The following is a 288,358-nucleotide window of genomic DNA, read 5'->3' on the forward strand; positions in this document are numbered from 1 at the left end:
AGTAAATTTTTAGTTTAAAAATATAATTATGATAAAAACCAAAATTAATTCTAATTTACCATTTTCAATATTCTCACAATAAATAATTTAAATTTAAATAGATTTTGTTATATGGAACAAGTAAACTGTATCACGTAGCTATTAAGAAAATTAAAATTCACGTTAGGCAACTCTTAACTGCCAACATATTGATCGAGAAAATACTCAAACAGTATTCCGAATAAATGTGGTTTTCGAACTCCTATTAATAGATGTACTAACTGATTGAAATTAAAAAAAAAAAAGCATTTTTTCATTGGCAAAATTTTTTTTGGAACCTAATTTACTAAAAAAGAAATTCAAAACATAAAAATTATGCCGGTTACATGAGGAAAAATTTTATTCGTAATTTTTATTAATTACCATAATTCACAATAATAATCATAATTTTAACAGTTAATTGTTAATAAAATTTACAATATGGTACACCTTATTTGATACACTGCTTTTTTTTGAATTGCGATAAAAAAAAGAATTAATGACCTTCCCTGAAAAATGAAAATTCCAAAAATGTTACATTTCTTCGAACTAAATTAACTACTCAGTGTGAGTAAGAGAAAAACAAGTTATGAATAAAATATACATATGAATGGTTTACAATGTACATACATAAAACTTTTTTTTTCGATTAGTCACTCAGCTTAATACTCTCGAGTATTTCTTATATGCTTATCATGCGATATTGGCACAAAAAAATAATAAGAATAAAAAACAAAAAAACCAAAAAATAATGACTCTTACAGGTTTATGGCATGTATACTTAACAAGTACATGCAAGTATGTATGTATGTACGAATGTAATATAGAAATACATATTTTATGTATATGTGTCTCTTTTATACCTCTTGAATTTAATTTAATTTGGGATAAAGAGAAAAAACGGTTAAAATTTCCAAGAAATATCGAAGAAAAAAAAAAGGGGAACAAAAAGTAAAAAAAATTTGGGGCATACAAACGAAATGAACTCCAAATAAAGCGAAAGGTTATAAAACTCTAGGAGACGATACACATACATGCACACTTAACTGATACACAAACAAGACATGATGTCTTTGTTCCATAAAATAAAAAAAAAGTTTTATTTTTTTTTTTCTTAGAAAAATTCATTTTTATATGGAAAGGATATTAAGAACAACAAAGAAATGAATACATTTTTTTTTTATAGTCTACAAGACTACAAATTTTGTGTACACAAAGCGTTCGTTCATATGTGTACAAGTTATCCTAGGATAACATGCAAAGATAATGTATTTTTTTTTATATTTATGGATGTACGTACATAAGTATGTACTTTTCGCTCATTTTATTTATTTTTGAAGTTTAAATTAATTTAATTATTCGGCTATAAAGAAGAGCACAGAAAAAAAAAAAAAAAGAAAAATTTTAAAGTTGTCTGGCAATAAGTCTAGACTTTTTGTAGATTAATAAAAATTTATTTAGAAAAATTTATTGTCAGTCATAATTCATTCTTTATTGATGACTGCATTTTCTAACACAAAATACATTCTTGTATACTGGAATTTTTTTGTAAAAGAAAAAAAAAAAAAAGGATTTTTGCAAGTTAATTTTTAATAGACGTTGGTCGCCATTCCTTTAATGATTAAAATTTTAAGATTTAATCATTTTATATTTCGAGATTGTAATTTAAATTTTAAAATGTGTAATGTAAGTAATAACTAATTTCATTTAGTCGTAAAATGCACATACATTTATACAATATGTGCACTATATTCACATACTATATGTTTATAAATGTTATTAGAGAAAATTATATAAAGTATGTGCAATGATAAGCAGAATAATTGTATGTTAGAATCAGTGAGAATTTTTTTCATATTTGTTTATCAAAAGGAATAGTCACTTTATAACTAAATATAATTTGGATTATGTCACTCTGCTTCTGGGGCCCGCATACTATTAAATGCCAAATATAAAAATAAAATGTCAAAAAATATTTTTGAATTGGAAGTTTAATATTCTCTAATTAAGTATTGCTTGTAGATTGACACGCTATTATAGTTACTAACACTTTTGTATTTTAAAAGTTCTAATTTTTCATATTAAATTGGTAATCAGAGTTTATAGTCATCTAATCAAATATTATTCAAAATTCATTGTAATTTTATAAAAAATATACAAAAATGACCTCGTTTTCTAAAAAGTGTTCATCTGGATTTAATATGGAATTATTTTTCATATAGGAAAGTTATTTTAATCTATGAAAGCTTATTGAAGTACCTATTTACTTACTTAAATAAAAAAAATTAATAATCTCGTTTTAAAATTCTCAGACTAGGATAATGTTTCCTCAATCAACTTGTTGCTCTACTAGATTATCGTAGTAACCTAATATTGAAAATAAAATGTTAAAGTATAATTTAAACCAAATTTAAATTTCAAAAAAGCTTAGCAAGTTGAAAGTTAATATAAAATGTACGCAGTCAAGTTTATTTGTCAAAAGAAAAAAGAATCACAAACACAAACAATATGGCATGAAAAACAGAAGTTCAATGTCTGAAAAATTTCTAAAATTAATCGTAAAAAAAAGTTTTTATTTTATTTTTTTTCTTTATATAAAAAAAAAAGAAAAAGAATTTTCAAACTGAGTGTTCGCTAACCTGTCTACCAATTTAAATCGGTATATTTTATACATTAACAGATTTGTATTACAAATGTAGTACATATGTCAACGCAACACGCTCACACATACAATGTAAACATCACATTAAAAAATTTCGAATCCCTAATGTTTTGAGTTTTTTTTTCACTTATCACCTAAATTTTTTTCTTTCATCATTATTATTAAAAATTGAACGACCTCGAAAATTCAACAACCTCGAAAAGAAACAATGTTCTCTTTGCTTTAGAGTACAAATTTATATTTTACATAGGTTTTATATTTTATAGGTAGGTAGACAATACATTAAACTTAAGTACAGGGTGGTACAGTACATTAGTGAATGAAAAATATTTACATATATTAAAATTTTTATTTTTGATATCGTAAAATTTTTAGAAATTTACGATATTGTTGATTTAACAAAAAGTCAAATTTAATACGAATAAGTTAATTTAAAAATATTTTGAATTTATTTCAAATATTTCAGGATAGAAAATTAGATAGTGTTAGCTGATTTTCATTGTTAGGGTTTATCAGTGTTAAACGTTAAGTTAGTTATTTTCGATGGCAAAATGAAAGGCCTGACTAAACATATTATTGTTCTGAATATGTATAAAAAAAAATATCTACTTGTTTTTTGTAATAAAAATCTTTTACTTGTTTTTTTGTATTTTGCTCATTATTTCTTCTAACATTTAAACTTAATACTGTTATACTCTGTGAATTAATAACCCTATTCATTAATGTGTACATACATGTATATTTACACAAGCTTCTTTAATTTTATCTGTACAAAAAAAAAAATCGGAAATTGTGTTATTTTTCGAAAAGGAATGCTGCAATATACATTTTGGGTCGATATTTGAATATACATGTAAATATGCTCCCTTAACAATGAAACTTAATTCAAGAAATTTGATACAGTCGCACTTATTTACATACTTGCTTGATTTTAAATAAATTTATACATATAACTTAATGTATGAACATTTATTCAATTAAAATTCAAGAGTTATATACATACATACATACATATATACCTTCCTTATATGAGTACCTTATGTGCATATTTTGAAGTCATTAACACGTTAACCTTTAGTCATAATTGTAAATTATTCCTTTTGTTGCATTCAAGTTACTCGTCCCCTATGTACAGAAAATTCAATGATTAATCCACATTTTTCAATTCAGCCAAGGTTAGACTTATGTGTATATGTATGAACATATGCATGAAGTAGATTTATAATTTATTTACTCCTGTATTGCTATGGTCCACACTAAATCAATTAGTATTCTAAAATTTTTAAAATTTATTAAAAAATTTGGAAAAAGAAAAAATATTAAAGAAGAAATAATGTAATAAAGCAGGACAAAGATATTTTTTATTGCATTGTTTGTAACTTGAGTGTAAATTGTAAAACTTTGAATTTTTGAAACTGAGAACATTAACAAAACTAAGAAAGCAATATTAATACATAATAAATTATACATAAGTATGTATGTTTATGTAATATAAAAAAAACATTCTCAATATTTTCTTTCAACATAACCAAAGAGAGAAAATTGAAAATTACAAAATAAAAAAAATTTTGATGAATCATATGAGTCCAAAAAGGATTTTGAACTTTCGTAATCGTCACATCATCATACACAATCACACCGAGTGTGTTGTTGTTTTTAATACTGTACTGTTGCCATTTTACATTTTTACTTTTCATTGGTATTCTTAGTTTTGTTTTTGTTTTCTCTGAAAAGCTACTTTTTACTTTTCGTTGGTATTCTTAGATTTTTTTTCTCTGAAAAGCTATATAAATGTATTTGTTAGTTCAAAAGCAGAAAATTGCCATTATAATACTATTATGAATGTTTCATTTACATTTTTGGTATACCCACACTTTTTTAATATTGTACACCGCCTCGTCTAGGATTGTAAAAAAAATATTTTTATATTATGTACATACATACATACATACAAAAATATTTTTTTTGCCACAAAATATAAAATAGGTTAATTGATTTGGGTGAGGATAAAATTGTGGGGTGGATTGTGGAATAGATGGTATGAGAGGGTAAAAAAGTGTGAGAAACGAAAAACTAAAACTTATGGTGGAGTCTACTTAAAATATTTTATGTAAATATTAACAAATTTATTTTTCATACTGTCTTGGGATCTTATGTAAATATGTTTAGGTTATTATATTATACATACGTATGTATAAATATAATTATATATTGTAATAATTGAAGTGTTTGAGTCTCACTGGTGCCATTTTATTTTAACTTATTTTGTTTTAATTTTTTTTTTTTATAGTGATGTATTTTTGTTGTAATGAATTCATTATTACTTTAGTTGAAATTTTTTATTCAGTGAGTCACATTAACAAAAATGTTTGCTAAATATAAATAGAGTAAACTCTTGTTGCTACTAAGAGACAAAGAACATCTGAATAATCTGGAATAAATAAAAGAAACATGATTTTCATATTTTAAATAACTTTTCCCTTTCATTTTAAATAGCATACGCATTTAATATAATATGAATTTTGTTATGCAAGCTGACAAAACAATTAAGTACATACATATTTTAAATCCGATGGTATAACGTGGGTATAGTAAAGATTGTTGAAATACTTCATAAGCAAAAGAATTCAAAAAATCTTACATTTACCGTTTGAAAGCTATACATACATATTGGAGCGCACGACTACGTTAAATTTTTTGAAGAACAAGATGGTTTAAAAGTTATCCAGCATTGGTACACAAATACAAAATACCAAAGACCTGTCACATACTTGTTAGTGTTTTTATAATTTACGAATGTAAGTATGTAAATATGTGGCTAAAACTATAATATTATTAGTTCCAAAGAAAGAAGTTCCATATTGATCATACTCTGCGTTTATTTTAGACTCTCATTCAAAAAATTGTTTTTTAAGTTTTTTTCAAGATTCTATAATTTCTCACTCTGGTCATAAGCAAATATAGATAGTTTGTATGTGATAATAAGTTATATTGAAATTAGCATTTCATTTCTCTTTTTAAAATGATAAAAATTTTTTTCTATAAATAATGTAGATGTAATAATATTTATAATTTATATGCATACATACAAACATAATGTGTATTTAATCAATAAAAAATTGTATATTCTTTTACTCGTAGTAGTATTACAAGGATATCAAGGATTATACCTAATATTATGTAAAAATTTTTATTTTACATTTGTATTAGTATTAATGAATCTTTGGTTTTTCATTTTTAAATAGAAGAACAATAGATTGTATAAAATTTTGACAGCATTTTATACAAACTTCAGATATTACGTATACGTAGTATGTTGTACAATACTATATGTAAATCTTTATGTTAATCCAAATTTTTCGAATATGTTTGCATATATATAGGATTTTCTTTTTACTTTACATAAACATTTTTGTTAAATATTATTTAAAATGAATTTTCTATTTCGAACTTATTATATAAAATACAATTTTATATTTATTATGTGTGATTTACATTAGTTTAAATGTGTTAAATTGTTAAAAATTACATAGCGTGTTAATAAGAAATAATATTTTAAATAATAATAAATAAAATCACTAAAATTATTAACAAATACATTCATAATTGTTTATTTTATAATTATATACATACATCTACACCCATACTGTCAACATTTTTTATATCAATAATATAAAATAAATTTTTATATAAAAATACCTTATATGGGTAGAAATTTTAGAAAAATTTGTCAAAAAGCTTAAAAGAATTTTTACGTTTTTATATCCTTTTTTAGTATATTTTTGTAAGTTTTGAGTTTAATGACTTTTTTATGTTATTATTATTCAAATTATGTATAAGGTGTGTTAGTTAATATTATAATATTATTACTTTATTAATATGTTCTACTTTTTCTATGTTAATAAATACATTTATAAAATTAGAATAATTTTTCCGCATTGGGTATAATTTAAGGATAGCCACAGGTCATACTTATATCATTACCACATGGTCAATAATATTATATAGATTAAAATTTTTAATTAAAATGAAATAAATATGTATGTACATATATCTATACTGATTATCTGTGAAATTATATTAAATTAAAAAATAATTTTAAATAATTGTTAATTAAACATAAATAAAAAATAAACATAATTTTATGTTTTTACATTAATTTACATGATGTGTGTAATCCTTATTGTAAAATGTGTAATTACTCACTTATAATTCGTGAATGATCCGAATAAAATTGTAAAGAAAGACAAAAGCAAAGAGAATAAAACAAACTCACTTAAAAATTTCAGATTTTAAAATTTTGTTACTAGTTAATTTTATTCTAAATTTAAAATATTTAATATATTTTTTCAATGTTTTAAATATTTATACTTATTTATACTTTTTCTTTTTTGTCTTTTTAGGTAAGTTTGCCAATATTGGAAGAAAAAACATAAATTATGTATAATTAAAATTGCAATTACAATTTCATTTCAAATTCTAATGTAAGTCAAAAATACTGTTAATATTGAGTAAAAAAATAACATTGAAGCAAAAAATATACCAATCATTGTAATTTGCATTTCCCGTGCAAAAACCACTTAGATTCTGAAAATTAAAAAAAAAAAATTAATAATTTTTGAAAAGAAATTCATGTGTAAGACAATATTTGAAGACGTGATTATGATATTGTTTTACAGTTCATTACAGCTACAGAACATACGCACAAGAAGTTGTAAGTGATTCCTTAAAGAAGTTACTATAAATAATAAAACTCAACCTGTTGAATAAAGCAAATTAATAATGAGTTTATTAATAAAAATAAGATCGATTTGGATACATTTTTTTTTGAAATCGAATATATTTTGTTTTTACCGAGTGGGAACACTGGTTACATTTCAGAAACGGCGGTTTGTTGATAAATATGTACATATAAATAAGTCGTCTCGTTTCCCTTTTGTGAGAAATCTATTTACGCATTCTAACCATATTCATTTGCATGAAAGACACCAAATCTAACAAACATCAGAAATTTCACTAACAAAAGAATGAAATATCAAAATTTACTACATAATTTGCCAAAAAAAAAACGAAAAATCTGAATTTCAATAACAAAATAAAAAAAAAAAGCAAAATAATATCAATATATAAAAAAAGAAGTCACGCAAAAGCAATAACCTGTCCTAATCGAAATCGTTTTGACCTAAAAATACTTTTTTTTTATCATTTTGCGTTAAAAATCTTACCACTAATAAGTGAAAAAAAACATCGAAATAATTTGAACATTAAAAAAAAATTCATAAAATGCTATTTTTGTTAGAATTTAGGTTTATTCTTTTATTTTGATTTTATTTATTTTTTATACAATTATTTTTTTTTGTATAGACACAAATTTCACTTTATTCAAATACGGCGGTAGCACCAAAAACTTTTCTACAAAATAAACGCAAAATTTAAATATTTTTGTGTTTTTTTTTTTGCCAATTTTTTTGTTAAATACAAAGCAGTTATCCTCCTACTTTTCAATTTAGCAAAGCAAAGCAAAAACCAAATTAGTAAAAAGGTCAACGCATCAATAAATAAACTTAAATACTCTTAAATTTGCCTATTCTTGGTGACTTTCAAAAATTGTTTATTTTTTTGTTCTTTTTTTAATTTTTGAAAAGTTATTGATCACCCTTACTCTTACACTTGATTTTTGAAAATTAATATACAAATTAGTATAGAATTTTACGTAGTTTAGTCTCAATAAGATTAATTTGATTATAGTTTTGCCAAAATATTATTGATTATCACTTTGGTTTAACAAAGCACCTGTTTTTCTAATACATATTATGGGCATATGTATGAATGTACATATGTATGTACGCAAATAATTATTAATTGTGTTTGCTTGTATAATATTTCTAAAAATGTGTAAATTGACTTTTATGATTGATTTAAAAATTGGTATAATGCATACCAAGTGTATGTCCAATATTAAGCGTTTTAGAGTTAAACGACAATTGAATAAAGATAATATGCCATCAAAATTTCAGCCTTATCGTTTTAAATTTTTTATGTCGATACTTATCGAAAGAATGTACATATGTGCAGGTGTTAAACAACAGTATTAAATGCGAGATTATTATAGCTTCTTTGGCATGATTTTTAATGATTAGTATAGGTTGGGATAACGCTCATATTTCTACGTCATCTGAAATTTCTAGTTATCAAAAGGGAGCTAGGTAGTTATTTTTCTTTTTTAACAACTTTAAAATATTTTAACACATTTTTGTTGGTTTGCGACAATGACAGAAACTTTTTTCTAATTTGGTAATTAACACCAAATAATTATTTTGAACTTATGGCATACTTAGTAAAATAGAGGTTTTATGTTTCTAGGTTGTGTGTTGATGCGCGATTACCAGAGATAATGTAAAAAAATAAACAGAAAAAAAAAACTTTGTAAAAAAAAAATTGTGGCATTTCTATTTCCGTTATATTTATTCATTTTGTGTATTTTAAGTTGTTTTTTTTTCTGTCTCTTTTACATTTTTGTAGTTTTTGTTTATTTTAACTGATTATTATTACGTTAGGTGTTAAGTTCATTAACGAATTTTCAATTGAATTATTTTGAAAGGAAAAACAATGAAAGAAAATGATTATCGTGGTAAAAATTTTCTTTGATTTTTTTGTTTTTGTTTTTTTCAAATAATTAAGTGAATATTTGCATTTACATTATTGTGAAAATTCTTTGAATATTTTTCGATCTGACGCTTATACTTACGTGCATGCATATGTATGTGTTTTATGCAGACATATGAATTTTACAGATGCATTCGTAGTACAAAATATTATTGAATTTTAATAAATAAACAGATATTACAGATATGAGTGCAAAAAGTAACATTTTTTTTTATAAATTTATGTATGATCGTTGTATTTATATACATATTTAATATTTGATAGTGAAAAAAATACGTGATCTTAGATCAACTAATTACAGTTAAGTATTACTTTCTAATTACGAATTACAACGTGTAGTTCTTAATCTTTATTATTAATTTCTTATGAGAATAACTAATGGAAATTCCTGCATACAACTGAAGAACCGATTGATTTGTAGCTCAGATGGTAGAATGTCCGGCTAGAAAGCGGTAGGTCTCTGGTTCGAGTTCAGTTACAGAAAAAAAACTTTTTAATATTTCTGCCTGCCTTCCTTTGAATATACCATCCATCTATATTGCCGTTGTTTATTCTGCTGTAAGAAATTTTATGCGAGGTGCAGTTGAATAATACGTCAATGCAATATCAACGCAAATACAACATGTCATTTAAAGTACATGAAAATGTATACATATATATGTGTGGTATGTAGATATAAATGAGCATTAAAATCAATTTCAATTTTCCGTTTTTATTGCCTTTAAAAACTCTTTTTTTTTTTATTCTTGAAATCACTTAAAAAATCCGATTGTTTATCAATTAACTTTAACTATAATTATTTGCAAAGTATAAAAGTAATTTATTATTTGACATTTTGTATATTATTTTTAATTATGCACTTGTGGTACGGATGTGACAAGAATTATTGTTCGCCACTTCAAAATGTCTCTTATAAAAATTTCTTTTCTTTTATAAGTATTAGAATATTTATTCTAATAAAATATTATATGCACGTACTTAAGAATATTTTATAAAGATAAGAATTATTTTAAAGAAATAAACATTCAATATTTATTATTGAAAATTTTATTTGATTTCAATTATATTAATAAATTAACACTTGTATGTATAAAAAAAAATTGTTTATTTATTAAAATTTTTAATTTCTTTGAAAATCTAAAATTTATTTATTTATTTTTTTTGTAATTCAAATCACAAAATTATATGCATGAGTGTGCTAGTAAGCAAGTGTTTATATGTATACATTCTAAAATAATTTTGAATTTTAAGGTTTGTTAGTAATTTTCATGTTGTTTACATATTTATGGCAAAGAAAATTTAAAACGACGCGTTTCCGTCAAAGCAATTGTAAAACATAAAGTGCATAACGTAATATCCTCAAGTTTATATATAGACAATGCATTTTGTTACCGTAATATTGAATAAGGTTTTGCATGAAGAACAATTTTGTAATTGGCAAATTATTTAGGATTTGGTCAAGTAGAAAATATTTGTTCTGAAATGAAAAGAAAACTTTCAAGATGATTGCTATGTATTCAGAAAGAACAGAAATTTTAGTCTAACTATCAAAGAAGAGAGATTGAGTGATATATAAAGGAAATATTGCAGTTATTTTAACATTTGTCATATTAATGTGTTCATGTTCCCAAATTTCCATTGGAAATGTTCAGGAGAAAAAAATTTTTGTTCTTCAAATTTCAATTAAATTTCTGTTTTCAAAAGTAAAATTTAACTAAATTAAGAAAAAAAAAAAATTAAAAATTTTTTATATTGACATTTTTTTTTTAGTATTACAAATATAGAATAACTTCGCAGCAATTCAAAGTTAATTATGAAGTATTTATGTAACAAGATGCCAATACTACCAGCACAAGTCATTTATTTTTTATATTTACATACATACATCCATCGCACATAATGCACATAAAATTAAATTATCTGCGGTAACAAAAAAATATTTTCACGTACTTTAAACCAAAATATAAAATATACAATTAGTTTTTATAGAAAAATATATACAAAATATTTTATTTTTATAGTTATTAGATAAGAAAATTTTAAAATATACAACAGAATGTTTTATTTTATTTTTTTTTTAATGCATTTAAAATTTCCAAAATAAAAACGAGAAAAATATAAAACCTGAAAATATACAAAATGTTTAAAATACACATGTACATATGTAGCGTACATATGTATGTATATACATATACATATATATTTAAACTTCCGGTCGTCAGAAATTGACATAAAGTTTATTTATACATACAAATAAAATGTAATTGCTATTTTTAAGTGAACACATAATATTTTTAAGCAAAATAGAATTGATTTTAAATAGAAGAAGAAAATTAATAAAATGGCATAACATTTAAATGTTATTGCAATTATTGAGTTGTTGCAATTTGAATTATAAAATTAAAAATTAATGTATACACAATAAAAACGTGTTAAAAAAAACTTTAAAATTTATACAACATTTCATAAAATTTCAATTATTCAAAAATTATTTATTAAATTATAAAAATTAAAAAAAAAATATGTATAAAATTTAACCTTCCATATTGCCAAAACAAGATTATAAAATGGCCGATATATTCACATGTATGCATGCATGCTTTGTATTCGAGTGGAAGGAAAAAATTATTAACTGTTTATACAAAAATTTAGAAAAAAAATAATTAAAATTATAAATAAAAAAAATAATTTTCTTATGCAGGTTATATATAGGTATAACAGATTTTAGAACAAATATAATTAATAAATTTCAATATAGAACATCAATAAAAAAAAATATAAAAAAAAACTAGTTGACCTTTAAAATTTTTACTACTTATATAAAAAAAAACTGCTGATACTTCAAATAATTTTATCTAATTTGTATACACAATTTAACAAAAATTCATAAAAGTAGAAGGAAACAAAAATGTGAATGCCATTTAGAATATAACAACTTTATTCCTACATTTCCCACCACTATTATTATTTGGTCATATAAAGTATGTATATGTGTACACAAAATGACAGAATACTCGTAAAAAAAGTATGGCGTATCGACGTATGCATCACATAATTAATTTACATAACACAACCCAAATACGTGACAAATTTTGTAATTATTTAAAACATTTCAGATTCTCTTTTTTAAAAACTTTTTTCATTATATTTAATTTTTATATTTAAATTTAAAAAATGTCTTTGAATTTAAAAGCAAAAATTAATCATTTAAGAAAAAATATATATATATATTTAAAAACGTCATATTCTTATTCTATTTAGTAAGAGTATTCGCCGTAGGAAGCGGTAGAATTAATTGTCAAATTAATTATTATAATATTCTCATACATCCATAGCTACTTACTTGTTTTTTATGTGCATATAAAATTTTATATACGTAGGTACATATGGCATTAAAACAGCTTAACAATATGTATTAATGTATGTGTGTATGTACGTATTTATTAAATATTATCTATATAGTAAAATTGTTAATGTTCTTGGCCTTTATTTACTTACGAAATAAAAAATTACTCTTGACATACTAATTAACTGTTTGAATCGTTTTATTTATTTTTTTTTTTGCTATATAAACTATTAATAGTATCTAAAGATACTTAATTAGTATATTTGTACGTACATATTCTTATAATTATTGGAATGTGTGAATGCACATTGCAATGGGCTTTTTTTATGATACTATAATTATTTGTAATATATGTACGTATTATATATAGATGTATGTAGTACATTGGATACGAATAAAAATTTGTGTAGATGTGCTAAAGATTTTCAAGATTTTTCAACTTAAAATTTTTATTGAATTTTTTTAGTGTTCTCAGTTGATTTGCAATTTTTTTTTTTTTCTTAATTGTTTTAGAGAAAACAGGAATAGAACACGCAAAATATTTGTATATATGTATATGCATATACATTAATGTAATCATAGTATTGTAAATTTTCAAATTTTGCAGGTACAACTTTGCACATAATCATATACATAAGTATGTATGTATGTGTGTATATCTTATGACTGCTTTTCCATTGTGGCACAAAAAAAAAATGTTTGGCCTCCACTGAGGCCATTGCCATGACAAATGAAATAAATTTTTTCATTTTTTTGTTACTATTTTCTTCTTTACACATGCTTATATATACATAAGTATATATTTTATTCTATTGAATTCAGTTTTGGCATCTGAGTGATAACTCATAATTATTGAGTGAGTAATTTTATTTTTTGTGTTTAGTTTGTCTTATAAATTTGTCTTTAAGTTGATTAATTTTTTAAGTGTATTAACTTTTATACATAGTGAAATCTGTTATAAATTTATATTTATGTATGTATAATAAGATTGTATGTATGAAAGAATTTACTATGGATATTAAAATTTAGTGAATTTTGCTTTGAACATATTTAAATTTTAATTATGAAATTATTGTTTTAATTTTTCTATTAAAACAATTTTATTTTGTTAAGGTTAAGAGATTACGTAATAATTGTAGCGTTTATTTTATTTTTTCTGAGAGGGCTTGTAAAATTCAAAAGACGATCATTCATGAAAAAATCACTCAATACTAATTATAATGAGTAATGATATTCTGTTCTATAAATTATACCATAATACATTGGTTGATATTCTTATAATTTGCAAGAAGCTATACGCCAAGAAAAGTGTTACCTAAATTTATATTTTGTAGTAGTAGCACTACATAAAATACAATATAAAATTCTTTGAGTGTGTATTGAAATTTCGGTAATAACGTAATGTGACAGCTACTAACGATTATGACACATAATAATTTTAAAGCCAGCACAATATGTATTTTCAATTCCTCCTAAATTACATTTAGTATTTAAAATGTTCCAAAATTTGTTTTCAATTAGAGATATAAATTTAAAAATTAAAAATATTTAAAAAATTTATAAACAAATGTGTATGTAGGTACATATGTATTATTAAGAGAAGATTTTCTTTGTTCACTTTGATTGCAATTAATTAAAATATGTACGAGTATATATTTTTGGAACGTTTCTCTTTTTCCGAAAGTATATGTACGTACGAATGAATATACGCTTTGGAACAAATATATACAAGTAGTAAATATTCTGGATAAATTTGAATTTAGTCACAATTTTTGTATATGTGTATCCATATTTTCAGTATTTGATTAAATAAAGAACAATTTAGATTCATTTGCTTTGTTTGAAATTCTTTTTGTGATTTCAAACAAAGGAATTATGGAAATAATCATTTGATACAAAAAAGAAAAAAATTAACTAATTTTTATTTGTTTATGAACATTTTATTGAAGTAAGCAATGTGTAGTGATGGTGATTATGACCTTCAGTATTTATTAAAATGAAATTCCTTTTGTTAGTTTACTTTATTTTTCATTATAATTTAAAATATTTTTGTATATTATTTTTCATAATTGAGTTTTTATGTATTCAAGGGCAATCACCATTATTTTTATTTTTGATATCGTATAGTTCTCAAATTTTTTAATTTGGAATTTTGCTTTTTAGGATTTTTTTTTTAAACACATTATATTGAACTTTTCTTATCTATAACAATTTAAGCGTATTTGAAATATATCAAGACATCAATTCATGCGTACACTTGAAACATATTATTTAAGCGCATACGTAGACGTATTGAAACGTCTATTTGGCTTGTATTTTTAACCTTTTGTATATGTAAAAGTAAATGTCAAATTTTTTAAACTCTGGCAGACATGCAATTTTTAGTATTGCAATTACTGTACATCTAAACAAATCTAAGTAACTAAATTATTGTGTCAATTCAAATCGATTGCGTTAATTAAAAATTGCAATCGGTATGTGAAAAATTACAATTTGTTCGACTACTTAATTGCATGTGATCATATACAGTTGTATGTGTGCGCGATTAAATACAATGCTTTAAAATTCAAAAAACAAAAAAACAATTGCAAAACCAAAAATTCTATGTATGCCGAAGCCTTAACCGAAGTAAAAACAAACTGCATTCTATTTAAGAAATATTTTTAAGTGCTCGCCGATAGTAGTCAAGAGTGTTACACTTAAAATGAACACATTTGCATTGTTAATAAGAAAAGTTTTATTAATATTCAATTGTCATAGTTCATTTATATAGTTATTTGGAAATGAAGTACCATTAAAAATGAATACTTATTGAATATTAGCTCTATAATGTATAAATGTTGTAGAGATCACATGTTAGAAAATGCTTGTGTGTCTATTCAACATTAGGTAAATAAAATATTCGTGGTAAAATTCAATCTCAAGTACAATGTAATATATTTGTATATTGTACATACATATGTACATGCATGTCATTATTCTATAATTTAAATTTACTTGTGGGTATAAGAATTTGTGCTTGAAAATTGTGTTTTTTTGGGAAAAGTAAAATAAGTGCAATTTATTTATTTATGTATATATATATTTTTTTTAAATATAAAAGCACATACATAATATACTTATTATGTAAGTAATATAAAACTATATTATCGATTTAACAAAACTTTATTTAATTCATTACTTTCATTAAATATTTTATATAAAATATTTTATTCACTTATGCTTATATACAGTGTACTTGCACTTGTAAGTTTAATTTTAAAAATTAAGAGCCTAGAATTTGCATGTCTATTTTAAGTTTCAGTGAAAATAAAAAGGATTGCTTTATATGCTATTAATAAAAATTAAAAAATTGTAATTATTGTAATAATAATAAAGAAATATGAAAAATTGCATACAAAAGGGAGTATATAAAATTCGAATTTCGGAAATGAATGTGCTAAAATTTTTAATTTTAATTAAATTTTTGTGAAACACAATATCTTAATCAATCAAATATATTATGTTGCAAGGTATATACTCAATTGTATGTTATATTTATTTACTAAATTTTTCTCAGTGTAACATCAATATTCGCGCAGACTCTTAATAAAGTTTGTGTTTAAATTTTAAAATTTTTTTAAAGTAGTTCATGAATCAGAATTTTCTGATTAATTCAAATGAAAATCAAATTATTTTTAACTTGAGGTTTGATAATTAAAACCGTATTTGGTTTTTACATTTTTTAGGAATTTACAAAATTTTGCTGGGATTGAAATTTTTTTTTAATTTATTTAAAATATTAAACCTAATTAACAGTTTTATGTGTTGTTTTATAAAATTTTTGATAAAAATGTGTTGTTTTAGTAAAAAATTAACTAACTACAATACTATTACATAATATTATAAACAAAATTCTACCTGTTTACATTAATTATTAACGTTCATTCTTTTATTTCAGGAAGTAATAAAAATTTTTAAATATAGAATTAAATTTTTTTTTGGAAAAAAAAAAAAATTTTATTAAAAATCAAATCTCTCTAGATATTTATATATGTATGTACATGTGTATATGAAGTTTTTTTTATAGGGTATTGAACTTGATTATTTTTGACCTTAAAATTCTCATAATCATTTAAATTTTCATTGGTATAATAAAGTATCTATGTACATAAAATATATGTATGAACACAAAAGTATAGCAGGTATAAAGGAAATTTGTAGATGTCTGTAATTTACACTAATACGATCATATCCATACAAGCATTATGAATACTTATATATAAAGAAAAAAAAAAACTAATTGGGTAAATATACAAGTTACCGTTAAATTTTTTTTGCCCTCAAAAAAGAAAATACAATTAGTTTCTTTATTTTTAGTACTCACTAACTTGTATTCTATGGTGTACCACTAAAACTAAATGGGCCTAAGTTGAGTTTTGCGTTTTTTTTTGGTTTATATCAAATTCGTTATTCCTACATTCAAATCTATATTATTTCGAATTTTGATCTATCTACATGAATTAATTTCGATATTATGAGTAAAACAGTAAAAAATTTTTATAATTTTTCTAAAAAATAAATTTCAACTTTGACATGGATTTTTTATTGTATTCAAAACACGATATTTTGACTTAACAAATTTTTTCTTTAAAATAACTGATTTTATCATTTTTATACTCTATGTATGTATGTATGTACGTACATAATTCATAACAAATCTAAAAAACAAAAAAATTACTTAACAGAAATTCATAATTTTGTGTAATTTACGATTTGAAATTTATTTTTCGTTTTAATGGACGAAATTCTTAATAAACTTTTTTTTTACTCAAAGAATCAAGTATGTATATAGAATGAATGATTATGTACTAAGAAGAGTTTAAAAGAAAAACAAAAAAAAAAGAAAATCATGTTAACCCGGTCAGAAGAACTCATAAGAAATACGAAAAAAACCAAAAATAATGATTTAAAAAAAATAAAAAAAAAAATAATTCATATTTATTTTTTATAAATTGTTCTACTGGTTTTTTTTTATAAATTATTCTACTCTGTGCACCTGATTTAAACTTCAAGTAGATAGCGCACATACATATATACATTTTCGAACGTAATACACCTATCAAATTTATTATGAAAAAAAAAATTCTTATCGTTTTTATCGTTCTTTAAAATTTCTTAAAATTGCATTTGATATAACAACTCGGTCATAAAACTAAACAGGAAATCATCGGAATACGAAAATAATTTTGGTTAATCTTACAAAATGCATTATTTTACTTAAAAGCATACTGCATACATTCTGTTTTAATATATGTATGTATATATGTATGCCATTGTATGTTGTATGTTTGTGGATATTTTCAATTAATTTTCTTATTTTTTTTTTTGTTTTTTTAAACATTGATTGAGTTAACTGTAAAATATGAATTAACATAGTTAATAAAAGAAATTAAATAAAGAATTACGGTAAAATAAAAAAATATTTGTTTTTTTTTTTTGTTAATAAATTAAAATTATACTTACATATATTATGTACTTATATACGTGTGTACGATATTATATACAACGTTGATAATATTACACTGAAAAATACATAAAATATTTATAAACAAAATTTTAGTTATTATAAGACAAAAAAATTTATTACAGTAACCCTGTATGTAGGTATGCATATAAATCATAGTTTTACGCAAGTAAATATGTATGTAATATACTCGTAATTAATATTATATAATAACATAAATATGGACCTCTTCCTTGAAGTATAGAGATGTTATTAAACAATTTAAAAGCAATGAAATGATTTATTTATTAATAAACAGGCTCACTTAATTTCTATTATTAGAAAATTATTCTATTATTAGCAGAAAATTATTAGAATAAATATTGAATTATATAAAGTTCTTGTCAGTTAACCGGTAATGATTTTAATTTGGAAAATTAAGTGTTTATTTTAATTTAAGCATTTCATAATCAAGAATAAAAGTTTTCTGCGGAAGAGTAAAATTAAACTCTTACAAATATTTTATAATTCTAAAAATATACAATTAATTTAATTCAAAATCTACAATACATGCATATATACAATTAAATTTTAATTTCTATAAAATTATCATTTCTATTAGATTATTGAAATTTAATTGTACAAAGTCATTTAAATTTCATTAGCTTAAAAAAATATGTGATTAAAAAGCACGAGAGTAAAACTTTGTTTAAAAAAGGATAATAATATTTTGACCCTCAATTACTTTCATTTATCATATACTTCATCATATACACATGTAAGTACATATACTGCAACAATTACGGTTATAATTCAATTAATAAAACGTTAAGGTTAAAAAGTTAAAACTGAAAACGTATGTATATCACAACCAACATCAAAATCTAATAAAGATGAGATCAAATTTTTTTTTTGTTTTTTTTTTTCAATTATTTCAGTAGGTCGTATATACTATTATATTTAATTGGATACACACATTTATGTACATACCTACATATTTTTATAGAATATTAGGCATCAATATATGCGGTTAAAAGATCATATAAAGGGCAATAACCGTTTATTGACCGAACAGTTCATTGTATTAAACTATGCAAAAATTATTAATCTACAACTAGTATATATACACGTTTATTATATATAAATTTTTATAATAAATATACATATAAACTCAATTTATATTTTATATCATAACAACAACAACTATAAAATTTATTAAGAAAGGAATATGAAAAAAATTTTTCATTTTTTCTTCCAATAGCCAATTTTCAAATAGTAAATGAATTAAAAAAAAAATTCACTAACACACATAATGAAAAAAAGTAAGAACAATGAATAAATCATAATTTTTGTACACCCATTATGAAAATTATTTTACATACAGTAGACATACAATACACACATCATTTATAATAATAATAATAAACAATACTTACATAAGTATGTAAGATGTAGAATAGATATGAAAAATATTATTAGGTTCGCAGATTATTATGTGAACAAACATAATAAAATTATATAGAATAGGGAAATTAATGAAGAATCATTGAACCACGGTGAATCAGGACTTTAGTTTTGTTTTTTTTTTTATTTCAATTCTTTTATTTTTTTTTTATTTTTTTTTTATTTTTTTAAGATATTATTCTATATATAAAATGTTTAAGTATCTTAGGTATTATGAATTCAAAAAATTAATTAACAATGTGAAAAAAGTTACAAAAAAATGAGAGAAAGCAGTAAAATAAGTTTTCAAAGGTATTTGCCCTAAATAACGGAATATTTCAGATATTGTTTAAAAATTTATTTTATAATAAAATTAAAAAATATATTGATAAACATTATTCTCGTATAATAAGAAAGAATATTTTGCATAAAGCAGTAAACACGGTTTCGATTCAGCCAACCCAAGTTTAATAGAATTTAAAATTCGTATTTTATAGAAAAACTGCTTATTCGTTAATATCCAAATTTTTAAGCCTTTAACCAAATGTACCATAATTCACATAATGTAAAATAATTATATGTATTCTATTCAGCAAATAAGATTTTCTTATACTGAATAAGCCAAGTTAAAATTAGATGTACATGATGAGCTATTATTGAATTTTCTTTATGTTCTTAACTGTTTTGTAAGGAAAATTTTTGAAAATCAAAAAACAAAATTTATGTGATAATGAGAAAAGTAAATTATTTTAGATTTCAGTACGTATTTAATTCGCACTTAAGTTTACTGGTAAACGAAACCAAATTCATATACATATAAGTACATACATTCTAACTCCACAATATTCTCAATATATATTTAATCTTTTTTATAAAATAGCTCAAATTAGCGTCAATTTTAAAATTGTTCAAATTTTAAAAATTATTAAGCTTTATTGTTCAATAATTTGATTTTTAATTAAATTTTTTAGCAACCCAATTTATTTTTATTTATTATTTTTATTTGATTTATATTTTGATTAGTGTACATTTGTGTACAGCAATTGTATTATATAAAATATTCCAAATATATTAGTATTTAGTAAATAAAAATATGACCAAAAGTTTTTTTTTCAAAATAATTTTTGCGTAATTTGCAAGTTTAATTATGCTAAATAAAAGATAACAAAGAAATTAGAATATTTTGATATGGACATTAATTCTTGAAAATGGAATAAATTTATTCGTGCTTAATAAATTTGACACATTTCACAAATTTTCTTTATTTTCAGCAATATTTTACAATAAGAAAATTTCCACAAAATCTACATCAATTTCTCAATTTTTTATTCAATACATAAAAATTTGTAATTTCTAATATTTTTGTATACACTTAGTAATCAGTCTGCAAATGAAATTAATTAATCAAATAAATACACTTTTACACGCACACAAAATAATTTTTGTGTTTGTATTAAAAAATTTCCACTTTTCGAACAACCTAATCAAACATAATAAATAATTACAGTGAAAAATTTTTTAAAATTTTCATAATCCAGTTTCTTATAGCTAATTTTAAACATAATACAGAGTATTTTCTAAACTATTTTTATTTATAGACATTTAACACACACACACACAAACACACAAAAGAATAATAAAAGAATCAAAGTACAAAAATTTAAATTAGTCCTTCAACTTATACGCGCAAAATTAGGCGTCACTTCCTCTCATAGTATGAAAAAATGAGCAGCAACAATACGAGTAATAACCAACAACAAGAAATATTCATTTTTCAAGATTCCACCTTAAAAAATCAATTACAGTATTATGTCTGAAAAAAAACTGATTTTGTTTTTTAACAAAAAAAAAAAAATATTTATTAAGTATTTTTAACTGAAATTCTTTAAGAAAATGTGAAAAAAAAAGGAGAAAAACCAAAAACAGAAAAAAATCAAGAAAATATGTTCAAATAACCAGCAACAACAAACAACAACAACAGCAAAACAAAAGTTGAATAAAATAGAGGACAACGACTTTTTGCTGTGCTGGTATCACTGAAGGTCGTTATTATTTTTATTTTTCTTCTCTTTTTGCAGATATTTTATATTTAGTTTTCCTTTAAAAATTAATTCGTTCTCTGTACTTAAAAATAAATTTTTATAGGTTATTGTCCTGCTTTTTTTTTTTAATATTATTGTTATTAACAACTGATGATCGTAATCGTACGCTAATTCTTTCGGATTTAAAAATTAACAAAATGGAAAATATAGTTACTTGTATTAGTAATGGGTGATTGGTTCATTACTATAGTATTATAATATTAAGAATTAAGTGTGGTTATGAAATTACTTTTATATGTAAGAATACCTAAGCGAGGTTTAAAAGACTGCTTTTGCGGAAAATATGAAAATCTATTTAACATTACTTAACAGAATTAAAATAAAAGAACAACAGTTTAAGAATCAAATTTTTTGAACTTGCTTTTATGGACACTTGCAAATTTATGCTAACTGATTTTTTTAACAAGATTTTTGTACACAATATTATGAAACATTGTAAAAATATGCAATTCCTTATACTATAGACCTACTTAATTGAAAATTTTAAAAATTAAAATTTCCGAGTGAGTGAGCGATTCCTTAATTTTCCATATATGTAATAGAAATGGTGTCCATTTAATATATATACATAAATTATCAAGTCAGAGATTGGCATTGCTAAATTGAATTCCAATAATTTTTCCTAAATAATATTACTCTCACTTATTCAACAACGAATTCATTTATTAATTTTATAATTAGTTTGTAATTTGATTTTCAATTGCTATATTCAAAATTAGAAATAAAAAATAAAAATCAGTGTAGTAATTAAAAAAGAAAATTAAATAAATTTTTCAATTAACCCATGAGTTACCAGTGTCGTGTGCGCATACTATGTATGTATAAATAAAACTCTTGTAAGTAAAAACTAGACAATGTTGTTCATATTTTTTGCATTTCACTTTATGTTTTCTTGTTTTTTAAGAAATTTTTCAATTTTACCTACGTTTGTTTTCACTATTTCACTTTGATCATTTTCAATTTTCCATCATTTTTTTTAAAAAGCATACAAATCTAATGAGACTTGTATGAATCGAAATTATTTATTAATGTATTGAATATACGTACATACTTGTATAAATATTTAAATTCATTTCTACTATTATAAATTTGTTTCACTTGAAGTGCTTATTAATTCTTCAGGTGAAACAAATTTTAATTAGTTCATCTTGTAAATTAATATAAAAAAAAAATGTTTATTCTTACTGCTTATTCTTGTTCTTACATTGTTAAAATTTTGAATAAATGCATTCATAGTAAAATCAAAGTTATCAATACTAAAACATTAAAATCAATTTAACTAAAGGTCGTAAATCCATTAACTCATTGGGAATTTCCCTATATAGCTGCAGAACAGATGTTTGACGTAATCAAAGATAGAGTGTCCGCCTAGAAAGCGAAAGGTCACTGGTTCCGGTCCAGTTCGAGGAGAAAAATTTTTACTGCTTTTAACTCGTTTCTTTGATTAGATCATCTATCTGTTCTGTAGTTGTATGAAGAAATTTCCATTAAATAATATTTTTAGTGTAAAAGGCACAATACCTATAAATTAAACAATTACACGTTGTATTACACTGTATTACTAATTAAGTAATGTCAAATCCATTCGCGGAACAAGTTCAAATTAATTTAATTGTGCATATGTACATGTATAACAGTTTTCAAAAATTAAATAAAAACAATTTTTTTTTCATTTAAAGTATATTTTCTAATTTTATTTAAATCCAGATTAATAAATAAAAAAATTAATTTTATCTCTGATTGAACTTGTTTTTTAAAGCAGTTTAAAAGTGAAAAATAATTTACATATTCATATTACAAAGCATAAAGAAAGTTTTAGTTGAAAACAAAAATCCATTGAGAAAACAAATCAAATTTATAATTTATAAAGAAATAAAAATAATTGAGAATCTCAATTCAAGAGTATGAAATTTAATTTTTAATAATAATATCGGGAAATTTTCACATAATTAGATCTACAAATTCAAAAATTGTACAACATTGCTAAAAACGAACATAAGCACAGCCACCAAGTAAATTAAAATAGCAAAATTTGAGAAATTTGTGAATTAAAGAAAAAAATAATTGTTACTTATTAAAATAAAAATTATTTAATTAATTGAATTTAAAAAATATAAAAACTATTGTTGTTCATAGCCCACTTGTATACGTAACAGTGTTAACTAAGAAGGAAAAAGAAAATTTTATGAATATTGTGACTGCCTAATTTGCTTTCTATCCAACAGGTGGTGAATCAAATGAAAAGACAACATCAAAAATACTGTTTTGACACCTTGTCGTTGTCTTATATAATTTCGTGTTTCTTTCGAATTCAAATGTTGCATATTAATTTTTATTTTGTTTACACTTGTATACGGAATTTGTCCTTTCGTTCAAAATTTAATGTCATCAATTGTGTTAATTTTTTTTACCTTAACAAATAAATTTCATACCAAAATTATATACAAAAATATTGAAGTGCATATTAAAAATAATAAAATTTAACAAAAGAAAAAAAAATAAAAACAACAAAAACATAATGTAAAATTTAATTTAGGAAAAATACAAAAAAAATCCTTGTAAAACAAAAGGAAAAATTTTAATACAATTTGAAGATTTTTTTAACATTAATAAAGAAAAGAAAAAAAAAATTAAATAGAAAGAAAATGTGTATGTATGTATGTATGTATATAAAAATTTCCAAGGACATTAAATTGAAAAAATTGATACATAGGTTGGGTACCTACTGGTTTTTTTTTTACATCCATACAAAAAATAACAATAAAGAAAAATTCATAATATAAATTTTACAAGGACATTATCATTTCAAGGATAATTTTACATGTTAGTGTCAAAAATTTTATTTTTTCCCAATTGGTCGGTTGTGTTTTTTTTCAGCTTTTTTTTTCTCTTTTTTCTATGAAAAATATTTGTTGTGAACTTTGAATTCTGTATTTTATCTTTCTCATTCTGAAACGAAAAAAAAACGAAAATGTATTTTAATAATGCACCTATGCACATACATATGTACACATTTTAATTTAGAAAAGTACACAAGATGCATGTGTGTATATTAAGAAAAAAAAATAAGTAGATCAAGGATAAATTTTCTGAAATAAAAACTTAATTTGAAAAATATTCATATGCCCCACATCCATACGTACCGTACATTGAATGGAAATTGGAACAAAATTTTTAACCTTGTAAACTTTTATTGAATATTTGTAAGAAATGATAAAAAAGGTGTACTCCTCATACCTAACCACATACATATGTACATATTATGTTGTACATATATTCATATACATATGTATATATTAAAAATAATAATTATGTTAAAAATTTATATTCTTTTAATAAATGGGAATAAGTGAGATACTGAAATTATTTTACTATTGCTTTAATATGATTTCCTTAAGGGTGAGTCTCGAGCGAATTGCTGTAGGGGATGCTCTGCGCTCAGAGTGAGGCACACTACATCCCTCAACTCAATCGCGGTCTGCTGTTGTTACTCCGGAATTTTACAAAAAAACAAAGCTACTAATGCTACTTTAAATATAAAAATTGTAATTGCAATAATAATTATTACTTATTTTTATAAAATATTATTCTATTATTTTGATTATTATAAATATTTACTATACCTATAATTTTATTTTTGTCTTTCTTTCAGGATCAATTGTTTTACAAGGCCGATTAAATAAAGAATCTGTAGCAAATTCAGAATTACGATTCTAAAAATACGAAATAATACAAAATAAAGAAAATAACAATTATAATTAATACTAATAATAAAATAATTGAAATTTTTTTATAAAATATTTTCATTCGTGCTCAGCTTTAATTTTAAATAATCAAAAATTTTCATTACATTTTTTTAATTTAATTTTTCATATAAAAAACAAAAAACAACTTTTTTAAATAATTTTCTTTTTAACAAACGTAAATAAATTTTATACAAATAAATTTTCCAATTAAATAATTTTTGTTTTTCAATTCAATTTTTCTCAATAATTAAAGATTAAAACAATTCACATTTTTACTATTGAAAATATTTAATAATAAACCTTAATTGCAAATTAAATATTTAAATATTTGAAAGATATAAAGGAGAGAACGAATTAGTAATTAATTAATAGCGAAAAATTAATATATTTTAACTTCTCACACACTCACATAGTTAAAGTTTTTGAGCACCGTTAGGTAATAATTATAATATTAACAGTAATAACTATTCATACATTTTTTTTTATCAATTCCAACAACAACAACAAAATATCAATAATTCTCTATATTTATTTTTATATCATTATTAATTTTTTTTATTTTAATAAAAAAAAATAATATTCATTTAAAAGATTTTAACAAAAAATTGTTCGTTCGTTAAATATTTGCTTTAAAACAAAAAACCAACGAACATTTTTCTTCGTAAAATTAAAATAAAAATATTAAATAATTTGTGTTTTGTTATTTTTTTTCTAATAATAAAATATTAATTAAAAATACTACAGTTAACTGAACAATTAACTGAAAAAAGGAATAACAAGGATAATTTACGGAACAAGAAAAATATAAAAGAAATTATCGCGTGCATTAAAAAAGAACTGTTCAAATTTATAACATTTGTTTTTTAAAATATAAAACACCATTTGAAATAAATAACAGTTATAAAAGAACATTCCAATTTTTGAATACAAATTCGATACTGAATTCAAAAAGAAAGAACGAAAAAAATTAAACATATTAGAAAATTTTTTGTGTTTGTGTAAAATAAAAAAATAAAAAAAAAAATTAATAATTAAATAAAAGACATAAGGATTTATATCCTTACAGAAAAAAAACTAAAAAAAAAAGTTTTTGTTTTAATTGTTTTTAAATTGTAAAAAAAAAGACTGCAATAACGGCTAATCAAGAAGAAAAAATAACTGTGAAAATTGCTACTCAACAGAAACAAGAAAATCTAGCGTCATTGACGTCTATAGATAAATCTGTATATAACGATACTGCTGCTACATTAACATCATCCTCATCATCATCTTTAAAATCTGTTAATAATAACAGTGGTGGTAGTGGTACTAGTTATTCTCACAGCAGTAACAATAATAGCAATAAATCACAACAATATCAACAACGCTTCCATAATAAGCCGCAATATAATAACAACAATAATAATCATAATAATTACGGATTTCAACAGCAAAAACATTCAACAACACAATCACCGCCATTATTATTAAAAAATAATTATTATAACAATAATAATAGTAATAATAACGGTTTTATAATTGAAGGTAATAAAAATTTTAAAAATATTGATAATATAAAAGATAACAATAACGGACATTTAAACGGTGATAATAAAAAATATAATATCAATAACAGTGGTATTAACAACAATACAAATAAGAATAACGTTGGTGTAAATAACACCAGCACAAACAGTGAAAATTTTTCTTACGGTTTTTCAAAAAATTTCGCCAAAATTCGTCAACACGATTCAGACGTAAGCCCTCGACCACGGCGACCGTATCAAAACGATTCGTCGTCGCGTTACTATAATAAAAGTAGTGACGGCACTGGTCAAGGTAGAATAATCAGCGGTGATACCGTTAATTCACGTAACATACCAACCTCCATTGGTGAGGGAGGCGGTGGCGGCAGTAGACGCCAATTTATAAATAGTAATATTGATTACAATAATAGTTTAAATCAATCAAGTGGATACAATAATCGCAGTGTAACACCACCGGACCCTATTAAAGGGGGTGGTTTTAATAATTCAAATAATATTGGTGGCGGTAATAATATTGGTGGTCAACAAGGTGGTTCGTATATAAATAAAAATCATGTAAGATCAAACATACCATATCAACAACAACAGCAACAACAACCACAACAGTATAATAATTATAAAAATCCATATAATAACGGAAGAGAGAATAACTATTATAATAAATATAACGAAAACGGTAGTGGCGGCGGTGGTGCTGGTGGTCGCCCTCAATACAATAGAGGAAGTGGAAATAGCGGCATCGGTGAATTAAGAGAATATTCACCATCTGCGTCACCAAATTTAAATGGAGGTCCACGTTTAGCTGGTTCTTTACAACGTAATATTGCTAGTGAAAATAATCGAGGGTTATCAAACAACATTAATAATCGAGGACCTTCATATGATAATAACGGACCAAGAAGACCTATAAATAACAACAACAATAACAATTATAATAGCTTGGAAAGAGGTGTAGATCGTAACGACAGAGACAGGGACAGAGATCGAGGTATTGATAAATTTGATAGAGATCGCGGTTTCGACAGAGTTGGTGTAGACAGAGATCGTATTGATAGAGACAGAAACGAACGCTATCCATCGGAAAGAGAAAAAAGATTCGAACACATTGATAAATTAGAACGAGGACCCTTACCACCTTCAGTTCTTAGGCCAGATAGCAGACCTTTGTTATCAGAAAATAGTAACAATACTGGAAGACAGCCTTACCAAGGTAGAGACTCTGGTAATTATTCACCTCAATCTTCATCAGCTTCACCGATTGGTGGTTCACCAAAACGGGATGATATAAAGGGAAATGGAGGTACATCTAAGTCAGAAGAAAAATCGGTAGATCGTTGGATACCACCATCATTAAGGTCGCAACATGTTCTTACACAACAAGATAAAAATGACGCTGTTTTCCGAAAGGTAATATTTATATAACTATTTTTTTTGCTTAAATAAATTTTTGTTTGTTTTTTTATCCTTAGGTTCGAGGTATTCTTAATAAGCTTACACCAGAAAAGTTCCACGAGTTATGTGAAGAATTATTAAAAGTCGATTTACGTTCTACAGCTATACTAAATGGTGTTGTGTTATTAATATTTGAAAAAGCATTAGATGAACCCAAGTACTCGTCTATGTATGCACAAGTGTGCAAACGTCTCAGAGACGAAGCTTCAAGTTACGAGGATAATCCTCAACATGCTAGTACATTTATACGTATATTATTAAACGTTTGCCGCGATAAATTTTATAATCCTGCAACAGCATCAAGTTCAAATAGCAATAATAATAATAAAAATTCAAATAATAATAAATCTAGTGAAAATAATTCAAATACAACTAATATTAAATTTGATAGTAAAAATCTTAGCGAAAAGGATAGAGAATATTACAATAAAGAAAATGATGATGAAATTACAACTGAAGAAGAAGAGAGACGTCATGTTGCTAAACAACGTATACTCGGTAATGTCAAATTTATTGGTGAACTTAGTAAATTGCAAATGTTATCAACATCAACGATACACAGAATCATACAAGACTTATTTGAAAGAAAAAAACGTCCCGATGCGACTCTACAGGATTGGTGCGAGGATATGGAATGCTTGTGCCAGCTTATTAGAACTTGCGGAAAGGACTTGGATTCAAAACCGAGCCAAAAGTTGATGGATCAGTATATTGCGAAAATGGACCAACGATCAAAATCAACTGAATATCCACCACGTATACGTTTTATGTTAAGGGATATTATCGAATTAAGGGATAATAATTGGGTACCCCGTAAAGTTACTGCAACTGAGGGTCCTGTACCAATTAGACAAATACGTACTGATGACGATAGCGTAATTCGGCCACCCTATATTAGTCGGTAAGTTTTTTATTTATTTATTTTTTTTATTTAATTAAGTGCTTAATCTTTTTTTTGTTTTTAAGGAATCGAGATTTAAGGAATAATGATCGTGATAGTGATCACTGGATGAATCGATTACCATTGAATTTGCAATCCTCAAATTTCAATGACATGTTTAGCAGCTTAAGTGTCACCGGAGCATCGCCAATCATGTCGCCGTACGTTTTAATAAACGCTATTCTTTATTATTTTTTTTTTCAAAACCATGTTTTTTATATTTTTAATTTAAATTTTGTTTTTTAGTGGAGGATATAACAACAGAAACCAGAGGAACAATCAAAATAATTATAACAACTATAATAATAACCGTTACAATAAACATAACAATCAGCTTAATAATATGCATGGTAACAATAGTGTTGGCAGTGGTTTAACTGGAACAAACCAATTTAGTAGTATGTTAAATAATAAAGATTTAGCACCACGTTTCAAAAAATCTTTAATAACAACAGCCCAGGAATCTATCGAAAATATACAAATGAGACCGCAAACAAATAGTTTAATATTTAAAGCAAACATGAACATTAAACCACCAATGTTACCAATTTCAACACCACTCACTACATCTGGTGGTAGTTCATTGTCAAGCTCTAGCAACAATACTGGCATAACTGGCTTAGGATTAAATAATAGCAGTTTATTAACTTCACAACAACAATCTTTTACTTCAAGTTTTAAATCCGATACTTCGAATGGAAATAATACAAGTGCTGGAGGTGTTTTATCTATTACTGGAACATCTTTGCCTCGTGTTTTAAGCAATTCAAGTTCGAGTGGATTAAATGAATCTTCAATAACATCAAGTTCTTCTTCTCATGGAAAATCATCGGTTTCAGCAACTCCAACTCCTGTTTTAAGTAACAACACTAAGGATGACGATATAATGTTAGTAACAAAACATGGTTCAATTGAAAAACCAAAAGGAAAAAAAGATAAAGGTCCTGGAAAAGACAAAATTATAAAAGGAGTTATAACATTCTTAAGCGAAAATATTATTGGGGCTAAAATCAGGGAAGATGTAATTAGTGACATAAAGCAAAATGAGTCAGCAGAAAACTCAGAAAAAGACGTTTCTTCAACGAACAGTAACGAAAATAATCAACAGGAAGATCAAGACGGAGAGGATATTAAAAGTATGAACGATATTCTTGCACTCTTTTATGAAATCAAAGTACCAGATAAGCACATGAAGGATGTTACATACGCAATATTGAATGAAATTCTTGATAAAAATGAACAAGATCATGTGAATGTAATTGCATTCTTGCAATTGTTGCGTAGAGATAATAAATTACAATCAAATTCTTTATTAGATGCATTTAAGCAAATTGTAAATAAAATGAGTGAAAAGGAATCAACTATACCAAAAATTACGACAATTGTTGCATCATTATTAGCGTTATCTGTTCAAACAAAATTGTGTAAATTATCAGATATAGCCGTATATACTGAAGGTGGACAACATTATCCATTAATGTTATTAGTGTTACAAAAACTGCACAAAACAATGGGACGTGATTCATTAGAAGAATTATTCCAACAAAGTAAAGTTGATTTGATGGCTAGTTTACCGGAAGCTGATCGAAATAAAGATCGTTTAGCTGAAATATTAGAAGATCGTAAATTAACATTTTTATATCCGCTATTAAAAGTTCAACAAGAAATGCTAAAACAAATTCAATTAGAAGATAATCCACAAATATTCTACAAATGGATAAAAACCAATATTGATGCGAAATATCATAAAGATTCTGGTTTTATAACAGCATTAATGACTGTCATATTAAAATATGTTACACAGGTAAAATATTTTATTTAATGAATAAAAAAAGTGATTTTCTTTAAAAAATTTTACATCTATTTTATAAAAAAATTTTTTTTTTAGGAAACAATGTCAATAGAAGGATCCGACCTCATGAAAAATCCAGATAAATCAATAATTGAAAAAGAAGAAGATCTTTTCCAAAAATACTGCCACATTCTAGAAGCTTTTTTAACTGGAGATACTCAATTGCAATTAATAGCAGTTTATGCTTTGCAAGTATTTTGTTACAACGCACGTTTTCCCAAAGGTAAAATTTTTGGTATTTAATTTTTATAGAGTTTGGATAGTATTTAATGTTTATAACTAACAAATCAAATATAATAAATTCAAAATATTTACAATAATGAAAATTTTAATTTTATTTGTTTTCTAGGTATGCTCTGTAGATGGTTTAAAAATTTATACGAATCAAATGTTATCGAAGAAGAAGCATTCTTTAGATGGAAGGAAGAAGTAACTGATGAATATCCTGGTAAAGGTACTGCATTATTTCAAGTGAATCAATGGTTAACGTGGTTAGAACAAGCAGAATCTGAAGATGAAGACTAAAATGTGGAAAAATTACAAAACAAAAAATGTCGAATCTAATATTTCATTAAAAAAAAAAAAACTGGAAAATATAAAACTCATTTCCCAACTTCGTCGAAAAAAAAAATTTCAAAATTTTTGAAGCAATTATTTTTTGCTTATGTCTCAAAATGATAAATTTTTAAATTATATATATTATATGTATATAATTTCTCAAAAAAAAAAAATATATATATACAAAAAAATAATTCAATAAAGATATTAAAATGAAACCTTCAAATAATTTATTTAAAATAAAAAATTTATAAAAAAAAAAATATTAAAAAAAAATTCATAAAATATTCTTAAAAAAAAATTACAAAAAAAATTTAGATAATCTTCAAAAAAAAAAGATATATATATATATATGAATATAAACATAAATATATAAAATTAAATGAAATTTCCTTTTATATTAAAAAAAAAAAAACAAAACAATAACAGAAAAATGAAACAAGGATCAAAAATAAAAAATATTGTTTGAAAATTAAAAATTGTGTGTAACAAAAATTTATAATAATATTAATTTTACTGTCCCGTCTTTGAAAACTTTCCTATTGTATTTGAATAAAATCTCCAAATCTAAAGTTAAAAACATATTATTATTTTATTGAAATTTAAAAAAAATTATTGATTTTTCTTTTTATTTATAAATTAAAAAATTAAAACAGAATTATAAAAGTTTCAAACATGCATACTTACTTTGTATTTTAAAAAATTAATTACATATTTAAAATTATCGATATGAATTAAAATTCTTTTGAAAATTTTATTAATATTTTAATAATAGCTATTGAAGTATATATCATTATGCATATTTTTAATATAATTTAATTAACATTGTTACTTGAATGATTATTTTAATTAATATTCCAAATTTTTTTGTAATTATAATAAAAACAATGGTATATATAATTTTAAAATATGGACTTTAAATAATTAAAAGTTCTAAATATAATATTTATATAATATTTTAGAAATATTACAAAAAGAAGAGGAAATTCCAGTTTTTCATTGTGAGATATTGAGAATTAAGTAAAAGTTTAATAATAATAATTAAAAATTTGGAGATTTCTATTCATTTTTGTTTTCTATTTTTTCTTTTGTAATTTACAATATTTTACAATTTAATAATAATTATTAAATAAATTCGTAATTTTGATTTGGAGTAAACTTAAAATTTTATTTAATAATGTTCATTCAAATTAAATTTTCTTTAATTTAATATGTGTAAAAAATAGTGTTATAATTTTGTAATCGTATTATTTTGTTCTACAACTAGATAAAAGTAATTGTCAAAATAAAAAATATTAAAAAAAAAAATATACTAAAAACTGCGAAAACAAAGTTGATTCAATAAACATTAAATACATATTTACTTATAAATGCAATCAAATTATATTAATATCTAAATACGTACATAATTACATAAAACGAAAAATATTAGTAAAATGCTTCCTAAAATCAGTATAATTAGAATATGCTTATCATTATTATTCAAATTTTATTTTTTCAATTTTAGTTATAATAACAATAATATAATTACTTTTATGAGTATTATAACAAGAGTAATGTAATCATTGTTATTATTATTATTATTGATAACCAATAATATTATTAGTAAACTATTAATTAAAAGAATTAACTAAAAGAAATTATTAATTTTTTAATGAATAAATGACAAAGCTACAGGATTAGCTCCTGATTTGACTGCGGGATTAAATATACAAGTAAATTTCTAATGATTTTTTGATATTTTATATAAATTTCGCTTTTTTTTTTCAATTTCCATTGATGTTTTTGAATAGTGTTTTCTAACATTAATTTAATTAACAAAATTCGAAAATATTCGCCTTAAATTTATTGCGGTTGCGGGTTTTTAAATTTTTTTTTTATATAAAATATCGGCGTTAAATTTTGAGGAAGGAAGTCTTTAAAAAGAAATGCGAATTAAAATTTAAATTTCTCAGAATTATTCATATAAAAATTTTTAAAAAACTATAAATTTTGATTTTATTTGTATATTCATGGGTTGAAATATTCAGGTTGAATAAATATCATTTAATCACGCGTCACTTAATGGTAACGAAAATTATTTCTTTTAAAAATATGAAAAACATTTAATAAATTAAAAAATATTTATTTTTTTTTTAATTTACACCCAATTAAAGTTTTTTTTAACATTATTATATATACCAATATAAATATAACGTAAATGAAACAGACATTTATATTTTATTAATTAAATTAATTTTTAATTAGAAAATTGATGATAATAAAAAAAAAATCGATATTTCAGATACAAAAAAAAGCTGATGAAATAAATATGTTTTAATTGAATTTAAATTTGAAAAGAAGATGAGAAAACTGCATAAAAAAAATTTAATCAATATAAATAATAAGCGTTAATTATCGATTTGTGAAAAAGAAAATAAAAATACATAAATAATTAAATAAGAAATCTCCAAGTCTTAATGGAAATACTATAAAAAATAAAATTCATTTTTAAAACTAAATTAAGCTGATTATAAAATTTGAGAATTATAAAAAGAATAAAGCAAGAATAATAAAATATTTAACAAAAACAAAAAAAAAGGTACAGCCAACACACAAACCAAAAATCATTGTATTTGTTTTATTTAAAAATTTCATAATAGGAGCAGGAAGCTTTTTCAGAGTAAGTGAATTTTTTGTCATATCCAAAATTTTTTGAATTAAAATTTAAAAGCAAATCAAAGTAAATTTAATATCAAGTTTACAAAGAGAATTTTTTAAGATACACAGAAATAACCAGTGATATTCTGGAAGTCGCATCGTAAGCAAATATTGCAGGAAGTGATACTGTTGATAGTTGATAGGTGGTTAGTGTTATCAACTTAAAAACATTTTTCATCGCCTCTTTAGATACTACTATCAAAAATTGAGATGACGGCATAGTTTTTTTTTTATTACGCTAGTAGTGACGCGTCTAACAGAATATGGGTGAAAGTTTTATATCATAGTAAAAACTTATTTAAAATATGTAAATTAACTTAGATTTTAATTTAAATCCGCATGTGACCCGCAGTTCTGGAACCTGTGGCCCACTCTAAAATTGTGAAATTTATTTTTTATATTTTTGTTACAAATATTCTTTTATCGGTAAGAGTTTGTTCAAACCAAAGTGAAAGTTCTGCGGAGGTTTGTAACACATTTAAAAACCAGACTTGTGCATATGCGAAAAGTACACAATTGCAAATATACAATTGAAATAGGAATGTTGATCGATTCTGTATTGAAACAAAAATTTAGAGAAGTAAAAATTACTAAATTTTATAATTATTTACCTATAAATCTTTCCCAATATTTTACTATAGGCTAAGTGTGTTTTAGTCATGTTCGGAAGCACATATATGTGTGAACAATTGTTTTCGAAATTAAAAAATATATGTTATCTAACTTTTATATTAATTTTTGATTTACATATGAAAATGAAAATCAAAATTTGTATATTATTTAGTAGTTTGAGTTTTTTTATTTTCAGTCCGAAGCAATATGCAGAAACCCCTAAGTGTGCTACGGAAAAACACGTTCGAAAATTGCTACAGTGAATAGTGATTAAACGTTTTTCGAAATAAAATTTTTAAAGATTTGAAACCTCTAAATTTAAAAAATTATTTTTTATAGCAAATTCGTCGAATGCTTTCGAGCTGAATTTTATTGCAATTTTTTAAAGAAAAGTATTACAATAAAATTTCTTACAAATTGATATTCTTATCAAATCATACATATTTAATTGTGATATAAGCTTCAGATAGTCCAGATATGCACTTAAAGTTTTAACTTCAATCTTATTTTGCCATATTAAAAAACATATGTAATCTTTAAAAATCTTTTAAATCGAGGAGACTTTCGGTAATTCAGAAATGCACTGAAAGTTCAAAATTTTTACTTTTGCAGATTTATAGCATAATCGAGTAATTCTTCAATATCCAATATTTTTCTATTATGCTCTTCTTCTAATTTATAAGATTTCTGTATAAGCACTACTGACAACTATAATTTTCAAACATGCTGTTTTTGTAGATTTTGCGGTTTGGATTATCGAACGTGCTTCATAAGACCTAAATTAGAACTGAATTATAGAAAATCCCCCCAATAAGCCTGTTAATTTTTTGTGAAGCTTATAGTTTGGAAATTCTTACATTAGGAAGTGTATTTTCAAAGTGTTTGTCAAAAATAAAAATCCTTCCTTTCCCGGTAAATACCATCTACATACATACAAATTCTCTTTATGATATGATTCGATAAAAATTAACTGAAGCAATTGTTGCTTAATTCATATTGCGCACATTCGTTCCTAAAATATTCTTAAGTAATATATAGAATCAAACTTGCTTTTATCATTTCTTGTTAAACTTTTTATTTGCGAATTAAATTATGGCTAACCCAAATGACAGATTCTTTTTTTTTCGAGTCTAAAAACTACGTTATTCAATGCATATACACGATATTTAAATGCTAAAAAATTTAGTTTTTATTAACTTTAGTATTCCAACTCCATAATGTTCTATAAAATACCATTACACCTTGAAATTTCTCTTTCTTAATACGTATGTAAGTATGTACAAATATAAATATTGCATTATTTATCAACTGAGTGCTAATTTGAAAAAATGTAATTCAAAATACATTATTTAAAAAAACTATTATTTTCAATATATACTTATATGTTTTATAATATAAAATTTAAATATTTTTAAGTGAATATAAAATCATTATCGCTTATTGGATGAATATCAAATGGCGTTGAAAAGTAATCACTAGGTAATGGTGTACAATGTGAAGATTTATAATCACGGAAATGTTTTTTTATCAAAAATTCTGTCATTTTATTTCGCTGTTCTTCTGTATAATTTTCTCCAATTAACATTGGATAGCTTTTTGATTTATCTGTTACATATGACGTTAATAAAGATAAACATAATTCGTCATCATTATCCTCTGGATTAGTAGAATTCTCCAATGGTTTAGAAAGTAATGACTTAGCATAAGCCATTTGTAGATCTCTAAAAATCAAGGGATATCTATATTTTAGAAAACTAAGTAGCAAAAAATTTCCTCGATTTGTTTCTATTTTATTTTCCTCGACACATATAATCTCATCTTCAGTTCTTCGAATCATTAAAACTGGTCCAGAGTAATAATTAATCATTTCAGCATGATTCAAATTTACATAATCTCTTATAGCAATCCGTACTATTCCAGATAATTTTTCTGGCATGCGAGGTAGTGCTAACTGCAAGACATCATCAAAAGTTGCATCCAAAACTATGCCTTTTATTTCAGGATATTGAGTTGCAGCCCATATTGTTGGATATCCACCAATACTCCAACCGTAAAGCAAAATATTTTTTGGTAGAAAATTTAATTTATTTAAAGCAAATTGCATGATTGCATCAATTGCATTTTGATCTTGTGCCGGAAATGGTTTTCCTGTGCTGCCCCCAAAACCTGGATGATTCCATCCCAAAACAGAATAATTGAGCGATAAAGGTGTGGAAAGAATGCCAATCTCATAGAAACCTGCATTTCCTTCACAACAAATAACCAGTGTTTTACCATTATTTGACTTTTGTCTATTATCAACAAATATTGTGTCAATTTCGTTTCCGTCTTTAGTTTTTATCTTATTTCTTGTAGCATTTTCTTGTTCAATTAATTTTGCTCTACCTTGAATCAACAGTGGTGTAAAATAGCTTTGCAATAATCTTACTGATCCTGGATAAATTAATTTTAATCCAAATGTGTGAATAGCAATGTAAGCGATTATTTCACATGGTAAAGATGACATCCAAAATGACCTTTGACGTTGTGATCTTTCAAAGGAATTATTTCCTCTTTTATTTTTCTCATTTTCGTTTTCATTAACATCATAGTCAACTGGCCAACTTTTAAAATCGAAATCAAACTTTCTAATCAGATTTTTTCCTGATTCAGTGTTTGTTTTTGAACTCTCAAGTGCTCTTAAAAATCTTGAATATGTTGCACACTGTTGACGACCAAAACCTTTCATACACAATGATATAATAACTATTATTCCAATACCAGTAGTAAATTTAGCTATCGAACTAATAGATTCGGTTACAAAATATCCACGACGGTAAAGAAATGTCAATAATATAGGCGATGTGTAGTATCCAATTTGCCATATCATTGATAAAGTTGACATAATTTGATCGCCCCACTTTTCCAAACCACCAGCCTCATATATCTTTTGTGTTGATCCATTTCCATACTCTTTAAATAATTTAGGTCCAAATGCAAATTTAAAAAAACTCATATTAATTAAATTTGTACTACTAGTTGTAACTCCACTTTATCTTAAAATAAATTATGAACAATTTCCATAATTATTTTCAGTAAAATATGTAATGGAAATGGACTAATGACAACTTTTTTGGCATTAAATGTCAGAAGGAAGTTTATTGGGTTATAAAAAATTTATATGAAGCCCAGTTAAATACTTCAACCAACTAAGTTGTTCAACAATTTTTAACTTAATGCAACGTTCATGTGATGGAACTATACATTGTATGTTCAACATATAGAATCAACAGAATTTTATAAATGTATTTTTCAGAGGTTTTAGATAAAAATAAGGTTATTTAATAAAATTGTTTTATGTACTTTTTGACTGAAAACTAATTGAAAGTATTTATAAAACTGATAGCCAATTCCAACCAAATAGTCTCCTTAAAATCATCTGCTACAGAAAAATTAACTAAAATTTGTATCATGTTCTAAAAAAAATGCACGCAAAAATTAAGAAAAAGAAAATACTATTTACACGCAAATGTCAAAAAAAGTGAACTATTTGAGTTTAGCAATTTATGGGTTAGTAAAACTAAAATTTTGATTGATTAACAGCCTGATCGTGTATATCGCATTTTTACTCACTTTTTATTCACTTTCATTTTTCCAATAAGATTACTCATTTTTTTGATTGCATTTTTTTCTTAAATTATCGACTGCACGTCTCACTTTCAAAATAAGTGAATACACGTAATATCAAATAATTCTTATCACTCGAAAATTACATTATACAAGTATATAATAGTTACTCAATTTCTTCTCACTTTCCGAGTAAAATAGCGAGATAGATCAGGCCTTAAAAATTTTATTCGAACATTCAGTAGGAATCCTATTTGGTCGGTTTGATCTCTAACTAGAACCTAAATTAAAATGTTAAATTGTCAAAAATTGTTTAGCCACATAATTTGTCTCTTTAGGTTCTTTTTGGATGCCGTAGAGAGAATTGTTGTCATACTTGACATTAATTTATAAATAAAAACAAAAAAACAGCTGCGGTGCAGTGAGCGAGAACTATTTCGAAATTATTTTATTTTTGTTATAATTACAATTAATTTTGATTGCATATACAAAAAAGAGGTAAAAAAGATAAAAAAAAGGAAAAAAGTTTATAATTTAAACAAATCAATTTTAGGAATCGCACTTAAAGTTATGCTAAAATTTGGAAGATACATTCGTCTTCCGCCGAATTACAATTTCGTCATAAATAATTTTTCAAACATAAGATGTATTTCCCAACCTCTTAATAATGAGAAGTATACATCAAAGTCTCAATCAACAACAATAATAACTAATAACAAAATTCTTCAAAAATTTGATGAAACCCTCTTAATTTTTAAGAAATTGTTTCAAATTTCTGATATCGAAATCAAGCACTTGAGATTTACCGCTTGGCCTTTAGTAAAAAATAATATACTAAAATTTAGCTCATCGGATAGAGAGCAAAGAAAACAAGATAAATCACAAAAAGATGATGGAGGTAGCTCTGGATCAGAAGGTCAAGGGGGAAATAACAAAAATAATGACGATGAAAAACTTAAAGCTGTTATCACGAAAATAGGGCTTTGGTTTTTAGGTTTTTATATGTTTTCTTCACTAATAACTATATTATTTTCTGGTAGAGAAAATCCGGAAACAACAACTAGATATGTTTCTTGGAATGAATTTATCCATCACATGTTAGCAGCAGGTGAAGTTAAAGAATTGATAATTCGGCCTGATATGGATATGGTTACAATAATTTTACATGATGGTGCAATAATAAAAGGAAGGAGAGTTGAATCAAATATATTTCATATGGCAATAGCGGACGCCAGCAAATTCGAACAAAAATTGAGAGATGTAGAAAAAAAATTAGGAATAAAAGAAGAAATTTCAATTACATATGATAGACAAAGTGATATAACGTCCAGGTTAATTACATTGGCTATAATCTTTATAATATTTATGACAATAATTTCACGACTGAGAGGGTTTAAAAGTCCTATTAGTATGGACACGTTTTCTCAAATGTCCCGCGCAAAATTTACATTGGTTGACCCTTTCGATGGAGGCGGCAAAGGAGTTTTATTTAAAGATGTTGCTGGTTTAAAGGAAGCTAAACAAGAAGTCATGGAGTTTGTAGATTATTTAAAACATCCCGATAAGTATCAAAGACTTGGAGCAAAAGTTCCAAAAGGAGCATTACTTCTTGGACCCCCAGGTAATAGGGAAATTATAAAAATTTAAAACAATTTTATTAATGTTAACATATATTGAGTTAGGTTGCGGTAAAACACTTTTAGCAAAAGCAGTTGCAACTGAAGCACAAGTTCCATTTCTAAGTATGAATGGTTCGGAATTTATTGAAATGATTGGGGGACTAGGCGCAGCTAGGGTACGTGATTTGTTTAAAGAAGCAAAAAAGCGTTCACCTTGCATAATTTACATTGATGAAATTGATGCGATAGGTCGGCAACGTTCTGATGTAGGAAATGTTAACCAAACAAGTTCAGGTGAATCTGAGCAAACATTGAATCAACTCTTAGTTGAAATGGATGGAATGGCGTCAAAGCAAGGTGTGCTTATGTTAGCGAGTACTAACAGGGCTGATATATTAGATAAAGCATTATTACGACCAGGGCGTTTCGATAGACACATTTTAATTGATTTGCCAACATTTCAAGAGCGGCAAGAAATATTTGAAAAACATTTGTCCGGAATTGTATTAGAAAATGATCCCAGTAATTATTCAAAACGTTTAGCTAGATTGACACCCGGATTTTCAGGCGCGGATATTGCAAATGTTTGCAACGAGGCTGCCTTGCATGCTGCTAGAAATTCTAACAAAATTGTAAAAGTTGGCGATTTGGAATATGCTGTTGAAAGATTGGTAGGTGGAACAGAAAAACGTTCCCATGCTTTGAGTCCTATTGAAAGAAAAACCATAGCATATCACGAATCGGGGCATGCACTTGTGGGTTGGTTGTTACCTAATTCAGATATATTGCTCAAAGTGACAATAGTTCCAAGAACAAGCTTAGCTTTGGGATTCGCACAGTATACACCCCACGAACAGAAATTATTTTCAAAAGAACAACTTTTTGATAAAATGTGTATGGCTCTAGGTGGAAGAGCAGCTGAAAATATAACTTTTAATAAAATAACTACAGGTGCCCAAAATGATTTAGAAAAAGTGACCAAAATTGCATATTCACAAATAAAAAACTTTGGTATGAATGATACTATAGGTCCAGTGTATATCAACGACAATCCCGAAGGTTCAATGGCAACCGAAAAACCCTACTCCAAGGCTCTTGAAAATTTGATAGATATTGAAGCGCGAAAACTAATAACTGCTGCATACCAGAAGGCAGAAAACATCCTTATTCAAAACAAGGATAAATTGGAAAAGTTAGCGGAAGCGTTGTTAGCTAAAGAAACTTTAAATTATGATGAAGTTGTGTCTTTAATTGGCCCGCCACCATACGATTCCGCAAAGAGGCAAATAGATCCCGTGGAATTTGAAGATAGTTTGAAAAATTTGTCATCTAAACAGGAAAGTTGAAATTGAAGCTTTAAAGTTTTACAAAACTGATTTCATATAAAAAAAAAATAATGTTAAATTTGTTGTAATTTCCTAAGATATTAATAAGATTTTTAAAATATTATTTTAAAACATTTTCAAACCAAATTTTTTTCATTTTGTAAGTATTTCTACACTCCCATGAAAAAGGAAACGTTTGATGCAGTCAAATTTGCATTAAATTTCTTTCTCAAGTGAATTTTTTCAGCCAATTTACTCACTGATTTTTTTGTTATATTGAACTTTAAATATTCAAATAATACTGAAGTGTAGTTATTAAGCTTAGACACACAAAGTTTTTAAAGCTTTATGTACAAATTAAATGTAGTGCTTTAAAAGCTTTGCGATTCTAACCTTAAGAATAATAATTTATTATGGCATTAAATATTAATTAGAATTAATATGTAATATGAAAGAGTGAAAAAGGAACAGGAAAAAAAAAATTTGTAATTTGTACATACATATATGTATATAGAGTATAAATCAAAGTATATCTACTAATAAGTAATTCGACTCGTTCCATTCCGTTAGTTTTCATTTGCATCTTGCTTCCAAATTCTTAAAATATTCCTTTTTTTTTTAGAAAAAGATGGTAATAAGAGTTGTGTAGGCAAGAAAGAAACAAAATGTTGTAAACAAACGAGTGTATCAAAAACATTGAACTAAAATAAAATTAAATTAAGTTAGGTAAAAATTTTGTTATTTTTGTTTTGATAATAACAAAATTTATTTTTCAATTTTTAAAGTTCGAAAAAAAATTCGAAAAAAATTCGAATGTATGAAAGCAAAAGAGTTTGAAATTTCATGTATGAATGTACACATGCATGTACATTTATAAAGAAAAAAAGGTGTATGCATACTGATTACGAGTACTTTATGAAATATAGTTATTACCGATTCATTTAAAATAACAAAGCTCTCCACATCTCTTGGCAACAAATTAAATTTCGTGTCGACTTTTTTGCCTCACACACAATATTACATCCCAAACACTTCAAAAAATGTTTACCCATTATTATAAAAAAATTTTTTTTTTCACAACTACTTAAAATTTTTTTTAATATTATACGTACGTCTTTTTAAAATTTATTTTTATTATTTTTCATATAAATTATAATAATTTTTTTTAACACTTTTTTTTCGCTTCGCTTTTATAATATAATACACATTTTTTGCCTCCTTGTACTGAAATGAATTACAGAAATTATTGTGTCGCTTTTAAAATTCTTAATATTTTTCCCTATACTTTATATAGGAACCAATAATAAAGTGTCGCCTTTCAAAATTACATTATAAAAAAATAGGTTGACATCTATTGCGTACTCTTTCCCTCTCCCAAAAACTCTTATGTGTATAAAAATGAAAATAACAAGGTATACTGCTTAACTCTTTTAACTAAGGGAATTTTTTGTATAGAAATATTGTTGAGTGATTGCATTAGTGTGATGTAAACGGAGAGTCGAACTACTTGTTAGTAGATATACTTTGGTATAAATATAGTATATACAAACGTTATTATATAATTAGAATTTCAATTTAGTACAAGTATTTCATTTTAGTACAAATAGAAATTCAAAATTATTTCTTCATTTTGTAGTTATGAAGTGAAATTTTGTCATTTTTTGAAATTAGACGCTGCTGGACCCTAAGAGAGACTGACAGCTTGAAAATGCGAAATTTATACGTGTTCTTGGGAAGCAATAGGGGGCATGTTAGAGTAATTGTTAATAGCATCATTAAAAATAGATTTCAAAGACTATCTAAAATCTGTTAATAAAATGCTAATTAATCTGTTAATAAAATGTTAATTAATTTTAAGTTCTAATTTTTTTTAAAACAATTATAAAACTTAAAAACTAGTTTCACACAATTTTTTTTTATTTTATGTTGTAGATTCTAAACTAAATCCATATATGTATGTATATTAGGCCACCAAGTTGAAATTATTTTCTGAAAATTTTGAATCGGAAAAATATTATAAAAACAATTCTTAATGTTTTATGTTTTGGAAGTATGACGATTGAAATATTTTTTTTGTTTTTAGAATGGTTTTAAAAGCCATCTAGATTATTATAATTATTTTTTTTGCTTTTCTTTCAATTTCTTTTTTAATTTAATTTCTTATTTATTTCGAAAATAAATTCCGAATTCAATAGAATTTCGAAAAATAATTTCAGCCGTCAAGCTCTGCTTCTGAGGCCCTCATATAAGGCATTAGGTAAACTTATAAATGTGGCGTGAATTCATTTTTAGTTTATTAATTTATTTTTCCTTTGAATACTTTTCAAAATTATACTAGGTTTTAGTCAATTGACTTTTTTTTTTTAATTCTTGAGCGATAATGAAGTTTTTCGACAAGTACACTGGATATTTAGAAATATTGAACAGCCAATAATTTTAAAATTAGACATAGAAAGATATGAATTGCAACAAAAAACAAATTTCTGATTAATGCAATGTCATTAATGTTTTTATTTACACAGGAACGTTTGGAAAATGAAACTTCAAAAATGATCCGTTACTTTGAAAGGAAGTCTTTAGTACATATTAAATTATTTTACGTATTTAGAATTTAGATATGTACATAAGTATATTGGGCTCAATTTGTGTGACAAAAACAATTACGTTCTAATTTAGATTTTGTTTAAAGTACAGAGCAATAGAAACCATTCTGCTAGGTAATATATGAAACCATTAATTTTTAAAAATACAACATCTCAATTGACAGGGGAAATGACGAAGCCAAATAACAATGTTTATAATCCAAACGACGACTTAATTGTTAGATCGTTGAGAAATTTTGGTTTATCTTATCTTAATGTCAGAAGAGATAATGCATCTGTGGCGTATGACGAAATGAGAAAAGAATTTATGGCGAATGGTTCCGAACCAATTGATTTTACAACAGAAACACACTTGAAACCAGTTGAAACTATTCCTGAAACATTGCATTTAGAAAAAAATAAGAAAACAGCAAAACATTGTGCCACAGGTAGTCCAACATATTTCAAAAAGTTTCCACATGAAATAAAAAAACGTGAAAGATGTAACAGTGACAGAACCAGATTAAATCAATCATTCATGGAAAATCGTTGTGTTTTTTGCAGCAATAACAACGAACCACTTGAAGTTGTTAAAAGTCATTCAGTTCGTGATGTATTTGGACGGGTTTTGTGTCCCAAGCTAAGAACATATATTTGTCCAATATGCAATTGCTCTGGAGATTTAGCACATACTGTTAAATATTGCCCAAAGAAGCCAGTTATAACAATGGAAGATGCAATAATGTTAGAAAATCTAAAATATAGCGACATACCTAAAAGATATGAAAAATTTCGTTAAATTTATTTTAAAATTTTAACTTGTTTGCTTTTATGCAAAACTTAACAAAGCAATTATGTCAAGATATAAAGTTAAATCTTAATACATATATATATATATATATATATATTATGTAGTTTTTAAAAACATGTTCAATGATAATGTTTGCAAACAACAATTAATTTATAAGTTACGATATACAATTAGATAAGTATTTGAATGAAGATCATGTAGATCATGCTTTTAAAATGTGCCAATTTTTGTAATATTTTTTTGTTTTAATTCATAAAATATTGAATTCTAATTATGTTAACAAATATTTTAATTGTGTTCAAAGTGAAATTTTTATGTTTAATTTTATTTCAAGATATGAGATAATTGTCGACTTGAGTGTCGACTTGAAGTTTTATAAATTTTATTTTTACATTCTTTTCGGAACATTGCGCAAATGATGCACGATCAGAATTTATACATGTATGTTATTGGCGTTGAATAATTTTTGTATTTTGTTATATTATGTAGAAATTAATTTATATATTATTATAAAAGTTTAATGAACTATACTTATATTTAATAAGTTCAAAAATATGTTTTGTATTACAACTGAGTTAAAAAATAGATTAAGAAATATTTTTAAAAAATGATTTTACACATATAATGAAGTATTCACATATAATGAAGCTCTATCTAAGTTGTTGAATACGTTATACATAGTGCATAAATGTATGTAAAACAAGAATTAAAATTATATTGCCAAATAATGGTCAATTTTTGAAATAATTATTTTGAAGTTGTTAAAAAATATTTGAATGAAATATTACGCGATTTATTAAAAAGAATATGTTTCTTATTTGCATTATTTATTTTGATATTTTTCTTGATTTTAGTTGATCAGTTAAAATGGGATTCAGATACCAATCATTTTCAGAAAGTTTTGTAGAAGGTTTTGAAAGTTTTTCATCAATGTACCTACCTAAAATATATCATGAAAAAGTGTTCTAGTTAGCACGAATACAAATACGATATATGTATGTGTGTACATAAATATAAATATATTTCTGGCACTATTATATTGTCGATATTCAATATGATACACATTTCAAATGACAAATGTAGAAGCTGGGAGGTCGCCATCCTTATCCATAGCTATAGAACCTACAAATTTCTCTGTTTGTTTTTAAAGAAAACGTTTTAGAGAGTCAGATGAGGTTTGCAGTTAGAAATTCATGTCAGTGCATTTAGATATTTAATTTTAAGAGGTTCCAAAAGAAATTTTGGTTGAAATATATAATAACTATAGTTTAAACTCCATAATTACAAGCTTCAAGCACAGTACGTCTGAAAATGTATAATAGCTTTGTGTTGAAAGTTAGAACCAGCGCTGTATGCTTTTGTAAATGCAAAGCACTATTAAACTAGATATGTATGTATGTAGTTGAGACAAGATGCATTATATTGATGCATACAAAATTATGAGATTTGCATACGACTTGATTTAACAAAAAAAATATTCATTTAAATTTTAACTTGAAATAATTTTATTTTTATGAACATTTAAACAAATTTACACAAAATTTCACATCTACCTAGGTATGCAATAATTTATGTATGGACTTGGTATGTATAACTTGGATAAACACATGTAGATATAGTGTTACTCTTCAATTTTTTTCGTTCTTATACTTTTGTAAATTTATAAAAACAATTTTTGAGGTTTTCAGGATCAGCCCCGCTAAACTTACCAATAATTTTTTCATTTTTCATAAATAAAAAAGTTGGCATAGCTGAAATTTTGTATTTGTTAGCAATTTCAACACATTTGTCTACATCAACCTTTAATACAACGGCTTTAGATTTATAATCAAGTTCGAGACGATCCAATAAGGGTGAAATTTGTTTGCAAGGTGGACACCATTTTGCATAGAAATCTATTACTACAAGTTTTGATCCAACTTTTCCGAGTTTGACTTGAAAGTCTTTTGAATTTTTTACATCAACCATTGTTGTTATAATTGCCTTAATTGAACTAAAATTGGTGGTTTAGGTGTTGAATTTAATTCTAAAAAAATTTATAAAACATTATTTCAATTGAAATATTTGAATTATTCTATCTACCTACGTCTATCTGTATGATTAGAATAACAATAAAGTTTTCAAAACTTCACGATCACATTCCAAAGTCGTGGTTCATCAATGGTATTTTTCGGTGTACATATTTTATTTTGGACAGTATAAATATGCAATATACATATATTTTATTTCTATTAATAGTTTAATCTCTGTTAATATTTTTTAATAATTTAATTGTTAATGTGCGTTTAACATTACTCAGCTTATTAAGCGGTAATAAAAGCAGGTATTTTGTCAATCATTTATACCAAACTAGTACATAATAATGTATGCATAAGCACTTGGTGAATACATGCATACATACATATTTAAAGTTGTTTGAATTCCGACTAGGTACAGTTATTTCTTCATGTAAATGTAAGTGATATAAGTACATACATTGAATTTGAATCTGATAGCGGTCCATCGGCAAAATTCCACAAATTAAAAAAAATATATTGTCTCATACATAATATTCAATAATTGATATATATATACATATGTACATATCTAAAAACATATAATATGTATGAATATAAACATTAATCTACCTACATATATATACAAAATATGTTGTATGTATATATGGTTGGATTAAAAGGAAAATTGACCATCTCCAAAACTTACTATTTTAGAAATTAGGGTTCAATTTTTTACTATAATGTTAATAAATTTGCACATTTGAAATTTTGTTGAAATTTGCAAGTAAAAACGTATTTAATTTTTGCGATTGTTTCCATCATAATATCGACTTTTCGCAATCGATTGTTGTAAACTTGTGTTCGATTGTCCATATATGCATATGTTATTATGTACGAAGATACGAAACATTGCATTCTCACAATATTACTGTTTGGGATAAAACTTGCGAAAACTTTAAAAAGAAAAAAAAGCGAAATTTCTCTTAAAAAGAATAAAAAATACTCACTTAAAAAATAAATAAACCAGACAGAAAACTTAAAAAAAACTTTTAAAAACTTTATACCTAAATGTTATAAACGTTAAATTTTAAAATATTTATCAAACATAAACAAATATTTTTTGGTTATACCAAAAACCGAAAATTTTGATTTTGGATTATAAAAGTATGAAATTTCATTAGAAAAAACCATTTGTTAAAAATATATTAAAATAACCTTTTTGGTTATTTTAATTTATTTTTAATTAAAACGTTTTGAAAAAAAAAAACGAGAAAAAATAGAGTTGACCTTGTCAACTCCGTGATACCCGTACGAATTTGTTATCGAATATGCGAGTAAATATGCCATAACTGACTATGGGACAGACTATGACCTTAAGTTGGCGTATTACCGTATTAATTTATACAAAATTTCAGTACTGTTTTTTTAACAATACTGTGTGTGTCAAACTACTATTGAAGTTGTATGGCAGCTACCAGAAAGAGCCAAGCAGTTTTAAGGAATTTTATCAAACACATCGGTCCAATTTCAATATAGCTTTTATAGTTTTTGAGATATAGTCAAATAACTTTTGAAGTTGTATGGCAAGTACCCGAATCATGTCCAATTTAAATAGGGTTCCGGCATTTAGTACAATAAATCATTTGTGAAAATTTGGTGAACTTAGCTCAATTAGTTTTTGAGTTATCGTTGGAACGGACGGACGGATGGACGGACAGACAAAGCTAAATCAACTCAGAATTCGACGCTGATCAAAAACATACACTTGAGTCTATATCTAAGACCATTATTTCTTAGCGTTACAAACGGTAAGGCAAATTTAGTATGCCCTTCGAACATACGTTAGTACGAGTATAATTATTGTTGATGAAATTTCTTTTTTCAAAATTAAAACCTTCAGACATAACTAAGGAAAACATATGTTTCGGCAGCTGTAAGATTTGAAAAATTTTTAAAACACTAAATTTTATTTTAGAAAATTTGAAAAAACTTTAAACATCGAGAAAATGAGAATGTCATCATTTTCTCTCCTTTTTGTTCAAAAAGTATTATCCCAGACAGTTTGCATGCAAAAACTTTTTTTAAAAGTTTTACAAAACTTTCTTGTCCCAGACAGACCTATTGTATGGTATTTAAAAAAAACCTTATTTCTTTAATTGAATTTTTACGTAAATATTTGTACATAGCTATGTATGTATGTATGTAGGTAAACACGTAAATGTCCATGCAAATAAAAATAGGTATATGTATACGTATGTATATACTTCTATATGCTACTATTAACCATGTAAAACTTTTCTTGGGAGTGAATTGTGAAATTTTTAAATGCATATGTATGTTTAAATGTGCATACACGCTTTTGGTTTCTGCTATCGGTATATAAACGCAACTGGTACATTTAACATACATATGTACATGTAATCAATATAGAAAAAGTTCTAATGTCAAAATTTACATATTTATTTACACAAATAAACAATACACATAAAGACATTAATATTAAAAGTATCTGAATCTCTTGTGGTATTTAAATGCAATATTATCGGTTAATATAGTGCAATTATTAAAAGTTGAATAATTAATATATAATCTTGCATAATAATAATAAATTTGGGTTCAACCGGCAATTGTTTGTAAAATAGCACCTTTTCCATGAACAAGTAAAAATATTTCTTAATAAAAACAACTTCTACATTATTTAAATTTTTTTCTAATATTACGAAAAAATATTAAATTTTTGCATACATTTAGGATTGGCCAAAGCAAAAAATTAATAAAAGCGTTCACAATATTGTCTAATTTGACAGTTAAGTAAATAAGTTTAAATAAGTTAAGAAAAACAATATTGCATTTTTTGGTAACATGGCGTTATCTCCGTGAGTTTTTCTTTTATTGAAGTTTGGAAAAGCTTCCAGTTCCGGAAATATAAGGAGTTCAATAAGAGAGCGCAATAACGTGTTGTATACAATCGTCGTTTAGGAGATCAAAAATGAGTAAAATTTTTGTCTGGAGCTAATTGTCAAATTTCAACGGTTTCTAAGATATGGAGATTTAAACAAACTTTTCCAAGATTTCTACTTGCCCAAGGTATGGAAGATTCAAAGAGAGAGTTTTTGAAAGGGCTATTAAAGGGCTTGATGTTCGTAACGGTTGGTACATAATATTGTACCCCTATCTAAATCACCATAAGTAATTCATAATTTAGTTATAACTAAAAGATACAATAAGTATTAAATGTTTGAGCTTAACACAAATCGATAAATATAAGATGTAAATTATTTATACAGGTCGATTTCTCATAAGTTTATACATAGGTACTTATAGACATATACGTTATATGTATGAAATTACAAAGTAGTTTCACTTATTATTCTAATGAATACATTAAATGTATTTTATTGCTAAAAAAAGACTTTGTAATATTTAATGAGACACGTACTATTTGAATTTTTAACACACGTGTCCTTTATTACGTATTCCTATTCTTTCACATGTGGAAATAACGTGGACAACATAAAAAAAACGTGAACTTATCCGCATAATACAAAATAATTACGCACGTGACTAAGTGAGTATAGATTAATTCGATATTTTCTTGTTCTATATTGCCAAAGGACTCAATAATGTACAATATGCATAAACTTTTGAGTTGGAGGTATTATTAAAAGGATATACAGATATTTAATTTAGATATAAATTATATTGTACTGAATTATGAGTTTTTATATCGCATTTGATATAATTATATATATTATTCCTCATTAATTTATTTTATCAAATTTTAAAAATTCAATTAACAAAAAGGTCCTTTGAGTCTTTAAGATTCTCGTTGTCGCTGAATTAAAACTAGAAATATTTTTCGACAGAAATCATGCCAGTAAATTGTAAAAAAGCAGATTGAAATTTAATATTTAATTCAATGCCATGTATGTATCCCGTATTGAAATCCCGTATTTCTAAATGTGATTCTAAGAATAGTTATACAACTTTGAATAATTAACAACGAAAAGCAGTTAGAAACCAAAGTACATAAGTATAAATATCTATTTAAATTGAAACCATACCATACTTCGCAGGATTATGTAAATTTTTCTAAGTTGCTATTTCATTCTATTTCTCTTGTTTTGTACATTATATGAACTATTGTAAAAAATATTAATTTAACTTAGTATTTAATCACTCTAAGTACGAGTCATGAAAGTGTAAAGATAATAATAAAAAATTTATAATTAAAATTAATATATATATGAAAATATTATTGAAACGTATTTAAAATATTGAGAGAAAGTCTTCAAACAAAATTTTAAAGTTTTTAAACAAAGATACGTTGCATTGTTTCAGATAACCTTCTTACAGATTTTTACCAGCAGTGAAAATTTCTCGAAAAAATTTTTACTCATTATAAAATTATAAAGATATACCTTCTCTATACACTTCCTTCTTTTCTCTTCTCTATAAAGATATGCCTTCATATACACATACAATACATAACAAAAACTAATGTCTTTATATCTAACAAGTCCCAATACTCAATTTTTTTTACGAAATATTACGAATTTTTAGCTTCGTTCCTATTTTTTTCTTTAAATGCTACTGATCGTGTCATATTTCTTACTATTTTTTTCTTTTTTTTACGTAAAAAAGAGTTTAATATTTTAAAAAATCTCAGAATATTATACACATTTTTTAAAAAGCTTCCCATTTAAATTCTATTGTACGAAAAAGAAAGAAAGGTAGGAGGAAAGAAAAAATGAAAAAAAATTTCAAATTCATATTTCAGTATGGTTTCAAATGTTAATGAGGGAGGATGTATGATTTTTCTTGCACATTTTGTATTTCCCAATAAGGTAAGTTGAGTAGTGTCGGCTAACAAAAATGTTAATAAAAGCAATATAGGTTGACACATTTCAACAATTTGAATTATCTCATTTCGGTTATTTATACGTTACTTACAAAATACCTACTTCCAATCAATTTTCTTTAAATAATTATTTTAAAACTATTTCAAACATGTTATATTGGGTGCTTCAAAAATTTTGTTGTGTTCTTCTTTCACATTTTATTAGCAGGTAAACAAGAGCAATCTATTTATAAAATGGCCCTGCCTGTGTATGAGTCTTAATAGTAAACGCAAACGGACAAAAATTTACATCAGTACCTACTACCTGTCATTTTACAATCGGAGTTTTTGAGTCATTTGCTACTAGTAAGATACTATTTATTTCAAAAATAAAAAAAATATACGAATCCGGTCATAAAATATATTATTGTCTTTTCCAAAACCTTTTAAATATTTTTTAACTTAGGTAAAATTTTTTCTCACAAATAGAAGTAAAATTTAGAAGTGTATATAAAATTTGTATTTAAAAAATAATATTTGATTGTATTTTAGATATTATTTTCTAATTCCCTCTTAAAATTTTTTCTTTACTATGTATTTATATCAATATTCAATAATTATCTTTCATTATTTCATATTTTCATATTTTCAACTTGACACCAAAGTTACTTCCCGTATCTTGAGTTAACTTACCCTATGAGAAAAAAAAGCTGTTCAGTCAAAAATAATGAAATGCTTTCAGTAACATACAAAACGTTGAAGGCGAAGGTTGTGTTTGTTGTTTTTCCGCAATTTCAAGAATTTTAAAGTGGTTATGAATGAAAATATTAATATATTTTCTTGATTTTTCAAATATATTTTTAGAATTTTACCTGCTTTATAATAAGTGTAAATTTATTTTAATATTTCTTCTCAAAAAATAGCCACTTCGATTTAAAAAACCCATATAAAATAAGGTCGTGCTTTCAAGTTTCTCTCTGAGCATTTGGACTTGTTAGATATAAAGACATTAACAAAAACATATGGATATAAAAATGAAAATAACGATCTTGTACTAATATTCAGTACCTTGTTAGTCATAGAAGTCGAACAGGCATGGTTTAAAACAGATACTACAAATGTAGTATAAGAACTAGCTTTACAGAATTTCAGTTTTAGATATAAAGTAACGTTTTAGGCAGATGAATTGCATTCCACACAGTAATTTAATTCAAATAGTTCGATACTGTTGAATTAACGTTCTCTTTTTTAGCATTCCACTGACCCCAAAAAAATCGTGGAATTCTGAATGTCGCAATCTAGTCAGAATCCGTCTAAAACATATAAAATGTTTACTGTGAAAAAAAAAAAATAAATTTATACTTGCATAATTATAAAACAATTTGAAAGATAGTTCATATTATAGGCACTAATTATAATAGTTTGTCACGAACTGCAGCGGGTTCGACAAATACCGGATTGGTTGCCTACGTATTGAAGAAGATAATAACAAAGTCGGTGCACTACTTTATTTAAACGCTTTATTTGGCAAGAAGAATTATATATACATAGCAATAATGTTTGTTGACCTATGTCAAATGAACGTACAAAGAATTACTTATCTGGAGAAATTTCTATCAATTATACAAGATCTTTATAATTTGAATTTGGCAGGGATCCGACTTTATACAATCCGACTTCGAGCTTCTGTCCGATTTTATTTTTTGCGATAATATGTCCGGAGAAATTAGCATATCTACAGGGGATAGCGTGGCTTCAATTCGAATTCATAGAATTGAGTCAAGCTCATGCTTAAATATTATTAAGTTAGACTAATTTAGACAAGTTATGAACAAGTAGAAGCTATATTATTATATTTTAAATGTCTTGAAACGAACATGCCGATTCTATAGCAAAAAAGATTCTACACCTTTTGAGTAAAATTCAACGTTCGAAATTATCGCCATAATAGAATATTGCATATAAACATGTAAATTATCATATGTTGCTGTAGATAACTGTAAAGTGGTTTCCATAGTAGGCAGTCGTAGAGAGCAGCAAAGGTGTCCCGAGACCGGAAGAAAATTCTCATACCGCCAAAATTCGGTAAATATTCTCGTCGTTTAGAAGCTCCTTTACGTATTGCGTTGCGACAAAGCTCATCTTTTTAGCACTTTTCCAAAAATTTTTTGAAAAAAAGTGCTTATTAGTTTCACTATGTCCGTCCGTCCGTCTCCGACCGTCCGTCCGTCCGTCTGTCCGTGTGTCTGTTTACAAAACTTCTACACCCTTGAAGATAGAAATCTGAAATTTTGTACGTACATAGATCTTTACTAGAAACTTATTTCCGTAGAACAAAATTTTCACCTATCTCCCTCCCTCTAAAAGTTATACCCCCCTAAAACCCTAAAAATGGCCTTTTTTAACTATTTGTTGCAATGAAAACATAAGCATTTTTTAAATTTTGCAAACGCAGAAAGGCAGCGGCTTGCTTCCCCTAGCGCGGTATACTATGGCTAAACTTTAGAAAAACAAAATAGCCGTTCAAATTTACCGTTATCTAAAGTCTTTTTTTCCCAAATTTTTGATGCCGTTTTTCTTCTAGACCCCAGCTTGTAGAAGCTTGAAATTTTAGGGGCTTTTAGACACTAATAAATAGTTAATTTCGTTAAAAGAAAATTTTTTTCCATCTCTACCCACTCTCAAGTTATCGCCTCTTGAAATTTGTAAAATTTGAATATTTGACACCTTATATTTCCGAAACCGCAAGCTTTTTCAAATTTCTATAAACACAAAAAACTAACGGTAAATTCCATGACATTAAAAAATATAATTATTTTTCTTAACTTACACAATTAACCCTTAAAATCGAGCATTATGTTAATCCCACTTTGTATTAATTTTTGCTTTATTTCAAAGACTGCATGTATGCGTCATCCTAAATATATGCAATCTTAGAAATAGTTTTGTGTATGAATGAAAATAATTTTAATAGTGTGATAGGTATACATAGACTGTATTTAAAAGCAGAATTTTCACTTGTTGAAGGGAAAAGTGCTATAATACAAACCATTGGTTTGACCCAACTTTATTTAGATTTAATTTTGCTACTTTAACTCGTGCAAGGATGCGTTCCTTCATTCTGACATGTCATCATAATTAATTCAGTTCAATGTATTCCAGTTGTGCCCGCCTAAATAATTAAATCTACCGGAAAAATAGCAAAGAACTTAGGAGGTGATCGTGTAAGATCGTATCGCTATTAGTTCATAAGTTATAATTGACTGTTCTGTTTGGTCGCTATATTATTTTTCTAAGCTGTCGCGTTCTCCAGTTTGAAGCACCTTAGTTTGACAATACCATTCAAAAGCAGATGCTGGAATGGAAACTGTCTAAAAAGGTCTCTTTTGTCTGTCGATAAAAGAGTGGTGTGATTGAACCACATCTGTATAGTCAGTTTGTTTTCACTTTGAAGCTTCTGTGCATAGCTAAGTAGTTATTTTCTAATTTAGCTATTATTTTAGACTTGAAAACAAAATTTGACTTAAAGTGTGTTCCTAAAATAATTTTTTAATCATGAAATATTAAATTGCTTATAAAAGGAGCTACCATATTTAGTTCTTTTTTTAGCGATATCATTATATCACTGATTTCCTCTTGCAATGTGTTGGAAATGTATGCATAAATCGTTTGAAATATGCTATTTAATCTTTCATTTACAATTGTGATCAGTTGAAATATAGTATTCTTCAATTTAAGTAATATTGTAATACTCCTCTTCTGAATTAATCAATAGTTTAACTATGTAATCCATGTATGTACAATGTTTGAGACGCAAAGATATGTACAAATAATTAGAAATAAACCAAAACCCCAATACTTTAATTATTATTGCGTTCAAAAACTTTAAATTATCCCAGGTATTAAGGTTAAATATCCAAAATATCTCAGGTAAAAATATCAAACAGGTAATAAGCTCATAGAATTTCCAAGTTTATAGCATGGATATATACTCTTGAGTATATATAATATACTGCAAAATGTACTCTTGAATTTAAAATTGATAAACATTATAATTTACTCAGGCTTTAAGTATTGCTGTACCTTTAAAATGAATAAAAAGAAGAAAAAAACAATTAAACAAAGCAAACAAAACATCGTTCTATTTTCTGGTTTCAGTGATAAAAAAGGAAAAAGATCAGCGTATTTATTTTTAAATACATACCTTTGTTTATATTTGCGATATCATAAAAGAATGGCTTAATACATACGCACATACCTATATTCATAATTGGACACTTTTATTATAGAGTTTTGTCTATTGAAAGACCGTATTTTAAATTGAACCTTTTTCTTACTTGTTTGTTACCATTTGTTAAGGTAGGCAAATATAGTTCTGATAAACTTTTGTTTTGGATAAATTTTTTACCTCAATGCACTGGAAAATGAACCTTACTTAAGATTTTGTTTTACAATGACAGACAAAAATGTAAGAAACTATCGAGAATGAGTAGATAAGAGAAGGATGAAATGATCAGACTGCGACTCAAATCAGTACAGTAAACATCAGTAATGACATACACTTCCATACGTATGTACAAGTGTCCATTTTTGAAATATATGTACATACGCACAATATGTATATACATACGAGTACAATAAGTACAATTGTAACACATGAAAAGTTGCGAAACAAAAAACCAAAATTCCTCAACACACAAAAATTTATAAAAAGTTCAACAAATCGTAAAGACAACAAGCCAATTGACTGAGACTATAATTCTATAAATATAGAGTTTAGAAGTATTTTAAAATTTGGTATATTTTAAAATGCTACTTTGGAATAAAACCTAAATGTGGGTTAGGCCATTTTGTCTTTCAAGCTACTCACTTATGTACACGTACATAATATATACATATACTACCCATACCTAGTTTTTGTTGTTTCTTTTTTTCCCATAATTTTCGCTAATTTTTTCTGCACTGTATTCTCTAATATAATTTAACAAATTCTTTAAAAATAGATTTATGTATTTATTTAATATGTTTACATAAGTATATATTAATAGGTGGAAACATATTCTTACATATTATTTACATACATACATATGTACAATTATAAATTAATTCATAAATTCAGTTAAAATTTTACATTTACTGAAACTAATTCTTTCAAATTGAAGTTCCTATAATTTTTCTGCTATTCCCTATTTTTATTGAATTTCCCAATGTTCTTTTAATAGTGCTAAACTGCCACAAATGTAGATAAGTATATTTTATAATTTTTCAGCAATAACAATAAAAAAGTATTTTTTTTTTGCTATAAGTGTTGATTTAACCCTTAATCACAAAAGTATGTTTGTGGTGTTTGTAATGTGTATGCGTACACATAATGGGAATATTATTTATAAAAGAGTACTCTCATAAACGAATATATATGTGTGTATGCACATACATATACGACTAATATATACTCCAATTGTAAGAGTTGTAACAGTGATTATGCACGACCATGCATGAATAAAAACCAGAGTATGTATACATATTTTATATATACATATATATGAGTACTTATATATACTCATATATATACAGTATGTACATATGAATGTCATAAATTATACAAAAATATTCAATTCAATACCAAACGGGTTGCGATGGAGGTCTATTGTTGCACATTTTTTTTCTTACTAACAAAAATCTACACGCTGGTAAATGTCAATGCATCACTATACGAAACAACTTGAACTTTCGTACGTACATACAGGGGTTGTAATCTATCTAAATAAGTGAAACCATCACACAATGAAAGCTGTCTATAAAAATGAAAACATTAGATTTTTCAATACTATGCCCAAAAAATTCATAATCTTTTAAAAACTCAATGCAAAACTAAAATCCATTATGCTAAGGGCATTGAAAATGCTACAGGTCTCTCGGATGTGTTGAGTTACAACACACTTATTTGTGCTTTAAAAATTCTTATTAAAATTTATTCACCATTCTAGAGTTACATCCTCTATAGAGCAGTTAAATTATGTACATAAGATGAATAATTATTATGAATGTAATTTGATAATTATATAATAAACCTACTTAAGGCTATGTAATTATTAAAATAATGTCTACATGTGGAATAAAAATCATTTTGCTTGAACTTGAAATTTACGAGTTAAACATGTGTACATATGTATATATGTATGTATGTACATATATAAATTGATAAAATGTATTATATTTCAACCCAAACCCTATGTCCATACAGCCATAAATTTTATTGCCAACCTTTCTGAGAATACAGATGGGAAAAATGTGTATTTTATGACTGGCTTTATAAAATTTCAAAAATTTTTAAGCTGATAATATAAAAATCAAAAAAAATCAACAAAGAAAAAAACTAATCAGCATTTGAAAATATTTAGAAACAGGCAAAAAGAAAGGAACTTTCTATTTGTACACATGTGTATACATATATGTACATATGTATGTACATACCTGCAACATACTTCTTTTTATAAACAAACACATCCCCTCTTTCATATTTTTATTTAATAAATAGGCTTATAATATGTACATAAATAACAAACATACAAACATATATATGTACTTATTGTGTACAAAATCATTTAATAAATTCTGTTTCATTTAAATTCTGCTAATGATATATGTACATACATATTTTGTGAGTACATTCAAGTATCCTATTCTATATGCTATAGCAATTACATACATATAAATGCGAATGATGCCATTCTTTATATATTATGTATGTATGTATAAAGTTAATGTATAGAATTTTGTACACAATAATTTTTTATATGATTTTTATACATGCTACAAAAACAAAATACGAATTTTTATCTGGCAGACAAGAGGATTGATTGTACAAAGAAAATGCAAAGCTATATGAAAAATAAAAATAATAATAAGAAGAGAAAAAAAAATTTATTTCAAGCGAAGGTATAGAGGGAAGTTAGCTGTAAAAAAAATTTTAGTTTTAAATAGGAGATTGCTCAGTAAAGTTGTGGAATAAATCATATCGGAGAATAATACAAATACAGTGTTTATTTTTTTATGATATGTGAATGATTTTTCTTGATTAATTTTAATTGCGATTTATTTTCTTTTGTATTTTTAATATTTTTAATTACATTTATATATAAACTGCAATAAAAAACATATGAAAATATATTTTACTTTTACGTGAATAAAAAATTAGTTTAAATTATTATAAAAAAAATAATCGAAATAAAATTGTAGTTTGACCAAAAAAGAAAAAACAAAAATGGTCCGAATTAAAAAGAACAATTTTATTTATAATAAAAGTATCTATTGTTGTATAGCACCTGGTTGCCAAAATATCGATGATGATACTCATTCAAATATATTATTTTATATAATATCAGAAAATGGATTAAATCAAAAACCTCTAACAGAATTTCTTGAGAATATACCGATAAGGCCGAAGGTTTCCAGAATATGTTCTGAACATTTTACAGAAGACTGTTTTCAGTTACATCAGGGTATAAAAATGTTAAGACCTAACGGTAAGTTTTCGATCGTGAAATATTTTCTAAAATAACACATTTTTAATTTAGTAATATGTGCATTATTTACATTCAATATACTTATAATGTTACACGCGCTTTTGACCGACTTTAGTTATATTTTTGTTTCAAATATGCAATGTTTGCGAAGTTTTTATATTTTTATGTGAAGGTTAAACCGCAAAATTTTGTTGTGAAATTGAGAGTAAAAAAAAAATGTCAATGATGTTTTATAATAAAATATACAACATAATCATGTAAATGTAAATATATATCTATGTATATGTGTATGTGTACAATATTGGACTGTGTGAATCAAAATGTAAATTGATATTAATTAACAATAAAAGATTATGTGAAGCTTTTTGTCCTTTTTGTGTGTTCAAAAATATAAGAAAGAATTTGAAAAAAAATGAACAGATGAATAAAAGGAATTCTACAATTTGGGTTTTGTAGAAGTAAAATGGATACATACACACATATGTATGTATATCCACTTGTAAAATAGAATAGAAAAAAGGATAATTTTTATGCAAATAGGATTTTGATTGCAGTTTAAACAATTATTTTCAGTTCATGGATTTTGTTTTTTATTGAAATAAAGTATTAAGTAATTAGAATTCTTATATGTACGTACATATACATATAACATAATTATGTGTGTTCATATAAACCCTTTATGGGTATGTAATTGAATTTTATAATATTTTAAGCATTTGTTTTAAAAAACAATTACAACAAATTTTGGATTTGCACACACAAACGAGGAAGTCCTTTTCAAAGTACCCACAAGAAGTGCTATTTAAAAAATTGTTAACTAAAATTTATTATTTGTACCTGCATATATAAATACGATGTATCCCTAAAAAAGCTGATAGATATACATATGTGGATACATGATGACATATGATGACAATAAATTTAATATTAATGAATATAGACGAATAGATAATTTTATGATAATAAATTTATGATAATGATGAAAAAATGAAATACGTAGTTACGTACAAGTTATACGAAATGCCCTATTAAAGATTGAATACACAGTGATAATGCCATCAATATAATGTATGAATCGTAGTCACGGATTTGGTGATAACATAGAATCGGAACATTTTACTTGTACTATTTTACATAGGATTTTTAAAAGACAAAAAAAAAAATAATAATTTGATTGTGCCAATTTAATTCATAACATCTTTGCAGCTTTATTTCGGAACCTACAATAAGATTATTCAAATAAAATTGGAATTATAAAATATGTGGCATATATAATATGGAAAATATTATAAAAAAATATTTTCCGAAATTAACGAATAACGAGGATTGGTTTATTTTTTTCTGTTTATTTGTAACCAAAAAGCAAAATTGATCCACAAATAAGAAATAGAGAAAAAATTGAGTAAAGATTGTTATCAAAACAATCAGCATTAAAAATTTGTTTAATTAATTGTAACCGTTTGTTTGGCTTTAGAAGATTGAGAAAAGTTTGTAGTTGCGATTGAAATATGAAATGAACCCCCATGGACAAAATTCAAAAATTAAAAGAAAGATTTCTAGGATTACTAAACAACTATGTATGTAAGTTTGTGCATCTATTTCGGAATACATGCTTTTATTACAATGATCTTGCTCACCAAAAATTTTGAATTGGCTTACAAAAACTAAACATCAAGAAGATTTAATTTGTATCTATAAATTATTATAAAGTCATATTTTCAGTTACCAAATTTTTATAATAGCTAAACAGTGATATTAAATATAATAACATGTAATTATAATTTTTAAGATTCTAACAAACATAATATGTATATATGTGTGTACAAATTATATGAACTGGTGTGTATCTTGACTGGTAAAATGATATAAAATCCATTCTTCACGAGAAGAGAACAAAACCAAAATAATTAAATGAATGATGATTGATGATGAATTCGAGCATGCCGTAAAATTTTTTCTATATTCAGCTATTTCTATTCTAAAATTATTTCTGGGCCAAAGGATTCAATTAAAAAAGTAAAAAAGTAACTTTCATTTATTAATTATTAAAAAAGTAAATTAGAATTAAGTATATATACATACATATAAATTAAGACATACACATAAGGAATATATTTAAAATATTTTCTTGTAATTAATTTTAACTTTAATTTTTTATAATATAAGTATCTCATATTTCATTTTTTTGATTTAATCATACTTAAATAATAAAAGCGCTATCAAAATTTTATTAAATAGCAATAATTTTTTATGTGACCTACTGTTTAAGTTATATATATATATATATATACATATAGTTTTTTAAAATTAATTTACATATCATATAAGTTTTCAAAATTTAATTGAAATATGATTCTTTTGTGCACTACAAAAAATTAATTTATTTCTTACACAATTATTAATTTTGTAATATATTTGAGTAAAAATATTTTTTATTATACGGCAAGAAATGCTTATTCTAGAATATTATGTACATGTATTAAACACAGGTGAGCCGATTTTGGGGTTAAAGCTCTTGGCAGATGATTGCTTGGAATTTAGGAAATATCGTATGCATGGAATTGGAGAGACTCGAACGCTAAGGGGTATTTTAAAAAATTCAGTTTTTCAAATATCAATAAAAGGTTCGAAGCTGTTGATGCTAGATCATTATATTGTTCCAGGAGATTTTTTCGAAATTTATAGATCTACATAACGGTATATTGGTTCTCTAATATTTTGTATAGAAACTATCATACTACCTCACCGTGTACATTTTGAACAAAATTACCACTTACCACTTACATCATTCTTCTTTAAATCTTTTATTAGATAAACCATACATACTTAAATTATATCTGAGTTTTCATGTAAATTATATACAGTGAAATTTTTATAAAACATTCATAATAAAAAAAGTCAGTTTTTATATATAAAATTTGGTATGGACTATAATTTGAAGGTATTATATAAGTATGAAGAGAACAAAAAGGTATTGTTGATTTATTCTCATCGCGGTTTTATTATAGATATTGTTACATGTCCATATTATGTATGTAAAGGTTATATATACATAATTATGTATTTACATGTATTTATAATAACGAAAATATTAAAAAAAAGTTATGCATATCCACTTCTGCTTTTGCATGAATATCAAAGCATGACGATGGTAAATGACTTATGAGAAATACATAAATAATTTTTTAATAATTATTGGGGTATGTATAAAGAAAGAGAAAGAAATTAAGGAAAATATGTGTACATTATATGTATATAATTATTTTTTATATTTTAGTTTCAGTTTACAATTTGATTTTAAAATAAATTTTTTGTTTAAAAATTGCCTCATTATTATAATTAATTCTTTTGTTTGATTTTAATTTATTGTGTGAATGGTATGCATACCTGCATATATACATATGAGCGAGATTTCGAATATTCTATTTTGAAAAATCAGTTCGGAATCAAAAATTAAAAAAATAAAAATATTCTGTAAATTAATTACTATTATGTTATTGGATACTTTGGACATTTTAATTCCGAAATTTAATTCTACAGAAAAAAAACTATATTGATTTATTTAAAAGAAAAATAAACTGTTCATTCATATATGTATGTATGTACATACATATGTATATGTATAAATAAACAGCATATTTATATGCACATACCAGTAGATCAATAAATTTTTGTTAATTTTTATTATTTACTTTAATATTATTTATAAATTTTATTATTTATTTAGTCACACATGATGAAATATTGTATTTATGTACATTTATGTTTAAATTGATTTACTCGATTTCTTATATATGCACCAATTTTTAAAGTGGCCAGATTTTTTCATGTAAAGAGTTAATTATTTTGACATATGTATGGTTTAAAAAGAATAATTGAAAATATAGAAAAACAGAAAAGAAATTATGGCAGTTCATTGTTTTGGAAATTACATACATCCATACATACATATATAATATTTTAACAAAAAAAAACTGATTTATTAGTATTGGTTTTAACATGGAATTTGAAATTTTTCTGCATGATCTGTTTTCAAAAAAATTCATAAAATATAATGCATGCGAATACATTCATATATGTATATATGTATGTACGTATGTATATGTTCGAGGTAAAATCTAATTGGTATGAAACTTAATCACTAGGTTTTCATTATCAAAATTTTATTTAATCAAATTGTTGAACGAATACTCGTATAAAGAAATTATAAAACGATAAATCAATTTATTATCGAAAACAAATGCTTAATAAGAAAAAAAAATTTCATATGCGTGTAAGTACATAGTAAGTAATTATGCACTTAAAAGAGATCATATTTTTAGGAATGATGCAGATTGAAGTAGGGAACAAAAATCCTTCTTAAACAAAAGAAGAAATGAAGACCTCTATAATACATACATATTTACAGGCATCTCATTTTAAAAATAACATATATTTTTTATTTGAGAGCCCGTTTTGCGCACACATTTTGAATACATCTATGTATGTAACTATAGTAATAAACAAAAAATAACTGGCAACTCAAATAGTTAAATCCACACACATATGTACATACAATACATATTTCAATTTTGACCACATTTTTCAAATTAAAAAACCACAAAATACTTGAAAAAACAAAGTAAAAAATAAAAAGCTTCATATATGAAGCGTAAATTGTGAAGCGGGTCGTAAAACACAAAAAAACTAAATTGAAAGCCAAGCAGAAAATATTCAGTCTTCGCGCAATTAATGTTTTTTTTTTTAAATATGTACAAACATATACATACATACTATATCACACACATCTTTGTTCCATTTCCTTTCGTGCACTGTGTTTTGTGTACACCATATTTTTAATGAAAATCAGAATTTTTTTTGTCATTACCTATTTTGTTAAAAGTTAAGTTCACATTCTAAAAATTCTATTTAGTCTACATACTTACATAATTATGCAGATACAAGTTGTTTTATTTTTAGATTAAAAAGGAAATTTTCATAAAAATATGATCTGCATAAAGTACATATGAATAGTCTTTATATCAATTTAACACGGGAATACTTTATAGTGTACTAGCCAATGATGGATATAAAAATAGCCCATTATTATCCTGTATTTCTTTAAACATTATTTGTTTTCTTAGCGTTTCTATAAAATATTATTTTTAGTATTCTTAATATATGTACGAGTATATGTATGTATGTTCAATAACAATAAAACGGAATAACAGCAAAACGAAATTCAAAGGTTAGGAATAAATTTCTAAAAATAAAATGCATCAAATGAAAATTATATCGTATGCCTTTTGAGCTAAGTGTTTACATTAAGCTAAAAGTTATTTGCAATAAATGTAATATTTTTTAAAAACTAGAAAAGGGTACCACAAAAAAACATTGCTAAGTTATAGTACTATTCAGACGCGTATAAAACGAACGTCTAAAGTGTGTAGTGCATGTAGAAGGCTATTTAAAAAATAGGAAAAAATAAATTTGTTTTACATTTTCTTAAACGTTTATCTATAATGGGAGTGTTATTAATTATCGTTATGACGAAATTATTTAGAGCTAAGAGTCAAATTTTTGTTAGGGAACACAAAATTGTTAGGGAACAAAGCAATTTAAGTAAAATCTGTGTTACTTTAAATTAAATATAATAATTTTTGGAGCAACCCTACCATCAACATAATGTATTTGTTTGGATGTATTTTATTAACATTGCTCAATATCAATTGCACAAGGTTACAGATAATTGATATTTGCTGCAAGAAGTTTCCTTATTGCGAGAATCTCGCATTGATAAACTTCGGTTTTGTAAAAAACAAAATTCAGCTTTCGAAAAGCTTCAAATTAAAATAAAAACAATTATTTTTGCTTTCCAGAAATAGGAACGATTGCAGTTCGCGAATTTGACTAATGTTTTATTGGCAAGCTCATTGTGTAAGAATTAGTTATAAAATTGCAACCGAGAAGTGGCTTTATATGAAAAATTGATTTTCAGAAATTAATTATTAAATTTACTTATTTATTGATATTTTTCTTAAAGATCTATAAATTTTTTTTATAAAGGAGAAAAGTTTAAATTTTTTGTTTTTTTCCTACTTCACTCCCTTTGGGAGCATAGGGCTTCTACAAAGCTTCTCCATCGAAGTCTATTTTGCGCCAATATTTTTATTTCTGCCCAAGTTTTTCCAGCTGTCGCTAGTTCTTTTGCAATTGTTCGCCTCCACGTTATTCGCGGTCTTCCCACATTTCTTTTGCCCTGTGGGTTCCACTCCATCGCCTGCCGCGATATTGTACTCGACGCCCTTCGGAGTGTATGTCCAATCCATTTCCTTTTCTTCTTTTGACGGTGGACTCCACAGGTTCCTGATTTGTAATCTCCCAGAGTTCTGTATTTGTTATTCGTCTGGGCCAGTGTATGTTGCAGATGATTCGCAGGCATTTGTTTAGCATTGTTTGTAGTTTCTCTATGTCGTTTTTTCGTACGAGCCAGGTTTCACTCCCATATAGCAGGACCGATTTGACGCAGCTATTGAATATTCTCAACTTTGTTGATCTGGCCAAGTGGGATGACTTCCAGATCTTCCAGAGTCGCCCAAATGCCATTCTTGCCATTTTAATTCTATTCTTGATGCCTTCATTCGCCCCACCACTTGTGCTAATGACACTACCCAGGTAGTTGAAGTGAGTAGAAAAGTTTAAATAGTATTTAGCTATTTCTTTTTCGTTTCATAAAATTATTTAATAACATTCTGTATGAATGACCATAAACATTGGTCATAACATAAGGTGGCCCCTAATACCATAATTATTTTTTTTGTTTTGAACAAATTTTGCTACAAATATTGTAATATAACGCTTATTTAGTTTTTTTTTCCTTAGAAACGTTTATAAAATTTTATGTAACTTGCCGCAAAATAATACAAAATATCTTTGGCGAATAGTATTCCTATAAAAAAATATGTGTTATATGTATGTATACATATGTATATACAAATTTATTCAAGCTTGTAATTAATATTATATGATCATCGTCTCACATGAAATACATACATATGTATGTATGCCGTGTAAGGAGTTCTTACATTTCTAAATCAACATTTAAATAAGAAACACAGATATTAAATTTTTGTTGATTTTGTTGAATTCTAAATAAAATGCAATGTTTGTAATCAACCAATATACGAGTAAACAAAATGTGAAATAATAATTTTATTTTTATTTTACTTTGTTTTTTAATAGCCTTCTCTTAAATAAAAAATAAACAATATTTATATTATACACATGTGTATACATATATATGTATGTATATATTATATACATTATATTATAATGTATATATATATAATATAAGTAAAAAAGGTTTTACTTTTACTTTAAAAAAAAACTCAAATTCTGAATAAAACAAAATTTACGTTAATTACTTAAGATCTGGAGGGAGAAATTCATTTAGATATAAATTTAATCCAAGTTTTAGAAAGATACTTCAAAAAATTAAAAATTATCCAAGAATTATTTTCCGGAAACATTGATTTTTTGTATTAATTAACATCGTCAGTGATTCAAGAGAATAGTCCAGTTAAGATTACTTGAGTTAGCCATAGGCACTTTGATTTAAATCAGTGATTTTTATTCAACTGGAAGAAAATCTGTTTGGTTTAATAATTTGGAAATTTATAAAAAAATTAGAATTTTTAATATAAAAATTATAACTAAAGTTAGTTGTTACTCGTTATTAAATTTGCCAATTGACCTAAATTTTTATGGACTTGGACTTAAAGTAAATTTTTAATGTAAAAAAAAAACAATGATGAGGAGTCGTGGTATTTGATGCGTGTGCTTTTTTTTTAATCCAAACGTATAACGAAAACAAACATATGTAACGTAATGTATTAAATCAAAGGGCATAAATCCCTTGATATTTACATTCTCTTTATTTTTAGCGGTGAAAATTTATTTGTTTGCATGTATGTACATATGTAACTGTAATGACAGTTTTCTGTTTCATTTTATGTTTATCTTGTTTAACTTTCAAGCTCTTATCTATTGATTAAATAATGTAATCTAATTTGATATTATTTACTGCGTTCTTTTTGTTTACATTTGGTGGAACCGCAGTTGGAACAGCAATAAAATCAAGGATTGAAAAAAAATTTATAATATTTTTTTACATGTGTATTATCTGGGCATATTGTGTTTCTGTTCTTCTTTTTTTCCCAGGTCTTTAAACCGAAATTGAAATGACCATAGTCAGCCACAGATGTTTTTGTATGAAAAATGTCTGCATTAGACATCAAAAATTTTTATGTTATGCTACTCTTTTTTTTTACTGTTTAAGTTAAATTTATTTTTTTTTTTGTTTAACTACTTTTAAAATTACAGAAATAGAATTTTTTGTATACTTTTCTATAGAACGAAAAGTAGAAAATTTTAGAATTTTTTAAAGCGTTATCTAGGTACATTGAAATTATATTTTTGGGGTTTTTGCGGAGACTATTAGTGTGTATATAATATATATGTATATACAAATAAAGTGTGTTGGTATGCAACCGGAAAAAGCATACTAGTATTTGTAATATAAAAATTATAGTATATATAAAATAGTAGCACTATACATACATAATTACAAGTATAAATTATGTATATAGAATTCAAAAATTACAGTTATGTACATAGATACTTCATACTTGTTTTATGCTTGTAAGAAAATATATACATAATATACTTATGTACTTAAAAAATAAGCATACCTATGAGATTTCACATTATGTACAAATTGCATCATTTATATATATACATACATATACACGGTTCATATATGTATGTATTTACAATGTACAAAATAAAAATAGATTTTCTTGAAATTCCATTTTTTATATATAATAATTATTTATTGTACGAGTACATGTGTTTGTATTATATACTTATGTGTAACAAACTATAAAATAAATTATTAAAAGTTTAAATTAAAATCTTTCTCTTTTTTGCAAAAACGAAGATAGTAAATTATTTTATTTTTAGCTTTTATTTTTTCATAAATTTAATGCACATAGAGTATATAGTAAATAGGAGTGTATTATAGGATAAATCTATTCACATAAATCTATCAAATAAAAACGAGTTTCAATTGTTAAAAAACTAAAGATGAATTCACTGCTTTTTTGTTTAATTTAAGTCGAATTGCAAATTTTGCAGTGAATTGCGAATATGAATGGTGAATTTAGCTTAATTTTTTCAAACTCACTTATCACTAATAAAACTTATGATAATATTATAGAAAAAATTGTGCTAAAAAATAAATTTCAGTATAATTTTGTGCAGTATAAGAGTATAATATAAATTTTTAAATATAGAGTCAGTATTTATTTTGCACGTACTTAAAAATAAATTGGATTTTGAATTTCCTTATGTCTAAACATTAAAATAATTACGTATTAATAATATGTTGATATACGTAAGTATATGTATGTAGGTCAAGATCGTCAAAAGAAGTATCTTTCATGCTATTAGTGTTAAAATTTCATTTAAAAAATAAATAAATTTATTAAAGTATGCGAAGACACTCTGCTTAATAAGCTGAAAAGAATATTTCATGGTTTTACTTGTAATTGTGCAACAATATTTTTGGTTTCGGTCGGACTAATTACATAATAGTACAATACCTATGCGTAGCGTGAAAAATAAAAAAAAAGTGGAAAAATTTAGAAGAATCACATTAAATTAACATTAAACCATTAAAAATTAACATATGTTGTACATGTATATGTATATGAAAATTGTATTAATAAATAGTTTTTTTAAAAAGTGAAACATTTAGTGAAATTTAGTTTTTTTTGTGTGTTTCAGGTGTTGAAAACATATAATTACAGTTTGTGCGGAAAGAATATGTGAAAATTATTTAAAAAACAAAATATTCATAGTTCTACATACGTGTAGTTGTATGTAGTTACAAAAGTTTATTTTTGTTAAAACAAGCGCTTTTTAAGATCTTAAATATGTGAATTTAAAAATTTAACTCATTCTTTCAGTGTATAATGAAACAATAAATGGGTTTGACTTTAAACAGTTTAATACCAAATACAATAATTGTATTGAATTTAGTTTTGCAGTTTTTACACTAGTGAAATTTTTTATATTAACCTAGATGCTGATTTATACACTTAGTATTTAAAGAGTAAAAATAATTAGAGTGATAAATATTGTTGAAAAATTTATTTTTTTTAAATTTTTTTAGTTCTATACTCTATCAGAAATTGTGATTAAGGCACAATCTAAAGTCTAAACTAAAGTAATATGTACTCATATAATGTATGTGTGAAGTTATATGTGAATGTTAACAAAAAAATATCCGCAGTCTACATATGTATGTTAATTATATTAAAAATAATTTTGTGACAAAAAATATTTATTTTATTGTGTGGGCGTAGCATATAAAATAAATTGATATTATCCTTCTAATATAGAAATACGTATATTTATCAAGTTTTTATAATCATGCTATTGAAAAATGTAGTTGCTATGTATTTCATTATTAAAAGAAAAATTTTAGCGTTATAATTCCATTTTGTGTACCAGAATAATATTTTTTGTAGCCACACAATTTTTTTTTCCTTAATATACATATGTATAGATATAGTTATCATTTGTAAACAATATTTTGTACTCGGACAAACACTATTACCCAATTTTAATCAATGTATAAAAACGTTAAATTTGATCAAATTAAAGCTATTTTTAATTGAAAAATGTCTGATTTTTTTTTTAAAAGAAAAAAAAAATTTTTATTTTCTTATGCTTTTAATATTTTTTATACATTTTTTTTTGGGTTCTTTGTAGAAAGTGTGTTATCACATTGCCAACATGTGACGAAAACAAATTTTTCAATTGTAGAGATTCATAATGAGATGTAGAAATTAATAATGAGTATTTTGAGATTTAAAATGTGAATTCATATTGAACAAAATTGAGAAAATAATAATAATGAATGGCGACCTGTCAATCCTATATGTTGATTTTAAGAATTGCTACTCCTGTGCTACTATGTGTATAATGTATATTTTTCCAAAATTTATGCAACATTAAAAATTCTGCAATACCGCTTTTGGATCTCAAAATTGAACCATGTAGTAGTATCAGCACTTCTTTCTAATGTATGTCTTGACGTCTGCAGAAAACGTAAACAAGAAAAATATTTATATATGTGTATGTAGTTTGAAGTTCCAATAACGCAAACTTGCAATTATGTAGTAGAACACTGAGTTTTTTACTGGGATGAGTTTCCTATTTTTTTGCATTAAATTTCGCTATTCGCTCATCATAACATGTTTCTTTTGTAACTGGAGAAAGCTATATAATTATTATTGATGTCTCTTTCTATGATCTAATTTAACAACAACAATATTACTAAACACAGTTTTTTTTAGTACTCTGAACACTGCAAATTTCACAATTTGCTTAAGACAAGGAATTCGTTAATTACCTGTAATTATTGTGCAGCGATAGTAATTAAATTTTTAATTGTATAAGCAAGTGAATTTTGCTTTGTATTAAAAAAAATGCGCATTTCTAGCACTAATATATAACGTATAAGACTGTTGTTTTCAAAATATTTCGTTTGAATAAAATCAATTTATGAAAAAGCTTTGTTTAAATAGTTTCAATTAAAAAAAAGAGGGATTTTTATATAAATGTGTGCATTATAATAGTGTTATGTATTTCTTCACATAAATATTGACTGTACATATTAAATTTGAGAAATTGAAGTCTCTCCTCTACATTGTTATTGTCCAACGGTGTTTATTGTGTTGAACTTTGCTATCAAATAATTTTTTTATAAAAAATTATCATGGGCAAACAATGTGTAACATGTAAGTAAATAAGTATGTAATAAAAATGTAATTTTGTTTAACTTGTTGAGGAATAATATAAAAAGTTATTGAACTGAAATCAAAGTTAACATTAATGTAAACTGCTTATAATTGCAACTAAAAAATAATAAATTAAAAAATTTTTTTAAAAATTCAGCAACAGTTAATGTGTTGTAATCTTACATTATGTAGAATAAAATTGTGAAATAATTTTCAATAAAAAAAAATGAAATAATAGACGCCAAAACCCCGTCTTAAAAAATATAAGACGGGGTTTTGGCGTCTATTATTTTCGCTGAATCAGTGAATAATTTTTTTTCGTATTTTATTACTTAAAACGAATGAGAAATCAATTATTCATTGTAAAAGTATGTCTGAATGTGAATTTAAAACAATATTTTACTAAGAGTTGCTAAGTAAAGTTTTAAGTGAAATGAAAAGAATATTTTACAACCGGTTGCTGGCTTACTCTATTTTTTAAATAGTTTGTGCTGTGTGTTATGAGTTTTTCTAAGCAAATGTAATATCCTATTTTTCTTAAATTTTTTTTATTTACAAAATAAAAGTGCGTGTTAAGCAGCCAATTAAAACAGCGACATAAAATTGAAAACTTTTACGATTTTCAGTGTCGCCGAAAGTTTGGAGTAGAGAGATTTTATTAGAAAAATTCCTGTGATTACTTGTGATTAAAGTTAACCAAATTTGTATCTTCAAGGTGGCGTTCCGACTTTTTGATTATTGCAGTAGGTTCGAAATATTTAGTGCTGCAGACTTCGACGCCGCACAAAAAGTGAATGAACTGTACATGATCTATTGTATTTCATGTTTCGCTTTATATAGCCTCATTTTGTGGATCTAATTTGCCGAAAAAGAAAACTGGTTCTTGTTTTCGATAACCTAAGTTAAATTACAAATTTTAAAATCTGTTTATTAATTGTCTTGCGTTGTCTTGCGTAAGATTGAAAATGTTCAGTCACTCTTATTTCTTTTTTTTTCGGGATTTTACCTAATATTTCAAACTTTGACTGTCAGGATTATTTATGATTTGCATTCGTTCTATATAACAACCCACGGCATGCAGAAACAAGGCAGGGTACAAAATTATTGACAGTTGTATCACAGGACATGAAACTGAAAAATTATATGAAAGTTGTGCTATTACATATTGAAAGAAAAACTACAAGTGTCGTAATTTGATGCAATTGTTTTAGTTAATTTTTTTTTATTAATTTTGTCTTTAATTTTTTGTTTAGCATTCGGTTTCAAAACTTTGTCATTTTTAACGCCGTACTCATACTTAGATTTTTTCGTTTCATCAAATGATGAGAGGCCTAATTTTTCCTCTTTATTGTAAATAATTGGATTTTTTGAATAAATTTAATACGCTGTTTCATTTTAATAGCCAACTTGATTTTGGTTCAGTTGAATATAGAGATATAGATGATGTAATGTCTTCTTTTTTTTCTGTCTTTCTATTCTCATAATTCTTACAGTTCTTTGCTTTAAGCTTTCTCATTTTTTGACTATGTAAACCTTGTGATAGCCGTACGAATGAATGATTTTTAGTGTCATATGTTAATTGCTACATTGTTTCACATATACTCATGGTTTTTTATGTGCATATTGTTTTTATACATATATGATAGTTGTCACATACACTCATACTATCTCAAAGAATTTTTTTTAAAAAAACTGGTTATTTTATAATATCCTTTATGCAAAATTTTATCAAAGTTTCATTGTAATTTAAATAATTTCCATAATATACGACTGAGTAACTTTCGAAGGCGTATGACAGGTACCACTACAAGTTAAGAAATTTAAGCTAGTTTTGTCATTCAATTTCAATACTGTAGGTTATATAATTTCTGAGATTTAGCCAAATAACTTTTGAAGTTGTCATAAGCCTTCAAGATATCTTAGCTTCTTCTATTGAACACAGTTGTTTTTGCAAAATTTCAGTACTGGAGCTTCAATAATTTCTAAGTTATGATGAAGTAGCTACCACAAGGAGCCAAGGAATTTCAACGATTTTTATCACACATAACAGCCCTAATGATAACATATTTGTTTGTAATATAGCTTCAATAGTTTCTGAGATATGGTCAATTAGTTTTTGAAGTTGTAGAACGGCTACCCGAAACACTGCCTCGATGACATCTAATTTAAATATGGTTCCGACATTTACTTCTATAAGTCTTTTGTGAAAATTTGGTGAACTTAGCTCAATTAACTGTTGAGTTAGCGTTGGACAAACAGACATGGTTAAATCGACTCAGAATCTGGCGTTGATTAAGAACATACACTTACGTCTCTATCTCAAATAATTATTCCTTAGCGTTACATACGGCAAGGCAAATTTATTATACCCCTCGAGCATAGGTTCGTACGGGTATAAAAATGCCACTTAATAACTGTGGATAATTCTAAGCACCTAACATAGTATACTACAATACACTTAGGTATTGTATTAACAGTCATGTCAACCTGCAAGGCACCGAAAATGACACAATGTCCTTATCGTTGAAACATTTCAATATTAGGCAAGTAATCACTTGGCATTCGCATAGTCCGGCAGATCTCACTTTCTGCCTTATTCATTTTTTTGAATTAAAAGAGTAATGTTTAGTGTAATAATGATCCAGAACCTGAGTTCTGATCTCAAGAAAAACTTGTTACCGGTTTTTTTCACACATGAAATTAAAATATCCACAAACATTTTCATTTTCTAAGATTTGCTTAAAAATTGGCGACGTAACTTGTCTTATTTTTCCAAAAGATGCTTATTTGTTTCTTTTGCCAAAAGTTTAAAATGATAAAAGTTCTAGTTGTTGAAATTTCACATATACCAAATTCATCTCATTCATAAAGCGGCCTTATATAAATCATTATTAAACCGATTGAGTCAAAATTAAGACGCAGAGTCTCTTGTAGACAAACCAGACCGATTGGTGGACTGATTGTTTCTTGTCACTTCTTAAACACATTTCCATTCCCATTCGAAACTCGACTCAATATGTGATAATATTTTTCTTGCTGCATGCAGTAAGCTTTGTAAATTTAACAAGATTTTGAGTAAGAGATGACTATGTCAATTAAAAATTAAACATAGACCAAAATTCAGTCAATCGTACCTTTTGAAGTGATGGTGTCTGCTGATCTGAAAGGTTGGAACTAGGATGATACCCGGAATGGTAAATTCTTTAATCCTGGTGCATACGTAAGACATTCCTTTGCATTTTGATTTTAAATATTTAAATTTAATACCCAAAGTTATGACTCTACTTTGTGGCTGTAGAAAAAATATCGGTCTAATTTAAAAAACAAATGAAAAACAATGGTAGAAGTGTAGTTTTAAGGATTTGTCAATCTCTCATGAGAAGTGAAATCACCAGTGGTTAGAGAGCAGAAGCATGATTATTTGTATATTATAAGTATATTTTACATAATTTACAAAACCACAATCTAATTGTGTAATAGCGGACAAACACACATTTGAAATTCTGAGTATGATGCGTAATAATTTTGTTCGTGTAAAAGTTTTTTTGTACTGCATTTTGGTTCAGTTCTACGTTCCAATTATATTTTTATACTGCATTTTGGAAGTTAGCGTGTTACACCAATTTTAATGTTAGAGTTTTTAACAAATTTCATTTAATGATAACACACATGCATAAGAAACAGCACCAGCTGTTGGCCTTAACACAATTAATTTTCTATATTATTTTAATATTGTTTTGGTAAGAAAAATGTAATAAAAAAAGATAAAAATTTGATAAAATCAATAGAAAACTGTTAAAATTTGTAGTACAGTATTTGAAAGTGGAAGAAAGAGATTTGAATTCCTAAAAATAAACAATCTACGTGTTCATGAAATAAATGTTTAGCTTTAATTTTGAAAATCAAAAAATAACAAAATAATAATGCGAAGAAAAAAATTACGACTTATCCAAGAATATTGTAATAAGAGTAAAATAAAAAAACTAACAAACATACATATACCATAAGTATATGAATTTAATATAATACTCAAATTACAAAGTATGGAAACATCTATGTGAAACAAAGGCAACGATGTTGTATGAAACAAAGTAAGAGTACTCGTTTATAATAAATTTAAAAAAGAAGGTAGGGGAAAATCTGTATTCTGCAAACATGAACCTTAATTTTATCGTTTCATGAAATACCAGGGAACAAAAAAAAAAATAGCGGATAAACAAATATTATATAATGGTTTCAACAGTAACGCACACACACACACTCAAAAATCCATATTTCATTATATTACATATTTTTAATATTTCTATGTCAACCGTACTTGTTGAAACGAGATTCCATGAAGATATAAAAAGGACTTATTTGTATAGCTATGTTCATGTATACTCCAGTGCCTTGAAATCATTTGCAAATTTTCGGAATATTTACAAAAAAAATAGCGTTATACTTACATACATACATACATATATAAATTTGTATATGCACATGTGTATTCGTAAGTATCTGGATGCAATGGATATACAGAACATGCGCATTCAAAATCTGCGGAAAAATATCATATTTCTTGTTCTATATAGTCAAAAATCATAAAATATAATAATGTATGTATATACATATACAGTTTGTGAATGTACTTATACTTTAATGGATTTATAATGCATCATATTTTGGGTTATGCACATATATAGAACAGGCAACATTTTGAATTTTCTGTTGATATATTTTATTTACGATCATAAGTCAAATTTTGTATTTTCTTTGCATTATCTAATTGTTGATATTGATTCACATGTTCGTACAAGTGCTCAGCTCACTCTATATCTCGCTATTTTACCCACTTAGGAGAATATAAATTCTATATAAACTGGATAATTATGAATTAGTTAAATGAATTTTTTTTTTGTTTTCGACAATATACTGGTAGATAGACAAAAATGTATTTGTTTTCGTCATTGTAACGTCAAATAACAATGTTGCCTGTTATTTGTTTAATGCAAAAAACGCGCCATCCATTTTTTATTGTTGAAATTGACAGCAAAAATTTGGGAAAAACATCAAAATAATAAAATTATTTAATAATTTTTTTATATACTCCGTGACATCAATAATGAGCTTACGACGTAAACTTTACAATATATCACTTACCAAAAAGTTTAGTAAAAGCTCTTGACATTGTACACTTTTCCTAAATGCGTTCTATACGTAGTGGATACGTAAAATAAAAGTAAATTGGGTATCGAAAAAATCGATCACGCTTTTCTTATACATGTTATAGAAATGTTGCCAGAAATAACCAATTAAATATACTAGTATATATTTTCACCAATAAAGTGTTAGTTATTAAGCTTTTGCTTAATGCAAAATGCAGCATAAGAATGCTATGTTTTTAAAGATGTGGTGTTGAAAATTAAAATTTACACAGAGCTTTAAATTGAAATTTTCAAACAAACGTCAAGGTATACAATAATATTGTAAACATTGTATTCCAAAATGTTTCAAAAGCTTTAGCATTTTTTTTTATATAATGTAAAGGTATTGAAAGCTCTGAGACGGTACTAAATACGATATTAAAACCGTACTTAAACCTTTTATAAAGCATTATTGAAGTCACGGACTTTAAAATTTTTTTTATAAAAAAAATTTTAAAATAAAAAATGTTGAAAATTATAAATAAATAACGCAATAATATTACCCTGCTCTGAAATTCGAAATTCAACTCATGAACGCTAAGTTATCGTTTTCATTTGATTTTAATTCTATAATCTCTTCTTGTTTGTTTAGTACAAGTCGCCAAAAGTAATCATCTCTTACACAAGTAAAACGTAATTATTCGTTCCATTAGTAATTTTATTTTAAATTAGTTATTTTAATTTTCATGCAGAATTACGGTTATGTATATACATATATACATGTATGTGTAGTAAAAGTTTAGTTAAGGAATTAAATGTGTCTGGCGTATTCTTAAGTAAAATTGGAATCTGTCAAATAGTTTAATCAGATACTTGATTCAACTACGTAAATAAAGTTTGATTTTAACTATGAGATGGTTTTAACTACATGTATCAAATGGTTTAATTAAAGGATATTCACTTCTTTTTACTACACAAGTGTGTATGTATGTGATATTAAAGTATACATATGGAGTATACATATGTAATATTAAAGTATATGGACAGGTAGAAAATGTAAACGATAATAGGTACTTATTCCTGTTAAAAATGGGAATTTACGATTGTGACTTGAATTTTTACAAGGCATAAATGCCAGTAAATCTTGCTATTTGAAGGCACGTACATATTTTTATGTACATACATATAAATATTGTATGAACGTTATACTTATAGTAAATTGCGATATAAAATACTAGATAAAGAAATCTAGCAAACTGAAAAAGTTAAAATTACATTTTTCGTTTTATACATACATATGGACATACATTTGTTTACTGGTTATCTGTAGAGAAAGAGAGTGGATTTAAAATTGTAAAAGAAAACTGAACTAAAATTATTTTAAAGAACCGGTTTGCATTTTGATAACGCGATTTATATATGTTTGTACATAAATGTGTGTATGTATATGTCAGTATGTTCTTGCATTATAATTTACAACATGAATCTTGTTCACTTATAAAACTTGTTATTGTTGTATCTACCAGTTACTTTTTGTTTCATGTACTCTTTTTTGAAGTTGTTGATTAAGTGAAGTGAATGTGCATAATACTAGACAGAAATAGAATGTATAGAGAAACTTGAAATTTAATTTATTTCTTAGAAATTTTTCTAATGTACGTTTATTGGGCATGAATGTATAATATATATAAGTATGTATGTATGTACGTATAGTGTTATATACATTGCTTTTTTTGAATCAGATGAACTAAGAAAATAAATTATCCTCAATTTTACTTTTTATTTTGTTTCGGTACTTCTAAATTTGTTTTTATTTCTTTTGTTCTGTAAAAAAAATCACTAAAAATTTATATTTGTTTCTGTTGTAAATGTACATTATATAGCAAAAACTGTTTAGTATGGATGCTATATAAATGTATGTTCATACTAGCATCCATACTAAGCAATAGTAGACCGTAGAATATTCATTAAGTATTTATTGTACATAATGTATTTTTAAATTATTTTCGTTCTTTTGTTTATATATTTTATTTATTTTTTCTTTTTAATATCTGTTTATTGTTAATACGTATATAATATATAAATAAATAATAATATAATATATAAATAAATATAATATTTATGTATGTATATAGGTATACAGAAAAAACTAAAGTGAAAATTCGAGCTCAGATAAAAGAAATTTCTATTTTTATTTTTATAACTCACGTTATACAAAATGCAAATAAGTATGTACATAACACACTATATATATGTATGTGTATATGTAAGGACTTTGTATGTGCATTTTATATAATGTAGCATGTTTGTATAATGGAATGTTGTGGATAGTTATTAAAAAGAATATATAATCATGTATGTACATAATATACACACATAAATACATACTCGTACATACGTATATATTTTCGAAATTATTTTGGCAATAATTATTTATTCATTATGTAAATTGTATGTATACGTATGTAAACATACATAAATGTATTCGATATATCTGAAGTCTTAAAAGCTTAAAGATTTATAGAGAATGTTTCCTTTTCCAAAAAAAAAAAAATTAATTAAGTACTTAAAGCAAAAAAGTTTATTAATTTTTAAATAAATAGTGGTTTGATTTTCAATTAAGTGTACATATGTGGCTAAAATTAAATGAAATTGATTTTAAAAAATAAATTCCTAAATAACTTTTCAAATTAAACTCAATAAAACCATCGTTGAAATTTATTTTGTTCTGTAAAAAAACAATACATAGCTACATATGTACATACATATATTATCATTTATATACACATACTTGTATATATTTATATTTACATAGGTAATGTACATATATTTTAATTAACCTTGTATTTTTATACCCTTTTTTATCTCTTTGGTATGGAGTTTGTAACCACTTGAAGGAGTTGTCTTCGGTATGGACATGTATATATATTCTTGCTCAGCATAAAATTTTACGTGGATTTAGTCCGTCCGTCCGATCGCAAGATAATTCAAAAACGAATAATGCAATCGACACCAAACCTTCACGAGTTTTTTCTTTTGTATCAACGACTATCAAATATTGTGAAGGTGTGTCCAATTGTTCAATTTCAGGTCAGATATATTTCTGAAGTTTTGGTGGAGCTACTTGACAGGTTCGAGTAGCTGCCATACAACTCCAAAAAAAATTTTTAAATATTTGGAAAAATATTAAGACTAGATTCATGAAACTCGGCCGTCGTGTGTCCACTTATAGTCAGACATAATATCCGTGAAATTTCTATTGACTGGTTCGACAGGTTCAAGTAATTGCCATTTAGCAATCAAAGTTATTTCTAGATATTTCAAAAACAAACCTTTAAACTCAGATTGTGAAAGTGCAGGGTATTATTCAGTCGGTTTATATCGACTGAAACATTTTTACTTGTTTTTTTTCTTTTTTTTCCAATAAATTTATCTATTGTAAAATTTAAATATTGTAAAATTTTCTTTTGTTGTTCTTTCAACTGAAATAGAATATTCTAGCTAAAATAAAAAGCGCTTTAATTTATGTTTTGCGCATATTATACATAATAAGTTGATAGTTAAGCATCCGGTAAAAGCAAAAGCTGAGAATAATAAAAAAAAGAAAATTTATTTGACCACACATTACTTAAATCGTATTGTTCTAGTGAAGAAGCTGCAGGGAAGAGTAAAAAAGGAAAATTACTCTTTACACTCATTTCAAATGTCAAGATTGGTTGTAAAACATACATACATACAAAGATTGATTATAGGGATAGGACAAAATTTGTTTAAAAAATGAAATTTTTAGAAAATGGAAAAGTTTTGGTAAATAAGATCAGAGATGTAAAATAGAACATGTATTTTCCATTAGAAATCACGTTTTCTGAGGCAGAATTTTTCCAAACCAAAAAGAAATTTTAGATACTTACGAGTATATTTAAGTCTGAAAAGAGATTTTAGGTGTAAAGCTATAATTCTCAGGACTTATCCCTAAACTTATTGAAAAACAAGTTCTCTTCGAAATCGACGGCAAAACTGGATATTATTATTTTGTTCCTTTGTAATTTGCTTTCATAGATAATTTTTTTAAAATACTAGCTAATTTCTTTTTTTGTACTGAGATTTATGAATATTATATGGGGGATATATTTAGTTTGTCACGACGCATTTACGTATATCACAAAGAAGAAAACATTATAAAGTATATACATATATTTTTGATCAAAATGAAATTCTAAATCGATCTAGGTATTTAGACTTTTAGTCGGTAACTCTGTTGCTGAAACTCTGATTTGAGAACGCGGACTGCTACAAATCGATCTGGCAGGAGAGCGTTTTTGAGAATTGGCAATATTGGAACTGGTAGCTTCTGTACATGATTCTGGCTTTTTGTTAAGCTCTAAAAAAATTTACAGAATATATATAACTTTAGTCGATAACTTTTTTTCGCATTGGTTCAAAAATTAAAAAAAATTAGCATAATATGCCATAAATCGTCGCACAGATCTTGGTTTTTAAAATCTCTAGTTCAGTCAAAATTTAATATTATAATAGTTTAATATGTTTAACGAGTGTAAAAGTTAAGACAAAGTTGACTTAAAATAGGCAAGTATACAATTTTGGCAAACACCAAATTTAACTTTGTTAACTTGTTTTTATTTGTACAATTAAATTATACGTACATACATGTATATCAGTACGTATACGTACTGATATGTAGAAAAGCACGTTCATAAGGAAATGCATGTGATTCATAAAAAATGTAATAAAAATTTTTATAGAAATGATCTATGCAAATAATGCTTTTTAGTATTATTCTAAAAAATTTGAGAAAAAAGTGCTTATTCAATTTGTCAAAACTTCTACATCTCCGAAAACAGAATGCTAAAAATTTCTTATGTGCATGAATCTTTACTAGAAACTTATTTCCGTAGAAGAAAATTTTTACCAATCTTACTCCTCCAAAAAGTTATAGCCCCCAAAAAATCATAAAATTGCCATTTTTTGACTATTTCTTCTAACGAAACTAGAAATATTTTTTATAAATACTTTCCGTAGGCGCAGAGAAATAGTGGTGAGTCTTTTCCACCGCGGCATAAGCTTATTTAAACTTCAAAAAATCAAAATGGCCGTTAAAATTTACCATTTCAAATTTTGGCGCCTTATATTTTCGAAACTGTAAACTTTTCCAAATTTTTATAAATACAGAAAGCTAACGGTAAATGTCATGATATTTAAAAATATAATTATATTTCTTAACTCACACAAATAACCCTTAAATTCGAGCATTATGTTAAAGTCTCATTAAATTTTTGTTTGTTTGATTTCAAAGATTTCATTCATTGTTTATCCTAAAAGTATGCATTCTTTGAAATATTTTAGTATATGAATGAAAATAAATTTAATAATGTAGTATATACATGGATTGTTTCAAAAAGCAGTATTTTCACTTGTTGAAGGAAAAACTACTACAATACAAACCATTGGTTTGAGTCAACTTTATTAATTATTTCTATAACTGCTTAAATATATGTATGCGGTTGGCCTTAAAAATGTAATGCAATAATTTAGGTTCTTAAGAAGTATGTACGTGTAACTTAGTTAATTTAAATAAGTTAAAATATACAGAGTCGTGAGATTCTTTTAAAAAACTTATACTTTTATAATTTGAACTATTCTTTCTTTCGATTTTCCCCCTTTTTAAATTTTTAGATATTATTCTTTCATTATCATGAAACTAAAAAAATTATCTTATCTCTAAGAGTTCTCTGACTCTAACTCTAAAAAATTTCTCTAAAGGAAAAAACATAAAAATTATTTAAAAATTTACTTTAATTTTATTGCTATAATTTAAAATTGTCCTTTACATAAATATTTTTTATCTAAAAATAGATAAACCATGTTGTGTAAAAAAAAATTATTAATATCTGTGTAGATGTTAGAAACTGCTTCTTCGAATATTTTAGAAAAGGAAAAAAGTGTAGGATGAAAAAAAGAAAATAATAAATATTAAATATCAAAAAGGAGGAAAAGAAGATTATGAAAAAAATTAAAATTACTAAGAATATTTTTATCTGTTATATTTGTTTGAAACTGATTGACTAAACTAATATTAAAGCATATCTAACGTAATTGGTTCGTTCTTATTTATTCTACAAGATTCTATAATACTTAAAATGACAGTCTGTTATTAGAGCAGTTATTGTACTTTTAGCAACTTTTATAAGATTTTTGGTAAGGTTATATGCGACTAATATAAACTACAAAGTTTGATTTAAGCAAAGCCCTTTGTTTCGGAACAACCTTTTGGTAGGCATTAAGCTAAAAATGAAAATTTTACTCTCTCTGAATGATGGCGTGGTGTACGTGCAAAGCACTTTTTAATGAAATATCCTATATATGTATGTTTTTACATTAATACTCAGCTAATGAGCATAAATTTTAAAATAAATTGAATTTTTCTTTTTATCTTCTCTCTTTTCTCACAATTCTTTTAGATGAAGAATCAAATGAAATGAATAAATAAATTTACATAAATTTTGAAATTACCTTATTTTCTGTTATTTTTTATATTCTCTATAGAATATAGCTTTATATCATTGTTAAATGATAATGTAATTATTCGCCTTTTTAACTTTCCAATTTTTACGTAAAATAAGTTTTATTTAAGATTTTTAGACTGATGTAACATTGAAAGCAGCTTCGTTCTTAAATATTGCTTCACTGAATTAAATTCAATTAAATACTTTTTTCTAAAAGGAGAGAAGAAGGTACATTTGAAGGTATACACCCAAACATGCATGTGTAAACATATGTATTGTACTAAACAATTACAAAAAATGTTACGATATCATACTGTTATTCAAAATTAAATGTAAATATGGCATCATACTTGAATTTATAAACTTGGATAGAGTTAATTTGATTATATGTACATATGTATGTACGAGTATATTTAACATATTTTTTTCATTAATATATATGTAGGTATATTTTATGATTTAAATTTTGTATGGTACATTTGTTCAAGATCAGAAAACGCCTTTAATTACTGATAAATAGCAAAATTGAAAATAAGGAAAGGTACTATAATACTTAGGAAAGGTAAGGAAAAGAGACAAATTTATCATATTGTAGTACACGAGGCATAGTCCAAATCGAGTCCAACCAGAAAAAAGATTCCTCGTTTTGTGTTACGAGATACAATACAAGGTGGCTTTGTCAGCTTTCAAGGTTATTTTTTATAAACTTACAAAAGCTTGGACGTCATAGAGTGATCGGCGATATATTTTTTATTTAGGTTGTTATTGGTTGAACTTAACAGGGTCATGATAAAAATAAGCCGATAACAATGGATTTTATGCATTTAAAATATGCTTGTTTTATTTTTTTTAAAGAATTTTCGTTTTGCTCTGCAATTCTGATATTTATTAAAAATTGTATAATATTTTTAAAAGTGAATAAATTGAATTATTCATCTTATTTTGTTCAAGTCTCAATCAAAAGTCATTAGGGCGAAGGGTGGCATAAAGTTTTTGTGATCCTAAATACATTCAACAAAACGTTAAAATTTGTAAAAAAAAATATTTTTTTTTTAATCTGGAAATAGATTTTGGTACTTCATATAAAATTTATCCATTGAATATTTAGAAACCCTAAAAGAATTTTTATTACCACTTTTATATTAGTCATTTCGATCAAATTACTTAAGAAGTGAAATAAAACAAAATATAGTTTTTAAAAGATTTTTGTACTATTTAGGGTGCGAACGAACATTATAGTGTTTAAATAAAATTGTTTTATATTATTATCAGCATGTACACACATTGCGTGTCTTTGTTTTCGGGTTTGATATATAAAAAAATGTAAATAACCAAATAGCATCCATATATTTTTCATTATAATACGAAGCATGTAATACGAATGCGTTATTGAAATATATCTTAAATTTAAATGATCAGAAAATAATTAAGTGGCTAAAAAAACTAAAGAGATGTGACGAACTTTACATTTTTAATGAACCATGTAAAATTATTTTCACCCTATTTTCAGTTTTTTTCGTTTTCAAATATTCACAATATAAAATTTTTTTAGAGCCTATGATTTCAAGTATACGCAGCTTAATCATGTTTAAAATAGTGAAAAGGAATGAAAAAACATTTGTTTTGTGAGAAAATTAATTGTGTTAGGATTTCGGGTCATAAATTTTATTGTTTCTTGTTACATTCAAAAAGGATTTTAAGACATTCAATATTTGTTTGAAATATTAAGATTCTGATAAGGATAATGTACATACGTAATAAGTATATTTTAGTTTATGATTATTAAATTATCAAGCTGAATTTGAGATAGATTTGTTTTTATAAATTATTTAGTGGTTAATAAAAAGAATTAATCTTACGATGGTTTCTCAACTAGAAAACGCAAGTATATTTAAATTATTTTGTTAAGTAGCTGCTTATTCAAAGCTGTAAAACATGCAGTATCGCGATGACTTCATTTAATCAATATTTCCTTTTAATTTGTTTTTTAAATATTGTCGGTTGTTGTATCGTATATCGTTTGTTGAATCGTATACAGTTTTATATTTATCGCCATTATTTTTGTTAGTTGTCATCACTTTTTACTTGGTTGTTATAGGTATCTGATTTCACTGTGAACTAAATTGTTTTTTCAATTTATAATAATTTTGCTTATTTTTCAAAAAAACACTCTTCATTTTGCAGTCTTATTATATTTTGAATATAAGTTGATAAATGTATTGATATGGCCATGATGTACAATTCAGTTTATATGAAAATAAATAATTTATGTAGATTGAGTTTGCTGTATTTAAAATCGATCATTGAATACAATCTAAAAATACATATTTCTATGAACTTACTACAGTATATATTTTGATTACCTCAACAAATAGTTATTTAATCTTAAAGTCGCAGTTGTTTATTTATTCTAAAAATCACGAACAGCGTTTAAATGTAATTTTTATTTAAGAATAAACAATTTTGTCTCGAATTTGTAAATACAGTTTTTTATGAAACATTGAATCAATAATTTTTTTTTAATGCATTTCCCTTTTAAATAGAAAATCATTAATCAAAATTTTTTGAAGTTCTTACAAAGTATATGTATGTATATCTTACTTCCAACTGTTTAAATAGGATCCATTACATTAAATATAAATTATAACACATTTATGTATCAAAGAAAAATCTTTTTAAATATGTTTGAATATTTATACAACATGTTTGATTCATAGTATGTGAGCGAATAGCATACAATGTATAGTTATTTGTGAGTTACTTTAATAATATGATGAGTTTTCAAATACATATATTTAATTATTTGCTTACGTTTTTTGGAACCATATAAAAAAATATATAATGAAGTTAATTTTCATAAGCTTGGTATTGTCAAGATTTTGCCTGCTAATACCGTAAAAAAGTAAAAATATCGAGAAAATGATTTTGTAAAAGCTGCACTTTACTCTTTCATGTATTCTTGTTATAATAATATGAATTTATCTTCTTAACCTAATCCAGTTTTTATATTATTAAAATAATTGCCTTTAAGCTTTTACACGTAAACTCGTTGTTTTATTTATATATATGTACGTATGTATAGCGCTTATAAACACAAAATTTATTATAAGTGAACAACTTTTAGTTTTATATTATTGTATCAAAATCAACACTTTAATTTATTAATACTCGTATTCATTTTAAGAGAAATAGAAAAGTATTCTATAAGAACATAAGCTATTATAAGACGTCAATGCAGTATTATCATGAAACATGTTCGAAGAAACAGTTCCTGAAGTTTGATATAGTTTTAAGAATAATTTCTTGGTGATAAAGGATCATACACACATACATATATAAAGCACGAACCTTATTAAGAATTCAAGAAATGCACATATGAAAATGAGGAACAAAGAAACCGATTTTGCATATGAATAACTTTGAGCTGTTATTTTTTTTTGTTTTGCATTTAATTTTAGAAGTACATTTTAATAAGACTAATTTTAATAACACAATGATGGAATGTAATTTGCGTCGGATTTTTTCAAGGTCAGATGAGGTTCTGTTAGGAAGTGTAATGACATTTTTTTATCAACAATATTTTTATTCTCTATAATTTTATTTCGCATACCTACGTTTATGTCAGTGGTAACGATTTATGTTTGTCGAGCGTGATCAAATTATATTTTAAGAGAAAGAGACATGAATCGAATTACAACAGAAAAATTTTATTTACTTTAAACTTTTAAAGACGAAATAGAGATAAAATGAATCATAGCTTTATGTACATAAACTAATTACATATGTATACCTACGTAAATCATGTATATATTAAAAGTTTCATTGCCTTTTCATATTATGATTCATTATGATTTGAGTGTAAGAAGAAAGTATCCAATCGTTAATAATTTTTGTTAGTTTCTAGTTGAAATTTCTGTGTTTTTATGTTATTTTTTCCTTTTTTTGAAATTTTTTGTGGATAGTGAGATTTATTTATGTGGCTCTGAGAGTGGAAGCTTTGGAGATTTTCACCTCTTTTGGTATAGGGTGTATTTTTTGCAAAATATATTTATATTTAATATTTATTGACGTATTAAGGTATAATATGATAAAAACTGTTAAATTCTTTGTCGATCGCTTATGCGGACTTAAAATCAATTCAAAAGTTATCATTAATAACTTCAAAAAAAAGTACGATAAACATGCAATGTACACACATATATTTTAGAAAAAATAGGTATTAATCGATTTTTCGATAATTTGATTTAATTTTTTTTTTATAATTAATTTAAAATTTCTTTTACCCAAGTAACAAAAGTTTTTACTAAAAGTTAACAAAAAATACTTATTTAAATTTATATATAATGACTCATGTAAAAACTTTAGTTGAATGACTGATATTTCAATTGTAATAAATTTATTGAAAGGAATAAAAAGAATTTTATGTGTACAATAGTCAAAGTTATTTACTCATAGCTTAAAAATTTCAATTAACCTTTTATGAATTTTGACTTTTATAATTTTGAATTTTAAAAGAGTTGACATTTGAAATCATAAAATTATCACAAGTAATTATTATTTGCTTGTTTATGTCCGCCATTATTACAATATTAATTACAATTAAGTTTACAGTTATGAAATTTTAGTAATTTATAAATTAATAAAAAATATTCTATTGTTTATATTACAGCGGTTCCAACAATAAAAACTAAGAAAAAACTTAAAAGTTGTATTACCGGACCAGATAGAACCATTAATAAAAGTAAAGATACCCAAGTGAAAAGTGGATTTGAGCAATCAGTTATTGTTAAAGATCTTATATTAGAAAATAAGACATCAGAAATATTATCACAAAAAGTACAAGATGATGAAAAACCACAACAAAAATTACAGCCACAAAAACAAAAACAACCAATACAGGAAGAAGAATTTCCAATAGTTTGTGGCCACTTAACTTTTGAAAGCTGTAAAAATAATTTATCATTTCTGTGCAATTTTTGTCAGGCAAATTTAGAATATATTGGAGCATTTTCCACGCATTTAATGCGATTACATTATGATGAAATGAAAAATAAAACGAGTCAATTAACAAAAGAAATCTCTAAAATATTAGATGAAAGGCAAAAATGCGGTAGTATTCGAACTTCATTAATGTGGCAAAATTCATTACAAAATTGTGAATTCCGATTCGATTGCAATTTTTGCAATGAAAAGTTCAAAAATATTGATGATTATTCTAGCCATATTGGAAAAAGCCATTTAGATTTATTAAAAAAAGGTAAGATCGTAAAATATAATAGTTTTTCGACAGACCAGTTCGTATTAAGTGTTCGTAATATTTTAAATTTGAGTACACAATCTCTTTGAAAACTATAAAATTTTATTTCATGGTCCAATTTTTTATCTCTGAACATATTTTCTTAAATAAACTTAAATCATTTTGTTTTCAAGAATGAAATAAAAACCAAAAAAATCAACCAACGGATAAGTTCATAAATATATAAATAGACAAATTTGCCTACATATATATGAATTATGTATATTAAACAATTAAAAAATTGAGGATACCTGCAAAGCAATAATAAGCAATAATTTACATTTCAACTTATTATGTTTTACTAGACACACGCAACCATAGGATCTTTCACTACAGGTTAAACTAAACAATATTTATCTGTGTAATAATTATTAAATTATTTTTGCAATTTTCCAATATATTTCAATACATAATGTTACCTAAAATATACGTAACATTAACAATATTTTTTTTAATTTTTACAATATATTTAAACATTCACATTACTTACCTCTATTATTTGTTTTTATTCAGTAAGTGGATGGTTTGTAATATAAATATCTATAAGGTCATTAAATATTTTATTTTTATTTGTCACTGACTTTCAATATAAATTCACAGCAAGAAAATTTAACTACTTCAAATACAATTCAATTATTGTTTTGTAATTTTAATAAAGTAGAAAACTAAATCGTGATATAATATCAACTTAGAATTATGAACTCCGATTTTTTTTTTACAGGATAGAAGATGACAAAAAAACTTTCACTTAGCAATTGACTATAATTATAATATTAAACTTTAGTAAAACTTTTAAAATTTCGGTTTTTGACTGTCAATTTCAAGTGTTTTAATTAAATTTGTATAAAACATTAAATTTGATTTGGCTTATCCTAGTGTTGTGTAATATTAAATGGTTAATAATATCTCTAAAATTTTATCCCAAATTTCTTTTTCCCTCTACTTATTAAAATTACTGTAGTAATAATTATACAGTATAATATAAGTAATTATAAGTTTTGCAGTTCATTTAAATAATATAAATAATTACTTACGGCTTTTCGATATTCCGCGTCATAGTACAGACTATGGGATGAACGAGCCAGTGACGCGTATGTTTCGCGAAATTAACTTGTATTCGTTCATTTTTTGCATAGGCCAGATTATACAGTAGCATTATTTTTGTTGAGTTTATTTCTAGTTTATGTGACGCTAGTTTAGTTATTGTTATCCACGTTTGTTGGTTAAGTGATGTTTACTTTGCTATGCTAAAATGCTTGTACTAAGCAATCGTCTGATATATAATATTGTAATTAGCGTAAAATATTTTTTTATTATACATTAGACGAATATAATATTAGAAATTTATATGTATTTTATTTTTTTTTTTAGACAAAGAAACTGAGTCTGAATTTGAAGATGATATTGATATTGATCCATCATGTATTTTATCATTTGATCAAATAAATGACATTGATGAAATGAATTCGAAAAACAGCACATCAACTGCTACGATCCCAAGTAATAGTGATGAAAATAATAATGGTGGCAACAAAATAATAATGTCTGTACCAATATCCGATAATTCAGAAATTTTCATGACAATAGACATTAACGAAAATGAAAATTTAACAAATACTAGTAATATAAACAACAATAACCATAATCATAATAATAATAATAATAATAATGATAACAATAATAATAATAATGACAGTAATAATAATAGCAATATTTATAATAAGGAAAATTCTCAACGTGATGTTACTATGGCAGATAATTTAGATAAACCAAAATTAAAAGTTAATATTAAGCATAGTTCTTGGGCAACAAGATATTACTAAATTGAATTTAGCAAAGAATGTTCTAACTTTTTATTATGGAAAAAATTTGTTTAATTTAGATTAAAGAATAAAATATGTTTATTTATGCTTATTTTATATGTAAATGCTCAAATTACACAATATATGTGTAGTTTTGCATTTTTGAAATTCTGTACCTCTACAAGAATATAAATTTAAGTTTAAAAAATATTTATTTTTGTCATATTGACGATAAATGAATGAATTAATTAAGTCATTTAATTTTTATTATTACTATTTTGTTGATATCGTAAGACTCGTGTCAATTATTAGACAATACATACATAAGTTGTTTGAATTAGGTTTATAGAAATTAAGAAAGGAAGCGCAAATTCTGAATTCACAAAAAAAAATCTATTTAACTGATTTCATTCGATCAAATTTTCATTATAAAAGAATTTTAATTAATTATATGTACATAGATTGAACGAAAAGAATTAATCAATTATTATTTGTATTTTCAATCCATTTTTTTCTACGTTAATTAATATTTTTTGTTATTATAAAATATTTTAAGTAGCTATCGTAAATATTTTTTAAATAGTTCAAGTACTTACTTATATTATCATGAAATTTTTAACATAACATTAAAATGAAATTGTGATCAATTTAATTAAATATATTGTGAAAAAATAATATTAATATGCTTAAAATAGTATATCGTTACTTAAAATTAGATTTCCTTGAACTTTTAAGTTTATCTTTTATATTTAATAATGAGGAAAATCAAAATCTTTATTGACTAAAGCAATGCATGCACAATGCAATCCAATTTGGAACATTTTAAACTCATAAAAACGAAAGAGTAATCATTTTAATACAGGAATTAGTTTACGCAAAATAATTGCCGGCTAATAAAATAAATACCATTATTGTTTAAAGGATTGAATATTAAATTTTATGTAACGATATTAAAATTTATAAAATAATTAAATAAAAAAGTAAAAATTTTTTACATGATTTTACTTATAAATACCAAACTTAAAATAATTATCTCTTAAGCAATCTCTAAGATTTTATCATTCAAGAAAACAAATGCAATTAACACTTTATCAATTTAAAACTAATTAATTAATAAAAAAGAAAATATTAACGTCAAATTAAAAGTTTTTGCATAATAATTGTAAAAACGCTATTTTAAGAATGAAAATTTATTTTTTACCTTAAATCAAAAAAAAATCTTCAATTTAGTAGAAGAATATGAAATTACATACATATACAAAAGAAAAAAATGTGAACAATTATTGATGAAATAAATATGAAAATGCAATTATTGTTGTATAATTTTTGGGTTTAATTTTAAAAATACAGTTTTATTGAACTTGTATTGATTTCCTTTTGGTATTTTTTCTGAGATTATAGAATTATTTATAGCTTTTTCTATTCTAAGATAAGGTTAGATTGACAATGTCGAGTCAAGTTACGAAGGGCGGTTAACATATTAGCACTCAATGGAAATTTCTTCATACAACTGCAGAACAGATGGATAACGTAATCAAATTAACGAGTTAAAGGCACAAAAATTAAAAAATTTTTCTCTTCAAACTGGACTCCCAACCAGTGATCTACCGCTTTCTAGGCGGACTCTCTACCAACTGAACTACAGAGGTACGGAAAAATTGTGGACGAATTGTTCTTCACATTGCGTTATACTGTAATCCATACGATTACCAAGTATGTATTGTTTACATTGTGATGCTAAATGCAATCTTCTATTTGAAACACACAATCACAAGAACATTACATATACATACATATGTATAAATAGGTATTGTGCCCATTACACTAATAATATTAGAAAGCATAGTACACTAATTAGATTAGAAAGCGGTAGGTCTACTTAGAAACGTTAATAAAAATTAAGCCATTATTGCATTCTTAGGAAACCTTAAATACTTTATCACCTACATATATTATTATTAGTGGCGTTATTGGCGTGATGAAAAAAATAACCAAGTCATTTAACCTTAAAAAGGCCATAAATGTTTCTAAGTTGGTAGCATTATTAGACATCGCGGTGTTACAATTAAATAATTAAATAATTTCTATAACTACTAACTTCGTATATTTTTCTATTTTACGTACATTTAAACTAAAAAATCTTGAATTCTTAAAAGCATTGTATTATACTGAAGTGATAAAAAGGGACTATGTCGTCTATGAAATAGTACACCCCGAGATTTTGACATTTGCCATCATGTCAAAGTTGACAATTTGCTATTATGTATTTGTAAAATTATAATCTTTAAATTTTATGTAGGGGCGCCATTCTTTAAATTTTAGCTACATTGTTAGAAAGGTATTAAATTTTTTAATTTCCATTTTAATTATAAATTTGTTTCTAGCGATATAATTATCCTTAAAATATACAATCAGTCATTATTAAAAATTAATTCTTACAATTTACAACAATTTCATTTCAAACTCTGATTTTTTAACATTAAGCTGATTTGTTTTTTTATAATACAAAAGCAAGGATCTCTTTTTGAAGTTTTTACTATAAATACAATTGCTGGATGCGGTTTTTGTTTTCTAATTTCCATTCATAGTTGCCTACAAGTATCTAATAATAATGTACATAGGTTACTACATATGTACATATGTACATATTATGTATGTTGTTATTTGATGTAAAATCCGTAACTTGTAATACATACATATGTCCTCAATTGTTCATCAATTTTTTAATTAACATACATACATAAGTTTTTATGAAAATAGCTTAAGTATACATTATGCATGTATGTATGTATGTAAAAATAAATTGGACTTGCAGTCATATCCATATGAAATGTTCATTCATTCTAACTTTAAGTACAAAACTTGCTTTTAAGAAAATTTCCGGAATAATATACTTTCACTGGATTGAAATACTTATGTATATGTACATAGCATATAGAATACGAACATTTTAAAATTATATGAACATATGTATGTATATACATATATATACTTGTTGTTTATTGTCTAAACTTTTGAAAAAAATGTGTTCTTTTGTGTCCCTTTAATGTACCACTTTGTGTAAATGCCTTGTCACATATGTCACATTTGTAAGGCTTTTCACCTGTATGAATTCTTTCATGACGTTTTCGATCTGAATCTCTCTTAAAGCCTTTATTGCAAAATTGACATTTGCATGGTTTATCCTCATCATCCTCATCTCCAGGATAAGTTAGTGGTTCTTGTTTTGGTTTAGATGTTACGCCGTTATTGTAATTATAATTTGGCTCGCGATTACGTTCTTTGTAGTGCACTTTTAAAATTCCTAAATTAAAAAGGGAATAAAGTGGTAATTGTTATTTTATCTAGACGTTTTACATGTTACCATCCGCTCCAAGATGATTCTCTAATATGTGATGAAAAAAAGCTTTGCTGTCATCAAACTGTTCCTGACATAAAAAGCAAACATGAACAAACATACAAATCTCAGACATTAATATTTTTCCACATTTTATTTCTCCTGCATTCTGCCGACGAAGAATTTTTGTTGGGATGAAATTAAAAGGAAAGTGCATTTCCGTAATATGTTCGGATAACAAATTAAATTTATCATAAATGTTTGAGCAATACATGCACTCAAATTTAAAATCTCTTTCCACACAATAAATTATTTCCCCAACAGGAATTTCATATTGTTTTAAGTCCTTCAAAGGTATTGGTTCATTAGCTACATCTATGTCATCAGTGTTAAAATCATCTGAATCGTCATAATAATCATCGTCCTCTTCTTCGCATGAATTTTGACTTCGTTGGTCGTTACTATTGTCCTCTGCATCCAAATTCAGAGGATCTAATTCAGTAAGCATTTCACTTGGCGATATTTCATCCATTTTAGTAAACAACTTCTTTCTTTTATTTCACATAAAAAAACAATTATTTGATAGAAAAAATTAAGAGTTTTTAAATAAATCGTAATAAGTTAATATTTCGCCTAAAAATTGAATATAAATAAAATAATATTTTAATTCTCCTAAAAATTTTGGTAGCTACTGAGTTTGTTTTTGTTTACACATTGTTTTTTTAACTTTTATGTTGCTTTTGTTTAGGAATAATTTAGATCAACAAAAAAATGTTTATATACAAATTACTTCATAGAGTGGACCAAAAAACTAAATAAGTGCCTCGGCTGACAAATTACAGGGTAAATTAATGTACGTGTAAAGAACTATTTCAGTTGAAATCGTAAATAAAAGAAACACATTTATTTATTACACAAATTATCCCACAAAACAAATTTAAACGAAAAAAAACAAAAGGTTGTTGTTTTATTTACTAAACTAAAATTTAGCTGAGTATTAAAAACCGTATGAAAAATAGTCTTCAAAAAAATTTGAATTGTAAATTTTTTGTCAACATACATACATAATGTGTACATATATGCAAGTTACCATAGGGCAGGAAGGACCACCCTAATATGGACCTTAAAATTTTTTTAACTAAGATTTTCGTGTGCACAACTAAAAACACAATCTCATATGGAAGTTGCTAATATAAAAATGAAATTCAAATATGAAAAGTATTGAACCCAATCTTATGACTTAATTTAAAAAAACAAATTTAAAATAAAAAAAAAGATTTTTGGAAAAGGAGAAAACAATAAAGTTTTTCCAAAGATTTAAAAAAAAGCTTTAATACAAATAAAAATAAATAAATACCAAAATAATTTTAAAAGCATGGGCCACGTTTAACCGAAGCGGCAACTCTGCTCGTGAATCGTAATTGCTGACTTGTGTAGTAGAATCACTACATAGGCAATAGAGTAATCACAATATTTTAAGCCATCGATTGTGTTAGTATGTGGTTTGTCTACAATTTTTTTTTAATTTTAATCAGAAGAGAAAATGTGAATAAATAATGTTTGGTATATGAATGCTAATTACAAGTGATTAAAAGGCATATTTTATTTAACATTGGTATCTTCAAAATTGCAGTAATACGAATATTAACACGCAATTCAGCTTATGAGTAATTTTTGCTGAATTGTGTGTTAAAAGTTAACTTTACCGCAATTTTGAAGTCATGGTTGGTAAGCCTGACATAAGAAGTACATATGTATTTTCGATTAAAATTTTGAAATGAAATTACTAAACTACAAGGCAAGGACTCCTATTCCCTTTACAACTTTTTGATATCATCTTTCTTTATAATTTACTTCTTCATATATCACTGTATTCGTTTTGGAAAAAATGATTTTTTTTAGTAATGATCTGCTATGGAAATATATTCATAAGTGCATACTTTAATCTGTCCTTATTTTAGAGATTAAAACTTCGCAATAACCTTCCGATGTCCGATGGTCTATAATTTATTTTTTCCCATCAATACATCACCAAGATTTTTTTTCCTTCCTCTAAGTGGGGAAAATACGTATGCAAACAGTAATGTAGTCTGTAGGTTGTAAATTAAAATTTCCGTATTTCATTCCAAAAACATACTGAAGCATGTATTAAAAAAAATTATTACATAATTGCAACATCTTTATTTTCTTAATCTCAAATACAAAAAAAAATTTTTGTTTGTACATACATAATTTACCTTTGAAGTTTTTTCGATATTCCGAACAAAACAATTTTGCAATTAATATAATTTTGTATTTTAAAATAGAAACACAATATTATACACAATGTTTTATTCTTCTAATTAAAAAAAAAAATTAATTCTTTATAATTATGAACTTATTAAAAAAATCTTAATATTACAGAAATTAAAGTATTAAGGAGATGAAAATAAAGAAAAACAAATGTTAAAATTAACCAACTTTAAAATTTTATTTAAAAGTACCAAATCTCGATCATAATTCACGATAAAATAAATTCAGCCGCTAATCTAGCTTCTTCTGCATCAGTTGTTCGGGAATAATTACCGTAATAAAGGTTTTGATTTTGTTGGAGTTGCTGATGCTGTTGATTTTGCGTTTGTTGTTGCAATTGAAGGCGGGGATTTTGCATCACATGGAGCTCATTATGTTTTGCTAATTGTTTAAGAGTACGACATTGATAATTACATAAATCACATTTTTGAGGTTGAGATTTTGCTTGAGAACGAATTGGTGCTGCAAGAAGAATATGTAATTTGCATTTGGAAAATTTTTTGATATAAATATACTTACTGGTGTTTTCTCTCGCTTCTTTCAAAGTTTTTGATCCGCGAACTTTTGATGTTGTTTTGTGAACGGTGTTTTCGTTGACAAACTCAGTTTTTTCTTCCATCTTCTTAGCAAACAATTGAAATGCGTCCAAAAACGTTTTCGGATTTCCTGTGTATTAAAATTTAATGAAATTTTGAAATAATAAATATGTACGTATAAAATTACCTAAAAGAATGTTCAAATGATATTCATTAATATGTTTTGAAAACTGTTGAAAATCCTCAAATGGCTTATTGCATACTGTGCAAACATAAAGAAACGAACATGTATTTGACATGAATACATTTCCACATTTTTCAGCATCGAAATCTGCAACTTTGATATCATGAACATCAGTATTATACGGAAAGTGGCTTTCATTGATGTGTTCAATGTATCTAGTGATGCCCTCGATAATTTCCTTACAGTAATGACACTTTATTTTATATTGTTTTGTTTTACTTAAATAAATTTCACCACATTTGGATGGATATCGTGCTATATAATCAACTAATGTTTTTTCTTTTTGAGCTGTTTGCACTGGTTCGGGTTCAAAATTTCCTGTTTCTGAATGTTTTTGTCTATTCTGTGGTGAAGGTAACTCTTCAACAACTTCCTCTGTTTCAATAACAGTTTCATAGTTGGAAATATTTTCTTCAGGTATTACACATTCATCAGATGTTGTAGGTTCAGATCCAGAATGCCATATTTCATTTTGATCTATAGATTGGTATTGATGACTTCCTGTTAAAGACTGATGATGGGATTGTTGCGCTTGACTTGATTGGTGATGGTGGTGAGAATTTTGATGATGTTGCTGTTCCCAAGAATTTATATGATGTTGAGGTGCGTCTTCATATTGTGCGTAAACTCCATGTCTGGGTTCTATTTTAAATTTTTTCTCTTCAACATCTTCATCTGTCAAATCTATTGCATCAGATCTCTGTTGGATTAAATCTTCACCTTGTTGTAGTTGTTGCGATTGAATTATTTGTTGTGCTAAGAGCTGCTGTTGATTTGCTGGTAATAGCTGTTGTTGTGCCAATAATTGCGGCGATAATAAAAAATAATATGCCATTTTAAAGGCTCTATGTTTTTAAATAATAAATTCTATTTCTCTAAATCCCTATTTTTACTTTGTTTATATTTTTGGAAAAATTAAAATAATGTTGCTCAACAAATGTATATGGGTTTAATAGGTAAACAATACAATTGGTGATGCAAAATCAATTTTTATTCTTAATAAATTCTTATTTAATTGCTTAAGCGTAAAGTTTTTTTTATTACATATTTTTATACCAAAAATGAATAGTTAAAATCGAATAAGCGGAATATTCTTTCTAACTTTACTTAACAATTCTTAAACGCAAATTTCTATTGAAATAGCTAATTAACTAGTAAAATTCTTCGCAGTTATACCGAAATATAGTTCAATTTTTTCTGCTCATTTATTGAAAAAAAACTTATTTTTAATTTTAAAACAAGTTTGACTTAGTTTGGAACTAATTTAATATTATTATAAATTAATAATAATTCTTTTAACCGCACAAAATAGATTGTCGACTCTAACAACCTTATGACATTAGACATGTAAAAATGACATACATGTCACATTAAAGACGCTTTGTGGAAGAGTTCAGAAAACGAAAAAATTACATCATTATAAAAATGGATGCATAAAATGATTTATCAATTAGTAAATAACAAAGAAGACTTTTCTATGAATTTTATTATTTTCTCCTTAGAACTGGCTTGAAAATTTATTATTTGAGCATTCAATTCCTATCGTAAATAGTTTCATTTATTCTTAGAGATAGATATTTCTTTTGCGTTCCTAGAAAAGAAAATTTTATTCAAGAGGAAATGTTCACATGTATGTGCACATATATTTAAGTTTATAATATGTGTATACATTAACATGCTGCCATGGTTATCATGTTTGGTTTATAGATTCATGCATCATTGGCTTTCTTGTTTATTTGATTGTTAATTTAATTTATTTAAGAACTATTTCCTAAATCAAATAAATTTAAAGTTTTGCTTGTTTTTTTCATATTATGCTATTATTTAAAAGTGCAATCTAATTTAACCCTATACGAATACATTATAAATTTAATTTTTCATGCTTTCTAATTTAAAAAAGAACACGTTTCTCGAGAAATTATTCTTGAATACTTCTTTTTTTTTGTACTATTTTACGTACATACTAACATACCTACAGTATGACATACAGAAATTTTTACTAGTATAAAAAAAGTAAGGCTGGCAACAAATTTTTTAATGAAATATTACGTAAAAGAACGATGTTATAAAATGCGTAAAATAAAAAAATACGTTTTTCAAAATATTACATACATACATACATATACCGTTTAAAAAACGTCTTTACCATTTATATGGATAGTAATGTAGTTTTTACGTTTGAAAATTATAAAACAACAGTATCTTTCAAACGTTAATTAATCCTTATTAACCTATTAGTTACCAACCAAATTACAAATCACATTTAAAATTGATAATCAAAACAGTTTTTTAAATGCATATTAAGGAAGACACACAAAATGTGAAGGTAGATTTCATGTCAATTTTTAATATTTCTTGCTCATGTTCACAATATGTAGTTTTTTCTTTCAGTGTCTGATGGTTTTTGACAAAATTTAACGAATTATTTTTTTTTCATAAACTCGAATCCTATTGTTCATTAAAAAAAATTATCTTAAAAAATAAGAAAAAAGTTCAGTATCAGCGAAGGAAGATTTACTTCAAGTAAAAAAAATCAATAAGTTAGTAACTTGTACGTTATATGAGTTAAAAACTTTTTTAAAAATTCTGATTTTGGACATTACATATTTACAAACTAAAAAAATCTTTGACAAAGATGGTTCACAGCTGGAAGGGCAATTTAATGAGCATTAAAATAAATGCATAGATTTGGATATCTGTTCCGCTCTTTTTTGCTGGAAGGGCATAATTGAAGGTTTTTTATAAACATCAATTTTGAGGTTTTGTCATTCGTGAAGGAATGCGAAAAAAGGAAAATCGCTGTTATTTTTTTGTGCGACTTTTTATATTCTATCCTATATTATACCCTGTTTCGAATGTTCTACCTAATTTAGAGTCTCAACCACCCTACATATAAAGAAAAGAAAAAGCTCAATCAGGCACTATTTACTGGCGGGTTATTTTAGTTGGCCCAATATTGTAAAAATTAAATATTGTGGCTATAAAATCAATTGAATCTACTTGACCGACTAAATGTAAATTAATTTTTTTAACAATAGCAATAGAAAATAATTAATAGCGGAAGTATTTTGTACTTCGTGCATTTTAATTGTTTTGACAAAAGTATTGAACAATACGTACTGGTACCTATTCTAAAATTTTCTTGGCATAGAGATTAATAAAAACGAACGCTTCATTTTAATTTATTATAAATAATACAAACGTACATTTTTTCTTTTATCAATAATTTTGTTCCATACAATTTGTTCAAAACTGTAACAGCTTCATTTTAAATTATTTTTTGTAACAAAACTTTACTTATTAATAAATTTATTACATTTTTTAAATTTCTAAATACTATGTAACATTAATATTAACAATAATATGAAATAAAGTATAAACACGGATCTACTATATTTTTGTAAAGCTTAATTTACAAAAAATTTTAAGTAGGGAAATATTAAGTAAATTTTTTTAAGTATTTGTTCTTGTCACGTATTATGATAAGCAGTTCCTAATAAAACAGCATCATGAATTGTTGGTAATATCACAAATGGACCTTCTCCTAAAGCCATACTATGTATTAGAGTGTCATAAACACGATCTGATGGAGCTGCTAAATATAGTCTTACACCAATTAATTCCATTTCTTTTAATACATCTGTTAACACATGACAACCAGCTACATCTAAATGACCAACTGCCGCTAAATCTATAACCAGTGTTTGGAAAGATGGTAAAAAATTATCCCTTTCGGTTGGTCCTAGCATACTATTTCTTCGAATTTGAGTACTGTTTACTTTAATTGATTTAAATAAACATTTTTTGTATCCGCTCATAGTAGCAAAATTTAATGAACCAGAATAATGAAACTGCAAATTGAAAGTAGGAAAAAAATAAATAATTAATCAAGTTAATATTTTTCAAAATGATAATATGAACATTTTGTTAAATTAAATACATATGTGTGAATAACTAACAATTTTTATTCCTGCAGGCTCCACTGCATTTTTATGACGATCCAAACACACATATACGCCCGTTTCTGAATACGGTAGTGTTCCCATCAAACAATAGTAAGGTTTGATACTTTTCAAAAAAAAGGCACCTGTAGCCACAATTATTCCAATTGCCAAACTATGAAATTTTAATTCTAGATTTTCATGTTATAAAAACATAATTTTGTTAAACTTACCCAATATCATAATCGATTATGACTACAGAAAAAAATGTTATTAACCATATAAATAACTCCATTTTCCCTTGTTTCGCAAAAGTTTTAACTTCCTTAAATTGCATAAACATTCCTTTAAGCGCAACAATAATGATACCAGCCAAAACACACTTAAATATATAATAATTGGTAATGAAGAAATCACGATAGATTTTTGTTAAAACTTACTCTTGGCAACGTTTCAAAAAATGGTCCGATTACCAATAATATTAATAAAATTAGCAAGGCCGCAATCAATGAGGATATTTGTGTTTCACCTCCTGTTTGCTCTTGAATTAATGATCTTGATAAGGAACAGCACATTGGCATACAGGAAAAACATCCACCAACAAGATTACCAAGACCAAGTGCAACTAACTCTTGATTTGGTTTTATCTCATAAGCATGTTTCTTAGCAAATAATAACCCCATTGATATAACAACAGAAAAACTTACAATTGAAATAGCTATTGCATCAATCCACAATTTATTAATTAATTTTAGTGGTGGGAAAAATGGTTCTGGTAAACCAACTGGAATTTCTCCAACAACTACTATACTATATTTTTCTGTTAAACCTGAATATTTTGATATTAAAGTACCACCTAGCACAGCCATAAATTCTGCGGGCAAAGGAAATTTACATCGTTTTGATAGCGCAGGTTTTGCCACTTCATTCATTATCATCATAAAAAATATTATACAAATTGAAAATACAAATGTTGCCACATTAATTTCAGATATATTTTCTATGACGGCTATTAAAGTGTATATTATTTTAAATGCACCCTTAAATCTTGGTATTGTAATACCAAAGACATCTTTAAGTTGACTAGTAACTACGTGAAAAGCTGCTGCTGTCGTAAAGCCCTTAACAAGTGGATCAGTAAGGAGCGAAGATAATTTTCCAAGTCTAAATATAGCCATTACTAACTGGAAAATGAATGAAACAAGTAAATATCAAATTAACAAGGGGAAGACGAATAATTTTACATGAATTATGCTAGTTGCAATTGCAAGTGCTGTTACAACTTGAATAGGACTGTAGAATTCTTGTGAATCGACATCGCCATTTGATATTATGTTTGTTGAATTGCTGATTAAGAAAGAGTCAATTGAACTATGCGTTTGGACTGCTTTCAATGTCATAAGAGCTATAACAGCAAATGTTCCTATTGATATATGGCGTGATGTACCAAAAATCATATAAACTAAAACTGGAAAGAACGCCATATAAAGTCCTACTTTTGCTTCAACACCAGCTAACATTCCATAAGCCATCCCTAAAAAGTAAAATGTAGTTAGTATAGTTGATTAATACGGTTGCCGACTTTAATTTGGCTCTTATTTTTTTTTATATAAGAATAATTTAGTCTTGTTATAATAGTCTTGTTATAATAGTTGAAATTTTCCATACCTTGAGGTATTTGCATCACAGATACTGTGATTCCGGAAGTTATATCACCGATTAAATTTTTTTTGAATGAATATTTTGGCAGCCATTCTAAAATTGGTATTAATCCACGAAATAATTTTATACAATTAAAACTTCTACAATAATTTTTAAGTACAGCTGGAATGGTTTTGTAACGTGTTTCATAGCTTGTCTCTTCAATAACAGCCTCTTGTGTAAGTACTTTACGGTTAATAGAATAATTTGGCAAGGATTTTGGTTTTTCGTCAGCTAAAGTAAAAAAAAAATTTATAAAAATAAATTAGAAATTTGAGATCTAGTAATTTATATCGCTTATATAACTAAATACATATATATAAAAAAATTGTAATTTTTATTCCAATGAAACGTTCTCAAATCAAGTTTAGTTCACCGACTTCTGCAATGTGCAGCATATATGTATAAGGCATATAAGTTTAAATTTGCATCTTTACGAGATTTTAACGTATTGCATATTATTAGTAAATCTGTAATATGTTATTAACAAGCACATACATATATGTGTGTGTGTACATGCCATTAATTACGTTGTCTGCCTTTAAAACTATTCCTTTACAAAATCAAGTAGTACTTAATTTTTTATAAAATCATATAACAAAATTTTGCAATGTGCAAGTAAAAATATATTTAAAAATAATTTTTTTTGTGGTAAACAAAAAAAAGTCATGCAACAAAGGGTTAATAAATTTCAGATTAAGTTCTTGTTATGTGTAATTAATCACTTTTAAGTATAGAGTTTTGTTAGGTTTAAGAAAAAATTAAATTCTGAAATTATAAAGTTAGGAAACCTTTTTGGTTTATGAAATTATCTTTCCTCAAACAGTAAAGTGTTAAATATTTACTAAATGGTAAGTTTAAGTAATTTTAAAGCGAATCTTAAAGGAAAACAGAGGGAAAAATGGGAAATTGCAGCATAAAAAATTGGAAAAATATAATAATGTTATGGGACCTAAAACTGCAATAAATTTGTCAAATCGTTATTGTAGAAATAAAAGAATATGGATGGCATGCATAGGAAACTTATGTAATAAAAACAATAGTCAGCAAGCATTTAAGATAAAACAAATTTGTTTTATCTTAAATGAACGGAAATAACGTATATATGTATCTTTCAAATAATTATTATTATATTATAATGTAATATATATGTATAATTGTTTACACTATTCCTACTCATTTTTCGTGTCTTCAATTTGAATTTTTAAATATTCAATATATTTTGAAAATTTGGTGTCTTATTTTATAGACTTTTCATGTAAATTCCAATGTACTTAAAGGATGTCATCAATCTTCATGTTTACTAGCATCAAATACCACTTCAGTAATGTATGTGCAATATTAAATTTTCACCTGTAATAAAATTGAAAAATTTATTATAAAATTAAAATTATAGTAAATAATAGATTGAAATAAATTTATTAATTATTTTAATTCTTAAGGTTTAAGGTTTTAAACTCTTAAGGTTTATAAAAATTATTATTAATTTTTATTAATAAATTTACAAATAAATTTTAATATATAATTACAATTTCACAATAGTTGTAAATAGTTATTAGATTTATGCAAAATTTTAATTATATTTTTATTAAGATATTTTATAATATTATTCACTCATATCTTCTCAAACGCACCACCTCTCGTGGTGATGGAATTATTGTCAACAACTTATACACAAAGAAAAAGGATTTTTAATTAAATCTTTGTTTTCGAATTATAAAGTTTTTAAAATTTCCCACATATTTTTCGAATACAACAACATAATATTATTGTTTTTAAAAAATTTCCTAAATACGTTAAATAACCTCTATAATGTTTGTATGCATGTAAATATGTATGTTTTATTGAAAATGTAGTTTAAATAGAATTGTAATACGTAATTTGCTCTAATAATAAATTGGTAGAGGACTTTCGTTTTTCATATAATATTCTTCCTCAATTAAAGTTTAAAAACATATACACATATGTACATACGTATATATATAATATGTAAAAATGAGCTTTTTGTGTTTTCATTTTTAAATTAAATGAAATAAAATTGTCGTAAAGATAAATTAAAAAAACAAAAATTATTTCACAATAGTGTGAGAATGATCAAACCAAAAATAAAATGGAGACGATAATATTGAAATTTGGCAAAAATTCAAAAAATAATAATATGGTACATGGGTATGTGATATTTTTTGTTAAAAAGAAATAATCATGTAACTTTTTAGTTTTTTAAGGTTATGTAAGGTTATTAAACTTTGAAAAATAATATAAGATATTTGAAATTAATTAAAAAATTATTATTATATGTTAAACTATTTAAGACCGTTAGTATAAGGTTATGGTCGTTTTAATATTATTATAATTGATTTTCCAAAAGATTTCCTCCGTTTCTGTAAACAATTCAACAACATCACACTATATTCAATGTAATTATCCGATTTTCTTAATTTTGAGATTAATATTCATGTATGTTAGCTATGTTTTACGTACGTATATCTGTAATAATATTTTTTCTTATATAGAAACTGTCTTTATTAAAATATGCAATCATATAATGCAACAAAATATTAAACAATATAATAATAAGATTGTCATACACGAAATACTATAATAAACTTTTAGCTCAAGAATAGCTTTTAATGGGGTTATTCTATTGCAATAATTGAATATTTTGTTTACATTCGTTGAAAATCTACTGTTTGTATTTGAGTTACGATCAATTAATTTATATTGTAAATTCTTAAAAAATGATCTATAATCATATATTAATATTCTTATGTATCACAAATAAAAAATTATTAACTAAAGAATATTTATTTAATTAAAACAATTAAGAATAAATGTAGTTGAAATAATTTGCTATATTTAAGCACAAAACTTGTACACAATTCATACACAAATATTAAAAAATTTAAGTTGAATATTTTAATATTTTTGTTGTTCTCCAAATCTCTTAAAGTACTGAACTCCTAAAATAATAATTAGACAATTTAATTTAAAAAAAAATAAAAAAAAAATTAAAAAAAATTGACACTGAAAACATTTTATTAATTTAATGATTATTGTTGTGTCAACAAATAATAATTTATTGTAGAGTGGTATATGGTCATAAACTGAAATATAAGTTTAAAACTTTTTTGAAATTATAATTATGAGACTATTTCATTTAAAATTGCTTTATGACCTATTTTATCACTGATGTCAAAATTTATTTAAATTATAATGTGAATTTAGCATCTTGGCAATTCAATAATTTAGTAATCTCGTATTTCTATTTTGTAAAATCTTCAACATTTTATTTATATTTTTCAACTTTAATTATATGATTTTGAACTAACTTTCAACTTTTTCTTAAACTTAGCTCTGTGGCAACAAGGCTAAACTCTTAAATCCGAATTAGTTGTTTCATTTGTTAGAATTATCCAAACCGAACCTAATTTTGGATTACTTTGTATTATGTTAATCATCGGTTATGATTAACAAATATTTTTATACCGTAAAAATTTTTCTCTTTATATTTTTTCATCTTTATTATTGAAATTAATAATACCATTATACTCATACATATTTATCTAACTATTTCAAACCGTTATTTAGATTTGATTATTAAAGTATTTATTTCTTTGAATTAACTTAATCATGAAATTTGTTGAGAAAACGAGATCTATTATAAAGATAGATGACATTTTTAAGTATATGGGCTGTAAAACTAAATCTTAAATAATCGTTTAAACTTTTTGCCTTTTGTTTAGCGTATCGGTAAAACCGTATTGTGTATACAATAAGGAAGGTTATGTGATGGCAATAGATGTGATCGAGACATATCGAGCTTTCTGTAGGAACGCACTTCTCCATGGTAGAGAAGCGTAAATAAACTATTTTTAGCAACCTGTCCGTCTGTCGATCCGCGTGTGCATGCGTGAATCTCAAGTTCGGCTGAACCGATTTTGGTGAAATTTTATATGTAAGTTTATTTCGATTATAGCATGGATTGATCAACTTTTGGGGTATATTAGGCCTCGGGAACGGGACCTTTTAATGGGCCTGTTTTATATTTTTGATCATTTTGAAGAAAATATTCAACAGATTTACTTGAAAATTCGTATATAAGCTTGATTCGACCATCCGGGAACATCTTAACTCCGGGAACCGGAAGAAATCAGGTGCCAGCAACTGGACGTTTACTACGGGCCAAATATACATTTTTGCGTGTATAACGAAAAATAATTAACCGATTTCATTGAAATTTAATCACGGCTCGGAAACTGATCTGGTGGCCGATTTTACATTTTTTGCCATATCTACGGAACGAATTGATGAAATTTCTTGAAATTTAAAATTTGAATTTTGGTTGTTACCAGAAGTTACTGACGAAGTTTTCGCATAATTCGGACAGTACAAAATGAAACTCTACTATGAGCCAAATTCACATTTTTCTAGATATGTTAACTAAAAGCTTATTAGTGTCCTTAAAATTGTAAAGAAGCATTCAAAACGCATTTTCATAATCTTCTAGAATACTTTTACTAATCTAGACTAATCTAGAATTTTTTAAACAGAAATATATTCTAAAATATATTTATTATATTTTTTTTCATATTTTGATATTAGAATTTTTTTGATCGGATTATTGATTAACTGTTATCATAAAGCAGATGTATGCACACATGTACACATATGTACATATTTAAATTTTATTGATTCGTCCTAGTTATTAAAATAAATAATGAAAATTATCCAATAATTCTGGTTTATTAATACAAAGGTAATAAAAAATTATCATGCTTTTTTAGTATTGAAAATTAAAAATAGTATGAATTTTTAATAAATAAAATAATAAATCATTTGACTAAAAATTAAAAATTGACATTGCGTTGTCAACTTTTAGTAAAGAAGTGAATTTCTCGTGAAAAATTATACTTAACGTATGTTATGTACTTATCAGAAGGTAAGGGAATTTGTGCTCGTGCGAATCTTTTAATAGCTAAAGCTACTTTTTAAACTCTTTTACTTTTATTTATCCATGCATGTTACTTTTTTTTATTGCAAATTATTTCAATATCACGTGCTTATTAATAATCTTCAATATTTTTTTCTTTTATTTTCTTTATAATTATTATTGTGATTATCAAAATATCAGGAAGCAAATTAAAAAAAAAATTAATTACAACCATAATAGCAGAAAATTATTATAGTAAGCCGGGTAGATAATGGTAGTAATTGAGAGAAAAAAATTAATGTAAAAAATTTTAAAGCTTTGTTGGTATAGCTAGTGTTAATTTGTACAAAAAAAAACTAAATTTTCTGTGAAGTGGATCGACTTAAGATTATTTGTATAACAAATAAAACATACAAGTATGAATGTAGAGATAATGTTAAAGATAAAATGATAAGAACGCAAGTAAGTATATTGTATGAACTGGAAAATACCAATAAGGAAAAATTGTCAAAGCGAACAGGCGCTGCCTTTTAGTTTTTTTCTAAATTTATAGGAAACTTTTAACAGTATTCTCTAGTTATATGTGTATACATACTAAAGTCCAGTTATATAATACTCGTATGCATACATAAATAATTTAAAATTGTATAATTGTGCTATTTTTTTATAATTCGGCTAAACTTTTAATCTTTTTGATTGTTTTACAATTAGGTAATTATTAATAGCATTTACGTATGAAATTTTTTATAACTAATTGGGAATTAAATTAAAACACTTAAAGAATTCAATTGGGAATTAAAATTGACTACGAATTAAATTATCAAAACGTGTGTCATATGAGCCTTTAACTCTGATGGATTGCTAAAGTACAAGGTCCAAAATAGTACATAACTATGTTATTAATATTATATAATTAAATTATTTTAGCCAGTTGTTTTAGTATAAAATAATTTTGTCCATTGAATGTACATACATATATATGAATTAATAAAATAACTATATTATCACTAGTGTATCTTTACTACATTTTATTACAATTTTTAATTATGCATTTTCCACATGCTTTTAAAACACTATGAGAGACAGAGGAAAATGTTATATGGGTTAACTTTCAGATCTCATTGTAGCGCATCCAAAAAAAAAACAAAAAAAAAATAACATTAATTTTTGAGAAATTTCGAGTTTTTAAAAAAAATTTAAAAAACAATAATTCTGATTTGACGACCTTTATCTCTAGAACTTTGGCTCAGATCAAATTGATTGTAAGATCAAAAATTATTTCTTTAATTAGTGTAAAACAAGCCCCTAATGATAACTCTTCGATGCATGGTTCCAAAGTATTAAGAATTTATTTATATGCAGGAAATATCTGGTACATTTTTATTCCAACAGACTGTAGCTCGAAAATGGATATATCTAGACACACATTCCTTCTCCACCCTGTATATAGCAACGAAAACACATTGTGTATAACACATCATATAGCTATTGAATTTCGAAGGAATCTTATGTTCACACTTTAAAATTTATTTCATATGCATAAGTAAATTACATACATATTTTGATATGTATTTTTTTGAATCCCATATGGAAAATTTATGACAAATAATAAATGTATTAAATTTTTATATGATTTTTTCTGAAAAATTGTTTTTTTTTTTTTATTTTTTCTTAATAAATATATTGAGTTTTATTGACATTGTAATCAATTAAGATATTATTGCCTTTTATATATTTACAAGAGTGTGTAAGAAGTATAAATAATAATTTATTTGCATTTGGGTTTTTTCCGATAAGCAATTTTTTATCAATTTAAAATTTGTTTAATTGTGAAAATTTATCCATAAAATAACGTGATAACGTCATAATATAAATAGATATTGATAATGTTATAGCTACTGCGATTTTTATTTTTTATATTTATATAAGATCATAAAAGAATTAAAAATTTTTAAATAACGTAAATTAAACGGTTTAATAGATTTAATTTAATAAAGATTAAAGAATATTTATTTGGACTTTATTATTGGAATTGCAAAACTTTATTTATAATTTTAATAATATTATAAATGAAGTATTACAGTTATTTTCTTATTACTAACTTAAGCAAATAATTAAGAAGAGATTTCCTTATCGGCATCTATTCTGATAGATATTAAAAGGATATTTATTGGTACTTATTCTAATAGAAATTAAATATTATTAAATTTTTTTTATTTAATTTTTACTATATGCATATAGGAACTATTTAATGAACACTGAATTAAAATTAGTCTTTGTTATATAATATTTACCAAAAAATTTATGATAACGTTCTTTTGACGGCGCGTATAACAATAATAAAATAATATTTAACTGTATAATAGTAATTATATTGTTATAATTCCACTTTCAAATACGAAATATTTTTGAGACAATTTGAATAATTATTATAAACTTTTTTATATAAGATTTTAAAATTTTATAATTTACTTAATATTGTTTAAAATTTTTATATAATAACGTCTTATTTATCTATATAATTAAAGTAAAAGAAATTTAAATTAATCTATTGTGGTATATATATAGATAATTAAGTCTATATAAAGTAGTTTTTATTATACAATAATATGACAATTTAGTTATTTATATTTAATATAGAATATGATTTAAAATGTCTGAACTAATGATAAGACTTTATTTGAATACAATGTTTTACAAATATCTTAGGTAAATTATAAGAATTTAAGAAATTTTTAAATAATTGGTTAATTATTTAATTATATCATGTACTTAAATAATAATAAATGTTATTATACGTGATAATATTATTTGTTCATTTTACTGTATGGATTTTTTTTTTAAATTTTAGTATATTTACACATAAAAATTAATGTAGACATAATATACATTGTATATTGATACATTATATGGTATTTCCTATTATGGCACATACTTAATATGCATTGCTTTAAAAATTAAATATTGTGATTTTTAAATTTTTATCATTTCAATCATAATTATAGATTTAAATATTTATTTGGTGTTAAAAAATAAATTCCTATAATTTTTATTTATTGCACATGTTTCCGTATAAAAAATATTTATTTTACATGCAATAATTTATTAAACTATGCGTACAGGGTGTTTCGTATAGGGTAGCAAATAATTTCAGGGATGATTCTTTGATCAATTGAATTAAATGCAGGAAAAATCTAATATCTTTTTTTCAACAGGATGTAGCTCGAAAACCAGTATATTCTGCATCTACCCCCTTATTGCTGCAAATTGATCAAAAAGTCATTCCTGAAATTATTTAACACTTTACGCGAAACACCCTGTATATCTACTTAAAATAATCTATATATTATGTATTACGAAAACCATCATAAAAAATTTTGAATGCACCGAAATATAATATCACGAAATTTTATAAAGAAAATAATTTAAATATCACTGTATTTCCTTACATTGCGAATAAAATATATTTTTTTTTGTAATCTTTATCTCCTAAATTGAAAAGAAACTCGAGAGCGTCGAAAACTGGAATCTTAAAAATTTCCTATCAGAAGAAATTTTTGATACAATTTGAACTTGAACACATTTTCATCTTTTGTATGTTATATATGTAAGTCTGTACACTTGAAAATGTAAATATGTATAAACTGACCCGGTACATGTCAATATAGGTAATTAACCTATATAAATTTAAAAAAAAAATTTTATTTTTTAACTAAGATTTTATGCACTGTTTTTTGTTTAAATTTTGTTAAACTCGTAAATTGTTCATAATTTGTGATATATTAAAATTAAATTTTCTCAAGATAAAAAAATTAAATCTATAGATTTTGTATTATTAAATAAATTATGCATTGCACTTATTGCGATTTTTGTCATATAGGTTGTTGTTTGAGACTGCTTTGAATATCATTTAAAACATGAATTGGCTTATGATATTTGATGCATGCCACAATTCACTTTATATTGTTATAAATGTATATGTATAGATAATTTAAATTTAAATTACGGAGAACTACATTTATTACATACATACAGTAAGTAAGATACTTCCCCTTTATAATACGACATAATTTATTTTTATATAGCATAACTATATATACACATGTATGTTTGTTACATTTATAGCATATAATATAGTAACAGTTCAACTATAAAACTTTAAAAATTATCAAAAAAGTTTTTAGCATGTTAACAAGTAAAAAAAATTTGATGTGATCAACACATGAACGATCGCAAGGAGTATTGTCTAGTTTAGCGGAAGTGTTGAATAAGATTATGAAAACACCCTTTAAATATTTTTTTTAACTTTTGAGGACGCTAGTAAGATTTTAGTTAACATATGCCATCCCAATTCCATGAAAAGTTCGTCAATTACTTCCGGAAGCAAACCGAACGAAAATATTCAATTTCAAAAAATTAGTTTCTTATTGATTGATAACTTTCTTTAAATGCCCAAAAATTTAAATAGGGCCACAGTAAAGACATCTCTTATTTACGCTTCCCTAACACTGAGCAATGCTTTTCCAAAGAAAACTTGACATGCGAAATTACATGCCATCACATCGCCTCCCTTGTTATGTGCAACGCGGTCGCTAAAAAAAATTTTTTTTATTTTATGCTGTCGCTTTCAAATTCATTAACAATTAGCACTGATGTGCAATTTCTGTTAAATTTGTGTATTGTGTTAAATATATGTACTTATTTATATTTCATATGTATGTATAGTCGTTATTATGTGTATTCAATATTATCATATTTATGTATAAAGATATACTATTAATGCTCTTGAGTTTGGAGATGGAAGGCATCGAAATCTGCTGAAGGGGCACTAATTTTTATGTTACACTAAATTTTCAATCTTGTCTCAAATTCTAAAATTATCATAAATTTTACTTTTAATTAAATTAAAATTTGATTAAGTATTAATTTTATAAGCTATTTTAGTCTTTATTTAGAATAAGACCTAAGAATCAGTCATATGATACCTTCAGATTGTCTATACGCTTATGTATAACAGCTTAATTAAATCATGGATTTTACTTTTGTGAAACTTTTTTTTCCAAAAATATTTTGTAATACTTTTTATCACAATAAATTAAAAGTCTTTTGTTTAATGTTAAAAAATTTTCGAATTTTTTTTTAGCAGTCGCTAAAAATATGATTAGTAAATTTTTGTGGTATATTGACGTATATTGCGTAAAATTATTGCGCTTTTAAATGTTTTGTTTTTTTATTGAATTTGATAAGAAAAAAATTCTTTGTTTATTACACATTGTGTAAACATATTTATTCTGAATAAAATAAAAGATAACCAAACGCCTAGTTTTTAATTGACAAATAAAAATAATTTCATGTTTTTTCAAGTAAAAAACTTGCAAATTCTCATAGGGTGCGTTCCTTACCTGCTTTGTTATTAGAAAAGTTTAAATATCTTTATTTTAAGGTATAAAATTTTATTTTATCATTTAATTATTTTGCAATAATAAGTTATGCTACAAAATTACATAATAAGCAATAAGTTCTATAAATATAGGTGTTTTATAATAATTTCACATCTTTTTTTAAAATTAAATTTGCGATATGATAATATTTATGGCGCAAACAGTCAAATTTCATAATTAACAACGGCTTATAAAAAAGTAAAACAATAGAAAATTTTCTATCATTTTATGATTACTAGTGTTAGAATAAGTGTTATATTAAGTAGTTAGCTTCACTTAAAATATAAATTTTCTTGTCTTGTATAATTAAATTATATTTTGTATTATAATTTTTTCAATTGTCACTTAATTCTTACCATATTTTAAAAATGTTTGTATAATGCCGAAAAAATTAGATATTTATACGATGTATAAAATTATAACTTTTAAACATTGAATATTATTTAAAAAACTAATTAAGTTTGAATTGAAGTACGCTTTATCCATAAGTATACTTGTATTTATATATATATGAAAGTATATATATATATATATGTTCTTAGAATTTATCCGCAAAATAATTTTTATGGTAATTTTCTTATTATCATTCAATTATTCCGCTTGATATTCTAAATGACAACACTGTATTTTAAGAATTCCGCATACAAACACATTCTCCCGTATATAAATATGATATATAGTAAATAGTTAATATCAATAATAATTAATGGCTTATGTATGTAGAACCAGTTTATAGAAAGTTAATTAGCAGTAATGTATAAATTATTTAAAATTAAATTTTTATTTTTTAAAAGAGTCAGTACATATTTGAATAAATGAGGAAAGAAAAAAAATCGAAAAGTACATACATACATACATACATAAAACCGGTGTACTGATTGAATATGTCTACAACATTTATTTAAATGTTAATGTACAATTGTTTCTAATAAGTCTTTGCCACTAATACTTTTGCAATAGATGTTAAATCTATTAGATTTGCAATGTTAAATCTATTAAATTAAATGGAAATTGCATCAAATGCTCCATATAAATATTTATGTTTATTTGAAATGTGAATATTATTATTGCACGCATTGGTTATAACGTAGTCGTTATTGTGAATTTTCAAAAATTTGTGAATTTGAAAAATGTTGTGATGCGTAAAATTATATACATATATGTATGTCTACATGTACATGAATTTTTTTCCTAATTTTTCCAAATTCTCAATATATAATCAAATTATAATAAAAAATTACAAAATTATACAAACATTATAATTTCGGCCACTATATTCTTTCCAAGCTTATTGAACTTTTCGGTAATCTTTTCAAAATTTCATTCGAAACATGTTTCAAACCCTTGTTCATATGAAATTTCATTTTTTTTTATATCAATAATTTTGTTTTTTGAATTGATAACCTTCAATATTATACATACTAAATTTTTTTTTTGCATTATACAAATTTTATAAGATTCTTTTAATTTAAATTAAAATTCAAAACAGTATGAGTAAGTAAATTATACTCGTACATTCTGAACTAAGTATAGAAATTATGAGAAGCACAATTTCATATTCTGACTATAATAGTTTTATAAAAATTACTTTTTATGCTTTTAATTTTTATTCTATTGCAATATTTTGTTTATTAACTTTATTATAAAGGTCCTTGAAAAAAATGATGAAATTTTTGATTTTTTAATTTGCATGTTGACCTTCAAAAATTTTTTTAAACAAAAACAATTATAGTTTAATAATGCTGATTTGTTCAAACGTTTTTTTAAATGTTATTAGTTATTTTAGGGCAGCTTTGAATTATAATTAATGTCTCTTAATTAAATAAAGCAAAATCTTTATAATTTTTTTCATATTTAATTATTTTTAGTATATTTATTTATATACGAATGTTTTTTTAATAATAAATTAATTGAAATACTTATGTATTTTAATGAAAATTAAAAAAAAAATTACACTTAAATTTTTTATTTGATGCAATTTCAAAATAATTAATTACACTTAATCATCAGTAATGAAAGTCACATTATTTTGCATAATTATAGGGTCACGGTGTATGATATTTCTATATGTACATATGTATTCTATATACGTATATAGCAAAAAAGTAATTTATGAATTAAGCATCGCGCAATTATACAACTAAAAATCGTTAAAATATGTTGAGTTGTTATAAAAATTATAAATTATTGCGATAATTTTTATTAAGGTAGTTATTAATTTATCAATATTAAAAAATTTTTCAAGCGTGTTAGTATATATGTATGTAATTGTTAATTATTGATGTGAATCATAATTATAATTTATACTATTAATATTAATAAAATTTTTTAAAAATTATATTCATTTTATAGAGACATTTAATAATAACAATATAAGATAGGAAACTATTGTAATTTTGTGAAAGTGTGTTATAGTTTATCAAATAAGATTTTTAATACCCTAGAGACTATTTAAATTTTAAAATTGGTTTTCGTTATACCCTACACTATGTGCATATATTATTTAATAAATATTGTATAAAGCAAATTTTTTATTTTGAAATCTAAAAGGATAAATTAATTTTGAGTGCAAAATTGCAGATTTTTTTCGATTATTGAAATTTTTTTTTAAAATTATTGATATTATAAGTTTATGTACATATTTTCTTTCTTAAATCAAAAAATATTATTCGTTTTTTACATTTATGTATTTTCTTTTCGGTTTTGTTCTAAATTTATTACCCGACGACAAAAGAACGTTTTAATGAAACCCTAAAAATTAAAAAAAAAATGTTTATCGATTTCAATTTATTTGTGCGTATATATATTAATATATTTATAGAATTTGTAATGTTATTTTATAAATACATATACATATTATGTACATACTGCTTATAAAAAATATTTACAAGAATTATACAATTTTCTGAAACACCTATTATAATAAAATAAAACATTCATTCTTATTAAGGAAATCTTTTATAATAAGTAATCTTTAAATTTTATACCTAAAAACAGTGTTTAAATCTATTTGCAATGAAAATTCTTCAAATGGAAAATATTTAATTTAAAATTTTAAAAAAATAACTAAAAAATATTATAAGCTTTGAGTACATAATAAAGGCTCGCCAACAATATTTGGCCAGCTTTCCGACTGATGCCGGTTACCAAAGATCAAAATCTCCGGTACCTAAAGCTAATCGCCAATAGTTGATGTTATCAGTGTTTCTTTGAACAGAAAAATTAATACGAATTTTGAATAATATACTAATTTTCATTGATTTTTAATAGTTTTGTTGTTTAAGAATTTTAATGGCCAAATATCTTTTAATACATTATGGTTAAATAAATCATAACACTGGCTAATACCTTTGAAAGCGTTCTTTATCGAAATTTTCATATTTTTGAAATTTTTGCAACACTCAAAAATGCATTTCTAATTTAAATATTTTAGATTTCCCTATCAGAATTACACAATCTGAGTTAATACAATGATAAATTTTATACTAGTGCAACACTTAAAATTTAAAAATCCGTGTATATAATATGATCATTGCTCTGTGAAGCTATTCGTTTTCTCATCATATATGTAATATCATTTTGTTGTTAATAGAACACGATAATGGAAAATGTTATATGGAAACAGTAATATACGAAAATATCCGAAATTTTATTTTTAATATATGTATAATGTATACACTGATAATTTGATAGAAAAAATTTATTCTCTTTAAATAATAATTAATGTCCTCAATTAATTACGTATGAAATATATACGTAATTCGTTTTTTATCACAGAGTTAGTTTGAAAAATTTCCATAACAAGTATTTGAACAATGTTTTATTGTATTTTATTCTATGTAAGTACTCGTATATGTAGATATTGATTGTTTTGATAATTTTCCAAGCTAAAAAAGAATTACAATGCAAGCACTTTGATCTTATTTCAAAATTGTTATTAAATTTCCACTTGCTTTCTACACTGTTTTTTTTTTTGAAGCAATAAACATTTACAAACACACTTAGTTGAAATTAAAATAATAATATATAGCTACTAACTATATTAAAGTATAAATAAAATTTGTATAATAAGTGGAAATTTCAAAGATAAGAAATATATTTTATAGATAATTATAATAGATATATTTCAGTTTTATATGTATATAAATAAGTATATAAAATGAAAATATAGAAAAATCACAAAAATTTTTTTTTATGACGCACAACATTTTCAATAAAAACAAAAAATAAAGAAATTAATAACAAGTAAAAACATTTCAGTCGGTATAAACCGATTGAATTATACCCTGCACCTTTCATTGTTGTATAGGAATTACTCGAACCTGTGAAACCATTCTATAGAAACTTTACTGATATGTTTGACCTATAATTGGACATACGACTGCCAAGTTTCATGAATATAAAAATGTATTGCCGAATATTATATAGGGTAGCCATCAGAACCCATGCTGCCATCCCATTAAAATTTTTGGAGCGTATGTAGAATGTAATTGGACGCACATATACAAAAACTCTTTGAGTTGTATCGCAGCTACCCGAACCCGTTGTTCAAATTAGTCCAATTACAATAGGATTCGTCCTTGGTACAAAAGAAACAACTTGTTAAAATTTGGTGTGGATTGCATTATTCCTTTTTGAGTTATCGTGCGATCGGACGGACGGACATGTCTAAATTAACGCAGAATTTTACGCTGAGCAAGAATATGTCTAGAATATATATATATATGTCCATACCGCAGATGATTCGTTCAAGTAGTTACAAACTCCATATACCAAAGTTAATATACCCTTCACGAAGTGCAGGGTATAAAAACCGCAAAATATGAATGTGTGTGCCTTAATAGAAAAATATTAAAAAATTTAAGTTGAGAAACTTGGTACTTATTTTTATTTTTAATATACACATTAAAAATATAATATATGTATATTATGTACGTATACATAAATCTTGTATTAAAAATATTTCTTATTATTCACAGCATCTATTGTTGTGCATATGTGCATTTATTACCGGCAATAATATATATGTATATAAAATTTTAATAGCTGTAACAAATTTATATCATATTTACATACATATAATATGTTATAGAAAATTACGATTACAAGAAAATACTTGACTATAAAGTTAAAAATTAATGTTATGTTAAAAAAGGGCGACAACACTGTTAATTCTCCTTCAGACTCAAAATTTAAAATTTTTTATAAAATTTGCGGATATAAAAAATTTCAAATTCTTTGAATTTGTTTCATTTACTGCGAATTGCATGCATGCAATGAATCCAGTTTAAAATCTATTATTGCAGTATAATAATATGATGGAAATTACGTTTAGTACGTTACAGACAAAAAAAAAAAGTTATTCTTTTTCACAGTCTTAAAAATTATTTCCATATAAAACCTTTTATTTAATCAAAATTCAAAAATAATTATGTAATTCAAATCAGTGCATTTTTTATTTTAGCATTAGAAATAATTGTACCTAGCAAAGTTAATTTACAAAATTTTCACTTTATAATTGTTTAGCATAATTTTTTTGCCGGCAAAATATTTATATTTATTACATACACGAATAATTACATTCATTCATATTAATATTAATCTATTTATGTATATACATAAACACAATTTATAAGCTCGTAGTTGCTTTTCCTTATTTTCAAATATGTATAAAGAATTTTACTTTACTATATGTTTGAAATAAACTTGAAAAATATTGCTTTATTAGTCTATATTAATGTGAATAAAAATAACATACTTATTATAGGCATAACCTTTAAAAAATTCATTTTCAATATTTTAAAAACCGGTATGAAAATAAAATCAGGATATAATTTTTTTTTCCATATTTCAATTTCGTTCAATTTCATTTATAAGGCTTTACTACGTATACAAAGTAGAATTCAGTATAAAAATCGCATTAAATACAGGTGTATAACAGTGCACATGCACTTATCATATAAAAATTTCTTATACTCTTTAACTACAACAATGCACGATCCTTTTCTTATAAGTTATTTCCTTATTATGATTTTTTATATTTGGAAACAAAAATTGAGAATTATTGTTATACTACTATGTGTATAATTTACAATAACCTTGAAAATTTCTTAAAAAAGGTGAAACTAATATTATGCTTCGTTTCTTATATTTAATTTAATAGAAATATTATTTTTTATCACATTCATTATATATGTAAGTATGTGTTTGGATGTGTTAAGTTTATTCTGTTATTTTTTTTTTTTGGCAAATTTTATAAAGAAGAATATTATGGAAAATTTTAAAAGCGGTATTTTCTCTAAAAAAGAAAAGAAATTCGCAATTTATTATGCACATAATTAAATTATATTTTTATTTTTGTAATTTATTATACTTTTTTGCTATATTACCAACTCTATTATTATAATTCATATTCAATTATAAGTGTGTTTATTATCTATATTATTTTTTTTTAAATTTTATAACATTACTCAATATTTTATTTCTATGTCATAATCTTAATCCCAAACCGCATTTTTATCATTGATTCCAAAGTCTTTTCTTTCTAAAGAAAAAAGTAACCTACTAATATTTTGTAGTATATATGTAAGTATGTTTATATACACATAATATGTAAGTATATGCATAAGTATATTACAAATAATTTTTATTTTGATTTAATTAGAACTTTTTGAAAATTTTAATAATTATAAGCATAACATATATGTATGTACATATATAATATGCTTTTCAACTTTATTTGTGATTGGAAAAATTAATAATAACTTTTATTGAATATAACATTATAAAATAATAAAATATACTTAATATGTGTTTTTAGTATTGATTTTAAAACTATTGCACTTACTAAATTGTTCTTTGAATGACGACACAGAAATTATACAATAATAAAAAATATCATGTATAAGTATAATTTTTTTTCCTTCTATTTAAATTTTTGCTTTTTTTTTTAGAAATAAATTTTTTTTTTATTTTTGTTTTCTAAATATATTTTAAAATCTATTAAAAGTATAGTTTATAAATATTTGCTTAAATAATTATTAGCAAAACTCAGGAAAAAAAAAATAATATTTAATTATTTATTTCAATATAGTAAATTTATTATATAAAATACGTGCTTGTAAAAATTATTCATAAAAAAACAAAGAAAAACAAAATCTTAAAGAAAAAGAAATTAAAAATAAAAAAAACGACGGTATATGATTAATTTTGTAGAAGTACGAATACCCGACCCGAACACTTCTGAATTCTAAGGCAATCAATGAATAACTGAATGTTTATTGTTCAATATATTCATTCTAAAATAATGTGATGAAGGTGAAATACACAAACAAATAATTATTTATACACTAAAAAGTTGTTCTAATCAACTTTAGGATATTTAGTTGTTCTAATAAATTTTAGGATATTTTTATAACGTTTTGGTATTATAAAAAATTATACATAATTATATTGGATTTAGCATTTCGTTTTCAGTATAACATAAGGATTTGGAAACTATATGCTTCGCAATACATGTATGTTATTGTAGTACATATATACCCATTTTTTTATATTTTAATTTTTTAAATCTATTTTGTGAAATTATTTTATTTTAAATATCGCAAGTTATATTTAGCATAATATTAAACCTTATTAATTTTAATTTCTTTAATGCGAGATTGTGTATCTCGATTTTTCAGTCTTCTTCATTATTCACTTTCAAATCAAAATTTTCATATTTTTTAACTGGATATATGCAAGTACGAGTATGTTAATCAGTTTTTCAATAATGTTTTTTTAATTAAACAAACTGCATGAATGGTAACTAAATTTTGTATGTGTACATTTTGGAAAAAACGAGATTTGCGATTGTAAATTTTAATACTTAAAAACTTTCTTCAACCTACTCTCGTACCAACTCTCGGGCCCATAATTTTAAAACAATCATTTAGTTTACTCAAAAATTGATTTTTTGAACTATTATTTATGAAAAACAAATTTTTGTGATTTTGAGCGACGTAAAGTTTAATCAATAGTCTAAACGTAAATATTGTATTATGATAAAATATAATATTTACAGATATAGTATTTCTGTATCGTACATAAACATAACGTAGATACAATTTAATTGAGCTATGCATATCATATGGAATATTGAGTATTAGGTTAGAGAATAGAGGGTGAAATGTTAAAGAGTGATTAGAGAATTTTATTATAAAACAAGAGACTTTATTTTGCAAATTGCAATGTTTTTTTTACAATATTTATGAGAATCAAAATGTTAGAAAGAGATATATGATAAATAGAAATTCTTATTAAAATAAAAAATAGAATACATTGTATAAAATTGCAAAAAATATATACATGTGAATATATTGTATTTATGCAGAATAAAGTAAAAACAAAAATTTGAATTAAAAAAAAATGAAAAATTATCACCTTTGAACTTGATAATGCTCTTTAATTAAACACAAGTACTCACTTGTAAATGTTTAATTACGGAAACAGAATTATCTTGTACTTGAACACACTTTTAAATACATGTGTATGGAATATAATAGTTTCAAATTGGAAAATTAAAGTTTAATATCAATTTTTACTAATAAATTGACTATGAAAGAAATGTTCTATTATTATCATATAATGACCATAAAGACCTATTTTTTTTTAAATTAAAAAATACTTTTGAAAAAAAATAAAATAAACTTTGGTTTTAGGTAGTTAAAAAATTTAGAACATTTGAGAAATGAAGCTGAAAAAGAGAAGAAAGCTCAATCAAGAATCATACAATTTGTAAAAATTAAAATTTCATTTATTTTTAGAGTTAATTATTACAATTTGTTTATATGTACATATACATATATATAGGTATTTATAATTAAAACAATCTTTTTATTTTTTTCTTTCATATTTAAATTGAAATACCGGGGCGGATGTCTTAGTGCCAGCTTTAATTTTTTTTGGTTTAAGTGATCTTTTTTGTCTTAAAGTTTTTTTCATTAGTAATTTATTTTGTACTATGCTTAACTCTTTTTCTCGAATTATTCTATTTTTCAATTCATTGTAAACTTTTAAAGTGTCGTTTGGTATTTCATCAATGTCTTCATCTTCAGTATCTTCTTCATCTTCGATTTTTTCCTTTTCAATAATTTTTTTTCTATTGGTTTTGTTTTTCAATGATTCAGAATCAACTCCTAAAACTTTTGCAGGATCAAAATTTTTAGCTTCCTCTTCATCATCAACAAAAAATATATGTTTATTCTTAAAATGATTTGCAGCATCTATCATATGATAATTTGCCTGGATTTTTTTAATTTTTTTCATTTCAATAACTCTTTTCATATTCACATAATTCAAATCTTGAGTTTGCATTAAAAGTTTCTGTTCTTTAGAATCAACATCTTTTTCTTCATCTTCCAATTCATGATGTTCACCATCTTTAATTTTAGATTTAATCATATGATGAAAAAATTCATCTTCATTTTTATTTAAAGCCTTTTTATGTAATTTATGAAGAATATCTTTTTTTGCGTTTGCATCTTTGGCTCTCTCCCTATAATCTTTCTTTTTTTCTAGCAAACCCAAATGACTTCTTTCATGGGGTTGATGTCGCTCTTTATGAATTCTTTGACCTGCTTTAGCGGCATTTTTCCAAGACATCTAAAAATATAATAAAATTAGTGTTCAATTAAATTTTATAACAAAAAATTAGTAATACCGAGTAGCTTTCTGTTACTATTTATTTGTTTATAATTTGCTTGTTAGTGTTTAAACTTTTAATTTCCGCAAGTTTTTTTTTATTTCTGAATTATTTATGCATGTTATGTTATATACATAGATACGTACATAAATTTTCATTTCATTTTCATTTCAATTTTGTTAGTATTTTTTTTTAAAGTGAAGCACTACTTAATTAGACATAAATGTGACTATGTATTTCAATAAACTTCTACTTATGTACATATATATTCTAAATTAGATTAATGTGCATATTTATATCTTCCAAATAACTATACTATCGAAATAAACATTACACACCACAGACTAAACTTACATTCGGATGTATATTAGATTTATTTTCAATAGATATATTGTCAACAAATGTAGGTACTTACATTTTATTAAATTAGCTGTACTTAAAATAATTATAGTTTTAATTTTACTTTTTATTTTCCTATTATTTTCTGACACACTATTTACTCATTTAAAATCAAATCAATGTTTTATTTTTATGTTAATTGTGCACGCATGTTATGTATATGACATTTCAGTTTAGACTTTATGTATGAACACTGTTGACATTCAACAACTGACAATAAAATAACAATGTTTTTTGGGTAGAGAAATCCAATTACTTTCCGTTGTTGTATTATTATAAAAACTGGAATTGAACTTCACAAAATTTAGAACAATTTTATTATTCTAATATAATGGCGTATTCTGAGTATGGGATTACTCAGACAGAGTAGTAATTATAGTTAAAAGTGGTTTAGATCTATAATAAACTTTTTGAAACTTGTGCGATAAATAACACTATTACTTAGCGATTTGATATACTCAGAATAAGCTACGATTTATCGCAATTGGGGTGATGCGATGTTGGACAAAATACCGCTATTTTTTGTTACAATTCGAAGATTTTCTCTCCTATTTAGATTGGAAAATAAAGCAAAACTTTTTTTTTTATTATTTTCCAATAGCTGTGAGAATTTTGTTAAAATAAACAAAATCGCTGATTGCTAAATGAAGAACGACAATCTGTTGATATTGTTGGAATAAATTTTTCTAGCACTCACCAACCTCTCGTTTATTTATGCTGATATTAATATATATTCTCGTAATATTATGCTGATGTTTCATGAACGGCTTACGATATTGCCTAGAAATATACAGATTGCGTAATGCAGAGCTTGCTAAAAATTTGTGCTTTAAAAAAAAACAGTTTAAAGAACAAAATGTGTTTGGATCTGGCAACATTAAGAAAATTATATTATAATTTTTCGATTGTCAGTTAAAGAGTTGACTTTTGGGGAAATCTTTTGTTATACATACTTATGTATTTATAAACGCTTTTTATTTTTTTTATATTGCTATATTTATTAAGGAAAAGGTTTAGCTGCCTCAAAATATAATATAATTATATCAATATATTTAAAATATTAATCAAATGAATGTGAGGTGGTATAGTAATTTATATTAATTGATATAGTATACAATAAAAAAACCTTCGAATACAATTATGTCTGCCTCAGAAGAAAAGCATGTTGAACAAACAGTGATCAATGACAATGTGGATATCTGTACGAATATTGAAAATAAATCTCCAGAAAGTATGATTGTCGATAGCATTCCAAATGATAGCGCTATTCCTGAAGTTAAGGTTATGGAAACAAATATAGAAGCAAAAATGCAAAATCATATGGAAGTGGAAATCAAAAAAGAAATTTTAGATATTCCAAACGATCAATGCCTGACTGGAGAGAAACAAGAAACAAGTGATATTACTCGTAATACAAGAAGAAATTTGGGGCCTAACAAAGAAATTATTGAAGAACCAGAACAAGGACCGGATCCACAAGGGTTTTTATCTGACTTATACGGAATTTTTTGTGGTCCACAATGTAAAGAAGGTAAATCTGTTATAAATATTATTAGTAATCTTATTAATAACACATTTTAGCAAAGGAAGATATTGAGTGGTTGGGTCCATTTAGCACGAACGCTTTATTTACTGAACATAAAGAAACTTCTGTGAGATCAGCAATTGCATTTCTATTAGGCTTTATACAAGAAAATTTTACTGGTCCGAGACGTGAGGAAGGTTATGAAGAACTTATGGAAAGAATACCTACCAATCTTATAAAACTTGTCCTACGTAGTGATGGCGAGGAGCTAAATGTTAATGTTAGATATGTAGAACTCTTCTATTGTAGTAAATTGATATTTGATAATGTTTCTAAAAATTATCCTGAATGTTTAATTATAAAATTGTGGCAAATGCGCTTAATTCTAGTACATCAAATATTATTAGATGAGTTAGCTAATTCTTTGTATGAAGAATTTAAAACTCTAGCTGAAATGCTTTTGACTGAAAGGAATACTTTTAATAACAAGGAAATAGAAGTGTTAATCAGTCTTGAAATATCACAAGGATATTTACTATTTCATAGAGTACAGAAATGCGATGAAATATTGCAGAATATATGTGAAAATTACAAAATTGATTTGATTGTGGAAGGTAAAAAATGTTCTATTCATACATTAGTAATTAGTAAAAAAAATTTTTATTAGGTTTGCTTGGTTTAAGAACCAAATTTCAAGTGAAACCAGTTCCGATTCTTTGTTTAAAAGTCGATGGAGCTGAAAATCTTGAAATTAGTGGTGATGAAATTTCAAAATCAACAACCAATTTACCTGTTTTATTAAAGCATGAGGATGATACTCGTTTAGAAAGAATAAAATTTATCAATGAAAAAGACAATGAAGTGATGCAAATGCAAAACGCAGTGCAAGCATTGGTTTTAGCGAAATTGTAAGAGATGTGGAAAATATTTTGTTCTTAATTAATAAAATTTTAAATATTTTTAGGCAACATATATTAAAATCTCAACCAAAAGATCGTTTAGCATCAGAAGAAATAGAACCCTATATTAATTCACTTCTATATCAGAAGAACGGTCCATTGTCAATTCGACTTAAAACGCTTTTGATAAACATAGAACAAGAAAAAAATAGTAAGAGAACTATTGATAGGTCTTTAAAGCAATTAGAAGATATTAGTTCCATCTTGAAAAATAAAGAACGATTTTCACTCAAACAGAGATTTCAAAACTTTTTCTCCTCTAATCTTCCACCCTTTTGGGAAATCAGAAAACTTTATGGGGACGTAATGGTTACTTTAGGGTTAGTTAAAACAGCTTTAGATGTGTACATAGAAATTCATGCGTGGGAGGAAGTAATAAACTGTTACAATCAGCTGGAATTAAAGCATAAAGCTGCAGAAATAATTCAGCAAGAAATAGAAAAACATCCTACAATTAAGTTATACTGCCTTTTAGGAGATGCCACGGATGATCCAAGTTGTTATGAAATAGCGTGGGACATGAGTCAAGGAACAAGTAGTCTGGCGCAAAGGCATTGGGGAAATTATTATTTTGCTAAAAAAGATTATGAAGCTGCCTTACCACATTTAGAGAAAACAGTAGAAATCAATAGCTTGCAAGAAATACAATGGCTTAGGTTGGGCTATGCTGCAATTACTTTGGAAAAGTGGGAACTAGCTGTAAAAGCTTATGTAACATATACCCATTTAGAGCCAAATGGTTTTGAATCATGGAATAATTTGGCGAAAGCATTGATAAAGCTTGGAGATAAAGTGCGGGCTCATAAAGTCTTACAAGAGTCACTGAAGTGTAATTTTGACAATTGGAAAGTTTGGGAAAATTTTATGGCCGTAAGTGTTGACACTGGAAATTTTGAGGATGCTATACGTTCATATGAAAGGTTAAGTGAATTAAAAGATAATTTTGTGGACTATGAAGTTTTAGAAATAATTGTAAAAGCAATTGTCCAAGATTTACCTGACGTTAAAGGTAATCCCAGTTCTAGATTAAAGAAAACTATCGTCAAAATAATTGGACATCAATGTATTAAATACGCTACAAACTGGAAATTATGGAAATTGGCTGCTGTATTGTCTGATAATGCGTTGAATAAAGCACAAAAACTGCAAAAAAGTTTTAGAGTTTATATAGATAATGAAAAGAATTGGACTTTAAAAAAGGAATCAAATATTGAAGGTGTTAAACTTTGTTTAGAATTATGTGAAACAAGTTTAGCTGCGATTAAAGACCATAGTGAAAGTGAAAAATCAAGTATAAATTCACAATTATCATCGGCACGGTTAAGTGGACAGTCTTGTTTAACTTTAATAGAAAAAAGTGATGAAAAATTTGCAGAAAATACCGAAATGATTAAAAAATTACAGGAATTACACGGTAAATTGACAGAAGAGTTAAAACAAAGGGTATAAAAAAAGATGTTTTTTTATTTTTTTTTTTATTCTAAGAAATGTATTTTATAACAAATGAAGATGTATAAATAGCTAACACTTTATTTAAGAGGAAAACATAAAAGAAAAAAAAGATGAATAAATTATATCTATGTTTATCTTTTAAAAAAATTTAATCTTATTAATTTTATTAAAGCTTGATAGAAATCTTTATGGAAAAGGTAACTCACTTTGTCAGCTTCCATTAATTCAGATGTACATATGTATTTATGTAAATAATTTTATTTTGCAATTTTACAATTTTAAAATGCGGCATTTGAAATGAAGATGTCTGCGTCTTTAAATAAATATTTTTAATCTGCTTTCTTTTATTTGCCCAGTGTTACAATGCTTAAAAATTAATTATTTTTAGTAATTAATTACTTATATATTTGTTTAATTACTCAAAGACTAGAGAAATGTAAATGATTGCAAATAATAGCTAAAATTAAATCCAATAAAAGAAACAAGTTCACTTCTCCTGAGATTGTTAATTGGAAAACAATATCATCTTTGAAGAGTATAAAAAAAAGTTTGGGAAAGGGAAAAGTAGGTGTTATTTATTTATTAATTGCATTACACTAAAAATGAATTAGATATTTTCTTTTCAATAAATATTTATTTAGAAAAAATGTTTTTCAGGGTTCAGTATAACTATTAAACATCGAAAATACAAAATACATAATATATAACAAGATTTAGTACTAATCTTAACCAACTCCAAAAACATTTTCTTGATATTACAAAATTTATAATACCTTTTAGTTTAAAATTATAACTTTGTTATAAATTTAGTTACATGATATTTAAAAATTACATTGCAAGGATTTTATTTTATAATCAAATTAAAATACTTATATGTTTGCATACAAAGAGACAAATATGTCTTGAATTTTAAAAAATATTGCAATAAATTAAAGAAATTTTCTTTTATTATTCCCACCCCTTCTTTGTTCTTTGTAAAAATTTCATTATAAATTTTCATGCTTATTTCAATTCATTTAAAGAATCATGGCAACATAAAACAATGAAAAATCAAAAAAGAGTGTCCTTGGGACAATTATATAAGTATGTACATGCAGATCGCAATATAATGAATACAATGGAGGTAAACAATCAGATTGTTGTTATAGAGGAATTCCAACAAATAAAATGGTGATTATTGTGTAAGCGTAAGCATTTCAATATAACCAACGTTAATAGAATGTTTTATGATTTTATCTATCATGATTTTTTTTTTTTTAAAAGAACAGAAAGGTTTCAATTTCAATATTAAATTTTTTCTCTTTGTGTTGCTATTAATTTTTGCCCTCGTTCCGATTATCTTGAACCTGAACAGAAGAACAATAAACTTATTAAGGACATTTTGCATTTTAATATATACATACATATGTATGTAAGGATGCATAATTATATAATGTGTCACTTTATAATAATTAATATAAGTTTTATGTAGCATATGTACATATTTAAATAAATTTTAAAAATGCACCATTAATTTTGAAAATTTATTTTAATATATGCATACATACATACACAATTACATACATTGGAGTATGTAGGTGGTGTCAATAGTTATTGTGCCATGAAAACTTTTTGAATGTATGTATGTATATATCTGTGGGTATTTACATATATGTATAAATGTTAGTTTAAAACAATCAAGGACAAAAGACCGGGACGAGGTTATACACATGAAAATATAAAATTTATTTTTATGTGCTTGAAATTTAGAATTTTTATTTTACTTTGAAATGTTAAAAAAAATATGTCGAGGATTTTCTAATTTTTGTTTTTACTTATTTAAATATAAAATAAAAGAAAACATGAATGTAGAATACTAAAATTGAAAGGACTTAAAAATTTTATTATTGCTAATAATAAGATATTGTGCCGAAAATTTGAAATATATAATTTTATAACTATTACAATATATTTACATATAATATGAAATACAATAAAGGATTTGTGAAAAATAAAATAAAATGGTAACTTCACTTATTTCTGATCCAGCCTTACCATACTCAATGAATCAATTTAAAATACTTCAATAATATACGAGTACATTGTATGTTTTTCTTTTACGAAAAAAATATTAGGTTTACTCATAATTTTATATAATGTTTGTATATTGTTATTTAAAGAACTCTCCGTGATGTACAATCTGTGATTAACTGCTGCAGTTTTTTCATATTGTTAAAATAAAGGAAATGAACAATCATGTTCATGTAGACAAACACATTACGCCAGAATTAATGCAATTTAAATTAGCGTTGTCATAAGAGTTCAATTTGTTGTTGATGTAGTATATTAGAAAAATGTTTGACCCTTAATGTAAGATCTATACAGGATAATTTTTAAGAAATTTAATTTCAGTTTATAATAAAAAAACAAATACTAAAGTCAAATACATTGTTTTAAAATGGGGCGTATCAGAATATAATTTAAAAGCTATTACGAATGAGTTTTTATCATTTAAAACAGAGGCAAAAAAGACGGTACATACTCGTAGTTATTTATTTGTACGTGTTCAATAAAAGTTTATTTTTCTTTTGGTTTTAACAAATATTTTTAACTCTAATTGAATGCAATACTTACATAAATAATAATGAAATGCGAAATGAAATATCAAGGTACTTAAAGGTATGATTTGAAATACGAATTATTCAATTAGGGGCGAAATTACCATTTAAAATCAATTTACAAGTCAAAATTTATTTTTTTAATTGAAATAAGAATAATATAAGAAATTCTTTATTTTATCACAATTTAGAAATAAAAAACATCTTCAAATTATGTATTCATAAATATTTTCTTCTTAATAATATCATTTCATTCCATAATTGTCTAGAATATATTACACATGCCATCCATTCACCATCTAATTTATAAACGCATAAGAAATAAGTAAATTATGTATGAATGTATGTATGTATAAATATATCGGTCTTTCTAAAACCTCATGTAATTATATACACACATATGTACAATAATATAAGATCATGTAAATCTATAAATTTATTATTGGTATATACTGGTATATATATATTATAAGGATAGAAGTAAAAAATAAAATTTTTGCCTTGAACTGACTTTTATTTGAACTTAATGGTGTTCTGTCTTCAACCTTCAACTTTTTTTATAACAAAAATATTAGCACAAACAATATAATAACTTTGAAAGTAATATAAATTTTTTTTTTTTTCATAATATATATAGTAATAAAATATGTATATATAACTACAGTAATATAAGATGTATATGTATGTGTATTGTTCAATGAATGTCATCAAATCGTCCTCCACAAAAATTTTTCTAGTTTATATTTTACACAATATATACGAATTTTATGATTTTTTACATTATTTATTAAAAGGAATAAAATTATAATAACCAAGAAAAATAAGAAAAAAGAAAAATTGTAGGTGAACTAATTTTTTTTTGTCGTTCAACCATGCACTCATTGTCTTTCTTTGTATGTATACAACATGTATATTTATTCGTTTGCCAATGTTTCAAAATTTGAAAATTGACCTAAGTAATCTCGAAGAAACTAGTAAAACTGTATTTTAAAGCACGGTAAATTTTTTTGGAAATTATTTTATTGCATTGTGTAGCAGTACACTCAACTTGAAGCTTAACGTGACCAATAGTGTGTTAAATAACAAAATTTTATATGTCATCAATCTCTACATTGTACCAATATTTTAATTAGATAAGATTAAGGCGTGATAATATAGGATGTAGAGAAATTATTTTATATGGAAAATCTTGCATCTTCTGTATGCCGCCTTAATTGTGTACTAATTATTGCATATTTATCGGATGAAAAAAAAATTTATCAAATATCGTTTAATTTAATTTAAAATACTTATTTAAATATGCTTCTAGAAAGAGGAAACTCACCTTTATTTATTGTTTGATTTATTTTAAAAATTTAGTTGATTTTGAGAGGTGGCAAATTCGCGACGGAGCCCAAGTAGAAAAAATTTGTCTTCAATTGAGATAAATAATTTATCTACGTCTACAATTTGCTAAAATTTTAAATTTCCCTTAGTTAACCTTGCTAAAAAAATGTCATTAAAGATTTGGGAACTATAGATATTTTTCGTCGAAATGGAACTTTATAGTTCGGGAAATATATAACAACTTCCTTTTCTCAGCCAGATTCTTTTAGTTTAAGTGAGTGTCTCAGCAAAAGCCATTTGTTTATCGAGAGTTTTCTATTGGTCTAAAAGGGTATCTGTAAGTGTTCTACACATTTGCGGAGGACATTTTTCCAATTTTCCTGTGAATGTCTTAAAAATTAATTTTAGAACTGTACAAAGATAATAAAATTTATTTAGTTAGCTGCCCTTCAGTATGAATTTTGAATTTTTGTAGTGTTTGCGATATTATTATCAACATCACTTTTTCGATACATTTCTACACGCAAACATTTACAATTTATTTTGAATTATTTTAGATAAATATAATTTGAATTTGAGAATGGGAAAGGACAATACATAGCTTAGTCTTTTAAACTTTTATATCTTAAACGTCTCCACCAACATCTTCGATCGTCATTTTATGTTTTTTTATCACAGAATTTTCATTGTGCCCTTTTTTTTTTCTTTAATTTTTTTGTTACTCTCCTTCTTTATATTATTTTTATTTTAACTTTGTCCTAAAAAGTTCATGGTTTTTATTCATTATCCTAATTTCGTTGTTTGTAAAAATTGGCGTAGGTAGAAGAAAGAAAGAATGAAAAAGCATGAAAATTATTCTAAGAAGAGTTCAACAAATTCAGCAACAATTAATTTATGAGGAGCAAAAGAATATACATATATATGTATAAGTATCTTATATATACTTATAACAACTAAAAAAGAAATGGAAAATAATTTTGAAATTGGAAACATTTACTGAAAAGAAAAACGAAACCAAAAAAAAAATAAACTTTGGAAAATTCTTAGAAGGATTCTTTCTATTTTGATTATATGTATTGCTTATGAGGTACAGTGTGAGTTAAAAGTTGTGTGGGTATATATTTATATTTTAGTATGCCATTAGTTTTCAGCTCAGCTTGTAAAATGTTAAAAAGGTCAAAGAATTTTTAAATATGTGTTGATGAAAAGTCGCTTGCTTTTTGTTTCAATAATTATCATTTTGATTGCTGTACTTTTAGAAAATTTTTAAAGTACTTAGACTTTTTTAGTCTTTGATTCCAAAACAAATGGGTCTTAAGAATTTTTTTTTTATTTTATTCACTAGGTATAAATCAAATGTTTTGTGTCTAACAAGAGTTTCATATTATTTTTCGAGACATTTTTTTCTTTAAAAACTTTTAAAGTTTTAGCAAATTATTATCAAAGAGTAGTTATTAATTAAAGTCTTTGATATCTTAATGTTCATCTAAGAAATATTCTAGAAATGTTACATATTATGGAATAATGTTATGTTAAATAGTTTACCTCATACACATACGTTAAAAAATTCACACATACGTTAATTTTAGATAATGAAGTGCCATTTTTTAAAGAAAATAATTTTTCAAATTGCAATATCAAATGCAAAAGCAGTGGAGTTTCTATATAACTAATGCTCTGTATATGACATTATAACCGCTATTTAGCTTGCGATTTGCTTGGCAATATTACCAACATGTTTCTTTGGCAGATTGTTTTTATTTCGAAGTATCTCAAAATGATTTGAGGAAAACTTGTGCGATTCTTAAAATTTTTTATATAAAGATGTCGCTATATAGTATTCCCCAATTTCCATATTGTAAAAAAGATGCAAATTATGCAAAGTATCATAATCCATATTGCATATTCAAAGAAATTTAAAAAGTATTCTGCGACATATTACTTAAAAAGCAATTTTTTGTTATTAAATTCATTATAGAAAAATAAGACACTGCTTTAACCAAAAGAAAAACTTGTTGATTTTTATAAATTTTGATAATGAAGTTTTGCCAGTTGGCTCCGCAAAACCTGTAAAATTTACAATTATTGTTAGAATTCTATTTTTGCTATATGTATTTATTTTTTTCTAAATGTGTAATATCTATAAAACTCATATTTTTGTCTACTAATTCTACAATACGCAATGCATTTTGGTATACACAAACATATAATAATGTATAAAGGGTGAATCTGTAACGTGATATAATTTCTTGAAGCAGAAAGGTGGGACAATTTTATGAAAAATATCTCGGGGCAGATGGAGGTTTCCGCAAATGAATATTTAACTCCAAAATCCCAGTTGAAAATTTTTTGGTTAATATGCAATGGAAAGCTGATAAATTGCTCTTTATTTAATATTTCAAAAAACAATGTGTCATTTGAGCCTTTACTTAAAAAGTTGTGGAGGAAATAAGTTAAGAAAAAGCACCAATTACTAAAAAATTTACACTATTTAATTTTTTTTTGTACGACGCCTCGTTTCCGAAATAATTCGATTGTAAACTGGACGATTTCCAGTAAAAATTGTAATTACAGGTTACAATTTTTCTTTGAGTTAGTTTATTTAGCTAATGTAATTTTTACTTGGAATAACATACTGTACAAAAATTTTCAATTGGGATATTCGTTTGCGACATAGAGAAATTTTACTCATCTGTCTGACCCAGAGATAGATTATACTACGTTGCAGATTCACGCTGTATTTTATGTAGGTCTGAAAATTCTTTTTTGTATAAAATAAAGGTTTTCCATTTTTAAAGTGTAGGTCATTCTAAGGTTAAGGGTCACATTACAGCACTTGCGATTTTATTTCATTGTGCAATACTAAATTGTTAAGTGGTTAGCTAAAATTCATCAATATTAATTTGCTTATTATTTTATATTTTTTTTCAAATGATCTCATTATAACAATTAAAAATATTGAAAATTCTCGAATTTTTTATTAAAACTGTTATATAAATCTTTAGTAAATTTATGCATAATTGAGGCAAAATTTGCAATTTGTTAAAAAGAAAATCAAAACGTTTATTTTGAATACTTAGAATTTATAATTACATTATTTAATTTTTGAAGAAAATCTTATGCCACAAGATGTAGCATATTTTTTTTAATATAAAAAACATATTTATTAGGTTGAAGGTCATTGTTCTTCTAACACATTACATTTTATATATTAAATATAATATTATTATATAAATGAATATTGAGATTGTATGCTACATACATACAAATGGCTTTATTAAATATTAACAACTTTGTTTTTTTCTTTTAAATTTTTTTTTTGTTGTGTGGGTGATGTTTTTTTTTTCTGTGGTTTGTTTATAAAAAAAATTATGTTCGCTTACTTATCTTTGATATTTGATAATTTGATTATAATAATATATATATACACATTCATACATATATTAAAAATGTCATAATTCCCATGGGAGTTGGTGTACTCGTATAAAGTTCATTTAATGGTAAAATATTATATATTTGTGTATGTAAGCATATTCGTTTAAGGAATAAAGCGAAGCATCAAAAAAAATTTTTTTTTTTTTTTTTTAAACAGGAGAAAAGAGTAAAGGTTAACTTTTTAATAAAAAAAATTACTTAATTGTTTTGTATATAAAAAATAAAAAATGTAGAGTGCTTTTATAAAAATTTTTTTTTATTATACAATATAATTTTACAAATTCACATCCTACTCAATGGTTGACAATTGAAATTTGTATATAGTTATTATAAAAATTTGAGATTTCCTACATATCCAAGTCTACTTAAAAAAAATATGTAGATGAATTTGAAAAATATGTGACTCAATGGGGGTTAATTTAAGGTAGGATAACGTTCAATAATCCACAATCTATATAATAGACGTGCTTTTAGAATGAATGTACTACTTGATAAAATTTATTGCTTTCCTATATAACTTTTAAAAAATCCAATTTGATTCAGTAATCTGCTAATAAATTTTATTAAATTTTAATTATTTTCTTATATAAATTAATTATTTCAAAGATTTTAAAACTTGTATAATTTTTAAGTTATGATTTGTAAATTTTTAATTATTTGAGATCTTTCATGAAATCTATTCAGAGATCCTAATATCTCTGTATAGACTTAATGGAAATCTTGTACGTAACTGATAGACAAATTGTTAAATTTTAATTTATTTATTTGTTTTTTAGAATTGTCTAAAATGATTTATGAAAATTTGAATGTTAAGGAGAAAAAGAAGAACGAGGGAAAAATTACAATGAAAAACTACCCATAGACTAATTAAAATATTGAAATGAAATTTTGATAAAATAAAAAAGGTTTGCAAGAGGTGGTTTTTTTTTTTGGTAAAATAATTGGAATGTACATATCTATATATGTATATATATACATAGTATTTTTTTTTCAAAATTATATATATAATTTTGAATTATATTGCAAAATGTTTTCATTAAATATTCTGTACTAATAAAAAAATTTATTTAATAATTCCCTACAAATATTTTATTGGAATACATTTTAAATGCTCTTATCAATTGGGAATTATATAGTGAAAATAGGCGTTATGGAGTAGATTTATGAAGATATTTGTATATATTTGTATTTTAAGAATACTAAAATGAATTGTTTCCATCATTTTCTTTGCCTTTGGTAGTTTTAATTTTAAAATAAATAGTTTCAAAGTTTTTCAATTTTTCTCTTACTTAATGTTGAATTTTTTAAGATTTTTAAATTTTTTATGTATATATTTTTCAATATTATTTAATTAATAAATGAAAAATTGTCGATTTTATTTTTGTGAATACAAGGTCGTAATAAAGTTAAGCTTCATAATTATAAATATTGCCTATACTTTTATAACATGTTTAAATTAAGGAAATTGCTTTTTGTATAAATCACAAGTATAGTATATAGTTTTGGTTTTAAAATTGATTCAATTCATTTTAGTTCGGTTAATTTTACAATTCGCAAATTAGTTTAAAGTAATTGAACTGCTATACATATTTTGGCAAAAAATTGATTTTAAAATTCCAAAACCGTTTGAAGTTGATATCTTCCGCATTTAATAGACTAATAAAAATCTTTTTTGTAGTAATGATGTACGATTACGAGTGTATATATAAAATAAATTTTTCTTAAAATTTTCTTGAAAATATTAAGTATTAAATGAATCATGTTTATGCAAAAATATTTATACATTTTTAATGAAAAGAGCATGCAATAATTTTAATACTATTAGTAATGAAATACAAATTAAATTTACATACTTTTAGGGAGTGAAATATACTTTTTACTCTGTGAATTTATTTCTACATAACTATTACGAAAATATGTTAAAATATTTTCTTTTTAAGTGATAAAATAATGGTCCGGACAAGTTTTGCGTTTTTCTTTTTTCATTAAAAGTGTTCTAATTATAATTTTAAGATTACCAACAAAATATTTGCTATGACAGAACTAACTATTCGGCTAGTGTATTTATTTAGAAAAATTCTGTATACACTCTTTCAGATAAAAGTTAAAATTATATAAAAAATTGGATTTTTGTGCGAAATAATTTTTCACGAAGAAAATTTTTACATATCTCTCATATACCCTTTCAAAATATAATAATAAAAATGGTTAAGTGTACATACATGACGAAAATATTGTTGAGACCAACCATTTTAAATTTATTTCCTCTTTACAGATTTTTGACGCAATTTTTAGGCGATATATTGTAGATGTCCGAAATTTAAATCGATTGTAGAGGTTAATAAATATTTTTATTGTCAACTGTCATATTGTCATCACTGTTATCAAAACTAATTTTTTTCCATCACCCTCTATTTCTAAGTTGTCGTCCTTCAAAATTAGTACATTTTTAGTAGATGTTTTTGTCTATAAATTTGGCCTGACCTAAAGGGTTAAATTAATGCATTGTAGTAAAAGTTATTTATCGTGAAATCCTAGTCTTGAGGAATCTGTGTATTGTTTTACATGTAATTGATGGCTCTTTATTTGTGTTTTTATAATTAATTATATATTTGAATCTAAATAAAAAATTTCCTTAAGCCACGACAACTCTTTTATATTAAAATTTTTTTGTTTACAAATATTTTGTTACAATAATTACTTAAAATTTTTTTAATATTATTGCATTATTTTTTTATATATTTTATATTATATTAATTTTTAAGGTGAAAAATCTTTTCAAATTAATTTTTTTTAATAAAAATATGGAGTTAGTTATTTTTTATATATGTACATACGATTTCATATTTATACATACATACATAATATACCCATATACTTGAGTAGATCTTAATAAGTATCTATATATACCTATAAATATATAAAAATATAAAAAAACAATAATGTAATTGGACAGTTGAAGGTCTCTTTTCAAAGAAATTTATTATCATTAGCTTCTTTCACAACTTTTTTATTCTGCTTTTTGTATTTTATATAATATTTCGTCGTGTATATTAAAATAAGACGTAAGCATAGAGAAAACAAAATCAAAAGGATGAAAAAAAAAAAAAACAAAAACAAAAGAAAACAAAGACAGAAGAAAAGTAAAATCTAAATAATGAAAAACTTTTCTACAAAATAATTTTTAGGACTAAAATGACTTTTATACAAACATGTATAACAGAAAATATTTGTGTTTATAATACTTACAAGTATATGAGTATAAGTATAAATGTATATTTTATGTAAAATATCATAGTATTACCAAAATTTAATGAATTTCTATGACATGACCTTTTAAAAAATTTATCCTTGAAATTTATATGTATGTTTGTATGTAGAATTATATATATAAAAAGAGGATAACGACAAAGTGTACGAAAAAGAAATTTTTTATTTTTTCCATTTATTTTTTTTTATTTGCTTTTTTTAATTTAGTTTCTTACATATGTATGTGCGTATGAATGTAATATAGAAACGAAGGAATGGATCGTAAATATGGAACGTATACATTAACAGATAAAAGAAAATAAATATGTGCATATGTTTAAAGAAAATTTTATTTTACAGTATGGAGATATATATTAGAATTAACATTTATTTGTATAAACATACATATATTTTATAAAATTTATCAGTGCACACGTTTACATATAGATCTTATCTTTATCACATAAACATTTTTTTTTCTATTTTTTTTTTTTTCTTTCTGATTAATATTATTATTTCAATTTTTGTATTTTATTTTTTTTTTTATTATTTTTATATTCTATATTTGATTTTGTAAATAAACCACCGTATATACATTGTATAATATATTGTAGTCAATTGACCTTTCAGGGTTAGAATAATGATGATCTATGATGGTGAAAAGAAAATAATAATAATAACAACACCAAATAATGAGAACAACACTAAGAATAATAGTATAATAAAACAGAATATGAGAAGAAACAAAAACAGAATAAAAAAAGAATGAAAACATAACAGGTTTCTTCTTTTTTTTTTTTTTGTTTTTCTATAATTTTTTTCTATGTATATTATTTTGGTATAGGTGGTTATGGAAGGTACACACTTATGGTTAACTCGCATATTATTTGCTTGTATTCGTGTTATTTGTTATTCTGTACGTTTGTTTGAATATATTCGAATTATTGTCTATAAAAATATTATATACATCTACACATACCAACTCGCACTTATATGAAAATTATTCAAGGACATTCTTTTTATAATGTGTACATTTTTTGTTATTATTATTGCTGCTGTTGTTGTTTTTTTTTAAATATTTTCTTTATTTTTTCTAATTTATTCCTTCCAAATACAAATATAAAGGCATATAATGTATGTAGGTACTTGGTTTTTGTTTTTTTTTTAGAGGAGAGTAAAAACATAGATGAAATTTTTTTTTTCATTTTCTCCATAATATTGAAAATGTTTATGCAAAAGTGAAATGGAATGAGAATACAAAAAAAAAAGAAAAAAAAAACAGAAATATGTCAATTCTTTAAGATTTTGAGAAAAAAACAAAAATAATAGAATTGGAGATAAAATATACAAGATATGATAAAAGAGAGAGCCTGAATTTATGCAATAAAAAAAGTTTAAATACAATAAAACATGGAAAATTTTTTTTTTTGCGATCGTAAATGAACCTTTCTCTTTGTGTTTCCTTTCTATTTAACTCATTTGTATTCTAGTGCATAGAAGTTTATAATTTTAGGACACTTATTCCCAATGGATGATTGCGAATATTAAAATAGAAAAAATTATTATGTTTAATAAAATGAGAACAACAACAATAATAGCACATATTGTAGAATTTATTCTGTTTAATTTTTCTTCTTTCTTCTTATATTGAATAGCATAGTTGGTGTATTTGAAGGTAGAATTGAATGAATTGAATTAAATGTGTAGGTATAAATGATGCCTTCCACAGTCAAAAAGTTTGTACGTTTGGTATGTGTGAAGAAAAGTTTTAGTTTATATTGTTGTTTCTTTTGATTTTGGAAAATGGAATAAAAAAAAATTAGTAAAAGAAATTATTGTTGATAATTAAAAGATAAAAAATTATTTACCATTAAATTTAGTTTAGGCTTAAAGAGAGAATTTTTAATTAGGTACACCTATAGATAATGCACATGCTAAAAATACGGGTCTCTGAAAAATTTTAAATATAAAATTTAAAAATATAAATACTAAAATAAAAAAAGCATTAAATCGTATAAGAAAAATTACGATTGGATAAGTGGACCAGTTCATTTTTATAGATTGTGGTCTTTTCCAAAAGAGTACAAATTTTGCGTTTTACTTTGTAACGCATAACAGATGGAGTAAACGTGATAACTCATTTCAAATCTCATGAAACTTCTCTCTTTAATTGTAGCTATATTAATTGTAAGTTGATGTTCAAGTGAATAATAGATTTACAACAAAACAATTCCAGATAATTATTGAAAATTGAAACAAACAATTTTGTAGAAGGTTTATATTAAGATTCGAATTTGAATTTCACGAAACTTTCTAAGCTTCCTATAATGTTTTCAGATTATCTATGCAAGGAAATTCAGCTGTTATACATTATAAAACAGCTGAACTATAATAAAAATAAAGTATAATACAATAATTATACATTACAACTTAAACTTTATGAAGCTAAACTTAATATTTACTTAATAGTAATTTTGAAGGAACAAAAACCGAATATCAATTGATTTTTAAGACAACTCTTTTGACACTAAACAAAATTACTTTTACGGATCAAATAATATTAGTTTTACCTCTATTTTATGGTTATATACCTTAAGCTGTTTGAAAAGTTTTTTCAGAGGAGCTAGTGCATTAGGTCTACACAAATTTAAAAAAAATCACGCTTTATTCTAAACCTACATCTAGAGGCTCTGGAAAGAGGATTTTTCAATTTTTAAATTACTACGAATACAAGAAAGCTTCTTTTTTGTATAGAGTGCCTTAAACTTTACAACTTCGTGAAAATTAAGTTATGTGACAGAGTAATAGAAAGGAAAATTCAAATCATATCTTTTCTAAGATATGATTAGAATTTCCCTTTTGCTTGATTTTTCATTAATAAAATTTCACTATTTTCAAAAACAATTATATGCACAATAAGGATAATTAGGTGATTGACTGATTAAGGAGTAGACATTAATTTGAAAAAAAAAAAATTTATTTTATAAATTTCATAAAGGAATTCAATCAAATGGAAGACAAAAAAAAATTCAATATAAAATGAAATAAAAGATAAATTATGTGCCTACCTATTTTGTATCATTGATGAAAAAGAAAAAGTGAAATGAAAAATCTATTGAGAGAGCCAAGAATCAACAGTCTGCAGTAATAAAAGTTAAGTACGTAAATTTTTATTCAAATGGAAAGAGACACACGTGTGACCATTTAGATTTTTCTTTTGTTTTTCGATTTGTGATTTATTTTTTTTCCAATTTTCGATTTTCTTTTTAAATTTTCACTTTATTGATGAAATTATACATACATACATACATATCCACTTGCATGTATGTATATTTTTTATAATACGTATATCAAATTTTAAGAATGTGTAGTCGGTATATTAAGTATGTACTTATCATTTTATATTCAATGTGCGTATTATTGTAAATATTAAATTAAACTGAAAATGAAAAAAAATTTTTCTTTAAATATGTAATGATGTTATTTTTGTTTTTTATTATTCAAAAAATAATTTCAAGGACATTTTCATTTTTTATTCATATATGTATGAATATAAGCAGTATATCTGTAAAATATGTACATTTACTTTTACATATTATATATATACATATGCACATATACAGGGTAGTCTGGTAAAAGTGTTAAAGCTCTTGGGAAGTGATTCGTTGGAGATTCTTGAGCAAAAAATTGTTTCGGGAGATGCCTAGGTGAAGTTTTGCAGGTTTGAAAAAATTTTGTCCGAATATCAATTATTGCTTCGAAGTCAATTGTCAATTGATTTCGAAGCAATAATTGTCACGATTAAACGAAGTCAATTTTCTTTGTCAATTGATAGACCTACATAACAGTATCCCGAGGATTGGTGTTGTATTTTGAAATGGGAGAATGAAAATTTTTTAAGAAGAGTTAATTATTTACTTTTTTTTTCTCGATGCGCTACATGAATCTCTATAATTTTACTATACATAAAATTCATGGCACGCGTGCCGTTTTGTAAGCAAAGTGATAATTTATGTAAGTAATTTTTTAAATACATACAAAATAATTACTGTTGTAAAGGTTTAAGTTTCATTCCTTTTTTAAAAAAACCCAACGGAACTCCTATCCCGAGCTGAAGCTTTTGGACCGGACCACCCTGTATATCAAAAATCTTAATGAAATCGATATGTGTTTGATGTTAAATTAAAAATATTAATCAACATACTCACATACGTACAATATCTTATGTTTGCTATGAATGACGTCAAAAAAAAAAAAAATAAAGATGACAAAGGATATCAAAAATTTTTTGATTTCTTTTATTTTTGATTGCTTGTTAGAGTATGCGAACTTTCGCTTATTTAAAAAATCACAATGAATTTTAAGAATATCTGAAAATTTCGAAATAAATTTTTGAATGTAATAATGACCCTAACTTGTATCAGAATGTTTTACAATTTTTTGTTTTGGAAACTCTTTCAACGATTCAAATTTATGTTAATCTTATGACAGCGTACACTCATATCCCACAAAAACAAAAATTTCAGGTCTATTTCTATCCAATGAGAATAAATTTCCAGACTATTTCAAATCATTTACGACATACAATCCAGAAAGAAGAGTATTTGAAAAAATTTATATTAGAAAAATATTCTGCTCAAATATTTTATATTTGAATGCTTCTCAAAACTCGTACTTGTATATATTTCAGATTTGAGAAATAATTAACATAATATTAAGAATTTCACCATAAATAAAATTTTAAGTTTTTTAGACGCATTTTATTTTTAATGCGACGTTTAATATTTGTTACGTAGTACCATATTTGATAATACAAATCCTTAGATAAATTTTAAAGGAATTAACAAAAATTTAATAATTTCAGAAACAAAGGTATGACATTTTTAAACGCAAATAGCCGCCTTCTAACCGGAGAGTTGGTTAAGAAAATTTGCAGAAACTTTTGAGATTTAAAAAAAAAATCTTGTTGTATTAGAGCAAAAACTAACTTACAAAATTTAATATCAAAGACTTGGTATCTACTTGACTTACATGTAAAAGTATAAAGCTTTTCAGTTCAATATTATCTTTCGCGACGAAAGATTTCTTGTCAAGAAACATCATTGGTAAATCGAATTGCGAATAGACTTTTGGTGCGATATGAAGCTGCAAGTTTATCAGTTCAAAATTAAAACTTTTTTGATTTATTGGATTATTTTTATAAGACAAAGAATTTATTTCAAACAAAAACCATTTACAAAAGTGTGCAGTTTAATACCTAAAATATCTTTCTTTCGAACTTATAATAATATTTTTTGATTTTCGTATAGAAAATCCGATTCATGATTGAATCATGTTTTTTTTTATTATAACTAAACTGCTTATTCTGTGTGTTGTAAGGATAATTTGTCTGATTCACATAAATTTCGTAGAAAATATACGTTCATAAGTATAATATATGTATGTATATATAGGTAATTTAGATAGCTATGCAAACATTTACAATTTGTTATTTTGTCATTTTACTGTTAAGTGAACTTTTAAATTGAATGAATTCATGCATAGGAGTGGGTTTTACATGTATAACAAAACATTTTTTTTGCGTCATATAAGTGCATATGTATATATATTTACATTATCGTGAAATTTGTTTTATTAACATTTAACATCCCACATATATAGTTTGTTGTATAAAAGCTTTAAAAAAACTATATATTAAAGAAAATTTAAGCCTGGTTTATTTAAAATAAAAAAAAAACTAATTGGTATTTTATGTAGAATATTACATTTTTTTTAAAAATTCAATTTTTTATTTTTTAAATTAAGGAATAATGAAAAAATTTCTTAGAAAAGATATCTGCAATACTGAAATTTAAGGTATTCACTATTTAAAGCTCTAAAAAGCGTATATGCAGAGCGTAGAATGTAAAATATTTTCTCTTAAAAATGTACACAATAAATAATTTTTTGTATCTTCATTCTGATATTCCAGTCAACTTTTTCCTCTCATCCAAAAAGTTTTACTTTTAATGTAAATATAGATAATATTCTCTTCTCTTATTTCATCAACAAAATTTGTATGCACATATTTTGTATATAAAAGAAATGGAATATATTCATGTTGTAAGTGTAATAAGAATCATAAAAAATAAAATTTTTAAGAGAAAGTTAAATTCTAAAATAATATTTAAACGCAACGCAATTCCCTCTTTCTTCATAAGCACTACAATTTTTTTTTTCTTTTAACTTAATTAATTTTCTTCGTATCTCATACTCATCATCATCAATTTGTCTCTTTACTTACACCTCTTTTCAGATTCATTATATATAATTTGAAAATACGTTGAAGCGTAGGTGTTATGAGCAAGCTTTTTTCTTTTCTCCTTTAATTTATTAAAAAAAACAAACAAGAAAAAAAACAATTGATTTTTGATGACGCCAAAGCTTTCTATATAAATGTGAGTCGTAAATGAACTTTGTACATAAATTAAATTTTTTCTGTTTTACTTATTTTTGTTTTTGGAAATGTTGTTGAATAGATATTATTTATGAAATATATAAGCATGTCAGTAGAATACCATCGCCACCATCAACAAAAACAAAAAAAATAGCTATATGTACAATATTATTATTTAAAGAATATAATATATAAAGAGTAATAGAAAAATAGCAGAGAAAAATAAGAAGAATGAGAAAATGAGGAGAAATAAGAAAAAACCTTGACCGTGAATTTAATTTTAGAATTTGAACAAAAATTTCAAATAAATATTTTATATGTATGAATGTAACAAAAAAAAAATAAAGTAAAATGTTATATGTGTGTATAGAAAAAAAAAAATAATAAAAACCCAATAAAAGGTAAAAAAAGAAAATGCGACAAACGACAGTGATATTCGAAAGAATTTTGAAAGTCAAATTCATGGACAAATTGGAAAAAAAATTTTTTCTTATATCAGCCTTTATGCAATTATTATATACTCGTATTTGAGTAAATATAAAATTAATATAAGCAGGCAAGTGTATGTAAACAAAATTCATTATATACTATAACATAAAATATATTGATTTCATTCAACAAAATATTTACCGACAATTCCATAATCTACAATAAAAATTTAAATTAAACCCTTAGAAGCTGATATAAGCAGGTATATGAAAATAAAATTATACTTGTACCGAACTTATATAAAAATATATGTATACGCACGCACTATAAAAATTGAATTCTCATAATTTTAAAAAAAAGAATATTGTCAATCTATTTTTTGTACCCATTGCATTTATTTAATATGAAATGCAGTTATAAGTGGATATAACAACATTTTGATGGAATGAAGTGTGATCAGATCACATAAAATTCTGTTTTGATTTACTCTGCATGTTTGTGTGTACATAATAAAATTTTACATACAAAACAAACATCTTTATAGGGTGGTTGGACTTTAAATGCATTCAACCCCCTTTTTGTATTATGTATATAGATAATGATGCATATATAAATGTATGTATTATTATATATTGAAATGTAAAGGTTATGACATTGAACTTGTTCTTTTTCATTTTATTATTTATTTTTTTTTATTATTATTCTCTTACAAGTATATGTATATTTTATTTGTGTATATGATATTTTTGTCAACTAGTGTTTTTTTTTTCCACATTTTTAAATCTTGAAAATATATTTTATGTTAGTATATATTTAGGTATATAATAAAAGAAAAAAAAAAGGTAACCATGAATTCAAGTTTAAGGTCAGGCACTTATGTATATATATATATTTAGATAAAATTGCAGTGGATTATAATTATGTATTATGTACGTATGAAAAAGAAATTAAATTATTTTATTCATGTAATTGAATATATGTACACGGTCATTATGGTATTATGAAAATGCATTTAATATAATCTTTTTTTGCTTTAGAACAAATTTATATTTCTATTTTTTATGTTTATGAAGAAATTTCTAAATATTCACATTAAATTCTAGATATTTTTGGATTTCTGTTAAAGGCAATATTATAAAATGTTTTTTAATTATCTGCCTTTAGAATTTTCCTTAAAGGAATTTGATAGTTATCAATTTTGTTTGAAGAAATATACTGAAGTAGGCGGAATTGTATTGTAGAAGGATTGTGAGTAAAATATCATTTTTCATAATGATTTCTTTTCTCTTGAATAATTATATAAAAATTTATTTACAAAATCAAAGTGTATTTATAATTTTAAAAGTGGAAAATGTTATTCAATAGTATGCGTGTGCAAAAAATTTTAATTTTAATGCTTTTTTAAGAGTGTTTTAGAACATAAATATTGGAGTATATGGTTAGGAAAATTCAATCAAGCAAATTAGACATTTTGATCAAAAGCAAATTTCTAGTTTCGGTTTTACCTTCTAGATTAGATTTTATACTGAATATTCTTCTGATTGCTATATAAATTTCATATATTATTTATGAACATTTGTATATGTTTTCAAAGTGTTAAGGTCGCTTTATATTTCAAACATATTTATTCTTCTATAATAAAGCATTTTATTCTTTTCTATAACAAAGCGATAGTTCTTTGTTAAAATTTAGTTTTTTAATATTGAAAATTTTGTTTTGGGTTTCATATTTTAAGAAAACAAGGCATATATGTATACAGGGCATATAACTTGAAGTTTTATAATAAAACATTGAGCGAGTATACAGTCGAACTTCCATAATACGAATTACTATTTTTTAATAAAATTAGTTCTAGTTTGGGAGAATTAGAAAGAATTCAAGAGAAAGGCGTATGAAGAGTAAGAAGCGAATCAATAATTTTCAATTATTCAAAATTTAGTATTTGTTTGATACTTCAATTCACTCGTAGGATTTGGAAATCAAAATATTCGTGTTAATGGGTTATTTAAACTAAAATTGTTAAGTTTTGAGAACACAGTTTTTATAGAGGCAATGGATGAAAAATACATAAAAATTCCGTTCATGATGCAAAATGCAACAAAACAAATTACTTGTGTTAACAAGAATTTCATCTTACAGGATTTCGTATTGTGTAGGCGTTTAACTGTATTATGAAAAAACTGTTGTTATTTTAACAAATGCATATAGATCCTTTAAAATTTAACAATAATTATTACCTGAATATTGGTTTTACATACATATATGGTTGTCAGTATAAATAAAACATTATGTGGTAAAAATAAACCAATATTTCATCATCAGAATCTAGTAAATATATCTAAATCCGTTGAAAAAAAAAACGATTATAGAAAATTAATAATAAAAAGAGAATTACTAAAATTGGAATGGAAAATTTTGCACATCACCACATTTATTGTAATATAATCGATTTTTTTTTCTTTTTATTTGTCATCCTTTGATATTATCACGATTTTGTATTTTTTTTTTTGTATTGATTTTATTTTTAACTCTAAAAATAAATCAATTTATAAGTAAAAGCAAAAATAAATAAAATAAATTTTTTTTTTCCATTTTATGGAAAATTGCTTTTGCGTATTAAATGTTGTGATTGGTTTGCAATTTTATTCGGAAAAATTTTTTGAAAATTGTTTTTAAATTGTTCAAATGTGCGAATGAATTATAAAAAGGACTTTTCTCATTTATATTGCGTATATTAAAATTCTTTATAATATTATTGTTGTTGTCAGGCTTAAGAATTTTTAGTTTTAAAATTTTATTATATTAATTTTATTTTTACCTTTTATAGAATTTTGTCTAATAAATATTTATATACACACATATAAATGTGTATATATGCACTAAAACATATTATTTGCGAAGGAGTGTATATTTTAACAATAAAGTATTTAATTAAATTATTGCTTGTCTAAAAAATAAAATAATGAAAAAGAGCAGCAGATGGGGGGATTTTAAAGTGAAAATATATTAATCCAGTATTTTTAGCAGCTGCAAGATTCTATATATATAATATTGATCTGGTTTATTATTAGTAAGTTTTAAAATAAATTTTAAATATTATTGAGATTATTCCAATAACGGGAAAACGTTTTCTATTTTAGTTTTAATATTTAAGTGAAATTTCAAAGGAATTTAGGTATCTTTCCTACTCATTTTATTTAAAGTGAAATTTTCAAGTTAAGGTGTGCCATTATGGCCCTCTTACTCTTTTTCGTAAAATTTTGTGGAAATTATTAAAGATCAACTGATTCTGTTAGTTTTATAAGCTAATTAATTACGCTGTTGATGAAGAGTATCGTAATTTATAAATTTTAACAAAATTTTCATAAAATTAATAAAAACTATTTAGTTTTCATTGGACAACGTTTAGAATTAAAAATGATACTTTAATATCTTTATAGTCAAAAATGTATTGCTTATGGTGTAGGCCAAATTTTCAATTTAATAAATGTATGAGCCAAAAGATAGTTCGGCTTATCCTAAAGTAGAATACTAAGAACGAAAATTTACATTTAATCTCCCAAAATTTAAAGTAATTGAATTGAATGGAAATTGCACATAATTACAAATTTATAAAATTGAAAACAATTTAAAAAACAATTTTTTTAAATATTTTTTGTTCGATTAGATGATTTTCCGAAAATACTGTATTGTTAATACTTTGATATTTCTGCAATTATACATACATATGTATTTATGCACTCACCAAATGTTTACGAATTAGACTAAAAGTGTTAAGTTGTTTTTGAAACCAAAAAATACATACATTTTGTGTATAACTTGAAAACATTGAAAATTTTAAAATGAATTTTCCAAGAAGCAAAACAATATTTAATTAAAATTTGAAAAAATAAATTGAATAACAATCAACACCATTATAAAGAATGCCCTTGAAACAAATTAAATTTAATAAAAGATTCGGTAAATATATTGAAAAAAAATACAATAAAAAAAGGATAAATATTTTAAGAAGAAGAAAACAAAAAAATAAAAGATTAAATTGTTAAAAGCATTTTTATTAAATTAACACATTTGTGCATATAAAGAATATTTTATTAATTTAATAATTAACTGATACAAAAAATTTGTAAATATATTTATTTGTGTATATATAAGAAAAATATTATTTATATGTAATTAATATTTTATAAAATATTACGACACCAAATTAAAAATAAAATAAATTTGCAATTTGTCGATGGTGAAAGGAATTGCAGGCATATATACAGGAGAAACTAAAGGCAAATTAATTCAAATTTTGGATGCGGTGTTAAATAAATTGAATATTACCCGTAGGATATAAATATCAGGGTTGATATGACTTTATTTTGAATAAATTGATAATCTTTCCATCGACAGGCAAAATATTACTCCAACCCCATTTAAATATAAATAAAATTTGGCACGATCCAAATATTAACTCGAATCTCAAGAAAACCTCCTGCTCCAAAACATATTTTTACAATTTTCTATTCATACAGCTTTAGATTCTTTATTTGAGTTCATTTACTTTCCTTTCCCTATATTTGCCGCTAAATGTATTTTAAATGGTTGTAATTTTGTATTTTAGAAAAAAAATTAATGTTTGAAAAACCAAGGAAAATATATAATATATATTAAAATATTTGGGGTAATATTGAGTAACTAAAGATGGATGTAACCTGTAGAAACAGTATGAATGGAGAGGTTTTTAAATCTGATTTAGCGTAGTCGCTTATCACATAATTCAGCCTAAACATTTTCAAAAGTCAATGTAAAATGATCGCTTTCTTCTCAAAAGTCTTAAATTGTAGTGAAACTACATACGGTTCTAAAGTTTAGCGCAAAGTGCTCAAATAAACATTCAGCGGCAAACTTGTGAAATGAAAGAATCCTAAACTTTCTGGTAGCGAGTGGGGATCAAACCCCCCACATAATAAAAATGGGTTTCTTCCTGTGCTTCTGTTAGAGTTCATTTTCGTGTGTTAGAGCGGTAACCATATTTCGACACTTACATGCTCTATTAATTTATTGATTTTTTCTTAAAATATTTTAGTCATTTAGCGGTTCGCACAAAAAATTCTCAAGGGCCACCAGTTGCCAACTCCTGGTTTATGTCATTATATAATTTTTGTGTAATGAAATAATTGAAATAAACGATAATTTTTTCAAAAAGTATTTTTACATGTTCAAGAGAAATGTTTTGTTTTTTTTTTTATTTTTTTCTAAATCATTTCGTAAATTTAATTTTGTCTCGTAGCGTTGATTTTATTTTGTAACTATACCCTAACTATTTTTATTTTAGCCCGTATTTATAAGCTCCCCATCCATATTAATTCTAATATTTCATATGTTTAAATGCACTTAATTGTTTGAATTCTTGTATTAGGTGGTTTTTTTGCTTAAGGAAAAAACAATAAAGTGTTTGACATTGACTTTGTTTCGTGTTTTTTATATAATCATCATATTAAATATTTGTTATATCTTGTATTTTTTCTTTGGTAAACTTCATTAAGGTACAATAATAATATCGAATTTATTTATTTAATTCTTCGGCAATTGTTCAATACAAGTATAAATTAAATGATTAATAAATATAACACTTATTTGGTAAATATGTTGTTTTCTTCAAATATAATGTTTTGTCAAGATCAAGGTTAATATTTGTTTAATCCGTATTCCAAGGATTTATTTATTTATTCATTTTTTTTTTTATTTTTTTATTCTATGTTAATTTAATTAAGCTGTGTTTTGAAATTGACGTTTTTTCTTTTGTTTAAATTAAATAATTAAATAAGAACGTATGAAAATTTTTTTTATGTTTTGTTTTTGATAAATAAAAAAGCAAGCACAATAATGAGATGGAATTATGACGGATTAATTGGAAATAAGTTGACGTAGTGCTTTTGTCAAAATACTATCTTGCTTTATATTATGGGTTGAGGTGCAACGTCAATTTTTTAACATATTTTAAAAAGGAGAGAACAACTCTGGCTACGTTATAGCTTTAAAATGTTATAGTTGTGAAAATGAAAGTTTTAGAATCTTATTTGATTCAAATTTGCTCTAGAAACTTCTAAATTTATGCGTTATGGTTTCTAATTCGTACATTTAATATTGGAACTTCAGTTTACAATGGGTCCATACAATATACCATCAACTATTTATTTGACATCAAAAATATATTCACAATATCTGCTTATAATTTACTTTTAGTCTGCCTGTTTAGTCAGTAACATACTTATTTTATCACTAATTTAGTTTTATTCAAACGTTAAGTTGGCTTGAAAGTTTGTTCATTCATGATGAATACCCTATATACATATAGTATATACGTTGTTGCTTTGTTAATTTTGATGTACGAAGTGTTAAATTTTTTTTTGCAAAAATTATCGATTCATTTGATTTTATTAGCAGCCGTCGTTTAAGTAAATATTTTGATATACGCAAATACTAAGAACTTTTGTGTTAATTTGACGGTGACAAATAATTTATTTTAAGTAGAAAATTGCTTTGTTTGCTAAAATTGAAAAAAAAACTTAGGTTTTAAATAAAAGTAATTTTTTTAATGTGACTTACTCTATAGCTGTAGAATTTTAGGATGAGATATAACGTTATGTACGTCAAAATCATCAAATGCCCACACATTTGAATAATATTTTTTTATTAAAAAACCAATAATAGACAAATTGTTCGACACAATTAATAATAAGTTGGAAACTTTTATTTTATTTAAATTTTGTGGAATATTTTAGATTATGTACATAAATATTGACAGCATGTTATAGAATATATAGAACTTTACTTCTTAGCACACCTGCCGCGAAATAGATATATATATATATGCATGCTTTAAGTTTCACTCTGTTCGTCGTTCAAAATTAGGAAAATATTTCAATTTTCGGTTCTCTACGCCGTAGGCTTTTCCAAGTTTCCATACCAACAAAAGAATAATAGTTTTCCGTCTAGATGTCTTCTCATCAAAATATGTAAACATCAATCTTAATTTATTAAATTTTTTTAGTAAGTTAAGATTAATAATTACATTTTGGTTTTTTTAGTTTTTCTTAAGATTTTACAAAAGAAAAATAAATAAATAAAAAATCCTATTGATATGCAATAATTTCTTTTAGAAAAATAAAATTTTAATGTAAAATATTAGTTGTACATTTATATTGTGTCAATATCTATATTTGGGTGCCAATGTTGCACCATTAAGCCATGTCAATAATTATGCTTTTTGGTATTCACGTAAACAAATTTAATTTTTAATTTTTAAAATTTCAGATAAATTTTGGTATATGATTGTGAAAGACGAATATTTAATTTATATTTTGCCGATGCTCAAATTTTCATAATTCTGTATAGAAATGTTTTATGAGAATTGCCGATTACGAGTGTCAATAATTGTACCCGGTACGCTAATTGAAAATAATTTAAGTAGAAGATTGTTTTTTAAAAAGAAGGATTTTCATTATTCAAGGAAACATAAAAACTTTATGTTTAAAAACTAATTTTATTAAAGGCATTGAACAATATTTTCCTGACCACTTCTGATGAATTTTGAACCAGTATTAACATCTGGTCAATCATTATGCCTGCTTTGTTTTTTAATTACTCGCGTTTTTATTTTATATCCTAACGTTTTTCAGTGATACAAGGATTTCTGAATTCTTTTGTGCGGGAATTCATTTACATCATAACTATAGTACTCGTACATACATTATGTATGCGTATTTGTAAAATTTCGTTTTAACACAAAGTTTTCCTGAAAAGGTTAAAATAAATCAAATTGTGATACTCCAAGTCTTACATTTTATGAATGAAAATAAAAGTGATTGGAAAAACAAAAATAAAAAGAAATTATGTTTAATACAAAAAAAAAAAGGAAAGCAATAAAAAAGTAGAAAAATAAAAAAAATTAAAAAACATTTCACGTCGCAAATAAAAATTAAAAGCAGAAATAAAAGTGAAAAGAAAAGTTACCGCGAAAAATGCGAACGAACGAAAGGTAAAAACCGAATTTTGGTATCTTTAATATTTTTTTCACAATAATTTTTTTTTCTTCTTTTTTTAATTGCAGTTCGTTGACCAGCTGGTGATGACACGAAATAATACAAATATTGCACTATAAGACTTGGGTAATGTTTCGTCAATACGGTAAACTTACAATTTGTGTACATAAGTTTATGCCATTTTTATACAAGCCTTATAAGTAGGCAGTAAAAAAAGACAAGTGCGTTACAAGTTTCAATATGGTTGTACACATATATATAAACATGTATTTAAGCGTTTGTAATTTTGTGTAGTGTGTTAATATTTACTTTCTTTTAAATCAAATTTAAATACGAAAATATAAGTATGCAAGAAAAAATTAAAATCAAAATTATTTATTGGACGATATTTTGTATGTTGGCGATCTGTGAAAATAAAAATTAAATATTGATTTCCATTGTGTGTTTTAAATTTTCTTCACGACCCCGTTCAAATAGATACGGATTTTAAAAATATTTTAACACACGTTTGAATATTGCATATTTTTAGGCGGGCTACAGTAAAGTACTGATTTGCTATAATTTTTGTGTATTATTCAAAAATAATAATTAGCTGGGATTTCTTTTATGAAGCTATTATTATTTTATGTTTTTCTTATGTAGTTTGGATCAAAAAGTGATTGTTAATTTTATATGAATTTTTTATAAACTGCACTTCGTGATTAAAGCTAATTTTAAATATTTGGAAAAATTATAAGGTCAGATTCATGAAACTTGGTAGTCGGGTGTCCAATTATAGGTCAGACATGTCCGTGAAGTTTCTATAGAATGATTTCACAGGTTCGAGTAATTGCTACACAATAACGAAAGGTGCAGGGTATAATTCAATCGGTTTATACCGACTGAAACGTTTTTACTTGTTTTAAATTCAAGTATAGCCTGCTTTGATTGGTTAATTGGTATTCATATAATAATGGCCACTTCAAAGCAAATGTAGTCTAATAAATATCAGCTCGACTTTCAAAAAGTTAGTTTTAGCCTTGTACCTTAAAAAACATTATCATTCATAAGTTTGTTACTTTGGCAATAATAATTTTCACTGCTCTATGTTATAATGTCACATTTTTGTTTGATGCGGTAACAGCTAGCACTATTGTAACAATAAAATTCTTCAACACTATACTTTGACTGCATTTTAATCAACACATTAACCTAAGGTAAATATAGACAAATAGTCTAAATTCTAAGGCATAGATTTTATTCTTTTAGATTATTATTATTACATTTTACTTTACAGAATTGAATAAGAAATTTCTACTGCAAATTGGACATCCTATACAAGTATATTATGTACAAATTACCTTATGTATAACATATTACAGAAAAATGTCAAAATTAATCGAGAAATAAGTGAAATCATGTATATAATTTGAAAGAAAGAGAAAATAATGTAGCAATGTATTTAAAGGGGAACGTAAGAAAATTAATTTAATTAAAAAATGAAAATTTTGACAATTTGATGAAATTTTTACTTTTTTCTTTTTTTTTTTGGTCAATTATTGTAAGGTACAATTAATTTTAAATGCTCGTCCTCACTTATAAGTTCATATTCACGTACATATAAAACACTCCATGTACACATACATATGTTATGTGTGTAAAATTGTATATTAAAATTTCACTGTGCACAGTAATTTATTTTCACTTTTTTTTTATTTATTTGATATAATCGAAAAAAAATATTAAAGCGAAAGTTTTTCAACCTCATTTTTCGGATAAATATACGAAAAACGTTCATCACAGCTGTAATCTGAGTACATTTACATTTGCGTTGTTAAAAATTATTTTTTTTTCATATATAAAACTTTTAATACATTAAAATGTGTAAAGTAAGAAAAAAAAACAAAAAAAAAAGGTAATAAAAATGTTAATATTTGATTTTTTTTTTGTTTTTTTTTTACTTTCGATATCGAAATTTTAAAATTTAAGTCAAGTTCAAAAAATATGCCAGTCGCGCATTCACTTCATTTTTTTTTTTATTATCATTTTTGTTTTTATTTTTGTGTTATGTATGGTTTTTCTTATTGTTTATTTTGCGGGGTGCTTGTACTTTGGATTGGTGGTGAGCTGATTTTGTTTTTTATTTCTTTTTTTTTCGGTAAATATAATGTAAAAATTTCCCTTAGTAGGTGCATGCTTTAAGTGAATGATTATCGCTTTGTTGTGTACACTATATTATGATTTTATGGTTTTTCTGTAAATCACCTTAGGTAAATGGACATAACGTACATACTTACATATTTAACGTACATATTGTAATATCGTAAATATTTGAAACGGATAAGAAAGTGAAATTTTTTATGTATTTTATTATTGTTTTAAGTTGAATTTGGATTTAACAATATTATTACATTTGATTTGTTCAAATATACGTTTAAGTTTAATCACGATTAGATGTGATTTAATTTGAATTATGTTTGAGCATAATAAATAAATACATATATGAATTAGAAATTTATTTGATAAAATAAACAAAAATTTAATTTGGTAATAGAAATTGTTTTTTTGTTCGAACTTTTATATTAAATTCACGTATATAAAATCAAATAAAAAGTATAAATTAAAAGAAGAGAGAAAGAAAAAAAGAAATTAAAGGTGAAGGACCTGCATTTTTGTATAAAATCGTTAATTTCATCAACCATTTGACTATTAGAAAAAAATGATAATTAGTTGAAATTATTTAAAACAAAATCTAGAAATTTCCAATAAATTTATCAAATATGGACACTATAAATGTTTAATGAATGAACAATAATATAAACTATATTAATTTAAAAAACAAGAATTATTAAGGAGATTTCTGAAAATAATTTGCTGAGACGTGCATTCTCCCGTTTACATATTTACTTTTTTTTTTTGTTAATACAATTTCAATTGTATTAACAAAGCATCCTCAGTCATTCGGCTTGGGGGGCCAACTATCGTCTGTTTGCTAATATCTTTTTTATATTTTTAATATTTATATGGAAAAAGGTATATGGTTTATCAAATTATAATTTTGCAAAATAATACAAGTTTGATCATCAAGTAGAAATTATTTTAGCTCTCATTCCATGTAGTTTTTATTTTTCAAGAATTGCAAAATCCATTTAAATTGCAAAATTAGGATTGCCATCGATCGGAAAAATAATGAAATTAATTATTGTTAAGATTTTTAAAAGAAAATATTCGGCAGCACCATTAATTTTGATATTTAAATAGAACTAATCATAATGATTTTAAAATGCAGAGGGAAATTTTAATTACAATATTTAGTTGAAAATTTTTTTAAGCTATTTCTGACTGCTGAACTTGTCTAAAACTCTATTTTTCTGTTATTCAGCTTATTTTTACCAAATTTCTAAATCTCCGTATGAAACCGTATTACTTTGCAGAGAATATAATATGTTAATAAATTCTAATTAATGGATGAAATATTCAATATGAAAATGCAGTTTATAAGGTCTGAACTGTTTTCGGATTTTGCAGTTTTAAATTTAAAAAATTCAATTTCCGAAAATCCTCACTTACAACATAAAAATTCTAGAATTGAAAGAATAACTAGTTTAAGTGTTAAGATTATTAATGAGATTTTTATATGCACAATATTAAATTTAAGAAGTAAGCATTTCATATTAAATTACCCTTTTCAAGGTAAAATTCAAATGTATATGCATTTGAAAGTAAAGATTTTAGTTACACATACTTCCCGAACATTATATTTCTCGATAAAAAAAAATGTTTTTAAATTAAATTATAATCTAGACTGGCATATCAAATTGTTGTAAATAAAAAAAAAATTAAAATTAAAAACAAAGTCAGCAATATTGTTTGTTATTATTGTAATAGGAAATATTAAAAAACAAAAATTTTCTTATCGCTTGCTCCCCTTTTTTATTTACGAAATTCTATAATACTCGTAGCCTTTGTAAAAATACAGATATCACTTGTCCCGATTGTTTTTTTGTTTTCTGTTTCATTTTAAATGCGATCTGGTTAAAAACCTCATTTATCGGTTAATGAAGGCCATTAACATTGTGAAATTTCTTACATGTACAAATAAGCACCTCCATATACACATAAATATGTATATTTGTAAATATAATAATTTTTTTGATTCATTTAATTCTGTTTCTATTTGTTTTTGTTTTTTTTTGTGAATCAGAATGAGACTCTGAAACGAAATGCAGTATTTGTGTAATTCTATAAAAAGAACATTGTGATTTCATGGCCAAATAATAATAGTAAAGAAGTAATAATTCGGTTATTCCACTTAATATTGCATTGTTTGTTTTTTTATTTCATACGAGTATATGAGATAAAATAATTTCATTTTAATAATAATAATTACAAAAATATTAAAAATAAAGAACAAAATTATAAATACAATATACAAAAAGTATCTTTTTTTTGCAATATAAGTGCATTGTGATCATATTTCATGACAAAAGATTGCGATGACCATGAGGACAACATGATTTAAATTCAAATATAAATTTAAATTTATATATGTATGTACGTAGGAATTTGCATGAATAAAAGAGAGCAGGAAATTATTGCATTTAAATTGATAAAAGTGGGGTGGACATTCTAATTGAAATTATTTGAAGAATTTGGTTTATTGAGTTCACGAGTTCATCGTAACCAACAAATTAAAATATTCACATATTTATAAAATTTTATTTTGTTTCGAAATGTCGTGATGAAATTCTATTTTTAGGATTTACGTTTGTAAATTGTTTAGTATTCTTTAAGCGGTAAGAACTTTAAAAATGTGGAAAAGATAATGTGGAAAAGAGGATGGAGATACTGTCCACCCCCACAGTATAAGAAAATAATTTTAATTTGTATACAAAAAAGACGACACAAATATTTTTAGTAAATTATTATTATTGAAAATTTAAAGAAAAACAAAATATAATGTTTGTAATTTTCAGCACATTATAAGCATTTTAAAGGGTTTTTTAAGAATAATTTTTAAATAAAAAAAAAATTTATATTTAGATCAACAATTCATTTGAGCAGTCTTAAAATACGTAAAACACACAATTTAAAATTGAATTGTTGACCATTGTAAGACCATGTTTGGTTTATTTCGGAATTTAAAATAAAGAAAATTTGAAATAAATTCAAAATTTTATTCATAAACGTATTTGATTGATTTCTTTAAATCACAGTAGAAACAAGTTATAGAGTACACTCAAGGGACCAGAAAAAATAAACGTTATATCCGATTTTCGTTATAACCGGTATACAAATAAAAAATATGTACCATTTACTTTTCAATTTTTATCATTGTTTTATTTACTCTTCAATTCAAAATGAAAATTAAAATGACATTTAACGCTTTGGCAAAAAAAATTTTTTTATTCCAAATAACAAAAATTATCCAAAAAAACAAACTAAATATCGCTCAAGCCGTGATATTCATTATAACCAATTTTATTTCCATCTAAATAGAAATGTCGCTGAAGTAAAAATATTCGCTATCACCATTTTTTTGTTAAAACCGATTTCGTTGTAATTATTTTAATCAGACAACGCCACGCAACGTGAAAAATTATTTGGCATTATCTCAGAAAACAAAAGTGTTATTAGGGCTGATATATGTGTTAAAAATCATTGAAATGTAGTTCAATTTCAATAGTAGTTTGGCCATATCTAAGAGGATATTGTAATCACAGTACTGAAATTTTGCGGGTAAATATACCATAGTCAGCTATGGTATATTTACCCGCACATAGAATAAACAAATTCGTACGAGTAAGTTTTTCTATGCGTTTTATATACGAACCAAACTTTGTTAATGTTTATGTGCGATATATTCGATATTTCGTTATAACCGTTTTTTACTGTATATAATTGTGTTATACACGATTGGGTAGTATAAAATTAGAGCTTTAAAGAAGGAATGCTCGAAGATATTGAATTGTTGATAGTGAAGCGAATTACACTTTTAATCAGCGAACGGTGTTTTTCTGAGTTTTCATAAGAATTGATTTCCATACAGGCGTATTTTTATATTTTAAGTATTTTTCATGTAATTTGCATTTCAGACAGTCGATTTTCATATAATTTGCGATTCAGGTAGAAATCTTTTCTTATTTAAACGGGTTTCATATGATTCGCGTTCTAAACAGACGAATTTTTGTATTTTTATGATTTGTGATGTGGTTCGCCTTCCAGACAGACATATTTTCATAATTTAACGAATCTTTTTAAATAAATATTCAATATAGAATAATAGGACCATATTCTAATTCTTATATATTAAATTTTTAATATTTTATCTCTGGAATCACTATAGTGATTATTTCCATTCCACATTAACTTCTATTTTAAACATTTTTCATAAAGAGCTCTACATATTAAAAGAGCACACACAATTATTTATAATGATGTCTCTTTGTATTTTGTTACCTATAACCTTTAAATTTATTCTCATTTAGTATCATATTAAATGTTTTGTTTTTTTTCCTTTCCAATTTCCATATAAAATATGAGGCGAAAAAAAAAAACAATAAAATAACTCTGAAAATAATATTCTATTTATATGATCCGAGTGCACCGGTAAATATTCAATTAACAACATCCTTGTTCAAGTTCAATTTCTATTAATATATTATATGTATGTGTTTCATTGTATATCAGTATATTTAAGAATGTACCTCGTACTTCATATTCATATTCTATACTATATATGTATTAAAATGGTTATATATAGTATTACGTATAGTGAAAAGGTTTTTCTAACTACCTACGTTTTCTGTTTTTTAAAAGGATATTAAATCTAGAAAAACCAACTATAAAGAAGACATAAAAAATAAAATACAATTAAAATTCCGGCAAGGTCAAAACTTTTATAAATTAAACAAAAAAAAAAATATATATTTTCAAGGTTTTGCGTCATGGTCTTTCTTAGAACAGACAAAAAAAAAACACCATAAATGCATACGTTCTATAAATATATAAATTGCATATTTACCAATACATTTGCAATATAATTGCAAAGGACAAGGACATCTGATGCACTTGAAAATATTTTTCATGTTCAAGTACAAAGTGCAAGGTAAAATTTCTTTTTTTTTCAATTTAAAAATGCATTTATGTACATATATAAAAATTTACATAGAAAACCTGTAAAACCAATATATGTAATTTTTATACAAATAATTATACATACAGCCATACATGTATGAGTGTGGGTGGTATGCAATCTATTTTTGCAAAGAATATAAAAAAAAATCATTTAAATTTATTTGTTTTTTTTCTCATAGCTAAAGTATAAAACAAACTCCTGTTGCATTATGTACTCAGAATGTTATACCATGTAAGTATAACAGAATATTTTCGCATATACATATTATAATATATACTTATATGCATATTTGACAAAGGGAAATGCATGATAATATGTTTATATGTCTGTGTCTCAATTCAATATTTCCGGTTGTTAAAACATGAAAAAAAAGAGAAGATTTATGAAATTGTCATATTTTGCAATTGTATGTGTACATTTTTATATATAAAGAAGAATATATAATGTAAAAGTGTAATACCGGGCGGCATTATAATAAAATGATAACTAAAATAAATTACAGCAATAGTTTTTATCCTGCGTATATAATGTAGTTTTTGTATGCCCGGTGAAAATATAAAATGCATAAATATTATGTACAATGTATATAAAAGAGATTATAAATTGAATTATTGTATACGTTAAGTATATATATCATATATATTAGATACATTAGTATTTGAATGTTAATTTTGTTGATTTTTTTTTTTAAATACCCGGTATTCTTATTTGGTTTTCATGTTAAGTACTATTATACGTAAATACGAGTATCCATATAATTTCAGAGTTTTAACTTAAATAGAATGAATTCTATAAAAACGAAATTCTAGTGCATAATATAATATTATGTATATATTATATAACATCATATTGTATATAATGTAAATATTACCATATTATTATAGTAGGTTATTAATTTTTTATTTTTTAAATCCAAAAATAACTTTGAGCAATTTCCACAGAAATTCATATACATATACGTTTACATATAAATTAAAATTAAATATAAAATTTAAATGAATTTTAAAAAATTTCAAATGAATATAACATTGTTCTTTTGTGATAAATGTAAAATTAAAAGTGCTTATTCATATTAAAATATACATAACGTACATGTAGATACGGAATGGTTTCTTACAATCGCTGTCGTGTATTAAGTTGTTGAATGGCTTGGCACTATTAAGTTAAATGTTAATTATTATATGAAGAAGAAAAATTTATAGAATATAGTTGTATAATAGGTAAATTTGAACAACTGTTTAACGGTATGCAATTTGCATGCCCATTGCTGTAACGTGACAGGTATTATAGCTAATGAACACAAGATAGCAGTTATCATAAGATAGCTCAACTGTGTGGAATGTTCGTCGAACAAATGTATGGAATGAAATTTATTTGAAATATAAACATCTTTCCGACAATGATATTTTGATTTGGGCTCAGGATAAGATTTTCGATTTAGAATTTAAACAACAAATATAATTTGTCAATTTTTTTGACGTTTTTATTCCGATTTGGAGTTGAAATATTGACGGTTTATAAAATCATTTTTTTTGAAAATTGGGTCATTTAAATATTTGGCTTTTTTCCAAAAAAAAAGTATACTATATGGTTTTTGTTTGTTAGGTTAAGAGATCGCTTATTAGCGCTTACTTCTTCAGTTGTTTATATACTTATAATACAAATGGCTCTCCAAAAATGTATTTATACTTACATAAATGCCGATGTGTCATACAATTCGAAGCACATTCTTTGTGATAGCTGAATAACATTAATTCGAATCTAGTTGCTGTAAGTTTTTTTTTCATTAATTTTTCTAATTTAAAATTCCTTCCTTCGTTTCTTTTTTTAATTGTTCAAAGACATGAATCGAGATTATTTTTTTAATCTATAAATTATTCTCTCAGTATTATGGCTATTAAAATAAGAAATTTTTGACATTTTGCAATTTAAAGAACTACGGGATCCAACCACTATAGAAACTACCTCTTATTAATAGCTAAATTTTATTTATTGATTGTAGAATTTCAAAAATGGGATTAAGTATTCAACGAATTCAAAAATGTCCGTATTTACACACATTATGATTGTTGGTGTTTTAAATTGAAATAAGGATGTGGCTACTAATATTTTAATTATGTATATACACCCCCACATAATATTATATAATATAGAATTCTAGAAGCTGCAATAAACGATTATTAATTTTTTTTTCAATTTTCCCAAACATTCTTTTATATAATTTCAGTATGCATGTATATTCATTAAGTATATATGGAGAGATTATATAGGAAATTTTTTCAATTTTAAAAGTTTTTAATAAAAAATTTTCAATTTATTTATTTTCTGCTTTTTTTTTCTATTTGGACTTCATTTTGTTTTTCTATTTTTGGCTCTGATATGTGTTACTGATCGAATGTCCTTGAATTTGAGTTTGTTCTTTGGTGACGAATTTTTGTGTCATAAAATAGGATTTTTTCTTGAATTTTTTTGTTTTATTTTTCTTTTATTTTTTTAATTGAAATTTTTCAATTCTTTATCGTTTGCGATATTTCAACAATTCAAATTAGTTTTTGTTCAAGGATAATTTTTAGATTTTTATAAAAATTGTACTATAGGTACTAATATATATAAGATGAATGGGAAGGCAACAATTTAATCACAAACATTTTTATATATATATATATATATATATATATATATAAATATACAGTGTAAAATAATATAAAAATGTAAACGGATTTTCTTCTCATATTAAAAAAAGAAATCTTTAAATTTTCAAATTATTCTTTTTCATAAAATATATTTGATTCAATCATTTTTAAGGGTAAAACCCAAGCGTAAGAGAGAAAAAGTTCATATGATGAAGCAGGAAAGATTTATAAATTTTAAAATATCTTGTCTTTCCTACACTTTCTATCACAAATTATATATAAAATCAAGACAAGGATATAATAATAGGTAGAAGGTAATATAAATAGTTGAAAAGGAGAAGAAAAATAAACGAAAAACAAATATGAGTAATGAAAAAGAAAAACAAAAATAAGCAGAAAGAAAATAAGAAAATAAACAGAATAAAAAAAAATTATATGCATTGGTTTGAGTCCTAAAAATAACATAAAAAAAAAGAAATAAAAAGAAGCAAAAATTAATTCAAGGACATTTTGAGGCAACCTTGAACTTAACCAGCTTTTAGTTAGTTTAGTTTTTGTCTTTGCCTTTGAAATATTTTTTGTTTTTGTTCCTTTCTTCTTTACTTTGTATTCAGTTCTTTATTGTAATGTTCGTGTTTGTGTGTATTATATGAACATGTATTTGAAAATTTTATGAATAAAATGAATAAATGATTTTCAGTGAAAGAATAAAAAGAAAAGAAATTGGCTGTTTCTGTTTGAATATTGTTCTTTCTAAGTAAAAATTTTCCATTAGCTTTTATTACACAGAGAAAAAAATTGTAAGAATTCTTTATATTTTGAATATATAAAAATATATACGTAAAACGAATAAAGATCGAAGAATTTATTAAAAAATTAATTCTTACACAAATTTTAATTCAAATAAATGTTTCAACAAATTATTAATAGTGTTTTGTTGTATTGTTACGAGCTATTAATTTAAATATTTAAGTTTGGTTATAATATCTTTATAATTAATAGTAATATTGGTTATTATATTTAAAAATTGGTTATACAAACAGTGAGTGATGAAGAGAATTGGACGAACAAAGTGAAAGAATAAAACAATTGAGCAAACTTCAATATGGAATGAAATTATTTTGAGTTCAATAATAAGATGTACGGAAGGACACTTTAAGAATGTCGATAAACTAGCGATTCCCGCCTTTTATTAACTAGTTAATAATTTCTAAGTTGGGAAAAAAATACCAAAAGGTTTCGAAATAGTGAATCAGCAGAAATAAGAAAATACTAGTAAAATTACATAAAAACATTAAAATCCCAAATGAAATAAATTTTAATGGAGTTTAATTCGTTTTGGATATATTTTTGGTGTAAAAATAAAGAACAAATTTGGATTTTTTTATAAGAAGGCAATTGGTTTCGAAATTTATGAAATCATGCACATATACAAATTCAACAAGAGCTAAATAAATGTTAAACAAAAATGCAAGTAACAGATTAACTGGACAATTAAATTGGTAACTTAATAAATTTTACAATTGTAAAATTTTTGTTATTATTTTGGGTTTATAACAAATTAGTAAAATAAAAATTTTATTCCAAAATATTATAAATTAATCTGGGAGTAAGAATGCACCTAAACTGTTTAAAGTTCAAAGAAAGGTCAGCTTAAATCAAAGAGTAATAATTATAGTTACGTTCTGAAATAGTAAGGCAAGGAAGAATTTTTGCATAAGAATATATTTTGTACTTTCCACTGCTGTCAATTTCAAAATAAAATATATTAATTTATGCAATTACAATTGCTATTTTTCTCAGTATATTTTATTTTGTATATGCCATATGAAAATTGGGTATGATTTAGATTTTGCCTTTCAGTGAATTTCCATTGTCAATTCTTATATACATATAAAATATGTGAATAGAATAAACTTGGTTTTTAGACCATTCATAACAATATTATGGAAAGTTCCGTAAATGCCTCTTAGATGGCAAATAAACTCAGAATAAAGAGAAGTAGAAGGTTTTATAACTTAAATAAAGTTGAAGGACTTTTGATTTATAAAAATAACGGGAAAATTAAATTGAATTTATATTGAACTGAATGTAAAAAAATAATTATTATATAAGAGTATGTATAAAGTTTTACATGCATACATATACTATGTATATACTCGTATGTGTAGGATTATGAATATTATTTCATATGAAACTGACAAGGTCATTCTTGTTATTTTGTGTTGACGTTTTTTTTCTGTTAATATAATATGTAACAGCATTTGTATATGTTAAATATAACACATAAGCTGAATTATATACACATGCCTAGCATTTAATTCATTATTGTATGTTAAAATACTTGCATATATATATACAAATATGTGTATAATATGTGAGGTAATATAAGATCTTAAACCCTTGCACTTTTATCAAACTTTAATATAAAAATAGGTATGTAAGTATTTCGTTTCCTTTCAACTGATTTTATCTTATAAGGAATGTAAGAAAATATAGAAAAGTTTCAAAATCAGAAACCAAAGAAATTTTAGAATCCGAATTCATATAGTAGAGTAGCTGTACATTCAAAAATTGTTTTTTAATATTTTTGAATAGACAATGGAATATTTAATAGAATTTTAATATTATAGTACCTAACTATATGAAAATTCAATACAAGAATTTTATGTCCATTGTGCCATTCACGTAAAATCCAAAACGAGACTATCCAATTATTACGCGCAAAATATTATTTTAGTAGCTGTTGTCAATAATAGTTTCTGGAATTTTTTTACATTCTTTTTTATTGCTACATTAATAGCTTGTTTAGTGTTATAATAGTACTTGATATTTTCAGAAATTTCGCTAATATTGTTCTTCTAAAAATCAGTGTTCTTTCATTAAACGTAGTTTAAAGAAATACTCATTTGAATATGTTGAATTTTATTATGTAAGAACAATATTTACCTAGAGAAAATAATTTTTTTGGGAAGTCGTTAAGCTGTTTTAAGTGTAATTCTGGAGTTCGGCAGTTGTATAACAAATAATGACAGAATGATGATAAAATAATATGCAAATATATATGTCTAAATGATTTTTACTGAAATTATATATAGTTTTGATAGTTATTTTAGAAAGTTCGCCACCTTAAAAGACCATTAAAGAATAGGCTCGAACTAATTAACTTATCGACATTAAGCAACAGTTATAAGTTGATATAGCCTTTCCTGTCATTTTTAACAGATTCATCGTTAACACTAATCTTAGATGTTATTGCTTCTTTTCATAGAACTAATTATGGAAAAACTGAGCCTACCAATAGAATGCGTTTAAAATTTTCGATATTAATTTAAGGTAATGAAATTTTATTTTTCAACTCAATTCTAATTGATATTTCTTTTTTTTGAAAATTTCGCTTTGTTCTAAATTTCTATACAATCTGCAGAATATTCAAAATATTAGAGAATAAACATTGTATGCACCCATTCTTTTAAATGACCTTTCGCAATTCATTTTATATTTTACACTTTATTGAAAATAATTTGAGAACATAAAAAAAAAAGAAAAGAAATTTACGTCACATTTTCTAGAATATTTTCTAGAGTTATTCTTTGACCACATAAAATTTTTGTATATAGTTGAATAGAAAATTTCTCAAGTTGATTTGAATCCAATATATAATATGTGTACATGCAAATCTAAATAGTATATTGGAAACGATATTTGGGACGTACAAAAGAATTTAAAATATATGCGCAATTTTTCAAAAAATATTTAAACATACAAAATAATTAAAATAAAAATTTTCCTATAAAAATAAAATATTGTACATGTACATATGTATATATAAAATTAGGTATGTACGTGCATTTAATAATTGAGAAAATTAGTAAAATGCTAAAAGTTCAAAATTTGTTTTTAATTTTTTCAATATGGGTGCATAAGTAGGGCAATCTTCAGTAAATAATTAAAATTTGCTAAGATAAAGTAGTGGTGGAAAATATTTTCTACGTAAAGTATTTCGTAGGCATTAAGAAGATTAATGACGGATTTAGTTAAAATAACCTTCTTTTATTTCTTATCAACTTTTGAGTTACACACATATATCGGCAACTATATTTACTTAAAATATCCGTAATATCAGAAAAGCAACGTTGATTAAATGTATCCCACTCAAAAAAAATTAATTTTACCCTTTAACTAAGCTAATTAGTCCAATGAATATATAAAAACGTTAATGCTTCCTTTATTACCTTTTTCTCATCCCTAAAGTATGCAATAATATTTGATGTTATTTAGATAAAATTAGTAAATGTAAACGAAATAAAGTTAAAAATTTTGCACTCAACGGCGATCATTTTGTTTGGTACGAGTTGCAACCTACGTAAAATTTAATTGAAAATAAAATTATTAAGCTAACACAGCTGGAAACAAGGAGTCGTCTAAAAAACTATTTCAAATAGGGAGCCATTAAAATAATTTTTATTTCGTGTTATTTAATATGATTTTATTGGCAATAAAATAAAGAGATTATTCCAACTAAACAAATTGGTTGTTTTTCATAAACTAAATTGCCCCATACAACCAAAATATCTGCAATACAATAAATCATGCGAAAATTCTCTTTTGTTTCACAAAATTGAAACATTGTTGCAGTTTTATTTGCTTTTTCATTAAGATTAAATTTATAAATTGTATACTGTTCCATTATACATAAATATAACAAAAATATTTTGACAGAAAATATTGCCAAAAAAAAATATAAAATTATAATTATGAAAATTATGGATTTAAATTATTGGTAAAATTTTGAGATTTCTTGTATTTATTTTTAAATATTGGCGAAAATCCGAAAGGTAACTGCAATAATTATAATTTTATTATAATTTGTTCAGTGTTTAATAAATATTAAAATTTTAATTCTCTAATACAAATTTATTTTATGCTATTTTTAAATGTCTTTTTTAAATTTCTTGGGATCACAAACTGAATGAAACTGAGAAATTTTTCTGATTTCGAAAATTTTATTTATTTTGAGTAAATGTGCTGGTCTCACGGAACTAAAATGTCAAATTCATAAAAATCTGTCATAAATCAAAAATCTGTCATTTTTGATTTATCATAATCTTAGTAATTAAGAAATTATTGAATCAAAATTTATTGAATCTTAAGTTGAAATTTTTTTAGCAATTAGATGAGCATGCGAGAACTCAAGAAGAATAATAGATTTATTATTTTTCAAAGTATTTAGAAATATGTCTGATTGGTGAACATGCAAGGAGATTGAGCCGCCACCAAAAGATCTTTCAACGGAGCTGTTGTGACGAAGAGGCTGAAGCAATGTTCGGCTCTCACGAACTCTAGCTGGAGATTTTTTGGATCATAATTCTACGGGCACGCTACAGACTAAGCGCATGTGAGCGTCAGGAAATTGAGCCGATTTTTTAGGAGCTCGGGCTGATTCGAATGAGGGGCGGAAAGGAGAGATCCGGCAGTACAACAACTTATTCACAGCGTAGAAATATTTCTTAAACAAATTCGGCGTTTTTAAAATTTTGTTTTGATAAGGTGTATTAGTTTTCGATACATATTAATAATGTTAGTAAATCAACAGGTTCAACTGTAAACTGTAAATTCAATAAAAAAATTTGTACCATACTTTGCTAGAAAACTAAAAATAAATTTATTACGAAAGTTAAGTATGGATAAGTTTGAGAATAAACTTTTTCAATTGTCTGATACTGTAGATCAATTTAATTTCGTTAAAAAGTGTAAAACAATTATATTTACAAAAATCATGAAATTTGGCTGTGGGGTATTTAAAATTTTCTAAGAAAAATTTCTAATTTACAATATTTTATTTTTTTCAATTTAATTGAGTATATAGGCATATAAAAAAATAAATTTCCTTCAAACTTTTATTAACATTGTTTTATTGTTTTGTGTTTTTCTGAAAAACAAAGTAAAAATATAAAAATATTCAATTATTATTTAACATAATTAAATTTAATATACCTTGACCTTGATTAATTTTCACTGAAAATTTACGGTAATTTTCCTTTTTTTTTGTTTTTATTTTTTATGTACGCACATGTCACTTTAATCGTCACCTAAATCTTATAAGGTATGACAGATAAACCTTGGATTAAAATTAAAAAAATAAAACAATAAAGAGGAAGGAGAAAATAAATGGAAAACATAGGATTCATTTTAATTTAATGAAATTATATAAAAAATTTTCTATTTGAGTTTTTAATAAATATAATATTAAGTTGAATTGTGCACGTACTTAAGTATAAATTATAAATTTAGAACTAAAAAATTATTTTGATTAAAATGACAAATACATGTGCCTGTTTATATATACTCATATTCCTTAAATTACATAGTGTCACTAAGTTATTCCGTAATTCACGTGGAGATTTTACATTTTCGATAGCCTTGAATTCAAATTAATTTTTAATTTAAACCTACGTTATCATACAATATTTAAGGTAGGTGTTTATCATTTGAAATTGAATATTTGTCATTTTTAATTTAATAAATTTTCTAAATATAATTTTTAAAACTATATATGTATGTAAAGTAAAAGGTATAATATTGATATAACAAAATGGAAGGTAAAATTGAGAGTTGAATATCATAAATAATAAATACGTCAAAGTGTAAAAGTACGTAGGACAGCTATTTTTAAAAATATGCGTATGAAATGAAAAATATTTCGTTTGCTTTGTTATTCTTTTAATTTTTAAAACATTTCCAAAAAAAAATCGAAAATTTGAAAAACAAAACTTCTTTTTCAAATTTTGCTAACGCAAAAAAGTAGTGGCCGGTTTCTTCCACTACGGCAAAACATAATTAAATAACCGTTGTCTAGAACCTATATTTTTTTTCAAATTTTTGAAATTGTTTTCCGTTTAGCAATTTTTAGATATGAATAAATAGTTTATTTCGTTTAAAGAAAGTTTTTTTCCACCTTCATCCCCTCTCAATTTATCGCCTTTCGAAATTTGTAAAATTTGAACCTTTGACAGCTAAGCTTAAATACCCTGTCGTTAAAAAATATAATTATTTTTCTTAACTCACTTAATTGTTTTTCATCCTAAATGTATGCAATATTCGAAATATTTTGGTATATGTTTTTTTTTGGTTTTTAAAAGCAGTGCTTTCACTTGTTGTAAAGAAAAGTGCTACTTTACAAACCATTGATTCAGTTCAATTTTATTATATATATGTATAATTATGTATAAAAAAATTTGGTTAAATTTTATAAATTTATTTGTTTCGACATCTATATTAACGGAATAAATCAAAAATTGAAATTCATTGACAGTTAGTGGTGTTAACCTATTTTTTGTATGAACCTCTGTATCTCATTTTCAATTTAATTTATAAATTCCTGCCAGACCGCGGAATATTAGCTAAACACAAAACAAAAATCCGGCATTTTCCTTAATTATACATTTAATATTACGATATAATCCAATTAAATTTTTTTTTAAATGAATTTCATGCATAAATTTTTGAATTTCATGAATTTTAGAAAAATATAAATATAAATGTTTGCTGGTATGAGTTTATGACCATAAAAAAAAATTCCAAAGTCCTTCTATTTAATGTTAATTTGTAAAATAATAAAAAATTTAGATGAATAAAGATTGTTTATAACCTTCAAGCGACTTTCTAACATAAAGTTAAAATTTTTTCATATACAATTTTTTTTTTTTTGTAAATATAAATAAATATTTATATATGTACAATATAAACATTATTGTAATAATATTTATACACAAGTTCAATTTTATAAAAAATAAAATTCGTAAAACGAAAATTGCAATAAATCAGTAAAAACAATTTTTATGATATCAAAGAATCTACCTATAAGCGCACATTTTTTAAATTCATAAAGTTTAATAATAAGCCCCTAGTACCTTTAAAATACAATCAATATAAAAATTATTAGAAATTTCTCACATCTTCCGTTCGTTTTAACAATATGGTGAAATTTTTTTTTCTTTTTAATTGAAATTTTTAAGATATTTTAATTGGACTCCTTCCTTTTTGAAAAACAAAAAAAAAAATAATCATAATTCAAAATTTTTTTAGAATTTTAAAAGTTTTTATTAGAATTTTTAAAAATTTTAGCCTTAATATTTAATTCCTGCTGATTTTATTAATTTTATTTTTACTTATTCTAAAAAAAAAATGATTTACAAGGTTGAATAAAAAATTTAATATTCGCAAAAAATATATAAGAAAAAAACATTTTGTTTTTTTAATAAGTGAAATTCCTTTGGGAAGGGTTTCTTATGAAATAATTTTATGTTCAAAATAGCATAGAATTTTCAACTCAAACTATAAAATTTTCTGACCTACAAAAAAGGTTATTAAAAGTCCTTGTTTTTTCCTAAAATTTTAGCTTGCCTACTTTTTTAATTGAAATTCTTTGTATCGCATTTAAATATTGTTATTTGATTTAGATTCAATTTGAAATATTCCATTTGTTGCATAACAATTTACAATTATGTTAATTGTACGAGTACCACTAATTTTAAAAGTACAAAATTGAAGCTGCACTTTCTTGGTTTTCCATTATTAAAGACGGAAAATAAACTAGAACAAAATGCTGCAAACAGTATGTAGTAAAATGTGCTATTATTGTATGATATCAAATTCGTTACCGAAACAATAAAATATGAGTTGGCAATTATACTATAACCGGCGTTACTATATCGGTTTCACAGAAAATCTGGAAAATTTTGTTGAAAAAAACTTTTATATTTAATTCAAACACATTTTTATTGTCATGTTGCTAATGTTTATCAAAAACTATTCTTATTTGAGTTTAATTTCCACAAAAAGAAAAAATTTGAAGCAAATTATTTTTAAAAGTATAATTTTTGCTGATTTCGATTTTCTTTCTGATTTTCTTTCTTGCTTGATTTTTTTTAACTAATTCTCCATTTCATTGTTAGTTTTCAGCAGATTGATTTTTGAAATACTGGACTATCGTTTGAGTAATAAAAATTCACAAAACAAGAAATTTAAAGTTAAAAAAATGTGGAATTTTGGGTGAGAAATCTGATCATATGGCAGACCTTTAAAAAATTTGAAAAATCGGATTTATTCGGCGTTATGGGCTGACTATTAATTTTTTTTATAAAAAATGGTAGAAAAAGAAAAACGGTGGTGAAATGGTGGTTAATGTGAACGTAATACGAAATTAGTTTATTGGTTTATTGTAAATATAGTTCCCGAGATATGTCTAAATTATTTTCAAAATTGTATGGTAGTTACTCGATCAATTAAATGCTTTAAACAATTCCGAAACAAATCAGATTCGTGCGTACAGTAACAAAAGACAAAAAAGACCCAAGATAGATGAACTAGATTTGAATGGCACCATTTTACTAAAAAACTTTTTTGTTTTACGCTAATAATTCCGGTAATATACTGCATTCTTATTTTATCCCGATTTTATAATTCATCCATAATTAAAATTTTTATTTTTAAATATAGTCATTCTTTACCTTGAATTTCTTTCAGTGTATTCAAATCTGTACACCTCGAAAAATCATTACATTTCAATTTTATTTTTCTTTTTTCTAATTATAATTGTGTGTTGCTTTACATTTAAAATCAAATTAATTTTATCAATTTAGTTAATAAATACTTAAGTGAAAAAATATCACCTTGAACCGAACTTTATTATTTTCAATTTGATTTTAATTTGAACTTGTTATAAGTACTTTATAATATACCATATATAGAAAATGTCCAGACACATTTGAAATTTTATTTATTTTCAATTGAAAAAAATTAAAATTGGCAGGATTTCAATAATGAAAAAAAAAATAAATAAGAACATAATAGAATAAGAAAATAATGAAAATTACAAGAAAGCTATAAAAAAGAATTTTTTAAATGTAAAAACCGTTTACCTTGCCCACCTTCTTTTGGCAACCCAAAAAGAGACCAAAAAAAAAAAAATTATTATTGCCCTATGCAAAGAAGGTCATCATGTCATCTCGATTTTTTGTTTTTATATGAGTTCTTTACCATTTTGTTTTTTTTTTTTTGTAAAATGTTTTCCATTCAATTTTATTCTTAATATTTTCAATTAGTCTCTCTCCACATTTGTATGTTTTCGAATGGATTTTATATATATACATGCATACATGTAAAATTTTTATATACAATGTTATCGATGTTATATGTACATATGTATGCATGAATGTGCAAAAAATATATTTCTCAGAATTCTAAAATATGAGTTCGATCCATGTTTGAGGATCACTTCTTACCTCCACACTGGTTTGTTGCTATTGTTAGTATTATTAGAAGAGAGAGAGAGAGAGAGAGAGAGAGAGAGAGTGCATAAAAAAGGGAGAAAAAAAAAATCAAAATTAAATTACTGCCACATGCTTTCTTTTTTTCTTTCTTTCTCTTTTTCTAATTTACTTATAATATACACACTTAATATGCATATATTTTGTGTATATAAATGTGTTTGTTATTCAAAAAACTCTGACATAGGTGAAATTTTCATATATACACCTACGCTATTATTGAAATATTAAGAAAATTTTTGTCTATATAATTTCTCTATATTTTTGCTATACTCCTGTTTTCTTTTCTTATTTTTCTACAAATATTTTATTAGATACCTTGAAAATCTTCTATAACCATTTTATTTCTTTGACTCCACTTGAATATGGAACGAGTTCTCTTATGGAATCATTCCTTTCTATTTCATCCTTTTTAATTTTCTCTCTTAGCTTGATACATAATTTTGTTTTTTCTATCTTTTATTGCGTTTCTTTTTTCTCTTTCTCTTCTGTCTTCTTGTTACTTTTTTTTTATTTTTTTTTTATTACTTTCTGTATAATTCACATAAATATTTCCAATGAAATTTATAGAAAACATAACAAAAATGGAAAAAAAGAAGAAAAGATATAAAAAAAGGAGAACAAAATATTCTTACAGGAGTTTCTATGCTTTTAAGTAAACACGTGTCGATTTATTCCAAGGTCAAATAAAAGAAAGCTATGAATTTTTTTTGCTGTTCTTGTTACTGTGAAAGAATTTTCTTCATCTTAAAAAGTAATAGAAAGTGATGAGAAGATGTAGAGTTTCTCTTTTTCGATATTAATTTTTTATATTTGTTTTGTTAAGAAAAATTGTAATGATTCCACAGCTTTTTAAAAATCTTCAAAAAATTTTTTTATGTGTTGTGTTATGAGTGGTTTGGTTTTGATAAATAAAGCATTGTGTGCGTTAGTCTTATGTAATAAAATTGATTTTAAACTTACTTTTGTTAATATTGGCGTCTGATTTAGTAAGGTTCTAATTTATTAAGGTCAACTGGGGTTCAACTTAAGATATTTCAAGTGAGGAAAAAGTTTTTCGGAGCCTAGAAAAATCTCAATAGAATCTATACATTTTCATGTTGCAGTTCGAGGTAGTCTAACGTTAATTTGTTAATAACTAATTTGTCAATTAATTTGACTGTTTAATAAATTGAATTGAAAAAGTATATATTATACGATGCTATGAAATGTTTTGGACAAAAAATATAACTATTTAATTTAAATATGCACATTAGAAGAATTAAATTACAGATATACAAAATATTAAGTTGATGTGGGTTCTTCAAATTAAATAAAAACAATTTTTCATAGTATTTTAACAGTAATATAATAAGCTCTAAAGTTCTACATCACTGTTCTTGATTTTCTCTGAGATTGGCACAAAAAGTGTGGCAACTTTGGAAAATGATAAAAAAAAATTTTTAATTTTTCAAAATTGAAATACGTAAAAAGATTTTTTTTTATTATATGGTAACACTTGCATTAAACTCAATGTGTGGAAAATTTGCTGTTGATTATAATGACGGCACTCATTTTTGAAAATATTTTAACGAGTCGTAATATATATGCGCATATATGCATACGTATACGTATATAGTTTGACTACTGCATGGTGTAACAATAAAATTGTTTTGCACTCTAAACATTGTTATTTATATATTTTAAATAGATAGTAGTAGTAGTAGTAGTAGTAGTGAGAGGGGATTCCCGCATAGCCTGTTAGCAATTTGGCATATCGCACGCGTGAGCCCCCGCCCACAAGACTTCACCCAATCTTTTTAAGTAGGTAAAATGCATAAAATCAGTGAATACAAATTAACAACTCGCCATTGTTCTTACTAGTTTCTTGTATTGAATACAAAATATGATAAAAAGGAATAATGCTAGTTGAAGTTAATGCCCATAATCAAATTATTTCAGTGTGTATAAGACAAAATAATCTAAAGCTCTAAAACAAAGGAAATCGATATAGTTTGGGAAAGAAATTCTTTCTTTCCCAAACTATATCTGATCTTTCATTCATTTTCGTAGTTAAGATGATTTTTTATAAAAAAAAATTTTTTAGTAATAATTTTTTTCTATAGTAAGAGACGTGAACGAAACATTGCAAGAAAAACCTTCTTCTCTTTCAAAACTTTTATGTTAAAAATCATTTAAAATCTTCTACGCCTCTCAAAGTAGGTCAAAAATTCACGAACTGGAAAGTTTTTTCTTGACTCAAAAGAAAACTTAATTTATCCATGGATTTGAAATTTCGAATGAAAAACTCAGTTTATTTAATGGTTTTCTTCATGACCCTAAAAATATGCAATCTTATTAAATAGTAAATTGAATTACGTATTTTAATTAATAAACAAAATTTGAAAAATATTTTTGAATGTCCGAAATTTAGATTAAATTAAAATTTGTTATATGATAATTTTTTTTTTACATTTTGTTTGTATTTTAATAGCGCGTGTCTACAGATTAAATGAGAAGAGAAAATTCTTTAGAAAAAAAAATATAAGTTTTTCTTTATAATAGTCTTTGAAAGGTAGAAAAAAAATAATAATAAGATGAAAATATGAAAAAAAAATCGAATTAATCATATTCGTGTGGGAAAAAAGTATAATAAAAATTGATTATATTCATTATAAATGAACTACAATGTCAACAAAAGTAGATCTTATATAAGTATTATTAATATTATTATTATTTTATAAGCACGTGGAGCATTTCAAATGAAAATATTTACTTTATACATAACCAGCTATATGAATTTAAAATATAACCTATTTGATTTTAAGAATTTTTAACTTTCTTCAACTATTTTTGCAAATTTCATCTCACATGTCACTGATTTTAATTGATTTTTTTGTTTTTACTTTTTCACTCCTAGTGAGGAATATAGGGCTAATAATAGTGTATGGTATCATAGATATTCAAGCCCTACTTTAATTGAGTCATAGAATTTTAACTAGGTAGGTGACTAGCCTACCATAGTTCGTTCTTTATAATAATTATTTAAGATTATTTTAATATTTATTGTTTATTTTTCTTAGTTTCTTTAATATCGAATATTATGAATATATGAACATTACTTATAAACTATATTTATAAGTATTTTATATTAAGTTATAATATTGAATATAATTTTAATAGTGACCTAACCGGGGCTTGAACCCGAGACCCTCTGGTTAAAGGACCGGTGCCACCGCACCAACGGTAAAATTTTTATTGATAATAAAATAAAATTAAATTTCATTGTATGCAACATGGTTTTAAATATGAAAAATTTACCAATAAATTAATAATTGGATAAGATCCTTATTTATTTTATTACAAAATTTTTTACACGCATTATAATAGCTTTAATTATTCGGATTATAAAAGAGCAATTGAAACTTGGTAATTTTCGCAAAAAAACAAATTTGTATATTGCTGCATAACATGTAAATTTAAAATCATAGGCAAGATCGTATAATATATATTATTTAAATTTTTCTAGTTCACATACAGCATATACATATTATATAGTTCGAATTATTTCAGACAATTATCATATGTATATGGGTGTATAAGAAAACTGTTATACACAACATTAGTGGGAGTTGTGACATCTTATAACATTGATGTAGAATTAATTGCTATTTCCAAATTTCGTCTAAAAAAATATATAACAAATGATTGACGTCAATTCCGCACAAAGTGTAAAGTAATTTTATGGTTAAATAATAAAACAATTTAAAAGCCTTATTTCCCTTAAAAATTTTATTTAGATTTCTATTTTGTAATGTAGGATATTTTCGCGTTTTTTTTTATGAACTCTTCTATTTATAAGTTTTAATATTTAGAGGAATATAGAATAAATTAAAAAAATATTTAAATATTAAGAGACAATTAAATAAAATTATTTAGTAAGAAAATAATTATAAAATTTCCCTAAATTTCATTAATATTAAAATTAAGGAAATTTTATTTAAAAATTTAAACTTAATAAAATTAAAATTTAGTTATGTAAAAATTTTTGGCTATTCCTTCTATATAAATTTCCAAAAAAAAATGTTAAGATAATTATTATATTTCATTAGGAATTTATAATTTTTAAATATACACACACATGTATATAGTAATTATTAGTCATTAAATTTCCATTAATTTTCTAAATACGAGTACACACTTGAAATGACGTACAATTTGCGTGATTAGAATTTCTAAAAATAAAAACATTTTTAAAAATAGGTAAATTTTATTTAATGAAAAGAAATTATAATGAGTCACACACGTAAAGTGTAAAAGAATCCTATTTAAAATACATACATAATATCCTTTCGTCTTCTTATATAGTTTTTGTTTTCTCCTTTTTTTAAAAGTTCTTTTAATTGTTGGAGTGTTAAAAACAATTAGTAAAGATATTATATTAGGCGTAAAGCGTGTGTAGAAACACAGGTATATGAATTTAAATTGTCACAAAACGTGCATATCTACACGTTGCACTCAAAAACTTTATTTTTTACTTTTCTATATAGTTTAAGTAGATATTGTACATTTAATCTATGTCTAGCCTACGTCATTTATAAAAATTTATTTTTGAAATGAAATAAAAATAGTTCCAATAATGTTCAAAAATAGAAAGTTTTTTTTTTTGTTTTTTTTTTTTACTAAAATGGAAAACTAAAAGAACGCGCAATAATATTCTGTACATGCCTTAAATAAAAACAAGAATAAGAACAAAAAACAAAATTAGAATTAAAAAAAAAATGAGAAAAAAAGTCAAGGAGAAAAAAAGTATAAAAGTTGAATAAAAAGAAGACAAAAGAGAAAAAGAAAAACAAAAATTTTTTTCAAGGACGAATATTCAAATTTAATCATGAACCTTTAATATTGATATTATACATGTAGGTGTATGTGTATATATAATGTACTCATTAATATTAGTGTAAGCTACTGTATATGTTTTATAATATGAAAATTTTAATAAGAGAAAGTTTAACAGTCTTTTTGAGCATTTTTATATATTAACATTTCTAAATATTATTAATATATATACAAATATGTGTACGTGTACATATATAACTTCTCCATTGTATATTTATACATTATATATATGTGTTATATATATGTATGTAAATAATTTTAATATACGTTGTATTTTGCCCAAAATATAATTGATTCAGAATATATAAAAGAAATTTTAATATATAAAACATATAATAAATATATGTACATTACATTATAAAAATATATAATGCAATAAAATTAAAAATATAATAAAAATTTCATATATATGTATATTCACAAGTATGTCAGAATATGTTTGGAAAAATCCTTGACACCTGCACTTAATATTAAATAAGAAAAAAAAATACAAACAAACACAAATAAATTAAATATATATAATATATGTATATGAAGGAAAAAAAGGATATTTTCTTTTTGTTATCATTTCACGCACACAATTGAATTACCTAGTATGAAAATCGGAGGCAAAAATAAAAGCAAAAATATAAAATTTGTTGCCATAATATACTAAAGGTCTTATATCCAAAATTTGATTTTTTTTAAAGGAATAGCTAACAGCACAATATTGAAGGAATATCATAAGTTAAAAAAAGCAAGAAAGACAAAAATTGAAATATTTCTTGCCTAATATTAGTAAATAAGACTAGCACTCCAGTTAGATTAATAATTCATTCACTTTTGGATCTTATTTCGAATATAACCTTTTCATATTATTTTTTCGTTATATATGAATTAAAAATTTAATAAAGTTGACGTTTTGGAACAAGTTATAAACATATTGATTATACACTCAAACACATCTTTCTCACCCGGTGTGTGATACAAAAGACGTGAGATACAAAAAACAGATAAGTCCTTAAAATTTAATGTTATTTGTTTACGATACTGTACGCTGTGGGCATCAAAAATATATTTTTTTTGTTAAAAACTCAATAATATTTTTGAAATAATCTGGCATCACTATTGATTAATAACAATTCAACATTAAATTTAATTAGTAACAAAGAGTTGAGCACATTGCCTTCACATCATTACAAATAGGTATATGAAATAATTTTTTTTTTATATAATGTCAATTGAATTGTTATCCTTACATTAAAATAACATATCGTATATAACTGTTATATGTAACTGCTTAATTTTTTTTTCATAAATGTTCTCTATGTATGCGTTTGTAATTTAAAAAAAGTATTTTTTTTTTGCATTTCGGAGAGAAAACTTTTAAATCGCTTTCAGATTTATTCGGTTCTAATTTATTTAAAAATTAATTTACATATATGTGTGTGTGTAAAACGGTAGGCTTTAACATTAAAAACTTTTACAACGCAGAAAATTAAATCGTGTGGTGAGAATTTTTTGGTACTGATATAAAAAATTAATAAAAGAAAAAAATATAAATACGTAATTTTTTAAATGAGGGAGTAAAAAAGAAAAAAAATTTTACAAGTTTCATGAATTTAGAGAAACAACAAGAAAATTATGAAATTGAATTAAAAATGCTTGTGGTTTTATTTGAACAAACATTCAATCAATTATGGGAGCTAAATTTTAATTCTTAGTCATATTTTAAAGAAATAAAAATTTTTTTGATCCCAATTTTTCGTCCAAGACAAGAAATTTAAAATATTCCAGGTATTAAATTTTAAGATTTAGATTTTTTAATTTTTTGTTTTTAAAAATTTTCTCAACATCTTCTATCTTAATTCTAAATAAATTGTTGGCAATTCTAAATTTTGACAATTTCAAATACACGCATTGCTAAGTTTTTAGCACTTTTTCAAAAAAATGTTGAGCTTGTTAGTTCCACTCTGTTCGTATGTCTGTCCGTCGTATTAAATTCGTATGTCGTCCGAATCTTAAATTCCTAAAAATGTCATTTTTAAGTAATTATATTAGCAAAACCGGAAAAATATTTTAAATTCTGTTAACGCAAAAAGGTAGTTACTGGCTTCTTCTACCGCGACAGACCAAATTTGAATTATAACAAAACAAAATTGCCGTTAAAATTTACCTTAATCTAAAATCTGTTTTTTATTTATCTCAAAAGTATGCAATTTTACTGCATGAATAAAAGTAATTTTAATAATGTAATACATAGCTATACTGTTTTTAAGCTTTTAAGCAGCATATTCACTTATTGAGGGGAAAAGTTCTGCACTACAAACCAATAATATGGCAATGATTCAGCTCAATTTCTTAGATAGAACTTAAAATTGTAAAAATTAACTTAAAAATAGTTTTTTTTTAAATTAAAAAAATTAAACAATATAATTAGACAAATTAATCACTCGTTTTGTTATCTCGAACAGAAAAAAATATGAAAATTGTGTCACATTATCACAACTCATTCGACATTTAACTGTTTCTAAGTTGTATTTAAGAAAAAAAGCCAAACTTATATTTCGAATTGTTTTCAATATATTTTTGGTACGATAAATTTGCATAAACCATACAAAGACCCCGTTAATAAAGGACATCACATAACATCATTAAAACTGTTCATATGTATGTATGTAACATTGAAGAAAATATTTATTGCTTATTCGAAAATAAAAATTAACAACAATTTAATTATTATTTTTTTATTTTGTTGATTATTCTTAAAATTATCATAAATTTGACTTATAACATTTACCTAATGAAATGTCAACAATCTACAAATACATACATAAACAAATTTTTTATTTTATATTTTTTTCTTCTTTTAAATTAATTTTGATTTTATTTTTCTGAAATTCCCTCCAAAATTGCTTATACAAACATTCACACATAACCCATATACCATGCTATACAATTTATTTGTTTATGTAAATAATTTCCAAAAACTTTTTCTACATACGTGTACCAAATTAAAAGCTAAAATAAATTACATATAATACATATACGTACATGCGTATGAATGTATCTGTAATTTTACATTTTGTTTTGATATACAAACATAAATAATATGAAAATGAATATAAAATTTAAGTATGTATTATGTATGATGTTTATATGAGTGTGTAATATTTATTTCATTGTCCTTGGTTGACGTCCGTTTTGTTATTCTTTTCTCTTCATTTCTTTTTTTCGTTATTTTTTTCATTATGTACTTGCTTACATATTTTTGGTAATTTTGTGCTCCGTTTAGTTTTTGTTTTATTTTATTTTTGGAGTTAGGGTATATTTTAAGGGTGGAACAACATATTCTATTTTTATATTCCCTTTCAGTATTTATTTTAATGCCACGTGCGTAAAGAAGTTCCCACGCGCGCCAATAAAACTCACAGTAAAAAATAAAACGAAAAACAAAAAAAAAAATTAATATAAAAATGCAAAGCAAAATTCTTTTGAGTTGTTGTTTTTGTTTTTGTTAAATTTTTTTTTTAATATTACATTTAGGATTGGGTTTATTTTGCGTTTCTTTCTTTTCGGCTCCAAATTTGGAACCAAAAATAAAAGTACATACTATGTATATAAATTGTTTGCAATATTTACATATTATGTACATATAAACAATATGTAAAATATGTGTATATGTATATGTAATGTTTATAAATTAGAATTTTTGGATATTTTATCCTTAGAATATTCCAAGGACACAACAAGTTGAACTTTTTCATTTTGAATGTACATACTTGTATAATAAGGCAATAAACGAGATAAAATACATTTACAACAATACAAAAGCAGAATAATCATAAAAACAAAAAAAAAAGAAAAAGGTTAAGAAGTTTCTCAACCTTTTTTTGTTTTTTAAAAATAATTGCAAAAGAATGAGAAAATTCAACCATCTATAGTTAGAATTTTGGTTTTTCATTGTTGTCGTATCGTCGTTGTAAATGTTAAAGATAAACGCGGGCTTTTTATTTTCTTTTTTCTTCTTCTTTATGTTACAGCGGTGCCCTCTATACAAAGTTAAAAAACAGAGTATTTTTTCTTACAAAAAAAAAAAAAATAGAAAAAATTAAATGGAAAATGGAGGAGGTACGCTTGAATTTTTACTCGTTTTTAAGTTTAGGATTAAAAATTTAAACAAAATATAAAAATCATTGAATTCTTTACGTTTCTTACATGTTAATGTGTGCAAGTGTGTAGGTTTCTGGTTAGTTTACTTTATATACATATTCACAATAATATATGAAAAATGTAAAACAAATACTTTGTGTTTGAAAAAAATTTTGTGAAATATTGATAAATTGTTAAAATTAATTTTAAAAGTAGGTTTAAATATTTTTGTTTGTGTAATATTACTTTTCCTATTTTCTTATTTTTCCATTCGGATTCTCTTACTTTGCGAATAAAACTCATTGAAAAGCAAGGACAAATGATGTTTTCGGATAAATTCTTAGTATATTTTGACAGTATCGGATAAAATAAATATATTTGGTCCGATATCTGATGATGTTTTCATCGTACTGGGTTAAATAAAAATAATGATGAAAATCAATTGCGATGTAATAGGTTCCAGATACAGGAAAAGTTTTTGAAAAACTTTAATTCCCTCTGACCATTCTTAAACCATATACTACTAGAAATCTGGTTAAAGTATTATAGGACATTATAATATAGTTATTATAGAACATATATAGAAATATAAGAATGACGCCCTTGATCATCAGATCAAGACTTATCATACATAAAAATATCAAATTAAATTCATTATTTGAGTTCTGCTTTCAAATGAAACTGACTGATAAGACTGGTAAGAGTAGTAGGTTTTTTGCTAAAGTAGTCTATTTGATTATATTAAAAAATGAACCAAATATATTGAGTGGCCGCACTTCATCAATAAACCGCTGATCCGATCACTATGAAACTTTGCAAATTTGTTTAGAAATATTTCGAAATCCATTTAAGACCTGTTTACTAAATTTGAAAATATGATCATACGGAATATTTTTTGAAAATTTTCAACGAAACCTTTTATGTGATGGCCCAGTTTGTTACAACTAGATTTAGAAAAGACACGTTTAATACAGTTCTATAGTTCCTTAAGGGATATTTAATAGATCTCAGTAGGTTTAAAAAGGAATTTATCAAGAGATCACTCGTGATCACAGGGAAGATCTTAAGGTTATAAATGCATATTTATACATATATATATATATATATATATATATATATATATATATATATATATACATACATATTTAGTTTATATTTTGAAAAGTTCAAAAGTGTTTCTAAAAATATTTTTTGTTCATATAATTTATAACATCTCCCATGCTAAATTTTAGGCATTCTTATTTTAAAAATTTTTTTTTCAAACGAGAAATGTAAGTGTAGGTTCTGTGGAATGGATTTGGTTTAGTACACACCTAAAAGGAATCCAAATAATATTCAAACACGAGCCGATAATATTTCTAAAACTTTTAATTCTGTTCTGTCAACAAAAAGAAAAATTAAGAAATTTTTTTTTTTTGTTGTTATTATGATTTTGTATATTAAGACATATAAGCATTTTTCAGGTGAATTGGAATGGCAGAAAATTTATTCAGTTCAAAAGTTCAATTTTTTGCTTTCATTTTTTCGAAATTTTTTTATTTTAAATTGTTGTCACTTGAGGTACACATAATGTACATAAAATGCGTAAATTATTCTGTATGTACCTATATACATAAAAAAATAAAATAATAAAAAATAAATACACGTGTAACATTTTACTGTGAATAAAATGTTCAGCCGTAAATCTATGATCACAATATTATTTTGTATTGAATAAATGTGTATGTGTATATTATGAGCATATATGATGAAGATTGACCAAATATCTTAAATATATATACCGAATATTCCGCCCATACCTCTTTTCACTTTTCATACTTTTATTTTTACATTAGTAAAATAAGTGTTTCAAATGTCAATATTTAAATATAAAAACGTAATAGTCATCCTAAGGAGTTTTTTATTAATTTTTTTTTTTATTAAAATGGTAGGAAATAACAATAAAATAACATGGTGTGATCTTATACAATAGTTTTGTTTTAGAAAATTATTAATATTAGACCAACGTACGTGCGTAAAATAATAATATTGAAGTATATGTTGATATTGTTATTTTGTATATAGAAAATATTTCATAAGAAAGCATCAAGTCCTTTTTCCCGCCAAAATATAAAAAAATATACAAATACAAGTGGAAATTCACAAATTATATAATATCTATGTTATACCTTTTATAATGAAAATCAAGTATACCTATATATATAGTGTGGGTGTATGTTTGACCAATCGAAATTTTCCAATAATGCTAAAAATTTTTTTAGTATGGTTTTAGTTTTCTTATTGAAATGCAAAAAAAAACAAAAAATTAGAAATTTAATGAAACTTTTGAGTGTTGTGTGATGAAAGTGTAAAAAATTCGAATAAGTTTTGCTCTTTTGCAAATTTATTCAAATTAGATCTTTTGCAATTTATCAAAATTAAAAATTGATGGCGAAAGTATTCAAATCAAACAATGCATAGAAAATAAGTGCCGCAGTATAAATCGAAATGAAGAACTAAGAATCTTTAAAAAAAATTGTAGTATACAGGGTGATTCAGCAACATATTAGCTATATACCATCGGATCCTCGGAACATAAAAAAAATAGTGATAATTTTTACAGTTTATGCATTTTATTGAGGTCTTTAAAATTTTTATATACAAATAGTTTTTTTTTTGCTATATCTCCTGTACCATAACAGATTTTGTAACTTTTAGTGACTTAAAATAAAGTTTAAGCAGCTGACAAAAATATTGAAAAGAGCATTTTCCAAATTTCAAAAAATTTCATGAGAAATTGTCGGTACGAAAAAATTAAAGATGAGGAAAATTGGTGTTTTCTTAAAGTTGGTATGCTTGTGTTTCCGAAAAAATATACAAAACTAAATGATACACCATTCTTTATATAAAGACGTCTAATATACCTTTCAAAAATTATTTGTTTGAAGCTTCTATCTTTTTACCGACCGTATTGTGTAAACAATAGGTAGTTAATGTGATGGCAACAAATTTTGCATATTCGGTGGGAACGTACTTCTCCATAGTAGGGAAGTGTAAATAAACTATTTTTAGCAACCTGTCGGTCTGTCGGTCTGTGTGTGCACACGTGTATCTTTAGTTCGGCTGAACCGATTTTGATGAAATTTTATATGTAAGTTTATTTCCACCATGGCACGGACTGATCAACTTTTGGTATATATCAGACCTCGGGAACTGCACTTTTTAGCGGGCCTGTTTTACATTTTTAAACATTTTGAAGAAAATATTCAACCGATTCACTTGAAATTTCATATATGAGCTTTGCTCGACCGTCCGTGGAAATTCCTAGCTTTAGGAACAAATCAGGCATCAGCAACAGGATGTTTACTACGGGCCAAATATACATTTTTGTGTATATAAAGAGAAATAATCAACCGATTTCATTGAAATTTAATATTTGAATTCCTCGTATTAAAACAATGAACATGTAAATTTTTTGGAAATATCAGGCATCGGCAACTAGACATTTACTACGGGCCAAACATACACTTTTGTGTATATAAAGAGAAATAATCAACCGGTTTCATTGAAATTTAGTATTTGAATTCCTTATATTAAAGCAATGAACATATAAATTTTTTGGAAAGATCAGGGCTCGAAAACTGATTTGCGGGCCGATTTTACATTTTTCACCATATCTACGGAACGAATTGATGGAATTTCTTGAAATTTGATATTTGAGTTCTGGTTGTTACCGAAACTAACTGGCGGGCATTTCAGGGAATTCGGATAGCACAAAGCGAAACTCTACTAAAAGCCAAATTTACATTTTTCTAGGTATGTTAACTATAAGCTTACTAATGTCCTAAAAATTGGAAAGAAGTATTTAACAAACATTTTTATAATATTCTGTAACACTTTAATTTAACTAGACAATACACAATGCGGTCGGTTATGTGCTGATCACATCAGATTTTTTGGAATGGAAGCTATGCCAGAAAAACATTCGGTATGTTAAATTTTCGCCGAATTTTCTTGAAATCGTTGTAGTTCCGAAAAGGTTTTGATTTAACCGATAAAAAATTTTATTAATTTTTGACTATCTATTCGATGGCTCTTAAAATATTGCTGAATCACTCTGTGCACGCTATCACACTTATAGAGTTCGTTATTAAATATTATTTTCTTATATACTGAAATTACAAATGAAAAAGATTACAAATGAATAATTATTATTCATTTGTAACCTTTTAAAAACAAACTATACTATATTATTAAGAAGTTAGATAACATTTTAAAATTAAGAATTAAAGAAATCATTTTTAACAATAATTTTCGATTTTATGTCTCCAATATTATTTAAAGAGTTGCTTAGAGCTACATTCTGAAATGAAACTTTTCTCTTATCTTAATTTCAACATTTCAACATTATAGCATTTAAGATTTGGGTGCCTTCTTTTCTCTACAATATAAATATATTCAAACGTATCTGAAAAAACATAATTTTATACGCATACAACAAATAAACAAAACAATAATAAAATTCAATCATTTCACAAAAAAAAAAACATTGTTACTCCCGAAGAAAATTGGTACAGGCATATTATATTCATTGTATAATGAATATATTATATTCATTATACGCATACAAACATACACAGTATCCTTTAATATTTAAATAAAAAGTATGTACATATTTTATATAAATGCATAGTATATATCAGCACATATTTATACTTATGTTGCTATATTGAAAGAAAGCCTTATTACTTATTATTTACTCACACTTAATATAAAAAATGTTGGAGTAGGCAAAGGATACTTATATAATTCATTTTGTACTAAACTTTTATAAAAAAAATTTTTTCATAATATATAAACAACGAATACGTACATATACAAATATACATAAAATGACGAATACTATTGCAATGGTACATGACCTACTCAGTAAATAAGGCATTCAACCCACGCTAAATACAAAAGAAAAATAAATAAACAAAAATAAGGATAAGAGAATTACACAAAAAAAGAAAAAAACAAATAAAAAAAGTTAAGTGAAGTTGAAAAGATCACCACTTACCATAATTTAATTTGAATTTTTGAATTTAATTTGAAAAGAACGAAAAATAAAATAACCACCATCCTGAAATATCCTTAAAGTTTATTTGTATTAGTGTTTTAAAAATATTATACACACATATATAATGTTATTTTCTCGATTATTCTTTTTAAATAGTAGTAAATAAAGTTTTTGACAAGTTTTTCATCAGCCAGATTTAATTGTTTCAAGTAAATGAAAGGGCTTATTCTGACAGTCACTTGACACATTCTCACAAGATGACTTGACGGTCATGTTGTAAAGATACGATGCTAATTTTTATAAATAGCAAGAATTGTACTATATTGGTGAGTGAGATTAAGACGAATAATATGATATTTTTTGTTGAAATGTAAAAAAAGCAGCGACATTAATATTGTGACTGCTTGAATAAGGCCATATGCTATTTCACTGTATTTAGTTCAAGTTTTAAAATAAGTAGTCATAATTTAGAAAAATTCGGAAGGATTTCAATAAAAATGAATTTACAGAGTTCATAGGTTAATATATACCGACTGCATTGCGTATACAATAAGGTAGATTATGTGATGGCACCAAAATTTGGATGTCAAATTTTCGGTGGGAACGCACTACTTCATAGTAGGGAAGCGTGAATAAATTACTTTTAAAGAGATATTGGTTTGTCGGTCTTTGTGTGCACGCGTGTATCTCAAGTTCGGCTGAACCGATTTTCATGAAATTTTATATATGAGTTTCTTTCCTGTTTTCTATATTTTATATATGAGTTTCTTTCTGAGTCTGTTTTATATTTTTGATCATTTTGAATAAAATATTCAACAGACATACTAGAAATTTCATATACACTCATCCCTAGCTTAATGGAAGCTCGGTATAGGGAATTTCGGTTTCACGGAATTCAAAAATTAGACTAAACTCTTTTTTTACCATATGTATGTATATGTACTCTAATGTTTAATATGAAACAGAGATCAGAGCAAAATAATGCAAAGAATTTAAGTATATAATTGTTGCAGGTTTTTCATTGGCATCTGAATTTGTGTAGCGAATGGACTTCATACTCGTATTTAATTGATACGTGTGTGTATCAATCAAAATCGGTATTGTGTTTTCAAAATTAATTTTTGACTTTTTGTACTGGATATTTAATTTAGGTATGCAAGTGTTACTCAAAATTTTTTTGTAAGAATTTTATACAAAACATATTCAAAATTGTTATTTTTATATGAAATATGTTTAAAAATTTGTTACGTTATCTGGTTAAATTATCTAGGCACCTAAGCGAAAAATTTATGGCAAAGAACCAGTAAATAAAAGCAGCAGAAAAGCAATAACACTAAAAACTAAGTTAGAAGTATTACGCTGTTGTAATGCAGGTGAAAAGCTTGTTGAAATTTCTAAAGCTTTAAAACTTGCGACATCTACAGTAAGGACAATACTTGACAACACAATAAAAATAATAGCACAATCACAATCAGCTGGTCCTCTAACTGTTTCAAAATTAACTTGTTAGAGAAGCATTGTTATGGAGAAAATGGAAAAGCTTTTATCTCTCTGGATTGAAGATAATAATCAACGTAATATACCAATGTCCCTTATGGCGATCCAAAAGAAAGCCATGTCTCTTTACCAAAAACTAAAAGAAGATGATGTTGATGGGACCTCTCACGATCCTTTTGCTGCTAACAAAGGTTGGTTTAAGAAATTTAAAAACCGCCGACATTGCAATAGCTCAGAATTTCCCCAACATGTTACAAAAAACTATAGAGGAGGGAGAATATGCTCCTGAACAGATTTTTAACGTTGATGAAACTGCTCTATTTTGGAAGCGCTTGCCTGATAGAAAGTTTTTTTCGAAAGATGAAAGTTCAGCCCTCGGATGAAAAGCAGCAAAAGAACGTGTCACACTTCTTTTTGGTTGTAATGCTGCTGGAACCTTCATGTTGAGGCCGCTATTGATTTATTACTCCGAAAACCCACGAGCTTTCGAAGGCTATGGTAAAAATTATTTGTCAGTTACTTGGAGGTTTAATAAGAATAGCTGGATGACGAAAGGATTGTTCGAAGATTGGTTCAAAAAAAGTTTTTATTCGGAAGTGGAAACTTATTTGAAAAAAAAAAAAACTTGAGTAATAAGTGACTTCTGCTACTTAATAACGCCCCAGGCCATCCTTTCAACCTACTCGAATTAGCTGATAACATAAGGATTGAGTACCTACCCAAAAACCCCACTGCCTTGATTCAACCCATGGATCAAAGTGTAATATCTACATTCAAAGCATATTCAAACAATTAATTGCTGATCAAAATGACTTGGCCTTCATAAAATTTCATTCAGAAAGTCTTTCTGATGAGGATTTACAGCAGTTAGGTCAAAACCGACTATGTGTAGGGCAGGAGAATGGAAAAAATTCCATTAATACTACACAACAATTAAGCTCGAAACATTTATCTACTGCTCTTTTACATTTTGAACAAGCTATTCAAATCTTGTGTGAAAATGATCCGATCGAAGAAAGCAGCTTAAAGATATCTAGAAAAATCAACGAGGTAATAAAATGCTACAAAGAGTTTTATAGAGAAATAATAGATAAAGCGAGACCAGTTGCTTTTACATCATTCAATCGTGCTCCATCTGTTATTGAAATCATAGACACGAACTCTAATAATTATTAAAAAGCACAAGATTATATTTTTAAAAGTATAAAAAGGTATAAAATGAATTGTATTTTGTTTGTGTTTATTTATTTTATTTTTTTAATTAATTTGTTATGAATTATGTTACAAGAACTTGGGTTTATACTATTATGTTGGATTTTTAACAAGAAATATGCGTACCTATATAAGTTTAAATAAAAAATTATATGGTTGTAATTATTATGGTTGTAAGTAAAAGATATGGTTTACCGACAACATTTCCTGAACATATTAGTTCAGTAAAGTGAGGGATAAGTTCATAAGCTTTATTCGACCGTACGCAAAACATCCTAACTTTTCGAAGAAATCAGGTATCACCAAGTGGACGTTTACTACGGGCCAAATATAAATTTGCCTATTAGTGTCTTTAAAATTGTAAAGAAGTGTTTAAAACTCATTTTCATAATCTCACTAATTATTTGTCTAGGCAATATACATTGCGGTCGTTTGTGTGCTGACCACATGAGATTTTTGTATTTAACAATTTCATTTCCTGTTTGTGTAAGAAAGTTTTTACGAGAACTTAAACAGATTTTCTAAACTGTTATGAAGGATTCAAATATTTTAATGTTATAAGTTTGCCAAAAGTAATTATGGGCAAGTCCGCTTTATTGTGCAAGAGTTAGTTTTTAATTAAATCTTTATTAGTTCACAATCCACAAATACAGACAAAAAGACCCTAATTCCACAAATAATAAATTGATAAAGTTTTCAAAGTCAAAGATCTAATAGGAAAATATTCACACTAAATTTTCATAATGTGTCTTAAAAATTGTTTTGCTTTTCATCTAAAAATATCGAACTAAAATTCAATTTTAAGGCTATCCAAAAAAAACTCTTTTTAGGAATTAATTTCAAATTATAGCCAAAAGAGAAGCCAAAGAAAAACTGAAATAATTGCAAAGTTTTATTTTATAGAATTCTTTTTAATATTTCTAAAAGTGTGTCTTCAATATCAATGTATTTAGTTACGATGTATGTTTGCATAAGGTAGAAGTTACGATCAAAAAGAAGGGAACATTTTTCTCCTATGCAAGGATGAAAGTTTTAACTCTCTTCTTTTTTTTTCTTTCTTTTTTTTTATAATGTTTTGTATAATAATTTTTCTTTCTTTTTTTTTCTCAATGTTGAGTGTCAGTAAAATATTGGACATAATCTAATATATATATGTATGTATATAATAATATATGTTTGTATGTAGTATGAGAAATAAAATTGCGTTTTATGCATATTGGTACTGTAAAGATTCTCAAGGATTTTAATAAAAAGAATGTTTTCTGAATTTGACATTGAAAAGGACTTTGTTTTGTGTATTTAGAGATCGACGACACGTGTTAAAAAAAATACATTCTCATTTTTATACAAATTAATGGTTTATATATGTATAGAAGTTGTTTTATTAACATATTATATGTACATACTTACACACATTTTATCAAATGGATATACGTACACAATTATTTTGTTTTTGCGATAATTATTTTATCAACATTGTGTGTACAACAAAAGCAGTAAATTACGTAGTTAGTTTTGTTGATAGAAACATCTCTAGTACTATGTGCTGTCCTTAATCTTATGCTATTCCTATATAAATTTGTAGAAAATAAAAGGATTGGTTGATGGCAAACTCATAGTTAAGAGTGTCTTTTCTAATAACTCCTTATTTATAATGGCTCATTTAGTTAGTGACAGGGCGTAAAAGAGCATTTAAAATGAACGCTTAAAAAATTCATAAATTGAAGTAAAGTTGTAATTTTACAAGCAAAAACAAATTTTCTTTATAAATTAATTAAAATTTAAAAAAAAAAGTTTGTTTTTATTTCATTTCTTTTTTTATTTTTTTCCATATTTTCTGAAATCCTTTCATACATATTTTGTTTTTAATGTAGATATGAAATACGCAGAGAAGAAACATTAAACAAAATTGCCATTGATATATTAAAAAAGTGAGGGTTCCTTTAATTTTTTCTAAATAAACTATGTAAATGAAGTATTCGTCTAACTGTAATATTGTATTGTATGATAAATTGTATTTTATATTGCACAGAACTCTATGTGTTTGGGTTCTTTTTGTTATATATTTTATTCAGTAGGACTTTAGTAATTAATTTTGCAACAAAAATTTAGAATATTTTTTTGAAATAACGTTTAGTATACCCAACAAACTTGTATCATTTTTAAATTTTAATGAGAAAATGCTAGTGGGAAATTGCATATTTTTAGGGGAAAATAAAATAAAAATTCTTGATTGATTTTGGAATGATTTATAAAATGTTTGATTCTTTATTAAGCAGCTAAGTTTCTAGAGGCAATAGATAGTGTTCCTATGATCTCAATCAACCTTATTCTTGCCTATAGGATTCATTATATAATATGGTAGTCCTTCATATTCAGAAGTATATACATACATAAATATATAGCGATATACATGATGATGACTATCTTATTTTCTGCGTAGTAAAAGTTGATATAATTTAATAATTATGTGTGGGGTAAAGTATCCTTTTTTGTAATTTTGCTTTTTATTATAAAAGAAGAGTTCAATGGTTTTTCTTCTAACCATTTATACTTTTACTCTTCTATATATACTTATTTTCTCTTTGTTTTTGTTTTTAGTTCTAATGAACTTGGAATATACATCTGTATGTATATGAGAATTGTAAATAAACCTACAAAATATAAATGTATACAATAAGAGGTGGAAAAAAATATTTATCCCTATATTATATTTGTATATATAAAAGTACACACACGTGGAATGTTATTGATAATAGCGTAGGTTAATACACTAAGTAAAATCTTTTCAATGTGATCGATTATTAAGGTTAAAGTTATATCATATTTTTTGTGCGAAATTTTTTCTTTATCTGTATATTATAAAACCTAGTACATCGTAACCTTAATATCTAAAAGTTTAAACTGTTTGAACTTTGTATACTCTATAAGTCTATATGGTTGAATAATTTGTATAAAATGTGAAAACAATATTGTATTTTTTTATTTATAACTTTTGGGAGTGTGAATCATGATATCAGCGTTTAATTAGTATAAGCAGAAACTAAGAGGGTAAAAAGCAACATTATTAATTAATTTCAGAGTCATATGAAACAAAATTATAATGCAAGAAATTCGGCTTTAAATGACAATTTGAATTAGAATTTTACGAAATTATTGAAAATTAAAAACAAATCTTTTTATTCGTCTTTTGATAGGCTGGTTAATAGAAATTATAATTTTCCATCTTAATTTTTGATTTTATTATTATTTAAAGCTATAAGGCTAACCAGCTCAAACTAATTACGAACAATATGTTGAAGAAGTAAAACATTTCAAAATAATCAAACCAAAAAATTTTCTAAAACTGACAACCAACTTAAGTAATATAAGTATATTTGAAGGTGAATATTTAATTTTGGCATACAATAAAATTAAACAATTGAGTTAACAACTAATTCGCCATTGAAACACCTCATGTGTACATGAAATATATTTGATTGTATATGAATTAAGTGATTTTAGAAAATTATATGTGTACGTAGCATATTAGTTATTTAAATTTGCAGTAATGGCAACATTTATTTTTAAATATAAATTATTACACAGCGTGGTCCAGTTCTGGTGGAAACACGTCAACTACACTTAACAAAAATCGAAGTGAAGGTTTGAGTTTTGGATTACAGTAAAGTAGAGGATGCCATGAAAGTTATGTACATCAAGGTTGTAGAGGATGATTTAGCGCATCGATAAGAAAAAGCGGATATTTTTGAGATTAAATTTTCAGATTTTTAACCCTGGCATGTTTGAATGGCTATTAATTAAAAACGGTTATACTGACACTAATCATCGGTACATTGTTATGTAGGTTCGTCATTTGAAAAAAAAGTTTTTGAACAACATATTTTTGCAGCTTCAACAGCTTTGAAACTGTAATAAATATTTATCAGACTACCACTAGACAAGTTACCCTCTCTCTCCCATTCATACAATTTTTCTTTTTTAAAAACTCTATGGAATCACATTCCAAGTGGGTGTACCCTAGAACCGGACTACTCTGTGTATATATATACAATGAATAAAACTTATATACAATGCATGCGTAAGTGTGTACGAATTTATAGTGTATAATAAATAAAAATAAGTTGAAAATCCTTAGAAGAATTTTTTCATTATAAAAATGGTACATAAAATAAAAAGTATCTAGAAAAAAAAAGAACAAAAATAACAAATAGCAATAAAAATAAAGTTGGAAAAAAAAGGACGACACGTGTATTCAATAACAATTTTTTCTTGTTTTTTTTTTTGCATTTTATTTATTTATTTATTTATACCTTTATACAATAAAGCTTATATACCTTAAAATATGTTGCATGTAAATAAAATAAACATACATTTATATACCGTTAAAGATGAGTAAATCATTATGAAAATATGTACGTATGTATATATAATAGAAAATGAACTTGTGCGGCTGATGACCTTGATATATCCTGTGGGATTTTTTCAAAATATAATATGAAGTAAATAATGGTATTAGTATACAGATACGTGTCTACCTTTAGAAAAAATATATATATATATATATAAGAATATTATTGAATAAATACATACGCATTATTTGTTTGTATACAAAAAATATTTTCAATATATACGCTAAATAAGCCCACATATAAATAAATTATATATGTATACATGTATATGGTTAATATTACTAATATCACATTATATTATACAAAATAATAATATAAAGGAAAATGGGAAAAGCAGTAAATTATGTAAAATTAGAAAATTTTTATGAAGGTCATCAAACAAACGTTCATACACACTTAAAAATCATTTCATATTAAAATGTTTTAGAAGTAAATACATGCATTATGATGTATATGTATAACAATATAATATTCATATATGCATATGTAAATGTGCTATGTAATAAAATGTAAATTTTAATGGTTAAAAAGGAAAAAAAAATATTTCGTTCTATATACAATATCTATTTGGTTATTAAAAATCTAAACATATTAAATGAATTCAATATAAAGGTTAAAAGGATATTCATCTTCAAATTTAAAATTTATTTTTAGGGTATGTCAGGTATTTATATTTGAAAGTATACATGTGTGTGCATACAATATATGTGTATTGTACAAATCTAAACAATTGTAAGTGTAAAGGCATTTAATAAACAAAAAAATATAGAAATTAAATGTAATATTCTGTTACAGTAATGAATTATAAAGAAAAAAAATATTTTACATTTTATCTTGTTATACAATGTTATATACAGGGAAATGTAAATAATAATTATTATTGTTTACAAAATAAGTAGTAGAATTTGTATATTTATATACGTAAACTTATCATACAGGTATGTTAATATTGGAAAACCCGGATTTTGAAAAAAAAAAATTAAATATTTGCCACGAGTTTCGAAATAATCTGAATTAAAATGGTATAAGCTACCGTTGTACCAGATTTTGTTACCTATATACGTATATAATTCTTATTTTATTCTTATAAATTTTTGAAAACCTATAAGGCTTTTGTTTTATTCCAAAGTCTACACGCTCTCCATTTTGTAAACTTATTTAATTCTTTTATAAGTTTAAAATATTTTGTTGTAAAAAAGTTTTCGGCTATTGATTTTAATTATTACTACTACGAATTTCTGAACTAAAATCGTATTATTAAAAGCGTATATCTAATGAAAAATAAGAAACTCCAACAATTTTAAAATTCCAAATATACTCGAATTGAAACCTTTAAATGAATTTTTTAATAAATAATAATTATATTAAATACCTACGTCCTGTGAAAGCATAGGCTTAGGATTTCAACATAAGCTAGAAGTAATATTAACATAATATGGTAGAAATAATCGGTAATCTGATTTGATTATAGCTAACTTTAATGGCCATTCTTTTAATGTAATGATAATTCTGTGCTATTTTTCGATAGAAGGAATAGTTACGTTGGAAGAATGAAGTAGGTTAAGGGTCAAATTTTTGAAATTCAATTTTATTATTTCGTATTTGATAAATATTTTGCCTTAAATTTTTTGAAACACTGCATATGATTGTTATTTCATAGATCAGATAATTTCAAAATAATAGTCACTTGTTTAAGATGTTTAAGTATTTTTCAATGTGCTATTAAAACTCTGTTAAAATTTATGTACGATTTGATTCTGGAAATTGAAATAATTCAATAATTGAAAAATTAATATACTGAAAATATTTTCAGGACAAAATTTGGCACACCTTGTATTTGTATGTACATATATATTGCATTTGATATTCTTTAATGATCTTTCACGCATAAATACAAAACGAAAACAAAAAATTTAATAACAACCGGAAATGAAAAACATTTTGTACTTTTATTTTATGTTTTCTAGGAATATCAATTAAGGGGGAGACTCAATACATTTTTAAGCCTATTCGCTTGTTCCCCTTCTACAAAAAAATTTTTTTTTGCCTTTTTGAATATTTTTTTTTTTTTGGGATTTGAGAATTAAAAATTTTTGAATTAATGTTCAAAAAACAATGAAAACGCAAGTCCAGGCCCGGGGATAATAAAATTATAAAAAGCTTCTATATAACACGTGTGCCTGAAATTATGTGTTTTTTTTTGCCTATGTTTTTTTTTTGTATAAAGTTTATTCAACTGTTAACGTAATATTATTGTTGATAAAATATAGAGCGTGCAGAGCATATGAAAGAAAATTTTTTTCAACATATTTCGGTTCTCAAAATTTGCAGGGGATTTCTTAAAAGAATTGAACTTCTAAAAGTTTATATGAGAGGTTATAAATGGGTACTTAAAATTTTATTAAAATAAAAAATGTTAAAGTTGAACGGATTATTTTGGAATTGAAATTTGAAAAAAAAATTTTTTGGAAACAACTAATAGTGCAATGTTTGTAAACAACTATGTAATTTGCAATGTAAACAAAGGTTATTAAACTGAAGGTCGACTTATTACGAAATATATTCAATATTGCACAGTATAATAATCATCGAACTTTAACTCCACATTTAATTAGTATAAGAAACATTGATCCTTACAGGATTATTTATACGGCTGCCTACCTGGTGAACACAGACTAGAGAAATTTATCACTCGCTTTAAATATACACTTAAAGACAGTGTAAAAACTTTTTTATCTAACCGCCTTATGTTCCTACTATAGGAAAGGAAAATGAAAATAACGCACGTAGTTTGTCACCTGCCATTACTTTGAAATGTGTCCATATACGTAAAAACACTTTTATTGTTTATTGCATGTATACTATCATTATTAAATTATATTTATATTTATACACGCTTCACGCAATACTCGAAAAAATGAGCACTCGTGTAAAAATAAAATTCTACCCGTACATAATATAATGAGTGTATATGTATGTATATGTAGATCAATTTACCTACATATACCTAACTAATCGCACCTACATAGATTTGAAAGATGTGAATCTGGGATTATAAAAAAAATTTTTGTGTGTTCTCAATTATTTGGCACGTGTTAGTAAAAACTTTATTTATTCCTTTTTTTCTTTGTTTTTCTTTTTGTTTTTTAATTCCTAAGAAATTTTTTAGATTTCAGCTTTTGTTATTTTATTTTTATCACTTGCCATTTGACATAATCATTTTATTGAACACACAACAATACAATTAAATGCAAAATTCCCATTTTAAAACTTTTTTGTTTTTTTTCTTGAAAAAGGTTCTGAACTCGTGTACATACCAAATATTAAGACGTAAATCAGGAAAATTTTTATTTTATTGAGGAAAATTAAGGAAGAAACAAAAAATATTTTGATAAAACTTTTGAAATTTTTTATTAATTTTTTTTTCTAAGATGGTATTTTGTAGGGAATAACCAATTAACACACTTTTTTTTTTAATATCATTTGTAATTTTTGACCTTTTCGCAGTTTTTTTTTTTGGATCTTCAGTTTTTCGATATAGATGACATTTATGCTCATTTATTATAATATGAATTTGCTAAAAACAAAAACAAATTATGATTTTATTTTCTTTCAAAATTTTTTGTTGTTAATTATTAATAATTTCTTTTTTATTTTGTTTAAATGACAAGGACTCCTGAACTTTTAAAAAGCTTATTCTTAATACGATTAAGAAAAAAATTTTCCCACTATTATCGTTAAAATTATAAAGTTTGTTGCGAATGAATTCATTTTAATTAATTAGACGAACGCCAATGAAGTTCAGCTGGGTCAAACCAATGGTTTGTAATGTAGCACTTTTCTTAAGAGCAACTGGAAATAATGCTTTTAAAAACACTTTATTTCATAATAATTAACAACTTTCATTTAACATAGTAATTAAAATACTTTCATTCATATATGAAAATGATTCTTCAAAAATTGCATACATTAAGGATGAGGCAAAAAAAATTGAAAAAGGCGTTAACATAATGCTGGAATTTGAGGGATAATTGGATGAAAAATAATTACATTTTTTAATTACATGGAATTTACCGTTAGCTTTTTGTATTTATAGAAATTTTGAAAAACGTGCAGTTTTGGATATATAAGGTGCTGAAAATTTGAATTTTAAAAATTTCGATAACTTGAGTGGTGGTGGAGTTAGAAAAAAATTTTTCTTCTAACAAAATAAACTAATTACTTCAGACTTCTGCAACCTGAGATATAAAAGAAAAACGATATTAAAAATTTGAAAAAAAAACGGATTTTAGATAACGGTGAATTTAAATGGCTATTTTGTTTTTCCCACTATTTCTCTGCGTTCGCAGAATTTGAAAAATACATGTATTTGAGATTTCGTTGAATTAAATTCATGGTAAAAATTTTGTTCTTTAAAAATAAATTTCTAGTCTAGATCTATGTACATATGTACATTTAAGCTTTCTATTTTCAAGGGTGTAGAAGTTTTGTAAACATATTTACGGACGGACGGATGGACTGTGTAAAACCAATACGCACTTTTTTTAATTTTTGTTTTTTTGGAAAAGCGCTAAATGGTCATTATGTACCTTCACAAGTCAGAAACAGTTCACTTTAAGCGATTTAATACGAATATTTCAAATGAGTTTTGTTGATTGTTTCATTCCAAAAATTAAAAAAAAACAGAATTAGGTAAGTGTTTTGTTCTATTAAATGTGAAGGACTATAACATTTTTATTAAATGGCATTTCTTTAAACAGGCGTGATTAAAAAAAAATGTTATGTTAGACGTATTTTGAACTTTTAATTTTATGCAGTTCATACGTGCATTTGTATTAAACAATTTTAAGGATAATAAGTGTTCATTAGTTTTATTCTGTCTAGTCGTCTGTCTGTTCGTTCAAAAGACTTCATCACCATTCCAGCTAAGAACATGAAATTTCACTAATGAAAGCATTTTTCCTCTATAGTATAAAAATTTTTCGTGTCCTAACTCTTCGCCCTTTCTTCAAGCTATATCTTTTCATGGTCATAACTTTATAAGCTTTTATAGTGAAAATGAAAGTCTTGTCGATGCCTATTACACATATTACTGTGCCTTTTAAAATTTCTCCTACCTTTTTTCCTAATATGGTAACAAGAGATTTATTATTTGAACATCGTTTTTATTGTTCTGAAGCACAAATGTATATACATTTGTATGTGTACATATACATAAGTTCTATAGACTAAAACTGTTAAAAGGAAATGTGCTATTTTTTAAATTATTATTGGTATGATCAACCAAATTTTTCCATGAATTCATTTTCATGGCTTTCTCTTTAACAATAAATAATTTTAATATTTAAATAAAATTTTCATTAAAACAATATAATCATCTATCCACCCACTTAACACCACGCCATAATACCTTTCAACTTTTCGTTATGAATGTGTGTATGTACAAATATGACTTAAATATACTTAATTATTTTGTAATATGTTTGTAATTTGTATGCCTATTGAAAAATTTCTTTTAAACGCATGAATGAATTATTTACACATTTTTATATTATTATTGTATGTCTGCATCTGCACTATTCGAAAACCAAAAAAAAAAGAAAAGAAAATAATAAAAAAATAAAAGTCTAAAATTTTCTGAAATTTTTATGAAAATTTAATGCAAGAAAAAAAAATTTTGTTGGATGAAATTTTCTTTCTTTTGGATGAAATTAATCAGATTTGCTTTACTTTCGATTTGTTATTGTTGTTTTGGACAAAGACTGTACTAAATGTTAAGTTGTTTTAAGAGTCAAATGAGCGCCAACTTTGAATTGATTTTTATTTTCTTTCTTTATTTTCTTTTGTTGACGGGGGTAATAAACTCTGTTCAACTTTCCATGAAGAAAGTGAATTTTATTTTTGCTTCATTTTGTGTTTTTTTTTTTCACTTTTTATTTCTATAATAAAATAATTACATTTGTTTGGGCTATTATCATAATTTTTTCCTTTTATTGTTAGTTGGCGTTAAGTTTTTTTTTCTGTTTATTTTTGCTTAGTTCATTTTGCCATTGCGTTTTCATTTTTAGTGTCTTCATTTCTTAAAACTTTAAAGTAGGTCATATAAAATAATAAAAAATAAAAGCCAAAAAGAAAATTGAAATAATTTCATGTTTAAAAGTGAAAATAAAAAATATTTAATTGAAAATTTTGGTACACGATTAATTCTTTTACAATATTTTAAAGATGAATGAATAAAAACAAAGTTTTGAATATTAAAATAAAATTTTTATGGTGTTTAAGGTAATTATGAGTTAAATTGAGATAGCACTTGAAACATTAGTCTAATAAGATTTGACTTTCAGCCACCTAAATCATCCAAAATTTCTATCTGAAACAAAAGCATTCTTACTAATGTGGTACAATTAGTTAATATTAAAGATAAAATTCTAGTTTAATCTTTGCGCGGTTGTGTTTCATCAAAGGAGGAAAAATTGAAAGGAGCTCTTTATGACAAGAAAATGATTATGACATGTCTCGTTTAAGTAAAAAATTCAATATTTTAACAATTTCGAAAAAATTCAACAAAGTTCATTATGACAAGATGTTGTTTAAGAAAAAAATAGCAACAATTTAAAATTTTCTTGAATATAAAAGGTTTTGCGGGTGATTTTTTAAAAATTATTTATAAAATAATTATGATGTATTATGCCATAGTAGTTTAAATAAACTTGGGTCAACGAACCAATGGTTCATAAGGTAGCAATTTTCCTTTCATTTATATACGAAAATATTTCAAAGATTGCATAAATTTAGGATGAGGTAAAAAAAAATGAAAAAAGTTTTAATTTACAGTCGTTTCAATAAACAGTTAAAAAGTGACACTTTTGAAGCTTTGGGGAGTTATAGCTTTTAGTCTTAATAGGAAGATAGGTAAATATTTTCTTCCACTGAAATTAATTTCTTTTAAATATTTATTTATATGTAAAATTAAGGCTTTCTATCTTAAGGGATGTGGACGTTTTGCAAGCGGCGGCACGAACGGACGGACTTTAATAAATATAATTTAAATAATAATTATATTAAGCACTATATATTAGTTCAAAAATTGTGTAAAATATTAAAATGTGCCTTCTAACTGAATTATTTCAAATATATGTATGCTTTTTAAGACCTCGGTGAATTTCCAAACTCTAATATATTATTACTTTGATTTTGTATATTTATAATGTTATTGATTCAACAGCGAAGGGGAGTTCAAGTCAATATTATATTTGAAACGATTAAAAACTGGCTACCAAACCTCTTTCTAGTTTTGTTCTATTTAATTTTTTCTCTAAATTAAAATGTGACATTTAAATACCAAATGTAAAAAAGGCAGAGTTTTTTATTAAAATATTTTTTTTTGTTATTTATAATAAAATTTAATAAACTTTAACGCTTTTCGTTTCTCTTTTTCTTACTATCTCTATTTGAGAAAGGAATACGTTGAAAAAAAATAAAACCGTAGTATAATGAAATAAAAACCTATGTATGTTACTTTTCAACTGCAGAGGAAAAGCTAACGTTTTGATTTAAAATTATTATTTGAGTAGGTTTTAAATGGAATTGTGGTGCAAATCTACACCTACATAAATAAGTGATTTTATTTACCTGTATGTTTTAATTTTTCTTTTTATAAATTTAATTTAAGATCTTATACTATAATTTAATTAAGTGTGTTCGTATTCAATTTAACGCATCTTACGTAGGTGCAAATCTTTGTATTTAAAAAATTAGGATAACGAGTCCATAATGGACTCTTCGCTCTTCAAACCATGCTGTGAGTAAGTGAATTCTATAAATAGAATAAATAATTTATTGTTTTTTTTATTTATTTAACCTTTCTCTCTTATGCATTTCAATTTTTGGAAATTCTATTATGCATACGTAAATCGGTAAGTTAAAAATTATAATTTCAACATTTTAGTATGTTTTAGAAAAGTTAACGTTAGAGTATAAATGTGTGAAGTAAATCATTTCAGATTGCTTTAAAAGCTATTACTCATAAACTTGTAATCCAAAACAACATATCCACTAAGTTGATAAGCCAATTTGACGTTAACTTGTAGATTGTAAATTGTAGATTTCAAGGGAATCGAGTGGGGTCGGAGAACCCCCCGCTTCACCGCAGCCATTCCTGACTTATTATAGCCTCCCCACGCCCCTACCTATAATATCTCTGTCCCAAGTATAAAGCCGGTGATATCCCTAAGGGAGTTGGACAGCAGTTCCCAAACGCTTAGGAAATCTCTTTCCAAAACAATTGCGACGCCGGACAGTCGCAAAGTATGTAATGTTGACGTTAAATTACTTAATGCTTTCTTAACGCTTAGGTATTTGCTTAAATATCTCTTGTTTCAAATAAAAAACACCATCCCACTTAAATGGTGAAGAAGGTGGTGATTTCCTTCCTTAAATATTCTTTTCCTTACTATAACTAGAGCACCTAAATTCATAAGCAAATATTATACATGCTTGTTTGCGGGATCATGTAATGTTTATCAAAACCGAGATTATATGAGTGAATTTTTCTTTTAGTGAAACTTATATGAACTCTTTTAAATTCAGTTAATTCATTTCTCTATTAGTTCATTGCGAAATCTCATCACAGGTTCCTTGTAATTCGTTTTAACTTTTTGTGTAGTACAATAATTTCTTAATTTATTGTTAAAAATGTGCAATAGATATAAGGTGCTAACATCTTTAAAACAATGTAAAATCCTTAAATAGTTTGTCATTACAATTACAAGAATGCTGTTTGAAATTTTTGTTCAAAAATCATAGTCGAATTGCAGAGCAATAACGCTAATAAACATTTACATGACATGTATACAATGTATCGAAATAAATTATTTCATTATTACTTACGGAAATTTTCTGCTCTTATTATTTTATTCACAAATTATTATAATTTTTTTTTTTTAATTTTATTAAATTTTGTTTGTATACATATTTTATTCAACACGCATGCAACAATTAAAGTGCGATGACTTTCGTTTTCATTTGCAGCGAAAGTTATTTTCAAAAAAAAATAAAAAAAAGAGTAGAAAAATGAAAATCTATTAAAATTCAAATGATCAAATGAAATAACAAAAGTGAATTTGAAAAATTTCAAAAATAAACTGAGTGAGACTTGAATTATTAATAATATATTTATGGCTGTGTTTGTGTATGTAAATATAAGTATGAATTCAAATGAATGTGCGTGCATTTAATGGATGTTAGATAGCAACATGCATAAATTGTAGGTATATCGTACTAATCATATACTAAGTGTATTGAAATACAATATGTTTTTTTCTAAAAAAAAGAAAAGAGAGAAAAAAATTGTAAACACCAACGTACAAATGTTTTATATATTTTTTTTTTTTGTATACAAATTCGAAATATTGAGGTCAAATTTGGGGATGAATAGTAAATTAATCGAATGAAACTCACATTTTTTTATTGTATTTTATTTTTATTTTAATATTTTATTTGAAAATTTACTAACTATGCACATACATATACACAGATACGAAAATTAATAAACAAAAGCGATTCAAATTGAAAAAAAAATTATGCGCTTTTTTCTTTCTCTTATTTATTTTACTGGCTTATAGCCTTAGTTAGCATGTTTATATTATTATTTTATATACATACATGCATATGTATAGGTAAGTATATTTTGTATATTGTAAATATTCGCGTATTTAATTTTTGTTTATTTTATTTCTTTTTATTTTTGTTTAAAGTAAAAGTGACCTAATTTCTTAACCTCAGGTTATAAAATTTACGTTAGTTATATTTAATTTTAATATGAAAGCATACACACACATGCATAAAAGTTAAAAGTAATAATAATAATTTTGATTTTTACAAATATGTGAAATACGTAAAATATATAGTTATATGTATATATATGTACATATGTATATATGCATATTAATATACATGTTTTCATGTAAAAGTACAAATATGATTTTTAGTGAAAATCATAAATTTTTAAGAGAAAATTACATGGAAAGGGACTATGTACGAATATATATGTATGTATGGTTTGAAAAAGTATATGTAAAAACTATGTAAGTAAATTGTATTGTTGTAAATTTATAATTTCAATTTATAATTTTTATTATCTATAATTTTTGATGTTTAAGTAATAAGGATGTGATGAGAAATTTTTTGGATCATTTGAATTTATAATATTGTTTCAATTCTAACAGCCCTGTAATAAAATAATTTAAATGTATGAACTGCAATTCAAAATATAAGAAATACCTATCGACATTTTCTTTGTAACGTATGTGCCTACATTTTTGCTATATACATATGCAACAGTTACTTTAAATGATGAGTATTATAAAGTTTAATTGAGAATAAATGAGTAAATTTACTGCAAAAACTTACAATTATTGTCATGACAACTAAAAATTTTACCCGAAAAGAGAAGGCCCCATGAATGATTGAACTGATTCTCGCAGGGTAAGTTTAAGAGTCATAATCGAGTGACTTTTTTCATGATGCATAAATATTGTTTTTTTAAATTGTTTTTGCTTTTCTACAGAGTAAAATCAACCATTAACATTTTATGGGTTTTATAGAAAACGAATAAACTGCAAAATTTCTATTAAATCTAGTAAAATCTACTATAGCTAATATGCTGTAGAAAATGTTTTTAATTTAAAAACGAATCAGCAAATTTTTGCAGCTTTTAACCAATTTTTTAGAATGTAATTTGGAAGTTTGGAATTTATTTAAAAGTACAGGATTTATACATTTAATTAGTTTTAGCCGCAATATTCTGTTTTTCATATTATGTCATACTTTAGATTTTCCAGCTAGTATGCTTGAACTTGAAAGTATAAAACGCCTTTTATGTACTGCATTTTAATTACAATTTTGAATTTATATTAAGAGTCCAAAAAAATTGCGCAAAAATAACAATCTATTATATACTATTTACTATTTTTGAAATTTTCAAATTCTAGCACTTTAATTTAAATTGTATGGTTAATCGGAAAACGCAATACTGCATTATTTGACTAACATGACCTCCATTAGTTTTAAACAGTTTTAGTTTTTATCAATTACAAATGACAAAAATTAACAATGAATTTCAATGCCATTATGTATACGTATCCACTCATGTCTTTGATTATGATATACTAGTATACTAAATGTTTTATAATAAACTATTCAATTAGTTTGCAATATTGTGACAGTTACAATGCAATTGAAGACCGGATCAACAGATGTCTTGCTCTCTTTTTCTGATTTTTATTAATTTTAATTTTTTTTTTTGAATAACATAAATGTAAAGCAGACGCATAGCTTTCGATTTTGTTCATTGACCTCCATTTTGCCCATAAAATTGTTTTTTTTTCTTCTCTTTCGCCTTGTTCTGCAACTTTAGCATATATAAAGAAGGATATATTTGTTACAAAGATAAACATAAAAAAAAGCAAGTTATACAAAAAAATTATGTTACTTTCCTTTAAATGAAAATCAAGTTGGTATACTCACCACAGCATTGCAGGCGTCAAATAAGTGTTACAAGTATGCAATGCTACTAAATTCCAAATTGAGTACCCGTTCACAGAAAGAAAATAAAACCTGTAAAATGTGTTCAAAAATATTTTGTATGTCTTATATGCAATGTGTAAATTTCATTATCAATGTAAATTTTTATTAAGGATAATTTTTATGAAAGTTTAATCAAAAATTTTACTCATTTTTAGCCCATAAGAAAAACATTACAAAAATATTTATGAAAATGTTAATTTAAACCATCTTAAACCGGTTTTAAATTTTCGTTATTTTACTAAATTTTTTGGTGAAAAGACAGATGCATTTATGTAGTTTATGTTGTTAAAGTTTTTTTCTGTTAATAAATAATTAATAATTAGGGGCATTCATTTTAGTTAACAAACAACTAATTCCTGTTAGCAATAGAATTTATTATTAATCTGGTTTTTTTTTGCGAAAAATAAAATGTGGTTTTTATTTTTAAACTTGAACCAACATTAAAAATATAGGAAATGAATTTTTTTTGCGGCATTGAATTTAATTTGAAATTATATTTAAATATTAAATGTACGAATAATTTTAATTAAATGAAAGGTTTGAATTTTATTCTTGAGAAGAAAAGACAGTGACAATATCTTAAATTTAAGCACATAAAATTCTGTACATGGGTAAACGAATATTATTTTGAATATCAAAAATGGTTGTACTATACAAAAAATAATCGAAGAGTTTTGAGTTAGATAAAAAATTACTAAATTATAAGAAATATTTCAAAAATTTTGCAAAAGAGTGCTTATTGGTCCGTCCGTCTGTCTGTGTGTCTGTTTAAAAAACTTCTGCACTCTTATATATAGAAAGCTGAAATTTTATACATCTTTAGTATAGAAACTTATTTCCGTAGAAGAAAATTTTTCCTCCTCTAAAACTTATTACCCCTCAAAGACCATAACATGCCATTTTTAAACTATTTATTTTAAAAACTCTAATTATTTTTCAAATTTGCCAATGTAGAAAAATGGCAGTTTCTTCTACCGTGGCACAGCATTATTGAATATTAAAAAGACAACTACTAAAAGGCTTCAAAATTAACCGTTATTTAAAACCAGCTTTCTTCAAATTTTTGATACTAGAAGATTTACTATAGGAACCTGAAATTAGCTTTATTATTTAGCAGCTTCTCGATATCAATAAATTATTTAGATCGTTAGAAGAAAATTTTTCCCCACCTCCAAACCCTCTCAAGTTATCGCCTCTCGAAATTTGTAAAATTTGAATTTTCGGCACCTTCTATTTCCGAAATTGTTAGTTTCCCCAAAGTTTTATAAAAGCAGAAAGTTAACGGTATATGTAATGCTAACAAAAACATAATTATTTTTCCTAACAAACGTAATTAAACCTAGAATTCGAGCATTATGTTAATGTGCGTTTAATTTTTTTTCATCCTGAATGTATGCAATTTTTGAAATATTTTTTTATATGAATGAAAGTAACTTTAAAAATGCAGATTGTTTTCAAAAGCAATATTTTTAGTGGTTGAAGGGAAAAGTGCTACTTTACAAGCCAATGATAAAGCTTTAACCCAACTCTATTATAATTACCTAATTTTTGAACAATATTATTTTAAATAATAAAAAAATTATTTCAAGTTGCAGCTACATATTATATTGTTTTATTTCTGCATTTTATTTAAAAGAATCGCCTCAAAAGTATACGAAATTTGATTTCTATTCCTTATATTCTAGAATTATGATCTTGTAATCCCTTATAATATGTATCTAAATTCTATCTATGTAAAAAGCTAGTTTGAATTTAAATTTCATGCTCACTTTGTTTTTTTTCCTTGTTTAATTCAAGTCGCAATGCAATGTTATTACATTCAAAATTTAAAAACTAGAAAAGGTCAAAAGAGTTCAAACACCTCTATAAGCCATATGTACCATCCAACAAATCATTCTTTTTCTGTTAATCAAATTTTATGAAAGAAAATTTCCCAAAATTTTACAACTTTCAATTTTTTTGCCATGATTACAAAAAGAAAACAATCAAAAACCAGAAAAAATAACAGCATTTTAAATGTTGATTTTCCTTTATAAGACGTACAACACGGCTTTATAATCGTATACAAAAGGCATATTTCGTGCATACTTAAATATGTGGATAAGTGTGTAAGTATAGACATTTCTGAATCACTTTCTTTGATCTCAATTTTCTACATTTTAAATTAAGCATATAGCCGAAAATCACTTCACAAAAATCAGTCTTAATAAAAGAAAATTCGAATAAAAAAAAGAGCGTAAATAAAAACAAAAAATATGTATTTTTTTTTTTCATAATGCATTCAGCATTTAAATTCAAGTATTCAAGCATAATTTAGCATTAAAAATTTCAAATAAAAGTAAAAACGAAATTAAAGTAAAAGTGAATTTTGCTTTCAATAAAAACAAAGCAAAATACAACTACATATAAAGAAAAAACTTGTAAGATAAAAAACAAAAATAAAATTGAAAGTAAAAAATATTTTCTTTTTCTTTTTACCATAAATCGAATGGTATGCGTTACCATTAGGTATGGAATATACGCGATATGATAACCATAGTAAAACAAATCAAGTTTATTCAATTTGACTTTATTTCATACAGACATACTTACACAGTATGCTTAATAAGTTTTCAGTTTATTTATAGAAAAATTTGTAATGAAATTATGTATGACACAAATGAATCCAAGTAGGTGGGTCTAAAATTTTGTCAAGAAATGTGATCTATTTGAAATTTCCTATCAATAATGTGAACGACTTCACGAATTCAATTTGTAGTCATAAAAATCGTAATCACAAATCGAAATCATATAGAGAAAGCCCAGTCTGGGTCCGATTACAGCCTTCCAACACCCAAATTTGCGTTCAACCCGAAAACAAGGAGAACCAAAAAATTCTACTAGGTTTTGATTTCTACTTGGAACACAGAATTAAAATTAATAAAAATAAAATGTTGAAATGAATTTATAAACGTTATTATTCTTCGGGAACTTGCCAATATTTGTATACTCTAAATTCAATATAATCTATTCAATTATGAATTCAATTGCCTAAATTTTCTTTTTAATAGCTCTTGTATAGCACTAGACCATCGGACCAAGCGATTGACAAACTATTCCCCCACAGAATCCGATCGGTGTAACCCGATTTCAATTTACCTCAACTAATAGAAATAACGTAATACACCGACCAACTCCTATACATAATTTTTATAAAATAATTTGGAAAAATTGTAAAATCTTATTTGTATTTGCACACCTTCGTATAATACATCAATCATAACACAGTATTATGATTTTTTGTCGAAACCTATTGCTCACCTCAATAGTAAGTCAATAGTGTTAAAAAAGTTAAGAAGAAGAAAAAAAAATCAAAAGAATTCAACAATAAAACCAAACTATTTTAGTGGATACTAGCGAAAACAATAAACCGTAAGAAAACAGAAAATTATAAGTAGAAAACAAAACAACACAAAAACGTAAAAATACTAACAGAAGAAAGAGAGTAGAAAAAATATCACAATTTTTAATCTCAGCTCTATTGTTTTCAATTTGTCTTAAGTAAAGCTTTAGGAATTTTGATTTGCTATATTAAATATGTACGTTATGTATATAGAGATTTTAAAACAGATGATCATAATAAAAGATCTTTTGACTCTTGAGAGTTATAAATAGAGATCACAACAATAAAAAGAAAAATTTAAAAGAAAGCAAAGTAAGAGAAAAAACAACAGAATGTTAAGTTTATTAGCGCCATCTCTATTCGATGTCAATGAACGTTAAGTGGTCCATCGTAGTTTATTCACCTTGTATGTAATTCAGTTTTTACAACTTATCTGCCATAGTTCAAAAAACACATTCAATCACACAATCATATGGCATCTTAATAATGACGATGGAAAATTTTCATTTCATTTTAATTTCATATTTTTTCTTTTTCTTGTTATGCTTTGATTATAAGCCTTTTGAATATAATTAAAAAACAATTTAATCGAGATTAATAGAAATTGCATATACTCATATACATACATACAAACGCACATTTTATGTATACCTACCTTTCTCTATTGTTGTTTTTAATTATTTTATTATATTATGAGAGATTAATAACTTTATGATCGAATGTTTTTTTTTTTATAATATGAGAGCATTTGAAATCAGGACGTGAATAAAAAGTGAAATTTTTTCCCTTAAGCAAAAAAAATTTTTTCTTATGTTATCTAAAATTTTTATTTTTAATTTTTTATACACTTCATATTTTTAAGATTAGATTGAGCGTACGTAGGACATTAGGCGAGTAACCTACATTATCACGCGAGTGCTATAATCAATCATATGCAATTTGTTTTGCATCAAATAAACAGTTATCAAAATTGTATTATTAACCGTTATAGATTAAATTAGCAATAAGTACGAGACTATGAATTTAAATGAACTTTTAGAAATTTGATTAAGAAATAATTTTATGTTCAATTGTGTTTAAAATATATTGTATATCAAAAATAGGAACCTTATGAAATAGAGTTTTTTTTCTTTTTTTTCAATAGCGAATCGGGGCCCCACTCCCTCGCTCGTAGACATTTTTATTTCGATTCATATGATCTTTTGTGATTCGTGATCCTGTTACATAAGCACTATTCCTAGGCCCCTGACGAATCTCAGCATTATATCCTATATTTGGAGTCGTAAGATCTCCGAAGGGGTCACAAAGCCCCTCCCGAAACATTTGAGCCTTAGCCAGGCCAAAGCCTTTCACTCATATATAAAATAAAGTTATTTTAAAGTACAAAAAAGTTAAATATATGACATTATAAAAGTCTTAAGTTAATTTCCGTTAAGTATTAAAAATTCCTCAGAATATTTTATTTGTAAGGTGAAACTTCTATAAAACTTAAATTTCTTAACGTAGCTTTGTTGAGATTCGGTCTTAACTCCGTTATACAGTTGACTTATTGACTCTTCACATACAGAAATCACATATTCTGTAACTTACTTGTTCATGTATGCGTCCTACAGAGAAAATTTCAATTTTCTGGGAATTGTAATTCTATTCGTAATTTACTCTTGATTTCGAATTTATAATTCTATTCGTGCGACATAATCGACAATAATCTTTGTACAGGACTCATCACGTGAAAGTTTTTCATTGTCTTATAAAAAAACACCCCTCAATATTTTACTTTATTTCTTTTTAGTTTTTTGGCTTTTATATAACAAAATCATTTCAGTTTATCATTTATGAAATTAAATTTTCTAATATTCCATTTCTAATAAAAAAGTTTTGATCTTTTCCAATTTGGCAGTAACTTAATGTCTTTCTTTTTCAAAATAGCACAATGTGAACACAAAATACCTCGGTTACTGCTTATATATCTACATACATATGTATATTTATAAAAAAAAAATATCTAACTATTTATCTATAAATAAAATAAACCAAATACCAGAATAAAATATGAAGAAACTAAAAATATTAAAAGTTCATGGTTCGATTATTATTACCCAAGGTAAAATCTAGTTAGTTTTTTCTTACACATACCTACATACATATACATTAATACACAATCATAACTGCACATAATATTTGTGTATAATGTTAAATTTTTTTTTCAGATTTCTAGAAAAGCCATAACATAAAAACATATTACATATCTAACAACCTGAGTCACTTGGGGTCAACATAAATATGAAAAAAGGGGTAATGAACTTTACGCAAAAAAATAAATAATAAAAATAATAACAAGAAAAAAAAAAAGAAAAATATAATGAGTGGAAAAAAAGAAAATTCAAACTCATAACAAATACCAATTTTAATGAAAAAAAAATAAAAAACAAAAAAGAAAAACAAAATATTTGTTCAAAAAATGAGGTCATTGAACGAAAAGATGAGAGTGCTTTGCCCTCTAGTAGAAGAAAATTTAAAATAAAAGAGAAAAAACAACAACAACAGCAAATTTGTGTATCTATCTTTTTTCCTTCAATACCACATATATACTTTTTATACCTATGTACGAGTATAATAAAGTATCAAACATTCATATATGCTATTTTACAGTTGTATGTAAATATTTTATATATGTATGTGCATTTATAGATTAAGAGTCATTGAAATAACAAGAAAGAAAAGGAATATTTGTTACCAAAATGGAAGAAAACTGTGGTAACCGAATAGGAACTTATGGTCTGTATGACAGTATGCTATATGGAATTGCTGTAATATAACACAAAAAAACCAAATCCAATATACCATATTATACCACAAAAAGCAAGGATTTTTTCCTCAAATGTTTTTCTACTGTTTTATTTTATATTAAGAACAAATAAGTACATACATTCGCACATACATGTATGCATTTCTTTGTAAATTATATTTCAAAAGTTCTGATCATTTTCCTTTGCATATACATACACATTGGAGTGTAAAAGTAAAAAATTTTGTAGTATTGGCGCATTCTGAAATCATTTTTTGCAAAGAAAAATCAAATTATAAATGATAGTATTATGAAAGGAGTGTTTCATTATTGGTTTAAACGATTATTTTAAACTAAACAAGTATTTTTGTGTACAACATATCAGTAGGTTAACATTTATCGGAGGTCTTTAAAATTTTAAGCTTGAGAACCGATTACTTTTTTAAATTTCAAGTGTCAAAGTCTCCTTAAATTTCCTTTTAGAGTTATGAAAGCATACGTTTTTTATAAAATAAATAATGTTTTATAATGTAAAAAAAAAAATTTAAATAAAGCGAAGAGAATACCTTTTAACTTATTTGAAATCTGGATTTCTTTACTACGGCTTAGACTATAGAAAATTCTTTTTCATACTGATTAGTTTTTCCTTTATGCAATAGGAGTCACACAGTTTTAAAGTAAAGATATAAAAAAAAAACATCACTATTTTCCATTGGTTTCCTTGTAATTTTCAGACACACGCCGATATCCTACACGCACTAAAATAAGCTCAAGCTTAATTTTTGAATATACATGCGTAACTTTTATACATACATGGAATACATACATAGAATATTATGCTGTGCTAAAATTATATACAAGATACATGATATACAATATAAATGAATATGTAAATTACATTTTCCATTTTTTCTTTTTTGTAATACCGTGGTTTGAACTTCAAAAATATAGAATTTTTTTCACTACATACATACAAACCTATAATGACTATATACAATACAAAAAGACTATATGTATTTCTATACTATCTTATTGATATTTTATTTATTTTTATATATAGCAAAATAAAATGAAAATAGAAATAATAAAAATGAAAGCAAAAAAAAAAAAAAATTATCTGCAGAGGCCTTCAAAATTTTTTGTGTTAAATATGAGAACTTTGAAGAGTTCATTGATTTTATGAACTCTGATTTTGGTAATATAAGAGAGGTAACTGTAGGGTAAAAATAAAAGAAAGCAAGTAAAAACGTTTCAGTCGACCTTAACCAACTGAATTATACCCTACGCTATGACCATCTGGTTATAAATTTAATTTACAATTGAATTTAATTTATTATCTCTATCGAATTGAATTTTTGACATATTTAAAATTGCATTTTAGAGTTATTAACCATTTCATCAAAACATCTAGGATATATCTGAGCTGTAATTGGTTGTATGACTGCAAGATTTTATGCAGCTTTGTTTATTATATTTTCAAATATTTGAAATTAACTTTTAGGATTGTTTAACACCTACTTGCATCTGTTAGGTCGTTTTACTAAAATTTTTAAAATATATCTCAGCTATAACACGATCCAAGTTTCATGCAGTAATCTTATTTAGTATTTGAAATATTTAAAAAAAAATTTTTAATTTATATACGGAAGCTACTCGAACCCGTTTGTCGAATTGGTTCAAATAATATAGAGCGCCATTTTCGGCACAAGAAAAACGATCACTGAAAATTTTGGATTATTTACTTTTATAGTTTTCCAGTTATCGGCGACCAAACGAACGAACATGCCTAAATTAATGCAGAATTTTACACTGGGCAAGAATATATACACATGTTCAAGTGGTATATATAGAGGACTTCTTCAAGTGGTTACAAAACTCCATATGGCAGTTATTTCACCCTTCACTAAGATGTAGGGTATAAAAAACAGATATTATAACAGAAGAAAGAATAGAGAAGAAAGAGAACTATGTAAGTACATGACTATATGAGTATTATAAAGCCAACAACTATTTAGCATTTTATTTTAAGTAAAACAGAGATATATGTTTCATTTTAGCCTTTTGAACTGAAGCTGTGGTGGCGCTCTGATGTTAAATTTTCTCTTTTTCTTATTTCTTCCTTTTTTTTGCCTTTGGTACTTATATATTAATTTTCCTCGTGCTAGATCTTATGCGCTTAAAAATGTGTTTTGTATTTTAAATGAAAAATTATGTTTGCTTAAACACATACTCCGACACATATATATATACGTACATACACACATATATTTATTATAGAGAAATCGAATTTCTGCTTTTGTTAAGAAAAAATAAGAAAAAATTTCTATTTTCAATCCGATTATTAATCATAAAACCTAATTGTAGGGAGATGAAAATATAAGATAAGATTATTTTGTTTCTCTTTTCTAATTTATTTTAGTTTCTTTCAAATTATATATACATATATACATACTTATTTAAATAAATATCTTAAATTTTTAAATTAGAAAATAAATTGCTTACAATATTCAATTAATGGCTTGTAAAAATTTTACAACATAACAGAGATAATTTTCAAGAAAAAATCTTTTAATGGACTGTAATAAGCAATTATATACGTACATATGTGTGTTAGTATACTCGTATTTATAAAATATGGTTTTGCAATACTTAATACAATAAATTTTATTTTGATGTGTGTATGTATATAATATTGTATACATATTACTAAAAAACAATAATAAGAACTTAGACGTAGTAATTTGCTAAAGCACATTAATTTTTTTCTCTGATGGGAATTATTGGGAATAAAGCTTTATAGCTGAGAATCACTTTGAAGTAATACCAACATAAGCTGCTGAATTAAATATAATCAGTCTCAAACGTATCTATATTTAATTACATAATTAAGTTCGGATTGCAGCAGATATACGATTTTTCGCCATCCAGTTACTTTGTGAACATAATATTCAGAATACAAACCTATGTAATCTATCAGAGAAATGTGACTAATTGTTATTTAGTAGTTAATACATTTAAGGCTCTGTAATGAAGCTTTGTATTTTGGGAACCTGAAATCGGAAAGGCATGATTTAAAAAATGTTTTTCTGGATTTTGATAAAGAACATCAATTTACGAAGTTAATTAAAAGAATTAACTTAAAGAAGTAAATCTAAGAAGTAAATCAATTAACGAAGTTATATAAAAGTAAAGTCGCTCGATTTTGTCCAAAATAGCGCCCAAAAAAATTGTGCCACTTTTTTGAATTTTTTGCCTTTTTTGTTTTTTTTTAGCTTCGATTATAAGATCGAGGAGTACGTTTTTTGAATGAAGTCGAAAGGAACTATTGCTCCCAAGATATCAGAACTTCCTTTTATTAATCAAGGCATATATATGTTCTCAGCATACATAAGAATCATAATTATTAAGTTAACGTGACGTTAACGGTATTCCAACTAATATTTTAAATTAATATACTTGCATTTACATACATTTATAATCGACAGTATTGAAATGTTTACAGCGACAACACATAAATCAATTCCAAAAGGAATCTGTCATATGTTGATTATCACATAAACTATATAACAAAAATAATACTAGTTATAATACTAGTTAATACATGATGTGAAAATATGAAAGATTACGTGCGAGCATTAAGTAATGAGTATTCTTGATCTACGAGAAATCAGTTACTTCGAATCCTACAAGTAACGAGTAGTTAGTGTTCGCACATCGCTAATAGAGTCGTCAAAAAGGTACTTTTAAGATCGCTTATATCTTTTACTGCCGATTAACAGTACGCAATAAAGCTAAAAGCCTTATAACTTTTATCCACAGCCTCTTTTCAATAAACTCATTCATTCTCTTTTTCTCTTCACTTTTTGGGAATTTCATTTTATTTGCTGGGTGTGAAATCAAGTATTAAAATACGTTTTAATACGTTGAAATAGTATAAAACAAGAATATGATAAAAAATTTTCTTTATAAATATGTACATACATGTATACCTATTTTCAGCTCTCCCAATAATGAGGTTATGATTGATCGAAAATCTCTATGTAAATGAAATTTATTTAATATTATTTGTTCTGATTTTCTTATATTATGTATTTTGTAATATTATAATAAAATTTTAACATAAAAATAATATTTTTGCTCCAATTTGAAAAAAAAAATTATAACAATAGATATTGAGACCTACTTTCAAAAGAAAAAATCGTTTGTGTATCGATTTTACCTTTTAATACGAGTATAAAAATGTGAAATTTTAAGATAAAGCTATCATAAAACATTCTTTTTCTGTAACACCACTAGTAACAAACCAAAAAAACGAAAGAGAAAAAGTAGCTGATTTGGCGCGCTTAACTTTTTAAAGTTGTTACCCAAAAAAAAAGCAATAAAAGAAAATGGATCAATAAAACTTTTAGTTTGAACTCTTGGCTCATTAAGGTCAAGAATTTAAAAAGAAAGAAAAAATTTCTTTGATGCTTTCAATAGGTTCATACACACATGTATGAACAAACTCAAATATGATTTCTCTAACTAAACTAGTCGATCATTTACATAGATAAAGCTTAGGAAAAAACTACTACAATATTAAAAAAAATTTGTATAACAATTTGTAATTTCATTTTGTATATTTTGATTTTTCATGCTGCAAAATGTTAAATTTAATATAAAAGTTTATTTTGCTAAATATTTGTGGAGCTAAGTAGTTGCTAAATTATGGTTTCAAACTATTGCAAATGTTATTTGTATTAACAATAAATAATAAAATGAACACTACTCTTTAACCGTAATTCCAAAAATTGGGTATTTGCTCGTACGTGGTCTATGAAAAGGCTGTTGTGAAAAGCTTACAGTTTGCTTTTTAACTTTTGTTAAAGTTTATTGTATATTTGAGTTGTTGCATGTACTCAGAAGTTGAAAATTCAACATTTCTTACAAAATCCACGAAAGTCGTTTTTGTATACCGGCTTCAACTCCAACATTCCTTGATATACACACGATTTTCTTTCGTAACGTACACGTAGTTTTAAGATTTCCGGTTTTGGTAAATCTGGCAATAACATAATATGAATGCAAATATTTTTTTTTTAATTATATGCATAATATAATAACGAACAAAAGTAGTCTGTCTAATCTTGTAGTTCATCTGATGATTAATTAATATTTAAGTTTTTCCTGAACTTTTTAGTCAATTAAAAAAAAATTGTTAAAAGAAAATTCCTTATCATGCAACATCGTTTTTATAAAAAAATTTTAGATTTTCTATTGAATTTGGTCTGTTAACTTGCATATTTGTCGTTTTTAATCAGTTGAGCGTACATGCGGAAGATTTACCAATTTTTATTTTAATAAAATATTTCCTTTTAATTGTCATAAAAACTATACTGCTTATGGATGCATTATATAATACGAATGAATTCAAAAGATTTATAACAATTTTGTATAGTTTGTCGCAGCAGTAATTACTACCATAACAGATCATGTATTATTACTCGTATGTATTGCGTTTTCATTATATGATGTAAATAAGGAATTAAGTTTTGTATAAATTTGTAGAAAAACTGCGGAAATTTTTGTTGGAAAATATTAGTCTATAGCATTTTTGTGTTATACAGTCAATTGCACTGTTTTGCACGGAATATTCAGTGTTTGTGTGTACTTTTATTGTTTATATATCAGTATACTAACATTAGTATATTTTATAATATACTGAATTTGAATTATTTGATTTATTAATTTTATTTGTGTATATGCAGAAAATCGTAGGATTACAGTAATGCCATTTTTCTTTTCAATAAATAGCAAAAGCCTTCCATACTTTTACGATTCTAATACCCTTTTAAGCCATACGCTTATCTGCAAGTACGCTTATCTAATATATGTACTTATATGTGCTACAAATGTCCACAAATTTAAATTGAAATATTCCACACTGAATTTACAGCTGTTACTAGACACATACATAATCCTTTTGAATCATAAATTCAACGTACCTTAAAGAGTTTTTTAATTTTGAAAATGCAAGCATACCCAATACCCACCCTCATAAAATTAAATATTGATGTGCTTTTGATTTTTTCTCTAATATTGGTTTTCTTTATTCAAATAAGTATAAAGTATCATTCGCAATTGTTATTATTGTTACAGTGACTGTCATGTTGCTGTACCATTGCTAAAACAGCAAACTACAATTACTTTTGCATATATCGTAAGTACAACAAATTTTTAGTCACTTAAAATTCCAGTTTTATTTTTGAAAAGTGAAAACAGCATAAAGTATTTTTACTTTCGTTTATTAGCAAAAAAGACAAAAAGTAAATTTGTGTTACAAATATATGAAATATTAAAACAGCATAACAGTAAAAGCAAATTAAATAAAAGAAAAATTAAAACAAATTATTAACAAAAGGTGGCAGGAGTTTACAACGATAAATAATAACGATTTTGGTTAGGTTAACTTATGTACATATATTAGATAATTATTGTTAGTTACAGGGTGATTAGAATTAATTGCTCATAAAGGGAAAAAAGCTAAAGGAGTTATTTTTCAATTCAAAAATCGTATTCATTTAGAACTAAAGGGCAATTAACTATTACATTCATACTTATACTGATTTTCTGGTCAGAAATTATCATGAATGATTTTGGAACAAGGGTCGTTCAGCAGTGAAAATTTATCTCTAAAATTTTTGTAAACAAAGGGCATTCTTACCGAAGCAAGACGGCCAATATAATATTTGAATCCATATGAGTTCATATACGAGTAATAGTTGTTGAATTAATTACTTTCAAAATCATATTATTATAATACTACATACTTAGTATAATTTTCGGAAAATAGAGGATATTTTGTTCAACGGCCAATATAACACTGAATTTGGAAAATGTCAAATTTTATTATTTTGAAATTTTCGATTCTTAAGAATCAAGGAAATAGTCGATATTCTTCAAACTTTTCAGATTTTTAAGTAACTGGATCTAAAATTAAAGATTTTGTATTCAGTATTTTCTAGATTATATTTGCTTGCTAAAATCGACTATATACTAATTAATTTTTTATCACCTTGTATGTAGTAATACATTTTGTATACTAACTGCAATCCAAATTGTAGTATTTGTATAAATTGCATAAAATAATTGAAAAAGTATAAAAATATTAAATACTTGGATAACGTACAAAATTCATAATATTGCATTGAATAGCAATTTCTGTAAGAGAAAATGAAATAAAGAGTGAGGAAGACAACAGTTTTGAAATTTATACTAAAATTTTTTTATGCAACGTGAATGAGAGAAAATAAGGTCAACCATTTTTTTTTGCCTGTTTTGTTTTTGTAATCGCTGTTGTTAAAAAATTTTTTTTTAAGTTTTCGGTATGTTAAACACGTTTTGACTACAGCATCATCAAAATGGAAAAAATTTTCGAATATTGTATTGTAGTATGTACAATATCAGCGCCAACATAATGTGAAAAATGGATAAAAAACGCAAAAACAACACAGAGAGAAAAAAAAATAAAATAACAACAAGAGGGCAATGACTTCTTCTTATTGAAATTTTAGGCTATAAATGTATACATACATAGGTACTGAGTGAATGAAAGGAAAACTGGAAAACTTTCTTATAATGCTCAAAGGTATAAAAATGTTAATAAAAACAATGAAAAAGCATAAAATGTAAAATCAAATTATACACACATACACATGCATGTTCTTCTCTATACTTTCTGGTATACGATTTGTATGTGTATAATAATGTGTGTGGATATTTTTGTTATTAAGTTGCAAAAAATTTATTATTGTGTTTTTGTTTCTATTTAATATTTCTGTATCGTACTGCGAGTATATACAGAATATGATATAATGAATATCGAGGATTCATGTTTAAAAAGTTATACCTAGTGAATGTAGGCACAAAGTTTGTTAGTTTTGCTAACCTGGTTTGCTAACTCGATGTGTATTTAATCAGCTTTAATCCAATGAAAATTTCATCAATACGAAATCCACCGCACACACTTAAACCATTTGAATTTTGTTTATGCATTTTATGTTTTCGACCAGATTTGTTTTGTTTTTGGTAAGTGAAATTTCTACTCATTGTTTACCATTTTTTTTATTTTTTTTTTATTTGTAATTGCGAAATATTTTATTTTATGCTTATGCTTCTGTACTCCTTGGGAATTTGATTTAAATCGGAAGTATAAAATTATTTTTTGGTTTCTTTTTTTTCATATAATTTTTTTTTGTTGTTAATTTTATGAGAAGCCTATTAAATTACTGCAAACCACAACTGTGTATTCGTAAAAATTTAGGTGAACTTTCTATCTTAACAATATAATGTTGCCATATTTTATTATTTAAAGGTCAATGGACTTTTCTTTCGTGAATGTACGTTTTCATGTTGGATTTAGAGCATAAAATGTTTGATATAAAGAGATTTTCGTCGCAAATGCTAGTTTGGTATATGTTACTGAATTTAAGTGATATACTGTTATGCAGTTTGTCAAGAAAATCAATTCATACTAGGAGACGCGTTTGGTTCTTAGCAGTACTTCCGGTATGGTATTGCGCCCTATTTGAAAAAAAACTGTTATTAAATATTCGTAATAATTCAATAATTAGAGTTGAAGTCATATTTAGAAGGGAAATATCCTGTAGTGAATAAAGGAGCATGTGGGCATCTAAAGAGGTGAAGAAACGGTTAAAATCTTTTTATGAAAGCATGCTTAATTGAATAAATCAAGCTTATAGTTCAAATTAAATTAATGGTGTGAAAAAAACATTTTTCTAAATTACGGTTCAAAACAAGTATTAAGTTTGAATTCGTTCTTGTATTAGAATATTATGAATCACATTATAATCTTAAATATAGGTACATACCTATATATGTACAGGTTCTTGGATTTTACGTAATTTTAATAGACTGACCGAGGATATTTAAATTTGTCTTACATAATATTATTAAAATTTTTGTAACAAAATGTGTTTATTGTTTTTTTCTGCTAACTTAAAATATTTCTTTTACGCAATCTGAATATAAATTATTGAGTCGCCCCATTAAAAAAAATAAAAGCTCTATAGCAATTTTTATTCTTTAACTTATTGCTAATTTGATATTTTAATGTATTACAAATTCATAAATGTGTTATATGTATAATATATAGAATAAGTTATATATATATGGATTATTGTTTTTGTGTGTGTACATCGTAAAATATAGTTTTTTATGTTAAATAAAATTTTAAATCATGACAATATTTAGATATATGAGCATTAAAAATTTGGAGGTCATTTAATTGATCATTTCAGTCGAGAACGATGAAAAGAATGAGCAATTAAAGTAGTAAAGTTTATTAAAATACGAGTTGTGTGAATTCAGTGCTGCCGTCACAAAAACAAGAAGACACTAAAACAAATTATATCATAAATATTTGGTCGTTCACATACACACAAATTTTTATTTATTTTGACATTTACATTGAAATAAGTCAGTTAACATTTGTGGAAAAGAACCAGTAAAAGTTTATTTAAACCAGTCAACATTGCAGTCACCTATAAATTTTATTTTGTAATTAATATTTTGTTAGGTTTTTAAACTAGATTTGTCCATGATCGGCAGTTACTACGTGAAAATATGGGTGTTATTATTTTGTCGCCAACCCATTAAAAATAAAGTTGGGTCAAACCAATGGTTTGTATTGTAGCACTTTTCCCTTCAGCAAGTGAAAATTCTGTTTTTAAATAAAGTCTATGTATACCTATCACACATTCTAAAAATTATTTTCATTCATATACAAAACTCTTTCTAGGATTGCATATATTTAGGATGATACATACATGCAGTCTTTGAAATAAAGCAAAAATTAATATAAAGAGGGGTTAACATAATGCTCGATTTTAAGGTTTAATTATGTGAGTTAAGAAAAATAATTATATTTTTTAATGTCATGGAATTTACCGTTAGCTTTTTGTGTATAGAAATTTGAAAAAGCTTGTGGTTTCGGAAATATAAGGTGTCAAAAATCCAAATTTTACGAATTTCAAGAGGCAATAACTTGAGAGGGGAAGGAGATGGAAAAAAATTTTCTTCCAACGAAATAAACTATTTGTTAATGTCTAAAAGCCCATAAAATTTCAAGCTTCTACAGGTTGGGATCTAGAAAATAAACGACATCAAAAATTTGGAAAAAACGGACTTTAGATAACGGTAAATTTGAGCGGCCATTTTGATTTTCTAAAGTTAATCTTTATTATACCCCGCTAGGGGAAGCAAGCCACTGCCTTTCTGCGTTTGCAAAATTTGAAAAATCCTTATGGTTCCATTGCACTAAATAGTTAAAAAATGGGATTTTTAGGGTTTCGGTGGGGTATAACTTCTAAAGGGGGGGAGATAGATAAAAATTTTGTTCTACGAAAATAAGTTCCTAGTAAAAATCTATGTACGTACAAAGTTTCAGCTTTCTATCTTCAAGGGTGTAGAAGTTTTGTAAACAGACACACGGACAGACGGACGGACGGACGGACGGACAGAGTGAAACTAATAAGCACTTTTTTTTCAAAAATTTTTTGGAAAAGTGCTAAAAATATCACTGGAAATCACTGGTTTCCTTTTTTTCAGCTAGCTTTTCATTTTTTGTAGCTGAAGTGCTTGGCATTTCTCTTAACATAACGAAGTACGCGAAGTTGAATTCTTTGTCATTTTATGAAGTATATGCATAACTGTTTTCATTTTAAATAAAAAGTTGGGTCAAACCAATGGTTTGTATTGTAGCACTTTTCCCTTCAACAAGTGAAAATACTGCTTTTAAAAACAGTCTATGTATACCTATCACACTATTAAAATTATTTACATTCATATACAAAACTATTTCTAGAATTGCATATATTTAGGATGAACGATTTATGCAGTCTTTGAAAAAAAGCAAAAATAATATAAAGTGGGGTTAACATAATACTCGATTTTAAGGGTTAATTGTGTGAGTTAAGAAAAATAATTATATTTTTTAATGTCATGGAATTTATCGTTAACTTTTTGCGTTTATAGAAATTCGAAAAAACTTGCGGTTTCAGAAATATAAAATGTCAAAAATGCAAATTTTATAAATTTCAAGAGGCCATAACTTGAGAGGGGGTGGAGATGGAAAAAAATTTTCTTCTAACGAAATGAACTATTTGTTAATGTCTAAAAGCCCCTAAAATTTCAAGCTTCTACAGGTTGGGGTCTAGAAGAAAAACGACATCAAAAATTTGGAAAAAAAGGACTTTAGATAACGGTAAATTTGAGCGGCCATTTTGTTTTTCTAAAGTTTAACTATAGTATACCACGGTAGGGAAAGCACGCCGCTGCCTTTCTGCGTTTGAAAAATTTCAAAAATGCTTATGGTTTCATTGCAACAAATAGTTAAAATAGGTAATTTTTAGTACTTTGGGGGGGTATAACTTCTAGAGGGGGGGAGATAGGTAAAAATTTTGTTCAACGAAAATAAGTTTCTAGTAAAGATCTATGTACGTATTAAATTTCAGCTCTCTATCTTTAAGAATGTAGAAGTTTTGTAAACAGACACACGGACAGACGGACGGACGGACGGACGGACGGACGGACGGACGGACGGGCGGACGGACGGACAGAGTGAAACTAATAAACATTTTTTTAAAAAAATTTTTGGAAAAGTGCTAAAAATAATTCGTAAAGTTGTCGGATCATATAAATTTAGTGCCAGGTGTAATTTAAAGGTGGCTGATAGTAAGTGTATTTTTTAATAAAGATTGTGAACCAAAAAATTTACAAATTTTTTTTTCTTGTTGAAAAAAAAAATTAATATTATTAATTTTTAAATTTTTATTGAATACGCTATCCATTTTGAAATTAAACTACTATAATATCAGAATTGCCAAAATTCTGTAATGCTAAGCAAATCACCAATTACAAGGTGATACTGTATTATTATACAATTTTTTAAATGAGGATTATTTACTGCAGTTTAAATCATTCTACTCAGGTACCATTCATTCCTTTCAAATTCCAATTTTTAAATTCAAATTACGAGTACTAAAAGGAAATGCTTAAGAAAGAAGACAATAATAAAACCTAAATATAAAAATTCGGAATTAAAAAAAAATTGGGTAAAGCCATAGTTTTGTAAAATAGCACAAAAATTCAAATTTTATAAATTTCAAGAAGTGATAACTTCAGAGGGCGTGGAGGTGGAAAAAATTTGTCTCCTAACAAATTGGACTATTTATTAGTCTTTGAAAACTGCTAAAATTTTACAGCCAGCGGTCTACAAGAAAAGCGATATCAAAAATTTAAAAAACCGGATTTGAGGAAACGGTAAATTTCAACAGCCATTTTTATTTTTAAGTATTTCTGGTTTTGCTACAAAAATTACTTAAAAAACGGCAATTTGAGAAGTCTGAGGCGCTATAATTTTTCGAGAGGGGAAAATAGGTTTCCTTCTGCAGAAATAAAGTTCTAAAAAAGTACATATGGAAATCTCCGCTTTCCATCTTCAAGGGTGTAGAAGTTTTGTAAACATGTCCTTAAACGGATGCGCGAAGAGAGCAAAACTAATAAGCATTTTTTTTTAAATTTTTTTTTGAAAAAGTGCTTAAAAGTGATTTTGAAATTTAATATATGAAAGCTTTAAAATTTAATATGTGTGCATGTGCAAACATTTTATGGAAATTCCTCTTACAATTGAAATTAAAAAGATGGCCGAGTTTGGTTCTAGAATAAAATAGATAATTATAGAGGACACTTTATGGTCGTTTGAAGTGTCATAATTTAATTCCCACCATTTTAATTCTATAATCAAGAAAAATTATTCAAATTTTGAAATAATTTAATTCTGCATTTGATTTTTATTTTTATGCAGATTAATTTGCTTATTTTTCACAAAACCTGTCAAATAAATCAATTGGTTCTTAATTTTTATGATTTCATGTGCATACTTTGTAAAAGTGAAATTTTTAACACGAATGAGAATTTTTTGTATTCTATTTAATTTTAAATTAATTTGATTTATTTTTAATTGAAATAAATTTAAGGCATTTAAAAATCAAATTAATTGGCTATTAATTTAACTGTTATAATAACTAAAATTCATTTGCATGAAATTTAAATAAATAAACTAAAAAATTCTTTTAAAATTTTATTGCAGACATTAAATTCAATAATAAAAATTATTGAATAATTAATACGATTTTTAACTAATACGATTTATTAATAGCTTATTACTAAATAAAATGCTAAAAAAATCTTAACACCTAAACTATACTTTGGCATAGAATCACGTGTAATTCGAATTAAAGTTACTGCATTGTATAAAAGAACAGCTATAATTTTGAAAACCTGTTAAAAATTAAACAGGAAAATTTTTTCAGGAAATTTTTTTTTTCATATTAACATAGTAAGTCATTAACTTATAAGTAGGCGAAGCAAAAAATAATAAATTAAAATTTTTTAAAATTTATAAAATTATTTCAAGATTTTGGAATAAAAAAATAAAATTTAAAATAAAATTTATAAATCAATTTTAATTTTATGTGTTAATTTTTGCAACTCCTTTCAAATCATCGCAATAAAAAAATTTGTCATTACTTTAAAAATATGAAAAAAGGGAAGTACACTAAGAGTTTTGAGCCAGTTTGATTTAATAGAGAACTAATATTGAGCCTAATGTTGAAAACTTAAGACTATGCGGAGAAAACCACAGTACAACCAATTTGGATTCATGTTGCAATAATGCGGGATACAGGAAGTTTTATTCTTCAGAAATAAATATACCTGAATATAATCAATATTGAGTAGCATATGGAGCAGTATTTTTGTATTGAAATTTGAAAAGTGTTCAATATTAAACAAATCTATTAATAATTCCTCAGGATATTGGAAATCGTAAGAAAATGGCGAAGTTAAATTTAAAATAACCATAGTGGAAAATTAAGGTATGAAATTATTATTTTCTTATAATATTTTTGATGTTTATTTCAAGAGAATATGATTTTCAAAAAAATATTATTTAATATTATTTAAAATCAAATGAATCATTAATTTTATAGTGTGTAATCTATAGCAGTTATTAAAATTGTTACAGTTGCAAAATTCGCACCTTTAATCTCTTATATGATTTCCCATTAATCTAATTGAATATTAATTTTAATAGCACCATGTTATTCGATTTATTTTTTACTGCCTTATTTTAGAAATACGTAAGAATAATTTATTTGATTTAGGAATATTTTTTACTACTTTTTAAGTGCTACACTTTAAATCGATTTTATACACTCTGTTTGTGTATTTTATTTATTTTCGCTATTCTTTATTTTGAAAAAAAAATAAATATTATTAAAATATTGTAGACGTAAATATTTTTCTTGGTATGGAGAACAACAGATATATGTATATATATATATATGTATATATACCACATTGTTTTGAAATGCAAATTAGAAAGATTTGTTATTTATTATTATTTTAATAAAATCTTTTTACAAATTCTCAACCAACACTTTATTAAATAATATAATATGTATTTAAAAAAACAAATATGTTTATGTACATACGAGTATATATAAACTCTATTGCATAAAATCGGAAATTAATATCAATAATTCTTAGTCAGTACAAAATATTCCGTAATACTTTTTTTAATAAATTCAATTTCGTGGCTAATTAACAATGTTTGATATGCAAAATATGAGTATATGTTTCGTTAAGCACATATATGTAGCTGTTTGTTAGTATAGGATATTACAATATTCTTACTTAATTTATAGACATAATTTAAAATTTATTCCGTAATATACTGACAATTTCATAGTATATTTTATATAATGTATATATATATGTATAAAAATTTTAATTTATTGAAAGAAATTGTAATTCTTAAAAAGAAATTACGATTTTTATTGAAAATTCTGAATATAAAAATGCATTATGTATGAAATTATACAGTTTGTGAATGAGAAAATAATGGGAACAAAAGTTTGATAATTTAGAAAAAAAGTTACCGTATTCGTGTTTTTGGAACAACACTTAGCCAATTTTGAATTATGCAACGGTTGCATGTACCATTACATTTATAAGAATATACAAAATTTTTTGCTCTACTCAATATTTAACAATTTTTAAACACTGAGTCAAGACTTTCGTTTACAATGAATTATCCATTGCAAATTAAATTCTTAAAGTTGCATGGAACAACTCCTGTTTTTCTGACAAAAATAGTTATAAGTTTTACTTTATATTTTATTTTTATTAATTATTTATTTTCTTATTTTAATTTCAATTTATAATCAACTTTATTACGTCGAGAATGATATTACGTAATTATACAGAATTTACTAGAAAACTGCTAAAATATTCAATATTACAATTAAAATAGTTATTTACTATAATATTATAAAATTTTAATTTAAATTTTTTTCTTTTAAATATGATTTTGATCTTAATTATAATTTTAGACAATAAACAAATGATAAAAATATAAAACATATTAATATTCTTAAATTAGTTGTAGAAAAAATTATTTAATATAATTTTTGATTAAAATTTTAAATAAGGTTTGGTCAAACAAATGGTTTGTAATTATGTACTTTATAACGTACGTTTTTAATTATGTAATTTCATTCGTATACCAAAATTCTTAAAATGATTGCATATATTTAGGATGTTACACAATGGTCGAATTCAAGAATAGTTGTATGAGTTAAGATAAATAATTATATTTTTAATGGGATAACATTTTACCGGTCAGTTTTCTGTATTTATAGAAATGTCGAAAAGTTTACAGTTCCAGAAATTCAAATTTTACGAATTTCGAGCAGTGATAACTTGAGAGGGGATGGAGATCAAAACAATTTTTGTTGAAACGAAATAAACTGTGCATTAATATCTAAAGGTTGCCAAAATTTCAAATCCCTATATTGCGAAAATCTCTGCAATTTCCTTTCATTTTAAGTGCCTATTCAAAAAAGCTTTTGCTATTTCGTATCGAATTGAGGCAGAAATTGCTCGTTAAGATTATTATTGCTTTCTTGTTCAGGTCTCTTGTAATGTTTTTTTTTTGCATCGTGTCAATCCCTTCTGAATCGTCTCTAGATAAGTCACTTTATTTCATTTGCTTTATACTACTCTTCTATTGGCAAATATTATTTGTAACGATCGCAAATATTATTTCTATAATGTATATGTTCATATTGTATATAACACTAAATATAATTGAAAACTTAAATGAACTCTACCGTATATGTATATTAATAAATTTTATTTTAATATTATGTATGTATTTGTTATATTGTTGATTCAACTCAACTCAATTAAATTTCATAAAATTTTTATAATGACCTAAAATTCTTTTTTTTATTTACATATTAAAATTTTATCAAATGTTTCAACTACATAACATTACACATGTGTGTATATATAATAAATATGTACATTTAAATTGCTAATATGTTTAAATTTATAATATCACATTCATTCATGAACAATAATTATTATTTGTCACCATAAGTTTTAAATTAATATTGTTTTTTTTTTTTTTCATGAAACCCCCTTGTATGTTATATGAAATTATTTTAATGTACTCGTCTCTATACATAATAAAGTGAACATACTACTTTATAAAAGATATGGTATATTGGTTACAAGCTAATATTTGTGAAGAAAATACAAAAACAAAAATAAAAAAAAACATCGTGACCTATTTCAAATAATATTTTGAGATTTTACTCTGTTGCCATAATAAAATAATATTGGCGGACTTGTAAATCGTGCATTTGAGATAAAAAAAAAAGAAAATTAAAAATTATAACATCAAAAATAAAAATATTAAGTTATAAAATGCTTTTAAATTAGGTGTGCCTCACAAAATAATTTATGTTAGACGATTTTACAATGAAAATGTTGCAAATTGTAAACTCATACGTACTTCATACATGCATGCATACATATAAAAAAATATTATGTTGAATGCACAAGTACAATATGTAAATGGTGAAGAAATAAAAAATTATATTTAAAAAACATTTCCTGCAATTGCTTGTATTCCAATGAATACAACGAAATATAAAAAAAAAATAAAATTTCAATATTTTACATTTACAACAATTTATTTACGAGAAATTATTGAAAATCTGTCTATATGATTCGTATACACATATAGGTAGTATATCAGTACATAATTTAATTGGTATACATACCTACATGAGTGTATATCAATAATGTGTTTAATAATAAAATTTCATTTAAATATTTTTAGGATTAAAATTCGCAATCGTTTCTCTAATGATTTTAATGTCTCTCACTAGACCAGAGTGAAGTTATGCTCATAAATATAACAATGTTGGTGACTATCAAATTAACATCTGCCAAATCTGTATGTACATGTACGTTGTACAGTGTACACGATGACATATTTTTTGGTAAATAACATAATACGTATATACATATGTATATCCACTGATAAATAAAATACACAAAAAAGTATTTTTTTAATATTATTAACTCTATAAGATTTAGAACACAAGAATGCTACTCAAACTTTAATAACAGAATTTAGCACTTAGAATTCTAAACATTTAGGGAATATAGATGAAATTCGTGCTACTGAATTTTAATATGAAAAATTTAACATCTTCTTGGCAAAACCCTAAAATATTGGCTGAATTAATATTAATGCTATAAACTATTAGTTGCGAAAACAATTTAGAGCGAAAACTACTCGTATTCTTATACATATATTTACATTTACGCCATTGTTATAAAACTAGTTTAGCTCAAAATAATATTTTCTTTGAATTTTTTAATTACCTACATATATTTTTTCAATTTTGCTTTTTATTTAACTCAAAGAAATGTCGTGTAAATATTGCATAACTTGTGTTTTTATGTCAACCATGTAATAATTTTCTAAATTTTATTGAATAATTTTTCTCCAATATTAAGTACATGTAAACAATAAAATAAATAAATTTTTCCTAATATACATTAAATTTTATACTATAGTTGCAATCAATGCAATTGCTTACCCAATCCATTGTACCCATGTATGTTCATAAACTAACACTCATTATACATATTTTCATTCCCCCTTGTGTGACTATTGCTATGATTTTGTAAAATAAAAAAAAAAACCTGGAGAATAGAGAAATATTGGAAAAATAAAAAACTAAGCAATATAATAATGTTAGTTTCTATTGAGTTCGTTTGTAGGTACGTGAATTTTTATATCGTGTTAAAATTCTGATTCCGAACAACGTTCTTCTTTTATATTTTCAATGGTGTTTGCTGTGTTTTGTGGAAATTTATTTTTATTTATTTTTTTATTATTTCTTCATTTTTTTCCTTTTTTAGCATTCTCACTTCTCAATATAATTTTTATTCCCTTTCTTCTAAATGTATCCAACTATGTGTATTGGCTTTGAAAACAAAGAATATTTTCTCTTGTACGGTTTGTATAATAAAACAACAAATTTCTTTGGTCTCTTTTCGTTTATTAGTTCCCTGTTATTTTTTTGCTCGTTCCATAGTTATAATTCTCGTTTTTTGAGTATGTAATAAGGTTTTTAAGAATATTCAGAATATAATTTTTTTGTAACAATGTTATAATTCTGGAATTTCGTTTATAATACGTCGCCAATGGTTTTCTATCCTTATACTTTAAATTGATACTGAAACTAATTTTGAACTGTGCTTCAAAATTTCTATTTAAATACATTCTTATATATAAAATAATATTATATATTAATTTGGAATTATATTAATTATGGTATATTAAGGTTATAATTTTAATTTTTAAAATGATATTGAATATTGTGTACCAACAAAAGTAAAAATTTTATAAATTATTTTATTAAAAATAAATTTAAAATCAATTACAAAAAATTGTTAATAAAAGAAGTAATAGCTTAGTACAATAATTGGTAATCATTGGCAGAAAATTTAATATTTCGTTGAATTTATGGGTAATGTTATGGTAACTCTTCATAGCGTATTAACATTTTGTATAGGAGTCTCTAATATTTGTCTCACACATACATATATGCATACATATAATAAATAACAATTTTAACATTACTATGACTAAAATTTTTAAAACTTTTATCAAAACAATATTTTAAATAATTTGTTTAATTTACGTGCAAAAAATATCCTATAATTAGTCAAAACAACTAAAGCAAATATTTTCTTTATTATTATATATTCAATTTGTTATATATGTGAGCCTAAGCATTAAAATCAAAATTCGAATTTTTGTTTTTTAGTCGTCAAGAAACTGTGATCATGACATAAGTTGATTTTGTTGTGTGTATTAAAATTAAAATGCATAATAATAACGTGAGTGAAAAATTAAATTAATTTTTCTTTAATGCTGATTTTCCTTTTTTTATATATATATATATTTTTTGTGTATATTTTGCTGAATTTCCAATTTATGTTGAAATAAAGAAAAGTAGAAAAATTATAAAAAATTAAAAGAAAAAGCAGAAGGAAAAACATTAAAAAAGATTGTTTAGTGTATTTATAGTGCATTTGATAGTGTAAAATTACCAAGTTGTGTAAATACATGTATAACATGCATATGCGCATGCATGCACGAGTTGTTACAAACGGAGAGAAGAGATGCATACATATGTCAATTTTTTTAAGCAAGTCAAATTAAATTTATAATTATATTTAATTTGTGTAAATGAAATGAGTGAATATTATTTTAAAGAATTAATTAAATTAAAAATAAACTTATTTAATTTTTGTTTATTCATTTTGTTTTTATTTTAAATAAATTTTATAAGTATGAATTGGAAAAAAAAAAACAATGTATGAGTGAGAAGGAAAAATAAAAGTGCTCATTCTCAATTGTGATGTCAATAAATTAAAACAAGAACGAAAAATATACTCAATTCAGTAACAAAAAAACAATTCAATTAGGAGGAAGACTATGGTTATAATTTTTATTAACTACATTTTATAATTAGACAAAATTAATTAAAAATTGTTTATTTATATTACCGGTTATCGTAGTTGCTGAATATTTTATTAGTTTTATTGAAATTTAACTTTTTTTAAGTGTGTTCTGTAATTAAAACAAGAAAAAAAACAAAAACATTTTAAAAACAAACCAAACAATGAAAAATTTGTTTTGAGTGAATAATGAATAATAAATGAGTGAAATTTTTTACTCTCTTCTTTCAGTTTAAATTTATTAATTTTATTGTTTTATATATTCACCGTTATCCGATAAGGAACATACCAAAATTATAACAACAATGAAATTTTCGTAAATTTTAACAAAAGCAACAACAATAAGTGAAATGAATTCATATGATCATAATAGAAACGAAAAATATAAAAAAAAATACACAAAAATCAACGAAGAGTGAAAAGTTAACGGGTACTAAAAAATAAATTTTATGTACCACATACACATGCACAAATGTAGCAACATCGTATTATCAGCGAAAGAAATACGACAATTTTATTTTAATTTTTTTTTTTGGAATAAAAGCTCTTTAAAATAAAATAATGCAAATCATGTCAAAAGAAATTCAAATAGATTCGCGATTGATTAAAAATATTCTATAAATATTGTATTTATGTTTTGCATTTGTATGTGTGTGTGTATTTTTTTATATGAATGGAATTTGTTCCGTATTTTTTTGTTTTTTGCAAGAAATTAATACATAAATTGTTTTTTTTTTTTGTACGAAAATATTTTGTAGTAATATGAATACATAATATTATTATAGTAAAGCAAAAAAATATCAAGGTTATAATTTGTGATGGTGCTTTGAAATAAAACCAAATTTGTACATATGTAAGTCGTCTGTTTTCTATAAAAATTGAAATTTTATCTGAGAGGACATATGAGTTAATTGGTTAAAAACAATTTTTTCTTAAATTCGACATGTCATTTTTAAAAGCATTATGTACATAACATACTTATGTATGTGTGTATATGAAAACTGTCATTTAATAATTTATACGGAATATATGCATGTGTGCATACATATGTATGTGTGTATGCATTTTATTTACTTTGATGAAAGCAATGCCAATTAAATTTTAAATGTTCTTTCCCTACATTATAATAATTTACGTAAGCGCTTTAGTATAAAACTGTTTCCTTACTAACATTTTCATATTTTTGAAGATAGCTATTTCTTGAATTACTTAGCATATAGTTGTGGATTGAAATGTTCTGGCAACACTCTTTTATTTCAGATTTAATCCCGCTCAAAGTTTAGTATTTATATTTACTTAATCAAAAATGTTGTTATTTTCAGTATTAAAATATTGAGCTTGAACATGATACAGAAATTTCGAGAATGTGACAAAACTTCCTTCATTCTAAATCAAAAACACTGTAGGTTTAATTCTATAAGAAAAATTTTAAAATATTTTTAGCCTTGAGGTTTATTCTAGTGTCCGCGCGATTAACTTGTTCTGCGGTTTTAGGCACAAGCTTTTTTTTTGTTCTGAAAAGATAAAAAAATTTCCTTAATCAGTATGTAGGACTAATAAATATATGCATATTATGTTTATGTTTTCATATCGAATGTTTGCTATTGTTTTTTTTATATATTGTAATTCATTTTGTTAAATGCGATATACAAAAATAATTTTATGGTTATAATTGGAATTTTGTGGTATTTCAAACACGTTCTAGTTAAAAAAAATATTTTTATTAACTTTAGTAGTATTTTCTGCTTCGTTTCGTAGTTCGATTTTTATTTTCAATAATCCCATATTTTTCTGTTAATCATTGATATATTAGTTGTTAACTTTAGTTCATTTCAAGTATCTCGTCAACCCTATTGTATGCCAAATATCTCTATTGTATGTCTGTCATTTTTATGTTGAGCTCTTCTTTCTATTCTGATAGATAAAGTTAAGTTATAGCTTTATTCGACTTTTAAGTATACCAAAATATTATCTAAGCGATAAGATTGTCTGTTCTGCTCAGTGACGTGTTGGTCTGGCATTTGAATTAAAAGAACATATGGATAAACGAACAGGCAAAAAAAAAATATTTTTAGTTCTTCGCATAGAGTGGTTACTATTAATAAATTATTTATCAATTATTTTATATTTGTCATCTTATAATGATTTATGGAAGGAATTAGCTCATATGGCTATAGCCCTAATAGCCTATTACTAACACTAATTTCTATCTGTAGTTGTTTTGTACCATTGTATCTCTGCTTTATCTTTATATTAAGGTACATAGATTTAGCTGCATGTTCAATTATGTTTATCACTATAGATTATAAACTTTAATACATGGCTGTTTATTTATTTTTTAGTTCATGGCATTTAAGATAACTGAAGTATTTAAGACTTATGTTTAGTGTTCCCTGTTTAGTATTACTTTAGTGTCCAAATTCATTGGTTCTTTTTCACTCTGTATGCATAATACAGTAATATTTAGAAGTTTCTAATTAGATTTATTAAACAATATTCTTGTTTTTAGCATAATTTTTGTTTAATATTCTTATGATATAACAAAAATTTAATAACTAATTCTTTAGACTACTATTATTTGCCCAACACAATAGAACATATTGCAAAAAATTAATAGATTATGAAGCATTCATTTTGTTTATGCAACTTGTAACAGGAAAAAATTTTAAATAAAAAACGCATGGTTTATAAACCTACAATTAGCGAAATAAACTAGTATTAAGTATTTTGTATTACATATTATTAAATTTAAACACATGTGATCTAATTCTTAAATCATTTTAAAATCTTTACAATATTGCAAATAAAAGTTTATAAGGGTTTCTTGATTTTATATATTATATTAATTTTATGACTATGTGCATAATTATTAAATATTTTGTAATATTTTTAAATAGCAATTTTCTTACTAATACTATTAAATAAATTATTGTTACACTTAAACTAGAATATATCTAAATGCAGTGCACAAAGCTAAGCATATTAATTCTATACTAATTATATATATGTGTGTATATATACACTTTTATAATATATATACTTAATACAACAAAGTTCTACATTGTGATTGTATTAACACATTGATTACATTGTGAAAAATTTATAATTAAAATCATCACTTGCATATTTCAATGGTATACTCAAAATGAAATTATTTTTTTAAAAACATGTTTACTGCCTTTGTAAAGAATTTCGTTTTGCTATGATTCTATTTTAAAACCATTGCATTCTGTGTTACATTCTTGTGTCTAAACATCCTTGTATTCTGATTTACACGAAATTTAAATTAAAATGTTTTAGAGAGAACTTAAGAGAGGAACATTTAATTTATGTGCACCAGTTAATGAATGATGGCAAATATCTTTGATTTCCTGTAAAAACTTGTCGTAGTTTTGATACTGCTATAGCAGATGAATTGAAAACCAAGTTTGGATTATAATTACTTATCAAGATATGGTTTTTTTTTTACTTAAAAAGGCTTCAGCTGTTCAAAAACATTTTAATTTTTTCAGTACATGCTCAAGAATTTTTATCCTTAAAAGCTGTGGTTTTGTTTTTGTATGTGTAAAATACACATACACATATTCTTGATGCATATATTTATATTAGTCTCATTCTAGAATTAATTTATTGTTTTTTTTTTATTTTTTTTATATAATATAATCTGCATATTGTGTATAATGCATATACAAATGGAAGATATAAACATATTCATATATAAAATGCAAATATTAATGAACTTGTAGATTTTTTATTCACTTATTATTGCATCCATATATGCATGCATATTATATTATGTAAACATTTTTTTTTGTTATATTAATGTGTATACCAGAAATGCCTTAATAAAAATAATCTTATTATTTAATAGTCGTATTAGATAATTTTGCACATATACATAATTTAGAAGGCAGATTAGCATAAAAACATAAATTTCTAAGAGTTTTAATTATTACTAATGTTTTATCGATATTATTTTATTATAATCAATTGTATATATACAATTATAATTATTTCCGGCTCATAAGCTTTTAATTAAAATTCAAAAAGAAAGAAATTTTTTTATAACAAATATTTTTAAAGTGATTTGCAAATCCATATATAAATTTTTAAGTAACAATAATATGTACTCACATATACTTCGAAACACATTATTATAATCGGCCATAAAATTTTTTTCAGAATAATTATCTTATATTCGATTATTTAATATGTACGGTATATCAATTGATCCTTAAGAATTTCAAAAATTTATAACCAATTTAAATGTAAACATACTCTGGTACAATAAAATCATTACATAATAAAGAGTAAAATAAAATATTGATATATACAAGGTGGTCTAAAACTAGTATTAAAACTCTGTGCCGTGATTCTTTAGAATTGTTTTTTTTTTTTAATTTGCACGTGATAGGCGAGAGGCCGAAATTAGCAGTCTAAGAGTAAGAGTATCAAAAATTTTGGACAATTAAAGAAAACCAGATTCAAAAAATTTTGTCTAGCAAATAAAACAGTTTCAAAGCGGCGAAAAGTAGACAAATGTTTTGCTCGTAACATGTTTTTGACATGAGCTAATGGGGTCTTATCATGATAATATTAACGGTTGATGTCACCTAGTTGCTTAAACATGTTAAGAGACTGAAAATTTTTCAAAAAATGTTAGTTATTTAAAGAAAGTTCCAAATTCTCGTTTTTCTTATCGATTGTTACATCATCTTCTACAATTGGGTAATACAAAATTTTCATGTCACACGCTTTCATGTCTTTATCATCAACAGCTTTTAGAATAATTCTGGACCACACTGTATTATATGAAGTGTAAATACTTTTGTTAACATATTATTAATTATATAACATATAATTTGTTATTGGCATTATCATTTGAATTAAAAATACTAATTAAAAATAGAAATCTTATTATTGTAAGTGAATGTACTAATTTATATGCTATTAAAGTTAAAAAAATACTAGAAAATCACTAAATTATAATGTTAAGTAACTGCATTTTTCTTTTTTTATTTAATTGTGAATATCAATTGAAACCTTAGCTTTAACTTTACAAAGTTGATCAACTCTCGTTTTTAGCACTTTTTCAAAAAAAAATGTGAAAAAAAAACTTATAAGTCAACTCAGAACCGTCTGTCCATGTGTCTAATTATAAAACTTCTATATTATATTCTACAATCCCTTAAGATAGTAGAAGAATATTTTTAACTATTTTTCATAAAAACGTCATTTTTTGACTATTTGTTTCATGGAAACCACAAACAAACGCTTTTTTTTTGCAAATTTATGATATCTTTTTTACACGCTAAGTTGTAGGAGTCAGAAATTGAAATAGCTTATAGATTCTAGAGAGTAGTTTATTTTATTAGAAGAAAATTTTTATCACTCCCATATCTTTCAAATTATCGTCTTTTAAAGTTCATTAAATTTTAATTTTCGGCATTGTGTGATATATAAATTATATAAGGGCACACAATTATCCCCTTAATTCGCTCCTTATAATAACGTCTATTTCAATTTTTTTGTCGCCTCACCCTAGAAGTATGCAATAGTTTAAAATATTTTCATTTATTAATGAAAGTAATTTAAATAATGTAATAAGTAGATCATTTTTAAAAACAGTATTTTTACTAGTTGAAGGGGAAAGTGCTACTTTACAAACCGTTGATTTGATTCGACTTTATCAATTTAACTTTTAAGTTCTCATGAAAATATTGCAAGAAATGTTATATGTTTGCGTTTGTTCAATTCACTTAATTTTATCATATTCATAAATTGGTGATTTTTAAGTATAATCCTTTTCAAATTTTTCGAATCCCTGAGTTAACCACAATATATGTGTGCATATACATACGTGAGGCCGCTTTTTACATTTTGAAATATAGAAGTTTTTAAATCATAAAGACTTTATTGCCTTTAGGACCTTATTACCAATATTTTTCTTTTCAAATATTTTTAGTTGCCCTACTTATTTTTTTAAATTTATTTCTTTGATTTAATTGTTTCATCTTATATAAAATAAGAATTTTTAGTATGCATTTTTTACGTAATTTATAATTGTAAAATATAATTGCGATCCAATTCTATTGATTTTTACAAAATTAAATAATTTGAACAATCTCAACTAAATTCTATTCTGTACAGATGTATGATCTTTTAACAAGCTATATTATTTGAATAAATTTACAAATCCCTAATACACATATTTACTTTCAATACATACATATATACATATTTACTTTCATTGCTTTATAACAAGTTTATAATTTCAAAAAATAAATACAGACCATTAGGTACACAATAATTAAATTATTGAGTTATGAGAAAATGTTTTTTTTTTTTTAATATTTTTATAATTTGTATCAACTGTTTGACGTAAATCTCAGAAAAATTAGGTTACATATTTCAATTAAAACAAAACAAAAGTAAAAGTAAAACAATTTTTATGTCACATAAACAATTTTTTTTTATATATATGTACTTACAAACACACGTGCACGCATATTCATTGTATGTACATACATGTTGTATAAAAAATTTATTTTTTTTGTATATACTCGTATTTATCAATATATGTATAATGTTTATATTTATTTTTTATATCAATGAAATTGTACAAGAATCAAAATTAAGATGTACATATGTGTATCAACTATTTCTGAGTTCCATGAAATTTTACCAAATCGAGATTCAAGTTTTTTTTTTCTTCTCTTACATAACGTGCGTTTTAATTATTTTCAATAAAACTTGTACATGTCATAATTTTTATTGTATGCTAAAATTAAATTTTTATAAGTGGGGCACGTATGATTGTTTACTAAGTGCACGTACATATAATTGATTTGTTTGAATCTAAAAAGAAAATGAGAAAATTTCTTATGTTACGTATCTGTCTACTTATTTAGTACTTAGTATATTTTTTAAAAAATGCGTTCACATAACACTTTTACATTAAGTAAACATATCATTATAATAATTATAGATAGATTGATTACATTGCTTCGTAATTCTTGTTGTTATATCAATCCCGGGGAATATTTAAATGTACGATTAGAATGTACGATTAGTTTGTACGATAAAGACAAATTCATATTTCAATTTTGTATGATAAGAAATACAATAGATATGGGTAATAGTTTTCTATTAAAAGTTTTGACGCCCCTTAATTTTGATTAGTGTTGTCATATTAATAAATTAATTAGGCGGCGTGTTTTTATTTATTGATCTTGCAAAATTGACAATAAGTTGATTAAAAAGGTTGTTTGCTTTTAATTTTCCTCTATACGAAACTGTTGTGGGTATACAAATAGAAAAATACAAATTTAAACTCAGCGTATAACAACCAGAATGGTAATGGTGGATTAAAAATACGCTGAACAGTTTTAACTTTGTGGTTATTGCTTTATGATAAATCAAGAATTTATTTTGTTTTATAATGCAGGTATAATTTTTTTTGATTCTTTTAAAAAACTGGATTACATTAACTCGAGATGTTTGAAACGTAAAGAAAATTCGTGATAAAATGGTATGTTAAAAATAACCGAATGTTGTAGCAATGTAAATAAATGATTTTTTAAAGCCCTTAATTTTTACCGACCGCATTGTGTATACAATAGGTAGGTTATGTGATGGCAACAAATTTTGCATAACGAGTTTTCGCTGGGAACGAACTTTTCCATGGTAGGGAAGTGCAAATAAACTATTTTTAGTAACCGGTCGGTCTGATTTCGAAAATTTATTTTGACTATGGCACGGATTGATCAGCTTTTGGGATATATCGGCATTTTTTAGCGGGCCTGTTTTACATTGTTGACCATTATGAAGAAAATATTCAACAGAGTCCCTCAATTAAAGTTGCAAGTAAAAGAATTGTTCTTGAAATTTTATTTTAATTCAAATTATTGTTGAAACACAAAAGTTTTTGATTATAAAGGGAAACCACATTTATTGTATTGCAAAAAACAACAGAATTCGAAATTTAGGTTTCTTACCTAGTTGGATTTTCTATTTCAATCTCATTATATTAAATATATAATTTAACTCTTTAATATTAAATTCTATCAGACTTTTTTGTTTTTAAAGTGTGCGTTTAATTTATACTTACAGATTTATCTTAAAAAAATCTACTAAATGAATTTTAATTAAATACTTAATAATTCACAATTTTCAGTACAATTAATTAAAATGATGTATTAGGAAAGCTTACATATTATTTCAATCCACGTACACATACACGTACACATACATAATATGTGCATATATTTACATATATAAATTTTTTATTAGAATTCATTGATTATTCATTCATTATAATTTTCACATTAATATTATGTATATACAAGCTCATATTAAACTATTTATCAGTATTTATAATTGGATGTTATTAAATTTGGGATTTATTTCAAAGCATCATACAATATTCTTGTTATTAAATTGATTTAATGAAGAATACAAAATTAACTTCATTCAATCTGTTTTTTTTTTTTGTTTTTTTTTTTTTATTTTATGTGCTTTGGGATTCGTTTTAAAAATTCAGAATCAGTTTACAATCAAAGTTTTAACAATTAACATTAAAAAAAAACTACTAGCAAATATATTAGTTTATTTTTTTTTTCAAAAATTTTCGAATAAAGAGTTTTGTTATACAAAATATTTAAAAAAAAAATAAAAATAAATAAAAAAAAATAAAAGTAGTATATGTAGTGAAAAATTGAATTTTTTAATAAATCAAAAAATAATTTGTAATAAAAATTCTATTAGAACAATGGCAAAAGATATGTGATGACTCAAGTGAAAACCAGTCAGATCAAAAGCAATTCTTCAAATCATAAAAAAACCCAATAAACTTAAAAAAATATAAGAAAAAAGTGAATAAACTCGAATTTAGTTAAGAAAAATAAAGATCTAACTTCTAGTTAAATTAAAAGTGAAGTTTCAACTTTGATAGACTGTAAGAATACTCAGTTGACTGTACAATCATTTTACGAACGGGAAAGAAAACAAAGAGAAAAACTGAATAAAAAAATAAACATTTTTTTAATAACTCAATCATTTTTTTTTTTACGAACATTAAAAAAGAAACAAAAATAACCATTAAAAATGGATTTAACAGAGACAATCAATAAATCAAAGGATGTTGAATTCCAAGATATTTATTATAGTGTTAGTGAAAGAAAAAATAATTTAAATATAATAAAACAAGCTGCAACACGTAATATTTTAAAAGGAGTTAGTGGAGTCTTTCGTAATGGACAATTTACAGCAATAATGGGTCAATCTGGTGCTGGTAAAAGTTCTTTATTAAATGCGATATCTGGATTTACAACATCCGGTGTCACTGGTCATATAAAAATTAATCGTAAGAATTCGTGTTATATTACACAAGAAGATCATCATCAAACATTATTAACTGTTGAAGAATTAATGCATATATCATGTGCATTAAAATTAAATACACCACGTAATACACATAAACAAGTTATAACAGAAATATTAGAAAATTTAAGTTTAAATCATAGACGTGATGTTACAGCTGATTTATTAAGTGGTGGTGAAAGAAAACGTTTATCAATTGCATTAGAATTAGTATCAGATCCAAAAATATTTTTTTTAGATGAACCAACTAGCGGTTTAGATGAAGTAACAGCTGCCCAATGTTGTCGTCTATTAAAAATGATGGCAAAACAAGGACGTACAATTGTATGTACAATACATCAACCATCATCAACAATATTTTCATTATTTGATTCAGTATTTATATTAGGTAAAGGATTATGTGTTTATCAAGGTGGACCAAATTCAATAATATCATTTTTATCACAAATCAATTTAATATGTCCAAAAACATATAGTCCATTAGATTATATTATTGAAATATGTGATTCAGATGATGGTATGTATATACCAAAATTAGCTGAATTAACACAAAATGGTAAATTAATATATTGTACAAAAGAATTGCCAGCAACTGTATCATCAGAAATTGAAATTGGTATACAAAATAATGATGATTTAATACCAATGGTTGAATATAAAAATGCTGTAACAACATTATTTATTGAACAACAACAATCGAATAGACCAAAAACATTCAATTGCTTTTATCATACAAGTGTATTATTTGAAAAAATGAAATCATTAACAAAATGGATGAGACCAGATTATACGCATCCGATATCATCATTTAAACAATTTGGTATATTATATACAGCGATGATGACAAAAATATTAAGAAATCGTATTGCACTTTGGATACAATTAATTCATCATATTATGTGTGGTCTATTCTTTGGTATGATATTTTATAATGCAAATAATCAAGGTGAACGTATGTTTGATCATTTAAAATTTTGTATTGGCTGTGTATTAGTAATATGTTATACACAAGTAATGGTACCTGTACTTAGTTTTCCATTTGAAGTGAAATTAGTTAAAAAAGAATTTTTTAATCGTTGGTATACTTTACCACCATATTATGTTGCATTAAATTTATCAAGGATACCATTTCAATTATTATTTAATATGATATTTTTAACATTAACATATTGGATGGCTGGTTTACCAAATCAAATATGGAGATTTTTTATATATTCTGGTGTTGGTATTATAACAAGTTTTGTTGCTGAAGGTATGGGTTTATTTATTGGAGCAACATGTAAAGTAACAAATGGTGCTGTTGTTGCACCATTAACTATTGCACCATTATTAGGTTTAGCAATATATGGTTTTGATTTTGCAGCATCAATACCAGCTGTATTAAATTTAATTATGAAATTTTCATATATACGTGTATCAGTTGTTGCATTTGTATTAATTGTATTTGGTTTCGATCGTCCAAATTTAGATTGTAATGATATTTATTGTCATTTTGGTGATCCAAAAGTTCTATTAAGATTTTTAGATATTGAACATGTATCAATATGGACACAATTTGGTTTATTAACATTATTAATGGTATTCTTTAGAACATTATTATTTATAAGTTTAAAGAAACGTTGTCGTACATAATTATTTTATATTAATTAATTAACGAGAATTTTAATGATAACGAAGTAATTGAGGGAAAAAAAAATTATATAAATTTTTCTTTTAGTTAAGAATAATTTATATTTTTTTTTTTATTTTCATTAATAATTTTATTAAATGCATATCAAATATTTTATAGGTATATTTAATATTAATTATACAATATTAAAATAAATATGTATTATTATGCGAAAATAGAAGACAATATTATTGTAAGATGTAAGAAAACTCTAAATAGAAAAAAGAAATTATGAATTTTGTATATGAAAGCAACCATCATTAAATGTAATTGAAATTTTAAAATGTAACAAAATTGTGAATAATGAATACTCTAAAATATATATTTAGGATACCCTGACATTAAAATAAAACGACAAAATCTACTTTGTTACGCATTATAGCTACTCTCGACTAGATTAAATGAGTAACAATTTGCAAAAAGAAAACAATTTTAATACTAAGTAATTAAATAATTTTTTTAGTATAAATTTTATTTGTTATATTATTCACATACCATGTAATTTGTTAGCAATTAAAATTATAAAATTAAAATACTAATTATATACAATTAAAATTAAAACAAAATTCTGATGATTCGAATATTTTCGATTTGATATTAATTTTAAATTTAGAACTAAGTGATATTTTTTATTTTTTTTTTAAGATATTAAATTTAAAATAAATATTTTTAGTTTAACAAATAAGTTTTAATTACAAGAATAGGTTTAAAATTACATAACATAAATAGTTAAATTTAATTAAGCTAAATTACTTATACATATATATATGTGGTGCTGATATTTTAACAAAAACAAAAAATATAATTATTTTAAAATATATGATTTATTTTTATTTTTTTATAATTATTATGTGTTTTTTTTATTATAACATGAATTATATCCTCTTCTTTTTTTTATAAATTTTTTGTTAAAATTAAAGTTAACCTTGACGCGGTTCTCTTAAAAAAATAATTATAAGTTTAATTTAATTTTGCTTTTATTACTATATACATATATATACAATATAAATGAAAAAATTAAGAAGAAAACAAAAACAAGACACTAAAAATATTATAATTAACCTGGCTTGAGTTCTTTCAAAATTCTAAGTTCTAAAAGAACTCTAAATGAAAAATAAAATATATTTTAGTACATTTACAGGCAATGTATATATATATGTACATATATATATATATATATATAGAATGGATATATAGAATGTATTTAACCTGTTCACCTATAAAATTATAAATTATTTTCATTACAATATGATAGTAAAATGAAAGAGTTCTTATATTTATTATGCCAGTAATAAAGTTAAAACCCGGAATGTCATTATATAACATACAAAATAAATAAAATGATTAAATTACGACTATTAAACAAACTTACCTACTTACTTACTTATATACAATTCATGGATACTTTTATTCTTATGAGTTCAATTTATTATACTCGTGTTATTTATACATTTATTTTCTATTCTACAAATAATAATTAAGATACTTATATATATACGTACAACATAATATATAGATTAACTATAAAATAATATATGCATATAAGTACGAATAACAAAAAAAAATTAATTAAATTCTAAGTGTTTCAGTCAAGTTTAATTTTGTCCATTGCCAATGGCAATCATTATAGTTTTGTTCTTCTTGACTAATTCAAGCTATAATAAATATGCGGTAATAATAATTAAAAATTTATTGCAAATAATTATTTTATATATTTATATCATGATATATTATGTTCATATATATTTGAAATAAGTTAATAATTTTGAAAAAGGAATAACTTTTATAATTGTATGTAGAAAAAATTTCATATTGGTGATTTTAATTATTTAAATTGAGCTAATAAGCAAGTTGCATTAAAAACCATAATAAATAATTTCTCTTCATTTATTTTTGAGCTTATTTTAAATATGGCTCAAATTATCTCTGTAATGTGAAACATTTTTTGGAAAAGCCTATGTAAGGTTTTAAAAATTTACATTGCTGCCAAATTTGTTTAAATATAATATTATGGACAATATAGTTTTTTCGAGAAAAACTCATGTAGATTTTCATAAAATGAAATTACTTGAATTCGTATTGGTAGGTTTTGTATTACTTACATATTTTTGTTTATAACATATATTTAAAAAATGTATTAGACTATAAAACTTTATAACACAATATAAATGTAATATTGCAGTTTGGAGATTCTATGCTTAATTTTTATTTTATCATTTCGGACTACTACAATTTTTATTATCCTTTTGCGTAATTTTTAATACACGTAAAACAATTCCATTGTTTTACGTGTATCGATTATCAGAAATCGCATATATTTTCAATAAATTGCAAGTTCATAGCACAAAGTGTGTTTATATTTTAATAACATTCTCAATGAATTTTATACTGACAAACTTACATTATGATATTCTAAAAAATATGCGATAATCTATTGATAACAATGTCATAATTTCAATAAATTTCCTGGATTTTCGTTATCATATATTATTAAAATTGCATATTACAATTTACAGCTTATCAGACTCTTATCGACAATGTTTCTATCACTAATTTAATTATTGATTAACAATATGCAATGACTTTTTTCGATGCCATATCTGGAAAATGAGTTCAGGGTTTATTAGAATTCACGTGTTTTTGAAAAATCTAGTAATAGATTTTTATTTTAAATTTTTTTTTTTTTAATTTTTAATGCCGTCTAGTTTAATCAAAATTAAAAATACTTAATTAATTATTTTGCTAAAGAAAATATGAGAAATGTAGTCTTTGAATATTAGATGCTTTTTGTTTTTACAACATGAATTTCTTATCAATTTTATTAGAAATTTTTGCTTACTCAGAAATTTTTAGTTGTTATAATAAAATTTGCGAATTGAAAAAGAGACAAAAATATTGAAATCATTTAAAAAAATAAACCGGAACTATCATAAAATAAAAATGATTACAAGGACGTTGCTGAATTTTTAAATTACCTATAAATAATTTGGTTATTATTTATTAGTATAGCTTACTCAGAATTTCAAAAGAATTTCTTAAAAATCAGTTTGGAAAATTTATAAATTAAACCTATTTTGCATTAAAAGAAATATTACTCAATTAACAATCTAATGTCTAGAATTTCTAGGGCATGACAATTTAAGTAGCAATATAAAATTTTACGTATTACGTATTCATATTTTGATAGAGATTTGTATGTTCTGTAAATATAAATTTTCATAATCAGATTTTTGAACCAAGTTCGACTACTGGAATTTTGAAATTTAAAACAAAGAAAATCTTAATAAAGTTTCAACACAACGTAAGTACAGGCATTGGACGTACCTAATCTACTAATAAATATACTTGATGTATTTAGCAATAATTAACCCAGTACTGGCTTAGTCTATAATTGTTTAGCGAAATAAAGACAACCAAAAGTGCAGCTTAAAATAAACTAAAAAACTTTCCAAACACAATAGATATTTGAGCATCACTGGAGCTATGTGAATAATTTGCCTTAAAATATTTACATTTCGTCTCAGGTTAGAAACTACTAGCTTGTCTGTGTTACAACAATGCAGTTAATATTTCGAATCTGCTATTATGAGAGCTGTATTAGTCTTGAAATATCAAGGCATGCTCGTGCAAAAGTAGCTGTAACTTCAGGAGACTATTCCATTTGGATTTTGCAAATAAGAAATTGTGTATCGAGATTAAGGTAATCACCAGTTGGAGAATAAATTTGTTATTTCAAACTTGAAGGCATTTTTGGGTCAAATCTTATATACTATTTGAAATCTTAGATTCGTTCTCGATTTTTCTCAATTTTGTAAACAGAAAAATCGACGTAAATATTAATCATGACCATTTAAGTGATCAATCAAATTGTTACTGAAGGGCCCTAGTTCTAATTTTAGAGATTTAGTTCTAATTTTAGAGATCTTCATTGAAATATTTCAGTAGAGTACAGCAGATAAAACGAACAGACTGTTCATTTCGGATTTAATTCGAAAAGGGGTTCAGAAATCTTGAACTTCGAAAAAGTTTTTCTGAAGTACTCCTGTTTACTTGTTTTTTTTTAGCTCTTTTAATTGATTAATAACTATACGTTTCTTCAACTTACATAATATATACATCACATATATTGCTTGGAAATTAAAATTGATATTGTTTTAATAAGATTAACCGTATGTATTATTAGAAACGTGTCATACACACACACATGATATAGATTTATTATTTATACATCATTTTGTGTATGTTTGTAAAAGTAATAATTTTTTTTTTTTTATATCAATGTTCTCTCATCTTCTAAATGAAATAACGACACAAATCGGCCTAAGTCAATATAAAAAAAATAACTTTAATCATTTTAATGGTTCTTTTTTCTAATTATTTATACACACACAAGTATACACACAACATATAGAAATTTTTTATATGGAAATGCACTGATTCAAATATCGTGATTAAAATATCGAATTGCTTTTCTTCGAAATATAAAAAAAAAAACAAAGAAAATGAAAATAACAAAAACAAATTTATTTTTTAATCATGCATTATTCAGCAACATTTAAACTGATAGATTTGTTATTTTTATACCCTGCACTTCGTGAAGGGTATATTAACTTTGGTATGGAGTTTGTAACTACTTGAAGGAGTCATCTGCGGTATGGACATATATATATATTCTTGCTCAGCGTAAAGTTCTGCGTCGATTTAGACATGTCCGTCCGTCCGTCCGTCCGTCCGATCGCACGATAACTCAAAAACGAATAATGCTATCGACACCAAACTTTCACAAGTTTTTTCTTTTGTGCCAAGGACGAACCCTATTGTTATTGAACTAATTCGGACAACGGGTTCGGGTAGCTGCCATACAACTCAAAGAGTTTATTTTAAATATTTCGAAAACTAACAAAGCTATTAATATAAAATTTTGTATACATGTGTCCAATTATATTCTACACATGCTCTAAAAATTATAATGGGATAGCTGCACCGGTTCGGGTGGCTGCCATACAACTCCAACAGCAAATTTTTTATATTTGGCAAAATAATAAAGTCAGATTCGTGAAACTTGGTAGTCATGTGTCCAATTATAGGTCAAATGTATTTCTGAAGTTTTAGAAGAATTGCTTGACAGGTTCGGGTACCTGCCATACAACTCCAGAAGCTAATTTTAAATATTTGGAAAAACAATAAAGTGAGATTCATGAAACTTGGCAGTTGTGTGTCCGATTGTAGATCAAATATATTTGTGAAGTTTTAGTGGAATTGCTTGACAGGTTCGGGTACTTGCCATACAACTCCAAAAGCTTATTTTAAATATTTGGAAAAATAATAAAGTCAGATTCATGAAACTTGGCAGTTGTATGTCGAGTTATAGGTCAGATATATTTCTGAAGTTTTAGAATAATTGCTTGACAGGTTTGGGTACCTGCCATACAACTCCAGAAGCTAATTTTAAATATTTGGAAAAACAATAAAGTGAGATTCATGAAACTTGGCAGTTGTGTGTCCGATTGTAGATCAAATATATTTGTGAAGTTTTAGTGGAATTGCTTGACAGGTTCGGGTACTTGCCATACAACTCCAAAAGCTTATTTTAAATATTTGGAAAAATAATAAAGTCAGATTCATGAAACTTGGCAGTTGTATGTCGAGCTATAGGTCAGATATATTTCTGAAGTTTTGGTGGAATTGCTTGACAGGTTCAAGTAGATACCATACAAGCCTAAAAGCTTATTCTTAATATTTGGAAAAATAATAAAGTCAGATTCATGAAACTTGGCAGTTGTGTGTCCGATTGTAGATCAGATATATGAAGTTTTGATGGAATTGCTTGACAGGTTCAGGTACTTGCCATACAACTCTTAACGCTAATTTTAAATATTTGGAAAAATTATGAAGTCAGATTCATGAAACTTGGCAGTCGGATGTCCAATTATAGGTCAGACATATCCGTGAAGTTTCTATAGAATGACTTCACGGGTTCGTGTAATTGCTACATAATAACGAAAGGTGCAGGGTATAATTCAATCGGTTTATACCGACTGAAACGTTTTTACTTGTTTTTAATTTTTTTTTTGTTTTGATTACTTTAGAATTAATTTTAATTCAACTATTCATTGCACTTTACTGATAATGTAATTGAAAAAAAAAATGCAACCACGGAATAATCACAGAGAAAAGGGTGAACTTTAAAAAAAAAAAAAACGCGAAAAAAATGCAAGTAATAAATTTTTTTTTTTACTCCGCTTACATGGCTGATGTAAGCAGAGTAAAAAAAAAATTGATTTTTAAAAAATTATATTGTAATGTTCACAAAAAGTTTTATTTTGTCGGTTTATATGTTTAAAATTATAGATTGTGGAATAAAATCAGAACTCCGTATCTCACTTAATGAATAACTCATTATTTAATATAATTTAATAATATATCGACCCTACAAATATAGGAGAAAAAACTGACCAAGTGGAAAATGTTCGTTTGTGATGACTAAGCGAAAATTTTTATTATCTAACTGTTTTATTGTTCAAATGCCATTTAATTAGAAAAAAATTTCGCGACTTGATTGCTTTCTTCTGCCGAAGGATGATGTATGATTCTGATTTATGATTCTTTTTCTCATATATTTGCCTATCTAAAAGGAAAAATTTTGAATTTCTTTGGTTAAGAGCAACTATCATTACACAATTCACAAGAGCATCATGAGAAAATCATTAAAATTCTATACAATCAACCTATACAGAATTTTTATATTGTCAGTATAAAATACCTGAGTTTTACCGAAACACAGTAAAAGCAAAAAGTAGAGCTTATATTTTATAAATATTTTCGTACTGCTGCTTTGAGATGTCGAAACGTCAATATAATCGATGTTGGTATACAACATCTTGGTATACATTTGTTTTTGTGTATAAATCAATTCTGTAATTAAACATTTGCGGTTAAGTTCAATACTTAAAATTGTTATACAATCAAGTTGATATGTATGTATGTATGTATACAAATTTTTCTTTGTTAAGATTTTTTGTCGGTTTAATTATTCAAATTACATGTGAGCAAATTAAAATGATTAATTCTATAGAATTCAGTTTTGTGTCAGTTTTTATTGTAAGATTTCTTACAATAAAAACTGACACAATAGAATAAGTTTATAAGTTTCAAAACGTTTAAAAAAGCAATATACATATACATATATACGAGTACCAATTAAACAAAGAAAGTAGCCGTAGTAACAATGTAAATGACTCATAATTTTGTTGGAATAATTTAGAGAAAATTTTAATTTAGCCGACTTCGATGAAATTAATTTTTTGAACAACTTGAATGTATTTCGTATTTGTAAGGCTCTGTCTTTGAAAGTTTGATATTAGGTATGTATCTGGTAAAAGTACAAAGTTGGATTTGAAATTACAGCTTCCGAAAATCTTGGAATATAACATTAATCAATTTCATTTATGATAATAATTTTTTTTCCAAAAATATTTTCATAAATTTTGTTTATAAAATAAAAATTATGTCAACTTGAAAAAAAACAGCTTAAATCGGACCCTATGAAATAATTTGAAAATTCCAAAGTTCAAATTTCATTCCCAACATTTCATCGTTAAAAATGATTTTCTTGATTAATTTATAGATTTTATAGTTTTATACTATGTATATTCCATTTCTCTTATGTCGACGCATGTACTTGTACATATAGAGCTTTACATTCTTTAGTGATAGTGATAAAACTAAAAAAAAACACCTAAAAAAAGCCTCCTACGTTGTTTCAAATAAAATAATTAGTCGCAAAATGATAATTTTCTGAAAAAATAAGCAGAAAACAGAGCAATGGTGGACTTGAAATAATAAAATTTCTAAAGAACCTATTTAAATCCTGATAACTTTTACCAGAATCTAGTTGACCTGAATAATAATATATGTATATCTTGTATGTGTATATACATATTTATTTTCTTTAAAATTTTGTTTAAATAATATTGTGTTGAATTAAATAATCTGTACTTTGATTTGTGTAAATTAAGAAAAGAAAATAAAAATTTTTAATCATAGCTCAAAGGTTATCGATCGTAAATATAATTTCGTGTTGCATGTTATGAAGAAACGACAGGAAACAGGATTGATGATGTCAACTCTGTGATACCTGTACGAACTTGTAAACACTATGGACGAAATGATATGATATATAGCTGACTATCGGACAGACTGTTAATCTAATTACGCTGGTTTTGTTTTACAAACGGTTAGGCTTCAAATATACGCACTATAATTTCAATAGTTTCTAAGATATGACTGAAGAATTATTGAATTTGTATGGTAGTTGCCTCAAGGAAATAACAAATTTCAACGACTCTTATCATACATAACAGCTCTAACATACTTGTTTACGTGAAATTTCTTCAATAATTTCAAAGATATATATAACCAAATAACTTTTGAAGTTGTAGGACAGTTCGATCATATCAAATTTAAATGGGGTTCTGCAATTTACTATTATAAATCAATTGTAAAAATTTAGTGAGGTTATCCTAAATAGCTTTAGAGTTATCGTTGGAATGGATGGACGAGCAGACGGGCAAAGATGGTTAAATCGACTCAAAATTCGACGCTCATCAAAAATATATACTTATGCTTATATCTCAGACTATTGTTTCTTAGTGTAACAAACGGTAAGACAAATATATAATACCCTCTGAACATACGTTTGTACGGGTACAAAAATTAAAAATTTTGGAGAACAGAAATGCATTAAGAGAAAAGAACAAAAACGAAATTCAACAATAATTTTGTCCCGAAAATGATTAAAAATGAAAAATTAAAAATAAAAGAAAAAGAAATTTAAATAAATGAAATAAAAATAGTCCGCTAAATGAAGTACCGTTATTATTTGAAAAATCATTAAATATTAGGTTCTAATCTTTAGTTGAAATTAAAGAAAGATGGTTCAAATCCGTGATATTTATTTTTATGTGTCAAAAGTAATTAATGCTTGATGTGGAAAATAAAAAGTTTTTAGTTAAGGAAAATGGGGGAACAAGTAAAATGAAATTTCCTTTTCGATTCGGAATTGTACAAAATTCAGATGGGAGTGTTAGCTATGATAGTCTGTTAAAAATAGATGAATAATTTTATAAGAAATAAAACTAAAATATCGAAGAGTGAAAAATATTTTGCAACCAAATTAAAAAAAAAAATATTTTCATAATTATCCCCGCATTTTGTAAAAATACACCATAAATTCTACGCAATTCTTCTTTACAGCATTTCTACAACAAATCAATGCCACATAACAGAGATTAAATGCGTTTTATTTGACGATTATAAAAATTTTAATCGCAGTGCTGTAATTAATTAAGCCAATTAATTATTAAATTTATTGATTTCTTTTCTAAAAAGAAAAAAAAAATCATTATTATAAATTCATTTAAGTTTATTTATTTTAAGTATAAGGAAATAAATTTTAAAGTAGATGCAAATAAAAATTGCAATTAAAAATCACAGAGCCACTTTATTTAATGGTATAAAGCGCGAATAATGAAATCATAATGATAACAATAATTTTATGATTTTCTTATATCGCAAATTAAAATATTTACGCCTTTTATTAATTATTTTATTATTTTTCATAATTTTTTATCGATTTAATTGTAAGTTTTAACAAAAAATAATAATTTAAATGCGCATAATATGCAAAAGATTTTTTAATACAATGTTAAAATTGCTTCAAAACAGAGTGTTTGTTAAATAAAGCTGTAAGTGAGTATAAAATTAAAGAATATGAAAAGTATAGAGAACAATCATAAACACATATATACATATTGTTATGTACATGTCTATAAACATTGAATATAAATGTATGTAAATGGAAATTTGCTTCGAAGATCGTCCTTGATTAAGCATTACTTGTTCTACAAAAAGAAATAGAAATGTTGTTAGTGCAGACTCTTTCTCCAACTCGCAAATTCTCTTTACTTCCAATTTTCTACAATTGGAACTTCTCTTTGAAAATCAGCTTCTTCCTTAGTTCAAATTATTCTGTCAATTTCTAATATTCCGAATTATTCGCAAATATTTATGGATACTTATAGTTATTCAGAATATTTCATTAGTTCGTGTATGTTTCATTCACCTTTTTGACCTTTTATTAAATATTTAATACATTGTACATACCAATTAGGTCGTATTACAGTTAAGCATTAACGGAAATTCTTTTATTCCTAATAAGAATCAAAATATTTCCTTATATTGAAAATTATTTGGAAATTTTATATACCAATGATGAATTGCCAAAAATTATAATTTGAAAAATTGCCAAAAATTTTATCTTTTTTAATATAACAAGAAAATTATTTAAAATCTTCTATATTCAAAATTTATATGTATATTTTAGAATTATCCAGAAAATCACATTTATAAGTCGGTAGATGGCATTATATTCTTTTACATAAAATAAATCTCAAATCCCTAAGTTTCGAATAAGCAGGTTAGTAACAAAAAGAATTTCCATACAAAATATAGTCTTCCATTTCCAAACTGTTCTTAATCGAACTTACTTCGGGAGTGTACTTTGTAGCGTTATGTACCATAAAAAGAATGACATCAATACAATTCATTCATATATTTTGACCGATTATCCTTTAATAATTAAAAGATCCTTTAATAAAAAGTTGTAGAGAAAATTTCATTTTCAAATCATAAAATTTATATCAGTATGATATATGTATATATAAAGTACAGTTAAAATATGTTATATTTGTATACAATAAGTGTAAAATATTTATATAATGCATGCAAATAATACGAGTATATAAATAATTATTTTGTATATACGTACATTTATGTATAATAAAAAATTTCTATAATTGAGCGCAACAAGCTCTTTATCACCCACACTTTAAATAATTTAAAAAAAAAACAAAAAGAAAATAAACAAAATTACTTTATATATTATGTATATGCACATTATATATTTATAATACACACTTCAAAAAAGGTTCAAGGATATTTCAAATTAAAAACAAATAGAATAATAACAAAAAAAATTTTTGTATATAACATAAGGTAAGTACAGTGTGCTTTAAGATTTTATAAGTTTTTAATAGTACTCGCAAAACTACTTGGATAAATAATTGCATTGATTCCTTTAAAAATATTATTATTTATTTCTTGAACTATCAATATTTTCTTTTGGAACAGGACTTGATAAAAAGTATAATAGTTGCCTTAAATTAAATTTTATTATTGTTAATTGTATGCAACCGTTTATTAAAAAATTATTGTTAAATATCCGCGATAAAATCTTATTATTCTACTTGAAATTTTTTTAACTCTATATAATTAAAATTGTATAATATTATTTTATTCATCTACTTTGAATAAATCAAGTAATAATCAATTAATTAATTATTAGGTTTGGCTGTTATTATTTAACACAATATAGTGTTGTAAATAGTTCTAATGATTATATTAGAAGTCTTATCTAATTCTGTAAGCAGCGTATAACAAATTAATTAATAATTAAAGGTTTGTATCGATTTATAAAATACAAGTGATTAAAATCTTGTATTTGGAGTAAGTGCAATTAATCTTGTAGTAATATAAATTAAACGGGAGTTACAATTTTTTTTAATGTTGATCATTGATCAAACGATTTGATCTTATCAATGAAATTCGTATGCAACAATATTATGGTAAAGTACAAAATAGAATCAATAATAAATCCAAAATATTTAAAATTTTTGCTTATACCTTTTTCTATTAGATTTACAAATTATTTTTATTAGCTACATCATTTACACATACCTATTTACGTGCGTAAGTAATTCCGTGCCTAGTATTAAAATGTTAAAGAATATATTTTTAAATTTTTTGAAAACCGGTACATTTTCAGCCAGAAGTTGTTTTCTACAATTGAAAAAAAAAACTATAAGAAAATATTTAAAAAATTTTTTGAATTAATTATACAAGACGATGACTCTTATATATACACTGGATCACAATAAATTTAATCAAAACGAGAAAAAATAGAGTCAACTCTGCGTTACCTGTACGAACTTGTTATCCAATGAGTAAACTAACAGATGAGTAAACAAACCAATGTATTATAACTAACAGATGATTTTAAGTTGCCTTATCACCATATTAATTTATGCAAAATTTCACAAGCACTTTAAGTATTTTCAATAGTTACTAAAGTATGACCAACTAAATATTGAAGTTGTATGGTAGCTACCAGAGCAGATCGAGAAATTTCAACGACTTTTATCACACATAACGAACTCAATAATATATTTGTTTGTGTGAAATTTTGATATTATAGCTTTAATAATTTTTCAGATGCAGCCAAAAGTAATTTGAAATTATATAGGGCAACTGGCCGAACTACTTCGATCACATCCAATTTAAAATGGGATCTGTAATTCACAATTGTGAACCATTTCTCAAAATTTGGTAAGTTTAGCTCAATTAGTATTTGAGTTATCGCTGGAATGGACGGACAGACGGACAGACACAATGACAGAGAGATATGTTTAAATCGACTCAGAATCCGGCGCTGATCAAAAAACATATGCTTATGTCTATGTCTCAGATTATTATTTCTTAGGGTTACAAACGAATATACGTTCGTAGAAATATAAATATACCAGACATAGTCTAGTTTGAATTCTAAAGCAATTTTAAATAACAATATAAAAAAGTTTTAAAGATTTTAAGATTTTTTCATTCAAAAAATATTTCCATTACTGGTTCTTCTTAATATTTAAAATTATTTTCATTTTCAAATAGGTACACAAGTTATGAAGGTTAACTATAAATTTATAAAAATTTTTTTGAATACTAAAATCACGTTGAATAATGTGGATAATATCGACAAGAAGTTTAAGATATTAGAATGAATTTACATTATTAAAAAAAATTTAATGTAATTTTAATAATTATCGAAAAATCAATCAAATCGAATTAATTAATTAAGTAACGCATTACATAATGTAATGGTTAAGCAATAATTCGTATATTTTTTTTTTTTAGAACAATTGATTACAATAATTGTTAATGTAACAAACCAGTTTTATTTAATCGCGAGTGCTTTTTATAACTTCTTCAATTTATTAAGACTAAGCAATTGCTCAATCCATTTTTATCAATTTCTTACTAAATATTACGAGTATTAACTATAATTTTTTATTATTTATTGGACTCTTAATGGCATTTATTAAAAATGTTATACGTTACTATTACAATTTTTCAGAAAAGTCGCTTATTTGAACAATGATTATTTTTTAGTATCGCAAATTTAATAGAAACCTTATCATTTCTTTGGATATTTTAAAATTATTAATTTTTTAAGTGAATTTAGCGAAATTATAAATTTTTCTAACGATAATATTACATTAGTATTAATTAATAAGCAGAATAGTGTAAGGAAACTATACTATATGCTTTTTATATGTAGAGTATAACTCATATAGTGGTATGTGAGAGGAGTAGTATTCGAGTGTAGTATAGTATTATTCCGTATTACTGTCAGGATATACATACATGTCGTCGAAAGAAAGAAGCTCTAGCTTGAATTCAAAAAATATATTAATGCGTATTATAATTTTAATTAAAAAATTCTACGAGTATTCATTTAGTTTTGAGAAAATTATATTCCCTATACACTACATTCTGCCGACGTAACTATCGAGCTGTTATTATATAACATCATTATTAAGGACAGAAGTATATAGCTGCGCTTCAACTTTGTATGCAAGTATAGCTGCGCTTATTGAATGTATTCTCTAATTATAACGATCTATATAAAAGGAATAGTTGTTACGAGCATTTTAGTACGATGATAATATTTTAAATGAAACATTTCAAATCTATAATTCAAACTGATTAACTTCCTTTCAGCGAAAAATCTATATTAATTAAGAAAAGAATTTATCACTTATTACAAAAATGTTAATTGTTATTAAAGTTATGTACTTAATATATAACAGTTAAGAGGTCTAAATTATGACTAAATTAATTTAAATGAATTTTTCTATTGCAAAACTATAAAATATATTAAAAAGTAAAAAGTTTTATATGGTTAAGCAATAATCATTTATTTTAAAGTATAAATATTTCTAGTATAAAATTTATAATTAATTAAAAACATTATTTTTTTTAAATTTGACATCGAAACTCATTTATCATTATGAATTTTAAATGCAATTAATTTTTAATTTAAATACAAATCTATTTAATTAAGAACTATGATTAGATTAAAATTATTAATGAATTCAGTTTATCATTCATAATTTCAAATTAAATATTTGACAGCCAGTAATATTAATCATTTATACTAAGTTAATCCTTAATAAAGCTTAAATTAGAAGAACGGTTTAAATTATTGCACACATTATAAAATTAAAAATTACAAATTATTTGTATATATAGGATTTATAACATGACAGAGTTATAATCAATAAGAAAAACATACCGCCAAGTAAATAGAAAAGTTTTGTTGTCGGGAATGAAGTTCAAGAATAAAGCATGATTTTGTAATTACAATGTGAACATATTTGTGTTTTCATATACGAGTAATTAGAATGAAATAATTAGTCGGTCCTGAAAGCAAAAGTAATAATGAATTAAAGAATTAGTCTATCTAAGGCAAGAAAAGACGATTGGTTTGGGGATACAATAACAAAACAATTAAAAGGAGAGGCGATATTCTCTGGGTAGGTATTAGCTAGTGACGGCCACATAGACTCTCGTAAATCGAAATGAGAATAAAAGAATTCGTAATAAGAGCGAAGCATTGGTTTGTGGAATTGTCGTCGTGCTTGCATCTGGAATATTTGGAATTGAGAATGAAAGAAAGGAAGTTGGCTGATTCCAGCACCTTGGAGGCATTTCAGGTTTTTTAAATCTAGTAATATTTCGATTCTTAAATTTAGAGTATTGCAAAAACCGGCAATACTTCATAATGCCGAAACTTTAAATTTTTATTATATTACCCTGTACTTTTGTTTTACTTTTTGTGTTTTTCGTTTTTGGATTCTTTCTTGACTTTTATTTGTATTGCAAGTGACGCAAAGAGAGTTTTTAATAAAATGCGCGTGAACTTTGACATTGAAATGTATAAACCCTTACATATTATTCATGTATACTACACAATGTATTGTAGTGTATATATGTATATGCATAAATAATATATTTGCATATAAACAATAGATATACACAGAAAAAAAAGAGTAGAACATTTAGCTAAAACAATAGTATAAATCACCTAATGAAATGCTTGATTTTCAGCCTCCTAAACTATTTAGCTACATTGCCTAATTTAAATTAGCTGAATTTACTTTTTAATAATTAGGAAAATTAACCAAATAAATTTGCTGATTTATCTACAATACTAGCTAAAATACCTAAAAATTTAGGTGGATTAGAACTAAGCAAATAGTCGGTTCACCTAATCATTTAGTTGATTTATTTTAAAACCTTTTTGAAATTTAACTAAAGAAATAGGAATTTCACCTAAATAAATAGTTAAAAAATATTCTCAACAATAGATAATATACCTAATTATTTAGTTAGAAAATAGAAAATATAACTATTTTTTAGTTAATTATAATAGGGTTTTTACCTATTATATTAGAAAAAGTATCTAAATAAATTAGGCTCGTTTCTAAATTTATTTAGGTTTAATCCTGAAAATAAAAAGGTACTATAAATTAAAAATTAAGTTTTGTTTCGTTTAATTTTATTTTATCCAATATTTTTTCAGTTAATGTCACATTATGTTAAATGTAAAAACACGAAAGTTTTTCTAAGCAATACTCAACAACAATAATGATGGGTTTTGTATTTTTAAAATTATTGACAAGTTAATATTCCTCCTTTATAACATTGAGTTGTAATTTGATGAACGATGTGTGCCTAAAATGTTTTATAAATTTTAATATCGTTAATAAAAAAATAGAGTAAAAAAAAATTCAAAGTATTGTAATACCGTAAGGTGTAATGCAAAACATCTAAATTTGAAGGTTTCCATTGTTTTTTTCGTCACATGTAAGGCTTTATGGTTTGTGGTTTCTAAAATTTATATTTTAAAAAAATATAATTACGATTTATTCAGGATTAATATTATTTTTGAGCCAAATTACATTGCTTTAAGTTTCAGTCTCCTTTTTCTTAAACTGGGAATTAAAACTTGAAATTAATATTAAAGTTATAATAATTATTATAAAATTTATATAAAATTAAAATTACCTTCAGGCTGCAAATGTAATGATTGACTTTTCAAAACTTCTACATCATACTAGAACTGTATCTTCGAAAGTAAGAAGCTGTTTTTATTGCTCTTAACACGATTATCACTTTTTTTATTTAGTCCAATATGTAAATTTTTTGAATATTATTTTTAATTTTTTTTTTTAAATAATAATAATTATTTTTAAGTTAATTTCAATCACGAAAAATTATTTTTACAATAATAAAACTATGCTTATTTACTACGCCAATATTCAACAAGTACTAATTTCTGTTCAAAAACTTCAAAAATTAGAATACAAAAAAAGTAGCGGTATTTTGAATTTTTTCTTGATAAAACAAGTGTTTTTTTCTAAATTTAGCTACTTTTTTCGATATTTCAACTAGTGTTTTAGTTAATTCTTTTTTGAGTAAAATAAAGTGGCTGAATTAACTAAGGTAATAGTTAAAATATCTAGAAAAGTAGTCATTGAAGAAAAAAGTAACGGTATTTATTTCTAAGTAAAACATTTGATCTTTTGATAACTCAACCAATGTTTTCAGTAGTTCAACTAATGTTTTAGTCAATTTTTGGCAATAAAATGAAATAGCTGAATCAACTAAAGTTGTAGTCAAAATATTTAAAAATGTAGTCATTGATTAGGAATTTACATAAAAACTGTAAACTTATTTTTTTGTTTTCTTTTCTAAAATAACTAAATGTTTAGATGAAATATCTAATTAAATTAGTTGAACTTTTTCAACTATTTATTTTAGATAATACATCTAAATGAGTAGACAAATCACCTAATCTTTTAAATATTGCATTCAACTAATTCCAAATAGTTGAGCCAGCTAATAGTGAATTTTAAAACAGCTAAAGAAGTTGTCAATACTTCTAATTGTTTATATAAAACACCTAATTTGAAACCAGCTAATTACGATTAGTTGAAAAATCTAATTCATTTTTTTCTGTGTATATGTTTGTATCTTTATGTCAAATGTATAAAAATGAATATTCCGTTATATATACGCACTAGTAAACCTTATAAAGGTCATCCAAATACAACTTTCAACTTCATTTGAAATTTATAAAATTCTTAAAGTGTATGTATTGAAAATAAAAAAAAAAATAAAAATAAAATAAATTAAGAATAAAATGTAAATAAAATTTTCTTTTTTTTTTCTCCTTTATTTTTTTTTTGCATGTATAAGTAAGAATATGCGACTAATTTTATACTTTTTATGGAAATTCTTAGAAAATTATTCAATAGAGAATTTATATGATTGTCAGAAGTTTTCTGTTAAACAGAAATTGAACACATTCATAAAGGTAAGTAGGATGAGAAAGAAAATTCAGAAAAAAAAGGCGACATAATGAAGAGAAAAACAGTAAAAAAACAAAAACAAAATTTTTAAATTAATTTACAAAACAAAAATGTTTTTTTGTTACTTTTTATTACTCTCTCGTTTATTAGAATGATAAATAAATTGATGTTCTACATAATCTAATTATAAGGACAGTAAACATTGTAATGAACCCCTCCCACCTTCTATTGGGGTACCTATTTTTCGTGCGTATTGACTGTACCTATACTAATTTTTTGTGCTTTTTTTTTTAACAAAGGACATTCAGGAATTTTTTTTTATAAGAAAGTTTTAAATAAACTGAAAACTTTGTTAAAAATACAAAATTATGTATTTAGTTCAAATCGTCTGTGTCGGAGTGTATATGTATTTATTTAATTTAGAAATAGGATAATAGATTTAAAATGTCTACAAATGGATTAAATATTTTTCAGGCAATATTAGGTCAATGAATATATTAGCCGAAATTGAGATACACACGGGTACACGCAGAAGAACAGTCCAACATTTTGCTAAAAATATTTTATTTACATTTTTTTACCATACGGAAAAGTTCTTTTTCTTCAACAACTCGATAATGCGAGATTTGATGGGAAAATTTGATCCCTTATTGTATGCAATGCGGAGATGTAAAAAATAAAACGAAACATTTTCTCGTGTCTCCTCTTTTTTCCCAAATTATCGGATTTTTATAATTTGAATAGTTAGCCATTCTATCTTGCTACTGAGAAAAATTAATACAACTTATTATTTGCACTCATTTTAAATTCATCATATTCTCTCAAACTCTACAGTTCATTACGAAAATCCTCTGATAATGTGTCTTAAAATTTCGGGAATGAGGCCAAAACCAAAAGTCAAATTATCAGAAAATAATTTTGGGTCAGCGCTATAGACTAGTCAGGTTAAGTAAATATTTCCTAAAAATAGTGCCATCGAAGCGACCTTTATAAAATTGATAAAAAATTTTAAGTATTTGAAAGAATTACATTCTCTTTATTTAAATATTGTTTTTAAATTTTAGCTGAACTATATATATATGTCAACATGAAATCAGTTTCCTTATTATATCATGCACCGTATTATAAATTGATCTATTTATTTGTGTCATACTCATCGATTTTTAAATCATCTTAATAAATAATATGTGTATAATTACTTTTTATATTTAGGGTAACACAATAACCTCACATTGAAATAATTTTTATTTTATTTAAATTTTATAAAATTCATTGCAACTCTTAAAACGTTTTATATAAACTATTTAATAATAAATTATGTGTTTTTTACTTTTATATAAATAATTAACAACGTATATTCGAAATGTATGCTAAATTTACCTTACCGTTTGTTACGCTAAGAAGTAATTGCCTGTTCAACAAATTTTCACAAATGAATTATTATAGTAAGTTTCAGAACCCTATTTAAAATGGATATGATCGAGGTACTGTTTCGGGTATTTGCCATACAAGTTCAAAATTTATTTGGCTATATCTCCGAAACTATAAAAGCCGTTGCATTGAAATTTCGCACAAGCAAATATATTATTAGGACGTACATATTATTAGCAAATATATTATTGTGTTAGATAAAAGTCATTGAAATTGCTTGGCTCCTTCTGGTATCTCTTGTTTCCTTGTGGTAACTGCCATACAAATTCAATAGCAGTTTTTCCATATTTTAGAAAAACACAGAGCTGAAATTTTGCATTAATTAATATCGTAATACGGCAACTTAAAGTCATAGTCTGTCCCATAGTCAGCTCTGGCATTTTTATTCGCACATATGTAGGAAAACAAATTCGTACGGGTATCACAGAGTTGACATGGTCAACTCTATTTTTTCTCATTTTTTATATATTATTTCATAATATTTTCAAAACAGCCGACATGACAGTATTGTGTTTTCAATTTTATAAAGGAATTTTTTGTTGATTATTGCCATTTGTTTTTCTAATTTCAGTTTCTACAAGTACTTAAAAACATTTGTTACAAATGTGCGAATTGAATTTAAAATAAAAAATTTATTTTTATTTTTCTATATACTTTACTTATTTAAAATTCATTACTTGTTTTGGTAATAAAAATGAATGCAATATTTTTTTTTAAAGTCAATGACAAATCTACTGTTTCAAGTTCTAATTTCCATATAAACTTTGAAATTAAAGCAAAAGCATAGAACAGTAGCGACAAATTATTGTTAAGCATTTTTTTTTTATAAAAAGCTTTTTATTTAATTTTTTTTATTATTGTTTTTTTTTTAACTATTCTTTTGTGTGTAGTTAGTAATAATTGAAAACTATTCTGATGGTTGAAAGAAAAAATATTAAATTTCAACCATAAAAGCTCAATCAAAATACCTAAATGTATGCAATTTTTTTTATGTTTTAATATTAAAAAGTTTTCAAATTCTTATTCTAAACTTTTTGAATTTTTTAAATAAGAAAAAATTAATTAGCTAGCTAGCTAGAGCTACTTGAAATTTTAATAAAAATTTGAATAAAACAAAATTTTTTTTTAATAAAGAATTTTTTAAAATTAAAAATTTTTATTTAAAATTTTTAATTTACGATTCAGTTGATATTTAAGACTTATTGATTTAGTTACTAGTATTGGTGTAAAATCATGTTTGAGTCTAGTTAAACTATTAGCAACCGTATCATGTATTATAACGCTGACATTGCGTGATAGCACAAAATTTGGAATAGGTATTCGAAAAGGAATTAGGTATATAGGTATTCGACGGAAGGAAGCTAGGAAGTATTCAACGGAAGTTCACTTGTTCATGTTTAGGTAATCGTAAAGAAACTTCTCAAAATGTATTAAAATAGTAGCTTTTCTGTCTATAAACAGATTTTTGTCATAGTGCACTTAAATCTGAAATAAAAGAAAGTAAAACACAAAAATTTTTTTATGAAAATTCTGGTTCCAGTTAAATTGTTCAGTATATTTACTGAAAATATTTATTTAAATATATTTACGCATTAATATATTTTTCGGAAATACTTACTTATCATTGAAGGTGGGTTGATGTCACATTTCTGTTTTTGCCCAAGGCAACAATAAGTTTACGTTCTTGAAATTTTTCGTGTCTTAAGTCTTATGGAAAACGAAAAACATGACGTAATAAAATTTTCAGAAAAATTTGAGCTTAACGAATGTCCGGTTTTAATTTCTAAAAATGTCTGAAGAAGACTTGAATCGTTTCAAAGTCCTATGAGATTTATTAGTGGAGAATTTTAGGTATTTAAATTTTTTTGATATCAAAATATGCAGTGACATTTTAGATGAATCGTTGAGAATAGTACAAGTTACATCTGTCCAACTTTTACTTGATGAGAGTGTATATTTAATTAATATCAATTTAATTTGATAAAAAAAAATCAGTGAGTAATTCATTTTGACAACAAATGAATCATTTTGCTTTTTATAAATTTCAAACCAAAATTATTTTGTGTCATTAAATAATAAAATTTAATTTAGTTAAGAATAAGTTAATCAATTTTTGTTGTTGTTTACAAAATATTTGTTTTGATTTAATTAAAATTATGGAGAAAGAAATTTTTTTATTCTAGAAACAAATTTACAATTTTCAATATGAGCAAGACCTTTTTGTTGCGTCTCAAATGACCTACGAAAACAAAAATAATAAATTAATTAAAAAATATTCTAAAATTTTCATATCTAAAATTTCCAGAGAGTATTTGGAAAATTCAAACGCGGACATAAATTATGGAAAAAATAAGGAAATTTTGTAGAAATAAAGACTAATACTTTTCAGTTTTTTTGAAGTTTTACACCTTAAGTAGAATCAAAAAGATATATTGAATAATATTATTTCTCGAATACTATTAAGCATAATTTTATAACTGTGTAGAAAATTGCTAAAATTATTCTTTTAAAATTTATTTATTGGGCATAGATCTGTAATGTGACTGCCTATTTTTCTAAACCTTCACAATTTACATATCTAGTTTACAGTACCGAGATATCTCTACTATTTAATGGACACGTCATGTGTACCTAACTCCTATATATCAGTTCAACTAAACATAATATTATACATATGTATACAACTATATATATCTGAAAAAATTAAATCATATATAATAAAATAATCATACTTGACCTTCAAAAAAAAAAATTTTTTTTTTTACGCTTAATAAAAACAACAATAAAAATAGCAAAATAATAAAAAAAAAAAACAAAAATAAAGAAAGAAAAATTCGCCGAAATTCGAGTTTAATCAATTTGACTTTAACCTTGAACGCGGAACTACGTAGGTAAGTACACAATATGTATTTGTGTATATGTATGTATTTATAAACCAACATATTTACGTACATACATACATAAATACATAAACGCTCTCCTATTTTTTTTTTCTATTTTTTTGCTATAGATTTTTTTGAAATAGTTCTAGAGAGCTTTTCTAGATAAGTGTTCAAAAAAAAGATTCTCAGTGATCTTCCAACAAAATATTTACTTTTAATTTTTTTTTATTTTATTTATATTAAATTTTTTTTCTCTATTTTTTTTAATTTATTCATTTTTTTAATAAATTTTAGAAAATAACATTGAAATACCTTTGCTTAAAATTAATAAATAAAAAAAATATATAAAATTTATAAAATCAAAAAAAAAAATAATAATAAGAAAGAAAAGAAAAAGCAAAAATTCTTTTTCGCCATTTTGTCAAATTAAATTGTTTGTTTTTTGTTTTTTTTTTTGCGGCAAATGTTGTTTTCCCCTAAATTTTCTGAGGTTAACAAAAATTTCCATGCGGCATGCGTATACTCATATTCTCTCTCTATATCTATATGTATATTTTCCTTCTTATATTGGCTTGATCATGTTCAAATAGATCAACCATAGTACCAATGAATATATGTACATGAGTATGTAATCACAAACTGATTATCGTCATTTAACTAAATTTGTAAAAATACTCATATCCCAAAATGTTTATTCTATGTATGTATAAATTTCATAATAAGTACTTAACTTAGCATAAAATATATAGCACGAATTCTGTTGCTGATTTAATAATTGACAGATGTTGAGTTTGAACTCTTTCCAAACATTTTTCTATTTTTTTTTGCTACCAACTTAATATAAAATCCGTTTTTTTTTTCTCTGTTCGTTTACCATGTGTATTTATTAGAAATTATATTGTATATGTATATATATATTTAAGAATTTTGTTTAGCTGTATAGCTGTGCGTAATACGAAAAAAAAGTAGCTATATGGATGTATAAGCAGTAATAACATTCTTTTATACGCAATGACCTCTAATTGGAAATATCTGAAAAAATAAAAGTTTTATAAATAATTTTTTTTTTTCGCATGACAATGGTAATTGAACTATACGCAAATTCTTGGATAATCTAATACTACAAATTCCTCTACGTCTGTCTATTTATAAATAAGATATTTATATATTGAAGAAATTTGATTCTTTAATTATTAAACAAATTGTTTAAATAACTATATGTAACAGTGATTGAATTTTGAGGTAGACTTATGTGTGTATCACGAAATTATACCAACGAATGTATATATAAATACTCCTGTTCACAAATTATTTGTTTTTATTTAATATTAATTATAATTTTTTTAAGTTATAATCTGTCACATAATACGAATCATATAAAATTTTTTTTTGTGAAAAAATGCATAATTGTAGGCGTTGCTAGAATATTTTAATAAAATGTTTGTGTTGTTGGAATTATTGTCTTTACAAATGTGAATTGTTGCAATTATATAAACGAAATATTTTATTTTTATTTTAAATTCTTAATTTCTAGTTTATAATGTTATTAAATATTCAGCCAAAAATATTTAAGTATGTAACACAAAGTCCAGCAATATTTTGTAACTATTCATGATAGCTTAATCAAACCATACAGAACATATGTACAGTTTGAACAGTAAAATATACATTTTACAAAGAGTATGTAGAATTGGCTCTTTATATTTTTTTGACTATTATGTCGTATGGTAAGCTTATATTTAATTTGTAACAACTTATGTATGTAGAATCAAAAGAAGGAATCTGTCTCATTAAATTCAAGGCTTAAAAAATTCCCTTAGAAAAGGCTTAGAAATTCCCAACCGTGTATTTGACCATATGTTCCAAACAATTATTTTCACTGCACACAAACAATTTATTATCAGTTTATAAACTATAAAAATAATTACTGTAGTTTCAGAAAAGTTCTATTTTTTTTATTCAGTAACATGTTTCCAAATCGTTTCCGCTAAAAAAATATTTTTTCACCTCTATTTTTTAAGTTCATATTGTGCTTAATGCTTCTTAATTTTGAATTTTACTCTTAATTCGCTGTTTATTTGAACTTAAGAATAAGTAAGAACCATACCGGCATTTTTTTTATATCATCAAAAAAATTTTCAAAATTCAAAGCAAGTAAGATTGCCCCATTTGCAAATTTAAAAAAAAAATAAGTTTTTACTTTCTTATATACAAAATCATCACTTTTATATGTGTGTATACGCATAGTTTATTAACACAAACACACACATACACATTCCTACAAACACACAAATTTATCTTTCCAAAAATTATACAAAAAAAAATAATAATAATTTTCTACTTAAATAGCGAAAAGCTCCAAAATAATAAAAAAATTATGTACATAAGCTTTGTAAATATTTACGGGATTTTTTTTTCTTTGTTTTTCTTCTTTTAATTTTTTTACTTTTGGTATTTTCATTTTTATACGCGTCAATTTGCAAAACAACAAAATTTCATTAGAACAATTTTTTTTTATTCTTCTTTTTTTATGAATTTGTCCTTGAATGAAACTAATAAAATAGAAAAAAAAATACGTACATACATATTTATTTATAAAAAGAAGAAAAGAAGAAAAAAAAAAAAACGAAAAATCGCGCGTATCTATAAATATTTTTTTTTTTTTTTTTTTTTTTTGGCGTAAGTTTTTCTTTCCGCGTAAAATTTTATTTTTTAGTACAAATTTGATTAAAAGCGATTTACGGTGTAATAAAAATAAATTGGCGAATAATTACACCTACAAAGGAATTGGAAATTCTTAAATATTAATAAAAAAGAAAAAATAGGTGTATTTGACTTTTGTCCATTATAATTAAGGTTTGGTCCTTCATCCTCTTATTTTCATATATAATTTATTGAGATAGAAGCAAAATAAAAAAATTAAATGCGTAAAAAACAAAATGACATAAGAAATTATGAAGAATTTAAAAGTAATTTGATATTAAATAGAAAAAAAATAAAAGGTTCTTAATTACTTGTATGCAAATATATTTGACAAGGTTAAAAACAAAGGAATTATTTCAATCACATTTCGTATTTCAACTTGAAATAGGTGTTCATCTAATTATAGAGAATTTAAAAATATTTGTTGCTTTTTACATGATTATCGTAAAAGTAGTAAGTACAATAGAAGCTACTGTGGTCTTAAAGCACGAGTAAAGTAGGTTTGAACAGGAAAAACTCAATTTCTTATTTCAACCCTTAAGATTAGTCCTTAAGATTTGAAGGTTTTTGACTTAAAATTTCTTGAAATTGTGTACGAAGTGGGCCGACCACAATCAATAATTGCAATCCTAATTGTTTCTATTCAATTAAGTAAAATGAAAATAAAAATTGCCAATGCTTGATTTAAAATTCTGTTATTCTTTATACTTGTACGAACGGATGTTCGAAGGGTATACTAAATTTGCCTTACGGTTTGTAACGCACTCTAAGAAATAATGGTCTGAGATATAGACTCAAGCGTATGTTTTTGATCAGCGTGGATTTCTGAGTCGATTTGACTTTGTCTGTCCGTCCGTCGGTTCGTCCCAACGATAATTCAAAAATTAATTGAGCTAAGTTCACCAAATTTTCAATTAGGATATGATCGGGATACTGGTTCGGGTATCTGCCATACAACTTCCAAATTTATTTGGTTATATCTGAGAAACTGTAAAAGCTGTGGTATTGAAATTTCGCGCAAGTAAATATATTAGTAGGTCCAATGTATTTGATAAAATTCGTTGAAATTGCTTGGGTCTATCTTAAAAAATATTAGAAACACAGTACTGAAATTTTGCATGAATTAATATGGTAATATGGCAACTAAAAGTCATAGTCTGACCCATGGTCAGCTATGACATATTTATTCACATATAGGATAGCAAATTCGCACGGTATCACAAACTTGACATCGTCAACTCTATTTTTTCTCGTTTTTTGATCGCGAAAACTTTTAAAAATGAATGTCACCACCTGTTCATATTTACCCAAAATAAAATTGCCATGTTTTGTTTTAAAAGTATAAAGCGTAATCTATGAATCAGTTATAAATTTTTCACCCTCACCATAGTGATAAACTTGATTTACAAGGTTATTTATTAATGTTATTACTCATTAATATTTAGCATTATTCATATGTTTAACACGTGTGGTGAAGTTTGGTGTTCATATTTTACCGCTTTGTAACAATATCACTTTCATATTAGAATGTAAAATATTGTATTAAGTATATGCAATAAAATGATACACCCGATATGATAACACAAAAACTAAACATAATTTTATATTCGAAAGAATAAATATGGGAAGTATCTTGTTATCTAACGGTACCATGACATATTCACCACATTGAAGAATAATTTCTCTCATAATAGTTTAGTAATATATAAAATACAATAATTAAGTTATTCTTAAGAAAATTACCAAAAAATAAAGGCTTAAATAAAATTATGGTCTTGGTTCTTGCTTCTAACCAGGGATACCTTCTTAACTTTAAATCTTGGAAAATTTAAATTTTGTTATTTGTCCGATATTTGCTCTTCATAATTTTAGTTTTAAGAATAGTATAGAAGATACAATATACTTTTCTCTTACAAGTCATCCAGCATATAGAAAGTAAAAATTTAAAAATTGAAAAATTTCTATCTCATTTAATTTTAAATTAAATCTAAAAGCGTGTATTGGGTTTTTTAAATAATTTGGAATTTATTAAAATTATACAATTACTCTTATTTTAAAGTGATCATTCGACTACTGAGTGCAAATTAGGTCTTTAACCGTAATGCATATAAAATGAAGAGTTTATAAAAAAGCACAAAATATGCAATTTTATTCATTTTAATGCACCTTATTCATTGTATAGAAAAAAACATATTAATTTGTGTCAAAGTTCAATTAAAAATTAAAATGTTATAATGAGAGTTATTTGATCCGGGCTTGTTTCAATAAAAATATTTTAATGATTACATAAATTACTTTTGAATAAAGTTATTCAATTTTATGTAATCAATTATTTATTTTGATTTATATTTTGATTATTTAACTCACACGGTTTATGTAACACATAATTTGACTTCGATTTTAAAAATAATCATAAATAAGTTTTAAATAAATTAATGGTTTTGGAAAAAGTGCATTTCGATTACACTTTGTTCTTCTTGGTTAATATGTTGTTTGTGGTTTAGAAAATTAAATATTATTTGTAATTATTACTGGTAGTGAAAAAGATCTTCAAAGAAAACAAGAAGAAATCTTTGATGCCCCACAAAAAGATGGTTAAACTTTGCGATGAAAGACTTAATAAAAATGGGGGTGACTCAAGACAACCGGGCCACTCACAACAGATTCGATTCGCATCGCATTACAGTGGATGCATTGGCCCATCCCGAATTGTAAAGCAGAGAAGAAGAGTAATTATTATTGAATGATATAAAGAATTCAATAAATAATTAAGGTCAGTTGATCATAAAGATGAGTTGATTATGTGATAAAATTCTTGTGTATTGGATAATTTATTAAAAATAAATTATTGTGCATTTGTTATTGCTACTAATTCTAAATAATTTCATAAGAATTCATAAGGATCATTAGATGCAAAAATTTTTGAGAAAACTTGCAAAAATTATTTCTTTTGCCTTTTAATCCTTTTTACTAATCGGAATTTCTCGAAACAACTAGTTCTTGGTGATCGCCAAAAAACTATTAAAATTGTTCAATTTTTTCTTGTTTAACCTGATAACGCATGCAACTACATGAAATGTTATGTATTTTAAAGAAAGCCTCTGATGTGAAATATTTCTCAATAAGAATTTCTGACAATAAAATTTTTGTAAATTATTGTTGTGTTGTAATTTCTAGTTTAATTAATGAAGCAAACAAAATTCAATATTAATTAAAATAATATTAAATAATATTAATATGGCCCAGTAATTAACAAAAAAATTTATTGTGAGTCAAAACTTGCCATACTATCTGTTTTCTTAAAGTGTTGGTTTAAAATCTAAAAATAAGAATCTAAAATAAGGCAATGTCGCAATAAATTTAATATTTATTTTTAAACTTAAATTCTTATTTATATACCCACACACAATAAAATTAAAATAAAAAAAAATTATTGAATAAAAAATTATACGAAACATTCTTATTAACATAAAAAAAAAGTTAAGGTCAATCGGACTTTTAATAGCCTCTAGTCTCACCTCACACCGCTAAGGTGATAATGAAAAAAGAATGTGAATGATAAACAGAACCAATACTCAGTTAAAATCATTAAAAAACACAAAAGGGGAAAAAAATAATTTGGGAAAAATTTGTTAGCCCAAAGAACGCTTCTTCAACGCATAATATAAAAATTAAGACGCTGCAAAACAAAAAGCATGATGAAATACTAATCAAGAAATTTATAACTTTGGATATGCAATTATGCAGGTGTATTGATAATAAAAATGAAGTCGAAAAGTGTAACTGTATTGGAAGAAGAGAATGAGGCATATATTTCGGGGCTTAAATCAGAGAATGGACCGAAACTGAATAATTTGATTTGGCGTGAAATCGAGGAACATAATCGAAAAATCGACAAACAAAAATCAAGGATTCAAAAAATTTAGTCCAATTCAGAAAATTTTGGGATGGTTTTTTACGATAAAAATTTTAAAATAAACTTTCTAAGCCGAAGGACGCTGGGTGGTCAAATCATATATTAGCCCTGTGTTCAGGCCTTTGACAAACTGCGGCATGGCAACCATATTTTAGTCGCAGGAGAGTCATCTCCCGGTATTCTCACAACCGTTGCTCCATCGCTCTGGCCTCTTCTAGACAAAGGCAACAGACCTCTTCAAATGGATTATCGAAACAGGTGGCCAACGAGTACGCATGTATTAATGAGATTAGGAGAGATCGAAAAAATTCGTTGTTAGTTTTAAAGTTTCATGGCATTCGGATAAGCAGTTTACTAGTGGAGCCGGTCATATAAAATTCAGTTTATTTTTGATATACTGGATGTATGTAGGTATAAAGATTCTCTTTAATATTTCTATAACATTTCTATAACATTTTCAACTTAACGCTACTTACAGACTAAAAAATAAATTTATGCTGTTACTATAGGCAAAAAATAACAAACCGCTTACAATTCACGTACATATGTATATATTCAATTTTTAAACTCCCTTCGAACTTAAAAAAATTTTTTTTTGTATTCGTCATAATTTGCTTTATTTTTTATTTCTACCTAAAAACTCTATCTCTTTTATATCTGTATTTAAAATTTTATAAAGTAATTAAGTGAGTTTATTGACATCAGCTCGTATATAAAATGTGGACGAAGAAAATGAGGAATTAAAAAAAAAATGGAAAATTTTAACTTGTTTATTGAACTTAAAAATCAAAAAGAATAAAAAAAATAAAGAAATGTTCTTGATAAAAAGGTCATCAAAAATAATTTCAGGTTTATAATTTTATCGCGGTCATATTCTGGAGTTTGGGTAGACACAAATGGGAAATAAACCAAAAGAGAAAAATAAAGAGAAACAAGAAAAGCAAAAAGAAACAAAAAAAAGTTATTTGAAGGTTGAGCAATCACCTGTAACTCTCGCGGTGTAAAGTTTTCTAAAATAAAAAAAATGAGAAAAAAAAACGGAATAAAAGTTGAATCTTTTGAATTTTTCGTGAAAAGGGTGTGCTTTACATAGATTTAACCCTAAACTCAAATAAAAATTTAAGGTTAGGAAAATTAACTATAATTGATTTGATAACGTCATTATCTAATGTTAGTCATGTTGTTCTCATAATCTAGAATAGAATATCAGAGTGGAAGGAGGATAAATACATGTTATTAATAAATAATGAGTGCATAATGGTTAATTTTGAAAATTTGCTTATTTCAGATTCGTTTTATACTCCACGCGATCCATAACGTTCTGCAGTTCTACGTTAGAGAATAAACTGAAATTAATAGCATAATTTTTCAATTTGATTTAATTTAGTTCATAAAATGCTAAGATTATTTTATATCGACACCACATTTGAGTGTTGCCTTTACGTCAAAAATATATTTGTATGAAATTTAAGCAACATTTTTATTATAACAGGTTCAGTTGAGTTTAAGTAATAATATAAGACTACTGTTGGAGTTGCTATTTGGAATAGGTTAGAATAGAATTAGGAGTTCGTAGGAGGACATGATTTATTCTCCAGTTATTTTTTAGTTTAGTTATCTAAAAGAAGCATTCTGCTTAATATTATTATTAAAAACTGGAAGTCTTTTCAAAAAAATAACTAATCTACTATATCGAAAATCTATGGTGATAAAATGTACACCACAGTTAGTTGCGATCCACTTAAATTGTTCATTAAACTTTTCGCTATACAAAATTTCTTGTAGTGCTAATATTATTTTCTATATACTCTTAAACGCGAAAATTTAATCTAATTTTGAAATTATTTAAATTATTTTAAAGTTGATAAGAACCCTTAAATAATTAAGTGCTTCTTACAAAATAATTTTTTTAAATTCCTTAAATTATATAAGAATTATGCGCGTGTATATTTTTAATTCAAACATAACATTCTAATATTGTGCTCCAAATAAATAAAAACTTCGTTTAGCATTATTAAATTTCATACTTCCTTTTATAAAATTTTTATTGTCTACTATTGTATCGTATAAAACTGCAAAATATGCAACTTTTACGTTATTCTTTATAATTAAACAAAAAATTGTGTTTGAATGCCATCAAAAATTTCTCATACTCCAAAAATTTTTTGTTTTTATAATTTTATTTTTTATCTTGCTAGCATCCTTTGTTGTTGATTTTTAACAGGAATGGAATAAAACAAAAGAAATTTGATTTGAAAAGCACATAATCGACAGCAATGTGTATTTTCTGTATATTCTTATGAGATCTCTCATAATTTATTCTTGTTAGTTGGACGAATGAATTGCAAAAAATTAAAAAATGCTCTTTAAATAGTTACTTCCAATTTTGAGGAAGCTGGCAAGCTTCTTATTAAAATACCTAGAAAAGTGTTAATTTGATCTTTAGGAGAGGTTCATTTTATACCATATGAATTTCATGAAAAATTCGTCAGTTAGTTCCAGTAGGAAGCAGAAACCATATTATATTAAATTTAAAAAAAATCTGCCTTCTAGGTCGGAATAGTATATGATTAAAAATTCAAAATCGTCCCTAGTGACAATACAGGAGTGGACAGAAACTGATAAAGAGAAAGACTTGCGTTTTTCTAAAAACAGTTCACCTTCGTTTATCTCTAGCATTGAGAAATGCATTTTTACCGAGAACTTGTCATGCAAAATTTATTGCCATAACGCCACCCCGCTAATTATATACAATGCGGTCGATAAATATTATTTTCTCTTCCTGTTTATTATGGTGACAAAAATGGCAACATAAACTGCATGGTGAATAAAAAATATTTTCTGTATGTGAATCAAATTATCTCTTAGATTTTCATTCAAACTTTCAACATAATATTTTTTATATTTACTGAAAAGTATTAATATACTTGATGATTACAATTGTTTTTCATAATTTCACAGAAAAAAATTCAATTAAATAAATACACGGATAATTGAATTTGTATGTACATTCAATATTAATATAGATGTTAAACTTACGTGAGTAGAAGATTAACTTGTGAATCAATTGGAAATTTACAATTCAATTATTATGGAAATCCTACCACAATTTATTCATCATGCTTGCCCGAAAATTTCCATAGGTATTTTTATAAAATCTTTTTTTCATAAATATTTTATTGTTGACTTGCAAAATTATGTACATATGTACATATTAACATTAATGGAAATTTTTTATGCATTTTTATGGTTTTAGGACTTAAATTTAACACGTTTAATACATGTGCGTATACATAATATATAGGGGTGCTTAATAGAAACATTTGAATAATGTTTTAAAAAACATTAAGAGAATTTGATTGCGTTTTATCAAATTGTGAATGATACAAGTACAAAAAAACGTTTTGTTACGAACAAAGTTACTATGCAATAGGATGTGCCTCAAGAAAGTCTCGGTCATATGACTGATTTATCCCTGTGATAACATTCTTAGGTTTGGGAGGTGGAAAAAGGAAAACGGTCATCGTGACGCAATAGTAAAACACTCTTCAAGTAATGATTGCATAACCTTTGAGCCGGAGTATCGAAAAAAGCTGTGTATGTTATTCTGTTGATTAAAGAGATCTTTCAGGTTGAGTTCGGTATCGTTAAAAGTAAAGTTTCTTTACTTAGATTCGTAAGAAATATTTTTTTTATTCCTGTTTCACTCCTGGGAGGAGCATAGGTGCACGATATTGTAGATAATGATGAACACCAGTTTCGTCATTAAGTTTTACTAGGTAGGTAACGAGCCTATCGTAGGGTAAGAAATATGAACCTTAATAATTTTTTCCAGATAAGAAACTAAATGCTTTGAGGGGGCCACAACTAATTTTTTGGAATCGCGGTGTATATTATACCAATGATCAATCCGCAAGCCTACAGCTACTTTTACTTTTATTTTATAATTAATAAGAAAAATGTTAAAATAGTTTTTTGTTCACAAAACAATTTAAAAACCACAAATGTTATTTAAAAATTTTTTTTTTATTAAACATGCGCAGTTCGCATATTAAATTAATTATCTGTTCACATACATAATCTTCTTATCACATGAGCAATTTCTAAAAAACAAGCAAACGTAACTACATATATTATTTTCCTACATAACGTACACATATGTGTATGCATACGAATATGAAAATTTCTTTGAATTATTTTTAAAATCAAATAAATTTTTCAAAATCATAAATTTTTTTTACCTTTCTTTTTAATTTTTATCATAATAAAATTCTATAAAAAATTGCTTTTATTTCATAATAAATAAAATTAATACGCGCGGCATGGCGAAGGTTTCAATAAATAGAAAATTATATTACTCGTAGGAAGCACAATTTGCTCTAAATAACAAGAATTTGACACTTGGTAAACGAAATTACCGCAAAATACTCTTACTAAATATGCTATTGTAATATCTTCTGGAATTTAACGTGAGCGCAGTACGTCTATTAATTTCAAATACCCAATATTCCAATTGGATATTTGAAAGTTTAATATTTTAATTTATTAAAATAAACATGAAAATTTAGTCGTGACTGATAACTCATGAGGAATGACAGGGACTCTCTATTTCCATAGAAACTTTTCGACTCAAGAATCTAATTTAAAGATTTTAACATTAAAAATTTTATTTTTTGTTCCCTTAAAAATTTATGAAATCTGATACACCAAATATTTTCTTAAGATTTCATTAGAAACGTTCATAAAAGCATTAAAGTTTTTTTTTCATGCACACTGTTAGACTTTTTATGTTTGCGCACGCGAAATAAACATAATAATCATTTGTAAACATATTACTGATTACGAAAAGTATGGAATAGTAGATGTTATTAAGAAATTTACTAAAACACATTTATATTTCAGTGGCGTGTCCTTTTATGGCTAATAGTTTTTGCAAGAATAATTAAAATGGAAAGTATTTATAATGAATTTTTCAATTGAATAAAACTTGACAATATTGCATAATTCTATCTTTGATAGACTATGCTTATACTTTTTGCTCTAGTTGCTTTTAAAGTTAAAACTTCAATTAGAATTTTACACTATAGGAATGAAAGACAAATATTCATTTGAATGGGATTTCTTTTTTAAAGTTCGTTAGAACTTGGAAAAACCAAATTTATAACAGTAATTATAATTTAAAAATAGTTCCGAAAATAAACCCATTGCCGGCAGCTGCGTTGAACCCATTGGTGAAGGTCATTATAAACGTCTTTTAGTATCGCCGTATATCAGTAATAAGGCGAAATGACTTTTGGTACAACCTTGCAAAAAGTAATTGACAAAAAATTTGGCAATTGAGGAGTCAATTATTTCTGAAACTCGAGTTATCATTGAACTTTGATTTCAATAAGTCAATGGATGTGATTTTTGTTTGTCATATCGTACGTGCATCATTTCAAAAAATATGTCTTGTCCAGATTAATCTCAATTATATTTTGAAAATAAAAATTCATTAATCATTTTAAGGCTGAACAATGATCTATATTGTCATAACTCTAAACCCGATTTCGTTAGTCAATTAAATAAAATGTTGACCAAAATTTGATTTTATTTCGTTCTTCTTGTATAAATTTAACAACAGTATGGTCTCAATTTTCTAAAATATTACTAACATAAATCTTTTTGGAAATAATGATAATATACCAGTGTATATAGTCGAAGTAGCAATTTCATACCTACATACATGAATAATACAAGTACATATACTACATACATATTATAGACATTTGATCACATTTACTAAAAATATTTTAAAGTTCAAGTTTAAAAGTCTATGCTTTTTTTTTGAAAATAATTTTCTATATACACAATAGAATACTTTCTATCTAATTCTGATTATCGCACAAATTAAATTTTTCTATAGCCATAAAATTGCTTTGAAACACACTATCTTTAACCAAAAAACAAAAAAATTAGTTTTAAAAAATAAAACAAAATTTTTTCATATACACACAAAGAGCACATAAAGTGCCTTATATACATAAAATAAAAAAAAAAAATAAAAAAATAAGAAATAATAAATTAAAAAAACAAAAACAAATGAAAAAGAAATAAAACATAATAAAAATTATTCACCTTCATTTTAAATTTAGAACAAAATATCGCGAAACCGCCAACATAAAAAAAAAAAAATTAAAAAAAAAATAGAAGAAAATTTAATTCGCGAAATCGCGAAAACATGTGTATAAATTAAAAAAAAATGCCGGCAATAATTAAGTGTGTATTGAAAGATTTTCTGAGGTTTCACAGTAATCAGTTTTGTATGTGTATATATGCAAGTATGTACATACATATGTACATAATATGTATAAAATTTTTTCCTTTTAAAATTTATTTTTTTTTATTGTTTTCCTCAAAAAAAAAAAAAATTTCCCATTTTTTTTTTTTATTTTCCAATATTCTAAAAAAAATAACATTAATTTTTTTTTTGTATTTATTATAAAAATTTTTATATGCAATATTCATAATTTCTTACATATACATGTATACATGTATACACAAGGAATAGCAACAATAAAATAGTTGAAAATACTCATACAAACATACATTTATAATTTGTATATATATATAAGAATGTAGGGAAATAACAAACTAATTTAAGTGATTCGGTTTTTTCCAATTTATTTTTGTGAGCCATTTTTAATCATCATACTCTCATTATGTATACATATTTATTTGAATTCCTTGTATAAAATTTTTAGTTATAAAACTTATGTATAAATATAGAGAACAACAATAATATAATTCATACCGACATCCCATTTATGTACAGAACACGCTTTCATATACGTATATAATAATTTAGAATACAAAATATATATATTATATACATATGTATATGTATGTGCCTAATGTGTACGTAATCTCTAATATATAGAACACTACTATAAATTGTTGACCTCGAAATTATTATGGTTGGTATTTACTTTGAACTTGACACATGCGAATGAATAAAAATATTTTTTTTTTTTCGTTTTTCGTTTTTTTTTATTTTTCCTGATAAAATTAGCAACTAAATAATAAAACCAATAGAAAAGAATAGAATAAAAGTAAAAATTTATTTTTTATTTGTTTTCTATACATACATGCATATATGTACGGATAGGTGTATGTACATGTGAAGAACAAATAAAATGCTTGTATTTTTACGTACATAGTAAAGTTAGGTTATAATATAAATTTTGCTTGATTAAAATATAATATGAATATTGTCCTATTTTAATTGAAAATGAGCGTGTTTAAAAAATATGAGAATAGCAGAAAAAAACAAAAATTTCCCTAATATTTTTAATAAAAAATTTATTCATTGAATATTTGCGTACTTATATGCGTTCGTATTAAAAAATATATGAGTGGACATTTAATGTAACTTTATGAATTTTATATATAGTATTCAGATGGAAAGTGTTCCTAAGTATATTATATATGTGTTAGGCCAAGGCCCAGAAAATTTCCGGATAGCCATTTCGTTCATAACAAATGTTCGGTACTAGATCAATATTTTACCGGAAGTATAAGTATATACGAACGGTCAGAGCAAATACTCGGAATTAAAAATTGAGAAAGTATTTCAGACAATTTGACTTTATATATACTTATTTGTCGGTGTTAAAATTTGGATATTCTTTGACAAGAATTTGATATGACATTTGAGTTCCTATATGTAGCATATAGTAGAGACGTAAATAGAATAAACTGTGCATTATGCTATTATATATCATACTTATTCCCAAGATTTCTTCGCGAGTTCGACAAAAGAATCTAGCAAATAAAAATATAATGTGACAAATATACCAATTTCTCAAAAGTGTAAAGCTGCCATTGCGTAAAATTGACAAATAAATTCATTCAACAGACATAATACTTAAGAATTTACCAGACATAATACTAGCGAACTTGTCAACTAAGTAGAAATCTATTAATTCCTATTAAAAAGCATTTAACATTTTGCTTGAAAAATATTTCTATGATTGTATACGAATTCGTATTGGTCACTAATTACTATCGCGTAAAAAACAAAATTTCCATTTATAATTCTTTTTTACAGTTCAAACTAATAAAATTAATATTCGTATAATAATCGGAAATTTTATATGTTAGATTAAAATTTGATAACATTTTATATAAGGATAGAAACAAGCCAAATAAGTACAATCTGTACTACAATACTAAAATTATTTTCTAATAGTGATTAATAAAACTGAAATTTTATAATTTATGTAAAAAATAAAGAGCTTTACTATAAATATTTGCTAACCTATTAATGAATTAGTAACAAGAAAATTGAAAAGTACTAAAAATTCAAATATTTTAATATTAAGGTAATAAAATGTCAATAACCTTTTTGTAACCTGATGAATTAATTGTTCACCTATAAGTCAGATGAATGTGTGCTTAAAGTTTTAAAATTAAAATTTTTATTATAAATTAATGCAAATAACTTGATAGGTTTTGTTCAATTTCTCACTGTTAGTTGGACGTTTATACAAATGACATTTACATTTTGTAAATATTCATATACAAAAGGCTGGACTTGAATTTCAAAAAAGGATTCTAGATTTAGGAAAAGTGAAATTTTTCTGTTTATATCAAACTAGAACAGACCTGTTTATATATCTGAAAATATTAATGTTTTAATATTCATTTTACATTTTTTTTAAATTCATTTGAGTGTTATACAACAGTATTATAATATTATGAAAGTGTTTAATAAGAGGAAATACCACTTAATTCAATTTTTAATATATTGTATTGCTCGTACTTACATCATATTTCTATATAGAATGATAATAAATCAGTATACAAATTTACATATCTATATGTACATGTAAATGTATACACAAAAACAATAAAAATGATGAATATAAAAATAAATAGCCATAAATTTATCTACATACACATATTTTATTATACAATATTCGAATAAGTTGAATAAATGAAAAAAAATTAATGCAAGTGCCCTTTAAGTTTTAGTGCTTTTTTTGTGACGTCACTAAAGAATTTCAATAATTATTTTACATTTTTTTTTGTTTGCTCGTCAGTTCAATTTGTTATAGATATCCTTCGAAATATTGAATTTTAAAATATTTCGAATATGAATAATTTTTAAGGTACGCATGAGATTTATTCATTAGTTTGGTACTTATCTAAATTTAGTAGCCATACTATATGCATATAAGCCATAGTATATGTAAGTTTCTTAATCTATCGCTACTAATAAATGATAGCACAACAACAAGAGCCTATGACACTGACATAATGCTTAGAAAGCAAAACTATACTTTGTAAATGCATAGCATTACTTTACCCACAAATATTTTCCCAAATTTTTTATTCTATTTGTACATCTGGCTTCCATTATGGAAAATATAGATTAATATTCAATATTATAGTACATCTAGTTAGTATCTAGTTTTTCTACTCGCTTTATATTCTTTCAATATCCCTTTCAAATCAGAATTCTCTGTTTTTTTTAAATAGATATTTCATTTCTCCAATTGGGTTTTTCTATTTTTGTCAAATTATCGACTCACCGTCTCACTTTCCGAAAGAAAGTGAAGAAATTTTGTATATATTTTGGAAAAAAATGAGATATGCAATTACGGAATAATTCTCGTAACTCGAAAATGTGGTTACTCACTTTCCGAGTAAAATAGCGAGGTAGATGATCATGGCTCTTAATTTTACAAATATAAAATGGGTAATTGCACAACATGGATATACGAGTATGGACAATTAATTTTGTCTATATTGAAGTGCATTTGATTGTATGTAATACGAACCTGAATCAATAATAAATTTTTGTGCAGTCCTGTTCGAAAATTCTTACGTTACATAAGGCATACTTAATTATAAAGAAAGAATATCCTCTTCACGAGGATTTGCACATTGTAACATTACATGAATATAAAGTGAAGGTACGTAATATCATTAATGAGCCACAAAAAAAATTATTTTTTTTTTTAAATAAATTTATGTAAAACCTTCACAAAAAAAAAAAAAACAAAAAATAAAATTGAAACTATACGAAACAAGAAGAGTGAAATAAATAATCGCGAATCATGTTACATATTACGTATGAATAGCCAAAGCCAAAGTCAAAGCCAAAAATATTCAACATGGCGAAAATTATATATATACGAGTATATTTAAAATTCATGTAATAGAAACGTAAATACTTATATAGAACGGTTAAATAGAGCGCCATTTGAATTTTATTATTCAATTTTATAAAATTTATTTTTACATACAAACGAGTATTTATCAGAGTCGTATATAAGTAAATAGGAAACTATGTATAGTTGTATGAAATACAAAAAAAATTATATTTAAATATTACACATGGTAACACTAAAATTAAAAGTTGTTGACTCTTTGAAAAATTTCACAATGTTTTTGTTTTTTTGTTTTTGTTGTTTTATTACTCAGCAATAGAAAAGTAATGTGTTCATTTGTATAAGTTTAGATATTAATTTGTTCTATGTATGATTTAAGATCGTTTTAGATTTTTCATATACATAAAAGTACGTAAATATAAAATGTACTTACATACAAACATATTTATATAATAGTATAATAATGTGTTTAATAATAGGACTAGAATTTTATTTCTATAGTTCATAGCTTGTTGTTTTTTTTATATTTGGGATTTTGTTGCTGGATTTTAGGCTATAAATAGAATGTTTTTTTAGTTTTTATAACTTGGAAATAATATTTTTATTTTATTCCTCCTATATTTTATATATTTTCTTTTACATATAAACGATTATGGCTATTCAAAAATTTATTTGAACCTCTTTCAAGGACATTAAGGCTATAAATCATGGTATTTCATATATATATATACAAAAATATCTATGTATACATGAGTACATGCATACATATTTTGTTGTGAGCAAAATTTAATTTTGAATTTTGTTTTTCCTTTTACATATACATACAAACACTTTATTATTATTATTAGAATTTTTACAAATATACTTATTTTGAGTGTATTAGAATTAAGGTATGGGAAGTAATAAATTAAATTGATTCAAATAAATGTTCTAGAAAAAAAATTAATTCCAAATAATATTTTAATTTATATATATGAATAATATGTAGTATAATGGAAGTAATATAATAGAAAAAAAGAGTGACAAATTAAATCAATTTAAAAGAAGAATTGTAGAATAGGCTCAAAAATATTTCGGATCCACTTCGTTTTAATTTTTTAAATCAGATTTGAAAACAAAATTTTTGCACTAATTTAAGACCTGAAATTATTTCAGTCAGGAAGGGGTGTTATTTAGTACAGATTATATTTTATTAGATTAGATTAATTTATTGTCAGATCGTTTAAAAATCATTTGCTATTCGTAATTACTCTTTTCGGTTTTGCTATACAATAATGAAATTTTGCATACTTTTTGGGGCAGTTGAATTTTTATTAGTAATACAGAATTAAAAATTAATATGTAAATTTAAATAGCAAAGTAAAATATGTATGAATAATAGTATGTTCATAAGAATTTTATGACAAATAGTGAGCAATTAGTATTAATTTAGTGCTAAGCAAAAAAATTGAAAACTAAAAATCGATTATGAAAAAATAGAGATTTAATATAAAAGGAAAGATTTTAATAAATATTATTTATAGCCTTGTAGAATGGAAAATTTTGTTCTTGGACTTATGTGGCATATCTCGCCCTCTTTTGGAGGCAGGAGGTCGCACAATAGATCCGTATACGGGGTTATGGTCAAGTTAGAACAAATCTACAAATCTAGTCAATTGAAATATATTCATATATGTGCACAATATCAAATCGTTTACAGTCTATTATATAGTTTTCATTCTCAAATCTAGTCTTTCACTGTTTTTTATAAAATTAATGAAGAAATTCTATATTCTTTAACGAATGCTTTCCTCCAATTATGAATGCTTCTCTTAAATGATTATAATTTACATCCACTAATTTCTATATACAACAACTTAAGTTTTTCACTAAATTTCTCAATTTGATTGCATATACCTGTACGACGAGTACATAGCGTCAACTTTGGTATTTTTCAAAAACATTTGTATGATAGTTTCGATTTTTTGAATCTTAAAGTTGTCTCACACATATAGAAAAATAGATTCCCTTATTTGCTAAATCAGATTTTATACTTAAAGAAAAATATTCAATCATTTTAATTAATCATTTTAATAAGAGTAATTTTGTATTGAATTCCCTCCAAAATTAGAAATCGTAATGAATTACTTCCAAATGCAATGGACCCGGTTACAGATTTAATGAATCACTGTAAATCTAAGAAATTTGAAATGAAAAAAATGTTACTGTAATTTTATTTTTTCTCTTTTTTTTTTATTTGATTTTTCTTTTCTTTCATTTTTTTTCAAATATTAGTTTTTTCTTTTTTTTTCTTATATATATATTTATATATATATATATATATATTAGTAGTAATAATAATACCTTTAATCTTAATACAATATGCTTTACAATAATAATTTTCATCTTCTCAATTTTTTTGTCATGTTTTTTTTTTTTTGTTTTTTTTTTAATAATTTTAAAGTTAACTTAAGTTTTTTTTTTTTGCTCTTTTTTCTCAAAAACATTTATACATATCTATATGTAGGTAATTGTTTTTTAAATTATTTTTTTTTTTTATAATTAAATTATTGGCCTGCGTTTCAGTTTTCATTTTATATGTGTTATACCTTATGTATTTATGTGTTATATTAATGTTATATACATTGCGGTTTTTTTTATTTTTTCTGCTCCATCAATTCAAAGGATTTTCGTCGTTTTTTTTAGGTTTTTGTTTTCTCTTTTCTTTTTATAACAAAAATTTTTTTCTCTGACCTTGATTTTTATTTTAATATTTTGCTTTTTTATAATTTCTTGCTTTGTTCTCATAACAACTTTTAACATTTTCTTTTATATTTCCCTAAGGATTACAAAAACAAGAAGAAAAAAAAAAGATTATAAAAAATAACTGAAATTTTATTGTTTGCATTTTATTGTATTTTTTATTTTATGGTTGTTTTTAAACATTGTATATCAGTTATTTTTTAAGTTTTCTTTCTTTTTTTTCAAAAAAAAAAAAACACAAGTTCATCATCAACAATATTATTAAATAATTTTATATTTTTAATTTTTTTTCTTGTTTATCTTAAAACCCCTCGAATTTTTTCTTTTAAAAAGAAAATTTATTAATTTTATTTTTTTTTTTTGTAAATATTTTGAGCTAAATATTTTGTTCGAATAAATTAATAATAATTTTGAAATTGAAATAAAATCGAATATTTTAATAAATAATATTATAATAATTTTAATAACAAATTTATATTATTTAATAATATGAATAAAGAGTTAAGAGTGTAATATGAAAAGAGAAAATCATCTAATACGAATGTTGTACAACTATTAAATGTATAGTTTATAATAATTGTTATACATACAATGCCATATATATATTGCAATGTAATAAAAATGTTTTTGTTCTAAATAGTATTACATTATAATTTTTAGTAATACAGCAATGTTATATAGAGAATATACAGTTAACAAGAAGAGCAATTCTCAATTAAAACAAGAGTGATAAAATTATAACAACATTTAAAAAATTGTGGCATTTTGTTTTATGTAATACAAATATGTATTATATTTTATTCATTTATAGTCAATTATAGGCATACCGTACTGATTGTTGTATTAGATGATTTTAAATGCAAGTATGTATGTATTTATGAATTATGAATGATAAATAATTAATTTATGTTATTTATGTTATTATTTTATTAAATATATTTATGGTATAATACATGTACAATTATTATAATAAATATAAAATAATTATTTATAAAAAAAATTGTTATTTTAAGAGCGTGTGCAAAAAATATTTTATAGAATTTTTATGTATGAATAAAATTAAATCAAGTTTTTATTATTTGTTTTTCTGTTTTTTTTTTTCTTTTTTGTAATTATATGATTTTATTTATAATTGTAATATGTATGTGTATATTTATATTTATAATGTATAATAGCTTTTATATAATATGAAAGTGAATTTATTAATAATTTTTGTTTTGTTATTTTTTTTGTTTTTTTTGTGAAATAATTTTAAAAACAATTAATTTGTTTTAATTAATTTTTTAAGTGTTAATAATTTTGTTTTTAATAAAGGTTTAATTTTAAAATTATTAAATATTATTTTTGTTTTTACTGTCTCTAATTATTAAGTATATTAGTTTTTGCATTCATGTAAAATTTTACTTTTATATTGTATTTTTGTGTTATACAATTACATATTAAAAAAAAACAAATATTATAAAATAAAATATAAAATATTTTATTAATTTTTAATTTATATTTATATTGAAAATAATTAATTTTTCTGGTTAATAATAAATTAATTATGTGTTCGATTAAATTTGTCTGATTTTTTATCTAATTGTTTTATATGTATAATTATTAAATTATGTGTTATATTTATTTATTATTAATGACGTTTTATTTTTGATATTTTACACATGTTTTTTATATATAAATTAAATAATAAAATTTTATGTTTATAATTTTATTGCATACTCTATAATCATATAATAAATAGTATAAAAAAAAAAAAAAAATATTTTTAACAAAAATTTTGAATTTTATTTTGTTCAAATTAAATCACTTTATTTTGTATAATTATTATGACTAATTATATGGAAAAATTAAATAAATTTCATATAACATTATTAAATATTAATTATTTTTAATTTCGCTTTCAAATTCCAATATGGTTATTTTATAAATAAAAATTTAATTAAATGTTGTTAAAAAACAAAATTCAATAATATTTTAATTGTTTTATTATATTTATATATTTATATATGTATATACATTTACATTTTTATGAAAATGAAAAATAGTGATGACTGAGTATAACATGTTACTGATATAACAAAAATATTAAATGAAATTCAAAAAATAAAATAATTTTAACTAATATTTAAAAAAAAGGAAGCAAAATAATAAAAAACAATAAAAATAACTTTATAATATTATAACACTTACTGAAAGATTTTATTTGAAAATTTAAACAACGCAAATTGCATATTTTAATTAAAAAAAAAAACAAATATTAATAATTAACACTTAATCGGTAAAATATGAATTTGTGACCAGAGAGAAAGAGCATGAGTGATTTTCTCTCTGGTCACAGAAATTTAAAGAGTGACTTTCTCTCTGGAAGAAATTTAAATTGAGGGAATAGTGAATCAAGAATAATGAGTTATATTATATATAACTTTAGTAAATCTATTGTTTAATTTTTATACATTATAAATGATTCTCAAAAAACTCTTATTTTCATAAAATATGCTAGAAAAATATAGTTGAAGGAAACTACTTTATTTTTCCCCCCTAATTTATTGAGCATTTTTCGTTTTTTTTTTGTTTTTATTTTTAGTTTTTTTTTTTCAATAGGATTATATACTTTTTTATTATTCATATATATATATATATATAATTAATTCAACATTCTTGTTTCATTCGATAAGTTAATCGATGTCCCTATATAAAATAAACGGTAATTTATAAATTAAAATCAAAACTCTCTTCTAATAAAATTGTTAAGAGACCAAGAGGGGCATAAGAGGATAATTTGGGAAATTTATTTAAATAGGATACATTTGGAAGCTATATTATCTGAAAAATTAAATAAGGAAATAAAAAATTTGAAAAATAATAACAATAATAAAATAAAAGAGAAAGAAATAAAAAAAAAAACTTCATTTACAACAAAAAATTTGTCTTTATTCAGATTTTTTTACTTTTTTTTTTTTTTAATTTTTTTGTTTTTTTTTTGATTTGTTTTGTTTTTTTTTTTAAATCTTAAAATTTAAATATTTATAATTTTTATATTATAATTTTTTTTTTGTTTTTAAATAATTTCATTGCATTTTGTTTTTTCTTCTCAGTTTTGTTTTTAAATTTTCTATAAAAATTTTTTGTTTTTTTTTTTGTTTCAAACTAATTTCAAAATGATTTTTAAAAAATCACAAAAATTTCATTTCATTTTCCACATTCATAATATTTTTTTAAATTAATTTCAGTAAAATGATAATTGTTTGATAAGACTGCATGATACTGAAAATGTATGATTCATTATTTTTGGTTAGATTGTAGAAGTATGACTGATATAATAACATATACCAAACATTTATATGTATGATTCATTTGAAACAAACGTTTATTTTTCACTCTAATTTAGTTTGCTGCAATTTTCGAATTTATTAATATTATTAAAATTTTTATTAAAAAAATATTCGAATTTTAATAGCATTAAGGATTTTTTTTTTTAATTTAGAATATTCTTGAAATAATTCAGAATTTATTTATTTATTAATACTTTTTTTTTTCGAACTAATAGGTAGTAATTTTTGTGTTATTGTATAAACACCGGTATTTAACTGAAACACAACATTTTGTTGCGATCAAACATTTTATGATTATAAATTTGATCAGTACCCGATTTAAACAAATTCACAGAGAAAAACGTTATATGTGAGAGTAAAATAAATCTTTACACTTTCAAACATGGTCTCACAACAATAATCATTTTATTAAAAATTTCTAATTGCATTCTTCATCTTCTATTTCCATGGTTTATCAATTAAGTTTTGTTGTGGTTTTTAATTACCAATTGTTTTTTTTTTATTAATAATATTATTGTTTTTTTTTTTTTAATACGGACATAATTTACACACATAATTAATAACATTCAAATTTGTTTTTTTTTTTGTTTTTTTTTTTTAGTTTTTTTTTTTCGTTTTATTTTACAAAGAAGTTTTTCAATTCAAATAATAATAATTATATAGTTATTAATAATGCAAATTAATTTATTTGTTTTTTTTGTATAAATGTTATAGAATTGTTAAAAATGTTTGGAATAAATTGAAAAATATAATCAAACATTTTGTATGATAAGATGCGGTTAATCAAATTTAAATCAATTTATGTATGTATGTATGTAAATTGTAATTTATTATTGTATTGTTATTTTAAAAATTATTTGATTTCTTGGTTTTTTTTTGTTTTTGTTTTTTTTTGTACACAATTTGGATGAAAATTATTTTACTTACAGCTTTTGGTATAGCAAACAAAAAATGTTAGCAACTTAAAAAGTTGTTATCATTTTCTCTTGTGTTTTGTAAAATTGAATTTTTCTGTTTTTAATTTTTGATAACCAATTTTATATTTTTTGTTATTTTTATGATTATTTTTAAATAAAGAAAATAAAAAGAATTTTCCTTTTTTTTGCAATATATTAAAAAACAAAAAAAAGGTGTTTAATTTTTGTTTTTTTAAACTGTTTAAATATTTTTCAAAATTAATCAAATATTTTGACTTTGCAATTAAATTTTTTTTTTTAATTAATTCATTAATTTTTTTTTTTTTGTTATACATAATATGTACATATATTTTTTTTTAATTTTAATATATATACATAATGTATATATAATATATATATATATTTTAAAATTGTTTTGTTTTAATTAAATTTATACACAGTTAATGTTTTAAAAATAAAACAACAATAATTTATTTGAATTGTTTTTTTTTACTCATTTTCTTTTTTTTTGTTTACATTTTTCTCAATCATCAATAAAAGTGTTTGTAAATTTTTCTCTTTTTTTTTTTACGTAAACTTTGCAATTGTAATTTCTCTAATTGTAATTTTTAATTATTTTTGTTTTTGCCCATTTTCCATACAATTGTTATTAATTGTTTGTATAAATGAAAATAAAAAAATAAATTACAGATTTTAAAAAATTCATAGTTTACATATTTTTTAGGTGATAATTATTAAGAATATATGGCAATGCTATTATGTTTTT

At 24.6% G+C, this 288,358-nt stretch overlaps 13 protein-coding genes across 20 annotated transcripts; 7 read left to right on the plus strand and 6 right to left on the minus strand.

Annotated features, from left to right (window-relative positions):
* The first annotated feature begins 25,106 nt into the window (after positions 1 to 25,106).
* Positions 25,107 to 28,416, plus strand: LOC129610401 (probable serine/threonine-protein kinase clkA). The gene is made up of 4 exons (XM_055522967.1): positions 25,107 to 25,121; positions 26,593 to 26,924; positions 26,967 to 27,549; positions 27,601 to 28,416. Exons 1-4 carry the CDS (start codon positions 25,107 to 25,109, stop codon positions 28,414 to 28,416), a joined length of 1,746 nt encoding a protein of 581 aa, XP_055378942.1.
* On the plus strand, positions 26,585 to 32,489 carry LOC129610351 (eukaryotic translation initiation factor 4 gamma 2). The gene is made up of 6 exons (XM_055522907.1): positions 26,585 to 28,401; positions 28,464 to 29,347; positions 29,413 to 29,547; positions 29,633 to 31,190; positions 31,275 to 31,461; positions 31,588 to 32,489. Exons 2-6 carry the CDS (start codon positions 28,614 to 28,616, stop codon positions 31,761 to 31,763), a joined length of 2,790 nt encoding a protein of 929 aa, XP_055378882.1. The 5' UTR covers positions 26,585 to 28,401; positions 28,464 to 28,613; the 3' UTR covers positions 31,764 to 32,489.
* A 3,608-nt stretch (positions 32,490 to 36,097) lies between these two features.
* Positions 36,098 to 38,215, minus strand: LOC129610243 (phosphatidylserine lipase ABHD16A). The gene has a single exon (XM_055522746.1). The coding sequence runs from the start codon at positions 38,101 to 38,103 to the stop codon at positions 36,520 to 36,522; it is 1,584 nt and encodes a 527-aa protein (XP_055378721.1). The 5' UTR covers positions 38,104 to 38,215; the 3' UTR covers positions 36,098 to 36,519.
* Positions 38,216 to 39,117: 902 nt separating this feature from the next.
* On the plus strand, positions 39,118 to 41,794 carry LOC129610226 (paraplegin). Its single transcript, XM_055522704.1, has 3 exons — positions 39,118 to 39,212; positions 39,268 to 40,335; positions 40,397 to 41,794. Exons 2-3 carry the CDS (start codon positions 39,285 to 39,287, stop codon positions 41,677 to 41,679), a joined length of 2,334 nt encoding a protein of 777 aa, XP_055378679.1. The 5' UTR covers positions 39,118 to 39,212; positions 39,268 to 39,284; the 3' UTR covers positions 41,680 to 41,794.
* Positions 41,795 to 44,249: 2,455 nt separating this feature from the next.
* Positions 44,250 to 45,094, plus strand: LOC129610362 (uncharacterized). Its single transcript, XM_055522928.1, has 2 exons — positions 44,250 to 44,375; positions 44,426 to 45,094. Exon 2 carries the CDS (start codon positions 44,431 to 44,433, stop codon positions 45,037 to 45,039), a length of 609 nt encoding a protein of 202 aa, XP_055378903.1. The 5' UTR covers positions 44,250 to 44,375; positions 44,426 to 44,430; the 3' UTR covers positions 45,040 to 45,094.
* A 1,445-nt stretch (positions 45,095 to 46,539) lies between these two features.
* LOC129610441 (thioredoxin-1-like) lies at positions 46,540 to 47,386 on the minus strand. 2 transcript variants are annotated; one of them, XM_055523031.1, is made up of 2 exons: positions 47,138 to 47,386; positions 46,540 to 47,077 (listed from the first exon to the last, which is right to left on the minus strand). In XM_055523031.1, the coding sequence occupies exon 2, from the start codon at positions 47,017 to 47,019 to the stop codon at positions 46,696 to 46,698; it is 324 nt and encodes a 107-aa protein (XP_055379006.1). In that variant the 5' UTR covers positions 47,020 to 47,077; positions 47,138 to 47,386; the 3' UTR covers positions 46,540 to 46,695. The 2 variants fall into 2 exon arrangements, with proteins under 2 accessions (XP_055379006.1, XP_055379007.1); XM_055523032.1 differs by having other exon boundaries at positions 47,134 to 47,386.
* Positions 47,387 to 58,884: 11,498 nt separating this feature from the next.
* LOC129610119 (anaphase-promoting complex subunit 1-like) lies at positions 58,885 to 91,202 on the plus strand. Of its 2 annotated transcripts, none has more exons than XM_055522500.1 (3): positions 58,885 to 59,414; positions 87,580 to 88,167; positions 89,578 to 91,196. In XM_055522500.1, exons 1-3 carry the CDS (start codon positions 59,153 to 59,155, stop codon positions 90,027 to 90,029), a joined length of 1,302 nt encoding a protein of 433 aa, XP_055378475.1. In that variant the 5' UTR covers positions 58,885 to 59,152; the 3' UTR covers positions 90,030 to 91,196. The 2 variants fall into 2 exon arrangements, with proteins under 2 accessions (XP_055378475.1, XP_055378476.1); XM_055522501.1 differs by lacking the exon at positions 58,885 to 59,414 and adding an exon at positions 71,118 to 71,260 and having other exon boundaries at positions 89,578 to 91,202.
* Positions 91,203 to 91,306: 104 nt separating this feature from the next.
* LOC129610120 (zinc finger protein 62-like) lies at positions 91,307 to 94,031 on the minus strand. Its single transcript, XM_055522502.1, has 2 exons — positions 93,373 to 94,031; positions 91,307 to 93,312 (listed from the first exon to the last, which is right to left on the minus strand). The coding sequence occupies exons 1-2, from the start codon at positions 93,875 to 93,877 to the stop codon at positions 93,008 to 93,010; spliced, it is 810 nt and encodes a 269-aa protein (XP_055378477.1). The 5' UTR covers positions 93,878 to 94,031; the 3' UTR covers positions 91,307 to 93,007.
* A 1,540-nt stretch (positions 94,032 to 95,571) lies between these two features.
* LOC129610306 (uncharacterized) lies at positions 95,572 to 97,742 on the minus strand. The gene is made up of 3 exons (XM_055522840.1): positions 96,361 to 97,742; positions 96,157 to 96,303; positions 95,572 to 96,099 (listed from the first exon to the last, which is right to left on the minus strand). Exons 1-3 carry the CDS (start codon positions 97,250 to 97,252, stop codon positions 95,846 to 95,848), a joined length of 1,293 nt encoding a protein of 430 aa, XP_055378815.1. The 5' UTR covers positions 97,253 to 97,742; the 3' UTR covers positions 95,572 to 95,845.
* Positions 97,743 to 99,636: 1,894 nt separating this feature from the next.
* Positions 99,637 to 122,684, minus strand: LOC129610148 (prestin). Of its 4 annotated transcripts, none has more exons than XM_055522552.1 (8): positions 122,528 to 122,684; positions 103,236 to 103,412; positions 102,027 to 102,293; positions 101,603 to 101,892; positions 100,799 to 101,542; positions 100,592 to 100,740; positions 100,377 to 100,533; positions 99,637 to 100,268 (listed from the first exon to the last, which is right to left on the minus strand). In XM_055522552.1, the coding sequence occupies exons 2-8, from the start codon at positions 103,237 to 103,239 to the stop codon at positions 99,888 to 99,890; spliced, it is 1,992 nt and encodes a 663-aa protein (XP_055378527.1). In that variant the 5' UTR covers positions 103,240 to 103,412; positions 122,528 to 122,684; the 3' UTR covers positions 99,637 to 99,887. The 4 variants fall into 4 exon arrangements, with proteins under 4 accessions (XP_055378527.1, XP_055378526.1, XP_055378528.1 ...); XM_055522551.1 differs by lacking the exon at positions 122,528 to 122,684 and adding an exon at positions 119,278 to 119,653; XM_055522553.1 differs by lacking the exon at positions 122,528 to 122,684 and adding an exon at positions 113,686 to 113,702.
* Positions 121,203 to 122,435, minus strand: LOC129610149 (probable U3 small nucleolar RNA-associated protein 11). The gene is made up of 2 exons (XM_055522555.1): positions 122,131 to 122,435; positions 121,203 to 122,072 (listed from the first exon to the last, which is right to left on the minus strand). The coding sequence occupies exon 2, from the start codon at positions 122,070 to 122,072 to the stop codon at positions 121,305 to 121,307; it is 768 nt and encodes a 255-aa protein (XP_055378530.1). The 5' UTR covers positions 122,131 to 122,435; the 3' UTR covers positions 121,203 to 121,304.
* Positions 122,685 to 123,455: 771 nt separating the features above from the next.
* On the plus strand, positions 123,456 to 126,575 carry LOC129610217 (tetratricopeptide repeat protein 27). 2 transcript variants are annotated; one of them, XM_055522689.1, is made up of 4 exons: positions 123,456 to 124,042; positions 124,093 to 124,650; positions 124,704 to 124,944; positions 125,001 to 126,575. In XM_055522689.1, the coding sequence occupies exons 1-4, from the start codon at positions 123,652 to 123,654 to the stop codon at positions 126,442 to 126,444; spliced, it is 2,634 nt and encodes an 877-aa protein (XP_055378664.1). In that variant the 5' UTR covers positions 123,456 to 123,651; the 3' UTR covers positions 126,445 to 126,575. The 2 variants fall into 2 exon arrangements, with proteins under 2 accessions (XP_055378664.1, XP_055378665.1); XM_055522690.1 differs by having other exon boundaries at positions 123,456 to 124,033.
* A 103,732-nt stretch (positions 126,576 to 230,307) lies between these two features.
* LOC129610102 (ATP-binding cassette sub-family G member 1) lies at positions 230,308 to 242,706 on the plus strand. Of its 2 annotated transcripts, none has more exons than XM_055522465.1 (2): positions 230,308 to 231,346; positions 239,459 to 242,706. In XM_055522465.1, exon 2 carries the CDS (start codon positions 240,022 to 240,024, stop codon positions 241,927 to 241,929), a length of 1,908 nt encoding a protein of 635 aa, XP_055378440.1. In that variant the 5' UTR covers positions 230,308 to 231,346; positions 239,459 to 240,021; the 3' UTR covers positions 241,930 to 242,706. The 2 variants fall into 2 exon arrangements, with proteins under 2 accessions (XP_055378440.1, XP_055378441.1); XM_055522466.1 differs by having other exon boundaries at positions 239,683 to 242,706.
* Positions 242,707 to 288,358: the final 45,652 nt, after the last annotated feature.

This window comes from Condylostylus longicornis, unplaced genomic scaffold, assembly GCF_029603195.1.
Source record: "Condylostylus longicornis isolate FDR11 unplaced genomic scaffold, ASM2960319v2 ptg000044l, whole genome shotgun sequence".
NCBI lineage: Eukaryota > Metazoa > Arthropoda > Insecta > Diptera > Dolichopodidae > Condylostylus > Condylostylus longicornis.

What these genes read in the sequence shown, in the direction of transcription:
- LOC129610401 (XM_055522967.1), top strand. An exon ending in CATTCAACAACACAATCACC is followed by an intron (nt 26,925 to 26,966) that starts GCCATTATTATT and finishes CAATAATAATAG; the next exon opens with TAATAATAACGGTTTTATAA. An exon ending in CGTATATAAATAAAAATCAT is followed by an intron (nt 27,550 to 27,600) that starts GTAAGATCAAAC and finishes CAACCACAACAG; the next exon opens with TATAATAATTATAAAAATCC.
- LOC129610351 (XM_055522907.1), top strand. Translation starts at nt 28,614, where the DNA reads ATGTATGCACAAGTGTGCAAACGTCTCAGAGACGAAGCTTCAAGTTAC. An exon ending in CGGCCACCCTATATTAGTCG is followed by an intron (nt 29,348 to 29,412) that starts GTAAGTTTTTTA and finishes TTTGTTTTTAAG; the next exon opens with GAATCGAGATTTAAGGAATA. An exon ending in TATTAAAATATGTTACACAG is followed by an intron (nt 31,191 to 31,274) that starts GTAAAATATTTT and finishes TTTTTTTTTTAG; the next exon opens with GAAACAATGTCAATAGAAGG.
- LOC129610243 (XM_055522746.1), bottom strand. Translation starts at nt 38,103, where the DNA reads ATGAGTTTTTTTAAATTTGCATTTGGACCTAAATTATTTAAAGAGTAT.
- LOC129610226 (XM_055522704.1), top strand. Translation starts at nt 39,285, where the DNA reads ATGCTAAAATTTGGAAGATACATTCGTCTTCCGCCGAATTACAATTTC. An exon ending in ATTACTTCTTGGACCCCCAG is followed by an intron (nt 40,336 to 40,396) that starts GTAATAGGGAAA and finishes ATATTGAGTTAG; the next exon opens with GTTGCGGTAAAACACTTTTA.
- LOC129610362 (XM_055522928.1), top strand. Translation starts at nt 44,431, where the DNA reads ATGACGAAGCCAAATAACAATGTTTATAATCCAAACGACGACTTAATT.
- LOC129610441 (XM_055523031.1), bottom strand. Translation starts at nt 47,019, where the DNA reads ATGGTTGATGTAAAAAATTCAAAAGACTTTCAAGTCAAACTCGGAAAA.
- LOC129610119 (XM_055522500.1), top strand. Translation starts at nt 59,153, where the DNA reads ATGGTCCGAATTAAAAAGAACAATTTTATTTATAATAAAAGTATCTAT. An exon ending in AAAAATGTTAAGACCTAACG is followed by an intron (nt 59,415 to 87,579) that starts GTAAGTTTTCGA and finishes TTTATATTACAG; the next exon opens with CGGTTCCAACAATAAAAACT. An exon ending in TTTAGATTTATTAAAAAAAG is followed by an intron (nt 88,168 to 89,577) that starts GTAAGATCGTAA and finishes TTTTTTTTTTAG; the next exon opens with ACAAAGAAACTGAGTCTGAA.
- LOC129610120 (XM_055522502.1), bottom strand. Translation starts at nt 93,877, where the DNA reads ATGGATGAAATATCGCCAAGTGAAATGCTTACTGAATTAGATCCTCTG. An exon ending in GAATCATCTTGGAGCGGATG is followed by an intron (nt 93,313 to 93,372) that starts GTAACATGTAAA and finishes TTTTTAATTTAG; the next exon opens with GAATTTTAAAAGTGCACTAC.
- LOC129610306 (XM_055522840.1), bottom strand. Translation starts at nt 97,252, where the DNA reads ATGGCATATTATTTTTTATTATCGCCGCAATTATTGGCACAACAACAG. An exon ending in TCATTTGAACATTCTTTTAG is followed by an intron (nt 96,304 to 96,360) that starts GTAATTTTATAC and finishes TTTAATACACAG; the next exon opens with GAAATCCGAAAACGTTTTTG. An exon ending in AGAAGCGAGAGAAAACACCA is followed by an intron (nt 96,100 to 96,156) that starts GTAAGTATATTT and finishes TTCTTCTTGCAG; the next exon opens with CACCAATTCGTTCTCAAGCA.
- LOC129610148 (XM_055522552.1), bottom strand. An exon ending in TGTGATGCAAATACCTCAAG is followed by an intron (nt 101,893 to 102,026) that starts GTATGGAAAATT and finishes TTTACTTTTTAG; the next exon opens with GGATGGCTTATGGAATGTTA. An exon ending in AGCCTGCAGGAATAAAAATT is followed by an intron (nt 100,269 to 100,376) that starts GTTAGTTATTCA and finishes TTCAATTTGCAG; the next exon opens with TTTCATTATTCTGGTTCATT.
- LOC129610149 (XM_055522555.1), bottom strand. Translation starts at nt 122,072, where the DNA reads ATGTCTTGGAAAAATGCCGCTAAAGCAGGTCAAAGAATTCATAAAGAG.
- LOC129610217 (XM_055522689.1), top strand. Translation starts at nt 123,652, where the DNA reads ATGTCTGCCTCAGAAGAAAAGCATGTTGAACAAACAGTGATCAATGAC. An exon ending in TGGTCCACAATGTAAAGAAG is followed by an intron (nt 124,043 to 124,092) that starts GTAAATCTGTTA and finishes AACACATTTTAG; the next exon opens with CAAAGGAAGATATTGAGTGG. An exon ending in AATTGATTTGATTGTGGAAG is followed by an intron (nt 124,651 to 124,703) that starts GTAAAAAATGTT and finishes AATTTTTATTAG; the next exon opens with GTTTGCTTGGTTTAAGAACC.
- LOC129610102 (XM_055522465.1), top strand. Translation starts at nt 240,022, where the DNA reads ATGGATTTAACAGAGACAATCAATAAATCAAAGGATGTTGAATTCCAA.